The sequence below is a fragment of the Cinclus cinclus genome, chromosome 8 (genome assembly GCF_963662255.1).
Source record: "Cinclus cinclus chromosome 8, bCinCin1.1, whole genome shotgun sequence".
Lineage (NCBI taxonomy): Eukaryota > Metazoa > Chordata > Aves > Passeriformes > Cinclidae > Cinclus > Cinclus cinclus.
Window position 1 is genome coordinate 26,759,991 of NC_085053.1, and position 288,358 is coordinate 27,048,348.

General features: G+C 42.9%; 5 protein-coding genes across 9 annotated transcripts; 2 read left to right on the plus strand and 3 right to left on the minus strand.

The window, feature by feature from the left end:
- The first annotated feature begins 15,049 nt into the window (after positions 1 to 15,049).
- PRKAA2 (protein kinase AMP-activated catalytic subunit alpha 2) lies at positions 15,050 to 32,689 on the plus strand. Its single transcript, XM_062497337.1, has 9 exons — positions 15,050 to 15,143; positions 21,127 to 21,268; positions 23,204 to 23,297; positions 24,620 to 24,764; positions 25,611 to 25,698; positions 28,090 to 28,314; positions 29,877 to 30,381; positions 32,088 to 32,214; positions 32,433 to 32,689. Exons 1-9 carry the CDS (start codon positions 15,050 to 15,052, stop codon positions 32,669 to 32,671), a joined length of 1,659 nt encoding a protein of 552 aa, XP_062353321.1. The 3' UTR covers positions 32,672 to 32,689.
- Positions 32,690 to 38,229: 5,540 nt separating this feature from the next.
- Positions 38,230 to 64,291, minus strand: FYB2 (FYN binding protein 2). Its single transcript, XM_062497947.1, is given in 20 exon segments — positions 38,230 to 38,329; positions 41,254 to 41,287; positions 41,416 to 41,572; positions 43,367 to 43,451; positions 45,138 to 45,230; positions 45,758 to 45,818; positions 46,559 to 46,587; positions 47,817 to 47,900; positions 49,729 to 49,798; positions 50,096 to 50,136; positions 50,238 to 50,358; positions 52,126 to 52,279; positions 52,566 to 52,650; positions 53,456 to 53,487; positions 54,652 to 54,680; positions 55,418 to 55,506; positions 58,111 to 58,144; positions 59,207 to 59,401; positions 60,302 to 60,974; positions 64,211 to 64,291. Coding segments are annotated over 20 exon segments (2,247 nt in total).
- A 7,504-nt stretch (positions 64,292 to 71,795) lies between these two features.
- Positions 71,796 to 91,812, plus strand: C8A (complement C8 alpha chain). Of its 2 annotated transcripts, none has more exons than XM_062497417.1 (11): positions 71,796 to 71,908; positions 73,973 to 74,069; positions 74,997 to 75,141; positions 76,204 to 76,348; positions 77,895 to 78,084; positions 79,270 to 79,470; positions 80,780 to 81,020; positions 85,265 to 85,393; positions 86,011 to 86,180; positions 88,176 to 88,398; positions 90,696 to 91,812. In XM_062497417.1, exons 1-11 carry the CDS (start codon positions 71,796 to 71,798, stop codon positions 90,845 to 90,847), a joined length of 1,806 nt encoding a protein of 601 aa, XP_062353401.1. In that variant the 3' UTR covers positions 90,848 to 91,812. The 2 variants fall into 2 exon arrangements, with proteins under 2 accessions (XP_062353401.1, XP_062353402.1); XM_062497418.1 differs by having other exon boundaries at positions 86,023 to 86,180.
- A 5,577-nt stretch (positions 91,813 to 97,389) lies between these two features.
- On the minus strand, positions 97,390 to 114,437 carry C8B (complement C8 beta chain). The gene is made up of 12 exons (XM_062497557.1): positions 114,361 to 114,437; positions 112,847 to 112,997; positions 111,667 to 111,808; positions 110,248 to 110,389; positions 108,077 to 108,209; positions 107,255 to 107,452; positions 105,688 to 105,928; positions 103,803 to 103,931; positions 102,901 to 103,064; positions 100,602 to 100,755; positions 98,932 to 99,000; positions 97,390 to 97,541 (listed from the first exon to the last, which is right to left on the minus strand). The coding sequence occupies exons 1-12, from the start codon at positions 114,435 to 114,437 to the stop codon at positions 97,390 to 97,392; spliced, it is 1,752 nt and encodes a 583-aa protein (XP_062353541.1).
- Positions 114,438 to 123,520: 9,083 nt separating this feature from the next.
- Positions 123,521 to 221,996, minus strand: DAB1 (DAB adaptor protein 1). Of its 4 annotated transcripts, XM_062497563.1 has the most exons (15): positions 221,930 to 221,996; positions 177,385 to 177,524; positions 175,076 to 175,174; positions 156,706 to 156,837; positions 156,004 to 156,123; positions 155,331 to 155,369; positions 153,927 to 153,992; positions 149,704 to 149,763; positions 139,945 to 140,001; positions 137,087 to 137,149; positions 135,872 to 135,980; positions 133,620 to 134,168; positions 132,698 to 132,825; positions 131,720 to 131,791; positions 123,521 to 123,565 (listed from the first exon to the last, which is right to left on the minus strand). In XM_062497563.1, exons 1-15 carry the CDS (start codon positions 221,994 to 221,996, stop codon positions 123,521 to 123,523), a joined length of 1,746 nt encoding a protein of 581 aa, XP_062353547.1. The 4 variants fall into 4 exon arrangements, with proteins under 4 accessions (XP_062353547.1, XP_062353549.1, XP_062353548.1 ...); XM_062497565.1 differs by lacking the exons at positions 123,521 to 123,565; positions 139,945 to 140,001 and having other exon boundaries at positions 131,708 to 131,791; positions 149,710 to 149,763; XM_062497564.1 differs by lacking the exons at positions 123,521 to 123,565; positions 139,945 to 140,001 and having other exon boundaries at positions 131,708 to 131,791.
- Positions 221,997 to 288,358: the final 66,362 nt, after the last annotated feature.

Consider the following 288,358-nt stretch of genomic DNA (forward strand, 5'->3'; position numbering starts at 1 on the left):
CCAGGGGTCAAGCACAGCTGCCTCTCCTGAGGGACTTGTTCATGGCCATGGCACAGTTGAGGAGTGATAAAAGCGAATAATTTGCTACCCAAGCTGGAGGGCTGGAGGCGGCTAATCCCACCTTCCACCCAGGAGAACACAGATGGATGGCAGGGAGAGATGCTGGCACTCCCCCCTTCTCATCCCACATCAGCAGGAAGGCACCTGCAAGGTAAAGAGCAGGAAAAAAATCTCCCAGGCAAAGGTTGTCTCTCATGGTGCTTCTGCTTTCTCCCAACTCCCATCAATGGCCTAGGGACAACTTGGCTTATTTAGTAAACAAGGGGAATGATGCAAAGGTAGCTCCCTCATTGGGAAATGTTTCCCAGCTCAGAGCAGCTGCATTTCCAGCCACCCCAGGCTGCACACCTTGGGTGACACCGAGGGACACCACACCAACAGACAGAAACGTGTGCAGCGTGCTGTGTGTCCAAGCACCCACGGGGCTGGCAGCACTCAGAGGAAAAAGAGAGCATAGGTGAATGCATCCCTGCAGGCTTGAATGCACCCTGGTTTGTGGATGGTGCCTTTGCATATGTGACCCTCTGTCACATTAGTTTCCTGTCCTGGTGGGCAGCTCTCCATTGAGGTGGTGGAACAGACCTTGGAGGGAGCTGCAGCACAATGAGGTGGCAGCAGAGATGGGAAAACTCCAACTCCTCATTCCTTCGAATTTCCCCCTCCTCTAGATGGGATCCTAATTTTTTAATTCAGCTACCATTATAATTTCAGAGCCCAGGACTGCATCTGGGAGCCCAAATTCTCACCTTGGATGCCATCTAGTGCTGAGTGCTGAGAGCAAATGAAATTCCCAAGGTACGTGGAGCTGCCAGGAGGAAAATCATCTCCAGTCCTTTTCCAGGGGCTGCTGGCTCATGACAGACTTAGTTCCCAAGACCCCACTGAAAATCACCTGTGATTTAGGTTGATAAAATTTCTTCTGAGCATTTCTTTATCTACCTTTTTTTCCCCCTTTAATACAGAAGAATTTCAGGAATAAGCAACCACATTTGCAGCGCAGACTCAGGAGATGAGACCCCTTTAAAAGCAAATATTTTCTGGAGTCATCAAAAATCTGTTTGGATGGCTTTGGTTTCCTGGAGATGAACCACCCAGCTGAAGGGCTGGGGTTTGTCCCATTGCCAGGTTGCAGGGGCTGAGGATCCTCAGTCAAACCCTAAGATCCAGGCACTCTAAGGAAGAGGACAGCGTATTTTTCCCAATTTCAGCACTACCAGTTTATCTGTTTCTCAGTGCTGCTGGTTGGGAGGTTTATACTAGATATTAGAAAAAATTTCTTCACCAAAAGGTTTATCAGGTGTTGGAACAGGCTGTCCAAGGAAGTGATGGAGTCACCATCCCTGGAGGGAGTTATAAAATGTGTCGATGTGGAACTTGGGGACATGATTTGGTGGTGAGCTTGGCAGTCCTGAGAAGCAGGACTCAAAGACCTCAAAGGGCTTTTCCAACCTAAATTATTCTATAATTTTATGATTTTTTTTTTCCTGCGTGATCTCTACAGAATGGCCACCCCACTGAGGAGCACAACACATGCCAGTCCATGAAGTCCTTCCACCACCCAGACTCGGTTCTCAGAAGCATCATGAGGCCCGTTGAGGTGAAAAACCTCCCTCCACCTCCACACCCCAGAGCCCAGGAGCACACACCTCCCATGTTCTGGGTGCTCCACAGCCCCACGGCTCCCAGGGACCAGCCCAGGTCTGTCTCAGCCAGCCCAGGTCTCACCTCTGCACTGCAATGCAGACATATCCTCAGGGCATGTCTATCCTGCTCGCTCAGGCTGCGCTGGAGCTGGCAGGGAGCAAGTCAGGTCTGGCTTGGGAGCTGCTGAATGGCTCTGGGGTGCAGAGCCAGCCAAATTTTGGGCACCGTGCCGGCTGCAGTGGCTCCACAACTCAGGGCCAGGACAGGAGGCTGCACTGAGCTGCTCCTCCACAGCCTCCTGCTCCTCCACAGCTCCCCATGGCTCCCCAAGAGCTGTGGCACACTCCCACCCACCCCTTGCCCTGCTCTCCTCTGCTTCTGCTGACCTCTTGCCCTCCCAAAGCTGGCACATCCCAGCACCAAGGCCATCAGGAGCATCCTGGTACCTCTGGGGTTGTGCAGGGCACCTGCCCCCTAATTCAGAGGCACAGGGACTGATCATTTTGGAGAAGCTGAAATGATTCACTAGAAGCCTTGCCTGCTGCTTTATTAACTCAATTTTTTTCATCTGCAATTTCAAGGGGTGCAATTTTGAGATCAAAGCCCTGCCCTGGTCTAATGGCTCTGCATAAGCCTGGCCTTCACACGCAGGGGAGGGCTCTGCCTCCAGGAGAGATGTGAGACTCAGCCTCAGCCAGCATGAACCCATCCACAGAGAAGGCAAAACTGAACTAAATGTTGCTCTCACTCATCCCCATCCAAAGTTAATTTGCTTTAATGTGGGAAGAACATACCTGCTTGACTGATCTTGGTCAGGCCAGGCCCTGCAGTGTATTTAAGAAAACCCACTGGTTTTCTGTGAAATAGCTGCAGTTTGCCCTGACCTGAGGAGAGCAGGAATAGCTGGAGAGTATCCTGAATGGACAAACAGAGGGCAGGACACAAGGCAGGGCTGCTCCATCTCCCACCAGCAAGAGGGATGTTAGTGTTGGGCTCCTGGAGCAATACTCAGCTCCAATTTGTTTAAAGGTGTTGTGCACACTCCATCTCATTTCTTCAACATATTACCAACAGTCCCATGTGTGTCCAGGGGAGGCCCTGCTTCTGCAGGGCGGGAAGACTTTAAATGGGGCCATGACTACCACAGAACCATAAAATAATTTAGGTTGAACCTAAAGACCATCTACTTCCAACCCCCCTGCAATGACCAGGGACACCTTCCACTAGCCCAGGTTGCTCCAAGCCCTGTCCAGCCTGGCCTTGGGGCATCCACCACCTCTGTGGGCAGCCTGTGCCAATGTTCTACCATCCACATCATTTCTTCCTAGTATCAAGTCTGAATCGTTCCTATTTTAAGTTGAAACCACTACCTGTCCTGTCACAACAGGCCCTGCTAAAATTTTCTTTTCAAATTTTGAAGTCCCCATCTAAGGTAGAACAGACCTCCCAGGCAGCTGGAGATGCTGGTAGCTGTTGCCCAACATCATTCAACACATCAGGAACAGCAGAACCTGCTCCTGGGCAAACTCTGAAGATCAACCTCAGGTGAACCTGCACAGAAGGGTAATGAGACTTCATTTTGGCTTAGATCTGCCAGAGTAAAGCTTGGCTTAAATTGTTTAGGAAGTGTTCTATGGGAAAATGAAGCCAAATCTGTCAGAAACAGGTGCATTTCTGCACAGCAATTCTGAGCAGGGTATGGGCACAGCCAGTCTCAGCAGTATATTGGAATGTAAGTGTGGTCTCTACAGGGCATGGTTGAAATCCCCAGCCTGAGGGCACAGGAGAAGATCCTAAGGGTGTCCTAGCTGGATCAGGGTCAGCTCCCCCTTAGAAAGTGTGCCCTGAGCACTGCCCTCTCCCTTGGGTGCTGGCTGAGGCATCTGATGTGTGACAGCTCAGGAATCACCCTGAATCAGGAGCAAACCAGCCACCTCTAGATCTGAAATGAGCCTAATCTTGTTCTCATAGACTTGTTCCATCATTCCTCATTTACCAAAAAGCACTGACTCTTTGTTCTCTCACATGAGCCAGCAAGCAGAAGCACCATGCTGAAAGGGGTCTCCTGTTAGAAGCTGTATTTATTTGTTGTGCATTTGATGTGTGTGCTGCTGATAAAACACAGGCTGTGGTATAACAAATCTGTGCAGCAACCCCTGATCACAGCCCCTCTGAGCAAAGGGCTGCTGGATGCTGGATGTTTCCTTATCTAATCTTTCACACTTCAGCATTTCTTCATGTAAAGCATTGATAATTAAAAAAGCAGAAGGGGATGATCATGAAGAGAGATTAAAGAACTTGAACAAAACAGTTGAAACAATAATAGCATTACATCACAGGGAACAATGTCTTCTATTAGCTGACTGCTGTGCAACAGTGCTGAGGGATCCCAAGCCATGGCTCAAAATCCCTCTGTGTTAGGTGACAAGAGCTGCTATAAAAGGCAGACAAACTCCCTACAGGATGCAAAAGGCAGCCCAGCAGCTGTTTATATCTCCAGTTTTTCTGACACAGATCCTTAATTTCTTCTTAGTTTTTTTGCTGAATTCCAAAGGTTGATAAAAAGCTGCCTGAATCAAGATTTGAGATGCTCTATTCTTCAAGCTATTCTGCATTTTATATAAAAAAGATTTGCATCAGATGATGCATCAGTTAAAAATAACTGGGGAATATCAAGTAATCATAAGTACATGTCCCACAGGTTTGCATATCTTGAATACTGAAATGACTCTCACTAAGCAATGAGTCTCATTTTTGCCCTTGGAAATACCATACACAATTCCTTCTGCTTTAATGGGAGTTTTGTTTTGGAAAGCCATCCTAATAGATACTGCTCAGAGTTCATGTCAAAGAAGGCAGACCAAAAAAGCAGACTCCTCTGCTTTGCAGCTGGAGTAGGAAGGGATATGAGGTTAGTTCTTGTGGAATTTTTTTTCTCAGGATTCTGTGCTGGCTTTGGCTGAGGTAGAGTTAATTTTCTTTGTAGAAGTTAGTATGGAGCTGTGTTTTGGATTGTGCTGAAAACTGTATTGATAATATAGAGCCTCATCATTCATAAAAACAGGAAAGCCTTGGACTCCAAATGAAGGGTAAGCAGCAAGGAATCCAGACTTTCAGCTATGAGTTCCACAAAAAGAAAGCAACCCCACAGGCTTCCTTCATTGTGGCTCAGGAAGCCCCAGGGCTGCCTTAAGAGTAAAAATTGCTCCTACTGCACATGGAGACCCAAGAGCATCCCTGTACAAAAACCCAAATCTGTCTTAAACTGCATAAGCAGCCATTAGCCAAAACTCCCATCTACCATTCCCCACCTGTGTAGCTGCAATCACTTTAGAAAGGAGAAAAAGCAGCAGACAAAATTTATTTATCGTTTATTTTTGTGAACACAATTCCTCAACACAATTACACTCCTGGTGGAGAAATACTTCTTCCTAAACCTCGGCTGGTGTAGCTTTGAACCACTCCCATGTGTCCTATCACTGGATACAGAGAAAAGAGCTCAGTATCTCCCTTTCCATGCCCCAGGAAGTTGATTCCAAATGAAACAAGCCCAACATCCTTAGCCATTCCTCCTAGGATGTGCCTTCCAGCTTTGTTACCCTCCTCTGGATGCATTCAAGGACCTTCAGAAGGAGCAGGACAGCTAAAAAAGTAATTACGAAAGAAACAAGTTAGACTGGTCACTCAATAAACTGAAAATAAACACTCACAGCAAATATGGTCAAGTGAGTGTAGAGCATGAGACAATTGAGATGTAACACACAACGAGGAATTCAACAAATAAAAAAGCCCTCAATGCTAGGATGCATTAATTTGTTCAGCTAATCCCTCTACTTCTACTCACCCTCACTAATTTAATGCCTAAACCAGAATTTGGGATGCAGGCAGGGCAAGGAAAAGGCACACCAGAAGAGGTGAAAATAATGAGAAGCAGCATTTGTTCCACTATAACCTCTCGTATTTTACAGCTCTACCTCATCAGAGCCCACAGTCACACATGGGATAACCTTCAGCAGCTGAGTTTGCAGGTTGTCCTACAAGACATGTTGTCAATAACTGCATCAATCATTGCCCCCTTTGTTTTTCTCATGCTTGTATTCCAAATCAGACTTTCTCAGCAGAGCTGCTGTGCAGTCTCAAGGAGGGTTAAATGGTTTTCCAGCTGATCCTTGGCCTCAGTTTCTTTCCACTCTGCTCAAAGCAAGGGCCAAATCCGAGCCTGGCTCTGCTCCCTCTGCTTTCAGCATTACTCGATAAGTTCCTTTGTCTGGAAAACCCTTCATATTTATCTCCCACTCCTCCCATGCAGAGATAAGAGCCAAATCCCCAGCACCTTCTCTGAACATGTGCAACTCAGATGATGGGGGAGCACGGCAGGGCTCTGTTTCCACACGCAGGCTTGCAGGACCCAAACCCCTCTGTTGTTTCCCACTGGTTACACACCCCAGCCCGGTGCAGATATGTCACTGAGTGACTCGACAAGACCTCATTTTGTACTAATTAAGCTTTGTCACTGTAATTCCTTCACAGCAATACGTGCTGGCGTGGGGCTCTCTGTGCGGAAGACCACAAGATTCCACCTACATCTTCCAGATTTTCCCTCCTGGCCCAGCACACTTGTCAAAAACATTTTGATTTCTACTCAAGTGGGCTGTGAAAAATGAAGATTCTCATCTGAGAGCAGGTCTCCAAAGACTTCTGCAGAGGATGTGAGCACGGCTCCCACGGCCACGCCAGCCCCAAGGCTCCCATCCCAGAGGGCATCCTCAGGCTGGAAGCATTCCATGGCCTCAGCAGAGCAGGAGGGATTAAACCAGGATGGCTGACTGACAGAAATGATAAAACCAGATTAGGAGATCTAATCTCGAGGCAGCAGGAGCAACTGATGGGAAGGCCAGCTGTGAAAAACGCTTTCATTTACACAAGGCACGGGAATGGGCCAAAAGTGCTACTGTAGGATGATGTCTGGTATCACATGAGTTGGTCAGAAAAATATTTGCAGGATTATTACAATATAGCATTTCTCCAATCAATCAGTAAATTCCTGACACAACATACATTGAAGTGCATGGGAAAAGCCAACTGCATTCAGCAGGCATTGGAAAAAAAAGTGGAAAATTATCCTAATGCACAGGCTTGTAATAGGACACAAGTAAAATGATATCCCTGCTTCTAAAAGCAGCCGTAGCAAGACTGTAAAATTAAATTGATGCACAAACACACAATACAGCCTAAGCAAAACATGATATCCCTGACTATCCAGCACTACTGCTGCACACATCTAGTTAGGGTGTCATGAGGCTGCTGCTTCGGAACACAAAATAGAGAGAAAAGATTGTTATTTCTCATCAAGGGGGTTTTGGGTTGTTTGTTTTTAACATGGATGGTTAAATTTATGTTTATTTTCCCAATACACTGCTGGGTTAGTAAAGAAAGCATCGGATAGAGGTTAACTCAGAAGCCTGGGAAACAGGGAAGACACCATTTAATACATGTGGTTTGTGGTTAATCTTCTGGTTGGTAAAGTAAGAGTAACATCCTTTAGGTGATGATACTTTGGTCCTTTGTCCCTAGCTGAATGTGATTTTTCCGTGGCAGTAAGACACACGGGTTGGAAGGGAATTTCCCTTTGGAATGCTGCAAGTTGGTGTTTGTACACACATTTTAGAGGGTTTTGTGAGGTGTTCCCCCACTTCAGCTGGTGGATCATCACTGCCCATGGAAGAGGTCTCACCTCCCTACAGAAGCACAGGAATTCCAGGCTCCATCAACACCAGGGAAAGCCTGGGTGCACAAAATTCCTGTGGAGCAGCTGAGGGACAACAAAGTCTTGGACAATGGCAACTTGTGCTAAAGCCTTTAGCAATTATCTCTCATCGGAGCTGCTGCATAATTAAGGCTCCTCTCCAAATGAGTGTGACAGCTCTCACACATTCCCCACTGCAGCTATGCCGAGCTCAGTGACCCACATGGACAGTGCTGCTGCAGCCTTGGATGAGCCTCCAGCCCACAGCCACACTGAAATCCCTCTTGTGGAACCAAAATCTGCTTTGTGGCAGCCTCTGAAGACCATTACAGACGTGGCCCTTCTCATCCTTACTGATGATCCTGCCAGGATTGATGTGCAATGAGGGGAACACACACTTTTCTACCAGTCAACAAAAATCTGAATTTCTGACTGTACATCCCAATGCAAAGACAGTTTTGGCTGATTTTCCATCTCTAGGAGGCTCTGCAATTTATCTCTGATCTGCTTGGGCTTCAGGTTGATGCAACAGAGGGGGAAAATCTCTACTTCTCTTGTACATAAACTTGCAAACAAATCGAGCCATCTTGTTGCCATGCCATCCTAATTCATAAGGCAAGAGTTGCTCTCAGTTCCACCTCTCCTTGCTGTGCACAGGTCTAGGAATATATGAGAGACCATTCAATGAATGTCTGCAACTTACACCCACTCCATCTTCATGCCACTGCAACCTACACACAGCTAGATTCCACTCCCCAGACACATTTTCTTGATTCATGTTCAAAATCTGAGTGAGCGAGATTTTGTATTTGCCCAGACTTTTTTCCCTGCTTTGGTGGCTGCCACACGGCTGGAATACAGATGCACAAAATGTTTGGGAAGGTCCTGATGAGCCCGTGGACACAGTGTGAGCCCCTTCCCTCCTGGAAGGTGATCCCTCTGTCAGTGGCTGTGGATATCCAAAGTTATTCAGGCTGCTCTCTCAAAAGTATATTCAAGGAGTGAGGGGGAGGGGGGAAAAGTTCTGCTGTCAGAAATTGATTTTTAATTTGATTTTTAATCAACCATCTTGCTAATGCTACTGTGGTTTCCCACGTCTCCTACCAGAACTCATTCCCATGACAGAACCTAAAATGCTTCTCTTAAAACCTATAAGATATTCTTATGCATGGAATCTCTCAATCTTTTTTCCTCAGTAGTTGATTTATTAAAAATACTTAATCTCAACTGGACCAGTTCCTAAAGAACTCACCCCAATGGTTTCTGAAGGAAGGGGAAGCCTCCATAAAATATCAGAGACAGAATTTCACAGCCATAACAGCGAGGGAAGCATCAAATCTAGGGACATAATCACATGGAGTTCCTGATGATCCTTAAATGTGGGAGATTATTTAAAGTCATACATCTTCCAGATTTTTTTTTTCAATTTAATAATATTTGAAAGAAGCCACTCAAGCCTCTCCAACCAAGATTTCTGATGCAAGAACTCCCCACCGCAGACCAAAAATAGCAGAATTATGAGCGCTAAAAGTGTCTAGCAAGGCTTTTTATTTTAATTCATATTTGAGAAAGGTTTCTAGCAGCTGGGGAAAGTAAGAGCTGTATTCATAAAACCCTTGGCTATTTGCCACACAAATGGTGCTTTTATTGAGCGGGGGGCAGTGGTGGGGGAGGAAGGGGGAATGTGCCTATTCCCCATCAGGAATGTGTTTCTCCAATTCATAAATCCTCCTTCTCTCCCCCAACTGACTAAAGGAAACCTTTCTCAGTTTGCCACTGTGATGAGAGAGGGCGAGAGCGATTCCCTGAGAGTGCCAGGGCCAGAGAGAGAGAGGCATTTCAGTTAAAACAACATGGTTATTAAAAACACACACACAAACAGGACTATGTGCTACAGCCCAGCCCAGGGACAACAGCGGGGACAAATCTGTCAAAGGTACAGCCAACCCATCATACTCACAGCCTGCCACCGAGGGTAATGCCCTGCCATAAATACAGGCATTTTTCAGAACAGGTCTGAGAGTTTCCAGCCTAAAATGCTCTCTCAGACACAGGCGGGGAGGAGGAATGAGTTATGAGGATGGGGAACTGAAACATAGACGGATTGAGGGCTAAATAAAAATAATATAATATCTAGGTTTACTTTAAAAATGGTGATTGAGTGTGATATGTTGACACAACTGGAAATGGGAACTAGAACTCCTGATTTCCCCCAGGTAAAGCTTTGTCCTGAACTGCAGGAACTGCAAGGAACTAAAGATGATCTTAAGATGCAGAGGAATATCAGCCCCATGGGTTGTTCTGGGCTTAGTGATTTCACAGCTCAGTCCTGTTAAAAGTGGAGCAATTTGGGTTAATAAGAGAGATCTAACTTTTGGCAGATTCCCAGGTGGGGAGCTTGAAAGCAAAAATAAAATAAAAGCCACTTAAGCATTAGGGCTTGGCAGCAGCCAAGCAGAAGGTTTGGATGGGGATTTTTTGACTTTAGTTCAGCTCCATTTCTCCTACTTTGGGCACTCCAATCTTTAACTGCACATAACCCTTGAGAACTTGCCCAGTATCCCACAGGGGCTGAACCCAAATCCTGAGGTCCTGGCTGAGGCACAAACCAGGCACTGGACGTGCAGGGACTGAGCTCACAGCATCCTCCACCCCAGGCAGGAACATCTGCACTCCATGGCCCCATCCAAATAACAGATTCTGACCCTTCAGAAAGCCTCACTTCAAGTATTTCTTCATTTCATGCCCTCTGTGTGTGGTTTAATTTTATCCCTATTCTTGTCCTGGCCATTGTGGATGTGGAGAACATGCTGTTCCTCCTTGTTTGATACGGAAAATGCTTCAGACGGGGCAAGGAAATAGTGGACTGAGGCTGCAAGGTCACAGATCTTTAAACAGCATTTCAAATCAAGGTCAAAAAAGGTTGGATCTATTTGCACAGGCCTAAACTGTTCCTCAGTCTGTCCCTGGAATAGTTGCTCATGGGTGCAAAGTGAAGGGTGAGGATAAACTTCAAATTCCTCCTCAGGGGCAAGTGCTTTCCCAGAGGAGCTGGGATTATCTCACAGATTATGCCCTAAATGAAAACATGGCAAGCCACTGGAAGAAATGCTACTATAAGCAGCTCACAGAGTTGCTGATTTTGCCTTCACTGTCCTACAAGTTATCTTCAGGATTTGTTGCTGAGGCCACAAAGTTCCTGTAGGAACTGTACTGCACAACTTGTAAAAAATGGAGGGCAAGACTGCATGAAAATAAAAAAAAAAATACACCCTATTCTTTTCATATTGCTCACTTCACACCCATATTGGGCTTTATATTTGTGGACAAAGCCTCAAAGATTGATTGCATGATTGCACAAAAGGGAGCAGTGCATAGAGAATCATAGAATTGTTAAGATTGGAAAAGACCTCAAGGATCATAGAGCCCAACCACAGCTATCTGCTTTAAAAATAGCCCCCCAACCAAAGCATCTCACTAATCACAGGGCATATAAAAAGATAGCAGGAATTCATTACTGCTACATTCTAATGGGTTGAGGAATCCAATTACTCATTTGTGCCCTTAATAAAATCTTATCCAGAAGTCTCATTCTCATGTAGGAGTAATCCTCTCAGAAATAATGTCCTTCTCTTGCTGCTGGTTAGAGTGTTGTGCTTGTACAGGCAGGGCAGTCTCTCCTCAGCAGCCTTCTCATGAAATGGGTGCTTATCATGTGCATGCTTAAAATGTTTTATATTCGGTGCAAGAAATACCACCCTCCCTCCCCACTCTCATACAGCTTACAGCAGCTCACATCCCCACCAGAACATCACATATTGCCACACAGATTTTTACCCAATGCCAGCAAGAGGCCATAATAAGTTCTGGACCCACACCCATTACATTTTTTAAAATAATCCTGCTGGATCTTCCATTATATTACACTCACAAGATTGTATTTGAATAACCAATAATTGTAATAACCCTCAGAAAAGTTAATTTCCAACACTGTAGTGCAAATGGTTCAACATCTGCTCTTGGCTGCTACACAGGGTTTGATAAATGACATCACTTACATAATATAAATGGGAACTGCTTGGTTACAAATGTTATGTGCTAAGCTTCCCCTGATGCATGCAGTTTCTCCAGCATTCAGAAAAACCCATTTCACGTGTCACAGTTTACCCACTGCTGCATTATCTCATTAACTATCTCCTCCCAAAACAGACTGGGAATGCAAATCCTACTGAAAATCCACAGATTTAGGGCACTTACAAGGGTTGGATGGCATGCTGCAGAAGCTGAGCTATTGTGTTAACAGACGCACAGCATCCCTGGCATTTTTTGTTTTTGGTCACATTGAACTGGAAAAATATGGTGACAGATGTGGTGACAGGGGCAGGGTGCTGAGGTGGGAGGCTGGACACAACTGGAGATGTTCAGCTACAAACCCTTCTGTAGGTTCACGATAGTGACTGAAGCCAAGTGTTGCAACAGGCAGCACCCAGCTTTTCCTTGGTGCCTCCCCAGCCCCTCAGCATCCTGCTGCTTTGCCCTGCATTTCCAAAAAAAATTTTCCTCTGAATATCCAGTGAAAGCAGTTTGGTGCCTGAGAGGAGCACCAGCAAAACGTGAGCTCGAGCTAAAGCCTCTGTGGGAGCTGCAAGGGACCCATATTTCTGCCCAGGACTCCTGAATTCCACAGAAGGGTGCAAAAAAAGAGTCAAGTTTTAGCACTCAGACCTATTCCTAATTCCTCCTGTAACTCCAGCCCTGGCAGCAAACCAGGGAGAGTTCAGGGCCAGGTATTCCATGGCAGCTTTCCCTGTGCCATCACACAGTCCCTGTCTGTGAGAGGGTGGACATGCAGCCAGCTGGGATGGGGGGGCTCCTGGCTGGCACTGGGGTGTAACAAGAGGCAGCAAAGCAAGAGAGAACAAGCCCTGGCAGGATGTATTTAATAAGCCCAAACCCAGAAAACCTGACTGCTAACTCACAGTGTCTGAAAAAACAAGAGAGAACCAGCCACAAAGGAACCAGAGGCATGTGAGGATGCTCTCCCCTAAAGAGAGACATATCCTGCTGCTCAGACAAGGGATTTCTCAATGAGCAGGGAAAAAGAAAATAGAAAAAGAAAAAATTCTTGGAGATTGCAAACACGCAGTCTCCAGCTGGACCGAACACCATACAGACTGACTACATTTAATTTGTGTTTTAAATGAGCAGCAACGCTACTACACAAAACAGATCCTTCAGAGATGAATGTAAACAGGGAGAAGAGATTTCTACCCTGCTTCACAGTCAAATACCATTCTGTGTTGATCTGCACCAAAAATAAAAATGCCACTTTGCCAGACACTGGAGTCTCCATCTCCTAGCAACATGCCCCACCCAGCCTTTTCCTGGAGACCCTGGATCTCCTGCCTGCCAGCACAGCTCCCTTCCCCCGTGTCTGCAAATGAGACACCCATGATACAGATACACACATATATCTATATTCTTAAAAGGCAGAGGGAAATTAAGTAAACTTTCTTAAGCCTGAGCCCTGGCACTGCTTTCCAGGAGCATCCCAGGCTCTGCTCTCAGCTCTCACCAGTAGTGGAGAGGGTGGAAGGCACTGACACACCTGGGGACATCCTTGATGCCAAGCAAAGGCCTTTCTGTGAACCTCCTGCAATCTTTAAGCCCCCAGAATATATCCGGTCAGTTAAAAACCTGATTAATATTAATTAGTAGACAGCTTCTGTGTGTCAACAGGCAGTGGAAACACTCATGATCTGCCAGCTCTGAGATTTACTGACCAGCTTTCAGGAAACAGGCAGGACAGCAGAGCACTGCATCTCCATGCAGCAGCTCTTGTTAAACATATTAGTTTAACCATTAAACAAACACGACTCGAGTTCACACCTCTTTGTGTGGTGTTTCATTCAGGCAGAGGCAGGGCTTGCCAGGACTGGAAGGGGAGATCAAACAAACCCCAAAGACAGAGCAGAGCTGCCCAGAGCTTGCAGGGTAAAGGCTTGCATGGGCTGACAACTTTGCAGCTGCCTGAAGAAGGCAGGGCTTTCTCAGGCGTTCCAGGAGATTGTAGGTTTGCTATCTTATCCAAAGTTTACTGTTTGTAAAAGCTGCTTCTCTTGTGCCTTCACGTACATCAATTGTTCTGGTTGAACAGAGATGGTTTCATTATACTACAAAAGGTTTTGTGTTACAGCAACCTTCCTGTTCTACCCCCAGCTTGTTATTTTAGTTATTTATGTTATTGGATTTCTTGAATTAAGTTGCCGTTTTATTATTTATGATAGCCCAGTAGCATAGGCTTGTAATTATTTTATCAGGGACCTTGTGTTTACACACTCTGTTCCAGCTTCCCCAACAGCTCTTTATTACCTAGGAGCACAGATTGCATTTGTGACTGCCTTCTGCTACTTGGTGCAGCTGAATGAGAAACAAAGAGCTACAAATTAACGCTATTAAAACGTGGCAGGACCGCTTTCCAGATCTGCTAGGTGCAGATTTTGGTGTTCAATCATGCTACTTTTACGAACAAATAATGTGGTCCAGAACAAAGTTTATGTTCTGTATGGGAGATAAGGGAGAACATCCTGCTTTCACTATTGGGTCTTTTGGAATTCTGGCTGAAACTGTCCTTTGAGTGCACCTTGTCTCCCAGCCCAAGGCACAGCTGGTGCCAGAGGGTACATTTGGAGCCCTGCCCCTCACACCCAGCATTCCTCCTGTAGGGATGCACTCTTTGGGCCAAAAGCAGCTCCCCCGGCCGGTGAACAGTGTCACCAAAAGGAGGGATCAACCCAAGGAAGCAGCTCCAAAGCAGGGCATACCCCAAGGACAGTGCCACCCTCTGACGGACACATCCCTGGGTAGGTGTGACATCCCTCGCAGGCAGAGAAGGGTGCACCTCAAGGACACTGTGACCCTCGGGTGGGTGTCACTCCAAGGAGGGTGCCACCAGCCCTTCTCTGACCTGTGCCACACCAAGCCAGGCGCACCACGAGGAGGGTGCCCCAAGAGAAGGGTGTGCTCTAATGGCCATGTCCCCACACGCTCCCTCCCCAAGGAGGGAGCAGCTTAAGGGTGGCACCACCCCGAGGAGGGTGTCACTGCACGCAGGGAGGGTGTACCCCGAGGACAGTGCCACCAAAGGAGGCTGTTGCCCCCGGGCAGGTGCGTGGCAATTGAAGGTGTACACGGAGGACAGTGCCACTGGAGGATGACGTTCCTTGTGGCAGATGCTGCTCCGAAGGTGTTTCACCCCCGGCAGGTGCGTGGCAATAACGTACCCCGAGTACAGTGTCACCGGAGCAGGGCATCGCTCCCGGCAGGTGGGTGACAACAGAGGATGTACCCCGAGTACGGTGTCACTCGGGGAGGGCGTCTCCCCCGGCAGGTGCCGCCCCCAGGGGTGTGCCCGGCAGGTGCCCCGGTTCGGGCGCTGTCCCCTTGGCTCCTCTCCCCTCCCCTCCTCTCCTCTCTCCTCTCCTCTCTCCGCTCCGCTCGCACCTGGCGCTGCGGGCGCTCCCCGCCCCCGGCCGGGCCCGCTCCGCTCCGCTCCCCGCCCCGGCCCTGTGCATTGTGGTCCGGCGGCGGGGGGCGAACATGGCCGAGAAGCAGAAGCACGATGGGCGGGTGAAGATCGGCCACTACGTGCTGGGGGACACGCTGGGGGTCGGCACCTTCGGCAAAGTCAAGAGCTGAGTACCGCGGGCGGGGCCGGGCCGGGCCGGGCCGGGCGCGCCCCTCGCCGCCGCCTCCCTCCTCCGCTCCCGCGGCCTCCGCGCCCGCATCCCCTCCCTTCCCTCTGCCCCGCCGCCTCCCGGCTCCTCTCCCGCTGGCCCAGCCCTGCCCGGGGCGCACGGGCGAGGAAGCGGCCGGCGGCTGGAGGGAGGTGCGGCGCTCGCCCCTGGGTGCTCGGGGCCGTCACAGCCCCGGAGCCCGAGCTGCGAGCCGGACCCACCAAAACTTCGCTCCCGCGCTCGGAGGGAGGTGATGGGGAGGCTGGAGCGCGCACCGGCATCCTGCCCCTCCGTCCGGGGGATGCGCTCATCGCTTTCTGCCCTGCCCGAGGGCCGGCAGGTGCTCCGGGGGCGCTCCTGGAGCCGGGAGCGAACGGGGTTGGTGCTGCCGCCGCTCCGAGCATCGCTCCGCTGAGCCCAGCGCGCCCCGCAGCCCCGAGCGGCTCCGCGGGGATGCAGAGGATGGAGGGGATGCAGAGGATGGAAGGGATGCAGAGGATGGAAGGGATGGAGGGGATGAAGGGGATGCAGAGGATGGAAGAGATGAAGGGGATGGAGGGGATGCAGAGTATGGAGGGGATGGAGGGGACACAGAGGATGAAGGGGATGGAGGGGATGCAGAGTATGGAGGGGATGAAGGGGATGGAGGGGATGCAGAGTATGGAGGGGATGGAGGGGATGCAGAGGATGCAGAGGATGGAGGAGATACAGAGGATGGAGGGGATGAAGGGGATGGAGGGGATGCAGAGTATGGAGGGGATGGAGGGGATGCAGAGGATGCAGAGGATGGAGGAGATACAGAGGATGGAGGGGATGAAGGGGATGGAGGGGATGCAGAGTATGGAGGGGACGCAGAGGATGCAGAGGATGGAGGGGATGCAGAGGATGGAGGGGATGGAGGGGACGCAGGGGATGCAGAGAATGGAGGGGATAAAGGGGCCGGGGCAGGCAGGATGAGCCAGCTGCGCCTTCAGCTGGGGAAAGGAAGGCTCCAGAGCCACCTCAGAGCACCTTGCAGTGCCTAAAGGAGCTGCAAGAACGCTGGACAGGGACTTTTGGTGATGCGAGGGGGAATGGCTTCATGCTGGCAGAGGGCAGGGTTAGGTGAAATACTGGGGAGAAATTGTTCCCTGAAGGGTGGGGAGACCCTGGCACAGGGTGCCCAGAGAAGCTGTGGCTGCCCCATCCCTGGAAGTGTTCAAAGCCGGGTTGGACAGGGCTTGGAGCAACCTGGGATAGTGGAAGGTGTCCCTGCCCATGGCAGGGGGTGGGATGAGATGAGCTTTAATGTCCCTTCCATCCCAAACCGTTCCAGGGTTGCGGGATGGGGGGATTGTGGCAGGTTGGGGCTCCACACAGGGATTCCTTGGCCAGTCGTGCCAGAGCAGCCAACTCACATGAAGGCTTTGCTTTAGCTGGCTGTGAGGTTTGCAAGTATTTGTATTTCTTTTTCCTGTGAATTCTGCCATTATGTGCAAATTTAATTTTTTAAAAACAAGATGCTGAAAAAAAAGCAAACAAAAAAAACCCCAAACCAGAAAACTGACAAAAGTCAGTTTCTGAGCTGTGTTTCCCAGTAGGAAATGGGTTTAGCTCAAGCTGGGGGAGCAGCTGTCCCATTCAGTGTCCCCCCACCCCATTGGGATGTGGTTGGGCCAAGGGGTGCTGTGCCTGCCCTCAGTGCCTGGAGTTTTAAAATAAACCCAAACTGACAGCAGATGAAAGAAACTACCACAACCACTGCAGCTAAGTCCACCTGTGGCCATTAATCATGGTCCTAAAAATATATTGCTGTGTTTAATCCCAAACCACAAATTTACTGTCTAAAGAATTATCAGAATAAATACTTCTAACAGTAAGGACCATTTAAATCACTCCTGTGTACTAGCAGACCTCAAAACTGCTCCAAAGGCAGGTTTTTTTCTTGCAGGCCAATTTAAACCTACCAACAATAGCTTTTCCTTAACTAGCACAAATACCCCCTACCCCACATATAACCCAAGTTTGGTAAAAATGGGCATTTTCCAAATAAGTAATTCAAATAACATAAAAGAGATTTCCTAACTCAGAATCCTTTATAGGTGAGTAGTGCCCCTTATATGTTTTTGGGTTTTTTTCCTTAATAGTGTGCCTGTGACTGACAGGTGAAGTTTGTGCTTGAGAGTAGGAACTGAAAGGAAGAAATGGAATCTCCCATTTGTACAGAATTACAGCATTTTAATCGAATGAGCTTTAGAAAAACTTGCATTCACATGAGAAAAGCAGAGGTTTTTGTTGGTTGATTCAAGGATTGTATGTTTTGTACAATAATTGCTTTCTCAGAAGTCAGGTGTCATCAGTGACATTTATTGCTGCTGATGTGTTTTCTTCAAATAGTGCCTTGCACGAGGTTTTGGTTTTGGCACTTTTTCGTCCCTTACTCGTCCAGGTTAAGAAATCATAATTTACAGTTGTTCAGGATTATTTTTATTAAGGAAATAAGAAATGGCAATGAAGGGGAGGATTTAGTGACATGGTGTACAAACCAGAGCTTGAACTCATGGCTGGAGCTGAGTAGTCATTCTGAGCCATCAGAAGCATGACAGAAGAAGTCCCTGACTGCCTGAGTCTTCAGGGAGCTGATCCTCCTAAAAATTGGCTGAACACTGCAAGAAACTGTTCTGTTCTAAGCCCATTCAGGTTTCTTGATCTCATTTACAGGAAGTCCACACAAGGCAGGGAGGGGAGTAAATAGGTTGGCAGATGAGGGCAGGATTTTGGTGATAATCCTGAAATTCCATCTGGAGATGGTGATGAGCCCACAGCATCTGTTAGAAGAGAGGAAGGTGGCAGGAGCTGATGTGGTGGATGGATAGGAGGTGTCATGTTGAGACTTGAAGTTACCACACAGCATTTTTTACTAAATATATTTGTTTTCCATGTCCTCCAGGCCAAAGATTAGAATAATTTGCAGAAATAGAACTGTGGAGATCTTGGAATTGGAGTTTAGCAAAGCCTTGGAGGAAGGAGGTGGCATCTCCTTCCCTGGGGGTTGGTAAGAACAGATGAGACAAATTGTGTTTGCTGTGGGCATGTCCCACCCTGTGGGTCCCCAAAAGCTCTCCTGTGACCACAGCTCTCACACAGCGAGGTTGGTGCAGCCTGGAGAGTTTCAGTCAAAATCCAGCAGGGTAACCCAGATTTTTTTTTGTTTGTTTGTTTTCTGTGTGATGCCACCCAAGGCATACCTGGGGGGCCTTGGTGGCTTCTTTCTCTCACTTGTTTGCCACAAAAGTGGCCAATTTGTGGTCCCTGAAGGACTGGCAGTGCTTGGGTTGTGTTTATGTCACCTCCATGGGCTCCAGTCAGGATCAGATCCCACTTTTCCCAGGCACTGTAGCATTGCTGCTGAAAGACAAAACTTTGTGTCAGAGGGAAGATAAACTAAAGGAGTCTGAGCAGATGAAGGACAGGGAAAGGCTGATACAACACACAAGTGGCACAGGGGCAGAATTAATATACATTGCTAAATATATGCTTTGGATGGATTTCATTTTTAACTTTGGCCTGAGATAAGGGCCAGCAGAACTGATAGGGAAGGAGTTTCCTTACCCCTTCACCAGCTTCTACATTGCCCTGAAGCATTTGCAAAAATGTTAACTGCTTGTGCTGCCTGAGCTGGTAGGATAAAGAAAGTGATGTAAAAACCCATGCTGTCAAGGGGTTTTAGTTATTATCTGTGCTCATGATGCTATAATCACTATTCCTCCTAATTTTTTTTTTCTTTTTATAAAAATAAGTAAATGTCAAGAGTCTCCTTTCCACTTTTTTAATCTGTGGCAGTGAGAGAGAAGGAGGTGTCCTCACCACCAGCCAAGGCCACCACTGCCCACCCTTGGGGTGAGGATCCTCTTCCATGCCTGTGGGAGACCTGGGACCTGCCCCGACTTCTGGGATGATCCTGGGGTTCAGAGGCTCTGTGAGCAGAGGGAGGGTTGTCCTTACTGCCCATGTCTAAATTCCTGCAGCTACAGACAGCCCTCAAAGTCTTGAAAGTCTCCCACCACGTAGGAAATTGTGTTCCCTCTTTGCCTCTCTCTCACCGAGTTCAAGGAGGCTTAACAAGTCACTGGGGACAGAAACAATATCTCTGTATCTAATGCTTACTGTAAGCAAAAGATGGATTACCAAATAGGCTGTTTATTTTTAATTATTAATGTGTTTGTGCTAGCAAACCTTTGCAGAGTTACACATTGTTTGTCACGGATGGGAAAGGGGATGAACTGTTTGGCAATAGCATTAAAAACAATAATTATTCATTCTGGGCATGGCCGTTTTTTCCCCCCCTAGTGTATAATAAAAACTTTTCAAGGCATACGCTGAGGCAAGGCCAGAAAAAGCTGTCCTGAAACAAAGGTGGCAAAAATCAGGGTTTTCCTCCTAGTTCAGTGAAAAAACTTTGCTTTACCTCCCTGCAACGCTGCCTTACTCTCGCCAAGGATTCACCAGGGAAAATGCCTCCCTGGACTATTTACAGCACTCTCCTTGCACTGCACCAGAGGAATTATCTGCCTCCTCCAGCCCTCAGCTAATCCCTAAATTGCATCTCTGCTGCAAAGCTGAGTTTATTTTCATTCCATCATCTAGTAGTTTTAAGTATTACGAGGAATAAAATGGACATGCAAAGTGGTGCTTTAATTTTCAAGGGCAGTAAAGTGTTTTATTTTTAGGATGCTCTTATTGAGGAAGGAATCTCTGGCAGGTCTTATCTGGTGGCTAATAATAGTGACCTGGTGTGCCCTGAGTGCTGCTGCCCTGCCCTTCTCATGCCTCCTGCTTACCCTGGGTGCTTCTGATCAGCTCATTAGGGCTGTCAAAATTACAGGCTCTAATAATGTAATAACAAGGTTTGCTGGCAATAATTAACTCCTTGCACCGTGTGTTATTACTGGAAGGGTGATGCTGGTAATTAGAGAGCACAAATATTTACTGTAAGCAGGTTTTTCTGTGCAGGCTTTAGGAAACCATCCATGTGTCACCCTGTTGAATATCACATTAGAAAATCCTGAGAAGGGGCAGCTCGTTCTGACAACCCATTTTTGGGTATAAACACCCCGTTTTCAAGCTCTTTCTTCTCTCAACTTGAATATAAATGTTGCTTCCTGGGAGCTTTTTATTTTTTTTGTGTGTGGTTTGTTTATTGATAACAAATGGATCCCACGCTGAATTCATTTCACATCATTAGGTACAATTCTCTCAGTGACAGTGGGGCTGCTCCTCCCAGTTAATGGTTATGGTTTTTCCTGAACACAGGAGATAAACATCAGCATCTCAGTGCACCAAGTGCATTAAAAAAAACCCCAAAAAACATATTGAAGTTTTCATCTTTCCTATAAGCAGAGTTTGCTCCTGCAGTCCAGCAGTGTTCCTGCAGCTTGTCATCAAAGCAAGAAGCACACTGGAGGAAGTATAAATAGAAATTCATTTTAGTAATGCAAATCCTACAGTCCTATTTTGGGCAGGGAAAATCCCCACACCATTTTTTTTTTTTTTAAAAAAGACGTGTGATGGTCTAGTTTTAAGACTGGGTTTATGAAGGATTTTGTCTACCAGTGTGTTATGGTGGAGATTCTCCTCTGCCATTTAAATATATCTGTTTCTGATTAATCTAGCTTTTACATGCTATAAATCCTTGCAAATTAGCTTGGGATATGACCTCCTCCAGCAACTCACTCTGTTTTATTTAGTGGAGTGGTTTTGGCAGATAAGTCCCCTCTCTTCTGCCTTCTATGGTTCCACTGGGAAAACAGTGAAGAGACAAAAACTTTAAAATATTTCACATGCTCATCTTCTGCTTTTTCCCCCTTCAGAAGTGGCTTTTTGCTCACAGTGCTCAAGCTGCTTGTGTGAACCCTGCTGTACTGTTTAGTGACTTTGCAATGCTCTCCCTCTCTCTAATAGTTGGTGAACACCAGCTGACAGGGCACAAAGTAGCAGTGAAGATTCTGAACAGGCAGAAAATCCGCAGCCTGGATGTGGTGGGGAAGATCAAACGAGAAATTCAGAACCTGAAACTCTTCCGGCACCCTCACATTATCAAACTGTGAGTACCCTCCCTGCCACGTGTTCAGCTGCTCCTTTGTGCACAAGCACCTCTCATGCACACTTAGCTGGGTTTCAGGAGATGGATTAGAGAAGTAAAATATGTGTTTGGTCAAGTTTTTGTGTGATCCATTGGCACAGGTTTTCCAGAGAAGCTGTGCTTCCCCATCCTTGGAAGTGTTCAAGGCAAGGTTGGATGGGTCTTTGAACAACCTGGGATAGTGGAAGGTGTCTCTGCCCTTGGCAGAGGTTGGAATTGGATGGTCTTTAATGTCCCTTCCAAACCAAACTATTCTATGATTCCATGAATTGCAGCATGGTCAAGCTCTGAGAGTGAAACCTTGGCCTCCAGTCAATAGGATTTATGTTTTAATGGACTGATTATCCAGAGCTTAAAAGAACATATTTTTTTTTCAAAATTTATTATTCAGACATAAGTTTTGAAAGTTACCACTTTGATGAACCTGAGTTGGGGTCGTAAATCAGCACCTGCACTGCAGCCTCTGGGATTCCTGCTCAATCCCCAGTTTGTGCAGCCAGCCCACATTAATGAGGCACTTGATAATATCTTTGGCATTCCTATAAAAGAAAGCTGTTGAATGGTAACTGCAAGGGTAAGTTGACATTTAGGTCAGCCTTAAAACTGGCATGAGATATAGCAAATACCTGGGACTTAGAGGCAAGGGAAAACAAATTCTCTCTGCAGTTAAATAACTAACCATGCAGCAACTGTTGACTTTAGAGTAACTTCACAGTTCCATGGATTTATTGGAGAACAGATTGGTATTATTTCATGAAAAAACTGCCAGCAAGGCTCCTCAGCTGTGTGCCCAGCATCCTGCAAGTCAAATCCTGTTCACACATTTGTCAAAGCAATAAAAATTAAATCCAGTTTGACAATATCTGTGTCCTATAATACATGTTGCATTCATGAAATACAGTGATAAAGATTTGAGGAGACTGGGGCACACAAACCTCTTTCAGTAGGTTTTTTAATGTATATAAAAGAAATACTGGGGCAATTAACAGTAACTTAGATGTCTGGGTCCAAAGCTCCTCAGAAAAATGAAGTTGATACTGTTGATCTTTATGGGAGTATCCCACATTGCCTTGCCAGCCTCTGGAAACTGCTGAAATCTCTTTGTTTCAAATTACAGCCCTGTAAAAATTCATTAAATTAATCTTAAAACTAAACAAACAACAACAAAACAATGAATCTGAAATAAAAGACAGGGAGGTCCCAGCTGGTGCTGCTGTGAATTCCTGGGGCTGCATTGACCTCAGCTGGCAGTTTGTTCCAGCTGGGACACTGAAATGCCTTTGCAGCACTCAGAGATCATTTTGAAGGAAAATGGAGAATAAATCTGCAAGTTGAAGGTGATACTCTGGGTTTTTTCCCCCCATTCTTGAAGGATTTTCATCCCATTCTAGAGACATTTACTATCTGAAAAATAACTTTAGGAGGGTCTCCTTTTCATTTTTGTGCCTGTCCATAGAAAGCTCCCTCTAGTGCCTAGAGCTCTTTATCTTCTTTTTTTTTTTTTTTGGCTTTTTTTTTTGATAGGAGGGAAATCAGATGGATCCTCTCATTGCCCCCAGCTAACCAGGACTTCATTCTAAAGCTGCTGTTGTAGATCTTACCTAAAATGGAAATTTAAAAGTCAGGGCAGTCCTAAGTGTGATAAGATTGCCTGGCAGATATTCCAGAGGATTATTTAAAGGGCTGAAGGAAGATCATAGCTCTGGAAAAGAGGTCCTTTCACAGACAAGTGAAAGATTATACTGAAAACAAGAGATGACTTTTCAGAAGTGGAAAGCAGTTGCAAGATCCAAACAAATTCTTATTTGAGTGTTGATTTGGAATTAATAATCTGTTTAAAAGCCTTTCCTTGTTCTTAATTAGGCATTCCTTCTAAATCTGCTTGTGTTTTTGAAGGTACCAGGTCATCAGCACACCAACAGACTTCTTCATGGTCATGGAATACGTGTCCGGCGGGGAATTGTTTGATTACATCTGTAAGCACGGACGTGTAAGTGCCAGTCCTGGCTCAGCCCAGGCACTTGTGTGAGAAGAGGATGGTGTTCAGGAACAAAATGACTGCTCAAGGGAGCACAGTTAAGGTTAAGGCCCAAAATAGAAGTTGCTTCACAGCAGCCCCATCCGGGGTGTCTCGTACCGCTCGCACAGAACTTGTGTGTGTTTTTTCACAGCAGTCTCCGGTGTATTTTCGATCCTCTAACCAAAATATCCAAGGTAACGTGTTGCTTAGGGCAAATATTTGGAAGACTGGCATATTTTTGTGATTTTTAGCTGTGGGTTGCCTGTCAAAACCCCCATGGATCAGCAGCAAATTTATGGCGTGGCAGGGCACGACCACTTGGTGTGGTCTCTGCCCCAGTCATTCACCTCTCCCAACCCCCCCAGGCTCCATGTCAGGTTCTTTGAAGGCTTTTCAAGGATGTGGCTTATCTGAACAGCATTTTCAAATGCCAGCAGTCCCAGTGGGTATCAATCACCCGAGGCATGGGTTGAGCCCATGAAATGTGAGATTTTGGTTGCAAGGAAAATCACTGGTGTCTGCCCTGTGGAGGTAAGGAGATAAAAATGGGCCAAAGTGGACATCTAGGGTAAGGGTTCAGGTAAAGGATCAGCCCATCACACATTCCCTGTCTGTGCTACCAAATCAATACATTTACAGCAAATTGGTTTAGATTAGTGCTGTGTTCAATGGAGCTGACTCAGTATTCTTTTCTATCTAGTTCTGATTTCTTATACATTCTACCCATCTAGATCTTTTCAGTGACTGATTTGGATCTTTTCTGAACTTCTGCATTCCTAAACTCAGTTTTTCATGAAGGGAGTCTTTTGGAATTCATCAGTAAAAATAATAATTGAAAATATAGTTTCTCTGATATAGCTCATACAACTTCATAACTATACAGGTAATTAAAGTCACTGTGATATTGCAGCTTCACAATTTCTTCCAGAGGAAGTCCATGAGGAATTGCTCCCAGCAACATCCTCTGTGGTGTTTTGTCCAGCCTGGATCTGTACCAGTCCCATTGGGACAGCAGGCCATTGTCTGATAGGTGCTACCTTAAACTCTTGTTGACATCTCAGCTAAGCTGAGGTCTCACCTTTCATCTCTGGGCTGTATCATTTTCAAATGCTGGCACATTATAAAATGCAAGGGTGAGAAATCTGCTTTATTTGCTGCTTCTGGTCGCAGGCACTCTGGGATTTTCTCTCTGCACCCTGGAAGCTTTTTGGCTCCTTGCTAAGCCAAGCCTTCCCCTGCCAGCTGTGCGTGCACACCGACCTCCAGGGCTGTTCTCTCTGCTGTTCCCACAGGTCGAGGAGGCAGAAGCTCGACGCCTTTTCCAGCAGATCCTCTCTGCAGTGGATTACTGCCACAGGCACATGGTTGTGCACAGGGACCTGAAGCCAGAGAATGTACTGCTGGATGCCCACATGAATGCAAAGATAGCTGATTTTGGTAGGTGACCCCAGCAGCATTCCAGAGGCGCAGCCAGCGCCGCCGGAGCGTGGCCGTGGAGCAGCCACACAAAACCCAGCTGCCCCAACCACCTCCAGCTGCTCCACCTGGAAATCCCACCCTTATAAACACTGCCCTTCCTGCAGCACCAGGGATTACTTGGTGCAGGCTGCTCCTGTACTGGCACTGCAAATGGAGCAGCGAAGTAATTTGTAAATCTCTGCTGTGTTTTAGTGCAATCACCCGACGTAAAATTTACCTAATTTGTGTTTGAGGCAGGCTTGGTGCAGCTAAATAAGGGTGAGCTGGCTAGTGTGTTTATTTTTGTGCATGCTCTCCCTCTGTTTGGCCATGTGCTCCATTTTACAGCGAGCAGTAACAGGAGTCTCTAAGTGGCATTAGGGATTGAAATCCATTAAAATACCTGGGCTACCAACTCTGTCCTGGTGAGTCCTTTCTAGCAATGTAAATCCTCCTGAAGATTTACTCATTTCACAGCCCCACCCAATTGCCATATGAAGTAAGTGCTCTGGGATTATGTCTCTTCTCCTCTGTGCTCTGGGGTTTGCAACTTAAAGGAGCAAAATTAGCCTGGAGTGAATATTTCTTGGTTGGATGTGAAACATTCCCCCCCCCCCAAAAAAAAACCAACCAAATAAACAATAACAATAATAACAAAAGTAATAATCTTCAGATCAGTTCAGAGAAGTCTATCTAAATTATATCAACAGTTCCCTTCCAAATATTCCACTCCACTTCCCTGCCTTTCCTCTGTATGACACGGGGTCTAGTGTGTCTGGACCTTCAGATCAAGCATCAGTGTATTAATAAGCATTTTATTTTTAGGACTGTCCAACATGATGTCAGATGGTGAATTTCTGCGCACCAGCTGTGGTTCCCCAAATTATGCAGCCCCTGAAGTCATCTCTGGAAGGTAAGGCATTCCATTTCTCATCAGAGTCTGTGTGAGCACGTGGACTTTAAATTTGTTCTTGGTATTAGAAACAGCTTTGCACATCTAGTAAAAGTAGCTGACTCTTCCAGCCTGGGTTTTGTGTTTGGGTGAATCTGTTGGCAAAGATCTGAAGGTTTTCTTGGTTATTTTACTTCTCAGTTTGCTGTAATAGCAAACTGTGTTTTACTACAGGTGTTTACTGTGGAGGAATTATTAATACCAGATGTTGACTGTTTATATTGCTAATTAAAGAGGGTGAAAATGACTCTTTAGATGTAAATACTGAGGTTCCAGGAGGAAAGGCTTTTCCAGGCCACCCCCTCATCTCCTGCCCACCTGTAATAAAAAACAGTGTTAATGAGGAAAACCATTCACTAACAAAAGAACCTGGAAGATCTTTAATCACTTCCCAACACTTGTAATGAAAATACTTGTCTTCTGGTTCCTGAAGCTTGGGGTTTTGGCTATGGCAGTAGGTTCAACCTTCAGAGCTTTGTTTTGAAATGGTTCATTGAATTGACAAACCTCCTCTGTGGTTGCATCTCTCAGCATGAAACCTGTGTACAGCACATGGAGTGTTGAACACACCCCACAAAGTTGAATTGGACTTCCATGTGTTGAAACAGAAGTGTTGCCTCCCACATTTTGGTATCAGAAACAGAAATTATATAGAATGTACATTTTTCCCTAGTTCTCGCTGTAATACCTTAGCAAAGATTGCAAATACTAGATTTTCAAATTTTCAGTCCTCTGAATGGTCCTTCAAATTGCCCATCTCATTATATGCTCCCTTTTTATTTAATCTCCCTTTGCCATGAGCTTTACTTTTCTAATCCAATGTTTTTTACCTATATCTGTAGCTTTTAAATATAACATTTTGTTCAGAATGTGTTGCTTTGATTATGATTATTTTATCCCTGTTAAACCAGAGCAAGTGTTGGCAGAGCACCTTAGGAATTAGACTAGCATCCAAAAACCCTGTTGTGACTACAACTCTGTGTGTGAAATGAAACCAAGTAAATCCTCATTGTCAAGAAGGGGACAAAGCCAGAAACTACTGGGATTCCAAAGAAATATTAATGGTATTTCCATCTCAGTGAAGGCCAGACACATGTTTTTCAATTGGTATAGGAGGAAAGGCACATGGCAGACCAGAAAGAAGGATTTAGCTCTAGAGTGTTCCAAGGGTACAGGCAATGCACCTTAGTAACAACAAAAGTGAGAAGGAAAACCAAAACCAAGCCCACATGTTGCACTTTTTAGCTGGCTGCAGCTGCATCCCTCCCTCATCACTCCCACCTACAGCCTCAGGGCTGCCTGAGTTTCATGCCCCAGCTCAGTGTGCCAAGCTGGGCTCTTCTCAGAGCTGCAGCAGCTTGTGAGAGCTGCATTTTCGGGGAGGGACAGGTACAATCTACCCTCCCTGCCTTGCTGGGGGGTGTGTGGGGCAGGGGGGAGCTGGCTCCCGGCTCCTGCTGCCTTCCCTGCTGGATCACAGAAACAGTAGAGTGTGACAGCTCAGCTTTCAGAGCTATACAAGTGCATCTCACTTGGGTTAAAGGTCCAAAAGACTGTCCAGGCTGTCCCACTTTGCTGCTGTCCCTGGCCTCAGCAGGGAGAGTTTCACCCTTGGACAAGCAGACCAGGTGTTTTGGGTGTTCAGAGAATGGCCACATGCATGACCAGCATGACTGATATGTCTGCAGTGATGCTTTTCAGGAAGAGCAGGTGCTGAGGGCTCATGACAAGACTTCTGTAGTTGCATCTCAACTTCTGTGTTTTGACTGGGCCTCAGAGCCCAAGGGCAACTGTTGCCTCCCAAAATCTCTGGAGAGGCATCAGTTGTGGCAAAAAGAGATGAGCAGGAGCAGCACAACTGTTTATTTGGGATGTCCTGAGTTGGTGATGGCAGAGAGCACATCTGGCAGCTTGTTGGAAGCAGGAGTACTTAGATACCAGCACACCAAAAATAAACACTCAGAATTCTCTGTTGCCGTTTGATCTGCCTTGTTCAATGAACAGAAATTTCTGGCTGAGCCCTTGGAGCAAACAGCCTGGCAGGGCTCTTGGAGATGTGGGGTTTGGCTTTTTGGAGAGTTTGGTGGAGGCAGGGTTGTACACAGGAGTGTGGGCAGCCAGTGCCAGTCCTGGCATTTCTTTCCCTGAGCTGCTTTGGCTGAGGCAGATTTGGTTTGGGAGGAGGTACATGAGCAGCCCTGCTGTGGGCTGGAGCTCTGTCCCTGGTGGAGCTGGCAGGGGTCCCCACACCTGCACCCTGGATGAGGAGAGGGTGGGGGTGACACAGAACCTGCACCCTGGATGAGGAGAGGGTGGGGGTGACAACTTTCTCCTGCCTTTGTCCTCATGCAGGCTCTATGCTGGCCCAGAGGTGGACATCTGGAGCTGTGGTGTCATCCTCTACGCCCTCCTGTGTGGCACTCTGCCTTTTGACGACGAGCACGTGCCCACCCTGTTCAAGAAGATCCGTGGGGGTGTGTTTTACATCCCTGAGTACCTCAACCGCTCCGTGGCCACACTCCTCATGCACATGCTGCAGGTGGACCCCCTCAAGAGAGCCACCATCAAGGACATCAGGTCAGCTCAGCTGGGCTGGGGTGGGCCGGCTGCCTCTGGGGATCTCTGGTGACTGTCCTGGGGGTCACCTGCTGGCAGGTGGGCATGGTGGTTTTCAGGATTAGGCAGCTAATCCAGGTGGTTTTTGTCCCAAGTGACTCAAGGAGCAGCCCTGCATCCCTTCTGTGCTGGCTGGAAGTGGGTGGTGAAGAACAGGATGAGGATTTTATATGTATATTTTATATACAAGTATTTAGAATTCTGTTTTATTGCATTATAAAATAGCCTTAAAAATCTCTTAACAGCACTTAGCAAAGCCAGCTATAGCATTCAATAATCCCAAGAATTTAATATCCAACAGCCATTTTTCATTCCTTTATTTCAACACCGTGTCCCTATGGGTACCAGATCAGAGGATAATCATTATACACTGTACAATTATTGTATATCCAAAAGAAAAGGTGGAGAAACCCAAGAATTACTAACTGAATATGTAAATAGTGGATGTATTATATCTAGCTATGTGCTAAGCATAAACATAAATGTTACTAGGGCTAGGAATTCTCAGGTTTTTAATGCATTTTCAGTGGATGGCCTTAATTTCATCCTTCAATTAAACCCATGCAAACTTCCTTTTTAAATTCTTAATTCCTTAGGATTAGAGGATTTAATTACATGTTAGAGAGGCAGCACATGTGGTGAGATTACTGTCAATACACAGGACCTATAGACAAGGCACTGTATGAGTTTTAGACACTTAATTATCATTCACCTCATTGGAAATTGGTGGGAATTGGGTAGGTTTGATGCTCTGTATCTCCATCAGGCCAGTGGGGATCCCAGAGTGGTAAAATCTTGGAGGTGCTGAGGTCTTACTTCTGTGTGCAGAGTGCCATTGCTGTCCCTGTACTGGGCTGGGTTTTGCTCCCAGCTCATCAGCTGAGGTTTATTCTTGACTAGTCATAGTTTCCCCATCTTGCCTCTCACAGAGAGGCTCCCTATTGCTTTTTATCTTCTTTTTTCTCTTCTGCCAGAGCCAGGATTAAATGCACCACAGATGGTATTTCATCATATATATGGTGTTTGGACTTGGATGTTTATTAATTCTTACCTATGTTACAGTGAGTGCTACAGCACTTCTAGCTAACAAGCTAAAAATGGTGATGTATCTTTCTCATTACAAGGTCTTTTGAGGCCTAACAGTCCAATTAAAAGCTAGCACCTAAATTATTTTTACTTTTGACCCAATAACCAACCACCTGTGACCCGCAGTGCAGCATTTTCCATCCAATCACAAAAGTACCACCTAGACCCGTGAAGAAGGTGAAGAAGAAAGAAACCTCCATCTTGCTGTCTGCATATTGCTATATTCTAAAACCCCAAATTCCAAATTTTTCACCGTGTGATATTACACACTTCTAATCAAACTACACTCCAGTGATTTTAGTTCTATCATTCAATTTTGGAAGTCTTTTCTCAGGTCAAAAGCAGTGCTTTCCTGAGGGTCAGTGCCTGTCAGCAGAGAAAGCCTAAAATTCTCAGTTTTCCCGGCGTTCCACCAGCTCCCCTGTGCCTTCCCCCAGGGAGCACGAGTGGTTCAAGGAGGAGCTGCCCAGTTACCTGTTCCCAGAGGACCCTTCCTACGACGCCACGGTCGTCGACGACGAGGCGGTGCGGGAGGTGTGCGAGAAGTTCGAGTGCACGGAGTCGGAGGTGATGAACAGCCTGTACAGCGGTGACCCCCAGGACCAGCTGGCCGTGGCCTATCACCTGGTCATCGACAACCGCCGCATCATGAACCAGGCCAGCGAGTTCTACCTGGCCTCCAGCCCTCCCACGGGCTCCTTCATGGATGACAGTGCCCTGCACATCCCTCCGGGCGTGAAGCCGCACCCCGAGCGCATGCCGCCGCTCGTCGCCGACAGCCCCAAAGCCCGCTGCCCCCTGGATGCCCTCAACACCACCAAGCCAAAGCCCCTGACTGTCAAAAAGGCCAAGTGGCACCTGGGCATCCGCAGCCAGAGCAAACCCTATGATATTATGGCCGAGGTGTACCGGGCTATGAAGCAGCTGGACTTCGAGTGGAAGGTAAGGAGTGCCGGTGCACTTTGCAGCATCCTTTATGCCATCAACTCGGGGAGGTTTGTAAGTGTGGTGACAGCCTCGCCTGTTTCCAGATAAATGACAGCACCTTGCAGTCATCCCTGCTATTCCTTGTTAAGGCAAACTCACTGAATTAAGGCCCCAGCTGTGCTTCGGTGTCTGTGGTGTTTGTTTATGGCGTGAAATAAGGGGTTTCTTTCTGAGTGCTCCAAGACTTCAGCTGGAAAGATGATTCTGCCTCATTTAGCTGCAGGGATAAGAGGAGCTGTTCACATTTCCACTTTTAGTGGCTAATTCCTTGAGAGGTCATCTCGAGTGCTCCTGAGCTGAGGAACTCTTCCATTATTTCTGCCTGGTCCTGTCAGGACTGAAATGGCACAGTATGAATTGTCCTAAAGAATGCAGAGATGAGGGGCAGGGGGTCCTGGGTGTAGGATTTGTATCTTTGATGTGGTGGCCTTTTCCTTGATGGAAATGCAGCAGTGCTCACAGACCAGATGTGCTCTCAGGCACTTATTGCTTCCTCAGTTTAAGGCTCAGCTTCTTTATGTAAACCCAGATGTTTTAGTTGACAGTATTCACTGCAGGTATTTATGGTCACTGCAACATTTAGTCATAGTCCTTTTCAAAGGTGGAGTAACAAACCCCTAAGTTAGCCCTGGATCTCTGCTGCTGACTCCCCAAATCCTGGTGCAGCCCCCAAGGTGAGTTCCCCTGGCTCGTGGCCTTTGGCAGCAGCATCATGTGAGGATCAGGAGCCAGGTAAGGAGAATTTCAGCCCAGATCTTCGTCACCAGAGGAGCTTTCCTCCTCCCACCAGGTCCAAAGTGTTGTACTGTGTGAATCTCACTGTGCTGCTTCTTTAAAATCTCCTGACTCCTCCTTATTTTTGATATTATTATGTCTCTAAAGCCAAGTAGTTTCCAGAAACCACATTTCCCTGCACCAGGCAGGAGATGGACCGTGGCCAGGTGCATTTGCCCACACCAGCCAGACATTTGTTAGCTGCATGGTTTTACAGGGAGTGAACAAACCTGCTGTATTTCTGGTACAGCCTCAAAAACCAACTCAGCCAAATGCCTCTGTGTAGGCAGTGGAGCTTATTTCATATGAGGAGGTTTCACAATAGCCTTTCCCACCCTAAGAATAACTTCAGATGTGACTCTTCATCAGAATTAACTCTCCCATCCACGCAGTTGCTTCATAAATATAGCTCAGAGAACAGATCTCATTGTAAATGAGATGCAGCAGATTGTGAGGTGGGAAGGAGCGAGGGGAAACGCTGAGCTTGAGGCTGATCCACAAGCACTGGGTTTGGCAATGCTGATGGGAGAGGCTGCTCTGCCCAGCTTGCCCTGATTTCGTGAACACCATGCATGTATGTGGGTCCACGAGTGGACTTTTGGGTTCGTGTGGCCATGGCTGCTGGTGAGGGAGGAGCAAACATCAGGTTTGTGCCTGGCAGATGGATCACTGCAGCTTCCTCAGCCGGCAGCTGATGAATCACGGCCTTGAGAAGAATATTTAAAGACAGGAGGAAATTAAGCCATTCGCTTCACTTTATAGGCGTTGTCCTTTTGAGAAACTGTTGTTCCCAGAAGATGTCTTGCGGGTTTATAATAAAAATAAGGAAGGAGGAGTTGCTGTTGCTGCCTGGAGCCTCCCTGCTGAGGGCAGGTTTCCTGTTGCAGGTGGTGAACGCCTACCACCTGCGGGTGCGCCGCAAGAACCCCGTCACCGGCAACTACGTGAAGATGAGCCTGCAGCTCTACCAGGTGGACAACCGCAGCTATCTGCTGGACTTCAAAAGCATCGATGGTGAGTTGGACATGGAGAACACCTAGAAGGGCAAGGCTGGAAGTTTTAAGAACCGTCCTGCGCGTTTTGAAGCGCTTACGCATGTGTGGTTTCAGCGAAAGCGCTTTGGAGCTATTCATCCCTGCTGCTGTTCCCGTTTCGTTGCTGCCAAACTGATCCCGCTTTTTTTCCCCCTTTTCTTCTTTTTTTTTTTTTTTTTAAATTTTGGCTTCTCAAAGACGAGGTGACGGAGCAGAGGTCTGGCTCCTCCACGCCCCAACGCTCCTGCTCAGCCGCGGGCTTGCACCGGCCGCGCCTGAGCATCGACGCGGCCGCGGCCACCGAGTGCCAGTCCCTGATGGGCTCCCTGAGCGGCTCCTTCGTGGGCAGCATCCCCTCGGTGCCCCCCCGCCTGGGCAGCCACACCATGGACTTCTTCGAGATGTGTGCCAGCCTCATCATGGCCCTGGCCCGCTGATGGCACCGGCCCCTCTGCGCACTGCGAGATCTGCGCTGACTCGTCCGCTCCTCCTTTCTTTTGCTTCCCTTGTTCTTCCTCCTCCTCCTTCCCTCACCTGCCCTACAGCCCGTGGCACAGAGCTAAGTCCAGACCCAAAATGTGCTCCCTTCCAGCAAGGCGCCAAGGAAATTAATGTCATTTCTCTCCTTGTGCCTGGCGAAATGTATCGAGTACCCTTTTGTTTTTATTATTTCCTGGTGAACCCCATGAGTAATGTCAAGGCTGTAAAGTAACAAACATATCACTGAGTTTTTGGAAAACACCTTCCCCCTGGTTCATCCTGAGGTAATGGAGGCATAGCCAAGCTTCCTGCAGGGAGTTTGGTGTTTCCCTGATGCTGTGCAGAGCAGGGGCAGGCTGGGCTGTGCCAGGGCAGAGGGCTTGATCAGGAGCTCTGTGAAATGGAGTGGAGGGTGATGAAGCAGCTCTGCAGTGCTCACACCCAGGTAAAAGCCTCTCTTAACACTTTTCTCCCCAAAGCAGCAGCTGCTCAGATGCTTCTTCACTAGTGCAATATGACCTCCCTCCCCTCTCTTTTTCCCTCTGCTGAAGATGAGGAGGGAAGATGGGATGTGCAAAGGTCCTGGTGCAAACCTGCCGTGGGGAGGCTTCCCCGTGTCCAGTCTTTGCAGAGGAATGTCCCTAAGGTGCTTTATTTGCTCCCAAGAGCTCTGGACAGCACTGACCTGCTCGCCATGCTCGGAGCTGAAGGCAGCTTGCCTTTTTCCCAGCCCTTCATCACCACCTCCCTCCAGTCTGCTCCCCCTGCCCTGCCTCACCACGGGCTCCTGGGGATGGATCCCAAGCAGGGCTCAGGTGAGCAGAGGACAGGATCTGGCTCACCCACCTGAAATGCCAGCGCTTCCCCCCAGGGCTGGGATCATCCCTGATGGGCAGGAGCCGTCAGCAGCGCACAGCTCTGGAGCACTCACCTCTCACCTTTCCCCTAGGAAGCTCTACCTGTTGTCACCTCCCCAAAATCACTGCCAAGTCTGCCTTTTCTGCTGCTGGACACTCCCTGCCCCTGCCCAAGGGCTCTCGTGTCCTGCTGCTGCCCACTGGACCGTGACCTTCGCCACGCCGCTGACCAGGCAGGGACATCCCAACCCAAAATTTTACTCTTCCTTTGCTACTGGCTACCTGAAGGATGGGATTTTATTTTTTAAGATGAACTGCGGGGATTTTTAAGGTTAAATTCTTGTTACCCGAGGGTAAAACCCTAATACACGTGTACTTCTTTGTTTAAAAGAGTTATTATTTTTTATTACACAGGATTAATCTAATGGGCAGCGTTGGCATCTGCTTGGCTTTGACATGGTATTTAAGTCCACTTACTTGATTATGAAGTAATAGTCTAATCAAGGGACAAATGCTTTTTGAAAGCTTTGCCAAAAAAAAAAAAATCCTGGGTGGGGGTTTGATTTTGTTCTGGTTTTTTGGGTTTTTTTCCTTTTGTGTTCTGTTTTAAGAAACAAAGAACTTTAGCTGGTCCCAGGTATGCAGTCATTCAATTTGAAAAAAAAATAATGTGTCTTTTTGATAGTTTCTTATGACCACTTGAGGTTTTTCCCTAGGTTTCTTTTTCTGTACAGCTGCACTTTAGTTTATACTTTCTGCAAGTTTGTATGAGAAGCAAGGAAAAGAACAACACAGTAAGCCTTTTTTACTAATCATTTAAGGTAATCAAGACAAACACGGGATATTTTTGCCATCTACTGGCAGTTAAATGGACTTTTTCAGCTTGAAGTCCCTTTTTTTTTAAAAAAAGAACCACAAAATTGCCTTACCTTTGTTATAGATTGTGCTTGGGTCCTCACAAACGTGACTTTACAGCTCCATTTTTTCCAGAAGCTGCACAAAGTAGAAAGCTTCCAAAAAAAAAAGAAAAAAAAAAAGATCAGTTTTGCTGTTAAGCTCTTGAACACTAAATCCAACACAGCAGTGGTTGGACTGTAAGCCCACAGCAGAACAGTTCTGTTTTTAAAAGAAATATTGGAAATATTTGTAGTGCTCCTAGGTTTTGTAATGAGCCTTTTATTATATAACCATTATTAAATAAATACTCTGGGGTGAAGGATGACTTTGGTGCTGTGCCTGGTGGCTGCCAGGTGATTTGTGCCCCCAGTGCTGGGAGTTTGGATGGAGAATCAAAACTCCTACATGCAAAAAAAAAAAAAAAAGCACCCAGCCCTTCAGCATCTTTTGGATCAAAGCTGAGATGAGCAAAGAGCTCTGAATTGTTTTGGGGTGATAGAGATAAACCCCTCTGAAAAGGAGCAGGAGCAGCTGTAGGGCCTGGGATTAATTTCCATCCAGGAAACAGCAGTGAGTGAAATGTATTTGAAATGTTAAAGGCTCTTCAAATCTTCACTCCCAGCTGAGCATCTTGCCAAATCCTGGCAGCACCTGTAACCACCTTGATAAGGGGCTGGTGTGTTACAGTCTGGGGCTCAGGAGCAGGTAGATGTACTGATTGTCTTTCTTTAAATTGACTCTTGTCCTCTGGGATTTCCTGCCCAGCAGAACTAATACTATTAAGCAGCAGCAAATGCCCTTGGGGAGGAAATATTTGCTTCCTGGAGGTGGGTGGGATTGTTAGGTTGTAGAATAAGCCCCTTGTGGCACTTGGCATCTTCTCAGACCCGTGCAAACATTAACTGCTGTGTGGATCTGCAAAACCAGTCCTGCCTGGAGGGCAGTCAGAGTTACTCAGCTTTCCATATGGAGAGACTCAAAGAGATGAAGCACTTCCCTGCTCAGGATCAGCAGAGGCAGTGGAGGGAGAAGCACTGGTGGAAGCAGCTCCTCAGTGACCACGTTGGGTTGAACAGTCCACCACAGCCTTACCCAAATCCGTGCTGCACTTTGAAACGCTCCGGGGACTTTCACTTCTTTTTATTATTTATTTTACCTTCAGATGGGCTGTGTTCTGTTTCCCAGCTGCAGAGGAGCTGCTGACCTCCAGTTGCATTTTCCAGAGGAAGAGTTTAACTTTCACACTATTACACTGTGGTCAGCTCTTTTTGAGTTATGCTGGTACATGCACAAGCGTCGGGAAAAGCAGGGTAGACAATATTTGAACTACAGAAACTTGAATTACTCCAAGTGCAATTCTTCAGAAGCCACTGGACAGCTGTGCTTTGCAAGCCACAAACTCACCCAAATTATTTTGCTTCAGCCCGAGGGGGAGAGAGACAAATTGCAAAGGATAAAGAGTTCAGATAGGCTCCAACAGAAACCTCCAGCTCCTGGATGAGTTAATTCAGAAATACCTTGTGCTGTTCTTGTTGGGAGCTATATATATGTAAGTATTATATATGTATACATGCATATATATAAAATGTAGGTGGCATCCCTGTCATTGGCCTCTCAGCTTTATTCTTCCAGCAGGGCAGGTGTGTGCCCTGAACACTGCCACCACTCACTAATCCCAGCCTCTGAGAGGACCTGGACAAAGGGCATGCTGTTTTTATACCCTCTTTTAGGTAAAGCCCATGAGTAGCTTTGCTGAGCCCATCAGGCTTGGCATGGCCTTGGCCAGGGATGGGAGGGGAAGTGGGAACAGGAGCTGTGAGAATCCTGCCCTTCCACCCGCCCTGGCCAAAGCCCTGGTGCCGATGGAGTTCGGGGCAGGTTTATTTTCAGGAGCTGGAGCTCAGCAGGTAAAGGCAGCAGGGTATTTTTTTTTTTTTTCCTTTTAACAGGTCAGAAACACATCTTCAGCTGTGTGTCCAGTGTAGCATTTCATGAAGTGTGTACGAGCACAGGGGAATATACGGGCAGTGTTGTAAAAACGTGAACCAGCTGGTTAGTGTGTGTTGTGTATTCATTCTTGTGTGTGATTATAGTGGCATTCATGTTGGAATAGATGAAGTTTGAACAGAGTAACCCTTCTGTCTACTCCTTCTCATTTCACTGCTCTTTACTGTCAGCATGCAGCCCTGCAGGAGGAAGAGGGAGCTGTGTGCAGGACATGAACTCGTGCCTTCGCTGCGCGTTGGGACTGCTGGAAGTGGCAGCTTTGTTTCATGAGGTGCACAATTTCCCCAGCTCATGCAGGATCCCCCCGCTGAGACATGCAGGCCGTGTTTCTAAATACTTGAAGTACCATTCGTTGTGCAATTATTTGGCTTCACCCTTTTATTAGCTGAGAGGAGAGAGGGAAGAAGAATCGCACATCTGGATGAGCCAAACCAACCCCTGCTGTTTCTTTCCTGGAAAGTTTTAGGATCTGGTTTTGTTCCAGGTATATGATGTACCTTACTAGAGTCACCTTTCTTGAGGTCTTACTTTGGTATGGCCTTTTCATTTCGTGCTTTCCTTTGGCTTCCTTAGCCCTCCCCTTATATATCCCTTTTTCATCATTCACTTATTAAAAAAAAAAAAAAAAAAAAAAAAAAGCAACAGCTTCTCGTAATTCTGAATTCCCAGTCTGCCTCTTGGCCATGGAGTTAATGATTCAGCCAGAGGTACCTCACTCCCATGCCCGAGAGATGAACTGGGTTTCAGAGTTCCCACATGACACCTACTGATGGAACACTGACTTTTGCAGAGAGCACACCTGGTATTCGATGCACAGATCTTTGCTCATTTTATTCGTCCAAATTTGGAGAACCAGACTGTGAATCAGAGCTCTACCTGCAAGCACGAGTACACTTTTGGTGTTAGAAAAAGTCTGTTTTCAACAAAAGCCTTGAAGTTCCTGCTGAAGCTGCCTTAATTTAAAAATCAAAGTTTATTTGTAAGACTCATCTCTGATTATATTTTTTTTTCAAGTTTGGAAATAGTTTATTTATCCTCATCTCACAAAGCTGTGAAGTAGATCCTGTAGCCATGGTAATATTTATTCTTGTTGCTGAAAGCATGTTCATGTGTTCTGAATCATGTTATATTCACGTGGATTGTACCTCAATGAATTTGTTTGTTTTTTTTTTTTTTTTTCTTTTAGAGGACAAAGCAAAACTGAATCCCAGGATTTCTGTGGTGTCCATGGCCCAGCATCTTTGGGCAGACAAACCTCAGCTCTATGAGAGAGGTGAACTGAACTAGTCCACTGCAATTCTTAAATTCATGCTCTAAGGAGTACTTATGATTTATAATATAATGTATTTACCATTTTAAGAAAAAGATACTGAACTTTAAAAAGTTCTGAGTAGAAGCATCCCTTCAAACATATCATTAACATGAAGCTCAGAAAAAAAAAAAAACCTGAGCTCTTTAAACACTCCCATCCTTCTCAGCATTTTCTATTTTGTCAACTGAGGGCCTGGAGAGAGTTTTGTTTTCCAGTTCACGGCTTTAGTACTTTCTGTTATGGAAGGACACAGAGCCCTGGTTCAGTTTTGTCCTTTGTGCATTAGATAATCACAACCAAGCCTTTTTCCTTCCATTTATGGTGTGGAAAGTGTTTCTCTGTGTACTGCACTGCATGTGATAGCTGTCTCCATGGTTGACATTTGCACTTTAATAAACTCAGAGATGAAAAGAGATAAAAGCAGCAAATCCTTGGGATTTCCTTACTGCACAGTCCCTTTCTGCAGGCTGGGGTTGGTTGGTGGAGTTTCCCTCTGGAGATCCTTGCACATCCCAGCTGCAGGACCACAGATGTCCTCAGGGCTTGGTGGGGAGCAAAGGGGTAGGGGGTAGAGTTAAAATTTCTACATGGGTAATTTAAACAAAAATCCATGCCAGGAGCCAGGTCCATGTGTTTACCCTTGCTCCTTGCAGAAGGAAGTCAAGAGAGAGAGGCATTTTGAAGACATCATGCAAAAATAACCTTTCACTGCAGAAAAAGTGCCGGGGACAAAACTGGGCACCTGTTTCCTCTGTGCCTGTGATGCAGCAGGATGTAACTCCAGTTCAAGCACACAGCTGCAGGGAGTGCTCCAGCTTTGTCCTTACCCTATCCCAGCCCCTTTTTACACAATTTCAGTTCTCCATCAGACTCATCAACTCACAGCTGTTGTCATGATTATTTCCCCTTTGAGGAGAAACGTGGAGGAACACCACTTAACACATCAGAATTATTTGAAGTTTTGATGTGGTTAGGATGTACTGATATGACTATAAAAGAAGAAAAAACAAAACAAAAAAGGATGAGTTTAATTTCCTGACCAATCTCTTGACCTAAATATAGTCAACCTGTGGTTTAATTGAGGAAATCTAAGTTGCTGTATCTAAAGCATTTTTTGTATTAACTGGAGTCAGCCCATAGCAAGCTGTTTTCTTCTTTGCGTGCACTGGAATGTGTCCACGAGGAAAAAAAAAAAAAAAAAACATTTCTAAGGGTATTGCAAGGCATCCTTGCATTAAATCAGCTGCCTCTGGCAGTGCAGAAGTTTGTGTTTCACAGGGATTTGGGGCACAACCCCACAAGGACTGCACATCACCACCTCTGCCACAGGATACAGGGGGAGAGTCCTAAAAACACCTCCCTTTAAAATAAGAAAAACTTGTTAAATGACTTCCTTGGGAGGCAAAAAAGAGCTTGCACATGTGGCTAATGCAGGATTTGCCCATAGTGCTTACAGAGGGGGTGATGAACAGACCTCATGAGTTGTGAGTGAGCGCTGGCGAGGAGGAGGATGAGGAAGGAGTGGAGGAAGGGGGCGTTTTTGTCAAGGTTCCAATCCTAAGCATCACCGTGGGAAAAAAAAAAAAAAAAAATTAAAAATGTGGAGAAACTGTTTCCAGCACTTCCCTAGGGCCGACTCCCTGCAAAAGGATGGAGGTGAAGGGCACAGAGCACATCCCAGCCTGTGCCAAAGCCAAACACACACTCCAGCTCCCCAAACTCTCCCTCTCCACCAGAAAAATCCAAATATTTGGGCTGGCAGGGCTGCAAAGCTGCTCATGCTTACAGGGGAGTGTTTTTGGGTTTTTTTTTGTTTGGTGGTTTTTTTGTTTTTTTGGGTTTTTTTGTTTTTTTTGCTGCAAGGATGGATGCAGGCCAATGCACTTAATAGTAACCACATGGTAAAATAAATAAGAATGCCTGTATAGACTTAAAAGTAAATGTTAAATATTTGCTCTGGTTTTTTTACTGATGCCAGCTTTGAAATGGCCTTGTGGCAAACAACGCTTTTATTTTTCTTAAGCCTGGAACATTTAATAATTTCTAATTAAAACATCTTACATTTTTAGGATATTTATGAGCAAACTGAGATGGGCTGCTAAAATGTGCCAGGAAGGGGTAAAAGCTGTACAGTACAGTCAGATTTAAGGGTTTATTTTCTTGCAAAGCCATGTAAAAACTTTATCCAATTTTTTTTCACTTTTGAAAACGTATCTACTGATTATATGGAGGAGAAGCCATTAGCAATTTACATTTCTCTTCCTGCATTTAGGAGCATTTTTCTGGAAATAGGTAACCATCCTCCAGGCCCACAGTGGAGACAGAACAGCCTGAATACAGGGGAATTGTTGGGTAATTCCCTGTTGCTGTGAGTCCTTGGGAGCCAGGAGTCAGCCTTTACATATCTGGGATGCCTAAGTTAGCTTAAAAAAATAAAGTAAATTTTGACTGAATGCTTTATTTACTCTTTTTTTTTTCATATTTTCTTTTGCAAAGAAATGAGTCAACTTTTCCACGATTTTATATATTTAACACAGCAAGAGTGGTGATACATACTACTTCTCCCAATACCTTTAAGACCAAAACCAGTTCCAATTTATATGGTCTGCTTTTTATATGGTTTGCTTTTTAGAGATCAAATCTTTTAGGGAAACTTGCAATTCTGACAGCAATGAGATTGAACAACTAAAGTGCACCATCCTTTTTTTTTTTAATGTAGAAATGTAATGGCTATTTCTGAGCTGACCAACAGGGTACTCCAAGAAGTGAGAAATACTGAAAATAACTAACAATCAGAGAAGACATACTCTAAATGGCAGGAAAAAATTAAAAAAAGAAAAAAGAGGAAAAAAAAAAGCAGGAAACATCTCTTGCACATTGAACAGTGTAAAAAAACCAAGCTTTATTTACATTATCCTCACCCCACAGCTGACCAACATGGGCTGTCATGGATGCAGGAAGCACAGAAGAGACCTTCAGGGATGCTCCAAGGGAGAGCAGCTCTCAGGGCAGTTAATATTGTCTGTCTCAAAGGAAAAAAAAAAAAAAAAAAGAAATTTTTCCCAGCAAGGGCCACCTGGGTAAGAGGAGGCTCATTTGTATGAATTATGCATGAGCATGCAAGGAAATGCTGCAGCAGGGAATTTAAGGGTGTGTTTTGGCAAGGCAAGGCACACGGAGTGGCCCATGTTTGCAGCAGATGTGGATTAACATGGCATATCTGAAGGCAAGTCAGGAATCTCTAATTTATACAAGTCATGACTGGATGGGGGCTTTTTTTAGCTGCAGTTGGACTGGAAACTTGTCCAGCAGCAGAGCAAAACTGGAAACGCTTATTTAATATTTAATACTGGCTGTTTACATTAACTCCCCCTGCCTTCAGAAGTTTTAAGAACATTTCTCCAGCTATCTCCACGCAGGAAAGAGAGGAAAACATGCGTCATAATAAATAAAAATCTGAGTTTACCTGAAGCTCAAGTGCTCCACCAGAACGTACCCATCTGAGGGAAGAGGGGGGGAAAAAAAAAAAAAAAAAAAGGAAGGGAATGAAAATCAGAGCCAAGGCGGTGATGAGGACGTGCTGTGGTTTGGGAAGGTGACTTGGCACCCGGAGCTGTCGCAGACTCACATCTGCCCTGGGCGTTGCGGCAGATGACGGCGTGGCTGTGCGGGGCGGCGATGACATCCAGCTGTTCCCCAGCTGTGAGCGGCAGGTCGGCGCTCCGCCGGCTGGGCACCGAGCGCTCAGCCCTGGCCCTGCTGAGCACACGGATCTCCTCGTGGTACTGCGGGACAGGGAGCAACCAGCACGGTTGGGAGGGTCCTGGCGGGGGTTGGTTTTTTTTTGGTTTTGTTTGTTTTGTTTGTTTTACTCTCTCGTTTTGTATTTACACGCGTGTCTGTGCGTGGTGGTTGAACCAGGTGGGGTTGGGGACATAAACCTGAGACCCTGGCAACAGCGGGCGCTGTGAAGATGCTAATTAGCACGTTCCAATGTACATCTTATTCCTAGTGCTGATTCTGGGTTGGGCTGAGACCTTTGCCATTAAAAAGTCATTTAGGGTTGGAACCTTGCCCTCAAGTATTCCCTACGTACTGTGAACCCATTGCCCTGATCGTTGTCTTTGGTTCCTTGGGTAGCATCGCGTGGATAACATCGCTTCTGGATAAAATGGCTTCTGGAAACTGCTTCACGTGGATTAAAGGATATCCTGGCAGACCATTACGCCTGTCTCTTTATTATTTACAGCCACACTGTCACCTGGCTGAGCTGGTAATGCTGTCACAAAGGGGAGAATCCCCCAGGGTCACAACATCTACATGCACACACCGCAGGATGGGAATGCTGGAGCAGCTGTCTCGAAGCTTTATTCCATCAGTCTTATTTTACAGAACCAAGCAAGGGAGATGGAACAGCTTCAGCTGCTATGAACAGCAGACAAAGTTTTCTTTGTTACAAAGTCTTTTAACAACTTTTTTAGCCAATAGCACAATATTAAAAGCTGACAAGCGTATGTTCAGGTCAATTAATAAAGCCACATGTACATCTTGCTTTGAACAATGCTTGCTTGTAATAGCTTAAAACAATGGATAAAGCTTAATTATTCATTATTAAGCTTACACATTTCTACTGTCTTGCTAAACATATTTTCCTGAGGTCTATCTCTACATAGCTCACAGTCCTATTGTTTCTGGTCCTTGCATCTTCAGCATTCTTGCATTTCTCCATCCTGGGATTTGCTCTCACACAGCTTTCTGAGAGTTTTATACCTTTTCTATTTCCCACAGAGCAGTTATTCTACACCTGTGTGCAACCTCGGTAAGGGCAGCAGGTAGGGAGGGAGGGAGAGGGAGAAGAGATTTCAGGGTGGGTTGTGAGGCTTTGGGGAGAAGGAGGGAGAAAAATCCTCAGCAACACCCCTGATGAAGATCCAGACTGGGGAGAGGGCAACAGGTGAGTGGGACTGAACCTAAAACAGAGAGTGGGCTACCTAAAAGAGAAGCTAGACAAATTTAAGAGAATAAAAGTGGGTCTTCAACAGGCACACCCACACACAAGTTTTTCAGACAATTATAACTTTGGTCCATTTACATATCAGAAGTTAATCCTCCAATTCCAGCTTCAGGTAATGAAGTAATTTACCCCCAGTTTGCTCCCCCTCAATTCACTTTTGTTTGTACTTTTCAAGACCTTAGGCAGTAAGGTGCCCTTGAATATCAGGCCTAGAGGAATTGTTTTGTCTGATCAAAATGTGAAGAGAGTTAACTAACACTTTTTATGCAGTTCAGAGTTATGCACTAATGCAGTACAGGATTTGAGATACATGAAAGCTAAATCCTAAGGCATCAGGACAACTTTCCCAGCACAGCTGAGGACCAAGAAGGCTTCACCAGGTGTCTTTTAAGCAAACCACAGAGCTGCTTTTCTCCTCTGGAAACCCCAGATTAGGAGAGAAGGCAACAGGTCAGGGGACAACTTTCCCAGCATAGCTAAGGACCAACAACACCTGGTTGTTTTAAACATTTTAAACAAGCCACAGAGCTGCTTTACTCCCTGACACAGCTAGAAAGACACTCACCATAAATGTCTCTCTAAAGAGCTTCTCTTCTTCATTCATCTTCTTGTTCTTTTCTTCACTGCTCTTCTTGAATTTGAAGACATTTCTGCAACAAGACAGACACACACACATGCACTTCTGAGCTCCTTTTAAATAACTCCTGGCACATCTGAAATTGCAACCAGAGCCTAATTCCAGCCTTGTCTGCAAGGAACCCTTGGAATAGTAAAGCCCACTGTTCACATCTCTATTTCTTAGAAAAGGGTGAAGATACAACTCAGATTTGTTAGTGAGGCACAACTTGAGCCATTTCTATCTCCATTTGAGATTTTTTTTTTTTTTTTTTTGGTGTGTAAGCAGCGTGGGAACAAATAAACTCTCTATTGAGTGTTTCAAATCAGCCCTGTTTTTATGGAAGTCAACAATTCACTTTTCCCCCAGCAGTGTCTCCTTCTGCTTTTATTTATACTCAGAAATAGAGGGTCCCCAGATAACTCTCATCCTGAGTCATTTATGGAAGTTGGGTTTGACACAGTTCTCCAGATTTTCTTTGGGTTTTTTAACACATGGAGGAGAAAGTCTCCCAAGCAGACACTTATATGGCACTGTAAAGTGGAAAGCAAGTTCTTATAACCCACTTAAAGGGAGTGGGGCATTCCCTGCATACAGGGATGCTATTTTTTCTGGTACACAAAATTACAGCTGTAGCATTCATTTTAAAACTAAGACAGAAGCAAACACCGAACAAAAAAAATCTCCCAGCCATTTGTAACAAATTATTCATCCTTGGCTCATTTTGATGCACTTAAAATTAAAAGAGGAAAGGAAACAAGAGCTGAAATTAGAGACTTTTAAGCTGTGAAGAGATTCCTCCCTGGACAGGACCTGTGATCTCTAAGGGAAAGATGAAATTGTATGGACTCCCTGATAGTCTGTAAAGTTATACCTGTGACTTTGCACAGCACAACCAGTGGTGTTTGAGCAGCCCCATGCAGGAATTCTGTGCAGCCCCATGCAGGAATTCTGTGGTGAGAACCTGAGAAATAGGTCTCTGATTTACATTGGAAGTCCCAGGTATTAGGTCATGAAAAAGGTTGCTGTGATGCACATTTTTGTGATCTAAAAGGGAAAGGAAATCTCCCACTTCCATGTGAATTTTTGCAGCACCAGTAACAAAAAAAAAAAAAAAAAAAAATTTGCTTTTATGCACAAATGGCACAGCAAGAGCCAGTGCAATCAGCATAAATAATCAATACTTTGAAACACAAGGCTCTTGCCAAAATAATAGAATTTTAGAATCATAGAATGGTTTCACCCCTGCCATGGGCAGGGACACCTTTCAGTGTCCCAGGCTGCTCCAAGCCCCGTCCAGCTTTCCTTTGGACACTTCCAGGGATCCAGGGACAGCCACAGCTTCTCTGGGCAACCTGAGTCAGGGCCCCATCACCCTCAAAGGGAGGAATTCCTTCAAAAATCCCATCCAAATCTACTAAAATAGCAAAAAGGAGCCAAATATATAGCAAGTAACAACTTTTGGCTCAGCTCAGTGGAAAGTCGTGACAAGACTTCAGGATAAGACCTTTGGGTATCCCCCTCTTACACTCAGTTCAGATCCAAGAGTTTCTTTCACCCTTGAGATATTTTCTGCAAAGATTCCTGAACTCTGTCTCTAAAGGGAAAGGGCCATCAACCAACACAAAATGTCTGTGCATTTAGGGAGATCCTGCTCCTGAAACCACTCAAGAGATGGGTGCGAAGTCAGACAAAATGGGAACACAATGGAAATCCAGACCTTTCCATGTCATCGATGCTTTTCCTTTTGTCCTTGTGCTCTTTCGCCATCCAAAGTTTTGGCATCCAGACTTTGCCCTTCTCATCCTTCCCTCTGAGAGGAACAGACAGGCAGGAATTCAGGATTTTCCCAGCAGATCGTGTCCCCTCCCCAGACCTGTGTACCTACAGAGATATGATTTTTCTCTGCCTCCCCCCACAGCCTGCACTGAAATGCAAACACTTGCTGTGATTTACACCAGCACGCGCAGCCACCGCAATCATCTGGCAGCAAGACACCAGGACATGCTGTTCCTATTAAAAGTAATTTTTCTGACAAGGAGCCTGCCAGGACGGGGCTGATAATTGGGTCTGGGAGACAGAGTTTTCCTTCCTTAGGAAAAAGATCTGATTTTTGATGTGTTTCAGGGAGCTGCTCTCTCCTTTTCACGTCTCTGGCACTAACTTGGGTGAGGAAATAATCCTGCCAAATTAAACACACACAGGGAGGACACCTGGACTTCCTCCAGAGGACTGAATCCCAACCAGTTCATGACCCTCAGTGGGTTTTGTGCCAGGTTTGTGGCAGGAGGAAAATCTCCTTGGGTTGAGGACAACTCCAGGATGGGGCACCCTCCTCACCTGGTCTCTCTCTGTCCCACCTCGACATCATCATACACGTTGTCCTCCTGGGAGACAGCTGCTGTCAATCAAAATGCAGGATGGAAAATTGTTAGGAGATGTCACTCTGAGCCTGGTACTCCAAATAATCTGTTGCAGAGGAAGATTTGGGCTGCTGTTCATCACTCAACCCAAAGGGGCCAAGGAAATGCAAAAGGAGCCTCGGGGCTCCCAAACACCCAGCAAAGGTCCAGCACAAGGAATGATGCTTGGGTTGGTTAGTTGTGTTTATGGGCAGTTTTCTGCATGGGTTTGGCCATCCTGCTCCATGGATGGAGCAGCAGCAGCAACAAAGCCCCAGCTTTGCAATGCAGCCAGCCCAGGCAGGGTTCCCAACACAAGGACTTGGTTGTGTTCACTCCAGCACCTCCTCAAGGTTGAGGTTGTATCCACCCCATCTACGTAAAGGGTGACCTTGACCCTCCAGCAGTCAGGAATAAAGAGTTTTACCAAGAGCTGCTAGGGTGCCAGGGGCTCACATACAGCTGCCAGCCTGGGAGCAGTGGCTCTGCATGGACTTTCCCATGTTACCTTCCTGGATATATCCAGATCTGCAGGAGGAAGGATGCTCTTCTTTAAAGCAAAACCACCCAACAATGAACAATACCCCCACCCTCCAAAGAAATACAAATCTCTATCAAGTCTTCAAAGCCACAATACGTGATTTTCAGAAAGGCACAATGCACCCAGCTGATTGTACAAAACATTTGTCTCTTCAAACACACACAAATCCCCAGGAGTCAGGTACAGGTATGTGCTTACCTAAATTTGGTACTGAAATGGAAACCAGTCTGTGGATAGAAAAAAGGCTATTAGAAACAAATCTGCACACCAGCAATGCCCAAAAAGCCATGATGAGCCCCAAAAAGCAGTCAGTGATGCTGCTAAAGGGACAGAGACAGGTCGAAGTTTGTGGGCTCCATGGTACCAACAGCACTTCCCAAAAAGATATCCCTTGCTAGATAAGCATTTCCATCCTGACAGCAATAAGAGCCATGTGTTCATCAAGCAGGAAAGATCTACTCTGCATCCAAAGAACAGCCCAAACTCCTGCTGCCCTTCTCAACAGCAAGGGGGTTGCTGGACAGCTGGAATTATTAGTCAGTAGTAATTCCTTCCTGTAAGTCTGCCAACATCAGGGGCTGTCCAGGAATTCAAAGGTGACCATGTCTGTAGACATCTAAGATGATTTCAGGAGCTTTAAGGTTCTTTGAGACAGGAGAATGGCACAAAACCTGGTGGGTCCTTCCCAGTAATGATATTCATATTTGAAGGAGCCACTGCAGGGCATCTCATGTGAAAAGATTTGTAAGGAAAACAAACCTTCCTGACATAAAAGAGGAAAGAGGAAAGGTTTAACCTGAAATCTCCAAAGAAATAAGAAAAGGCAGGGTTTTCCTGGAGTTCAGGCACGTGCTCAGGGTGAGGCACTCGCTGGCAGCAGTGCAGGACAGGTTCTGCAGGTTCTGAGGGAAAGGCAATTTCCCTGGAAACTTATTGACAGTTCTGAATGTTAGAGTACCCAAAAAGGGCACTGCAGGAAGTTACACTATGTCCTCTACCCTGTTAGAATGAAAACTCACTGTTAAACTTCTTCAGCAGATGCTCTTGCTGGCTTGGCTCTGAATGGATCTTGGAATAAAACCCCACAGCAGCAAGGCTGTCCCTAATGCTGGCTCACAGGTATCACCTTTCTACATTCCCTTGTGCACCTTGGGTCATGCTGAGGTATCAGAAAGGTACCAAAGGCAGCAGAAAATCTGTGGAAACCTAGGAACTGCTATAGGACCAGCTCTTGGAGATCCCTGATGCCAGAGATCCTGGAGAGTCTGCAAAGATGAACCATTGGCCACATCTGCCATAGTAGCTCCCAGTGAGTTGATAGAAGCACTTTTGGCCTAAGTTTCCCCCTCAAAAGAAGCAGTTTTCCTTACTCCTAGACCTCCTGCTCTCAAGTAATTGCCAGGAGGAATGCTCAGGTTTTGAAGGGGAAAGGGTGGGACCACCAACATTTTCTTACCTTAGGTTGTCCTTGAGCCTGAAATTGTTCAGCTTCAACTTTTCTATCTTAAAGAGGTTTCCAAACCTCTTTTGTTTTTCTGTTCTGTCCAAAAGAGAAACAGGTTTTAAATTAAAATATACATGAGGTGTAGAAGCATCCCCTGAGATCCTGAGGCAGGGAAAGGAAGGTCAGCAGAGCCTGGACTTGAGCTCAGAAGAATTAAAGTGTTAACAGCATCATATGGATGACACACTCACTGGGACAAGCACCAGCACAGCAAAAGGTGCTTAATTATTAAATCCAAGCTCATATCTTTGCTTAGCTTTAAACTTTTCTGTGTTAATTGAAGTTGTTCTCCTCCGACCCAACAACTAGAGGGTGATCCAGGTTTCTTTGGAGTGAAAACTCCGAAGGAAAGGGCAGCACTACCCAGAAGCATTGCAGTGGCCATTAAAGGAGACATCGGGGCACCTTCTGAGCCACCCTCCATCATGCATTTCCACTGTGTGTTTCCTTGGGTCCATGGCACACACTTCTCTCTGAAGTTTACAAAGGGCTGCAAATCTGCACAGCAATTTTCTTGTAAAGTATCTGCAAGCAACCAAGATCCTCCCCTGGGGGTCATTACCCTTGCACAAGGACCATTAAAGCCCCTTTATGTATCTCAGCACACTTAATCCTGCACCTGGGATCAATAGAGAGATCACAGAAAGGCTGGTTTGGGGATTAAGACCCTGACCTCTGAATTTGGTCCCAAATGGTCTTGAAATTTCTTTGCAGCCCTAGCAAGATGCACTGCTCCCTCTGTGAATCAGCAAGAGAGTTTAATTTCTGCACCCATGTGCAGAGGGGCAAAGAAGAGGCACGGATGTGCTTCCCAGGGGGTGGGGGTATGCATGATCCTGGGAACACGTTTCCCTCTGGATGGAGAAGCTGGTGCACCCCCACCACGCAGGTCCCACGGACAATTTGCAGAGAAATGACACTTCCTCCTTTTAATAACCATCCTGTCACCTCCAGGGGTTCAGCTTTCCCCTTCCCCCCACCCTCTCTGTCACACACAGGCTCTACATCCACATGGAAGCTGGACTGGGATGCAGACGCAGGCAGGGCAAGCCTCCCATCCGTAAGGGAAAAGCAGATGTACAACAGCAACACCTTATTATTCCTCCCACTCTGCTCCTCAGGAGACAGCCACCAGATGCACTCCAAGCAATTGTGTGCCACACATGCCTTTCCCAAAGGCTGTCTCTATTCCTTACAAAGGCAACGTTTTACTGCACGAGGGTAGGGAACCACACAAAACACAACTAAACTTCACATTACGCCTCTTAATCCGTTTGGGAAGCTCAGGCAACGCATAAACCCGAGGCTGCAAAACTCATTGGTTTTATAACACACCCCACGGAAGCAAATATCTTGAGAGGCTACATAAAAAAGAGCAGGTTGCAAGTTAGTCACACATCAGGTTCTTCTCCAGCTTTCTGTGATCTCAAATGTGAGCATTTTGTCCTGTTTTATGGGGACAATTTGTCCCTTGAGCACAGGCAGGAAAGGTGCCAATTCTCAGCTGCAGCTGAGCAACACTTTTGATCAAGAGAAGCAAGTGAGACTGTCCTGTGTGCTTGAAGCTGGAAGAGGTCTGGGAGGGCAGTACTTCCAAAGGATGGAGGGTGTTACAGGAAGAAAATTACCCCTCACTGCTTTGGGATTTCATTTTGGTAATGGCTTTTTGCCCTCTTTTTTAAGTGTTAGCCAAAAGGGAAAGATGGATGAAGAAGGGAAGAAACCCACCCACACAACTTTTCTGCAGTTGATTCAGGGGAAAAAAAAATAAAAATAAAAAAGGGCTTCCATCCAGAGCCTGGCATGTGAGATCAAGGTTGAATGGTCAGAATTTCAAAATACAAGCTAAGAAATTGCAACTTACTCTGGTTTTGCTGGGTTATCACCCCCAATCTCAATATCTTCATATGTTTCCTCGTGGCTGTTTCCTGAAACTTAAAACCAAGGCATGCCACTAAGACAAGCCCTGCTCAGTAGCAATAAGGTGAGGTTTGCTGGACAAATTGCGCCCAGACCTTTTACATTTTACTCTTACAGAGGCTTCAGGGCTGCTCAAATGAATTCCATGCTAAACATGTCTACTACTCCCCACTGGTTTTAATGGGAATTCAGAGCAACCCCACCACAAGGAGACACTGTAGATGCTGAAAGTGAAGCTAAACCATTCCCAGCATCTCCCAGGGACCCCAGCCCAAATTAAAAGCAGCTTCTGCTTGAGCTTCCTCACTTACTGCTGTCTGAAGTGAAGGAACTTGAGGCATCAGAGCTGTGGCTGCAGGAAGACACAAGTGTGACATGGGGGTTTGCTGCAGGAGAGGTTTTAAATGGCATTTCATAGACACAGGCACTGCAAGAGCCCAGGTCCACACTCACAGTCTGCCCTGCAATCCCTCCACATCGTCGTAGATGTCCTCTGGTGCCTGCACAGACTGCCAAGGGGTTTGGTCCAAGGCTGCTCCTTCTGGCTTTGCAGCACCAACACCCAAGCTGGGCCCTGGAAATGAGAAAGGATCTTTGCTTTAGGAGCTTTTCTGTGGAACTTCTCTCAGAGAAAGGACAGCTGCTGAGGGTAACACAATAAATAAGAGCCTACAGATATGTTTTCCATTCCAGGAGTCCAGGAAATTCTCTGCTCTGAGACACTTCAAGAAACAGAAGTGAACAATTTTCAAAGTTTTGTAGCTTTAAAACTTCTAAAAGTCATAAAAATATTTTATGTTTAAAAAACTTTAAATGTCTGTCTTTTTTTTTTTTCAATTGTGGCAGCTCTGACCCAAATCTTCCTCACCTAAAACCATCCAAGAGATTATTCTTGGATCTCCAGAGAAGTGATTGGAGGGAAAACTTGGCATGGTTGGTGGAAATGTTAAGATCCAAATAACGAACCAGTCCATTGGAATACACCTGTAAATCAACATCTTGGAAAGGATCCAAGGAGGATGAGCATCCCTGAGATGGATTTCACTGAGGGCTGGAATCAAGCCTGGGAATTGCACCTCATGAGGTTAGAAACAGATTTTTGCTGGAGAACTCTAAAGTGGCAATGTTAAAACCTTAAAATTTATTAAAGAGAGTTGAAGCAATGCAGAAATACAGCCACACCAATAAAAGCAGATAGTGTTTGTAAATTAACATAGGGAATGTGCATGGCCAGGCTGGGCAGGGCTTGGAGCAACTTGAGCTAGAGGAAGGTGTCCATGTTTTCCATGATGGAATGAGAGGATCTTTTAGGTTCCTCCAACTCAAACCATTCTGATTCATGCAGTAGATCTTTCTGGACACAGGCACCACCTCAATATGGCCCAGCTAAAGACCAAAACTTCTGCAAAACATCCAAATTCAGTAAAGTAGGCAGGGCTGGACCAAACAATTCTCCAAATCAGCCTCTCTGTTGAAGCAGGAGGCTCACCAGGAGTACTTTGGGAAAAAAAATCCCAACAGAAATTACCTCCAGCTGTTCAAAGGCCAAGCAAACCAGCAAGATCTTTTACAGAAACAGACACCAACCAAACCAGAAAATTATTATGAGGTGATTTAAAATAATAATAATGAAAAAGAAATACCTGAGAACCACACCAATAAAAATAACCATTGTCACAGTCAATTTACACTTTCTCCTTCACTCTCCTGGTCTGTCCGCAGAGCCCAACAGAGCTACTTTTCTCTCATCTTTGAAATGCTGCCATATCACGCCAGTGGCTTGCAGAACCTTTGCAGAATAGGACCCATGAACATTTACAGCTGAAGTGGCAAAACTGTGCTTACAGAGGGGCTGTGGTTTGGGTTAATTGTGCAGCTGAGGTGGCTCTCAGGATCCTGAGAGAAGGAGCCCAAAGTCAGCCTGGCACCACAAGGAGATGGAGCAAGGAGCCATCAGACAGAGGGAGACTTCAGGCTCTCATCCTGCTCACGTGGATTTCTATCCCAAGCCTTGGCCAGCCCCTTTCCTGAGACTCCATAAATTATAAGGAGCAGAGGAGATGGATTTCAGCTCTCACGGATAAGGGCAATCTGCTAGAAAAACAAACACCTTGGCCAGAGTTATGCAGATGGTTAACCAACTTAGGAAGCTATTTGCACAGCCAAAATAAATGATTCAGACCAGAATACAAATGCTCATGCAACCTTTTGCCCTGGTTTAACTAAATTGGTTCAAGAGTTGCATCCAAATGTAATGTTATTTCCCATATGGAAGAGACATTTGGGCAGCAGATGGGGCTGGGGATTGAGGAAACACTCAATGGTGCAATGAGATACTCACAGTACTCTGCTCTGTCTTTTGCCAGCCCTGGTGGGGTTGGATATGTTGCAGTTTGGGGACTGGTCACATCCTGCTTCCCTTGCAGAACCTTCAGCCCACCTCTGCCATCTGCCTTGGCAAGGCTGGTGGGAGACATGCGCTCGTTTCCACCTGTCTGGGACCAGACATTTGGTTTGGTCAATGCAGTCCTTAGAAACACCTTTCTAATATGTGTTTCTATTATGTATTTCCATGAGAATATCAATTATCTGTGGACTTGAAACAGTTTCACATCCTTCTCCATCAGCCTTCCAGGCTGAAGCAGTTGAGTGATGAACAAACAAAAGAAAAAGTGGAAACCCCCTGGGATTAAGGGCTCAAGTTTCAACTTTCCCAAAGAGGGAGAAGACAGAAGAGACATCCTACAATAATTATTAAAATTGACCTCAAGGATACAGTACCTTGAAAATTCTGTTCTCCTCCAGTTTTTTTCTTTCATGACTTGGTTTTCCCTCTTTTCCATCCTCTCTTAGAGCTCTTTCTGGACTGAAATGTTCAGAAATGAGAGAGATCTCAGCACACAGACACTTCAGCAGAGTCACAAACACACTGCCTTGTGACAGTGCCCAAATGAGAACCTTATTTTCCCTCTGAATGAGGGAGACGCCCAAAGGACCACCAGTAAAGAAAGGGCAAATCCAAATCTAAAGGCCAGTGGTCACTCAGGGATACAACAAATAACTCTTGGAAGAGAGACAAACTAATGTGATTGTTTCCTCATGGCAGGAAAGGGCAAAATAGATCCTTTTGTGGTGGTACCTGGATCACACAACGTGCCTCTCACCACGCTGTACTGAGATTTAGGGAAGAAGAAACAGCAACAGGATGCAGGACTTGATACCTTTTTTTCCCAGTATCATATAATTTCCCACAAATGTGACCCCTTTTTATAACTCTTCACCACCAAAAAATCCAGCCTTCAGACAGGGACCATAAATACACACCACAGGGAGCTCAAAGTGTGACATTTGTAGGGTGAAATTCAGAATGGACCTTGCCTTGTCTTGGACCCAGAACCAGTTTGAGAGCCTCATAACTCTCCCTGTTTACACTGTTCAGGTTTCAGTAGGAATAGACAGTGTTATTTTTTACAATCTCCCCTCCAGATATGCTTTAGAATGAAAATAATCTTGGAAACCATGAGTTCTGGCATAGAAAAGCATCATCTATGCTGTCTTGGTCATGAAATAGATGAAATTTCTTTCTATTTACTGAGTGTTACAATATTCAATTCCTAACCCAAATCAGTTGTGGGGATAGAAGAAGTTTGAGAGAGAGGAAAGGAAATTACCTGGATTTGGCAAATGGAAAAATCTTCTGTTTCTAGAATAAAGAAGAGGAAAGGCTTCAGCCACTGTGCTTTTCTAAGCAGTCAAGCTTTCATACAAGGCCTCAACTGTCAACTAGCATTTGAAGAAATATTTCTTTAGAAAGCCCAAAAGTATTTTGTGTTTGGAATAGTCATCAGACAAGGATATTTCATCTACTTTGCAGGACAGAGAATACACATATTGACAAACTATACAGGGATAATAAAAGAGTGCTAGGGTTGGACCAATGAAGCTACTGGCCAGCATGGAAGCTATTACAGAATGGAGAGCTTGCAGAGGAGGAGGAGGAAGTGTTTTAAACGTAACTAAAGATTTCCCAGCCTGCCATAAAATGATACTCCAGCCAAGCCAGAGAACCTCTCTGCAAATCACACAGAGATAAACATATTTGGAAAGCTGTGCTATTTCCCAGGCAGTTCGATGGCTTTGCAAGCCAGAACTTGAAAGTGGAGTTCGACATTTTACAAAGAGTAGCTTCCCTGTTTCAGCAGGGCCAGAGCTGGTAGCCAGGACATGGACATCATCTCCTGGCACGAGGTGATGTGTGCTCTCAGCTGAGCTCAGCCAGGCAGGGCTTCTCCAGAACAGCTTCAGCAATTCCTGCTCTGTGCCATGCAGGATCCTGCCTTCCCTGCAGGATATCCCCCCTGGCACCCTCTGCAGCCAGGGGGAAGTGAAAAGAGTGCTCTGAAGCAGAGATATCCCTGCAGCAGGGGGTGAGAGCCCCTACAGCTCTGCCCACCACACTTGTCCTTACTTATGAGCCAGAACTCCAAGTGTGCTGCCCAGCCAAGCAGCCTGGCTCAGTTTTGCTTTTACATCTTCACAGAGGGATTACCAGCACCAGATAACCCTTGGCAGGAAATTCCAGAACATTTCAGTGGGGGTTTTTCTCCAAAAATTCACATTCTTGATATAGGTGCTCAACACTTTGTCTACCACCAACATCCATCCAGTTGGTGTTATCACTTCCTTACATTTCTGCAGTGGAAGTCAAGGGAACTGACTCTTCCCACTGGTATCTTTGAGAATCTCATTAGTCTTTGTGTCCCCCCTGCAATTTCTTATTTATTTTTTGAGAGTCTTCACAAACAACACACAGATAAATTTTTGGCATGTAAGAAATACAGATATTATAAGATTTCAAGACACTTACCTTGTGTTTTTGAGGCTCTGCCTTAGGCACTAGGAAAGATATTTATGAACATGTATTAGTTTTAACCCACGTTAAAGTCACTGCACATTTAGGTGCAAAACTCAGCTTCAGCTGGGAGGCTCAGCATCCAGGCACACATTCACCATGGACATTCACCATGTCCTACAGCTTCTTCCCTCTGCTATTCCAGCATTCTTCAGCACCAAGCCTGACTGGTCACATTCTTCAGTGATCTATGAAATTCCAGGGGGCTGTGGAGTCCCCTCCAAGGAAGTTGCTTGGCTCCTTTCCCACTGGGAGACAAAAAAATCTGTGCATGTGGCAGAAATCACCTCCCCAAAAGAGGCAACACTGGACAATGTAAAAGCAGAGCAGTGGCACTTTTGATAGACAAAATTATACTGGGAAAAAATATTGATGGCCCTGGAAAAGTCTTGTAGTCTGTGCCCTTCTGCTCCCAAGAGGAAGCTGAGCTTTGCCTCTTTATCTTTTTATTCTCCTCTGCATGGGTGATATCTTATGACATTCACCACTGAGTTTTACTAAAATTTTACCCCCAAAATTTTAACTTTTTTTTTGTCATTGCCCCAGAGTCCTCACACTGCACAGGGGGACAGGACAGTCATACTTGTTCTCCCAGACCACTGTGCAGCTCCTTTTCTCAACCACTTTTCTCAACAAGAAACTGTATTATTTCCTATTTTAAAGGCTTTCCCACCCCCCATCTAGCACGTAATTCACCTCACAGTCCTGCCTTTCAAAGTACCTTCAATGACACACAAGGTTGTGGTGTCCCCAGACTGATTCAGGTACATCGGGGTTTCTCCATAATTATTCTGCTCTTCAAGTTGAGCACTGAGAAGATGAAAAAGAGATAAAAGATTTATTTTTTTCCTGTCCCTTTTAGTAGTATGAAAAAAAAATCCTTCTTAAGGACAAGGAAATCAATAGGCTTTGATAGTGAGACTACAAAAAAAGCAAAGTGAAATCAGGAATTCCTCAGAGGGAGAGGAGACTTGTGGCAGATGCAGCCAACCTTCCCCCTGACTCCATGCTCCCACTGCTTGTCCTTTGGGAGGCCAGGCTGCATTTAGAGGGCTCAAAGCATACCAGGAGACTTCCTACCAGGGTTAGAGTCTCCTGCCTACACCAATCCCTCAAGCAGAAACAGAACCAACAAAAAAAAAAAAAAGGAAAAAAAAAGACAACAACAAAAAAAAAAAAAACAAAACAACCAAACAAAAAAAAATTCCCAAGGAAATCAAAGTACAGCATTTTTCAAGCCTAGTCAGGTACTTTGAAACTGATAACAATTCCCAGCTGCACTGTTTGGCACGTGGCTTCCCATGGAAGGGAACAAAAGGGAAAGCAGAGATAGCAGAGGGGATGTTTAAAGGTCCTGCTCCTGAGCTTATCAAGCCACCCACTCCATGCCAACACCATGAGTGGCACGTGCCAGCCCCAGGAGGAGGCAAAGCACCACAACTCCAGCACCACACAGCACCAGTGATGGGCTCCCCAGCCCAGTTCCCATCTCCCCATTCTCCCTTTTCCTTCCCTCCTCCAGAAATTCACCTTTGTGTCACTTGGGAGTAGATGCAGGGGGAAAACCCATCATTCCTGAAATACCAGGGTGAATCCACCAGGTTTCCCCTCCACCCAGAGTGGTGGAGTGTTTTGGCATTTTAGGAATGTGCCAGGAAGCAGCGAACAAGACAGAGCTTGCAACACAGGTTGGGGACAGGCTAAGGTGGAGAAAGAGCACCAGGAAGAATTCTAGCAGGAACTTCTTCTGACTCAAAGTCTGAAAAAAAAAAAAACCACAGGGAGGGTCTGTTTCTCCTGGAATCACCCAGCTGCCACAACTCAGCTTCAACAGAGGAAGGACTGAGCACAAACCAGAAGACGAGGAGCCAGAAACTCCAGGTACACTTTGACAGCAGTGAAATCAGGGAAAGAAACGATCCCTAAAGTCAAGCAGAAGGCTGTGCTGCTAGCAGGGGCTGCCCCAGCCCCCTGGTGTCCCCTGCAGCCCCCCAGCACTGGGGACACTGCCTTGCTGGTCCCACAGCTTGTTTATCCCCACACAAGCCATCAGGGCTCAAGAAAAGTCAGCACAAGAAACTTTAGCAAGGTCTCTAAGAGACCAGACCTCATTCCTGGTGAGGCTTCGAGGAGGGGAATTCCTGTCCCCAAACTGCTGCTATTTTACTTTTATGCCAGAGTTTTTCAATTAATTTCCCCTGTTATCACACAGTTAATATTTAACGAGTGACCTACTGTAAAGACCATATCACAAGTGTTGGAGCAAGACAGCTAATCCTGCTGCATTACATTGCTGGAATAGCTCCTTGCAGTGTACAACAGCTTTGGACGAGGTTATTCTTTGACCAGTTCTCTTCTGACAAGTACAGGTTAAAAGTTACCAGGCTGGCAGGAGCACCTCATGATGTCAAGAACAACTTGCTGTTGATAGCTGGAGGAGTTGTTTGGGCACTGAAAGTATTTTAAGAATTCCCCTCTCTTTGCTTTGGTTCAGCTGTTCCATTTCCCCTTTTCACAACTATAACAAAACATATCTATGAATATTTCCCTCTACTTTTGCTGTTCTTGTTGTACAAACAACAGGCTGCTGCTCAACCACTTATGACAAGTCAGAGGCCAGAAAAAGCCAGGATCTCCCTGCATACAGAAGAATTGTGTCTGCAAGATTTTTGAGCTGTTCTGGACCACCACTTGATAAAAACCTCACTTCAGCACGTGGAGGCAGCTGAAGGGCTGGGATGGTGAGGGAGGGCAGGGGCTCCTGTGGCCCCAGCTCCTGTGCTGGCTGCACAAGCACAGGATCACAGAATCCTGCAGGAATACAAATTCCTTTGCTGCTGGCAAAGAAACCCTCAACACCCGCTGGTTATGCCAGGGCTTTGTTTCAGCAGCAGTTTTCAAAAGCACTTCTTTTCTGCAAACACAAAACTTGAGTACACAGCAAACAGGAAGGAAAAAATACACGGGAGGTGGTGACTGTGCAACTAAAGCAGTGTCAGTGTTCTACTTCCCACCAACTAAACCAGACCTAAAGACACATGGATATGGCTCTCCACAAGGCTTTAAGAGCCCACAGGAGAAAAGAGGGGTGAAGTTTCCTCCATTAGGAGAGGCTCATCCCAGCCAGCTTCAAGCTTGCCATGTAGGTTCACACAGTCACAGAATCTCAGAATGGGTTGGGTTGGAAGGAACCTTAACGATGATCCAGTTCCAAATCCTCCCTCTCCCACCAGCAGAGACACCTTCCCCTAGACCAGGCTGCTCAGGATCCCATCCAACCTGGCCTTGCACACTTCCACTTCCTTGAACAACCCCTGGAGCAAGCTGCTGCCCCCAGGAGTGGGATATTCCCTCCAAGCTGAACAGGAAATGGAATGGGGATGTTCCCATCACCTTGCCTTTCCCCAGGCTCACCTTTCAGGGGTCAGGTAATCCTCTTCTCCAGCAGCTGCACACAAAGACACAGAGGATTAGTGTTGGAAGGTGAGCCCAGGTCCCCACAGAGCACATGGGAGGTGTGACAGGGACAGCCCCTCCTGGCTGCACACAAAGGCAGGAGCGACACAGGACTGCCAGCAGAAACTGGGGATTTGGCTCTGTTAATATGTCATTATTATTTCACATTTCCAGGCAACAACCTCAGGCCTTCCAGAGATAGCTAATATTGGGGGGGCATGGAGATGATGGCATATAAATGCAACTAGTTCCCCCCATCAGATTAATATGTTTAGAAAAGGCTAGAAAATCGTTTCAGAAAAAAACTCTCCCTCTCATTCTTATCAAAGCCAGGGCACACCAATAAGCACTGGCACTGCAAAGCCTAAGAGAGTTCAGCAGAGCCCTTCTTACAAAAGCAGCTCCCTTTGAATTAATCAAAAGTTGTGCCTAAAGATCTGGCTATAATTAAGGCTGTATCTATAAAGAAACACCACTTAGCAGCTTAATAAGTGGTCCAGAATATTCTATTATGCAACATCAATAGGGTTTTATTATGGGAAACTGAACTTTTGCATTTCTTGATGTAGAAACACTTAACGACATTGCCCTCTGTTGTATTTAAAACAGAAATGGGGGGGGGGGGGGGGGAAGGATTAACAGACTATTTTCTAACAATTTTATTGTGCCTTCCCACAGTTACGTGCTCCAGAGTCAAGGCATTTCCCATTGAAGAGGGGAGATACAGATCAGCCCAGCTCACAGGCAGCTGCTGCTGCTTTACAGCCAGCTGTAAACTGCTCTCAGCACGCTGCCCTTGGGAGGGAAGCAGCTTTCTGAGCATGGGATGGAGTCCAGCCTGGAAAACCAGATCCCTTTTCCAGATTAAGAGCAAAAATCGGCCCCACTGAAACTGCTGGGCTCTTATTAATGTTTGAGGAAGAAGTTATAAACAAGTAACAATGTCGGATTTCTGCGTGCTGGAAATCGCGGCTGTACAGATGTCAATAAACTGCACGTTTTAATTCATTTTCTATAGAACAGATCTGGGGAAAAAAGACTAAATATCTCTTACTTGTTTCATTTCCTCTGTGGACCAAAGGCATGGTGCTTTGGAAAGCACTGAGATCAACCTTTGGGGGTCTTGGAGGTTTCCCAGGGGCAGGACCCAGAGATTCAACTGAAGGGAGAGATTTAATCCTTGGCCACTTGCTCCCACGGCTGTAAAACCATTTTCCTGCTCCAGGCTGGCAGAAGGGAGGTTCTGATTCTGCTCCAGAGAAGCACAAGGACAGGCAGCAATTAGCTCTGATTTAAGCAAAAATCCATGTAGGATCATTAGTTGTTGTACTGACATTTCTAAATGACTGTGTCTCCTCCCAGTTTCAATGTCCCCATCACACAGTGGGGCTCTCACCATGCTACCAGAACAGCAGAACAAATGGAAATGCCCATTTTTAGACATTTTTACCACAAGAACCGTGTTGGGGTCTCAGCTCTCAACAGCTCCCTTCCTCTGGATTATAAAATACCAGCCCAATTTTCTGTGCTGGTAAGAGTTTAATCCACCAGGATTTAGGGCTGTGGCTGTTTGCAGTGCTCAGTCCAGGTGAGGTGCACGTCAGCAAGGGGAGCTTCACAGCCTCTGAATTTCCCAGCACCACTTTCTCTTAGAAATATCTTCTCAGATCTTAAATATGACCTTTTGCAAAGCTGGGAGGGTGCAGGGAGGGGGATTCAGGTTTAAGCTCTTTTAATTAGAATGAAATTGTCATTGCAGACCAGCCAAGCTTTTCACATCTATTTGAAGTCACGTTTACCTTGGAATTGCAAACAGCCAAAGCACACCAAAACTAAGATGGTCTCCTGTCCTCAGTTTCCACCCTGCTCTCAACATGTGGACAATTTCTTAGAGAGAGTTTTTTAAAAAAAAATTGTTGGATGTGGGGAATCCTCCCCTTACCCAAGTGGAGAAGCAGTTTCAGACCCATTTCTTATCTCCAGGACCTCCAGAGCAAGAACAGAGCATTCCAATGGGCCACTTTGGCCTCTTGTTTGAGGGTCCCAACCCTTAGGAACCTTTCTCTCCTGCTGCTCTATCCTGCATTTCCAGATCACCTATATGCTCCTATATTTCTATATTCAGCGTTAAGAATACACCTCACCATACCTTTCTGGAGCTGAGGTGGCTCTCTTGGTGCATGATACACTGATGCCACCACAACCTCAGCACCCCCTCCATCAGAGCTCCTGTGTCCTCTGGAAGCCTGAGGAAGAGCTATCCCATTCCCATCCTTCCTCTGGGCACGCCAGTCCAGCACAGGGGAGCTTCCAGAGGTTGGCATCCTGTCACTGCCTGATGCAGCAGGAGCTGAGTTTGCCACCCGTTGCGTTGGGATTCTTGGACTTGCTTTCTCCTTGCGGGATAAAGTCTCTTCCCAGATCTGTAGGACATGCTGGAAAGAATCCAGGAGCTGAGGGTGCTCTGGAGATGTTTGGCTTGATCCTTGCTGGTCAGCGCCACAGGACAGCAGAGGTTTTTCTGAGCTGCTCTTGAGGGAGCTCAGCCCTCTCTCCGAGGTGCTCCCCTTGTGCTCTTCGCTGTGCCCCTGCGGCCGTGCCAAGGGTGTGTGCTGGGTGAGCACAGGGGGCTGGGACGTGGGATGGGCAGGTTTTGACGCTTTCACCTCTCTCTTAGTCAGGGGCAGAGGGCTGGACGCGGTGTTCCCTGAAGAGCCAGGTTTAGGAGCGATCTCCGTGTGAGGTTTCAGCCCCAGCTTGTTGGCCGAGTCAGTCTCATTCTGAAATTTTGCTCGGAGGGCTCTGAAGTCAGTCACACCTTCCTGGGTGAGAGGAGAGCACAGAACAGCTGCTGACAGAGGTGGCAATGAGCAATTTGAACAATCATACTGTTTTCAGAGAGAAACAGGCTGCACACTCAACCTTGGTCACTGAGGATACGCTGATCCTGGTGACAATTTAAAAGCAGTGGAGGAGAATTTGCTCCTTCAAAGGATCCTCCAAAGGCTCACAAATCACTGCTGGTGAAGACAAAAGAGATGAAAATAGGGGGGGAATGCAGGAGCACAGCACAGAAACCAAGCAGGAACAGTGTGGCCAGCCCTTCTCCCCAGTGTCACCCAGCAATGGGAGAATTTCCCTTGGGAGGATCTGGCAAACACTGAATTGAATGTTAGAGCTTTCCTGGCAGAGAAGGTGCATGCTGTTTATGCACCTGCTGGGTATGAAAGCTGCACTTTATTTTCAGTACACAATCACCAAACAGGGGAGAGGCCAGTACTTGTCCAGAGAAGCCCAGTCCATCCCCATCCTCCTTGGTGCTGCACTCCTAATGACCCCTGGGACAAAATGCTCTTCCTCCATGGTGCTGGTTCAGCTCAGGGTCCCCAAAGCTCTTTGGATGCTTCTGCCCTTGCCTTTAATGCCACTCCAGGAAGCAGAGCACACACAACCCAAACATGTGGCACACAGAGACATTAAGAATATTTCTCAGTGCAGGTGATGGATACTGGCCATGACACTCAATTCCTCTCCCACAGAGTTACCAGAGCCCAGGTTCTTGAAGAAAAGGACCAAATCAGTGAGTGCAGTTTAAAAGGGCACTTAAAGAACATTTTGTTTCAGTCCATCACTCCCCTGCATCCCACCATCCCATGCTGGAGAAAAAGGGACCACGATTTTTGCCTGCAGTGCCATGGCTGAAATTCAGCCCTGAACTGAACTAGGGAGAAAATACGAAGAAAAATTTACGAGCTACTTAAGTCCTTGAACTGCTCTATAACTTTTTATATGCCATGATTACATTAGGTGCTCTGCTCTGGCAGCTTAGTTCAGCACAAGGCTTCACAAAAACCTGTCTAATGAGGAAATTGGAAAAAATTATCTAGGACAGAACTTCGTTATTCTGAAAAAAGCCCCAGCCTTAAGTGTTAAGACAGAACAGATGAATAGCATACTGAGGTTTTATTGCATTTAATTGCACAATTTATTAAACACTGACAATTTCTCTTGAATAACCCCTTTCACTGACTTTATTACTTTCACAGGGTAGTACATGATGTAAAGAACCAGCCCTTGGGGGAGAGGTTTGAATTGCTCCAATTATATTTCATATTAGTGGTCAGCAGCCTGATGCTGTGTGAGCTGCCCAGACAGGCTAATCTAGGGGTGAGCCATGGGAATGGGAGCTTCCAGAGGCACAAGGAGGATGAATCAGATTCTGGGGGGAGGAGGGGGGGAAATACCCCCAATAAATAAATAAATAAATAAATAAATAAATAAATAAATAAATAAATAAATAAAACCCCCACATGCACCCGATCCCTGCAGTGATGCCAGACAGGAAATAAAGCAGTGAGGTGCCCTAATGCAATTGCAGGGAGCTGCTGCATGTGTCTGCAGCAACAGTTGAAGAGTTCAGCACTGTTTACCTCCCCTGGCTGATTTTCTTTATTGGAGCAAACAGTTCCTCATCAGCGCCCTCAGAGACAAAGAAAAGAGAAAGGAAACAGTACCTGCTTGTCTCAGTGTGCCCCAGGCAGGCAGACAGGGGTTTTTTGGCCAGGTCTCTCCCTGGCACTGGCTATGACAGAAATGGGCTGTGACAGTCACGAGCTTGGCGCTACATTTAATTAAAGTGGGATGGATATGAGCTTTCCTTTCCCTCCCCCCCCCCCCCCAAACTATTATTCTTCTTTCCTTGAAACAACTGATTTGCCTAATTAAGAGGGAGATTATCTGTGCTCAAGACACTCTCAGTGCCCCTGCTAGGATATACTTCTCCCCAGAGTGCAGCCTGGTGGGATGCTCATGGAAAGGAGGGACAAGTACAGCCCCAGCCAAATACAGAGAACTGCTGGGGTGGATGGGGTTAAATTGCACCCCATGGACACCTCCTGAACACCCACACCCAGCTGGGCAATCCATCCCTCCCCAAAAAACTCCTGCAAATGCTGTCTCCTTAGCCAGACCCTCCAAGGTGCAGCGAGTTCTCCTGGTCTCTGCAGGGATGATTCTCCATCAGAGCTGGGACTGTTTCAAACCACAAACCCATCCGAGCAGCTCTCCTGTTCGATCCACACGCTTTCAGCTGGCTCAGGGAGATGCTCAGCCTAAACACAGTGCTGAGCAGGTCACAGGCAGGACACATGTGGGGTCCCAGTATCCCAGTGTCCCAGGGAGGGCTCAGGTCCCGTGAAAATCACACCAGCTGACAAGCAGGGAGAATACACTCATAAATTTAAAGGCCTGCCAAAAGCTCACAAAGCTTACAGCTACATCTGGCCAAATAATTGACTGCGAATAATACTACATTTGGCAAAAGCCCACGCAAGATGAGAGGGGAAGAGAGAAAAAAGGAAACAAACTTCCACAGGCCGGAAAGCTGTGAGCATTAAGGAGTCAGGGGACAGAAGCATTAGAGCCAGGGGGCAGCAAAACTTTCCATATTTTCTCCCTATAAATAAAACGTTCTTCTAGACATTTTATGACTGATCCTGATAGGCATCAAGATCAGTCTAGGAAGCAGAATAAAGCTCATCTTAAGCCTATGATAAGGGTGCCTTTTAGAAGGAGCAGCAGCAGGAGGTTTGTGCTGATACCTTGGACTTACCAAAAGGAATCCGAATTACTGAATACCAGAATGGTTTGGATTGCAACAGACTTTAAAGATCAGTTAGCTCCAACCCCCTGTCATGAGCAGGGATGCTGACCAGGTTGCTCATAGCCCCGTCCAACCTGGACTTGGACACTTCCACGGATGGGGAAGCCACAGCTTCCCTGGGGAACCTGTGCCAGGGCCTCACCACCCTCTAAGTGAAGAAGTTCTTCCTCATATCTGATCTAACCCTTCAGTTTGAAGCCATTCCCCCTTATCCTGTCATACCAAGGCTTTGTCAAAAGTCTCTTTCCATCTCCCCTGTAACCCTTTCAGGTACTAAAATGCTGTAAGAAGGTCAGCCCAAAGCCTTCTCTTCTCAATTCATGAAGTAAATCAACCTAATTCTCATTCATTTCCTGAAGCTGCTTTTCTAAAGTGCATCAACACAGGGAGATAAGCCCCATTCAGGACGTGGCACACCAGACAGCTGAGAGGAAGCACTGCCTGTTCCCCTCCTGGAATTTTCATGGTTTACTCCATTCTTTATCTTGATTCCCAAGGGCGCTGTGGTGGGTGAATGTTTAATCTGTGCTGCCCTCTGCCCTGGTGTGGGACTCTGGAGCAGAGCCCAGGCACCCCAGGCAGGCTGAGGAGAGCCACAGATATCGACTCATTAACCCGCTGGCTTCTCCCAAAATAAATAAATAAACCCCAACTCGACTTTTTGTCACATTTAGAGGCACAACAACAGCTCGTGTCAGAGTGAGAGGGGAATAAAGCAAGCGCTGGGAGCCCATGTTTTGGGGCAGCAAAGCAGAATTTGTGTGGTCTGCACACAGAGCAGGAGCAGGGATGGGAGGCACCTCATTCCCGGGATAAGCTGCTCCTGTTCCATGGAGAGAACAGCCCCAAGCTATGAACCAGCAGCAGAAAACCCAGCAGAAATGCTTTCCCCGGGCCAGGTGCAGAAGAGACAGAGCCCCAGCAGTTACCAGCTCCATCCCTCGCTGCTCCATCCCATGCCAGCTCCAGCAGCTCAGCTCAGCCCAGCTCAGCCCAGCTCAGCCCAGCATGTCCCGTGTGTTCAGCCGAGTGTGTGCAGCTCCGTCCCGCAGGCACGCCAGGTGAGGCGGAGCCAGCCCTGAACACACCTGGGCTGAGGCTGGGTCTGCCCCCGGGGCGGGGAGAGCTCACCTGGGCAGGGCTGAGCCTGAAGCCACCCGTGTCAGCAGCACGCCAGGCTGGGCACGGGAAAGGGATGGGAAAGGCAGAGATCGGGTTTGCTTTGCTTTTTGAGGGATACGATGTCCGTGTCTCTGGAAGTTTATAGAATCTTGAGAGTGGTTTGGGTAAGAAGGGACTGAAAAGATCATCCAGTTCCAACCCCCCCAGCGTGTTCTCAGGTCCCTTCTCACAGCTGGGGCAAGCAAAACTGAGGAGACACGAGGAGCCCCACCATGTCCAGCAGTAATTCTTACCCCAAATTTCACATCTCCCCATAGGTGATACCCACCCTTCTGTACCATGCTCTTCCCCACAGCAATGCCAGAGATCTCAGGGTGATTAAACCAGACTTTTCCCCAGAAGAACCAGGTGTTTCCTTCCTCTCTGGACAGCAGAACCCAGCAGAACCAATCATCCTTGCTGCAGCTCACACACACTCCCTGGTGAAGCAGCTCCTCTCCATGGAGAGCTGTTCCTCAGGGTCCTAAGGACAGGGCACTTAAATTTGGGCAAACATGACTTCTCCTATCACTGGGGATTTCTGCCCTTGAGAACAGACTGAAAATACCTGTGCAAACACTGAGCCCAGGTTTTTACAGAGCATGTCTCCCAGGAAAAGCAAGACTGGTTAGCTTGGCAAGGAGAGCTGGGAGCCCCAGGATTTCCTTCTTCTCTCTGTAACTGGTCAAATATTGTTTCATGTCTCTCTTCAGGTGTTTTCCTTGGAGCAGGGACAGCTGCTGCACGGAGCCTGGGTGCTGGTGGCATTCAGAGGTGGCTGCTGATGACTTGGGAGGGCAGGAAGGCACAGACAGCCTGAACAATGCTCATGAGCTGACCCTAATTCCACACACCAAGACTCAGCCCCTCTCCTTTAGATCATTCCCAATAAGGTGCCTGGAAAAGAAACCCTGAAGAGACCTTAAAAATCATCCAATTCCAACCCCCTGCCATGGCAGGGACACCTCCCACCATCCCAGGCTGCTCCAAGCCCTGCCCAACCTGGCTTTGAACACTTCCAGGGTTTGGGGCAAGCACGGATTCTCTGGGCATCCTGTACCAGGGCCTCACCACTTTACAGGGAAGATTTTTTTTTTCCCTAATATCTGCCCTAATAAACCCGCCCTCTTTCAGTTTGAAGCCATTCCCCACTGTCCTAGCCCCCTCTACACATTGGCATTGAGCAAATCCCTGCCCTGAGCATCTCTAATGCCTTCAGGAAATGACCTTGCTTTCCAGAGCCAAATGTGAGGGGAGCTGAAAAAATAACAGGAAGAGAAACTGAGGAAAATAAAAAGGCTTATTTGTCAGAGACATGACTCGAAGCATGAGTCTGGTTCCTCACCACATGAAAAGCCCTGCTGCTGCGTGGAGGTCTTGGAGAAGAAAGGGGGATCCTGCTGAGCTGGAAGCTGGCAGGGAAGTCTCCCAAGCCAGTGCTGGAGTCACAGTGTGATGGGAATCAATGCCAGCTTTGTCTACAGGTAGCTGGGGAGGATTTATGACCCGCCCAGTGGTGTGAACACAGACCATGAATTAAAGCACTGTTGGAGAATCAGGAGGTTCTGACTTCAGAGCTGCAGCCCTGAGGAAAAGGCCAGGGTAGGTTCCTCTATATGCACTCTGAAACGAAAGTAAACTGCCAAAAATTTCTTTAAAACATGAATTTTGTGAGTACTAGCCCCGTGGGATCTCACTAGCCCCATCAGGGCTGCCATAAATCACACTGGGCTACAAGAACTGCACAGGGAGCACGGGGCAGCCGTGGGGTTGGGAACATCAAACACTGCGCAAGCGAAGCCAAATCTTTTCTTGATGTCCCAGCAAAACAGAGTGACCCCCTCCTTCAGGCAGGAGCTTGGGGTTTGCTCTGGGATTGCATCTCAGAGGCACCAACCCAGGATGGGAATTCCCAGGAACAGCCCCAATGGGAATAAACCCAAACACCACTACTGAGAGCAGCAGCCCCAAACACTCCCTGCACATGCACAGCCTCCCCAGAACAAACCATTTCAGCCCCTTTAAAAGTTTTAAATTTCATTTATTGAGTGTTGTTTTTTTCCCCGCAGTGAAGCATTTAGTACATTATGTAGTTGCATCAGTCTGAGGACTGCAAGCACAGCATCCAGCTGACTTATTTTCCCTGAATTAGTCTTATTAGCTACTTAGTGGACTGGTGGAGTTTGTATATAAGTCTGTTATAGAGATTTGGGATTTTTTTCCAACTGTTTTATCCTTTTTGAGTTTTACAGAGGTGCTACTACAAGCAAAGAACAACAGCAGATCTTGGGAATGTGTTTTATTCTTAATATTTCATCTTTTTAGGAAGCTAGGACAGTGTGACTGCTGAAGATGAGACAAATTTTGGGGCAACCCAGTCTTTTTTGGAACAACATTTAGGTATTGCCCATGACAAAACTGGTGATAACATTAACCCAGTGTCAAGATACTTTGGATTGGGGATGGTCTGACAAATTGTTTTCCTTTGTCACAGCTACTGGCCCCACATGTGGGAAAAGGCAGCAGGGTCCATATCTCTGAAAAAAAACCCCACCTCAAAACCCCCCAAAATGGGGGGAAATGGAAAGCAGGGCACAGCCTTGTGCTAGGGAAGGATTTACCTGGGTTTTAATGCCTTACTCTGCTCCCAGGAGGGCCAGGACACTGCCCCCAGCTCGACTCCCTGCACATCTGGTAGAATTCCAGAATAGTTTGGGTTGGAAAGGACGCTAAAGGGATGGGGATGGCTGGAATCTCATCCTTTTCCTGCCACAGGGTCATATCGTGGTTTTCCAGCAGAGGGGGAAATAGGATCACTTGTTCCACCATCGAGCTGCTCGCTCTGTCTCTCATTACCGGCAGGAACGAGGGATTTAGGAAAATGCAGTATTTTTGATCCTTGCATCCCAAAAGCCAGCACTTGCTATGGCTGGACAGGACAAGAGTTGTTTAGGAGCCCATGGAGGTACCCACACAGTTCCATCAAAAATTTTAAGATCAGCCCCATCAAAGCTCTGCAGGACTCAAGAAAATGAATTTAAAAGCTTTGTAAAGTGTCAGGTATTTCATCTGTCCAAGCCACACAGTTGTCTCTGCCGTATGGCCCTGATCCCACACTCAAGTGCACAGCTTTTTTTTAGCAATATAGCAATAATCCCTTGTGTGTTTAAAGCTAGGTGGAAGGTAACTGGGCTCAGTGGCACCAAATGAGGACAGGCAGGTCCAGCACTAGGGCTGTGGTCATCTGCTGCTCCTTGGGGCACCTTTTCCACATTTCTCCACAGCCAGTCTCAGTAACTGAGAGAGAAGCTCAGTGCTGCATGGAGACTCTAAGCGGGGATGAAAACCAGAGGAAAGGAGGTGCAGAAGTGGTGCACAGAGGAAGAGTGTGGTGGTGAGAGGCTGGGCAGCAGAGTTTGCTGTCCCCCCTCTGACTGCAGTGATGAGCAGGGTCAGGCACAGCCTGCAGCAGCCTTTTCCTGCTGTAATGAAACCTTCAAACTGCAGCAGCATCATCACAGCATCTGCTCTGCAGGGTGAGCTGTCCCAAACCTCTTGTCCTGCTTCTACCCAGGTCTCTTACTTGCTCTGCAGTAGAAAGCCATCTCTGAATCTAAATCCTTCTCTTGATGACATCTGCGCTGGGATTCTGATTTTTGAAGTTCCGAGATGAAGACCTCGGCAGCCAGCTTGGCTTCCTTGGCAAAACAGAATTTCTTCCACCAAGCTGCTGTGCAGAGAAAGGGAGGAAGAGCTGAGAAAAGCCCATGTGTGCTGCAAAAGCACGTGTGAAAAAGCAAACTTTCCAAGGGCAGAGCTCCAACTGCAAGGCACAGCTTCTCGATCTTGCCATAGCTCTGCAGAACCTCTGCACATTGCAACAATCTCTATACTGTCCAAAAAAATGCCCACCACCCCTGAATAATCTGTCTGCTCTGTCCCTTTCCCTGGTGAACCATGAGGGAGTAAACAGCACGTGGCAGGTGCCAGCCACACAAAACTTTGTGGGCAGGATGGCTTGAATAGAATAAAAAGGAACAGGCCTCTCTGCCTTTAGATTTTCATGAGCTTCAAGTAGAAACAAAATTCAGATTTAAAGTATTGTGTGAATAATATACTACAAAAAATACAAATAAAATATTGGCATGATAAAGGATGATTTTTTTTTTTAACATAACTGTATCCCCTGCAACAAAAGCTACAAGAATATACTAAAAACAAAAATCCAGATCCATTATAACTTCACCCTGGGTCTAGGCTTGTGCAGCCAGCCATGTTTCCCACGGGCTGCTCAGGTGATACCTAAAAGATCAATGCATTCTTCAAGCAGAAACTAATTCCCTTTGTTGGGCCAAACACATTTGTTTTGAAGTGGAACAAAATCCTGTGTTGCTACCACAGGATCTTTTACACTATGTTAATGTGCCCTGGTTTTAGGTAAGTAAAAGTTGTGAGTGAGGAACTGTGTGTCTTTTTAATTAAGGGTTCTTCAGTGTCAGGGAAAGAGGTCAGTGGTGGGAATAGCCACAAAGTGAGGATGTGAGCTCACAGCCCCTTTTCCATCCTCCTGAAGGTGATTCCATCACCATGGACAGCACAGCCAGCACTGCAAGCCAGAGGTCCAGAGACTTAATTCAGGTTTGGAGTGAAGGATCCAACATGAACAATTTAAACACATTCAATCCAGAACATTCTAAATGGAACCACAGCTCTATATCTATATCTCTGTATCTCACTTTTGGAACCTAACACCTCTGAGAAAGGTTCTTTAATTTCACCTCTAACGTGGAGTGCCTTGCTGGCTGCTTAAATCTCTCCTGCACGCCTCTCCAGATGACCTCCCCTCTCAGTGAAAAATTGGTGTTGTGCCTGATTGCACAAACCAGCCCAGCCTTTTACCTGGGAGATGTGCCACAAATAACTCCCATTATATATAGGGAGTGTTTCTGATGCTGCTATCAGAAAAAAAGAAAAGAAAAAAAAAAAAAAGAAGCTATAATGCTTTGACAGCCTTGCTTAGATGCTGAGGAGGCACTTGGCTGTGCAAAACAGCCATTTGTACCTCAGGACAGGCCAGGTTTGGATGGAAACCAGTGGGGTGCATCCCCACCAGACCTCTATAAGCATGGCCAGAACCTTTTTATGTCCTTCTGCCTTACCAGCCACCTGCAGAGAGGCTGTGATGTGTAACAGGGAGGTGATGAGGGGATCGCCTCGGGCCAGTTACATTTCCCTACTTTTTCCTCCCAGGCGAAAGCAATTCAGGTTTAATAGTATATTAAAAAAGTATTAAACCCCTTATTGGAGTTCTTCTTGCACAGGCAAAGAGAGGAGAAGGACTTCCTGAGCCCATCTGCAGTGCATTAGTAGGTAAAGGATTGCATTAATGTACTCCCGAAGGTCACTGCTCATTCCATTCCAATTCAGAGTTTACCCCTGTGCCACATTTCTTAGTGTTTAGCAAAGACAAGCCCCAGGGTCACTCTGAACTTTAATTACATGAAAATAACTTGCTAAGAGGTCATTTCATTTTGATAATTTACAATACCAGCTATTGAAATGAACTTTGCAATTGATTTGGGATATACATGAAATGACACTTCCAGCCCAGCCTTTTGTGGACACAGGACAATTCACTGTCTGTTTAAAAGCTATAATAGCCCAAGACCAGGCCTTCCTACAATAATTACACTTTCTCTTGAATTTATTGAGATTCAAACTTCCAGTTGCCTGCTGGGAACACTTCATTCATGCACCAAGCATCTCAGCCTGCTTATGCAGAAGAAAAAGCAGGGAGAAAAGGGCACTTGTTTGAACACACAAGTCTCCATAGATCTCTTACTCCTTTTTTAACTGATACCTAATGAAGATACAGATTCCTTGTGTTTTCTTGTGCCTGCCCAGAGCCCTTAGGAGCATTTTGGAGGCTGTGAAAGCTTGAAGGAACAGCTATGAGGCAACTTGGGCTGTGACCAAGTGTCTTTCCCATGGCCATTTTTATTTTGCTCTAACACGACAGAACTAAATATTGTAATCCTTTGACTATTATCTCAAAAATAAATAACCTGTGGCATTCTTGCTTTCTGTGGTATTTCTTTCCTACATTTGTGCACATCCACTAAGATGCCACCCAGCTAAAAGCATTAGAGCCACCACGAGCAGATGGGTTTGCACAAGGTAAGGCCACAACAATTTCAGATGTAGGGGACTTCTTCCTCCCCCCCAAATCACTTTAGAAAAGAAGGAATTCGATTTTCACGTTGCAGTGGCTGTGCAGGGCCACCCAAATGCCAGGTGATAACTTACATCAGCTTCAGAGGTGGGAAACTGCCTGGTGGGGCTGGCAAGGGGAGGAAGCTGAACTGACGTTTCCTTCACGTGCACGTTCCTCATAACTCAATTTTGTGCTAATCTTCAATTTGCTGTACTGGGAAGCTTTTCCCTGGTCAGCAACCAGACACATCAAAATTACAGTGAAGTCACTGTGGGAAATAACACAAGTTTCCTCCTCCTTCAATTAAAAGGAGGGCGCAGGCTGGGTAAGAAACACCCTGCAACAATAGGACTTGATTGACTTTAATGTGGAAAAAGTTGCACAGTTTAATGTATTTCCTTGCCAGAAAACCAGGAATTTGTTTCCAAAAGGGCAAAGGCCTCTGGGATGTGTCCTGATTCTTTGTGATTTGATCTGTGCTGCTGTCAATGATTTACTGCAGAATTTCAGAGCCTGGTGAGCTCCATGCTCTTTCCAGCAGTCCTGAAAACTTAAAAGCTTTGTTTTGCAGCTGATCTATAGCAAACATTTACATATGGCAAAGCAATGTGGTGGAGGCTGGCTCAGCTCTGTGCCTTGATCCTGTCTGTGTGCCCACTGACTTTAACACCAACCCAGGCCACGGCGTGCAGGGAGCTCCAGGCATTGCCTTCCCACAGGTAAGTCTGTTCCCTTCCCCACATTTCCATACAGGAATTACCAGCATGTCAATCAGCCCATCAGTTTTGTCCTGACTCAACAGGCATGTGCACAAAGCTACCAGGAAAAAATAAAAATAAAAAAAATTGGCAGTTGTCCAAAGCCCAAGTCAGGAATCGTAATTCCTTCTTAAAGGAACTGTTTGCACAATGGTTTTCCTTTTACAGATGACAATTAAGCCTTCTTAAACTTCCTTACCAAAATTGCCAGGCTGAGTTTGGGCACTTGAAATGAATTCTCTACTTATGAGTTAATATTTTTCATATTCTTTTGCATCATAATTTTTTTGCACTCAACAACACACAGCTAACAAGTGCATGTGAATAACCCAGTTTTCAGTCCAAGCCAGATCCTCATACCTCAGTTTTTTTTCCCCCCATGAACAATATTATTAACTTATACGAGTGTCACTTGGGCTTTGAAGGAAAGGAATAAACAAGTTACATTTTTTTTCTATAAAAAAGCTATAGTTTCATGATAGGGAAATGGGTGGATTTTTTTTTTTTCTACAGCTATTAATTTCAAGCTTGTTGTAAAGGCAAATATGATTTAGGAGGATCAAAAAAGGCATCAGTGATAATTGGAACATGGAGACAAGGAGAAGACAGAAAGGAAAAAAACCTGTGGTAGTGATACACTTAATTATGAAGGCTTATTCCGATAATCCCTTTTGAAAATGAACAAAGACGAGATTTTTGATGTTTGATGAACTTATCAAACAAGGCAGAATAATGAAGAGGTAAATGTAAAATCCAATCAAAGGTGAGCCAATTAAGCACTTTGGGAAGTGCTGAAGGATGCAGCCCACAAATCCTCCAGTCAGAGCAAAAAGGCATCAATACCTGCATGTCCTCCAGCTCTGGGTTCATCTGCAGGCTCCTGGGTTTTCATCTCACACATGGATGTGCACCCACAGGCTCCTTTCCTGAGCCTTTCATTTCATTCCATCATCTCTCTCCCCCGGCCTCTGATGAATCCCCCATGAGCTACGTACCTCTGCTAATTATCAATATTTCTCTTTGGGCTGCAGTCTTGTAAGTAAAAGAGACTGCTCATTAGTTAATCACCAAAATAATAATAGAAATAATAATGTTCTGACTCAGAATAAATACCCAAAATGCTTCAAAGGCTGTGGCAAACACAGGGTTGTATTTGCATGCCACAGATTGCTCCTCAAGACAAAGAAATGGCTCATACAAATGAAGGTTTTAGGAGTAGAGAAAGAACTAGAGAACATAATGACTGGGCTGGGAGGCAGAAGTATTTTCTGGCTGTTGTGTAGTGATATTCAGGGTAGGTGAAGAGAGTCTGATCCAAGAGCCACTACAACACCATACCTTTGCCCTTTTCTCCTTTCATAACATTCCTTTAGTTGTTTTCTTCTTCTCAGAATTTGTGTGTTTTGATTTAGAAATACTCAACCAACAAATCCTTAGTCAAGGTCCTTTGTCCCTTGTTCTCTCAGCGCTGTTGGTGCAGCCATTGCCACCTTTCCACAAAGCCCAAGGAAACCAGGATCTGATCTCACATTCGCTGGGAAAAATCCTGACCATGAGTTCACACTGGTGTAAAGAAAGTGATATCAAAACAGGCTCAGTAGTGATAAACATCCCTGCTCCTGGAGACTGTGATGTGCTTCTGAAAAGAAAGGCAAAAAATTAGCTTTCCTTTAAAACTTGTCTCTTCATGACATTCCTTCTGGTTACTCAGGATGGTTTAGTCATATACAGATATATATATATATACACACACATATATATATTTAATTGCAATCTACCTTTCAAAAAGGGCAAAGATGTCTTGGGAGAGCAGGAATCCCAAGAAAATAATCCCCAGGTGCTGCACCTGCTCAATTCCAATAGTGAACACTTGGATGGTACCTCTTGGGATGCTTCCCATTTCCTACAAACCAGCTTCCTGGTGGAAAAATGCACACACAGAGATCATTTCCCCCCTTCCAGCCTTCAGCCCCTCTCAAAACACAGTTTCAAAGACCTTAGACCACTCTTTCTTCCCCTCCCTAGAAGAAGCAGCAGAGATGTTAATTCTCCATCTCCTGTTGACTGTCAGCTGAGCCAGTGGTCAGGATGGACTGATTGCTTCCCTTGCCAAGAGAAAAAAGTAAGGATCCACTGTAATGTATTCATTTATCTTCAGATGTGCCTGTGATGAGGACGTACACACATTAATTATATATATTATACATATTCATCATTCTAAAGCATCCAGTAAACTCATCCAAATATGATGGAAATGCTCTTCTGCTGGAGAGGCTCTTATTTACCCTGGTGTAAACTGGGGAATAAATTCATTTGAGGCAGCAGAACAGGAAAAGCAAAATCAAGGCAAATGGTGGAAGAATCAGGCCAGAATATTTGCCCAAGACTTTCTTCTTTTTCTGTCTCAGATTTAATTAAGTATCCCCTGATTCTTAATGCAAGTGAAAAGGAATTAGAAGCAGCCTTCATGCATCACCTCCTGTTCTCATATTTTTATATCATTTCACATATGTCTTCATAGTTTGAGAATTTATTTTCAAATACCTGACATAATTCTGCTTTCTACTGAGTTTATCTTATCCCTGCCTTTTTTTTTGCTTATAGACAATATGTTAGCAGTAGATAATATGGCTCTTCTCCCTTTCTTTTTTTCTTCCCTTCCTAGTTTAAAGAGCAGTGATTCTCATTAATAATCCATCAGAAATGTTGCAGGATCAGTGTTGTAATTAGTGCCTGTGTCCATCTGAGCCTGGTGCATTGCAGGACAAAGCATAAGCAGCTGGAAAATGCCATATTTTTCCAAGGTATAAAAACAGAGATATTTTTAAAACAGCCATTCCAGCCCCCTCTAAGTTCACACATATGAACTCCAGGCAAATCTGAGCTCCCAGCTTTCTGCTGACTCACCTGCCTTTATCACGTACGAAGTCTTCAAGCCACACACACACACATAAAAACAGGAATACGTGTTGAAATGGTAGTTTTGATTGCTTTATGGCCTGTGGAGGGGATGCCTGTGGGGGTTACACGTGGCTGTGTCTCTGTGCAGCACCGGTACCGGCGGCTGCTGCAGCCAGCAGAGTTTGGAGGGCGACGATGTGCCGGGCACCTCTGGGATGAGCAAGCCTGTCAAGCTGAGATGATGTGCACAGGGCCACCAGGGTGTGGGCAGGACTTCCAGTGTGTGGGAACAGGTGAGTGAACCAGGCACAAAGCCCTGTCAGAAAGGTTTTGGTCCTGGGGCTATCAGTCCCCTGACCTGGGTAGCAGGAAGGTGAACCGGTACGAGAGAAAAAAAGGAAATTTCCCCTCTTCAGCTTTCCCCACACTTTTACAGAAATCCATCCATGTTACACTCGGATTTGGGCAGAAAAGAAGGCTGTGTGACATGGAGAATGTGAATTTTTCAGTGGAATAAAGAAAGTAGGAATATTCTGCTCCAAATGCTCACACTCCCCTCTGCAGGCTCAATGCTCCCACAACGTGCTGCTTTGTCCCCTGCCAGAGACAGAGTTCAATCATCAATCCAACCAGCAATCTGTTGGGGTGATTTAGTTATTTTTAGCCACCTCCAGCTCTGAGGATTAGGATATAAAATGGCTGTTCTCTGAAACTCTGACGAGCCTTGAGAGATTTTTTTTTTTACTACACAAATGGCTTAAACTTCCTGAGCATTTAACAAAAATTCTATCGAAATCTGGAGCCACAGGTCAGCTCTGTGACCAGCTCATAAGCTGGAGCAGGTTATCATCACTCCACTGGGGTAAATTAAGCAGTGCCAGTTCCCTCCTTAAGGCTTTCTCCGTGCTCCCAGAAGCAAAAGCCCTTCTACATTGCCCTCCCTGCAAATATCCATTCTCACACTTAATTGTTGCAACAAATTCCCCAAATGCCTCCTGCAATGGGAAGAGGAAAACTTGCATTTTAATAAGATGGAGTTGACTTCCTTAAGCCAAGAGGTGAATCTATTCCTGTAGCAACTTTCCAAGAGTGTGATTTTAGAAAACAAAGTCAGGACAGAGAGGTGACCTCTCCTTGATTCTCAATTGCCAGAAGCCCATGGGAGTGGCCAGCTTGGAGTGCTGTGCTCCAGAAGCTTGGAAAAGCAAATTCCCCATAGAATAATGTCATGTTTAACACCCAGCGTGGCTTCTTGTGGCCCTAAGATGTGGGTGAAAAACAGCACAATGAGTGCAAGCTGCCAGCCAGGATTTCTGGAGGGTGGATAAGCCACCGCCTGCATCTGTGCACTTTAGGGCGCTGCATTAAACGGCATCTTGTGTGCAATGGAGACAGAGACTGCAGAGATGGGTCTGATGAGGATAACTGCGAGGATGAAGATATTGAAAGCCCTTGTGAACATCTGTTCCCAATCCCAGGGGTGGAAAAAATAGTCCAAGGGTGAGTAATTAATCAATAGCTGCTCCTCTCACAATCAAAACAGGATTATGTTTCTTATATTGCTCTTCCTTAGTAATAGTGGTCATCCATGAACTGATAGGGGGCTGTATAAAACCCAGAGGGAGGTGCTGTCCCATAGGACCATGGCTAGCAATGAGGGCTCTTTCCAGATTTTATTTCAAATTCTGTCTTGGATCTATTACCTGTGATCTGTTACTTGTGATGCCCTTTTTATACTCCTGAGAAAATAGATCCCAATTATCTCACAGCTTTCTCCAGTTGTTAAAAGTAATAGATTAAAGCAAACAGCAGACTCTGGAGATGCAGCACCCTGCTGGCATTCATCCTTCAGGAGATTTAACTCCAGGATTTAGTACTTCAGAACACAGATTCAAGGCAGAGAGCCTGAGCTCCACAGGAGTATATGTAAATACTCCCATCCACAAAAAGTGTTTCCCAGTTCAGTCTCAAACTTTAATTAGGTAACATAGGCAAAAGAGAAATCTAGGATAAAATGAAACTGAAAAGGAAATTGTGACTGTGACTCTCATGTTGAAAACTTTGTATTTTAACCAAGCTACTGCTCTACCCTTGGAGAACATGGCCCTGCCTGTGGCAGAGGGACTGGAATGAGATGATCTTTAAGGTCCCTCCCAGCCCAAACCATTCTAGGATTTTATGAACATGGACTACAGGATGAGAATGGAGCCAGCCACTGTGTAACTTTCCCATCAGCTCAATCCAACACTCCCTGGAGTCCATGAGATAAATGACCCTCTGGGCCAGGGCCTGGGAGGGGCTATCAAAAGTTTTACAAGGCATGCATTAACTTTCACTGAGAACCCTGTTTAATTCTGCTCTCTGAAGTGTTTCTCCTGCAGAACACACAAAAGCAATGGCATTTGCTACCTTAGTCCTAAAGATGCTTCCCTGATGAGAAGAGCAGTGCTGCTGTCTAGTTTGAATAACGTTTTCACTTTGGGCCACGGAATTACATGGAATACTAAGTAATAGGAGGGATTTCAGAGGGCAGCAGCTGTGAGGGCTGGAGAGCAGGAAGAAGGAGGAATAAGGAAATAAGTGACAGACTTGGCAAAGCACAGGCTTCATGTCTAAGGAGGGTGTTAACTACCCTGAGAAACGGGACCATTATTAAAAAGAAAGAGATGAAATTAAGATAGAAAATAATTGAAGACAGTGCCAGGAAGCACTCTGTGACAATGAGATGCATTAGGCTCAAGAGGAACCTGGAGGAATTCCAGGACTTTGGGACTCTCATAGCTGTACTTGCTGGGAGGGGCTGGGCAACTTCACTGATTTCTTCCATTTCTCGCACGTGAGTCCAAACTAATAAATAAAATGGGTGTTTGTCTCCTGGTAACTTCGGGAAGGAGACGGCAACGAGACAAACCAAACCCAGCTTTAAGTTCTGTTCCAGTTCCCCAAGAGGCCTGAGCATAGCTAACCTGTAATGTCAGCAGAACCTGTGACAGAGACCATAAAACCAGGGCTGTGGATAACTTCCCGAACGCTGCTTCTTTCCAAGATACAACATCCTGACAGAGGAAGGGAGACAGAACATTTACGACCCTGGGTTTTTTGGGGGGCTCTGTGAGTACGTGTACAATGGGGAGTGGAGGGAGCTGCAATACGACGCCGCGTGCGAGCGCCTGCACTACGGAGACGAGGAGAAATACTTCCGCAAGCCTTACAACTTCCACCTGTACCAGTTCCTGGTGAGTGCTCCAGGAGGCCAAATCTAGCAGCAATTTCCCAGCAAAAAGCCAAATTTCCCACAGGCACGTGTAGATAAAAGATATCAGGCACATTCTACCTGTAGGTTTTCTTCAAGGTACCCCGACAGGCACGTCCAGGAACTCGCGTGCTGTATCACCCAGACACCCCACTGCTTCCTCAGTCAGAGCCAAGAGAAAGGTGTTTTCTCTAAAATCTGCTATTAATGAGCTGTAGAGCTTGCACAAGCCTTCTGCCTCTCTAGGGATGGAGCTGGCCACATGTACCATGGTAACAATGCTGCTGGTTCAATGTTTGGAAGTATTTTGGAAGGGGCATAAATCCAAATTCTGAGTGAGACGGGGATCCTGAACCCATCACTTTGGATCACAACACCTACCGTCCATGAAGTCACATCTGATGTTGGACACTGATCCAAGCAGAGCAAGGATTCAGTTTGGGGTTCCCACATCGTAAGCGAGTGCCTTGACCCCACTGTTCAACATTTATCATGTTTTTTGGCATGGGTGAATGAAAACACGTTATTCCTGGGAAATATTACTCATTGCAAGTAGCTTTCTCCCTGCAGGCAGAGTCTGTTAGTTCCCAGTTTGAACACTGGGGATGTTTTCTTACAGAGGTGGCAAATGGCACAGCCCTGACTCAGCAGAGCTGCTCAATTCCACATGCCAGCAAAGTAAAGCTGTCAAGGAAAAGGTCACTTCTCTAAAACACAGGCAAAACAATGTTTGTTTTCTACCCTTCCCTTTGTAAATAGATGTTGATTTTTTTTCTTCTTTTGCTAAATAAATTCATCCAGAAGCGGGCTGGAGAGAAAAAAATTCAGTCCAAATCGTTGGGATTTGGCAGAGCTGTAAAGAATGGGAAGGAGAGTTTTATAATAGGAAGTGTCAGGCTGTCTTAATAGGTACCATTACCAGCTCTGGCTTTGAGTGGCTAAACACAAACCTCTCCCCTGCTTGGAGATGGATGAAGCAAAATGCACATTTCTCACATAATTCCAGATGAAATGGCACGGGACTTAATACCTTATTCCACATTCACTGAAGTCAGTGCTGGTGCTGTCAGGAGCATCATGAGCTTTAACAGAGGTGTTCCTTCAAGAAACAGAGATTAAAAAGCAAGGGAAGCACCTGAAAAATTAATGTCTGGTCCTTTCATTTTAGGCTCATGCTGATTCTGGATTTTCTTTTGAGTTTTATGATAATTCAAAGGACCTGCTTGACGCCCTTAAAAGTGATAAATCCAAAACAACGGGCTTCACCATTGGAATAGGGCCTGGAGGTGGAGATCTCATGCTAAACCTGGGCCTCACTTTATCAGGTGGCAAAGGATCCCTGAAGAATTTCACACAATACGATGCAAAGGTAAAAGAAAAAAACCCAAGCAAATCACTGATGCATCTGCTGCAGTCACATCATCTGTGCATCGCATGGGCTGGCTGTAACTTATGTCAGTTTATTCTCTCAATTGCATTTTTTAACACTGGGTAATTGTACCTTAATTTGTTCATGTAATTGCAAGCGTATGATCGTTAGTAATCCTGTTTGCTGTTCTTGGTATGTTTTAGCAAACAGGGAGTGGGAATAAAATTGAATTACAGAGTGCCACGGCACATGTCATCTCACCCCATCCTGTTTCATGGCTACATTAAGCACATAAATAAAAAAATGCTTAAAAGTGACAATGAGGGAGGAGGGAATACCAAGATGCTGATCAAAACAATTATCCTCAAAGAATGATCTCTGCTAGCAAATATATCTTTCTCAAATTAATACGAGCTGCCTCGTGACAGGAAATTGGCTACTTTTTACAGGAGGTTAAAATACCACACTGAAAAAACAGTACCTGATAATAGGGTGTACTTCTCACTGAGGGTTTACATCGTGGACTGGCTGTGATGACCTCTTCCAATCTAATAACATGAGTGCTGGTATTTCCCACATTTACTGTGCCCCATCTCCACTTCTCTCCTGGCTGCTGACAGAAAACAATAAAGAAGAATTACTTTGATGGTGTTTCGAGTTAAAATGCTCTTAAAAGCTGTTTGAAATGAGCACCATTATAGTATTTACTGTGCCCTTGTCCAGACTCACATGATGTTTGCTGCTAAACGATGATCAGTTATTGGAGTAATCATTTAAAGGGCTGCTCATGTTGCAGTGGAGACTTGCCCAAGCAATGGCAAATATAGAGGTGGAGCCTTGGAGCTGGGGGTGTATCCAGGAAATTCTCCCTCCATCAGCATCTTCCTGGCCAGGGAATCTCCCCTCTGCTGGGCTGGGCTTGACTCTTGTGCTTTGTCACTCACTGAGTTTGTGAAAAAAAGCAGAAAGGGAATAAACAGTATGGAAAGGAAACCAGAAAAAGAAATTGCAGAAATGGAGAATGGAGTGGAATCATGTGGAGCCCCTCTGATCATATTTACACATCAACAAAACCCCTGTAGTATCCAACCCCCCAAGGCTCTCCACCTCTACAGCACATCAGAAAGAGTCTTTAAAGAAAAAAAATACCATTATTTCATTTAATATCATTAATACAATTAATTCATTTAATTGCTTTCATACATACACTGACAGTCAGAGACTCAGGCCCTTCCCTGCAAGCCTGAAGACTATAAATTCATTTGTATAAATTAATGTAGACTGCAGCTCCTCTTTTCTTTACCTGCAGGATGTTGGATTCATTAGGGCTGTGACCAAAGTGCAGACAGCCCGCTTCAAGATGAGAAGGGACAACATTGTTTTGGATGAAGATGTGCTGCTCTCCCTGCAGGACCTCCCAGACACCTACAACTATGGCATGTATGCCAAATTCATCAACGACTATGGCACCCACTTCATGACATCTGGCACCATGGGGGGTGTCTTTGAGTACATCCTTGTCGTCAATAAGGAGGAAATGCGAAGAAAAGGTCAGAAAAATCAAAACATATTCTCTGCTCTCAGCTATCTGTTTTAAACCTGGCATTTGCAACATGGTGGCACTACTGGCCACATGACTTGGGATTAGCTTAAGTGTCACCAGATGTGCTTCCTGCTCTGATTTCTGAAATACCTGGGTGAGGGTTTGGTCATTAAGGAAGGAACCCGAGCATTATTTTCTCCAGTTTTTCAGTGTCACCTGCTAATCTATTTCTTGTCATCCTTGTTCACCATGAATGCTTGAAGGTTGCAAATCCACCCAGAGCTCAGCCCTCTCACATTTCAGCCTGTTCGTAGCAAGGGCTGCAGTTTTTTGTAAATGGAAATATTGCACTGCACTTGGCAATACCTCTGCAACTTTACTCTGCTTAGTGTCACAACTGGAGAGTAGCAGAGCCCTGTTAGCTCCAGTTCTCAACAAATTGGAGTGTATGAGGCTGGAGAGCCCTACCTTTAAATCTCAGTTAGAGAAATCACCCACTGCAGCGGCAAGTCAAAAGTGTAACATTTTTCCTAATCAAAAACATGGGGTGCAGAACAATAATATGGGATTTTAGCTCAATAACCAGGTTGTCAACTTTTTAAAAGGTGTCAGCAATGTAGTATATCCCATTTCCCCTAAGGGCCACCACTCTGCTGTGCTGAGGGTACCACTGCCTTGGTACTCCAGGCCAGACACTGATGCAGAAGGAAATGGTGGTCTTGGACAACTGGTGCAAATTGCTGTAATTTCAGTAATTTTAATAATTTTCATAGTTCTGCCTCTGGTCTGGAATGGTTTGGTCCCACCAGCATTAGGATTACTATGCACTCCATATTGAACATTAACCATGCCAATTTTTCCACAAGAAATTACTGATTGAGAGAATTTTCATCAGGTTCCTGAACCTCTAATGTTTGGAAACATGATGCCTCTTCAAATTACTTCTTCACTTTGAAGGGTGAGTGATATAGAAGCGAACAAGGTCTTAGCAAGAAAGTCTTCAGGAAGCAGACTGCCAATTCCAGAGGAAGAATTAATCAAGAGCATGTGGAGGGAGGCTATTATTTTGCTTTATCTTTCTGCTTGCTGTGTATGTAAGGAGATTTACTGCTACGAGATGCTTATCTTAGGAAAGAAGGATGCTGAAGTCCAGCAAAAGACAAAAATGTGCCACAGTAGAGATGCAATTTTCATTGTAATGCAGCACCATTCTGTACTTTTCATCTAATCCAGGCTCTGCCAGAAAGTCCACCCTTACCAAGCCAGCAGTGCTCTGTGCCACACAGTGCTGACCCAGAAGGACCCACCTGCAGTGTCTGATATGCCACTGTCCCTGATTTCTCTCATGTTGATCACAGCCATGCTTGGAGGCTGTGTTTGCAAGAGGATTATCCTCTTTCCCTGAGGAATGGTTAGGATCAGGATATAAGTGCTCAAGTCTTACAATTAGAGCTTCCTAAGATGAGTCTGAAGCTCTGCAGATGCATCACTGAGTCCCCACAGGGCTGAGCGTGGCTCTGCTTCAGATCAACCACTGCCTCCTGAGAGCCCACCCAGCCCACGAGGCTGTTTGCTAAATGCTCTGAAACAGAGAATATTCATTTTTTTTATAGACCAGTGACTAAAGCACAAACTCAGGAAAAAGGTCCCTTGGCTAAGTCCTCCCTAAATGAGACACAGCTTATGTGGTCACTGAGCATCTGGCTCAGCACAGAGCTGGACTCGGAGCATTTAGGAAACTTGAATTTTGAAAATTAAATCATCTTCTCTGTTTAGGTATCCACAACTCACTGCAGAGCTTAGGGCTGCAGTTTGGCTGCCAGACCCATTCCCAGCTTTCAGGCTGCAAGGGCTTATATGGATGTGGTCATGAGTGAAATAAATACATGTGTCAGAACGAGGTCCCTCGTTGCTCTGCCATCAATATTTTTCATTACTTGTTTTTAAAATAGATTGTTATGGTTCTATTATTTAGCAGAAAACAGTATAATGTGTTCACACATTACAAGAACATTTATGGGAGGAACATTAGGCGCAGAGTAAATTACAAAGAGTCTTCATATATTCTGATTAATTCAAAATGCAGCAGTAAATCTTATCACTCGAGCACATTTAACTATCGCAAATTATATCATATAAGAAAAAAAAAAAAGCCCCAACCCTATCAGGGCTCCCCCCTCAAGTGCCAATATTTACTGAGGCCACCCTTTTGCAGTGATAACCACTTTTCATTTATCAAGACCCGATCTTGCTGCGACCAATAGCGAATGGTATCGACAGCCCCTCACTGAACATAATTACTCAACAGGAACCGTGGCAAATCAATTAATCAGGGTGTTCCTCAAGTTTAATTTTATGGCACCCCAGCACCAAGATAAGCAATCACTCATGTTGCTTTGGGTGAATGAACTTTACCCACTGTGTTTACAACTGTTGAACAGTTTAGTAGGAGTAATTGAGTGCTACATGTTTAATCTTTCTCAAGGGCCCAGTTTTGCAGTGGGATGCAGTTCCCAATCCAGTGTGGAGCATGTTTCAGCTCTCCCCAGTTTGAAGCCAGGACTTGCACCCCCTTTCTCAGGATGCTGGGTACCTAAGCAGGGTTTGGATCCCCCAGGCCAAGGAGCACATCTGTGCCCCAGGAGTGAGCCTCTCCTGTAGGGTGTGCAGAAGGGAACAAGTTTGCAGGTGACACCCCAGAGGGACCTGGACAAGCTCTGGGCCCATGGGGACCTCACAAGGTCCAAAAGCCCACGGGCAGGTGAAAGAAGGGGATTCTGCCCCTCTGCATCCAGCTCTGGGGTCCCCAGCACAGGGAAAGCATGGAACTGTTGGAGCAAGTATAGAGGAGGCCACAAAGCTGATTAGAGGAGTGGAGAACCTCTCCTGTGAGAAAAAGCTGAGGGAATTGAGGTTGTTCAGCTTGGACAAGAAAAGGCTCCAGAGAGACCTCATTGCAACCTTCAAGTACTTAAAAGGGGTCAATTCTAAAGACAGGTTTTAATCAGGGGCTATGATAGGACAAAGGGTGATAGTTTTCCACTAAAAGAGGGTAAATGTAGATTAAAGAAATAGTTTTTTGCAATGGGGTTAGTGAAACACTGGCACAAGTTGCCTGGAGAGGTGGTGGATGCCCCATCCCTGGACACATTCAAGGCCAGGTTGGATGGGGCCCTGAACAAACTTGTGTAATTGAAGATGTCCCTGCCCATGAGGGAGAGGGGCTGGATCAGATGGCCCTTAAAGGTCCCTTTTAACCCAAACCATTCCATAATTCCACAAAACCAGAACTGTGAGTGTTTGAGCAATATTTTAAACACAAGCAAGGCACAGCCCTGCTCCCCAGTGCTGAGATGAGGCTGTTCAGCAGACGATGATCCAGGGTGGGACTTGGACAGAGATTCAAACTTCAGACCATTAAACCACAACACACAAACCCCACTGACCTCTGTGCCTCCTTTCAATACCATGGTTTTGATCACCAGGCTCCTTCGGAAAACACTTTAAGGTCCTCTGACAAAAAAAAAAAAAAAAAAATATAAAAGTTACCCATTAGTTACAATACCTGCATTTACTGAAATCAATGGACTTTTTAACTACTAAAGAGGACAGCCTTATATTTGCAGTACACTGAAGTGCTTACATAAAACCAGGCTATATGAAATATGCACATTGCTTACCTTGGTGAAACCACCTCATTAGTTCCCTTCTCCCCTCTGCAGTCTCTTCATGGCTCTCCAGTTACATATTTTCATGATATATGTGGTGGTGCTGGCAGCAGCAGGCAGGAAAGCTCTGGCAGCTCTCAGCACACAGACCTTTTCCAAGTTACTCCTTAAGGTGCTGCTTAAGCCATTAACAGCTGGGTCAAGATCCTGAAATTAGTAAAATTAGTGAGGATCTATGGATTTCAGCTGCTGTTCCTAGCTTTACTCTAGTTATGAGTTAGTCTGTAAAAAAAACAAAGGTATGTTGTTAAATATATAGATCAGACAGGGACATCTGTGCTTGAAGCCTTAAGATTTTTACTTTCTTCTAATATTTTCTAAGGAAACAATTTTTACACCTATTAATGATAGGCCCAGTATACCCCAATAAAATTTTGGGGTTTTCCACTGTCCTCTGCTCAGAATAGCTTTTTGACTTTTAAATACAAGCCATGAAAATAACTGAATCTTTTCTTCAATGATAGAAAAAAGAAGTAGGAAAACGAACATCACTGAATTTACCTGTCTGCTTTCTGGTTTGCAGCCATCAGCAGCGAGGACATAAGTGCCTGTGTTGGCCTGTCCCTTGGCATTACAGTCAGCAAGGAGAAACTGGATCTGGGTGCAACTCTGACACACTCTGACTGCAAAAATAAAGCATTCCTGAAAACTGGTACAGCAGCAGGGCAGGGGTCTGTTGAGGCTCCTTGTTTTGGTCACTTGGGCACAGAGATGTGTAGGGTCCCACAAGGTGGGAGGAAGGGAGCTCTGGTGCCATCCCCCAGACAAGTGAGGCCACAGAAACTTTGGGTCCACGTCCCCAGGAGTACTGATCCCCCTTAAAAGAGCAGGAATTAATGTAGCAATACCTGGATTAGAAACAGAAGCTGTGGGGTGGTTGGGAGGCTGCAGTCCTCAGCAATGACAGATTGGGCATGCATGGCAGCTAAAAGAAGTCAAAATTAAAAAGTACTCAAAGCGGGTAGAACCCCCAGATCTGTACATTCTATAATGAGCTATGGGCAGTTTGATCTATTTCCCATGTCCCACCCAGAAACCAAGGCTGGAGGAGTGCAGGCTCTTCAGGTTTTATCAGCTTAGAGGATTTGGGATGCTCAACTTGTCACCTGGTGATAAGGTGGCATGGCTCACCCCACAGGCAGGGAGCACTGAGCTCACATCCATCCCAGGAGGCAGCTCCCTGATAGACCCCTGCATGATTGATCTCACCTCCTTTTAGCAGTTTCTGGAGCCTGGGTGGAAACAGCATCTGAATAATACGTGTGCAATTCAACTTTGCAGATCTTGAGAGCCACAGTGCAGTTGTGGAAGATATTATTCCTCGGATTAGAGGGGGAGATACCACTTCCAGTGGAGGGCTCCTGAACAGTTGGGATGGCAAAATGTATCGTCACTGGGGCAGGTCATTAAAATATAATCCTGCTGTTATTGATTTCCAGGTAAGGCTTTTCTGCAGTTGAAGAAACTCTGCTGCTCTAAGGAATGAGAGTGTAGTCGAGCAGATCATTTCGTATTTTTATTGTGATCCCATCACAGAACAAGATTAAATGTAATGGGCCACTGATCTGGTAACCTCTTATTCATTTCACAATGGGGAGTACATCTCCCACCGACTGCATCCACAGGGAGATGGACAAGGAGCTTAATGCTGGATTAGTGCCAGGTTAAGTTTCTGATATGTTCCCCAACAGCTTCACAATGAATTGCAGCTGTATTTATCCCTAGTATTCTCCCTGTTGCTGTCTGCCCTCCTGTATAAGCAGGGGGCTCACAGGGGGCTGGGGAAGGTGTTTTGTTGCCCAGCAAAAGCTCTGCATAGACAGCCCCCCTCCAGGAGTTCTCTGAGCAAGGAATTCCTGGCTACTTTGTCAGGTGGGTCCTGTCTTTCTCCACGTTCCAAAAAGGTCTGTGGCCATAAAAACCAGCAAGGCTCCAGTCTCCCTTTTGTTTCACTGAATGCCCCATAAAATGGGAAGATCACTGAAGCACCTTATAGGGCTTCTGGGGGCGGGGGGGTGAGGAGATGGGTGCAAGCAGAGGGGATGGAAAGGGACAGAGAAGAGCAACCCTACAAACCAATAACCCAGGGTAGAGCTGGCAGAGGCACGAGGGGGTGGCCACAACTCCTCAGCTGTGGTCAGCAGGACCACAAGTACCCCAAGATCACCAGTCTGCTCCAGGAGAAGCTGTGACATGTGGAGGAAGGATCTCTGTCATGGCAGGGACATGCTGCCATTTCTATCCCTCTTGTCTTCATTTAAAGCAGGTCTGAAAGCTCTGACAGAGAGTGGGAGAAGGGAAACTGGATGTGGGAGTTATCTATGTTATTGGCAGGGCATGAAAGGACAGTGCAAGCCTTCCTGGGCAGCCCCTGGTGGCAGAAAGATCTGATAACACAGAAGTGCTTTCAGTTCCAGCTGCAGGTTATTCACCTTTTTGCACAAGTTCCCATCAGTTCTGGACAAAATTCCTTGCACTTTTCCAGTAAACCATGTGCTGACCAGAGCTGAGCAGTCACCCTACAACCAGAGCTGCCACTTCAGCATCTCTTATCTGCAGCCCCCTCAGTTTGTCAAACAGGCTTGTGCAAATTTGCCCAAGAGCTCTTCCCAAAAGCCCAGCTGATCCTGATCCTCCCCATGAATCACTGTCACAGTGCCTGGCACAGTGAGATGACACCCAGGTCTTTGGAACAAATTCCTGGCCTAGACAGGGAGTGTTTGCACAGGTGCACCAATGGACAAATGCAAATAAGTATCCTCAGACAGTCCCAAGTTTTTAACTTTAGTACTCATTGAATATTAATATTCAGTTGGGCGATTTATAATTGCTGCCCAAACTGGACTGGTTTTGCTGACTGGTATACAGGAACTCTATTTTGCTGCTGGAAAATACAATGAGTGAGTTACATTCCCAAAGCTGGAGATGACAGTATTATTTCACTACATCAAAGGGCCGAAAATATATAGTCAAAATTCCTCATTCTCAGCATTTACTGGATATTTCACAATGTGGCCACTGCAAGTGATAGGATGGCCATAAATTTTGATGATACCCCCTGTCCAAAGCTCTTACCAAAACATTTTCTTCAAAAAGGCAAAAAGCATGCAAGGATCTCAGGGATTGTGACAGCGCTAAGAAATCAGTCAAAAAAAACCAGGCTTACTGGGGTGTTCTAATTTATCATTTGAATCCATACTAAAACTCCAAAGCATGTCCAGAAAAGCCAATCCCACACAAACCTCCAGATGAGAAAGGTTTTGGAACAGTGGTTCCTCACTGGGGCAGCAACACATTTGCATGATGTACATGCAGCTGTCAAGGAAGACAAATGAGTTTTTCCTGAGTCCTGAATTAATCCAGCAATGTCACAGCATCCCAGTTGATGCCCAGCTGAAATTGTTTCCATGCCATCCATCTCCATCCCCCTGCAGCTGCAGCCCATCCACGAAATCCTCCGCAGGAGCAACCTGGGCCCCATGGAGAGCAAGAGGCAGCACCTGAAGAGGGCTCTGGATGAGTTCCTGCTGGAATTCAGCCCCTGCCGCTGTGGGCAGTGCCAGAACAACGGGAAGCCTGTCCTGCTGGGTGACACCTGCTCCTGCCACTGCCACCCTGGATACAGGGGCCCTGCCTGCGAGCACGGAAAGCCCTCAGGTGAGAGCCCAGGCTGGGGGAAAGGCAGCAAAAGGGATGGATTTCCCTCTGCATGGGGCTAAACCAACAGCTCCTGGCATCCACACATGGATCCCACCTTCCCCTCTGTGATTTGGTGTGCTGAACAGCCCTGAGAGAGACTGAGATTAGCAGCTCAGGAGAGGGGGGATGGCTTTAAATTGAAAAGGAGCAGGGTTATGATGCCTTGGGTTTTAGCTTTTATATTTTTCAGAATCTCTGCTGCTTAGTGTGTAACTCTGAAGCTTCATATTAGGTGTTAGTAAGGTCCCTTCACAGGGTAGTTAGACAAAACAATTCTTTTCTAGCTAGAGAATCAAAGACACCCAAAAAGCAGAAACAACAGTGAGGGAAAGGGAAAAGCTTCATAGCCTGGGGCTGTGATTGGACAATTGACCCCAAGATGTAGATGAACCAAAACTTATAAAAGTGTAAAAAATCATGAGCAGAATCCATCTTGGATTTAATTTGGGTGTAGCCCCAGCTGGGCTCTTGCACTGCCCAAGGTTTATCCTTTCAATAAAGGATATTTATTCCTTTTGATCTGTCTAGTCTCTATTCCAGGTCAGCCTTTCCAAACTACAGTTAGATTAGGTATGATGACAAAAATCTTCCCTGTGAGGGTGGTGAGACCCTGGCACAGGTTGCCCCATCCCAGGCAGTGTCCAAGGCCAGGCTGGGAGAGCTTGGAACAGCCTGGGATAGTGGAAGGTGCCCCTGGCTTGGAATGAGATATTCCCTTCCAACTCAAACCATTCTATAATTTATTATTACTATAAATAGAGTAGTGGAAATGAGGCTGTGTTGAATAGCTGGATTAAATCCAGGAAATCCTCTGGAGGGCTCATGGCATGCCACTAAGGATGGTTGCTCCAAAGGGGAGAGCACAAAGCTCAGCAGGCAGGAGGGGAGGGAAGGGGACAGGCTCAGGTGAAGCAACTGCTCATATAACCTGCCACCAAAAAAGCTGTTTTAGTAAAAAAATTGCTACACTGCCAGATTTCCCACCCCCTCCCAGGATGCATTTTGAGTACAGTGTCTATTTTGGGGTGAAAAAATATGTTTTTCCAAAGTGACAGGCTTATATTTATGTTTTCTTTGTCACTTTCTATACTATCCTAAAAAGTTAAGGGGGTAGCAAAAAAGCTGAGGTCAGAATGGGCTCTTTCATTTCCAAAAAAGTTGCAGCTCTCTCTGGATATTTTTGTCCTGATTCATGATGACAAAAAGAAAAAAAAAAAAAAAAAGAAATCTAAATCTCAGCACATGAAGCTGGCAGAAAAATCTATCTTCAGAGCAGTTCCACCAGGCAGAGCTCCAAGTCTTCAACCATGGGCTTATCACTGGGGTCTCACCAGTGGAAAATCAAAGCTGTGATGAGATAAGGAGTTGGAGCAGAGCTGGGGACATGGTCTGTGAGGCTGAATGCCAAAGCTTTGCTTCAGTGACTGCAAAATGTGTTTCTTTAAAAAGCTCAGGTTCTTTAAGTTGTCTCCAAATCTCAGGAATTTGCTTGGGAAGTCCAGGAATTTGCCACCAAAGCAGAGCACTGGACCAGCCAGCCCTGTGCTACTTGATCTTAGCAACAGTGGGTACAGGCACACTTCTAACTCATGGGCAATTTTTAGTTTCAGATTTTCAGTTCCATTTAAGACCAAACTAATTTTAATTTTTTTTAAAAGCACAATGTTCCAGCAGGTGGAAAACCCATCTTCCCATCCAGCACTAAGAGCACATGCATCCATTTGTGCTGTCTGGTTTAATAAAGTGCCCAAGCCAGGCATGAAGGCCAGATGAGTAAATAAAAAACGACAGTAAATGACAGCCATCAAGCATTCCCATCATTCAGGAGCACAGCCATAATCCATAGTATCGACCACTCCTGACAACTCAGTCTGTACTGTAATGAAAAAGCTTTGGAATGACCCATCTCCAAAAGGGCTTTCCACAACATCCCCACTGTGTCAGGGGACTGCTGTCCCTCTGCTTTGGTCAGAGGTGAGGAAGCTGCTGCAGAGAGAGCTGTGAGCTGTGCTTTGGGAAAAGAAAACCAAGGTAGAGGGTTTCAGATGAGATGGACAAGAAACAGCTGTTGTTTTTTGGGGTGACGCTCATTCATCCACTCTGGCTTCAAAGTGCCTTGATCTCAACAGCCTGAGCAATAGAGCAGGGAGTCCATATCCAGAGAGGTTCCAGCCAGACCTGAAATCCTTTTTTTTTATTTTTATTTTATTTTTTTTTTTTCTGCTTGTTCTTCCCTTTCTTCTCTGTGTCCCCAGGTGGTGAGGTGGATGGGAGCTGGAGCTGCTGGTCGGGCTGGTCCCCGTGCCAGGCTGGGACGTCGCGGCGCAGCCGGCACTGCTCCAACCCTGCCCCACGGCACGGTGGGCAGCCCTGTGCTGGGAGAAACCTCCAGAGCAGAGCCTGCTGAAAGCCCAAGGTGCCTGCGATGGGTGCTTGGAACCTGGCCCGAGCTCTGAATACTCCAGGCGTGCCATGGAATTACCCCTGGGAGAAAGAATCGACCGGCAACGCGTGTTCACGTGTGCCGCACTCGCTGTGCAAAACCTGAACAGCTGCTCCCAAAACTCAGCGAGATTCCTGGCGTGGGGGGAACAGGAAAGAAGTTGGCAAACGCTTGGGGAAAAAAAAATTAAATAAATCTGGGAGAAATTCAAATCTAAATGGTCAAAAAAAAAACCCCAAAAAACCCCCAAAAAAATCATGCTACAAATGGCTTTGGGAGCCCTAAAATCTGCACTAAACCACTCAAATATGGCCCCAAACCTGGCGAGATTCCTGGGGGAGGAAGACCTGGAAAAAGGCTGGGGAAAAGAATTTCGGGGGAGATCCGACTTAAAATGGCCCCAAATCTGCCCTAAAAATCGCAATAAAAATGGCCAAAAAAAGTCCTAAAATCTGCACTAAAAAAAAAAAACACAACAAAAAACGGTCTCAAAACCCAGCAGAATTCCAGGGATTTCTAAGTTAAAAAACAAACAAACAAACAAAAAAAAAAAAAACAGGAAAAAAGCTGGGGAAAAAATCTGAAGAAAATCACATTTAATGGCCACCCCACCCCCACCCCCCCGAATAATAGTAAAAATGGCCATAAAAATCTGCACTAAAACACCCAAAATCGACCACAATTCCAAGGATTTCGGGGAAAAATCTTGGGAAACAACTCCTTAAAATTCCACACTAAAATATCAGAAAAAAAAAAAAATCCCCCCAAAAAAGTCCTAAAATCTGTCGCTGGACACGTGGTGGTTTTGCCCCACCAGATGTGATGGGAGCCCCAGCACCACTGCTGCAGCACAGGAGATGGCAGAGAATCCACCCAAAGGTGGTGGAGCTGCTGGGTGACCACTGGGCTGCAGAGTGCCATGAAATAAATTCACCGTGAGCATTTCCATAACTGAGCTTGAGTCTCAGGGAATTTGTATCTTTTCCTTTGGGAAAAGCAGGGAAAGCTCACGATCCGTGCAGTTGGTATTGACATATGTACCAGGAAACTTTTTTAAGTTGGCACTGTCGCTTTTGTAAGTCCAGCATATTGGCCAGGGCTGCATTTGCAGCAAAGCCATATGCTGCTCTGCATGAAAAAGGCCTCAGCCTAAAGATGCTGTAGCATCCTTGCAAAATGTAAGCCCAAGCTGATGAGGAATTTAAAATAAATAAATAAAGCAATAAATAGGCTCCAACACGACCATTGGGCAGAGGATGTTCCCACACAAGCAAAGGCTTTTCCTCTGTAAGTTCAGTGATGAATTGACTATTAGCACGCAGGCATTTTATCTCCCAGGCACACAGAGCCTGAGAAGATGCTAACAGGCTGCTTGATTTAAGGGGCTTTTTTGAATGGGAGACGTAAATCTCAGCACAAGAATGCACACGGTATTGAACTGTGTCCAGAGACCACGGTGAGAGCCTGCAGCTCCCTCTTCTTAATGAACTGCCACAAAAACCTGGGATGGACAGAAGGAGAATGGCACTTCATTTTACTGAGCTTTTCTTTGCAGGGGGAGAAGGGGTGGGGGAAATAAGCCCTGAGAAGGAATTAGGCATTATGAACAACAACAGCACCAAAACCTCAAAGCACAAAGCAGCCCTTCTGTAGACATTTGAATGGAGAGAGGGAAGTAGAAAGGAATCGTGGTTTAGTGAAAGAAATTGCTCAGGTGCTTGGAAATGCTTGTTTTTCAACTGTGTGTCAGTGGGGATTTACAGGCTGACACTCAGCTGATGTAAATCAGTGTTGGTCCTTCACTGCAGCTGATTTATGGTACCTGAAGATCTGGCCCCATATTTTCTTTAGTGGGCATGTTTGCCAAAGGCCAATTCTTTCATCACTTTTTTTTTCTGTTTGTAAATGAAACTACAGGATGTCTCAAACCCTGAGATGGGTTGTTCTGTGAAAAATCCCTTTGCTGGGGGGCAAAGCTGTGGCCTTTTGGGCCAACCTTGCTATTCCAGGTGAAGGAGCTGTTCACCCAGAGAGGAATTTGCTCCCAAGGGCTTGAATTTGATGTCTCCTGTGTTAGGAAATGCAGCAGCATGAAGCACCTATGGATCACAGTGACTTAGACATCCAAACGAATGTGAAATGTGGGATCACAACAGGTGATTTAATGAATGCTGTTTGGCACTGGGCTGCCAGGTTATGTGGAAACATGAGACAGGGCTATTACACCAAGGACCAGTTTGGCTTACTAGCAATTCTTACCTTTACATCAACTTCTTAGGACTCAGAAAAATGCCTGCAAGTAAATGAGAACAAAGTCACCTCAGTCAGAAAACCAAGTACACTTCTTTTTGACCAGAGGGGAGAAATTAATGAACAGAAAGATCTGATGCCTTGGAGGCTGAGAAAATATGAGGCCTGCAGGAAAACAACCTGCATCTTCAGCTTTTAGAGATGTTTCTAGAAGGGTAAATCACAGAAGAACCGCCACAAAAAAAAAAAAAAAAAAAAAAAAAGAAATCCAAGTGATTAAAGAAACTGCATGCAAAATCCCACCATGAAACATATGAATAAGAGGAGAAAAGCAAAGTTTTACCTGCGGTTGTTCATTCTCATCACTCACCTCTCAGCCCAAGGCACTGAGACACAAACCCAAGGGCTTCCTTCAAGCACCAAAGGCAGGTGGGTAGTGCCCCTCTCCTCCCCTTCCACCCCAGGGCTCAAACATCCACCTGCTGAAACCCAGGAGCAGCAAAGCTGAAGTCAGAAGAAAGGAAGAAGCCGCCTGTAAGGTCTAGGGAAAAAAAAAGAAAAAAGAAGATATTATGAGCAATTACACATTTGCAATGGCAGTGGAAGAAGCTAATATATCTCATGCTGAAGTGGGCAGCAGGAGAGTTGTGCCAGATGAGATAAGCAGCAAAAATGTATGTTTCTTAGTTAAACTAAAAGCTTCGAGGGTACAATAAAACACTGCAGTTCCACCCAAGTTTTAATGAATGGATTTTCCCCTCTTGCACACTGACATACATTTGATATAGTTATTTATCCTATATATTTCTGGCAGCATATTTCCCAGGAGACCTTGTTTATCTCGCTCATAAGCACATGATGGATGCACGGCGCTTTGGATAAATGGTATCACAATCAGATATTTTTAAGGATATAGGCAAACGGGGTTATTAACAAAGGAAGGGCAGAGAGGAACCAGCACGCAGAAGAAAATAGGAAATGATTGATGACAATACACCTGAGGTTGCAAGGTGTAGGCTCCAGATAACCAGCTAACAGAAGAGGAGATAAGGGCAGTGCTTGAGACAGAGCTGTTTTCTACCTCAGGGTCAATGTCACATCAGCTGCCCCAGTGCCTGTGTCCCTCTGGGAGTTCAGAGCAGGCAGAAATTCCCTGGCAGGAGCAGCCCAAAAGCTGTTGCTTTCCCTTTTCATATATGCACAGGCGGATATAAAATACTAAATTCCACCAGAAAAACCTGAAAGAAAAGAAACTTCAGGTTCTGGTGAGTTTGGGAAGGACTGGTGATGGTGGTGCTGCCCTGTCATGTCCACCAAAGTTGCTGCTGCACTACAAAGAAGTAAAAATATTTGTTTATAATAGTAATAATTACTGTATTCAACTCTAGCTTTTTGACTTACAGAAACAGGAGGTATTAAAATGGGATATAAAAATCTGCAGGCATGATTTGACCTGCAATCTGGCAGTTGTGTTGGGTGCTCACTGGGCTTTTCAGCCACCAGGGTAAAAGCAGGAGTTTGAAATCTGGGGATTGCTAATACCTCTGCATGACCTTGCTGGTTTGCTTTCAACAAAACATCTCAGTGTGGGAGAGAACCTGGGCAGGAACATCTACATCCATCTGAAAGTGGGAGAAACAGCAGCAAGATGAAGTAATTTAACAATACTGAATTTGCCCAGCTGCAGTCTGGACAACGTTCCAGCCTCACAGGTGAAGTGTCTGTGTGGAATGACAACAGGGAGCACATGAATCCAGGCTGGAAAGCAGTCCACTTTGCCACTGCTGAAAGATTCCAGCTGTTTTCTTCCTGGGAAATCTGGATGAGGCAATGACAACTCAGCTGGAATCTCCTCCTGGGAGCTCCCGGAGCCGTGATACCCCAGCAGCAATGTCTTCAAGCAGGAAGGTGCAAATAAATACAGCCTCTCCAAGTTTATCCTCTTCTTTTCCTCAAGAAAGCTTGTGAAAATACAACATGGGATGTAGGAGAGCCCACTGAGATGGGTCTCTTAAACAGAGGAATGGGCTAGAGCTGCAGCAGCAGTGCTGAACCCGTGCACAGCCTCCTGCAGCCTTCCTGAGCCCTCACTCGTGGGTTATTAATCTGAACTTACACAGGGAGTCAGAGTTAGGAACACCAGTAAAAGATGGTACCAAAATTTAATGCCAACCAAAATGAAACGATAAAAGCTTCACTATAGTATTTTTTATTACCCTCCAGGTTATAATAAATCATTAGTTAGGCGAATCAAAGCACAAAATCACAAGGACAAGATAAAGTTATGTCCTTTACAGGAGGCTTCTAAGCCTACAGGCTGAATATTCAGCCACTGCTGAACTCATACTTCAGTCAGACTATTCTGATGATCTTGATGACTCTTGATGTCAAATCTCTCCTCTCTTCCTCCAAAAAAAAAAAAAAAAAGAAGAAAAACCAACCAATCCAAACATACAAATTCAGGTACTGTCACCACTTAAATAATCTGTGTTTTTCTGGTTTGGGAACAACAGTCCCAAGCCAGGTCTCTACACTTTGCTGTCCTTGCCACAGCAGTGAAGAGAGGCACCACTGCTGTGTGTTCAACCAGCTTGATGATCAGGAAAGGTTAAAATTACAAAAGCCACTTGACTCGTCTGAGAAATGTCCTTAATCAGATTACACCAGTGATTCTCAAGGAGAGCAGGCAATGACACTGCAGTTTATGTCCTTAGAGGTGAACCATGCTCAGGGTCCTTCCCTCCAGAGCTTCTACAGACCCCCTGGAAAAATCTTGGAGGAATATCCTACTTCACACAAGCAGCGACCTCTTTGACCATGACTCAGAAAAGAATCTGGAATTGGCAAATTTCCATCACACAAAAGATATTGCAGCTACACAGTGGAAAAGGGAAATGTTTTGGGTTGGCAGCTAAATGATGAAGCCCATAATGAGCACAGAGCCCTCTTGTTTTACATATGCAATGTGCTGAGCCTTTCTTAAAGCTGTCACAGAAGCCCTGTCGATAAGTGTGGAGGCGGCATGAGGGCTACAACTAAATGCATGTTCCATTGTTCAGATGTCAGGGAGCCTGAGCTGCTCTCGCAGGAATTACATTCAGACAACATCAGTCTGAAAGGAAAGGAGCAGGCAATACCAGCCCACCATCACCAGCTCTGCTAAAATACCCTCAGAAGAAGAGTTTGACCTTGCAAAACTCACAACACTCATGAACAACTTTGCACTGGTGGAATTGCCTTTTGGAGCAAAGCTATCACTGGTTATTTTGCAGCAGGCCCAACCAAATGTCTTTGCAAAAATCATTTACCAGCACCAAAGCTGTAGGAAGCAAGTCACTGGAAGGATGCAGGCTCATGAAATTTGAAGTTCCTCTCTTAGACCTGGACTGTGATGCACAGCTCCAAGGATGGTAATGACAGGCAAACCAATTCGTTTCTTTTCATAGTGAACTCTCTCCAAGTCAGGTGTCCCACCCTGGGTGGACCCAGCAGCAGCTGGAATACTGGATTCCTTGGGATCAGACTTATTAACCAGAGCTTGTCTGGGGCAAACACAACCACTAAGGGCAGAAGACCTCAGAGGATGTGCAGACATCCTTTTCCAAATGTTCCATTTGTCCCAGAGCAGCTGTGGCTGCCCCACCCCTGGCAGTGTCCAAGGCCAGGTTGGACAGGGCATGAAGCAACCTGGGATGGTGGAAGGTGTTCCTGCCCATGGCAGGGGTAGAAACAATACAATGAACTGGGAAAGCAGGGTAGTGAGGCACAGTGGCTCTAAATGTCACCTTAGATACTGTTGTGCTCATTGAGATTTAGGCTTTAATGTGCTGGATTTTGCTCCACATGACACAGCTGCCTTCACAGAAGCTGTGCATCAGTGCACATCCTGCTGCACGTAAGATCAAAGTGTCTCTTCTTATCTCAAAGGAACCTTCAACAACAAGACAGTACAATTTGAAATCACGCAGCTACCAAATACACACAGAGATAAAGCTTGTCTCATTTAGCCCATTGCAGCAAAGACAGGGAAAAGGCAAAATATTGAGGTCAGTAAGCACATTCAATCCCACAGGACAACTGCACGTCCAAAGGTGCGGTTCCTAACACCCTCCCAGCTCCCAGGGTCTTCTGAAATGTTCCTGATTTGGATGAGACCCATGGGCAGAGTGAGGCCAACTCAAAGCCAGTGAGGTGATGTCTTCCCAAGCAGTCTGCCAAGTGCCCATCAGTTTTGTGGGAGTTCCTACAGATTCCCTCTAGCAGGGAACTGTCTCAGAGTCTGGCCCTGAGCACGAGGAGCCACCATTCTGCGGGGAAGGATTGTTGCACTGTCTCCTTCTTGTTCTCTGACCTCCTGAGCATGGGGACCAGCTGGCCCAGCACCCCCAGTTTCCATTAATAGCAGCATCTGGAAAAAGAAAACAAACAACAACAACAAAGCTGGAAAGGATGGTCAGAAACAAGCAGCTCTTTCATGGGAAGAGCTGTCAGCTCCCATTAATTGTATTTGAATACAAAGAGCTCTGCCCCTATCCACATCACTAACAATATACTGGAGTCATTAACAATGAGTGATTGTTTCAGAGATGTTAATTCTCTGTTCAGCATTTCTGGTGTTTGTTCAAACTACACTCCAGGAAGACACAAAAAGGGGGGAAAAAAGACAATTAGCTTTATATTTGCTTGAAGGATGTTTCTCTCTTTGTCTTAGTCCAAGCCTAGATAGGAAACAGACCAACTAAACTCAGCCACATTTCAAGGTGGTAGGGGCAGTGTTAGCACTTCAGTGAACAACAGCTTGACTATTCAGCTTTCCCTCCATTGCTTTTCCTATCACATGGATTCTTCTGGACCCTGAGCATGTGAGTGACATAAATTCAAAATGCTGAGAATCACGGAGGCAACACATAAAAGGAGGAAATGGGAGCAAGAAATGAAGTTACAGTGTTGACAAATGGATGGATGTGAGCTTTGGGAGGGTTGGACGTGACTATGAGTGTGAAAAACAGACTGAAGTAAGGTGTCGGTGACTCCACCATTCAAGGCTCCATGGACTGCCTTAGAAATACCCAAAAATTGACCCCCTGTTCAGTGAAATCTTGGCTTAAAAGTGCATTTCAACCTGGCTCAGTTTGGATACAGCCATGCAGAATGAGTACTGGGTAAGGCTGTAAACAAAGCAAGTGATAAATGCAGTGCATCAAATTGTGGGTTGGTGCCAGAGCTCTGGGTGCCTGGGATCTGGAATTATTTAGCATCTAAATTAATGAGCTGGAAGAAGTAAACAAAATGATTAAATTCATAGATGATCCTAAACTAGAAGGAGTTAAGAACATCAGTCAGGAGGCAGCAGATACATAAAGTGACCAAGAAGCATTAATAAATGCTTCAAAACAACATAATAAGATTTTAAGATTAAAATGCATGGTAGCATGTCTGGGGGAGAACAGTGTGGAACATGCTGACTTTATCAAAGGGAAAAACTTAGGAAACAGAGGTGTTTCCTAAGGAGGAGACCTGAGGCTTTCCAGGGATTGTGAACTAGGCAGGAATTCCTATTCTGGTACAATTGCAAGGCATGTGCACGCAAAAATAAACCCACTTCCTCAGGAGGGGACAGGAATTCAGAAGAGGGCAGGGAAAACACCTCTGTCCCCTTGGCTGGGGCCCAGCTGGGTGCACTGGGCTGGGCAGGCTGGGGACAGCCAGGGCTGGCATCACTGCCCATCCATCAGCTGCCATCCCTGGGCACTGCTCACACAGCTGGGATTTTCTCCTGGCAGCTGGGTCCCTCTCACCTTTCCTGCTGCTGATCTCACAGGCGGGGCCCCTGTAGCCAAGGGGACACAGGCACTCACACTCTGTTCCTGGAAGCAAGCACAGATGGAGGGAATTACAGACCTGGAGCCACATTTCCCACAGGCACACACTTCCCTCCAGCACTTCATCTTCTGGGAGGAAGGACAGTGGGTGAAATGTCATCATTTTTCTCCCGTGCTGAAGGGATCAACACCAATAATGAGGGGAACTGTGACTGCTCTGCACCCCCTCTCAACTCCCCAGACATTTGCTATTGCCCTGCAGCTCATCCTCAGTCTCACTGGTGCAATTCTACAAGCCAGGGCACCACAGAGCCCTCCTGCTCTTCTCCAAAAGAGATCACAGAATCCTGGAATGGTTTGAGTTGAGAGGGACCTTAAAGCTCAGCTCATCTCATCCCATCCCCTGCCACGGGCAGGGACACCTCCCCCTGTCCCAGACTCCTCCAAGCCCCATCCAGCCTGGGCTTGGACACTTCCAGGGATCCAGGGGCAGCCACAGCTTCTCTGGGCACCCTGTGCCAGGGCCTGCCCATCCTGAGAGCCAGGAATTCCTTCCCAATATCTCATCTAACCCTGCCTTCCCAGTGGCCTCCTCTGGACTCACTCCAGCATCTCCATGTGTGAGTATTTGGGATTTCAGACCCAGCACTGCAGGTGGGGGTCTCTGGAGAGAGCTCTTGGTAAAGCTGATAAAGAACAAACTGCAGCATCAAGAAAAAACAGCCAGGACAGGAATATCCTAACTTGGCTTTGTGGCAGAGGAAAAGCCCAATATCCCTGTTCTGAGTGCCCAGGGATGTGCCTCCCATGTCAGGAACCTGGAGAAGAGCTCCCACTTAGGAAAATACATGGTCATTTAAAACCTTTGCTGGGAAGAGCCTAAATGAAACACTAACATGGACTCAGCTCCTACAAAGTTATTTAAACAAAGGTCACCATGAGACAAATTCTTGAAGTGCTACAATCAGCTGGCTGGTACCTGAAGTGATAGTTTCTGCATTAGATACAATTTGATGATAACAATTCTCATCAGGACTTTTGCAGATGCAGATTGGAATTAGGCACTTGACAAAATGGTCCCTTTGTTAGAAGCTCTCATCACATCATACATCTCCTGTTTAGGCAGAGCAGTTTTCATTTAATTTGATTGTTTTTCCCCTTCATTTTTTAAATCACAGCCTGCTTAGAGAGGAGGACAGCTTCTATCAGAAACAGGGGGAGGTGGTGGTGGTGATCACTGTGCTTGGCACTTATTTTCTGCTTTTCATCTTCAAAACCCTTTCACAAACACTAATTAATGCTGAGACAGTAGTCACTTCTACAGGAAGATGGAAGCAATCTTAAAAGCAAAAGGAGGAGACTTAAAGATGTCAAGGAATTTTTTTAAAAACGCATAATTGAGAAGCAACAAATTCTTCTGTAAAACTGATACAGATAATGGATACAGGTACAGATAATGGGCACTCCTTTGACTTTACTGTACTTACCAGGACTCTACAAAGAGAGCAACTTTAAAAACACTGAGCAATTCCCTGATAAAGAAATTACAGGAAAAACTAAAGTGCAGTTTGCTTTCCCCGTGCTCCCCACAAATTCCCAAGTGATTTCAACCAAGAGGGTAGAAAAGAGGAGCAGGAGCCCTGTACCTCTGAGGAAGGGGATGCCATTCCCTTGGCACGGAGCACAGCGACAGGAACTGGTCTCCAGCTGGAACTCATCCAGAGCCCGGCGCAGATTCTCCTTTATTTTCATGGAATCAGCCAAGTCAGAGGGAGTCACCAGCTCATACAGTGGCTCTGCCTAAGGGGAAGGGAGAAACTGCATTAATTCCCAAGCTCAGAACACTGTGAACGTCCCAAGGCTCGGTGGTGGCACAGCTGGAAGGGGAAATGGGGGCTCTGTGGCACAATCTCCAGGTTTCCCATTGCTATTTGCTAAAACCTTATGAACAACAAGGCCATGATGTCAGGAATACTGTCAGGGATGCCTCCCTTGGTTTCCAACACCAGAGCAGTTGGAAATGTGTAACAAAATCCAGCAGCCAATCTGTTGGATAAGAAACAGGCTGAGTTGCACAGGAGTTTCATTAAATCCTTTCTCATCCACTTTTCTGGTGCAGACATTTATAGATCAGATTTGTTCAAACTTACACTTTCTGAGTGATCTCTTACTCTGATTTTAAAAACATCCCCTAAAAACCATCCACAAAAATCTCCTCCTACAGTCCCCACAGCACAGCCAGAGGCACCAATCACAGGGATTCACATCAGCACTTCCACCTTCACCACTCCTGCATTTCAAGGCTGGTTTTTGTCCTTATTGAGCCCAGATAAGGGTTTCATTGCCTCCCAGAAGGGAGAGGATTTGATCTCCATCTGCAGATGGGGTCAGGGAGAGAAGACAAGGATGTGCACAGCAGGGACCAAGGAGACTTTGGCTCACTCATTTCTTTTCCACCTGAGAACAAGGGAAAGTTAAAGTGGGTGTCAATAGTGCCAGTCACCCACTATTGCCAGTGGGGTGATACTTCCATGTGCCATCAGAGAATCCATCCCAAATTCCCACCCTTACTGCAGAGATGCAGGCCACACACAGGAAGCATGAAAGATCATTCTTCTGCTATCACAGGCTCAAACTCCAAGAACCAACAAAAAAAAAAAAGCAGCTCATTTCCTGCTGCTGTACATCCACTCTTCATCAATTATCTGTGATCCATATTTTGCTTTTTGAATTCAGACCATACAAATGAGGAAATACACTAAGAGTGACCTGCCAAGTCTCTCCAGAAGATGATTTATGAACTGATTTGCTTTAGTTTTCCCTAACTAAGCATTCTTGGGCTGACATTTAGTCACACTCCACTGGTACTTTTGATCTTCAAGCCCCACAGGGATATTGGTATGGAAATGAAGATACCACATCCAAATTACATCCGCCTGAGGTTTTCCACTGGGCAGCCTGGTCAGTGATGCCAGGCAAGACAAAGAACACCTCAATTCCTTATGGGAGTTTTTTCTGTGTGGAGGATTTGGTGCAGAGGGCTTCATTTCTCTTGTCTCCTGCTCTGAGACCTCCCAGTGCATTTCTGGAAGGTCAATCCACAGCACACCAGGGGCTGCAGCAAGTGCCAGATGGGTTCTGGCTGTATTTCCAAATTACTGATTTTTGCTTGCTTCACCTTTTTAGAATTCACCACTTTTTTTTTGAGAAACAACCCTCTTTAACAAATGTAAATATTTTTGGCCAAAATTAAATTTTACGATGAAAAACAACTATAAATCAACTCCCACCTCTACCACTCCAAACTCCTGTTTAAAAGGATGTTCTCTTGCACCTTTGTACTATTCACATGTTTTGACATTAAAGATGATGAGGCAGAATTGCTACACACTTCTGCTTGCTTTTTTGCATTTCTAAAACTCTCCAGGATCAAAAATCCTTGACTCTTCAAAGCCTAACTCCCGTTTTTAAGGTTCAGCTAAGCTGCACAAACATCCAGGCATGCACAATGAACCACCTGAACTTCTGAACCAGAAAGAATGGTCACTGGTGCTCACAGAAGCTGATAAACATAAAGGAAAATAGAAGTGCTTATAAGATATATGCTGCCAGATACAATTTTTGGTAAGCTATACATTGGTAGAACAGAAGGTGGATCATCTGATCTGCCTGGCAGGCAGCAAGAAAAGACATCTGCACAGCCAAGTTAAAGGGTTAAAGCTGTTAACTTTGTGTATTTCCAGCCACAGTCCCTTTAAAGCATCACACCTTTGCTTTTCTGAACACTCACTTAGAGAAGCTAAAGTAAGGTAAAGCTTACTGCACAGTAAGGTCTGTTATTCCTGCTTGCTTGGTTTCTTGTTTCTCTTTTTTCTCTAAGACCTGTTTTATTTAAACACAGAGCTCTCCAAGGCGCTCATCTGGAGGAAGTGGAGGGTGCAGTACCTGCAGCCTTATGATCTCAGGGTTGTACTGCACAGCATCTCCCCACTGCTGCATGAGCTGGGCTGTGGGCAGGTCCCTGTGGGCCAGCCTGGTGATGTCCTCGCTCGCTCCACCGCGCACCAGCGCCACGAAATCCTCCACAAGCTGTTTCCTGGCCGTGCTGTCTGCAAAAATGCACTCAGGAAAGTGCCCAGCTCTGCCCGGGTTGTGTCTTTGTGGGCTGCAGTTATCAGCTAACAGCAAAAACGCTCCCATGCAGGACCCATCCCGCTCAGAGGGCAAAGGTAAAAGGCCATGAGTTGCTCACCTGGTTTCCTGCAAAGTGTGTCCTGTGTCCCTCCTGCTCCCCTGCAGGAATTCCCCATCCTGCACCCTGCATCCCTCCCCTAAATTCCTTCCCCATGGTTTTAAGCTCACAGGTCCTTCCACAGCCCATGTTCCTTACCACCAGGGATATTCCCTGTTCTCCTCCAGGTGCACACCTGGAAATGTACTGTATTTCCTCCCGTGCACACCCCCAGCTCCCCACGTCCCCAGAAGCTCCCACAACACCATCACCTCTCTGTTTTCCCCATCAGGATGCAAAAAGAGGCATGCTGGGCTGCCCTGCTCAGAGGTGGGGGTTGATATTTAACACAGCACTGGCCAGGTGGGTAATGCTTGATCTGTCCCTGCTTCTCCTTGGAATGCTGAGCAGGTATTCACTCTCTTCACAGAAAATCTGGGGAAAACCCCAGCTCTGAGCTCTGAGACATTTCCCCCTCTGTTAAGCCTGGCTGGGGCTAGCCATCAGACTCAAAAGTGGCTGTGAGGGATGGGGAAATATTCCAGGCAGGCAAGATCACAGAATCTTCCTTTCACTATGACAAAGAAGTGAAATGGCAGAAGTGTTTCATGCTTACCTCCAATCTCTTTCAAAAGGGCTTTACAGCCAGCTGAATCTACTCCAAGCCCCACAGAGACTTTATGAAGATTCACAGCAATGTTAAAACCCTTCTGTGCACATTTCTGGACATCACTCAGAGAAAAACCTTAAACACACAAAAATTGTAAGGTTTTAATACAACTGTTTCATGTTTTATGTCCACGTACACAGAACAGGAGAACTGGTAAGTATTTTTGCTTTAGGAAAAGAAAAAAAATAGAGATATTTTGAATAAGATTATTTTTTGTTGTTTTTTTTTATATACTTAACAGAACTATATGAAATGAAATATCTACGTTTTACAGAACTCTGAAGCCAAGTGGAAATGCAAGGTAAATACTGGAAGAGGAGGATTTTAGTCACCCACCCAGCTGTACTGGTAAAGCAGAGCTGCAGTGGGTAGGAAAACAGTGGATGTCTAATCACAGACTACCCACCACCCCTCCCCATCCCCAGGATCCAGGGTTTTAAAGAGGAACAGATGAAACAGCTTTTCCTCCTTTTACCAGCTCACATCTCACATCTCTGCTGTCAAAAGAGCCTTAAGTGCTTCATGGAAATTTAGACTGAATATCAGGAAACATTTCTCCACCAAAAGAGTTATCAAGCTCTGGAATAAGTTCCTCAGGGCAAGGATGGAGTCAGCAACCCCAGAGGGATTCATAGGACATGTGGATGTGGCACTTGGGGACATGGTTTAGTGGTGGCCTTGGCAGTGCTGGGTTAACATTTGGACTCCATGATCTCGGAGAGAGCTTTTCCAGCCTAAAGGATTCCATGATTCTAAGATGTGGCAGATTGGATTCTGTGTGAGAGCAAAGCAAGTACCAGCCATGTCACACATTGTGTGATACCAGATCTGCAAAAGAAGATTTCAGTTCCAGCACAGACAGTACAAATATAATGAGACATCTGAAGGGAAAAAAATTCTCAGACTGGACCCACAAAACCCTGCTGAGAACTTACAGCCCAGCTCAGCACCTGTGTGAGAATGTTGTTATTGCTGCAGGATCCTGATCTGAGGACATTGAGCATTTTGGTGCAAACAGTAACACACTTCAGTTCAAACAAACGTGGCTTGTGATGGGCCCACAGCAACAGCTGAGAAATGGGGAAACTGTTAGAATTTGAATACCTGAAATGCGAATCTAAATTCTGTCCCTCTGTCTGACTCCAGGATAAGGAACTTCCCACACAGAAGAACAAACAGTATTACACAAAGCAGAGCCCAGTAAATGCCTCTGCAAGCAGACAGCAGAGGCAGTTCCTCACCCCTGCCAATGAATAAATAATTGAGAGTGCAGCTATTGATTAATGTCGCACTGCTTGCTCTGTCCTACACAACAATCATCATTTCTCACAACAAAGGGAGCCAGAGCCAAAGAGCAGGAGCAGTGTCAGGCACAAGAGTCACCCAGTAAATTATTTACTGTTTCCTACATGCTGGAAAAGCTCTCCAGGCTAAAGGTGTTTCAAAACCACCATTTAGAAGGCAGTGGAAAAAGAACTTGGATGAAGGTTTTCAAAGCTAACAGAATTGTTAAGATCCACGATTCTCATTCATCTCAACATCTTGTCAGCCTCTAAAATGTGTTGTCTAAAATACCTGCCACAGGGCCTTTCTTTGTGAACTAAATCCAGCCCATGATGCTGAGCATGCTTTGAAAACCTCTTTACTCAATGCCAACGAGCACCTCTACTCCCACATTTCCTGCAGGATTTCTTTGAGCTGCTGTTGACTCCTTCTCCCACCATCTCCCTCTCCTGCCCTCAGACCTGAGACATCCCTGTGTGCTTGCAGAGAAGTTTTCCCACCCAAAATCCGGCCCCAAAGCTCCATCCCAACCATCAGATGCACGCACCCGCCTTGCGGAGCTCGTCGCTGTTCATCACCAAAGTATATTCATAGATGCCTCCGACAGTGGCCTCCTTGATGAAGTGTGTCCCAAAATCCCTGTAGATCTCCCGGTATTCCCCATAGCTGTATTCCGTGGGGAGCTGCCGCAGCCGCTGCAGGAACTCGTGATGCAGCATCAGGGCTCGGGGCTTCAGCTTGTAAACACCAACAGCCAGCTCAGAACGGGCATGGATGAACTTGCTGGACTGCAGGGAAGGCACAGGAGAATCCAGGAGGAGTGAGGGATGGCATTCTCATGAACCATGAATTTGTTATTTGCAGTTAAATAATCAGTGCTGGTCGGGTTTATTAATTGTACAGTTTGCAACTGGAAATCTTCTAACTGGAAATCTTGTGCCTGGAGATCTCCTAACTAACTTTTGCAAAAGCAAAACTGTTAGCAGTGGAAGTTCCTGAGAGTCAGGCCGTGACTGGGACACAGGAAAAGGCAGGGTCCACGTTCTGATGTGGCACGTCCAAAACGCAAGGACACCACAGCTTCCTGCAGGACTGCTTTATCTCTCACAAGCTCTCTCCTGAAAAGTTCTGACATCTGAAATCATGATTTGTATGGGAAATGGTCATTCTCTGGCTCAACCAGACTCATATTTGTATTTCACAGAATATGCTTTTATCAAAACTGAAAGGCAAGAAGCAAACACAAACACTCTCTCTCACACACATATATTTATAGGCTCTGTGTGGACATGCAAACACGGGTAATTTTTTTCTCTCCCCTTTCTGGCATAAAAATCTGGAACAGAAAATGTCTTCCATTATGTTCAAAGGACTTAGTGTTCAGCTGTCTGGGCCAGCAGGGCAAGCACATCAAGGAGGGATCAGTATAGAGTTCTGCAGCTTAAATAATAAAATCAGGATTTAATATCTGGTTTCTTTCTAGATATCTGTTGCAAATGCTTCTCATCAACCTCTGATCTTGTTGTGAGAAATTCAACTTTGCAGGAAGCAAATGCTCAAGGAGTACTTTGCCGTTCCTGAGTGCATTTTATACTGAAAGGAGACAAAGATTGGTGATACTATTACACCACTGATATGAGCTACCTTTGTTTATGGCAGTAACAGATGAAAAAAAAGAAAACAAATTATGGCAGTCATAGGAGTTACAGATTCAAGTAGAACAGGCTTCTTAGTTTCAATTTTTCACTACAAACATTCAAAGGTGGATGCCCAGCAGGGCAGTGGACAGACCACACTGAGAATCAGAGATATCCACAGCTGGAAGGGACCCACAAGGATCACTGAATCCTCTCAACAAGTTGTGGTGATTTCAAAGCTCAGGCAGCCAAGATCCTGGCTGAGAGCTGAATTGAAAAGCTCCTGGATGCTGCAAGCACAAAGGAAGGCACTGTGGTGGTAGTCAAGACTTGAACAAATGGCAGAATCCAGCTGGGGAAAGGATTTGATTTATCCCAGTCCTGGCTGCTGACCTGAAGAGGAGCCTCAAACCAACACACACACACACACACTTACAGGGAACATGTTAGCAGGGAATTAAGTGGAGCAGTGCTTACACTGGAAGAAAATCTTTTCATCCTCTGCATGAACTTCTTGAACCTCATGTCATTTGAATTGTAACCAAGTTCAAACACTTTTGGTATTTTTATACCGATGCTGAAGCTTGACTGCGAAGCTTTTGCCTTCAGGACACTGCTTTCATAATTTGAGTAGGAGTCATATTCAGTCATTGTAAATTCATATTTGCCTTTGGTCTAAACAGAAAGGAAAAACAACACATCTCATTTCCTGCACAGTGATTGTACACCTGAAGCATGGGGAAGGAATGTAGACATAAATATACTTGTGAATTAATGCTTGCACTTTGAAGATGAAAAGCCTTGTATAATTGCAAAGCACTATTATTATTAACACAGGTACTTCAAGAATGCTTGATTTACAGCAGCAGGAAAGCTCCTATCTCCTCCATACTGCAAGGTCCTCAGGCTTTCACTTAGTATGTCAATCTTATGCAAAGAAGGTGAAATCTTAAACACAGGCATCAATTAAAGTACAAATTCTAGAAGGAAAAGGTTTCCTAGTGGGCAGCACTCAAAAACATCATGTCATCAGAAGCACTAAGGTCCAATATATATAACATTTGAAATGCAGCTTTGATGCATGACAGGAACGAGTTCTCACATGAAGTGGTGTGTTCAACATGGTGGAGTGTGTGGGGCATAAGGATGTTCTAGAATAGAGTAAAAGTCAGCCTGATCCTCTTGGGTGTCAAGAATTCTGTGATATTTTAGCAAAAGGATGCAGCAATGAAGCTTTGGGCACTAAATCCACTGGGATATGTGTGTGTAAGTTTATTTGCAGGCACATCTGGCACGTACCTCTGGTGTGTAGCTTTCTATGTTGTATGGCTTCCTGAACCTCGTGTCCGTGATGTAATGGGGAGAACATCCCCCAGCATAGTACCTGTGATCAAGGACCAACCCTTCCAAGCTGTTTGTGAAGATATTCAGCCTGTAGGTGAAGCAGAACAGTATTTTACGGTACCATCAATTCAGAGCTAAACACTAAATGCCTTGGTTAAGAAATGGAAAAAAGCAAAAGGTTGTTTTATTTAACCACAGCCTCTTTGTTTCACACTTCTTCATTTTGAAATCCCAAAAGAAAGCTCAGCCTCTTTCACTGTCCAAACAACCCAGGTGCTGCAGAAGAACCTGACTAACGAGAAAGCAAAGAGGGAGTTGAATTTTGACACTTGATGAATATAAATAGCAATTTTCATCGCCCAGCTGTGAATGGCACCAGTGTTACTGCCACCAGCACTGGCAGCTTTGTGGCCTTTACTGGAACTCTCCAGGAAGAGCAGAACAAACTGCACCAGCCAAACCCCCACCCCCCCAGGCTGCTCACCCTGAGCATCCCCAAATATCCACAGCATCCATCGGAACCCTCAAAGACACGTTTGCCAGTCCATGCCATCAGTCCAGACTGATTTTTAATTCGCACTTCTTCATTCTGGTTTATCAGCCAAAATCTTTGCCAGGTCGGTCAAGGGTCAACCAGAGGTCAGCAGATAACAGTAAAAATTGTTGGGGAACAAGAAAAGAGCAACAGCTCAACTAATCCTCGAAACCACAGGGAGTTTTCCTTTGATTTCAGTGGATGATGGACAGAAACTTTAACCTGTCTGCTCTAAGAAAGGATGCAGCACTGCAGTTTGTGGAGATGAGGAGATTAAACCCAACGCTTGCTTTTCCCGTTGCTGTTGGTGGGATGAAACGTCATATAAAAAAACCCCACAAAACACTATCAGGACTCTATTGGATCTGCCTCTCCTGATTTCTGGGGAGAAAGGCTTGCATGATAATGATTCTGAAGTTGTAAAAAAAATTAACTCTAATTTTAGAACAATCTGGGAAAAAAGGGAAGTCCACTAAAAGCAAATTACTGAGCAATTGTAGCTTCAAAGAGATGAGAAGCATGTTCTTATAATTGTCCAACATTATTTTTAATTTTGATTAAACTCAGAAGTACAAAGCATTAGCAATGGCATGTGCAGCAGCCATACCTCCAGAGAATAACGAGAAAATTATATTTTTTCCTTGCAATATGATTTTCCTTTTCTTTTTTTTAATGTAAAAAGCAATTTTTTCCCTGCAGAATAAGAAAAAAAAAAAAAACCACAAAACTCTTTTCACACAGTCTGATCTTACAGAAACTTGTCACAATCTTACCCTGAAAAAAATGGAATCAATTCAGACTTAGATTTTAATCCTCACAGAGCTGCTAATGTGCAAGTTTACCCTACCCCACATACACAAAGCACAAAAATTCCACCACCTCACATGTCATGGAAGAAATCAAAGGAATTTGAACACCTTTCCCCATCTCCACCAAACCAATACAGGGTGTAAAGATAAAAACCCAAGGAATCATGGAATGATTTGGGTCAGGAGGGACCTTTAAAGGTCGTTTAGTCCCACCCCCTGCCATGGACAGGGACATGTTCCACCATCCCAGGTTGTTCCAAGCCCTGTCCAGCCTGGCTTTGGACACTGCCAGGGATCCAGGGGCAGCCACAGCTTCTCTGGGTAACCTGAGCCAGGGTCTCCCTACCCTCACAGGAGACAATTTATTCCCAATACCCCATCTAACCCTGTCCTCTGGCAATGGGAAGCCATTCCCCCTTGTCCTGTCATTCCAGGCCCTTGTAAATCATCCCTCTCCATGTTTCTTGTTGACTCCTTCAGGAACTGAAAGGCTGCAATTAGGTCACCCCAGAGCCTTCTCTTCTCCAGGCTGAACAAGCCCAGTTCTCTCAGCCTTTCCTCTTTGCAGAGCTGCTCCATCCCTCTGATCAACTTGGTGACCCTCCTCTGGCCTTGCTCCAACAGGTCAATGTCCCCCAGGCTTTGGACCAGGTTTCTGGATCCCAACTCACTCCTGGATCCAGCAGCTGCTCCAGCTTCTCTCTGTTCAGTGTTTGTCTGAAGTCACATTAATCATTCTCAGCCTTAGGTAAGAGAGCATCTCACCAAAGTCACAGACCTACCCTTTTGCCAGATTCTCTATTCCCCAGTACTCTTCCATCTTCTGGTCACATTTCCTGAACACTTTTTTGCAGTTCTTCTCATCTGACTGGTCCCCACAGTCGTCATCCCCATTGCAGAGCAACCTCCGTGCAATGCATCTCCCTAGGGTGGAAGGGGGGAAGGGGAAGTCACTCATAAAACAATCTCTGATCACACTCCCTGACATGGAGTCTAGGAGCAAAATAGAAAAATTCCTGGAATGAATGGTTCAAATCTGGCTGGAAAAAAATAAATTCTTCTCTATCTGCATGTATCCCCAAAATCCAACTGCTCAGTTTCACTCAAAAGCATCATAATTTTAAAATTCCTTGCTCATCTTAGGAAAAAACCCCACAATAATTAAAAGTATAAAAAAGTATAGAATGTTTTTGGTAATTTTTTTTTTTCATTTTGAGAGAAAAAACATGCTGCTTCAGCAGGCCTTGTACATGGCAGTATTTTTTTTCTCTCTTCCCATGTCCACAATTACTGAGCGTTTTCAGTCTCACCAAAACACAGGAAGATGGAGAGCAGAGGCTTTTCCTTTGCCCCATCTCAGGTGCTGAGCTCCTGTTGCTGCCACTCCTGCTTCAGATTTTGCTGATACAACCAGGCTATAATTTCCTATTTGGAGATTCTAAAGTTGGCTACTAGACTCACTCGAAGTCACTGACACAAACACAAGCATGGAAGGAGCCAGGTCAGCTCCTGGCATCCCTCTGGCCCTGCAGATTCCTGTAGGAGCACAAAGCTCAGCACGGTGGCACCAGAAGTGACAACTCATTATCTGAGCAGCACCACCCCCCAGTCCCCAAATCCTTACTTTTGGAACCCTGGTTACTGAGAATTTTAGGCTTTCTCTGCTGACAGGCACTGACCCTCAGGAAAACACTGCTTTTGACCTGAGGCCGTGGAGAAGGCTTCCAAAATTGAATGATAGAATTAAAACTGCTGGTGTGTAGATTGAATAGAAGTGTGCAATATCACATGGTGGAAAACTTAGAATTTGAGGTTTTAGAATATAGTAATATATGGAGGGCAAGATGGAGATTTCGGGGCAGAGGTTTCTGTCTTCTTCACCTTCTTCTTCATGGGTCTAGGTGGTAACCTTTGTAATTGGATAGAAAAATCCGCATTGCGGGTAACAGGTGATTGGTTATTGGGTTAAAAGTGAAAATAATTTGGGTGTTCATTCTTAATTGGACTATTTGGCCTTGAAAGACTTGTAGAGAGAGAGAGATACATCCCCATTTTTAGCTTGTTAGCTAGAAGTGCTGTAGCACTCACTGTAACATAGGTAAGAACTAATAAACATCTGAGTCCAAACACGAAATACCATCCCTTGAGCAATTAATCCCAACTCTGGCAAAGAAAAAAGAAGACAAAGAGCAATACTTCACCTGTAACTGCACACACAAACCCATCACACCGAACCCTGTTCCTGTAAGGACTGCCTGTGACACAGTCCTCAGTTTCTCTGTCAGAGTCATCACAGGCATCTCCACTGAACTGAGAGGGTTGTTCCAGGCGGGCAAATCTGTACTGTGATGAAATAAAAAACATTGACTCAAGTGCACAGAAATGGTGAATTTTACGCTTCTCTGGTTGAAAAACAAACTTTGTGTCGCTGAGATCTGATCTAAGCACACTCTGTCATATTAAAAGAGAAAAGTGTCAGCACAGAAGTGTGATGCTGGTAATTTGCCTCGTTTCAAAGGTTTCTGATCTGCCACAGTTTTAATTTTACTGTGGAAAGGTTGGGGATTGGGAGGGATGAAGGAAAGTTTGCTTTTCTTTGACAGTTTGTTTAAATGAGCCTGACACTGCAGTGCAGGACTTTGCAGAGGTAAGGAAAGATTCAGTTCCATCTCCTCTCTTTCAATTAAAGCTGGTAACGACACCCCTTGTTATTTTCTGTCAGTGTATTTACTTGCCCCTCTGTATCATTAGGGATTTTTTTCCGCCCACAACACTGCTGTGAAGCAGTCAATTACTCTGTCCAATATGTTAGCCCTCCTTTTTTCCCCCAGCTTCTGAGATTAACTCTTTGATATGAAGCTTCACCCTCCCCCAGCTCCCATCACTGTTTATTTCTGCTTAAGCCTGGGAACAGCTTCCCCAACTTGTTAGCAGAGGTCTCTCTAGCAATGGGGATTTTGCTCTTCACACTGTTGGGATCATTACTTTCATTTGATGAGGCTTCTCGGGTGGAAAATGCTGTCTGGCAGACAAGAAAAAGCATCTTAATCCTCAGAGGCACCGAGTGCCTCCAGGTCCCACCGGGGACCATTAGTGGGGAAGGTGCCTCTCAATGATGCTGGAAGGACAGGACTGTGTTGGAAAGTCCCTACAAAGCCTGGCCTTACACCTTCTCAGGACAGTAGGGCACCTGGAAAGCACTGCAATTACTGAGGGTGGTGAACTGAGGAGCTAAAAGCCATCAGAAAGCAAACCCCCCCAGTCTGACCCGTACAGGGCTTTCCTTGGCAACCCCCCTCAGTTTGCCCAACCCACGGACAAAAGGACAGGGCTCAAAGGAGGCCCCACTTTCTCGGTGGTCCCCAGAGCACAGACACTCACCCTTTTCTTCTGGCAGGGGTCACACTTGCTCCAGGAGGACCAGGAGGAGAGGGCACAGTCTCGGGGCTGCGGTGGGACACTGATGGAGCGGGCGTGCCTGTCCCTGGCCACGCTGTCACTGCTGCCACTGGGACTCAGGGACTCCTGGCCACTGTGTCCAAGAACAACACCAGAGCTTCAGGCTGTGAAACTGGGAGCTGTGAGGACCTGGCACCTCAGCCTACGCCTGTGTGAAACCACACACCAAGGAGAACTAACACTCACTATGCTCGCACATAACCTCTGGATTTCAGTCCTCATCCTGGTGGATTGATGCCACTGGCACAGATTCTGTACCAAACCTGATCCACACTCCCCAGTGCCAGCATGGAGACTAAACCCATGGTGCACCAATCTGGGCTTCCCCTCATGCTGGGCAAAGCAGTAAAACCTTCACCAACAGTTGCTTGCCCTCACTGTGAGGTCAGATACCTCCATGACAAACATCAGTTCCAAGAAAAGTCTGGCATGCATCTGGCATTTCTGAAAACCAGGCTTAAGTGTCTCTCTTTGCCCAGCAGCCCATTTTCTCCCAAGCTGGCCAAAGCCACTAGTCTTAGATTCTACTCTCAGTTCATGAATCATTATCCCATTATTCCCTTCCAACCCAGTAACAAACCTGAACCCCAAGCATGAGCCTATACTCTTCACCCCAGCCACTATCTCACTCCCTCCTGTGACAGCCGTCTCCAAGGTTTCCACAATGCCACAGTTAAAATGCTGCCTCCTCTTTTGGTGGATTCAGGATTTCTGATTAAATCCTTGTCCCAGACAAATGCTCCCTTGTTGCACCTCCTTCAAGTGGGGAGCTTTAGTAAAATGTTGACAGTTAGTTTCTTTTCACACCCAGTTTGACAAGGAAACTACCACAGTGATGTTCCCAGTTCTTCCACCGCGACCAGGAACAGCATCAGCTGAAGCTTTAAGTATGATTTAGTGCCTGGCATGGGGCTCCTATTATAGCATATTAAAATTCACATGGAATAAAGGAATTACAAAACCTCATCAGCTTGCTGAGGCATGAAATCAAAGCTCAAAGTTCAGAGAACAGTGCAAAAATATAGTTAGATTGGAAAGATTACAAGATGTAGCTGTCCGAAACAGCAAAATCTATTACACCAGCAGAGAAAGAACAGCTCTCAGCCACATTCTCACAATTTCTGCACTTGAAGGAAACAACCCTGAGTTCCCAGCACGCTGTGGGACAGCCAGCACAGAAGGAGGCTGCATGTTCAAACAACCCCACATTACAACACGAGCGTGCCAACTTGTCAGCTCCAATTTATCACCAGGATTGCTCCTCTGAAGGAGGAAACGCTGCCCTACGCCGACTTCGAAACCACATCTTTCACCATCCATCAGACACAGAGGTCACTCAGGACAGCAACCACAGCCCATACAGCACCCAAGCCTGAGCTGGTCCCGATGGTTTCTCGTGTCCCCCCGTGCGTGTGGCTTCAGGAGCTCTCACTCACCCAAAGCCATGAGCAGTTTGGGAGCCCAGCAGAGCACAGAGCAGCAGCAGCACTCGGATGGGGAGCGGAGCGCCCATCGCTCCGGTGAGCCCACACCACCAACACCCCACCCTGCCTGCCCGTGGGGGTCTGAACAGGGCTCAAGCACAAGAAGAGAACCTGCAGAGCTGCTCTGCCACCCTGTAAACAGCAGTGACCCAGCACACCTGGCAGGCTCACAAGGTAAACGCTGCTGCTGTTAGCACACGGCTTCCCCCAGGCCAGCGGGGAGGGAGCAAAGCTCTGCCTAGGAGCAATTTGCACTTTCATTTGTAATGCTCCTTTCAAGGGACGGGAAAAATGAATATTTCAACAAACGAAACATATTTGAGTCTTGGCAAGAAGGAAATGGTAAGTAAACTCAAGTCGGCTTTCTAGGAATAGAGTGCAGAATCATTTATTTATTGGTGCTTTTCATGTCTGTCTTCCAGAGGAAGGTCAGACACGAGGCATAAGCACTTATTCTCATGCCTCAGGGAAAGCCTTACCCCTGAGAGTGCCTTTCTCTGTCTCTCCTGTTGCTGGGGAGGACAAGAGCCCCCAGCCCTGGCTGGGCCATTCCACAGAGATTCTCTGCTCCACATACCCAAAGTCTTGAGCCCATAAAAGCAGGACCTGTCATGGAATCAAATATAATCTCTCAATGTTTTCTTGCTACTACACTGAATCATTTTCTCTCTTAAATGGCCCTGACTGGGCTGAGAACTTACCATGGGCTGGCTGCCATCAGTTCAGCTGGGCTTTCAAAGGCACATCAGACAGAACGTGGAACAGTTTTTCTTTGGTTTCCTGTTGAGCCTTCACATCCTGCTGCTTCTCCCTCCAGGTACAGCTTTTGGATTCCTGAGACACAAGAGTCTTTCCCTTCATTTTCCTATTAGTCTTAGCGTACAGCAAGCATCTTAGAGAGAGCAAAGTTCTCTGAATCTGTGTTTCCCTGCACAAAATGAGGAATATCATTGTGTTTCCCACCCTTCCCCTTGCTGGACAACATCTTTGAGAAGACAGAGCCTGACTGTGCAACTCTGGCTTTTAGCAGCACAATCTCTCACCCTGGGAAACATCTCTGAGGCCTCTGGTGATACAATTTTAATTTGCTCATTATGGCAATGATGGGTGCTCTATGTAAAGTTATTAATATTCACTAATACCTAACAAACCCAACAACCTCAGTGCCATTACCTGGCCAAGTGTTACACCTTAAGGTCTCACAGTTACCTTACAAATGACATTATTCTGTCTGTGGAGCCATGTCACTGCCAAAGAAGCAACTGGCTGAGAGATCTTTCTGTTTTGGCAGCCTGATAACAATTTAACACAGAAAGGCACATTAACCAAGTCCTTGCAGTAATCTGCTCCAAATAAAAGGCTGTATTTCAGGCAGCCCTTTTTTATCTCAGAGTTACTGAGCACAGTGATAAACTGCCCTCTAGACATGGACGATGAACTGTTAGGGGAGACGATTCAGGCTGTGCAAAGCTTTCTGTTTGCCTTTTTTTGCTTGATTTTTCTTCTTCCAAATGACTTTGCCCCAGCCTGAACCCAAGATGAGCCTGTGTGATAGAGCTTGCTCAACCTCTGGCACAATTGATTCAGCTGTTAATCATTTATCCATGACAAAAAGAAAAAACAACCAAAACCCCACTTACAAAAAGACCTCTCCATCCACAGGACCTTTGCTGTCTGGGAAATACAGCACACTTCCAGTATTTCAACAGCAGTGAAAGATAAACCAAGATTATAAACACAGAGCACCCTCTAGATAGAACTTCAAACCATGACAGTGATCCCAGCATGTGGAATTTTCAAGCTTCTCTCTGATGCCCGTCTTTGTTTTGGTGCCTCTCACTGTGCACATCTCAGTGGTGAACATGCAGGAGTGGTGAATTACCACAAGTGAGGACAAAACCAGAGCAGGGACCCAAGAGGCAGGACTTCCTACAGCTCAACACACTTCAGAGAGAACTAAAAAGCACCATCAGGTTTTACACGTAATTTACAACCTGATTTAATTAGAGGTATGTCTAACATATGAAATTTATGCCAGCAACCACAGGTCATTTTCTGCTTCCTCGGTCTATGGATCAGGGGAATGTTGCCTTGCTGTGTCCTCTTTCCTACTGCAGCTCCTTCTCCACTGGTAGCTGTAGCAGCTGTGGCTTTCTGATGAGCTACAGTCCCAAACCAACTCTCTAAGTTGCTGAATTAGGATTCATCACACTTGAAAATCAAATGCCCATCATCAAAACGAAGCCTGCAAATGCAACACATCCTTTGCAGAGTTCATATCCCAAGTTTGTGAGCCTTTGCTCCCTGTAAATAAATCCTCTACAGTTTCACCAAACAGGATGGTTCTTTAAAGGGCAGTTTCCTGTTAAAAGAAAAACTGAAACACATCAGAGCTGAAAGGCCTTCCCTGGGAAAGATCAGACTGAAGCCAGCAAGAAGCTGTTTATAGATTATTAGTGCACTTTTTGAAAAGTTTCTTTTTCTCCTCTGAGAAAACTTTTATTCCCTGCTTTGGAAATCAGAACACATTTCTTTCTGTGGAAAAACTCATTCAAAGGTAAAAAGAAGCTTCCCACCCATTTTAATTGTGAAGAACGTAAGGTGGCAAATATATGGTAAAGTTTACAGCCAAAGAATAACCCCAGATTTTTACAATGAACCCCACTGCATCACCACTTCTATTACTGTTATTTTTTGGTGTGAGGCTGCTCTCTGGAAGGTCCTGGACATAAAAAACTCACGTTTCTGAACTTCTGGTTTTGATCCACTAAAAATCATGTCTCATTGTGACTGAGGCCAAATCTGGCACAGGCTCACTAATAGGCTCTGAAAGCTCTCAAGAAGAAGGTAAGACAAAGAAAATCCCTCCATGTCCCATCCTTTGTCTCCATCTCCTCTCCAATAGACCTCAAGACAACACAAACTTGTTTTCAAACTAGAAACAGCATTTTTAAAAGGAAAAAAAAAATACACTCATAATCTATGTGTCAAACAGTAAAAAAATTTACAAAAAAATCAACATGTCACAGCATTGTAACTTCTGCTCACTTCAAATACAGCTCACTTCTGACACTGACAGCTGTTCTTACACCTCTAATAACTGTCAGAGAAGACAAAGATGCTACAAAAGGGTTTCGGGTTTTTTTAGCTAGTACATGGCAGTAATTCTTCCTAATCCTTTATTTTCACAAATGTCTGTGGCTGAATGGGCAGAGATTGCTGCCTGTTAACCTGATTTTCCTTTAATCTATTGTGATTTCCTTTCTTTGCTGGTGAGGTGTATTTATAGAAGTGGTACCACAGGATCTATGAAACAGGGTTGAAAAGCCAGCAAATAATATCAGATCTTAAAAGATCTTTTATTAAAAAAAAAAAAAAAAACCAAACAAACCAAAAAAAAAACCACCAACATTCTGTATCTAGAAGCCCCTTGAATGGGCAACATCTGAGGCTATTCTTCTCATTGAGATTTTTTCAGGTGCTGATAAAACATTTTAGGGTGATAGATGAGCCACAGGGCAAACATTTCCATTGAGATAAGACTATTTAAAGCTCTAAAAACTAATAGCTGGAGAGCTGTTTCACTAATAGACCTGATATTTCCTGCCTCCAGTAGGATAATTTCAGAAAGAGACAGGCCATGTTACAGGTACTCAGGAAATCCTATCAGGCTATCTCCCCATATTTCTCACTGTCATGAGCTGAAATGTGTAATTCAGTTTCACCCCACTTTCTGACAGCAAGTAAAACCAGAAAAAAAACCCACCAAACCCACACCTTTTTTATTCTCCATACCAGTCTTACCTTGGGTATTTAAAAACAACATAATGAAGGTCTTTAATGGGGCTGATGAAAAGCATATCAGTGTGAGAAGACCAATTCATGGAAACCCTCAGCACAAGAGAGAAATACTCTTACAAATCATGACTTTTGCAGCAGTAACATCAAACCAGAGCCAGGAGCAGGAGGCTGAGTCCCAGGATGGCACTAACAGGAGCAGAAGAAGCCAGGAGCTGTGCCTCCACTTCTCACTGCTCAGATGGACTTCCACTGTGTTCCCCCACCACTGTGTGCATCCCACGTTGGCTCAGGGAGGGAATTGCAGAGAACAGACTCAAACCTCTGTGGAAAACTGCCAACAAATATCCCCTTCCATTTCTTTGACATGATATTCTTCTGACCGAGAACAGCATTTGCCAGGAAAGCAATAAATTGAAACCTGACAGGACAGGAGTTCTTCAGAAAGCAAAGAAAGGAAAAAGGAAACAGTGCATGACAAGATATTTCACAACCTAAAAAACAGCCAGAAGACATTACCTGCTCTGTTGGAGCAACTGTCACTGAGAAGTGATTAAAGCACAGAAAACATTGCCTTTAATCCAACGTGAGGGAGTGAAAATTGCATATTCCCAGTCTATACAAGCAGTTGCTTTCCCAGAAGCCACTGACATGGAGAGATCTGTCAGCGTTCTCACTGCTGTAAAACCACAGGCTTATTTTGCAAACTGTTTGCTAATGAAATTCTCATTACTGCAAGAGATCATGGCCTTAATTAGCATTGGTTAAACTGGGACCATTTCTTGAAGTGGTCGTGTCTGAGCTGGGCACTCTCACATACAATAAAGAGACTCTGAGTTACAGAAGTATTAATGTGATACAGCATATAAACACAGCACAGTCAAAATACATTCTTAGCCCTTCTGCACACTCTGAACAGGTCCTTCCCTCCCTCCTTGGGATACCTCCTCCTCACCACTGCCAGATTACACCCCAAACCTGCTCATTCTGAATTTTTAAACTGAGTTTACACAACAGCTGTATGACATGAGCCAGTTTTTCTGATTTTTTCAACCAACTTCACCATGAGGGTACCAGAAGAGGATCAACAAGACCAGATTTAGCCTTCACAGTAAAAACACATTTTAGTTTAAATCCTTACTTAGCTGTGGCTTCTTTAAGTGGATGTTTTGTAGCTGGTTGAAAACCAGAGATCACATTCTTCCTTCCAAGGACACCTGGGTACAGTTAGCTACACACAAATCAAAATGCCATTAACACTGGTGTGCTTTCACCACAGCAGAATAACCTTTATTCTCAGGTGGGATCCAAGTATTTCAACAACTTCCACTGACAAAGGCAAGGAATGTTTCACCATGACCTACTGGGCATTTTGAGGAAGGCATAAGACATCAAAAAGTAGAAATACAGTAAAATATATGTGCACACATCCACATCCCTCTCTCTCCCTGTACATAAAACATGTATTTCTTACACTTAAAATTTTACTGCATTACTCTCTTGGCAGAGAATGGGAAAATTCCTTCTCAGCTGAGCTTTATTATCAGTTCTGAGCATATTACTGGAAATTTTGGAGGGGTTCTGCTTTCAAACTGTCATGTTTAAATGCACATTGTTAATTTCAAATCCCACTTGAATGAAAAAAGCCAGCAAAATTAATTTCAGCTTCTCATGCCACAAAGATAAACCAGCTTTGGGAGCATCACACAGCACAGGCTGTCCCAGGAATGTGGGATTTTGCAGATGATACAAACACTCCTGGTTTGGGATGCTCATCCTAGAACACCCAAAAAGAGGCCAAAAAAAGAAGTGGAGGCAGCAATTAAAACCAGCAAGTTATGCATTTGCAAGATAAGCAACACTTAGTGTTAAAGATTAGTTATTCCCCAAATTGAGGATTTTCTTCTTTCCCAGGTATTTCCACTGTCAAAAATAAAGGCCATGCCAGACACCAACACTGCATTTTAAGTCTGGCACAATTACCCCAGAGGAGCACAAGCTATGAAACAAACTTACTGAAATGACACCTTTTTTAATGTTTTTATTCATAACAGTATTACATGGTGTGTTACAGAAATTAATGGAAAATTTCTTAAAAATTTGTCGGTTTCTGTTGTTGTTGCTGAATGCGTTACACATAAAGTTAAAAATAATGTGTCCGTATATGTTAACAAATGGTCATTATCTGAGGTAAAGTTAAAGTAGGTTTAGAAATGTACTGCAAGTCATTTTATCTTTCTCATCTTTATTAAAAAAATAAGTGTCAGAATGCAGAAATAAAAATGAATGAAAACCACAGAGTAAACATTTTTGCAAAGAAGGTGCCCAGTACGTTATTGAGATGAAAGGTTTCATCAGACACTTGGATGACTACACTCTATCAAAATATCTTTTCATGACAGGTGAAGATCAAGAACCTACGGGGGGGGGGGGGAATGGTAACAGGATGGCTGGTGGGGTTCCCTGGTTTGTAAATTTAAAGTGACGAATTTAGTGCTAGTGAAGGACGAGGGATTGAACAATTGCACAAGCTGGATATTTGAGTTATCTACAATACGGGTACAGTGCAGAGGTCCTGCAGCCCTCTCAGCCCAGCATCCCAGCCACGACAAGGACGATCATGAGACGAGGCAATCCAGAATCTGTTTTTATTCATGAGCGTTGGCAAAGGTAAGACAGGGGTCCGTGGTGATGGCCCAGCTGTCTCCCAGGAGAGACACCACAATTCCAGCCTCATTCCCTCGGCACCTATCCGTGAGTGATCTGCTTCCTACAAATGTCATCCTCTGAGACATCAATCTCTTCTCTGTGTTTCACCCCATAACTGGGAATGCACTGATGGCACTAAACCCCCAATGTCTGTGATGAACCAAAACTGGGTTTGTGGTTCCATGTGCAGGACAAAACCCCCAAAAATTAAAAATGCTGAGGAAGAAAGTAGCACCACTGTGCAAATATCAGGAAAATATTCTGACAGACATGTCCTCCAGAAACGCTTTTACCTCTGCTTTTAATCCTGAAACACTCAATCCACCAAGTTTTAAATTATCCCCTCCAGTTGGAAAACCTGATCTTCCAATGGGAGAGTAAGATTTGCTACGCAGCTGTTTGCACATGACTAAGAACAAGAATCAAATGACCGAGGATGGGGATCAAATTCTCCTCTCTGCAGGTTCATTAGGTCTATTCACAGCTAATTTCTCCTTCACATACATTCTGCAACGCACATTTCTCTAATTTCTCTAATTCAAAATAAAAGAATGGGATCGCGTTGTGAGATTTGTTTGCACGTACCAACAATCACCACCCCAGTTATTCTGCCTTCTAAACAATTTTTAACCTATAACAGAGATGAAATAAAGTAAAACATATATAACTCCAGGCCTATTTTAATCATGACAAAAATGTAAATCCTAATGTGTCAATTTAAAAACAAAATCTGCACAATAACCCTAAAAACTGATTAATCCTTTGATTTCTTTAACACTTTTCCTTTTTCTATTTTTGTTTTTTTCTTTTTTTTTCTTCATTTTTTTTCTTTTTAGTGTTAAACCACTAAATTCAATATACTGTAACTGCATAGGAACATCAGGAAAACACATTTGACCTGTATAACAATTCTCTGTAGGGCAAAAATATATAGATTCTTTATGAAAATCATGTGCTAAACATACGAACCCAAACACTGCACTTTTTGCTTCATAAATGTAAAAAAAGGAAGTTTTAAATTCTTTTTGTTCTGTGTGTAAACAGTTGGATGATTCTATGCAGAGGTTCAAAGGAATGTCAATGGAAAATAATCTCTTTTAAGTGGAATTATGTCTGTGTGATAACGCTAGACCATAAAATCAAGTGTTCCCATTAATTTCACTAGTTGCTGACAAGCTGACTGCTTTTGGCAAACGCACTTGAGCTTCAGCCCATTATTGTTAAGCATGTGAAAAAACATATGTGATGTGAGAACCACAAACTGGGTTTGCCACACCTCCCAAGCACTGCAACTTGCTACCTTCTCTACTGTGTAATGGCATTAGTAAAAGAATTTTCATAACAGTTATATTTACAAAAAAAATGGCAATTTTCATTCAAACTCCTTAAAGCCATTTCCCCTTAAACATTTAAAGAGTTTAACAGTAAGATTTTTTTTCAAGTTATAAAATAAAAATCCCATTTGATTTTTTCTGATGTACAAAAAGTGATAAAGATGAACAATTCTGATCACAGAGTCAGTTTGTTATTCCAAAATCCATGCCGTCCTTGTCCCATTTGTCAAGTCCGCTTCATCCAAACTCCTAAACCAGAAGCATACCAGCATTATTTGGCAAATGATTCTTTTTTTTCATCAAAAATGGCACACAGAGAAGAAAACACTTGTCTGCATAGCGTTACAGCAGCAAGATATCGAAGAAATAAAAATATTCCTTTTCTGCACTTTGTTTAGAGTTTCCTAGGAAATACTGACTCTTCTGTCTTTCCTCAGTGGGACTCAGTGTCCCTTCTCTACCCACAACATGAGTATTCCAACAGAAAGCAGCATTTCTTCCTCATGATGTGCTAGAACTTAAAAGGTCCATTTGGCAACATTTTCAGTCAAGGATGGATAAACAACCGAGTTCTGTTCTGTGGTTTCAAGTTGGGAATCATTTCTGCAGGAGGTGTTTTGCTGATAGATCTGTCACTCATACAAAACTAGAGTAAGAAATAAAAAAAAAAAAGAAAAAAAGAAAAAAAGGGAAAAAAAATGACACCACCAGTATTTTGTTGTTGTTGTTTAAATACGTCTACATAGGGGAAAAAAAGGGTCAGGATCAGCCTGATGTAAATAATGATGAAAAACATGTCACCGTGACATAAAAAGTGACGACTCGTGCCCAAAGGCTGCTGAATGATAATGCCACTGCTACATCCAGACTGTGTTTTTTGCTGAAAAGAAAAAAAAAAAAAAAAAAAAAAGGAATTTCTAACGCCCAATAAATTCCAGATGCTTCTTATTTATAGGTGGCACACAGAAGGTGACAAGTGTTTAAAAGACCGAGGAGTAAGATTTCCTAGTCTGGATACCCACCACTCGTGGGGACGGGGCTGCACTCGTGGTATAACAAGCAGGGGGAGTTTTTTTGTTTTGTGCTGCCATAGGAATCTGCCATTGGTTGCCAAAAAAAAACCACATCAGGAACACTCGTAGAGCCAGTCCAGGAGGGCAATCTCTCTCCTTTGCCAGACAAAATCAATCGGATAAAAGCATGAAAGCCAAAGGCCCGCCAGGTTGTTGGGTTTCGTTTGAGTCTTGGAGCACCACAAGCCTGTAACAATGCTATTTCTTAGGTCTGTTAATCTGCGCGTAGAGAGGTTCTGCTTCCTGGGGATAACAAAAACAAAATGAGCAGAGATGTCTCCAGACAGCATTTTCACCACATTTTTACAACATCTGCTTGAGAGCAGCGATACCTTGTGAGTCAAAACCCACAGAAGTGTTTGCTTTCTGTGCTGCCTTGAGTGATCGTGGCACCCCAGTTGAGTGGTGAAGAAAATGGGAATTACTTCAGAAAAATGAGTGTTCTCTATCCATTTCTTCCTCCAGCACTGGCCATGCACTGACCCTCACTGCTGGGCATGGACATAAAAAGGAATTCAATGATAATTTACAAGGCTGGATGTTTGGAAGTTCCAAGGCTGGAACTGCAGCAAGGCTGAGACTCCCCCCCCAGCAGCACAACAGCAGAACATCACTGTGGGTTTCGTAAAACTCAAGAGAAAACCACTTGCAAACAGAAACCCCCATGGAAAGCTGAGCTAAATGAAGCTGTGATGGGATTTAAAACAACAATATGAGTGGCCCATGAAGAACGAGGACTGCCAGCCCTGCGCAGTTTGATCAGGAGTCCCTGGAACCATTAGTGCAATAGTTACAGCTGGGAGGAAAGCATGTCAACTTGTTAACAAATACTTTCTTGGCCATTTCCTGGATGTGCGAGAGGGGGAAAGCTGCTGTGTTCTTCAGCTGTTGCTCCACAGCTGACACACCCTGTGCTTTCTTAACACTGTGTTCATCTCAGCTGCCGTGGGAAGCAAACCACCCGTGAACCCTGGAATCCACTCTACTTCATTTCCAGAAACTTAATTTATTAAACTAAAAATGACACCCAGAAAAGGAACAAGACAGGCAGACAGGCTAATTAATGCCACAACGCATTAACTCTCCACAGCTTGATAAATATTCAAATACCACGTCACGACGTTGAATTTAACCAAGTTAGAATCGAGTTACAGCAACATTGGGAGGAGCTGACTTTTGAGAAAAAAAAAAAAAAAAACCCTCAGAAGGTTTGAAATTCACTGGGCACTGTGGCACACAGACAGACCTGCCAGGGGCTGTCACAGGATTTTCATCACTGTTTGTCAAAATTATTCTGGGGATGAGAACAGCCCAAAGGTGGATCCATAGGGTGCTCAGAGTGCCCCAGGCTCTGCCCCATCCCAGTGCCCTGTCCTGCCTTAGAGTGCAGGAACACAAAACAAATCCAGAATGTGACCTGTTTCCTCCATGCCAAGCAAAGCAGTCTCTTATTCCCCAAATCTGCTGTGTTTCTGGAGCTTGCAGACACCCTGTTTGCCCAGCCCCTGCCCACATGGAGCCCTGAGTACTCCACGAGCACTGTGAGTGAGAGAAACTCTCCGGAATGATTAAATAAATGCTGCTGAAAATATCCTCAGCAAGAAGCAAATACATTTTGTGACCTTGAAAAACTGAAGGTAATCAAAGGAGATGACTGAGAGTAAATAACTGCTTTTCACACACTGTGAGTTAAGTCTACCTATGCCAATTTTCGCGTGCAGGCTTGAAGCTGGCAGAATGATCTATCACAGCTAGTTCAGAGAAAATCTGTACTAATTAATGTGTGAACCTGACACACACCAGGCCATTCTTCAGGCAGTTGCTGAACCTAAGGTCATTGCAAAGGGAAGTGAAAAGGAAGGAGGAGAACAAAAGGAGAGGGAGGGAGAACGTCCCTATGGAACAAAAGATGTCAGTTTTTAAAATGCCTTCAGGGAAAAAAAGAGCTTTTCAAAATGTCAAGTCTGCTTGTTAGAGCTGTCCTCAAACATCCTTCAGGTATGTAGATGTGCTGAAGTAACAGGTGTACCCAAGGTGCCACTGGACTCCACACCCTTGGAAGAGGAGGAGCTCCTCATCAGCAGCAGCACTTCCAACAAGCCTTTACAATGAAAAACTTCTTTGTTTCATACCCAACATTTATCTGTACAAACACCTGAAGTGGCAAAGGCCTGCATTTCTCACTGATTTAAATAATTTCTCTTCCAGCAGACCAGAGCATTTTGCATGAAAAGTGTGCTCTTACTTCTTCCTTCCAGTTGATTTCTCCCTTCAGATGCCTAAACGAGAAATTAATTGCAGTAATTGTGTGCAGTCTTCACAGTCAAAGGGCTTTGGTCAATACCTGAGATTCATTTTCTAGTATTATTTTGAGCCAATTCAAGCATGCTTTTAGCTCAACAATGCAAATGGTGTCTGTAAAGTAGTAATACTCAAGAGAGCAAAAGAGAATAGAAAGGGACAGGAAAAAGGCAAAAGCTGAATTGAGCATTGTTGACTTCATGGACAGTTCCTCTCACAGTGCCAGGCACTATTTTGGAAGGTCTTGAAAGCAGAAATAAATCCCCTGCCCACCCCTTTCTTCTTTCTTTTTTTTTTTTTTTTTTTTTAATATAATCCACATGAAAGTCACAGGGCATGTTATGAAAAGGCAGTTAAGCATTAACTCTTCTCACAGCATCTCACCAGCATTTTCTACCTTCTACCACTGCATTAGGAACAGATGCAGAGGGAAGGGAAGTTCCGGGAAGGGAAGTTCCGGGAAGGGAAGGGAAGGGAAGTTCCGGGAAGGGAAGGGAAGGGAAGGGAAGGGAAGGGAAGGGAAGGGAAGGGAAGGGAAGGGAAGGGAAGGGAAGGGAAGGGAAGGGAAGGGAAGGGAAGGGAAGGGAAGGGAAGGGAAGGGAAGGGAAGGGAAGGGAAGGGAAGGGAAGGGAAGGGAAGGGAAGGGAAGGGAAGGGAAGGGAAGGGAAGGGAAGGGAAGGGAAGGGAAGGGAAGGGAAGGGAAGGGAAGGGAAGGGAAGGGAAGGGAAGAAGTGGTCTTTGTCAGAACAAAAAGAGAGGGACAAATAAAACAGCAGACAAAGCTTCTAATTCACATAAACCCCTCGAATCTCACAGTGTTTTCCTTGCTGAACTGGTCCAGAATCACTTCTGATGTGCTTTCATCAATGCATAGGGAGAAACCAAGACAAGAACTGGAAGCACTTTTTTTTTTCTGCTGTATTCCAGAAATACTTAATCCTGCAAATCACTTTATCCTTCCCATTTTAAGGGGTCCAGACAGCAGCAAACACCATTTCTAGTATAGTCCACTACTGTGTGAGGCAACAAGGGTGCTAATGCTTTAGAATAACATTATACACATGCTAGAAGTAAATTTGCATCCCATTTGAAGATATTAACACCTGCCCCCCAGCAGAACTAATCACTGGAGAGCATCTCCTGGACGACTTGGGCTTGCAGGGGTGAACTTACTCACAAAACATAACTGTGGCTTAGGAAGGAACTCTTTTTACCCTGGCAGCCCTTTGATCACTGCGAGGCACCTGCTCCGTGCAGAGCTGCAGGCAAGATGTTCTCAGCTGTGGAGGTGAGACCTGCACAGATTTCCATGCCCTTTACAGCCACTTTCACTCCTGGCTGACTGATCAGAAAGGGCAGGCTCAAGAGTTTCATGAAATAAGTGTGCTGGAGAGCCACACAAAATGAGCATCTTGTGCTGGGGATGCAAGTGAAGGGGGTGGGAGTGTGAAGCGCCTTCTCTGGTTTTTAGCATGCTGACCCATAGGCAAAATAGGACAGAGTAAAGTTGGCAAGCGGGGTTGAAATTAAATATCTTTGGTGATAAGACAGGTCATTCCTACTGCCTCAATAACAGACAGTTTTTATTTATAACTTATTATTACTTACTAATATTTGTTATTTTTCTTACAGCCTCCATTAGCAGCATAAATACAGCAACCCTCTAGTTCAGGATTATGCCTGGAGAGTGCCTCTGATCTTACCATAAAACTACCTAGGAATATTTCCTAGTCCCAAATATCCAGTTTAATTATTAGCACTCTAAAAATCTCTGTTATTTTAGTAGCAAGGTGGACGCTGTTCATCCATGAAATGAAAAAGCAATGACAACTACTCAGAAAAATGATCCCGCTCCATATCTTGGTCCTGATAAAGAAATGAACTGCAGCCAAGAAACACTGATTATTTCTGGGCCCCTCTCCCAAAACAGTAGCCACACAATTATATCTGTCTACAGATCTGTCATTCACATATCTTTCCATCTACAGATCTGTCAATTCTCCTTCGTAACAATTGAACCTAATGGCCAATTTGAAGAAAACTGTTCAGAAGTCTCAAGGATGCTAAATTTTCACAAGCAGATTTTGAAAATCCGCTGTCGTGCAGAAGACAGGGAACTTTTAAATGACCTCACAGAGGAATGATTACAGAGGAAGAGAGGAGAGCTTGTCCCTAAATTGAATTATTGGGTTGCAAAGCAGCAAGAACACAGCTCTAGACAAGCTACAAAGAATGCTGTCTCTTGTTTAGAAGAAGAACTTGGAGAAAGGGAAAGGTACAAGGTGTTCTCAGGTGGGCTTGGTGACAATGGAGAGGTGAGAAGCCCTTGTATGAGCTGTCCACATGGAAATGGACAGCTTGAAGGAGACTGCAGAAGCAGAGATGAAGGCAAACCTGCAGGATGCCCCTGTTCACAGAGCAGCCTGGATTTCTCTGCTCATGCCCCTCTGTATTTCCTGGGAAATAGGAACAACCAACTGAGCAGAAGACCTGAAATGTTAATTTTAGGATTTCTCTGGAGTGAAGCAGGACTTCCCAACCTGTGATCCCCTTCCAAAGACACAACACTACTTCTCCCAGGTTCCCAGCCCTGCTCAGTGCTGTGTCCTTAGCTTGACAACGACAGCTTTAGAGCCTACAGCAAGAACAGGTCACCTGTTATTAGGAATTTCTCTTTGGACTTTATCCAGTTCCTACTGAGCCAGGTGAAAGCCTGGAACAGGTCCTGCAAATACAGCCTTTAGTTTTTTGAGCCTATTTGGAGCCCTGGTGCAACAGAAAAGGGGCAGAAGTGAGAGGAGGATGCAGAATCAGCTTGATATTCCCTCCTGAGGCTCACTAAGCTTCCAGGTAACCCAAGGCTTTGTCCATAAATTGCCGTTTTCTCTCCACTTCTTAAAACCAGCCCAAATACAAGAGTTATAGCAGCCCACCATGGAGCTGACTAAGATTTTTAGGAGCATTTATCACCAAGCACAGCACTTGCTCCAAGATGGATGATGGCAGTGGGCCACCAAAGCACCACCAAAAGCTGATAGACAAATATTCTAACAAACTGTTGCTCTCCTGACAGTGCTGATGGCATCGTGAAGGGTGTGACACATTTTGAGGGCTCCTAATTGTCTGCACACATTTCTCAGAACAACTGAACAATTTTTTTCAAGGAGATGGGCTCTAGGCACAAATGTTTTGAGGGTTTCTTGAGAATCTTTCATGAATGATTGCCAGTGCAAGTTTTGAGCTGGGCAGCAGCTCAATAGAGCTGTATTTGTTCCTCTGTTCAAACTTCCTGCTTTAATGTAAAATGTCAACAATATGAAATACTTAAGACATTTGGCAGGATCACAGCTAAGAAACAGTTCTTCCCCTCTCTCTCCTTTCACCACAATTACTTTCCACATAATCTAAAGAGAGCAATAGGGATTAAACATAATCTGAATAATCTGAAGATGGCAGTCATCTTAATTCTGTATTCACTTCACCTCTCCTGCAAAATCACTATCCGTCCTCAACACGATGCATGAACAAAAGGGAAACAACCAAATACAATAAACAGCTCTGCAAAGAGTAATCTTATTTCACCTGTGGAAGATGGGCCTTTCTGCTTATCTTCAGCCATAAAGGGACAAAAATGTAATGTATCTATAAAACGTCACATTTACCTACTAAGAGCTCATAGCTGTTTCTGAAAGGGTGACTTCTAGAACAGCTGCTGGAAGGATGAGGATTCTGAGAGCTGAAGTACAAGTTTGCAAAAGGAAGAGAGGAAAGAAGATAATAACTAGATGATAATATAGAATATCAGAAGGAATGAAGAAACCAAACTGCTGTGGTACCTTGAAAGATCAGGGTACAACCAACCAGGCAGGTGGATATCCTGAATACATCAAGATAAATAAAGATATTTTATGGGCAGTGCTGATTTCAGAGATGCTGGGAACAGACAGAATTGACATTTCTGCACACAATGCTCTGCTCCTGAGAGGTCCATTCAGCTGAGTTGTTACTGTGCTGTTCTTGGGTAAGAACCACGTTCTAAAGAGCAGAGTAATCTCCCATCTAAGCCACAAAAGTAGCTTTTATGCAGACTGTGATTCTTTTGCACGACACGTTTCTCCCCATTAAGTTTGTCTCCAAATGCAGAGCTCAATACACAACTCCACAGTAAGTCCTGAATTGATAATTTTCCATGGAGATTAGACTTCCCGTTGCTCTGACGACACCAGGCTTCAGAATTAGATGGGCTGGCTTTGGGAAGTGGATTTCCTATGGACTGCTGCTGAATGGCTCTGCACACAGGCACAATGATATTAGTGGAACTTCACTGGAGAGAGGCTTTCTTTTTTGGTTCAGCTTCCTGTTCCTGCCTACAGCTTTTAGGAATGACTGTAATATGATAATCGGGAACATTAGTTAACATTTCCTAGAATATATTTCTGAGAATTATACGTATTTGATGCAAGGCTCTACAGGGATTAACAAAAAATGCAGCAAAACCATATGCAATCATTGGTAATACATTGTCCTGGGAGCTCTGAATTTCAGAGCCTCCCTGACTCTGATAAACCATAATAAACAGATGTATGTGGGTTTCCAGAGTGTGGGACTCAGATAAAGGGCAATCCTCTTTCATGATGTAGGGAAGAACTCTTGGAGTGTTCTGAAGCTGGGATAGCTGAGAATGTCAGTGCTGGCCAAGGTCAGGCAAAGGCACAGCCAAATTATCATGTGGCACCATCCATCTGCAGCAGCAGCTCTCACTGGAGTAAATAATGAGTGCACTTGCTGGAGCAGCTCACCCCAGCTTGACTTTCTCCTCACACTGTCACTTCTACACTCAAGGAGACACAAAGCTTAATGCTTAATGCTACTTTTGCTGCAGCCCCCAGGAGCTGAGCATGGGTGAAGCTACAGAAGGGGGAGCACCACATATGATTAAGAGAGAACCTCATTATTCCCAAGTGGATCAAAGCTAAGTTACTGTAAGATTTTTTAAAATCATATTTAATGCACAAAGTAAACTGACTCCTAATGAAACTATTGAGTTTAAACTAAACTGAGGATGGGTAAGTCACTGGCAAACCCAGTGGAATTTCTGTACAAAAATGGAAAGAGTTCTCCCACTGCTCTGGATTTGCTCCAGGAGCTCTGTGCTGGAGCACAGAAGCCACATCAGATCGTGTATTTGGGCAACACCAAAGAGGAATGGCAGACGAGGAGAAGATAATGAAACATATTCTTCAAACAACAACACTAGAGAGTATTTGCATGGAATAACAATGCTTAGCATTCATAAAACTTCGTAGCTTCACTGTTTTTTTTGGCAAAATATATTTACTGTATTGAAACAAATCACAGAACATTCACAGGCAGCCACATTTTCTATGTGTTCTGTAACACAAAAGATGAAAAGATCATCTTTCCCGTCTGTCTGGGTTTAAATGACTTACATTGATGAATAATTTTTAAAACATCAGTATGCCAATGGTAATATGAATGATGATAATTTTCAGATGTTTTTAATTTGCAGTTAGAGATAAAAATACACAAACCCATTTCAATATTTTTTACATGCAGATAATAAACGTGCTTCTTCTACTGATTATCCCATTGATTTAGGGTAGAGACATTCACATATCATTACATAATTTTATTTAATGATTATTATGTCTATGGGTAAGATGTCTTATTCCATTTAATATGTTACATCTGACTGAAGGCCAGGGTGGCTTTGATAAAAAAATGCTCTGCCTAATACATTGTTAGTAATGTCTCAGTTTCCCTATTTGCCATCAGAATTTGAACAAAAAGTAAAATAAGTCTACATTTCTTTAAAGCATGCAGGCAGCTGAAACACACATATTTGCAGAAGCTGCAACACTCAGTGAATGGCAAAAGCCATGCAGACCACCAAGCATGAGAAATATACTGTGGAGGATGGAGAGGCAAAACAGAAGAGATGAAAAAGGAAAAAAATAAACCATGCATCCATGAAAGCAATGGCAGGCACTGGTGGAAGAGCAAAAGTGAACACCTCAAGGTGTAGAGAAAAAAAGGACAGATACCTACCCCAACCTGTGCTATCTAGCTACCGACCTGTGGACTTATAGTATCACCAGTTGGCTCACCAAAGGGATCACTGTTGGAGGAGGCCTGAGACCCATCAGGCTAGAATACAAGAACATAACACCTTTTTTTCTCAACAATAGAAAGTGAAAAGTCAACACGAGGTTATTTTCATGCTGTGGGCATAACAAGAACATCCTATCTCATGAAAACCAGGGAGTGAGGCCTCGCCACTGACCCGCTCTCCAAAGCTGTAGAGGTTTCCTACAGCTGCTGCAGGCACCAAAGGACCTCACCAGCTCCTGCTGGAGCCCAGGCAGGAGCTGCCACAGACTTCAGAAGGTACTGGATCAGGCCAACCAGAACTGCAAAAGGCCCTGAAAGCCATGTGGAACAGAAAGAGTCCAAGCTTGGGTTATTTTGTACTTTTTGTTGTACTGACCCCTGTTGCCTTTGGCTCACTCGGGCTCCTACCTCCCTAAGACACCTGGTGATTTACTGTCATTGCTTGGATAACATTTCTTGCTTTGGTCCATAAAGGCACAGAAATCACATACTGAGGGCCAGAACATTGAGGAATGCAACTAGGCAAGCAACTGGGATGCAAGAATGTTCAAGGCAACATCAGCCATCATCTTTTAACACACAAACTCTCACATCTTTCTCTGCAGCCTCAGCACGTTTGTTGTTTTACCCCAAACTTCCCTACCATGAGTAAAGTGACTGCTGGTGTGCTAAAGAGGACGTTGGATAAATCCTTACATATGAACTCTGAGTTTGGCTCCTTGTATGCAGTGATAGTGCACATCAGCAGAAATGTTGTGCTAGCAGCTGTCAAACCCAAAGCAGGATGGGAATTCTGGCTGCAGCTCCCCCATAAGCACCACCCAGCCCTACTGGAAAAGTTATTTCCGACACTACAGACCAACATTTAATCAGCTTTTATCTTTTCTAGCTAAAAGGAGACAGTGAGGATTTAGAAGATTTAGAAACCTTGTTGCTACTCACAGCCTCTGGCTCCTCACTTTTGCTTGGGCTTTCAAACCCCTCTTCAAAGAGGTCATCTGCAGCAGGGTCACTCGTATGGGATGCTGATGATTTTGATGGAGAACTCTGTCTGGGTGCAGGGGTTGGAGCTAAACAAGGATTAAGGCAACAGCAACAATTATTCTGTTGATTTCTTCAAAAAGACACTTCAGCACAAAATTTGCTCATGCTTTTACATCCTTCAACTTTCACCACCCCCGAGAATCATTCTCTAACGAGGAGCTGCAGGAGGTAAATTCAGGCACAGTTGTCATAATCAGTCCTATGTGTTTGATTTCATTTGGCAACTTCCAAATTAAGTTTGGCTGCATCTGGCCTATGTCTTTATGAACCTGGGAGACACCACTACATTGCATTAGGAAGGTGTGAGTCACCTGCCAGGTAAGTGAAAAACGTCTCTGACTGGCCCCTGGTGAATCTCATGAATTTCTCTTTTCAGCAATCTGCAAATCCCCCACGCCACGCTATGAACACCATAAGCTTATTTTACAGCTCTTCAATGAATTTCCCTGTGTGTCCAATATGTCAAGCTAATAAAATAAATACCCATCCCCTAATTTCAGCGAACTATGGATGGGACATAAGTGAAACCAATTGTAAGGTGGAATGTCATGGGCTTCCGCCAACCAGTTTGCATGTTCCCATCACAAAACAAGTATTACTGTTTTAGAAATTAAATATCAGACTGTAGCTATCTGGACCATTCATTTCTGTGACCTCTGAAATTCCTCTCTGGTATTTTCCTTTATGGCTGGAACACATTTAAGCCAGAGCATGCATGAAGGTTCTCAGTGTCTGGGCTGGAATTTTAAAAGAGACAGAAGTGCTTTAAGGAGCAGTCATGTCCAAGGAAAGGGATGGCTGAAAGCACATAAATACTCACGTGAATTTGTAGATGGTGTCGTGGAAGTCACAGGAGTCAAATTTAACTGAGAGATGTCGAAGTCATCACAATCATCTGCTTCCTGTGCCATCCCAACTTTGTTAAAGTAACTTGAGAAGGCCTCTGAGGTACAACTGAGGGAAGGCTGATCTGGTTTTCTTGATGGCACTGGTGGAGGCTGAGCCATCTGGAAATCTTTAAACATTTCTTTTCCCATTTTCTGTCTGGGCCTGTCTGTCTGCGGACTCGACCTGTTGGAATCGCTCGTGGGCGGGACGGCGGCTATAGGAGCAATGGTACCTTGAAACATGGCTGCTTGTAAAGGCAAAACAGTTTGTGTTGGCATGAAGGCAGTGGGCTGGAACTGGCCAGCCACGGATGGCCACGGCTGCTGGGTGGGAGGAAAGATGCCGGGCTGGCCCCACGCGATGGGCTGTCCTCCCTGCATCACCTGAGCGACTGGAGGCTGGGCACCCATGGCCAACTGCTGTTGAACAAGTGGTTGCTGTCCCCAGAAGGAGGGCAGGACAGCTCCCATGGCAACATAACCTTCAGGGAATAAAGAGAGCAGGAGGGGGGGAAACAAACGGGATGAAAGATTTTAACGGCGCAGAAAAGTGGCACAATAAATCAGAAACGTGCAAAGCTGCACCAGTGATCCCAGAGCTGCAGAACGCTTGGAAAGAAAACTGAAAACACTGAATTCCCATCACTACACAAATACTCACAGACAGAACCACAGGCTGGTGGACTCTGCAAAGCAATCATCTCAAACTGCATCATCATGCTGCTGCTACTACTACTACTACTACTAACAATAATAAAAAAATCCAACCCAGATGATTTCAGATTAAAACCCTCACACTTGGTTATTACCCAATTATTTGAGAACATCAAAAAGATCTTGAGTTTCTGCTGCAGTAAATACCTATTAACAAAAAGTGCTTCAGGTATTAGATGAACATAACCTCCTCCAGTTGAGGAGGAAATTAAAGATTAAAACTAAAATGATAATTGCTTCCTGTCAGACCTGAAGCCTCCTCTACAGCTACCAAGAGTTTGACTGTGTAGGAATTACAGGATCAGGTGTTTTTTTATTTACAACAACAACAAAAATGCTCTAAAATGAAAACTGCTGTAAAACATTTTACAAATTAAACTACCTAACAGAATTATGTTCCACTGATAGAAGTACTGAGCTTTACGGATATGCTGTTTCACATTTAAATTCAATACTTATCCCTAATACTTTGCATAATCTAACTTCTCTCTCAATTTTAATACTGCTATAGCTTTAAAATTCATGTTTCCAACCTGAGTGTTTCCATAGTCCTCCTGTACCTTTTCCTCTTTGCTTTATTTCTAGGTTGCTTTGAAATCACAAACGTAAGGGTGGCTACTGCATTGTAAAGGGAAAAGCCCAGAACTCAATACAATCAAAAATAAGGAACTGAACTTTGAGAGACCTAATTCCTGAGTGATGAAGGAGCTCAGATACATTCCTGTTCCAAGAGATGTCCAGGATGGATCCTCCAGACATTCTCTGATCGTGCCCCTGCTGCGACCTCATCCCAGCAGAGAAGGTTTCCATCGACTTTATCCCCAAACACTTCACTGCCACTGTAACCTGTCTGAGGTGCAGTGGCTAATCTGGTGCCATCAGAGGAGGTAACCAATTACAAAGTCACTGCTGAATGATTCAAGGCACTCCTCCTCCTCCTCTTCCTCCTCCTTCTCCTTTCTCTTCCTAAGTGGGGCTGAGAGCACTGGGAGAGATCAGCAATCAAACCACAGTGTCTGTGCAAAAATCACCCAGCTTTTGAATTCTAAGCACTCTGAGGAACACAGGGAAGTCTAGAGGACATTTCAAGATTTGACAAAGTGGAATACCTTTGAAGTGCAATCAAATTCTCAGTCTCTGTTCACAGGAGACCAGAGAACCCCCAAATCTAAACTAAATGCTGTTTCCTCTCTTGCTCCTGTACCTCGAAGTTCTGTTATCCAGATGGCTGAACTATGCTTGAACTCCCGGTGACTTTTTTGGCTTCTGCTTTAAAAAATGTAGGCAAATTCAAACTAATGTACTCCCTGCTTGTTAAAGACTTGCTTTGTCTTGCCCTGAAGCACTGACCTCAAAAGCCTTCCCCACTTCCACCCTGCTAAAATCAATGCCCTGAGTACTGAAATGTAAACCAGAGCTGGGCACTGATCCCCAGTCTGATTCCAGACTGTAATTCCAGTGCTCTTCTTACCTGAGGGTACGGCAGCAGTGCTGAAAGGTACAGAACCAAACATGTCTGTACTAGCAGGGAGTGACTGGGATGAAGATGGGATAAAGGCATCACCTGGAGTAGCAGGAGTCTGCAGGGAGACAGGGAGAAAACACAAGGGTTACAAATCAGCTGCAGCTTCTGCTGCAAATTGCTGTCACATCACCTGGAACTCTGAAAATCCAGGTCTGAAGTGAAGAATGAGAAAGAAGAAAGAATGGGAAGATTTAGAAGAGAAGAAGCAATAGAAATAAAAGTATTAGAATTTGCTGGGGATGGGAAAAAAAAAAGGAATTGAGAAACTTTCTATTAGAGGAAAAAAATCAAGGTGAAATTTGCCTAGAATACATCACATGCAAAATACTGACATAATTTCTTTCTCCAGGACATACAGACTTGTGATTTTAGGGTAAGGCAGTGACCAAAGTTAAGCTATTATTGACAGTTAAGGTAAATGAAGTATCTACAGGAAAATTGAATAAATATTGCTTCTAATTAACCAACAGGACCAGAATCATAGGTCTACGTTAAAGGAGACACCAAATCCAATTGAATAAGCTGAGAAGAAAGGCTTTGAACATCTAGTCCCAGAATGATCCAGAATATATTAGAGATTGAGGTCCCTGACCTCACAGCACCTGAATTTTCCCAGTATATTCACACTTCCCTATAGCTTAATGTACGGCACAAAATCTTTATACAATTTTTTTTTTGTCATCCTATAATGCTGAGAAACTTATTGAGACATTTTTTTTTGCCCTTAAAATACATCCAGCCCTTTCTCTTTCTCTTTCTCTCTTTATTTCCCTCCTTTAACACCAGTTCTGGGATCTGTGCTTGGTGGATCCAGAGACACAAAATACGAGGCTGTAACTGGATCTTCTGCAGTGCAGTGAGAGTGCAGTGAAGCATTTCCCTCTGACAAACACCAGGGAAGCAGATCTGCAGCTCAGGTTGCACCCTACGTGACACTTAACACTAGAGCAGAAAAATTAAAATCAAAGCTATTTTTGCACATTGTCGTGAAGCAGGGACTGCACGTTCAATTTACTTCACTTTTATTTTCCTGCAACCTAAAAACTACTTTGAAAACCTCCCCCCTTCAATGGCTGAGGACACAAATTGTAAATGTGCTCAATAAATGTGCTGAAAATAGCATGCAGGGAAAAACACAGTGCAATTTCCCTGAGTACTCACTGGGGGAGAGGTTACATCAGGAGGAGTGGACATGTCCCCAAAAAGCTCTAGTTGGGTAACAGCCTGTAAAGAGAAAAAAAATAAATCCATTTATCTCTTGAGGAGAAGAAACTGTGAGTTAAGTAGTTACAACTTGTAAAGTTATATGCTAACAGCAAACAAGATAAACCTTCCCAAAGTCCTGCAGGCTTCAGCTGTGAAGTCCCACATGCAGGAAGCACACAGGCTCAAGCTGTGGGATTTCAATATTGCTAATGGACCCAAACAGCCAACAACTCACTATAAAAACAGTTCTGTAGGGAATTCTCCAAAATGAAAAAAAAAATGAACAAAACATGAAACAACTATCCAGAACAGGACTGGATGCATTACTGCTCTGCCTTTAACATCAGCGAGTTCCAAGCATGATTTACAGCCAGTCCTTTTCCCTGGCTCCTTTTCTAAACCCTCACTTCAAGGTCTTAGAGCATGGCAGCAGCACATGGAGTGCCAGGAGGATACAGAAGGGAAGGGTTTTTAAAGCACTGCCTGATTTCCCCTTGCCCATGGGACAGGTGTGACCTGGATAAGTGGACTTGAAAGAGGATGCACAACTGGGTTATTGCAAGTTTGTGGCTCTACATTTAATTCTTGTTAGAAATATTTCCTTGGGATGTCCTTCACAGGGGGCTCAAAACAGGTCACCCATGCAGGCCTGGCTAACTGGACCAGAAGAAAAAACACACTTTGTTACAAGAAGCAACTTGAGTGGCTGCATAATCAAAGCTCCTTCACAGATTCTAGAGCAAAATTCACTCCCCTCTACCCACCTGCAAATGAGTTCAGCTGGACTTCAGGGATGTTAAAGCACAGATCCCTCAGAGCTCTGCAGAAAACCTAAACCCCATCCACCACCACTACCAGGGTGGTTATACTGGAAAGCTTTGGGGAGAAGGACTTCTCCTCACTACCTTTCTTACTGGTTTAACCAGTATCACACCCAACCACACCCACAAAATATGGGAAGGCACAATTCTCATTATGAACAAGATTTAAGGCAAATCTTAGGTTAGTTCATTGAATCTTCTCCCCATCTTAGGCACATAAACCTTGGATCCTTCTATCACATGGCTAGGTTTGACATTCAGTTGAGCCTTGTCCTGGAGAAGTAGCCCCTGAATGCTTTGGACAGTAACCAAACTGGCAGGTCAGGCTTTACAGCCTTCCAAGAGACAAAGATCACCCCAAGATTTTTTCCTGCCTTTAACCTTCCATTATAAATTATCCCATAAGGAGTAAGACTACACATATCAAAAGTTTATACATTTTGTTCAATCTAGTCTCTATTCCCACACATAAAAGCAAGACCACCATCACTTAGAACTGGAATTTGTCCAAGCAGCTCTTGTTTATTCTCAGCCTCACATCACAATGTACCCAGGGATGAATTATCTCACATTATGTTTTATATTAAAGAGATCACATTGCTTTAGTGCTGTAACAGTGCATTTTCTTCTTATGGGCTTATATATCCCTCTAAGTATCTGCATGGAAATGCAGAAGGGAAATAGAAGGAAGGCCACATTTTCTTCTGGGTACACCAATTCTAATGCTCTGTACTAAAATACTGCCAGGAGTAGCTTTTGAAAAAAAACACCCCAAACAAGCAACTAACCCAGCCTAAGTCCCTTCTGCAGTGTGCACAAACACATCAGGCAAGGGTTGTTAAAATGCCCAGGAAAGTGGGAATAATGACAACAGCAGCACTCATTTGGAAATCACTTCAAGCCTCCTGTAGGCACTGCTGACTCAAGAGGTGTCAGGTGACATTGAAATACTCCAAGAGCCACTTTCTTCTCATCTCTCCAAACTGCTTGTTTAGCAGCACCCCAAACCTGCCCTCCTCCTGCCTCCCTTGTGAACTATTCACTGTTTGCTGCTGAGGAACACTTGTGTCCTTTCCATGAACAAAAGCTCCCCTGTGCCTCCACCCCAGGTGAGGGAGCAGATGAGCAAGCCAGGGAGGATGGGAAAGGGCAAGGTACACACAGCTGTGTGCAAAGCTATACATTTTTTGGTGGAAAAAATAGCATAGGTTTCACAGGAATGCTGGAAATTGATAGTCAGGATACTTTTGAACTCTGGATTATATGACATGCATCTGAAAGGTGGTAACTCAGACCCCTGTGCTTCCATACTCCTGGATAATGGGAATAGTAATACTTCTCAGAGTGCTTCAAGGTGATAGATCTTTGGATACTCTTCACAGATGTAATTCTGTTAAAGCTCTGCAGACACATTTCTAAACAGGCAGCTGGAGAGAGTGATAGGAAAGTCAACAGCATTTTGTTATAATAAACCCTCACTCACAATATTCCCCAGGAAAAAGAAACACATTTACAGGGGAATTATTTTTTTACAGAATAGCAACCTTGTATGTAACAGGAGCTACAGAACCACATCAGAGAATGTGAACATAAATTTAATGAGAACACAACACCTTCATTTACTGACTGGAGGCAGCTTTAAACAGCAAGCCTTGGAGGTAGATTTTAAAGTCCCAAATGGTTCAGGAGTCTTTTTTCTATAACCCAGCTCTCAGCCTGAATAAATGAATGCATCTTCTCTGACACAGAGCTGCCTTTATCTACTTGGAGCACACGAGATCCTGGACACCAAGCACTTATCTTTTATTTCTGTGATTTCACTGTCACTACAGAACTGATTTCACCCCTTATGCTTCATTAAGATTATTCACATCTGATATTAGCTACGTTCCAGTGAAGTTAATCCCAAGATGAACATTTTCCAATTGCACTGTTCCTATAGATTATTTCAGCTATATTTCCTTAAAGTATTTTTTAGTTTCACAACCTTACCTGAGTGACTGAAACAAGATTTTCATCAATGTCCAGCAATAAGTTTCCATTCTCCAGCTGTAAAGCATGATTTATGAAATGAGATGAATGATTTATGAAAATGACATGAATTTCTGAGCATGAAAATGATAACCTCCATAATTATTGACTTCAGCACTGAAATGAAAACCTTTTCCATCTTGCTGTGAGCAGAGGTAGGAAATCAGGCAGTCAAAACAGTGAGTCTGAATGCTGCTGGTATGTGGGGCAAACATACACTTCATTTCTGCTAAATCTCATCTTCTGGTGCATAAAGCAATTTTACCACTTGTGACACACCTATTTATTTCCCTAAATATTTATTAATTCAGCAATAAGCATATTCAGTGAGCTCTGATCCTGCTTACATTGATGGAACTTTTCCCTGGCTTGGCAAAACAAGGGATTTAAAATCCTCAGGGGAAAAAGAATGATTGAGTTTTGGATGATAAAGGCCCTAAAACCAAGTATCTTCAGAAAAAACATGCATTTCTCTAACTAGGGAAACTGTAACATCAATGTAAACATAATTAGGATAATTATTTTCTTTCCATAGCAATTTTGAAAATAACATGAGTCAATTCAAGTTATATTTAAATCTATAGTTTGTGTGTATGTAAATATACGTGGAAATATACTGCCCTCAATCTGTACTTATCTGTGTCCATCTACACTTAGCACTTATTATCACTTCAGAATGCTAAATTTCAGGTAACATTTATTATAGTGGTGGAGACTTCAGTTCTGCAGACACAAACAACAGCAGGCTGTCAAAAATCAAGTCTAAGATGACTGAGAAGCTTCATACAAGTTACCAGTAATTCTATGTCACTTAAATATCTCACAGCCTTGAATGATTTTCCCCCCTCATCTCATCACAGAGCTGGAGAGAAAGAAGAAAAAAAAAAAGAGTGGGAAAAGCAAAGCCAAAGTAACATCATGTCACTGTGCACAAACAGGAACAGATACAGCCCTGCACCTTCTTGGAGCTGACCCTGCATTCCCCTAGCCCCAGGTAAGGAAAGTGTGAGGGAAGCTCTGTCCATTTACTGAAAGAACTCCAGGGACTTTGAAAATGCTCTTTAAATAAAGCAGAAGGCTTTCAGAGGGCTTGTTTTGGCCAGCAGCTCATTACTTTGTGCTCTGACAAGCCCCCTTGTTTGCCCCCTTCCTCCAGCACCAGAAACCTGGAGAGATGCTCCAGTTCTTGGTTTTAATCCATGGGAGGATTCCTCCACAGAGTGATGCAAAAACTTGGTTTAATTAATCAGAAAGGCACAGGGCTGAATGTGAAACCCCCCTCCAGCTCAGCCAGGCCCTCCCCAGCAGCCAGGGTGGAGGAAGGAGAATTAATCCTTGTGACATGAAACCTGCCATGAAAGCTCCATCTTCCTCTACATGTGAGACATTCTGTAAATCTTTCAAACATGAAATATGTAAATCTGCCTCCTCAAAGCAGCAGCACCACTCCAAGCCAGGAGCAATTTTAAACCACTCCAAGCCAGCAGCAGAATTCCTTCCTCATGACACTTTTCATTATTCACTAAAAAAGAACTTATTGTCCAGGAGCTGGAGAAAACTCCAGAGTGCACAAGCAATGGCAATTACAGAATTACAGAACAGCCTGAGCTGGAAGGCACCCATAAGGACAAGAGACAAGTGAACTGCAGCTTTCATAAACCACATAAAACTGATCTACTTCCACTCCAGTACTCCCTCTGATCACCAAGTCCTCTAAAAAACATCTTTTCTAAGCCATGCAGAAGTTCAGAATCTAAAAGGGAAATCTAAAACAGGGCTCTTGTGCTCACATGGGTGTGAAGCACCTTCTTCTTTCACTCCCATATACATATCAAGCCACAATATCCAACTTCTGCTACTCAGTCTGTTTTTCACCAGCAGCAAGGGATCTATATTGACATATGGCACGAGAAAACCTGCTTAATACTGCTGTACTTTTGCAAATGAGATGATAAAAGTAGCATCTCACTAAACGTGGTTTTGTAATCTCAGAGAATGGAGCAAAGATGGTGCTTAAAAGCATGAAAAAAATACGTGGTAATTAACTTGTAACAGCTCAGCAAGAAAAAAAAAGAGTACGAAGGATACTAAATATAGCAAACAACCAGCAATTAGTAATTAACCTTTGAGCTGGGTATTAGCTATTCAACTCTTTTATGGCAGCAGAGGGATTTAAACTTGGTTTCCTGCACTCAGGGTGTTAAACCACATAGCCCAGCAGACAAAAGAGGAGTCACCCAACCACAGCCTCTCTGCATCTCCAATTCCCTTTTTCTGACATGGATTTTACATGGAAGTCAAACGGTTGGTCAAACTAAAGATTTTCTATCTTATTTCAGTTGAACATGTAAATATTTTGGCTATGACAAACAACTTTTCTGATGGTTCAAATGGTTCAACAAAGCCCCAGTTGTTTGCACCTTCCACCACATCTTGATATTGCTACAAGCTCCATGAGCTGCAAGCAGCTTGCTAATTAACCACAACTCATTCTAAGAAAAACAATTAGAACCACAATGAAGGAGATGTAGGCACTGTGACTAAACCCATCATCAGTCAAACCACGTCTGGTAGGTTGAGACACACGGAAAACATCCCACAGACATTGTTTTCCTGTAAAAGTACTGCTGAATTAATGAAGTGGCATGGGAACTCAACAAAGAATTGCTCAATTACTTCCCAATTAAAGAGAATACACAGAAGAACGTGTGTCAAGAAAAAATTGTCAATGTCTTTGCAATCTCCAGCTTCCTACAGATCCTAGAGACCCTCAAATGCCACGAACTCTCCCAGTTACAGACTGCTGTTTCCATCCCAGATTTACAGAGCTACAGCTGAGCACAACCCTTTCATTTTAAGGCTGCTGTTAACATTTCACTGCGGAATCAAGAATGCTTTGGGGTGGAAGGGACCTTAAAGCTCATCCAGTTCCAACCCCTGCCATGGGCAGGGACACCTTCCACCAGACCATGCTGCTCAGAGCCCCATCCAGCCTGGCCTTCCAACACTTCCAATGATGGAGGCAATTCCCAACCAGTACAGGTCATGTCAGCAACATGAGCTGCCATAAAACCACTGATGGATTCTTTATCCAAAATACAGGCATTTTGGGTATCTGACACTGCACAGGGCAAAAATCCAGCGCTCAGAATCCCATGGGATGTGGGAATTCTCCTGTTTAAAGATCTTCTTTTCAGTTCCACAGGGTAACTCTGAATGAGTGATCATGACCATTCTCCTTCAGGGAATTCTCCTGAAGCCATAAATCCAAGTCCTGGGTGTGATGTACCCAACTACAGGGCAGCCTTGAGCTTCACTGCATTGCCCAACTGTCCAGTTTCCTTTGGTGACTGGGAAGCCCTGGATGTGCTGGTTAAACATCCTGTTAGTCAATCCTGCACAGCTGAAGAACTGGGACTGCTGGATATAATTGACATCCCAGATTACCGAAGCATGTTGAGGGAATTGAATTGCTCCACTGTTGCTCGATAGCTTCCTTTAAATTAAGGAACTCTTCATATGATCAAAACAGATGCTTACTCATTTGTTTATTTTCTCTTCATTTGCAGGGAACTTAATTCTGAATTCCCTGTGTACTTGGGGTATTTACTCTTATAGGAAATGGTATTTGCAATGCTTCAATTACCACTTTTCCTTGACAGACTCTAATAAATCAAGAGTGCACCAGAGTGACTCCAGCTTGCAGCCCTGGCCCACACTGCTCCCAGGCTACACATTCCTAAGACAATGAAACTTCCCAGGCACAAAGGGTGCTGGTGCAAAGGTCCCAGACACATGGTCAGGACAGGGAAAGAGAAGCTCTTCCATGTCAGGATCACAGCCTGGGGACAAGGGGTGGCTTCCTTTAACTGCAGGTGGGAGACACAAGAGACGATGAGAACCCAGACTTCCACATGGGAGCCAAATTCCACTTCTGGACTTCAGGATGCTTGCAGGGAATAAACTTAACAGTGGAAGGGAATAAGGCACAACCTCATATTTATTATTTAAAATACTTGCAAGGCACCATTTGACAGGTGTACCTACTGCTTTTCAAAACAACAGCTGACTGGAACTCTAACCAAACTTCAGACACAAGTTAGTTCTACCTTCATTACTAAATACCATGTCATCATGGTATTCTCCAAACTTGGAAATCCCATGAGTTTCAGCAGGCAAAAAAGCCAGATACCTCTGTACCTAATAATGTAGGGTAGCACTGAATGCATTTGCAAAAATTAAACCCCTAACTGTGCAAATGATGAAATTTAAAGCACGAAGTGATGCAGACCAGGTAAAGCTGCAAACTTCATCACTTAGCAAGCAGGTTGTAAATAAATGTTTTAGCAAATTACTCTGAGTTGTAAGGCCCTGAACAAATCCAAAAGTAGTGAATCAACACAAGGTGTAGCTGTTAATTTAATGTATCAGCTTCTATCAGAAAAAAAATCTGCATGGGTCATATTAAATAAAAGACAAAAATATGTGACAGAACTTTGTGACACAATCAGTGGGATCCATCTATGGTTCAACTGCACTCTCTTCTCCACTTTGGAGAATATCAAAAGGTGCAGAATAACACCCATAAAAATGCCCAGGCACCCAGGGAAGTTTAGGAATGCAAATACACATTAAGCCTTTAGACATGTGACCCAACAGATTGCTTAACTCAGAGGGGCACTGAAATGTTCACCACTGATTTATATCACCCAAGTTCTGGATTAAAAACAGAAATCTAAACTGCCACACACATGGCAGCCCCCACGTGCCCCACAGCCACCAAGAAAACTGTGTCACCACTGCATCTCTGGGCTTGATTTTATTTTGTTTTTTTCTTCTTGCTGCTTGAACAGCACAGAGAGAGAACAGTTACAAACTGATCAAGGGCAGCATTGCTGGATTACAGCTTCCCCACGCTGTGTGATTACATCCCAAAATCCAAAAGGATTGCACTAGGAAGTGAATTCAAAGCTTTGATGGCATGTAATCATTCTGCTGGTGGAGCAGGGTTTAGGATCACACTGGGGGAATGGTATTACCCATGCAGGATGGAAAACTGCTAGCAGGACAACTCCACCAGATTAAAATCAGCTCAAGATGTGGCCCACAATATCCATATGGTGTAAAAGAACAATTGAATTAGGACATTTTATTCCTATCTGTGAAACAGCATTCCTTCACTGTTAAAGCCTGCTATTTGACATGCCAGATATACAATCAGGGATGGTCTGAAACATGACATTTGCATGGGCAGATTTTGAATGCTCAGAAACTCACCAGATTATCTCTACTTGTCTATACATTAACAAAGGATGAATTCTAACATCCAACCCCTCCCGATTGCTGGAAATCTGATTCTGAATTCAGGTTAGCAGCTTTCCGAATTGTCTTGTTCTACCTGGCAGTGCAAAACCGATTTTTCAAGATTTGGTTAAAATGCCTTTAACTTTGAGCTCGAGTGTTAAATTCCACATAAACCATGTACTTAACACACATGCAGGAACTTCATCACTTTATGTTGATGATGATGTTATAAACTGGGAGGATTAAGGAGGAGGACCTAGCTTCTGCTTCCTGTGCCAATGAAGTTTTTATTAAGGAATAAACCAGAAAATATCCCACAAAAGACAGCTCAAAAATCCCCCTGAACAGTTGGATGGGGCTTGAAGCAATCTGGTCTTGTGAGAGTTGTCCCTGCCCATGGCAGGGGGCTGAAACAGAAGATCTTTAATGTCCCTTCCAATCCAAATGGTTTTATGATTTCCATTCTACGACTCTGTCTAAAAAAACAAAGGCCCACCAAATCATCAACCCAAGCCACAAAGACATTGTGCCAACAAATTAATATATTTTCCAATTTTGCAACAAGTAGCTGTTCCTGTTAGAAATGCATGTCTCCCACTGCACTATTAAACCTCATACATGGGATTTAATTGAGTGTGACTAAGTCAGGACATTTGAACACAGGTGTCTCTTGCAGCAAATGTAAATAAAACTGGACAGTTTTCCCAGCACAGATGGCCAGAGACCAGGACTGTACACTCCTTTTCTCCTCATGTCTGAGGACTTGATCCTGAAGCCTGACTGTGGAGGCTGAAGTCAACATCAGCAGCCTGCAAGTTGTTTCTGCAAAGCCACTGATGCAAACTTTGGGAGCAGCCAGATGTGGGAATGGCACTGCAATCCCAGCCAGAGTCAAAGCTGAGCTTTCCCAAACACACCAGAACCACCAAGCAGATCTTGTGGTGCTAAACCTGAGTGTGCTCAGGTCCAGCTTCACCTGCTCCTCCCACAGCATGTCCTAAGAGAGTGGAATTTCTCCCTGTCTGCTCCAGCCTGGTTTGATATTCCCCATGTAGCTGGCCCCAGCCAAATGCCTGCCTGCATTTCAGGCAGCTCTGATGCCTTGGATCTTTACCCTGCAGTGAGATGAGTTGTTTGAAAGCCTTCATGAAATTGTTAAGCAGATAGTTTAGACATTTTGATGAGGAGAGAAGGTTTTATTGTGATGTGACTGACAATCTCTGTGAAGGGTATTTACAGTCTGACTCTTATTACTAAAAACACCGTGACAGGTAGAACTTGATGTGGATGTTTAATGGGGAGATGAAGGCAAATTATGACAAAAAGAACTCATTAAACATTTCCCTTTTTTTAGAACAGTTAATTTCACACACAGAACTAGAATTTCTAAGTGGTGCATGCACCACCTAACAGAAGATTTTAGGGTAACGCTGCTTTCTTTGTCTTGATGCCTACTCTCAGTGAATGGGGAATAGGAGAACTAGTCTAAGGACAGAGCAAAGACAAAATAACAAATTCAAGAAGTGTGAGTTAATACAGAGGAAGGGAGAGGTACTGGGAGGGAACTGAATTCCAGGGAAAGTGTAGGTCTGGAGCTCAGCTGCACACCCAGCAGAGGAAAACCACAGGAGAGCAGGATTTTCTGGGAAGGGATGCAGCAGAGAGATGGGGAAATACAAGAATTACATTGAGTAAGCAATCTTTTCATCCCAATGTCAGAGAAGTGACTTGGCAAGCAGCCACTGCTGATAATTGAGTTCAGTGGGTCCGTTCCAGCCCCGGGATGTGAGGCTCATTCCTTTCTGCCTCATTTGCTCTGTATTTACATTATTTGATATCGGAGATCATGAGGAGCCAGGCTATAAAGCACTTTGACACCCTCTGACAAACGGCCTCACACAATGGCACAGCATTGTTAAGTATGTGAATACACAATTTTGAACTCTCCTGCTCCTCCCTGGCACCACCAGGGAGATGCTTCACACCTTCAGCCTCAGCGGGATCCCATATCCAAGGAGAAACATTTGCCCAAATGGTTCAGGTGCCTTCGGAAGCTGTATCTTACCGAAAATCAGTGTGAATTACACTGCTCAGTTTCAAAGCAGCCTCTGAAATGGGGATTCTGCCCTCAAGCCTTTACACTGTGGTGGATCTCACCCCACCTAAGCCTAACTTTCAGAAGCCATCATACCTGCAGGTCATTTAAAATTCATCTGCAGCCACAAAAGAACCATGTGCAGATGTACATTTGTTTCTATCTGAGAGGGACATGCAGATGGGAGGAATTTCACAGACTCAAAGAATCACTGAATGGTTTGGGATGGAAGGGGTCTTAAAGATCATTTCATTCTAAATGGAATTCTCCCACTGGAGCAGGTTGTTCCAAGGCCAATCCAACCTGAGAAGTGGCCAATTCTCTCCACTGGCTACAGAGAGACAAGGCTGGAGGGCACCTGGATGACCACTTCACTATCCCTCACTTTTCTCCATTTTTTTTTCCCATAGACTAAACCTGCCTAGGAACACACCAGAGGAAAATAATCCCATGATGGAAACTCCGTATCTGTCCAGGGGCCATGGGCAAGTCTGCCTGAATTCAACCAAAACTTGCTGCATTGTTAATAAGAGCTGAATGTATCATCAGCAGAGAATTCATAGTGCCTGAAACCTATCATGAGCCACAAAAAAGTTTCTCACTTCATTCATCCATTATGAAATTACTGAAAGCAAGACCTCCTAATAAAGGAAGTGTCCTTACATGTTTAAACCAGGTACATGAGCTTGATTATTTGCCCTCAGATTGAATTTTAGAGGTTTATATAATAATGACAGCAATAAATTGAAAACAAAATTATGGCAAGCGTCTCAATGACAGTCTCACATGTGGAAGGGTGAGCAATAAATCAGATGGGCAGTGGAATATTAAATTGCTAATTTTAAGCACTCTTTTTCCCCCCCTTTTAATACATACTAATATAAGAAGGTGAAACAGGATCTCAGCTACCTCTTTCTTCCTCTTCTCCTTTTCTTCATTTATTAATGTACAGACATTGATTAGAGAAAAAGCTTTAATCCCTTTAAATTTAACCATGAACTAGCAAAAAAAATTAAAAAAAAGTGCAACCAGCTTCATGGAGATGGCAGATTAAATACATTTGATGATGACAGAGTAGATTCCACGAGTCCTGTATCTTGCATCCTCTATTTACAGGACAGGGTAGTACCAGAGTGTCTCTGCAGACATGATTGCAAGCACTGCACACCCAGTCACACTGCAACAACCTAAATTACACACTGTACCCTGAGTGAAATTGAACCATCACTGAAGGGATAATAAAAGAGTCACAGGAAAAGCACAGCAGAAAAATTGTAACACTGAACTACATGAAAAACTACATGAAAAGTAAGTGGAAAATTCAACAGCTACTCCATGCCCACAAATACCTCCATCAGTGATGCAATGTGAGTTATTTCACCAGATTTTTGCTGGTAACATGAAGATGCCTCCCTGCTCCTACCGGCTCATCATGAAGTATTTCTGGCAGAGTTTGTTTGTTTGTTTGTGCAAAGCCCAGAGGTGTCACAGTCCAGGTCCCCATCCAGCCTCTCCACATTTTCTTTTTCTTTTTTTTTTTATTCCATACCTTGTTTGGCCCAAGCTGTGCAAGTCACCTGGTGTAAAAAACTCTCCTTCTGTTGAACACAGGCATCCTCCCTATGCTAACACTACACTGAAATCCCTGACCTTTTCCTTGGTTTTTCTCCACTCCCACACAGATCCTTATATTAAAAAAATACTGGGTTTTTGTGTAACCAAAGCAATCCAACAATTTCTTGAGGCATTTATAGCACAAATATATACTGAACAGCAGAACAACCCTCCAGCAAATGCATACCTTGTTCAAAGGCATCTGTCACTCCTCTCAATTACCTGTTACCATTCCTTATATATTTTGGGAATAAATGTTTCACCTTTTCAAAATGCCAATACACAGAACAGAAAAGGTGTTTTTTGGCTAACATTACCCCTATTTTTTAATCTATTCCTGCCCACAGAAGGCACAGGACAGAAAAAATTCCGCTGAATTAAACTTGGCTTCTTGCATACTTAGAGCACTAGAGAAGCAATGCACATTTGGGTACCAGAGGGGCCCTTCTAAACCAGGCAGCACCTCAAGCATTAACAGGCAGAAGGCTTACTGCCAACTCCTAACCACAAATAACACATTTAAAAATGGTGACTTGCCCAAAAATGATTTAGAAAAGACAGAAAGGAGATTCAAGCAATGAATGAGATGGATATAAGTGACATCACAATCCCAAACAACCCATAACCCATATTACAAACAATAACAGAAGTCACAGAAGCTAAAAACCCCACTTCCCTTACTGTATATAAATAGGGAAGATACTTACACTTACAGGTTGACTTTTTGGCACATCATAAACACCTTCCTTCTTTTGGCTGGTAGGAACCTGCAACAGCAAAGGAAAACTGAGGTCACCACAAAAGCAGCTTGGATGAAAAACTGTAAAGAGCAATTGCTATTTAAGCACAGGGTGTACATACATGAGTAGTTCATTTAATACCAATTTTTTATTACTAATGAAATTGAGGATGGTTCCCCTCTTATCCAAGTAGAAAATAACGGAGAAAATACTGAAGAAATTAAACACCTATCTAAATTTTTTACAGCCCAGCAGTGTTCAGATTTCCATTCTCAGATAATTTTGGTTCCATGAAGTCCAGATATACTTGGAGCTCCTATCTACCTAAATGGCTGTTTTTTTTCCTTTAACTTGGGGGTTAGAGATGTGCAATGGAAGTTATGGCCAGGTGAGTGCATCATCTCCTCAGATGAAGAGACACAGAGTAGTTACCAAGGTGAGGGTAAGAGATGTTTTTACCTTGTGTCAGATTTCTTCCTCACAATTCATTTCATTGGCTAAAAAGAGTCCTAATACTGCAGTGGTGGGGTCTTGTGGCTGCTCTATGAAATACTTGGTTATAATGCTGCAATTTTCCTAGGGAATTAAGGCCTCCTGAAGCCTGGCACAGGAGAGATGGGCAGGGGACAATGCACTTAAACTTTGTGAGACTTTATTTGAGCCACCAGTCATGATTTATAGCCAGGGGATTTACAACCTGCTCATGCAGACCCAGCTGTTTTGTGGTACTGGGCTGTGCTTGCCCAAGAACCACTTGTTTGCATATTTATAATTTGTGATTGTATTTCCTTTCCTCCCTAGAAGCACTGAGTGTCCAATTTAAATGACAAAAGCAAAACCAACGTGTTCTAACCAGTGGGGCTTTCCCACCAAATAAGGCATTCAGAGTACAAAAGTTACATTTCAGACAACAATGAAACCTCACAGGTCAATGAGATGATATTGCAAATATGATAAAATTATGACCTTTTTGTTTTCTAAGAAAGTAAATATCTTAAGGTTCTGATATTAAACTCAGACTGGTCTAGGGGAAGCTGAAGAAACATTACTTATTCACTGTGATGTGATATCATTTCTTATTCTGTATAAGATTCTATATAGAAACCTCTCTGTACTGTTGTCCCTACTGTTCTCTCACCCCATCACAGACTCTACAAGAAACTGTGTCTTTAACTTGCTGCACATTGAAGAAGTTTGTTAAGAACTCTCAAAGAAATGGAATAAACTTAGTGGAAGATGTCTTCTATTCCTATTCTTGGTTGTCTCTGGCCATTTCCACTAAAGCCAGTATTACATTAAGTATGTGATAAATATGTAAATAAAGTGTAAAAATTCAGCGCCATGGCAATAACAGTCTGGAAAGAGAGAGAGTTATAGGTGACAGTGTGAGAGCAGGAACCAGGAATGGTCAATTTAGGAGCCACTGGAAAGCTGAGTCTTCACAAAAGGAGGGGAAATGTAGAAAGAAAAACTTTTTTCTGAATTTTCATTAGGGTGCATTTTTTTCTGTCTTCTTTGAAATGTTTTCCTTTCAGCTATTCTCCTCTTCCTCCTTCCAACCTTTCTGTGAAGTCATCCCAATTTGCACCTATATCCAGAGCTGACTGTGAACTGAGCATTCCCCTGCACTATCAATCCCCCTTTTTCTACACCAATTTATACTCAGAGAAGAGCTCCTTACATCTCATATGAAGACAGAGAAACTTTCCTGACAGCCATTTCTCCCCCCCAACTCAGCGCTGACCTGCTGCCTTTTCTTGCTGTGCACCACCACATTCGTCTGCATCTCTGCTTACACTGGGGGGGGGGGGCTGCAAGGAATTGGTGGTTTTCCTTCGATTAACAGTACCAGAAAGAGGTCCCAGCACTATTTCTGCTGTCAGCTTTGTCTCTGTGACAGGCTGTGAACAATCTGGATGTCTTTGCATCTTGAAGCAATAAAAGCACCACAATTCAGAACCCTGCATCTTGGATTGTCAACTCCTCACAGAGCAGAACTTGCCTCTCCACAGAGACCAGTGCTGCCACACAAACACTAAACCACCCCCCAAAATCCCATCTCCACCTCACCAGAACAGCAGGCAGCACAGGAGATGCTATTAAGCAATCTGAAGGTTGGTATGTGCTCAGTGATTGAGTCCTTGCCTAACAAATTACAGCAACTTACATAGATAATATTGAAAGAGCAGACCCAGACAGCCTTTGGGGTAATGTATCAAAGAAAGGTGACAGACGGAGAAAGAATGCTTAAAAGGAAAGCTGTGACCTCTATTATGCTAAAAAGAAATAGAAATTGTCGCTTTCTGCAGGTATCTTTCATCTGCAATTCCCCACGGGGTGGGAATCTCTCCCACCAAAGGAGAAGTGAATTTGTTGCATGCCAGCAAATGAAAAGCCAGAGCAGCACCAGCAGAAAGGTTTGGTGAGGCTGAAGCAGGGCTGTGAGAGGTTATTCAGCAGATACATGTTTAGCAATGTCTGTGATGGGGAATGCTTCACAGTAAATAATAGAAGCTGCCACATATACACAGGTATATGCATCAAATTAAAAATAAACCAAACAAACCAATCAACCAAAAGCACCAAAAAAATATAAAACAGGCTCTTTTCCGATTTTGCTTTTAACAGTAGCCTGATGGTCCTGAGATTACCAAGATCTTGTAAGAGAAACAATTTTGGGAGTGATCTGAGTGTAAAATCTGAGCTGTGGAGACCCAGATTTGTGGAAGCCAAGAGCTCAGGAAGCCCCTGGGAGCTGGGAAACTCATGGCTACAGAGACACCTCAGCATCCACCAATTACAGAGAACCCACAAAATGACTCCTAACTCCCCAGTTCAGCATTTGCTGAATTCAGGTAGTGCCTGTAGTAAACACAGAGGACAATGCCAGACTGTGAATATCCAGAGTATGGATATTCAGTTGCACTGGGAGCAACACCCCCATTTTGCTTCCTTCCACCAGTAATTCTTTGAAGTGCCACTAAAATCTCGACACTTTGATGAAACAGCAATCACAATTTTTTTTCCTCGAATCTACTTCTCGTGGGATTTTTGTTTCTGACAAGTAGACCAGCAGTTTTTTAACATTTGCTGAGAATAGTCAAACTTTCAACACTGAAAATGTTCAGCCTTAGGCAGACTCTCACCTTGAGAGCTTTGCATGTCTTGGTCTGGAGATGCAAAAAACTGCATTTTTGAGTGTGAGTGGTGGGGGTGCCAGGGGAGCAGCAGGGAGAAATTAAATGAATCTCATATTAATGACCTTCTGATGGCATCTATAAGATGTCATTTTCTAATGTTTAACTTGCATTTCCCTTTCCCACTCAGCTCCTTTTTATTTTCACTTACAGCTACATTAGCAACTCATTCTTTTTATCATCTACCTACATTTTCTCATTACAAAAATGCCTACCTTACCATCTTTTCCTGTAAGTGGATCAACCTCTAGTCCAGCTGGATGAAATGCTTAATCACTGCTTGAAACTTCTTTCCCTCCACACTGAGCCATTTCCTCGAGTCCCAATTTTCTCACAGTGCACAAAGATCTCTGTCTATCCTCCGATTTGCCTCAAGTATGTGATACAAAATGAATTACATTATATTTTAATAAACCTCATACTGATCCCTTGAGGATAAATTGAACGACAAAAGATTATTTTATATTGCTTTCAGTGCAGTTTTTTGTCACCGTGAAGAATGTGAGCTTGGGCTTTGACATAACATATGCACTCTGAAAATGGTTTCCCTGGTCTGGGGGGATACCCCTTGAGAGCTCCGAGATTTTGGTCAGTTATCTCCTTGGTTAGATAGAAACAAGAGCAGCACCACTGAAATTTCTAGGAACTGCTTGGATGGCCTGCCAACAAAACATCTTCAGTATGTTTCTCAGAATAGGTGCAAAAAAATTTCAAAAAATTAACAGGGAAAAAAAAAAAAGAGAATCTCCCTTTATCACCTCATATGGTGTACTCAAAAGTTTATGAGTTGACAAAGTTAATATAAATTTGCAGAACCTGATATGACAAACAACAGAAAAATCACATTGGACCGGGCAGATAATGTCACCAGAATGAAATGCCAAGAGGTTTTTGGTGATGGATGAAAACTAAAAGCGAGCTATGTATGAAATGCAGTTTCATCAAACGCTTGCGGTCGTTGCGATGGGAACAGCGAGGGGAGAGGTTTTATACCTGATAAATGTTTTCCTCCGTTTCAGGCTCACGGATGGGCTCGTGTCCAGCCTCAAACACAATGTACTATGGCACCAGCGCCACAGAGGGACAGTCAGAGATGAAACAGAAGGGAAAAAGGCCATTTGGAATTCCACATCAAAACAAAGGCAGGCATTAAAGAAACAACTTCAAAGCACAGGCTGGCAGCAGGACAAGGTTTGCTGGGAAGCACCAGGAAAGGTTGTTTCATATTTCATAAACCAGCAATGAACAAGGCTAAATCTCCTCTTAATGATCATTAGAGCAACTCCCTAATTCTTCCTCGCCAGGGAGACTGCCTGTGGCCCAATATTAATTTTCTGAAGGCAACATGAATTTTGCCTCTTTTACATAATGGCAATTATTTCCACATATATTTTTTATCTATGAATAGAAGTGCTACATCCAAGCTGGGAGAACAGGCTGGTGTGCGTGGAACAGGCCACATGGCAAAAGGCTGTCACAACACTTTTTCATTTTCAGGTTCTTCCTTTATTGTGAAGAGTACAGAACAAAACTCCTGACATTATAATAGCTGAACAGTAATTTAGGGCATCCTGATTCTTATCATCTTTCTTGCTGCACCTTAGGCACTGTTCAATATTCACTAATGGTTGAATTGGTTCCTTTCAGCGTGGCTCCCACTGATATGCCTAAGTGGAAGAACACAAAATCCCCAGGAAAAAAAAAGTAAACTATCACATATTTTGTTTCAGCACAAAAACACGAGAATGAAATTACATCTTTTTCTTCTTCACACTCAGCAGGGTATTGGACATGAATATATTGACACATTTCTGATAATCATCTTTGCTCCCAGACATTTTTCTTGGATGAAGCGAGACTTAAAATTCAGATCTATTATTAAATCATAGCTCAAACACCAACAAGGGAGTGTGTTACAACATCAATGCTACTGTTGGGGTTTTTTTTTCCCAAATATTCACTCTCTGAATTAAATTCTGGCTTCACAGAAAGCAAAAACAAAATGTCAACTTATCACTATGAGAACAGGATGTCACTTTCTCTAATTTTCAGAGTAGCTCCCTTTTCAGTTAAGAGTTTGTATTAAAAAATGATGACAAATCTCATTTGAAACTTAAAATCGAGATACACAAGCCTTACTATAAGTAGTATTTATGACATAGTTCATCTAATATTTCTATACTCCAACTGAAATATTCCATTCTACACAGACATATTCTGCTATTACTTAGAGATTTATCTCTAAATATGCTACTTTCTGTGGAGGTTTTAAAGGTTTCTCACATGACCTCTGTCAGAAAATTTCAAAACATCTTGTTCAAGGTTTTGGCTGTGTTTGAGGATAACATGTATCTAGTCATTTCTGAAACTCCAAGGCCATACAGCTTCAGAAATTACCTGGTATACAGGATCTTCTACATCTTCTTCCAAAATTGTCTACAGCAAAGTAAGAGGACAGGCAGTAAAAGCAAAGAACATAAACAGCAGAGATAAAAGAACTGTATTCAGAAATTAAAGGACAGCAAAGGAATAAGCAAAATGGGCAGGTAAGTTTATAGTTTTCTTTCTTTAGGACACAGGTAAAGTCACATTATGGTACAAAGTAACTTTATTCAAGTTCCATCCGAGTTTAACAATCTGCACCTTGTTCGACTTGATTCAAATACACAAAGTCAGAAGTATATTGAATCTCCCCTACAGCATGAGACAATTAAATCCTGACTTACAACACTCAAAACCTGACTACAACACTTAAAACCTGACTTACAACACTGTCCTCTTCATTAACGTTTTCCTTCTGAATTAGAAGAAACACTAAGCAGGAAATGAGGGGATCATTTCCAGCTGCTAACCAGGTTCACCACACCCCAGTGACAGTTTCCAGCTCAGTTTAATCCTAGTCTGGCCTCAGGATGGCTGCTGGGCTCACACTGGTCCTTTGGAAGCCAGCACTGCTCAAACCCACTGCTGTCAGAAGTGCTGAGGATGCTCAGAGCCTCTCTGGAGCAACTTGGGGGGAAAACTCCAAACCCAAACTTTTCGTGGCAGTAGTCTAAGCTTATTGGTGTACCTGGTATACCGCCTGCTCACACTGTTTGTCCTTTTGTGCCTTTTTTTCCATTTCTTCCCTTTGTTTCAGTTCGTAGATGAGCTGGAACAGGTCTCGCAAGTCCAGGATTACAGGTTCAGCCTACGGAAGCAAAAACAGGGTGGAGAATTTCTGTAGGGGAAAATATGCACCTCTTATCCCTTCCTGCTGACAGAGCAGTTAGAGCACCTCCACTACAGAATTAATTTCTATCTCGGCACCCAGGGCTGGGTTAACTCCTACTGAACTAACTATGCTTGAAAATTAATGATAATTGTAGTTATGAATATAAAAAGCATTATGAATATAAAAGGCACATGGATGAATGTAAAGGCATATTTATTAGTGGTTTCTCATCCACCGAAATTACAGTAGAATACACACAATGTGGGTTTCCATGAGTAGAGGAACATAAGCAAATTTATCTTCGTCCAGTCTAGTTTAGGTAGAAAGGTAAACAATAACTAATTATAACAAAACACATCATAGAAAACTGGGAACAATGAAACACATTCCCTTCTGCCCAAGCTGCTTCCATTAATTTGCTATTTAAGATCTGCACAGACACTTGTGACCAGTTCAGCACAATCATAAACAACCCCAGACCGGCCTCTTGAACAGCTTTTTACAAATGGCTTTTCAGCTGAATTACATGGCTGAAAATGACAGTGATTTGATACTTACTGCCTGGGCTGTTTTTATTGCCACAAATCTGTGATTTCCCTCCTTTCCACACACATATCCAAACGCTCGGTGGTCTGTGATATCCTTTGCAATGTAGGAAATTTCATGAACTGCATGGTGATGCTGGAGTAGCTAAAAAAAACCCAAACAACAGTAGAGAATATCCATCAGAATGTTTGATTGAAAAGCAGTGTAATTCCTCCTTCACCACTTTATCTGGATCCCAACATATTCTGACATGAAAACCAATTAATATACGAACCCTTTAAGCCTCTTTTTTTTCTCAAAATCTAACCAAATTTGACTTGCTTTAGTACGGTGACTAAAAGCTTCCACTGAAGATTTTTCTTGGTATCTTTAAGTGAAATATAATTATATAGAAAATGTATTACCTAGCTACTACCTACACAACATCCCAGGCACAGAATCAGTATTTCTAGGTACATAAATAAGCAGGGGCTGCAGAAACCTGTAGCTTCACACAGGGTGACTCCCAGGCCAGGCTGATCTGCAGAGCTACATGTGAGAGCTCCAATACCTCTAGGAATTAGTACCAGACCTGCCTTATCTCCCCAAAAATCAGCATCAGCCAGTGTGAGAGACTTCACTTCAAGCACTAACACAGCTCCAAATATTTGTTTTCCTCAGAAAAATCAATGTAAATGTAATTATTCAACTGGAAATCAATGCTGAATGCAGAAGGCCACATTTTACTTAAAATCCCACTTTGGTGAACTGTAATAATAAAAATACTTAATTTTAACTGTGTGAGCAAAACTCTGCTCAGAGTCAAGACAAGAATCTGAGGCTCTCAGAAGCATTTCTTGCAGTGCCAGAATCTTTCTCACTTTGGACTAAACAGCATTTTATTATCAAAGTAAGAGAGAAGCATTTCCACTTAAAATAATGTCCTTGGGAAGCTTAGCTAAAAGAATCTATTAGTTTCAATTTCTATTTTCTCATATATTGACCTGCTCTTGTATCATCTAGGGATAACGCTATTTCTGAGAGCAGGCGAAGCTTCACACAGAATTCTTTGGAGGTCCAGATTCCTGCTGGCTTTGAGAAAAGCACATTTTGAAAACCAGCATGGTATCCAGGCAATCTCTAAACAACCAGTTATTTTTAGAGTTAAAATAAAAAGTGAAAGTTTTAAAATGCAGAAGCAGGGAGGACGTTTGTGCGTGGCAGGGAAAAGGCTGAGGGTGTGCAGGGTGAGTGTTGGGGATTCTGTAGGGCAGGGGGTGGGATCTGAAAGGAGAGGCAGCCTGTGAGAGATGGATGGCTCCATATCAAACAAAAGACTGGACATGTTTCATTTTCATTTCACAGTAAATGGCTCTTAATGTCCCTGTATCAAGACTGCTTGCTCGTGGCACAGTGAAGTGTTGCCAGTGACTGCAGGCAGAGTGTGGCTCAGCTGAAGGTGCACTTCACACTCTCCCGACGTGCTGAGCGTTTAAAATTAATGATGGGATCTTACTTAGGTAATACAGGGATATTGATTTATTAGGTTTTTCTGAAAACCGAGTTACATGCTATCTGTTACGATGAAATGAAATGTTCCCATCTCTCTATTCTGCATATGACAGGGAACGTTATCTCTGGCTCCTATTAAATCAAAGTTCTCTGACACTGCTTTATTGATTGCCAGGCAGCGTTTTGCACTGAAATTAAACTGTGATCAGATGCCTTCCTTGTGGAATTAAATTTGAAGATTGTTCTACCATGAAAGAGTATCATCCACAAGGTAAGAGAGCAGATGGAGACGCTCCAATTTATTTGGGAATCCACATTCATTGCTCAAAAATCATTACATGTCCAACAGTTATGATATTTTACACACTCTATCAATTGAAATAGAAATTAAATAAAGCTGACTGCAATTATCCTTTCATGTATTTTACTGGATGGAGTGTTTAGGGAGACCTTTTTGCTTGTTTGAGGGACACTGGGTCGGAACACACGTGTGAAATGCAATGTTGCACACACATAGCTGTATTCAAATGTAGATATAAACACACCTGCGTTTTCACAGCCCTCAGCTCACCTCATGTGTCCTTTCTACATATTCCAATGCTCCATTCTAAGCATTATTTACTGATTCTTTAACTTTGTGCTCCTGCACAGTAGAAATGGGGTTCCTGTGTCAGTCAGAAGAGATTCACTACTGTAAAATGCAAGATTAGAATCCTGTCTCTAGTGGCCACAAGCACACAGAAGAATTATTTCTTCACTCAGGGATGCTTCTGACACCCCTGCATGCCAGTGCTGATGGATTCCATCACACACTATTTGAAGACTTTACTCTGTGTCTGCTGAGAGCTGCTACAAACCATTGACCAATCCTTAAGTGAGGTACCAAATTGTTTTGGAGCACTGCAGCACAACAGAAGAAATTATAGAGAAGATTTATTTTGTATTATGGTTCAACACAGTCAATTACATATTGCAGAGATTAGAAAGTAATTTAACATTTAAGTTTCAGTTGTTAACAAAATCCACAGCTTCCAAATTATTTTAGCTCTCCTGTGACTTTAGTCACTGTTGCAAATGTTGGAGATTTTTAATGGGAGCACAGATAAAGTCTCAAACTGGGTAACAAGACATTCTTGTGATGCATGAGTTCTTTTTTTTTTTAGGCCAAACAAAATGGCATTATTATATTTTATTCATACACTAAGAAGGTTTTGCCTGGTGTTAAACTCAAATATCCATCTGTACCAAGCCAGCTGCCTTTCCTATTCCCCTGTAGTTTACTCTGGTCTCTCCCACCAGCCATTGTTTCCTCTCCTTTCCTCCATTCCATCCCCTGCTTCTCCTCTTCCCCCAGGTCACTCCCTGTACATCACACTGAATTGATTTAGCTGCCTCTGAGATCTGTAGCATTTCTAATTTCCCTCAGGCTGCTTGGCACCTATCATAAATTTTTTCACCCCTTATCCTCATCTTGCCCCTTTATTTCCATGCTGTAGCCTCCAGTGCCACTAAATCAATTAAGTCAATCAATTAAGTACTTGGAGGGTCCAGCAATCATGTCAAAAATGTGAGTTAGATGGCATGAGAAAGTCACTGCTTTACTATCGCTATTTCTCTTTTAATGAGGTTGTCTATTTAGTGGAGCCTGGGGCACAGTGTTAAGAGCCACAACAACAACAAAAAAATATCCTGCAAGCTGCAAATCCTCCTGGAAAAGCTGCCCCACCAAAAGCAGGAGGCTTGTTCCACACAGTATTACATCCACCAGGACAAGCCTCACAGGGATTTGGGTTGCACAGCCTCTCACCTGGAGTAGCTGCACACTGAGCCTGGTTGCACTGAGGTGGGATCAACTGGGAGTTCCACTATGGATGCTGGGATGTGGGATACAGATGGACCAAGCCTATTTCTTCCTATTCACACTGGAATAAGCAATAAAACATTTTGCTTGTATAAAGTCACTATACACCTCAGTTACCCACCAAACTGCAAAATAAAATAACTTCATGGACCACAGTTTCAGCCATACTGCAAGTCCCCTGTATTTCAACTGGGGCTGCTCAGCAGCACGTAAGGAAACCAGGCCCTGTCTGTTCAGGAAAATCATGGGAAAAAGAATTACAGAAATTGAACTTAACATGGAAAATGAATGGTAAAACCTTACCAAGAAGCTCAGCAAGCCCAAAGTGTGACAGGACATCGACCATTACTTACTGTAACACATCCAGTGACAACAGTGAATTGCAAAACACGTGAGTGGCTCTGAGATTAATTTTATTTCCCTGCTGCAAGGAAACACTGGGTGGTACAGATGGTTCTCCTTCACTGCACCCAGGAGGCTGCTGTGCTCCTTAACAGGGCTCAACATGCAGCACCTGGTCCAATGCTCTTCACAGCCATTTCCTTACAATTCCTGTTTGTTTTAACTGATATTTGCAGGGATCATGGGGACAACAACACGCCACAAGCACTTCCTCAATTGCTGTTTGCGTTGCAATGCTTCTCTGCCCTTCCCTTAAAATGCACTTAGCAGAGGTGGAGTGGAGCTGCTCATCCCCATCATAAACATCCCCCAGTCCTGTAGGTGGCCATGGTAGCAGGGCTGGAATTAGATGATCTTTAAGGCCCCTTCCAACACAAACCATTCCAGGACATGGAACACCTGAATTCTCTACTGCAGATTCAAATCCCAGACCGATCTAGCTGAGTAACTTCTGAACGTTTTAAGAGATAGACAGCAGTCGCTGTATGTAGACAGCTAAAAAAACACCATCCAAACCCCCAAAATCTCTTCCCGACATAGACTTTCCCCTGGTGCCCATTAAGATGCATAGGTACCTCTCAAGTGAACCCTTCCACTTCCTCTCCCTCCAGAGAAAAGTGCATTTCAGTGGGACTGTGTACACACAATTCGGAGGAAAAGTCAACAGTCTCAGATGTCAGAGTGAAATGAAAAACACATCAATAAATTGCATTTGCATCACAAACTTTCTCATGTTGTTTTCAGGAGCTTGGTATTTGGATGGCAGATGGGGTGGCAAGACATCAGCCTCATGAGATAAGCAGGGGATGAGCAGATGGGAAAATGAAACAACCACTGCAAAAATTCTCAGTTTCACGTGAAATAGCAGAGAGGAGACAGCTCAGTGTTATTTCAGAGCTACAGCTGCCAACAACTTCAAACTCCCTGTAAATTACTACTGGACACAGCACAAGGTGACTGAGAAACATCTTATTTCCAATCTGACAGTCCTTCCCTATGGTCATGAGCACTTGTGACGCATGCCCATGGAGAGGGGACAGAACAAACAATATGTGACAGATCACAATAGTCTGCCTTAAATGTGATAGTGCTTAGTGTGAAGAAACACTTGATAGCCAAAAAAAAAAATCTGTTATATAAACATTTACAGAAACATGTGGAAAATTTTATCAGGTTTGATCTAGGAAAGGAAGAGAGCTGTAGAGTTTAAGCTTAGCAAATTATCAGAATACTTAATTTCTACAAAAAGAGCAAGGGGTTTTAGAACAAAGCATCATTCCAATTCAGCTTTCAAAAAGAGAAGTCACATAAGAAAACACAGAAAGCAAAACCCACTGGAAACCTCTTGCAGTTATGGAGATTTCAGTATTGGGAGGCATTTCCCAGCACTGGCCAAGACTATCAGATTTGGTCATAAACTGAACATAAAACCATGGAGTGGGGGCTGAACCCTTCCCCCTGAAGGAGACTGAAAATGGAAAGTACAGTCCTGAATCTGTTTGAGCCAGAGCCGCTCATGGAATGTAGGACTGAACAACAGATTATGGACTTTCCTTCTGCAAAAACACCCCACCCCAAGGATAGCAGCAGAAAAGGAAAATGTAACCTCTGGAGTGTTCTTCAAGCCTGAAGGGCTGTCTCAGATGGCAGCCTGAAAGCGTGGCTTCACAATGAGAAGAAAATAAATCTGTCTAATCCCCGTTCCTCCACACACACTGATTTTGCAGACAATAACCTGAAGAAAGACTTTTCCAAGTGCCAGCTACTAAAAGGCGTCTCAGTGCACAAGCTCTGCAATAAAAACACTTGGCACAAAAAGCTCACTTTGAGATTATATGCAGATCAAAGCTTGGTCTGTGTAGCACAAAGGGGCACATGAAATATGGTGCTGATAAAGAGAAGAATCAAAACAGATTTAGCCCCAGCTCTTGCAGACTCAGTCCCTCCGGGGGGCAGTTGTCTGGCTGTGACACAGCACAGCACCCAGAGAAGTGTAAATTTAATTTCCTTTTAATAACAATGACAATGACTAACTCGCAAGAGCCATTCTCTTCCTGCAGCCAAGGAGACTGAAGCAAAAAAGCCCAGATTATGTGACTTCCTGATCTTACATGGCAACGTGCAGCTGAGTCAGGAGGGAGCAGAGTCAGTGAGCAAGATCCTGAGTGAGGATAAGAACCTGCTCAAGTCCAGGGCTACACTAAGCTCTACCTGTACACACTCTATCCTAAATAAAGGCAAGTACTTCCCAGGAGTACCCCAGGTAAGAGCCTGTTTGGTTGGACTCAGGAAAAGAGCTTAAAATGGTAGTTGGGCCACAGCTAAAATCCAAATTAATCCTCACCATTCCCTCTGCTTGATGAAAATAGCATCCTGCTGCTGTCTTTATCTAGTGTGGGGAGTAAGAGAGGGAAACTCTTAAGAGAGCCAAGGCAAGTGCCCTTCTGGATGCCTCTGTGAGACACACCCAGTGATGCTCTCAGCTGGTGGGACCCTGTCCTCAACCCCAGAGTCAATTAAGGCTGCAGGACGTGGCTCTGCCAGCACAGCAGCCTAATTGTGATGAATGGATCTCTGATATTGAGCTGGCTGGATGCTCCAAGAACCTAATTTCTGAAAGAGAACAGCACTAAGGTAATAAACTTCTGTCCAGCTCTCATAATTTGTAATAATGTCTGACAAAGCCCAGATATTAATTTAGTTATTGGTCATTGTCTTCAGAAGCAAATGCTAAGCTGCTCATGCAGAAGATCCATTTATTAGATATATGAATTTGGAAAGGGGCAAAACAAAACTGGAATGCACATATGGCAAATTTCCCATCTTCAGCTCTGAAGGCTTTTCGATTTTTTATTGCACCTGGAGTCAAAGTAGCTAGTTAAACCCAAAACCCTTGTCCAATTACTATGAAGCCCAAGTTATATTTTAAATATACAATTGCAAATTTTGTTCCAGGACAAAGAAAAACCGAAAGGGCAAGGAAACGTTTCTAGAGAGCTTTGGAAAGACAGATGTGCTACACTGAAGCTGAGATGCTGGGCCTCCCATGAGTCTTGTACTATTTTCTTATTGCTCTGCATCTGACACAGCCATTGTTCTATCAGGATGGTTAAAGCAAAGGATTTGCACAGCAAAACCAAGAAGCAGCAGACCTGATCCTTGATACTGAAGTCAATGGCCCCAACCAGCTCAGCAATGCAACATGCCCCAAATTCCATCTGCAAGGAGCATCTATAGGATGCAGTATATTGTTTTATGCTGCCACTTCACTGTTTCAGCGTGCTGTACAAGGAACAGCACCAGCCTGTAGTTATTACAGTTGTTGGGATGGCAGCTGCTCAGTGGTCACTGTGGGAATGATTCCCAGGGCAGTAACACGTCTGAGTGTATTCCACCTGAGCTCCCAGCTCACCACCCTCTGCAGAATGGTCAGGGGATCAAAAGAGCCATAAATATGCCAGTATTGCACTCTACTCTCATACCAAAGCTTCCATATAGCTCAAGTGCAGCACCTTTGACCAGGCCTTGTATTTTTTTCCTGGTAAGACTCTGTAAGACTCACTGATTATATCTTGAATTTGAGGGGGGCACAATATTCAGTAATGAGACAGTTTGCTGCAGCATCATTGAACCTCTCCATATTTTTGCTATGTTCATCTTTACAGCTTGTGAATGTCCTCTGAGCAGCCCTTACTTTTTACAAGGTTCTTTTGTTCCTTTACGCCAATATTCCTCACCCTCCTAAAATGCTTTTGATTTACATGAACAGCACAAGCAATTCCTTCATACAACTCCTAGGAGATTTGGAAGTAATTTTTTTGGCTTTAGCTGTCTCAGATCTTAACTGCTTCAGATTCAGCAAGCATTACCAGCCACCCTCTTCCTGTAGCCTGTGATTTGAAAAACTCCTCAGTGAGAAGCAACTGCTGATTCTCTTGATTTCCCATGCAACCCCTATAAAGCAGAGCTTGAAAAGATCACAAAAGCCATACTCAAATTTAAGCTGCACTGGATAATCATCAAACAGAAACTTCCTTAGACCATACATCTACTTGCACAATGTAAGAAACTCACTGGAAAAGGGGAAAAAGGAAAAGAGGGATTTATTATCTATCTATCTATCTATCTATCTATCTATCTATCTATCTATCTATCTATCTATCTATCTATCTATCTCCCAGATACTCTCCTTAGTTTAGTAAGACTTTAAATGGGACTGAGAGAAAGCACAGGCACAGGGAAGAAAAGGATTCTATGAATTCACAAGGTGTGTATAACAAGTATGTTGTGTTCATGAGCCAGTTGAAAATGATGTGAAACACTTGAGAATTTCACATGACACCATCTTGGTATTGTTCAAATATAGAAGTGATTCCATAACCAGAAATTACCCAAGGTATAGAAGCAAGAAGCCCTGTATTCCACCATGATAGACTGGCTTCAGTGGCTGGTCATGGACTTGGGGTACCTGCATGTCAGCAAAAGACGACCCTGTAGTGATGAGCTTTACAATTCAGAAACAGCATCAAGAATGACCAATCCTGGTCATAAAGACCAAACCATTTTGTTTTCAGTTTTCCTACAGAAAAAACGAAAGGAAACCTTTTCCTCTGAGTTACAATTGCACATATAAACAAGCTTCAGACAATCCCATAAATGGGATCATTCATCAATAAATCCTTCATTTGTTCAGGTCCCACAACAGACACTTCACCTTGGATATAAAGCATCCGTAGCAACATGACAAGTGTGTGTGCAGTACTTGAGCCCTAAGATAAGAATAAAATAAAATGTAAAAGGCAAACCTCAAAGAGACTCTAAAACAGAATAAAGGACTTGCAGGTAATTCTTTTCTCTCTTTTCTTTTTCTTTTCCCCTTGCATTATCCCAAGGCAGGAATTCCTGAAGCTGCCCTTGGTAGGTCCTTGGCACATGGTGTTCCAAGAATTCTACATTTCAACTCAGGCAGTGGAGACTGTTTTTAAGCTCTGTCCTGGCACCTTCCAAAAGAGATCCCTACAGCTCCCATTTGCACGTTTTAATGCCCAGAGTTGTTTCTTCTCAGCTCATTTTCATGTAAAGCAAGATGAATGTTTGGTTTTAGTCTTCTGCTACTAATTGAAATCTCCAAAAGCAAACTTTGATTAAAGCTTCACAGGCAGACCTAGCCCAGCTGAGAGCACAGATCAACTCTGTTGGCTTTTCTCTCTCCCTGCCTTGCTTTTCTGTCCTGGCCACAGGTGTCACACAAGGATCTGCCTTTCAAAAAAGCTCCTTGGCAGTGCTGCCCTCACCTTTTACTGAAATGCAGGCAGCAAAGCCTTCCACAGCTGTGGATGCTGGCTCATTTCCTACTTACTCCTTTCACTGTCCCCCTCTCTGCAGCTCCTGCACACAGCATGTCTTCTCTCCTCCTCATCAAACCTGAACTTACCATCACTGCACTCCCAGCCCTGCTCAGCACTGAGCCTTGTGCATGCACAGGTTACACTCACACATGCCTTACACTTTAAAATACTTCCAAATTCCTGCATCACTCACAGGAAAGCATTTGGCTAATTAGAGATCACAGAAGGCTGCACATAAAACCTTTTACAAACCAACTCAGCCTTTCTAAAAGCAAGGACATAATCAAAAAACTGGATTAAAATCCATATTTTGACTATCTAAAAAGGGGGAAAAAAAAAGTACTTTGAGCTATGCAGAGCCAGGGCTGGGAGCCATATGCAATATTTTTAGATACCCAGACTTATTCCTCGCTTTAAATGTCGAGGCACTCAAACTAATTAAGTGTTCTGCCTCACCTATTCACAGTGCTGCCTTTAAAGCCAGCAGGAATGCTGCTGCCTGTTTCACTGGGAGTACAATGACGTGGAATGAGGATGGGAACCACGAAGGATTAGGAAGTATTAACAGCAGAGAGAGGCAGGATGCTGCAATTAAAGGACACAAGAGACACTGCTGTAATTCCATGATTGCCACCGGGTGCTGGAAGCACCATGGGAGATGCTGTTCCAGCCCCTGGGCTCCCCTGACACATGGGCTGCCACATGCTGAGCACACAGAGCATCCACCAGAAAGGTCAGGAGTACAGGGATCTCATTTGGGAAGACAACTTTTACAAGCAGTTGTTTTTGTACTAAGCAAAGACCTACTGGCATGTGAAATTTATGACTTATTCAAATGAAAGAGGGATGAAAGCAGGTATTTGTGTTTGGCATCCAGTGGCAGTGGCCTTCCCTCTTCTCCTTCCACAGGGAGCTTATTACATAAACTGAGAGGGATGAAAAAGGTGTTTATTCATCCCTATGGACTATGAGAGTGAACAATGCTCTTGCTGACTTCCCTGCATTCCTGGAGGCAGAATATCACCCAATGACTTTACTTCCAATAAATATCTATTATTATCATCCTGCAAACTCCATGTACATTTAAAAGCAATCCTTTCCTGTAGTTTCCCTCTCTTATTACCCTTGACAGTGAAGGACATCTGCTCCCCTATCATCTGACCCCACAACAGGAGAGCCCAGGAGGCAGCACAGGAATTCAGGAGCAGTGACAGTGCTACTGCTGCTACCAGGGCAAACACAAAATTGCAGAACAGCCCACCAGATAAAAATGCTCTGAATAGGAAGGAAAATCACCAGCACTCCTGGGGTGTAATGCTTCCCAGCTATCTCCAAGAAAAAAAGAGTGGATTTCAAAGGGGGATGTAACTTTCTGTTCTGGCACCTGCTGAATGTCCCCCACTGCTCTCCAGGGAGGTTTCAGAGCATCTCAGCTGCCTGTGCTATTATTATGTCAGCACTTCTCTTGCTTAAATCCTTTCCAAAGCAGTCTGAAATTCAGCCATTGTAATTCCAGGTGTGCTGAAAATGGGCCTGAAATTTTCTTCTACTGTGTGATGCATTAACCTGGCTTAAAAACACCAGGGCTTGCATGCAACTCTGTACTTTGGGTGCTCTTCTTATAAGACAAAATTGCAGCTGGAGAAAAATTAATGTGGCTCTGCTGGAGATTTATTTATCTGGATCACAAAAGGGTAGCGAATACAGGCCAAAAAAAAAAAATCCCAATGTAACTGTATACTTTGAGTTTTCTGCCATGGGACAATAGGGGAGAGACGTGCAGCTCCACTAAATAACAGGATCCATAACAACAAATATACTGGCTTTGAAAGTCTTGGCAGAATTCATCCCAAATTCTGGTTAAGCATACCAAACACTGAAATCAGTAAAAACAAGAAGTGTTGGTATAGTAATTTTTACTACAACAGCTCTGTAGAGAGAGTACCCAGCCCCATATTCAATGGAAGCCAAATGGTAACTGGAATACATTATTATGCCTAATATTTACTGTTTGGAAATGTTATTTATCTCTGTTATAACTATATAACAGTGAGATTCTCCAAACCATAATGCAGAATGCATGTAAGCAGCACTCTCCTTTCTTAACTCAACCCTGGGTGCTTGGATTAAACAACAGGAGACCAAATAAGACTATCACTAAACTCATAAAATCTCATTTTCTGCCTTTTTGAAAGCAATCAAGTTTTTACCCTTTTCACACTGAAAAAAAAAAAAATACAGCTACCACAAAATTGCACAAATCATTTCAGCTGGGATAATGTGTCTGGAATAGCTTTATTTTATCATCATGCCCATTAGCATCAGAGTTCTCACAAGGCAGTTTCTGCATATCCTGACTACAAGCAGGCTGGACCCAGCTCTAGATCAGAGATTTTCCCTTTTCCAGGTGAAAGGAAGAGAAATTTCAGCCCTCAAATCAAGCCCCTAGATTCCCCAAGACTTCACAATATGTACAATCACACCCACATCTTGCCTCTTGGGTTCTTTATTTCCCCCAGTTACAGAACTGCCATCATACCTAAGGCTTTTAAAACCCTCATGCAGCAAACTGGGCATCTAAACAATGGAACTCCATGAGCTTGTGGCTATTAAAACTCCCTGTGGAACACTGTGAACCATCCAAACTGCCCAGGGCCCAGTTTGGAAGGCCAATCATGAATGAATTACAATAGTCAATAAGGGATGTAATTAAGGAAGTAGGTTCTTCTGACATTTACATTTTGCTAGCTGCCACATGCCCATGAAATGTGTTATTGTTTCCCTTCTCAAGCACCAGGGTCTATAAATACCTTATAAGCATCATACACAGATTTTTAAGTCCTCTTCTCTGCCATATTCTAATTAGACACATTTATTGCATGAAAAACAGTAAATGTCATGTTTTACTGGTCATATTTACAAGCAAAAAGATGGAAAGTGTCAAGGAGCAGGGCATGACTCCCAGTCAGCACAGAGGGATCTTTTGGAGGCAGAAGCTGTGGACAATGCACAAAGAAAGGCCCCAAATGGCACCATTTTCAACTCTACATGCAAAAACTGACTTTGTTGTTTTACAGTTATTGCTCTTTATTGTTATTATGTAATATTTTTTATACTTGCAGCCCTTAGAAGTCTTCAGCACGGTCCAAGACCAAACATTTCTTACAAAAGAAGTTCCTATAAGTGGATAATACTGATTTTAAAAACAAAGAATGAATGAATGAATGAATTAAAAGGTAATCCCAGAGAGTTTATATTTAAATTCCAGCCTTTGAGAGCTAAAGGCCAGATGGCCCTTGGGACAGCTCTGGGATGCATGAATGCTCCTCAGCATCATGAGGTTTAAAAAAAATTTGTAGCATGGGAGCATTTTAAAGAAAAAAATAAGGGGGCACTGCATGAATATGTGTAAAGAATTCCTTCAAAAGATGATGGACAGGGTAGGGAGGGATTTGGGAGTCATTTATTAAGAAAACTGAATAAATGAATGGAGAAAGTTGGTACTATGGATTGATTCCTCGAAAGCTGAGGAAGAGTAAAGGCAGCCATGAAGAGCCTGGAAACAAACAATTCAGCAATGGGCTGATAAAAGAGAAAAGGCAGATTCAGACCAGGAATGCAAAGGGAAGTGTGACATGATCAAAAGAATAAGCTGAGGCAGCAATGCTGGCAGTCACAATGGATTTCAAAAATAAAAGTCAAATTTATCAAGGACAAAGGAAGGGGTAACAATTGAGACATGAGATGAAGAGAGGCAGGACTGGGTTTTAACTCTCAGTGTGAGGGCAAATGCTGTATTTCAGAGCAGGTGAGAAGAATTCTGCAAGATCTGCAGTTACCCTGGGTGTGGCAATCAAAACACATCACTAGGTCAAACAGGCTGCTGAATTTACAGAGCTGAATAATAAATAGATGATGCTGATATTTTGCTCAGCTCTCTGAAAAGGAGGTCAGACAGAGACCTCTGGGAGTCAGGATTAAAAGGCCTGGTTTAGCCTCACTGAGCTTGAGCTGTTGGCTATACATGCAAGGAGAGGGCTGGAGGGACACATCCAAGATTGGAGCAGAAGACAGAGCTGGCATCACGTGGTCCAACACAATAACCAAATTTATGTTTGCAAATTAGGTAACTCTGGCAAAAATCACAGCAGGGTTAAAAAAAAAAAGAAAGAAAAAAAGAGATCAAGGACAGAGAGCATACAGGAAATCCCAGATGAAAACTGCAGGAGAGGCTCTAGGAAAACAGGTAAAATCCAGAGACAAGAGTCATGGAGACCATGGAGAGGACCTGGAATGGATTCAGCTGATCAGGTAAGATGCTCACAGATGGCTGCACCCGAGATCAGCCAGGAAGAGGCCAGCAGGAACTTTGGGAAGTTTCAAAGACATGAAGGAGACAAAACCCATGTGTGGGAGCCCCAGGCACGGAGCACCAGCATCCTCCTGGCCAATCCCACCCTCTGGCAAACACAAAACTCAGTGAACTCCTCACCCCATCTCTCCTGCTCACTGCAGAGAGAGCAGAGAGCAAAAGAAATTAATTCCTTCTTTTATTTCTATTTTTAAAGTCTCAGAGACGCTCAGTGATAGAGACTCTGACAGTTTGACATTTCATCTGCTCCAGCACATGTGCTTCAAGGAATAACTGCAGATCCATGATCGTACCTCGATTTCTGGTCAGGGATGCCAGAACCAACAGATTTCCAGCAAAGTCAAGAGGTAATCTGGTTCATTTTAAACGAGGCCTCTTTTGCCAATAGTGAGAATTTTAATCTTGCTAAAATTTTCTTTCAGCCAAGTTTAGCTGTCCTGTTAGCAATCTATCAGCATAATTAACACCATCACTCACATGAATAGGGAAGAGCAGCAAATCCAGGATTACCAGCACAAACCTGATAAAGCCTCAGAACATGCTGGAAAATGCTTTTAAAGAAACAACTTGAGAAATCTGCACTGTAAGGTCAAGAGAGCTTACAAGTTCAAGAAGATGGGCAAGATGTTGGCATCCAAAACATTGGCTGGAACATTTCAGAGTCATAATGTGATCTCAGTTAAAGAGAACAACCTGAGGACAACAGGATTATAACCACCCATCACGTGTGTTAGTTATCTGGATGTCATTAAGATTTAAAGAAGAAGCACAATCATCAGTTCTGTGGCCAGCATGAGGAGGAAAAATTAAATTTTTCGTATATAGAATTCTACAGGTAATGTCTGGTCTCCCTTACATGGAGTAACACCAATTTCAGGCAGGTAAACTCTGAAAGATAATAAAATAAAATCCTCGGCAAAGATAATGAAGGTTGGAGGAACTGATAGATAACAAGAACAGACAGTCAACATTAAATATGTGTATTTATAGGGTAGGTTTTTCCTTTCTGGGTTTCACACTGCCGGCCTGAAGAAAAGGGTTACAGATCAAATTCATGAAATATGAGCAACACACTGCAATACTCATCTGCGAGACATACGAAACCCCACCAGAGTATTCCTGGAAATGTTACAATCCCACACACTGGGCCCAAGAGCTTTATTTCAATAAAGACAGGGGTCAAAATTTCTGAAGAAGAACAGACAATGCAAATTAAACTCACCTTCAGGGTGCTATAAATTAGGAAAAAATTGGTGAGATGACTGTCATCTTGATCAACTGGGTTACAATCCATCTGTTTAGGGTGTTTCCCATGAATAAGCAAGATACTGACACTGATTTACCCTGCTTTTGGGCCAGTGGAGGAATCCAGATAAATAATTTAGCTATAGAACACCTCATAGAGAGCTATATTGTGAAAGCATAATCTGGAAATTTGCACATACACAAGCTGATACAAAATTTTACTTTAACAGAAATAATTTGTTGCTTAGGGCCATATAGTAATTTCTTGCTTTTATCTCATTTCTCTTTCACAGTTTAAGGGCTTGCCATTGAAGTCGACAGCATTTTGCAATTAGAGACAAGAAGAGTTTAAAAGCACACCTCACTGCATGGAGGTGGAAGGAAATCTTTTCCCAAGCATTTCAGATGATTTAATTATTAGTTTCAAATACATTTTTGGAAAGGAACCTGCAAGTAAACAGAGATTTATGGCCACATAAATAAACAATGAGACAATTACAGGCTCTTTACAGAGCCCAGATTAGTCACTGGTGTCTAATGAAGCATCACTGAGCTATCACGGGGAGATGGCCTGATGTGTGTGATTAACAAAACACCACTCAGGAACAGCTAGCCAACAACTATGGGCCTCCACAAAATCTGCATTTCCTTCCATATGTATATTTATAGCTTTTGTCGCTTTCTTAGCAAATCACCAATCACTACATTCCACCCTGAAAGGGAGAATATTAAATAACACAATGCAATTATTTGTGGTTTTGACGTCTGAAGATCATGCTTTTGAAAATATAAAAGAACTCCCGCAAAATAAATTAAGACTATATTGCAGCATTGAGGTCTAACGAAGATGGATTTGACAGAATAAATGGTAAACAGTTATTTTCATGTAATATGCAGCAAGGAAATCTCTTAAGTGGCATTGGGTAGTGAAAGTCTGATTTCAGCAATAATTATGGTAGGGATTTTTTACAGTAAAAGCCAAAAGAAAATGTATATCCTTCAGGTAAGGTATATATTTAGCAAACATAATCTGGAGAAAACAAATGGGATGGAAGGAAAACATCTGACAGCAGGAAAAAAAAAGTGCATTTATAAGATTAATAGGGTCAAACCCCATGTGTAATGACAATTTTTGGCATACACATAACAGGAGAACATCCTGTTAGTCATATTAAATACAATTTTTTGCTATCATGTTCTAAATACACTGACAAGTACTTGGAAAAGTGGTATGAAGGGACCTCTTTCGTTTAATCCCTGGCATGGAATGATGGAATATAAAAAGGATTGTTATTATTTCTATTGCAGTGCTGTAGACGAACCATACTGTATTGCATTTACAGTGCAAACGTGCAGCAAAATCCTTCTTGTATTTTTTCTTGGTGAGATATATTCTTTCCAAATGATATTCCATCTCCAACTCAATCTCCTTCATGGATAAATTTACTCAAAGGGCAGAATTCCTGATGGCTGGAATAATACCATTATTAAAATCAATACTTTTCGATGAATATTATGTCTGGAACATATTAAGGAGAGCTATAGAGGAAGAAAAAAAACCTGCTTATCATTTTCAGTAGTAACCCAACCAGAGCCCTTCATCTGTAACGAATTATGGAGCAATTCCCCTAAATCATCTGTATGAAGTCAGCTATGACACTGCCAATTTAAAAAAAAAATTTGCTGGTTTTGAGCTACAAATTGATTTTTTATTGTGATAAATTAAAATCCAATGGCAGCCTACAAGACATTCAACATGAAGAAGCCCACTTTCTTTTTCTGAGTATTTTTATTCTTTTCTGTCACATTGGACTGGCACTGGGGCAGACGTGACAGCAATAGACAATGGTGGAAGTTAAGAAAGGACACTCTAGAGAGGTAAAAAATCTTTCCAAAATACCCATTTGGGAATCCCAAAATCACAGAAACACAGCTAAGGGAAAAAGCATTGTGGGGGACTGGGAGGGCTGTTAAAAGGAGGAGAAAGCAAATGCAGGATTTTCCAGGCTTTTCCCTATTAAGGGCTGCTTTTTTCCCCTGCTGCATAAAAGTAAACACCTGGCTCTAAATTTTAAAAAACTCTGAAATTTGACATGGAAATCAGAAGATCAGTGTGAGTGAAATATGATCTTTTCCCATCCATTTACAGTTTCTTCCCATCTAAAAACCTGGCCTGAGCAACTATACAACCCCTAGTTTTGCCAGTTTTTGGGATTTTCCAGCAGAGATGGGAACAAGATGACAACTGCAGGCTGGCAAAGCAGAGACAGGCTGGATGAGAAAGACTAAGAATGAATGGGATAAGGGTGTGAAACTGGCACAAAGTGAGACCCAAGCTGGGAAAAAAGCCCAAGGGATGGTGGCTGTGAAGACCTAGCAGAGGATTTCATCTCTGCTCCTCTTCTCCAAACCCTTGGCGTGGGAAGCACGACTCCCCTGTTTTGACAACAACGTGTAAAAACTGAGGTTTTACCTCAGTTCCCCACATCCCTCTGTCACAAGAAGGACAACACAATAGTCCTGTCCATCACTCGGGCAGCTCAGGGGCAGACATCTGCAAGCTGGATTTAAGGGTTTCATTCTGAGCCTCAGTGTGTGAGTGACAGGTTTACTGTAAGGATGATATAGTTCTGTCAGATTTAGAGTATGGGATGTCAGAGCTATGAAATGAAGGAGACTTGTTCCCGTGTCCCCACCTCACTTTCTGCAGACAGGAGACTGTGCAGGATGCTTCAGGAGAGGCAGCTGGAATAAAGCACACCTTTGTTCCCTCCTTATTCTAGGCAAAAAATTCCAGTGTTTGAGAAACAGAGACAAGTGCAAAAGGAACAGACCTTCTCTTTCCTCTTTTTTATTTCCCCAGTAACAGGCTTTAATTTCAGGAATGCAGTTGTGGCTGGGGTGCAATTTGCACTGACAGCCCTAATTCTGACATTTCCTATTTTCTGTAACCCCAGCAATGTCCTCTTGAAACACAGCTTTTGCATGGATACTTTACACAACACATCCCAAATGAGCTTTTCATTACTAACTACTCGTATTATGTATCAGTGAGCTCAATGACATTGATTTTCTAATAATATAAATTAACTGGCAAAGATAATTTCATCTATCATCAGTAGGGTTTTATTTCTGGTGCCGTGTTAAACAGTTAATCTTCCAAAAGATTAAATCAAGAGCTTTTTAAAATTCAAGGCAGAGCTTAAACTGCTGTAAAAATCTTCTTAATTATGATTAAAATAGTTTGTGTGTTGTTGCTTTATATCTAAGTAGTGTAATGTTTTGCTTAGGTTTCTTCTTTTAGAGCAATTTAAAAAAATCAAACATGGCATTTTCTGCTGTGGCAGAAACTGTGTGAAGCATGAAAGTCTCTGCACCTTCCTCCACCAGATGCTGCTGGGGAAGTTGCTGCTTCACACAGACAACCTCAAATTTTCCAGTATCTTTTACCTCTCATTTTATAAAAAGTATAATTTTTCTACCACTGACAATACACATGATACACTCTACAAGTGATGTAAGGGATGATAACCCTTTATCAAATTTCTGAAGTGCTTCGTGTGTGTTTGCACCAGTGAGATTCCACTGCCCAGCCAGGAAATGCTTCTACAGGAACCAGGGAAAGACTCAATTCTGTCCCACCACACGATCAACTTTACTTACCCCTGTCTTTTCATCAAAGATTTTGATTCCCCCAAAGGAAACTGTTAAGAAGACTTTCTGTTTATGTTCCCCTTTTGATCGAGCCGCAGCAACAATTCCCTGTGGAAACAAAAAGCAGTTTTGGTATGTTTTGTAACTCTCCCAGGTGCCACAGATTTGCTTGTGGACAATTCACCACATTTCTAGGAAAAGGTTTTCCAGGAACAGACCCCTCCTTACTTCTCAATTCTTCCCTTTCTTCAAGGTACCACATCTCTTTATGCTACCCAGAGAGCATTTCAAATGTGCTCCCACTTCCAACCTCTGCACTAGCTAATCCTCCATGAAATATGTTTTCATGGAACCTGAAGGTCATTTCTAGCACACTTTTTGCCAGTTATAAGCTGTTCTATTTATTCCCTTTTTTAAATAGGGGAAAAAACCCAACAAGCAGCAGAGGAGAGAAAATGCCAATGAATTTAGCTCACTTCACACTTACCTAGTATAAGCAAATTGAGCTTTCTATAAAAGAAAATTATTCTTCTGAAAATCAAACTACACCAGTGCTGTGAAAAACTGGTACTGAGGGTTATTTTTCTTTTCAGGATCTCAGACCTTTACTCTGTAAGAGAACTTGCTGATACCATCTCATGCATTATTCTCCCACAGCAGAATTAAAACAGTAATTTCTGTTTCTACCTTCTCAGGAGCCTGCCCTGACCTGTAACACTGAACTGAGATCAAACACAATCAGTTGTACTCCTAAATGAAATGAATATATTTGCACTTTATCTGGTTCGAGTGTTTCAAGAACAACTAACTTAGGTTTTAAGACCTTCATTGCTGCCTTACAAGGATCTGATGTCAAAAGCCACCCCAAAACTTTATGGGTGGCCTCAGAATTCCTGTTATGGAACACACTGGGTTTCCAGAGCCATAAATAAATGCTCTGCTCACAAATATTAATTTCTAACACTCCCTTCCTTTAACAGTTTTAGCCATTTCCCAGTACTGTTTAGATTAATCTTGCCACCTGCAAACAGGTATTAGGCACCTGGGAGATGTGGAAATATTAATCCATGGAGGAGAGAGACAAAAAGGTTTGTGCAGCAGAACGGTGACAACTCTCCCCACAGTGCCAGGAACTATGAAATGATGAGAAACACCCAGCACACATTTAAATCAGGCAGGAATGTTGTGGCAGATGTGTCACACCAACAGAGCAACTTTTGGAGCAGATTAATTTCTGCCTGCCATAAAACTGTAAATTGTCTCCTAGATCTTGCTTTTAGGTTGTTGAACCACAAGCTGAGTGCCACCCCATGCTGTTTCCCTCATGAGTAACTCATTCCTCCTGGATGGACTGGAACCCTGCGGGCTGGTAGTGCACCAGACACCATTTAGTGATTTCTCCTCCTGAAAAAAACAGCAATGGAAAATCCATCAGCTCCCTAGGCTGGGGAGAGGGCTGGGAGGTAAATAAAAAGGAAAAAGCATCGGAGGGTTTGCTGCTAGACCTGGTTTGTAACCCTGCAATGCAGAGGGGAGATGGGAAGTGAACAGCCAAGTGCACTCCAGGAAAACACAACCTCTCCTTCCTTCCCAGCGACTCAAGCTCTTCCACATGCCCCAGGGTGAAGGACAGAATGATTCCTACGAGAACTCTCATGTTCCGAGATGAGAGATATAGAGAGATGTCTGTCAGCTCCAGAGTCCACCCTCAACAGCACTGGTATTTCAGACTCTGTCTACACTCCAACTTTACACCCAAATCTGTCTTTGTCACAGCTTCATTTCATCCCCAAAATTCCGGGGATTCCTCTTTATGCTCTCACACCCCATCCTCTCAGTGCACTGCCTGGTTTTGTAACAATCAGCCATGCCACTACTGGTGCAAGACATTCTCCTCCCAGTGAGGACACCAGCTCCCCCTAAATCTGGCTCCCTACACCCGTCACTCACAGGAGGTTAACAGCCAGAGGCAGCGCTGTAGTTGATTAGAAATGTCACAGAAAATGCTCTGATATCCCATTTTCCTCCACAGTCGTTTACTTCCCTTTTGCATAATAAAATTATTCAATTTGCAGCGCGTTGTTTGTAATTTGTGGACAAATTGCAGTGGTGTCAATCACAGAGTAACTACAGAACTCGGAGATAATGTATTAAAATTAAACCAGGATAAGCAGTACCAGGCAGGAGTTCATGCAAAATTGACTGATTTCAATACATAATTAACCAGACTAAGGCTCAGTGTCATGAAAGGAGAATGAGTGCAAGTTCAAGCTGAAATCTCCACCATTTGACTGTAATATTGAAAAGTTTCACTGCACCTTGAGCTTCATCATGGAGTCCTGGCATAACTTGTCCCCTCGGGCAGCAGAAACCTCATCTATCCCAATCAGCTTGGCCTTGTACCGCACACCGTCGCCTTTGAACCTCCTTATCAAAGTGGCTTCGCTGCGATCCTGACCTGCAAAGACAACATGGACATGAGGATGGTTACAGGAGTGCACAGGGAAACAAGGCAAGGAACACCACCGAGTGGCAAATCAGATCCAGCTCCAAACACTTCAGTGGAATTAGAAGGAAATGCTTGTTCCGTAAAACCTTTTGGGCCTCACTACCCCAAAGGAATTCCCAGTGGAACTGGTGCTGTACAAAATCTCCAGCACACAAATGAGGTTCACAGAAGTAAGAGATAAACCTCAATCACATCTCGTGAAGCTGAAAACTTGTGTTCTGTACGAGTTGTTTTAATCCCAATACACAGGAGAATTCTACGTTTTGCAGACAAAACTCGCAACACAAGCACGCTACTATTTCCTTACAAAATCACTCATCTAAGCAATATTTACACTATTAACATTTGAAAGATGGAAAACCAAACACCAAATTGTATTGGTTGTCTATATAATACTGATGCTTTAAAACTCTGGGTTCTATTCTTTTTGCACATGAACATATACAGAAACAACATAACTGGCAAAGGAGGCTCACCCTCAGAAGTTTAAAAAAGGCAAAAAGAACCTTTCTTAATAAAAGTGCTTGGGGTTTAGTCCTCTCTTTTTTCTGCTATTTTATTTTCATTACAATAGTAGTAGTAGTAGTAGTAGTAGTAGCAGTAGTAGTAGTAGTAATAGTAATAGTAGTAGTTAAACTATTAAATCATTTTTTCTCACAAGTTCTCTCACTTTTACCCTTCCAATTCTCTTCCCCTCATCTGCTAGGAGGTGAGTGAGTGCCTGCATGGTGCTTTGTTGTCAGCTGAGGTTAAACCATGACACCAGTGTACCTAAATAACCTGAACCACATGATTATGACACCACAACAACCCACAAAAAAGACATCTTTGCCAGGAAAACTTTCCCCCCCTTCCCTGAATATCTGCAGAACTGTTTTTACTGTGTCTCAGCTGGAAGAAATATGTTAGTTAGGGAATCAGTCTTCCTAAAATTGATTAAACATATATTTTGCAGCTGCCTGTGGAATTTCTTGCTAGGATCTCAAAAAACCTAGCAGTGAGCTGTAAATAACTGCAACCAAACAAACAACAGCCAAAGCACAAAGAAGCAGGCAAAATGGTGAGATATTACACAATTTTCAGTTTCTTGGACCCAACAGATTTCTCAAAAAAAACCTTCCCTAAACATGGATAGACACTGCTAAAATTTACACTATTGTAACCTAAGGGCTCTGGTCACAGATTCTTCCAGCTGATGTAAGCCAATGAACCAAAAACCACAGATAGAAATCATAATCTAGTCTTACTCTACATTTGAGAATTTTGGGCCAAATCTTCTCCAGAGCTCATTCCTACTGAAAAGGTCAGACTTAAATACTAAAAAAAACCAGTATCATTAATATAATAAATTTTACTAGTATATTAAGATTGATATAATCTGATACTGCTGTTTACTAATAAAAAGAAGTACAGAAGCTTTGGGGAAAAAATGCTATTTTGTTTTGCATTTCTATTAAAAGCACCTTCATTACCAGTGAGCTTTGCTGATTTACACATCAATCAAGCTGATCAACAAGTTAGGTTCTAAACTATGGAATTAAGTCTTTACAATACCATTATGAGAATATATGACCACTTCCAAATGAAGATATTCACTTGGTTCCCTTCCTCTCAGAGTAAAGCACTGTGAACTAATGATGGATTAAATGTATAATAAGAAAACAGAGCTATTTTAAGCACTTTGAGACCTTCAGGTATGTTTGAGCTCACAAATACTATTTCCTTCAATGAAAAACATCAGTTCAGAGCAATGTTTTAATGCCTCATTTGTAGCCCTTTAAAAATAAGGCATCTCCTAAGCTAGCTGTGATAGTTCAGCAGCCAGTTAAGTGTTTCCCTTGATTTCCCCCGAACACCTCAAAAGAACTGAGAAGGGCTGAAACTTCATGCTCTTACACTGTCTTGAATTTTAAAAAAAGAAAAAAAAAAGGCAAATGAGACACAAGCAATGAATTAGAAACTCTCAGCAGTGCTAATATCATTCCCCAGGGAAACGTCAAGGCAGATGTTGGCACCATCAGCTAGAAACAATGAAAAACCATTTCCCACTTTCAGCATCCAGAGGGGGGCAGGAGGGAAAACATCTGGAGACACAACAAAGTACAACAATAACAGTGGACTTTTCCATATGCCTTTTATACTTGCGAAGACATCCTGTTGATTTGCAATAAATACGATCCAATTCCAGCAGCTTCCTCACCCGAAATTTCCAACTTTACACTTTGGTTAGAGCCAAAGGCAGCTGTGAGCTGCCAGCAGGAACATGTTAAGTGTTCAAGAGCCTTTTCTGGGTCCAAGTCGTGACTGTGACCCTGCATTCATCTGTTATTTTAACATTTATACCTCTTTCAACCTCTGCTGTGTTTTACTGCACGTAACGAAATCGCTGCCATTAACAGCCCACTCAAACACAACTTATGGCCCTGTCTGCTTCGGCACAAGTCCCATGTCAATTATGACCCAGATTAAGCAGGATGAAGTGCTTTTGGGATAAATGACTGGGAAAAATCATCAGCCTGAAAATGATGTGGATATATGAAACCATGGTGTAAGCGGCAAATTGCTGGAGACTACAAATTCATCCGTGAAAGCCCAGAGCATATGTCCCGTGCAGAGCGCACCGAGGGCACACGCACACTGCCCTACATTGTGGATCAGTCATCTGCAAGCCACCAGTCCTCAGCACACACCCACATCTCCTCTGATCTGTACTCACCCATATTCCCAAATTTTGATGCTGAGAACTCTCTACCTGCTTGGGAAATTACCACGTGCCAGTGCAGCTGATTTTACAACACCCATCAGGTGTGTGGGATATATGGGAGGGTGATATTTCATTTGAACCCTGAACACTGTGGAAAGTAGATAGTCCAGACTGTCCTAAACATCTCATCAGTGAAACAAAAAGGGGTGGGGTTTTTAATAACAGCTCTTGAACAAGGTTCTTTCTGAATTTGAAACTGCATAAATAAGAGATGCCTGAATTATGAGGCTGTAATTCTTCCTAGGCTTCAGAGGAGAGTGAGTGATAACATGAAACCACTACACCAGAGAGCTGTGCCTGTGCCAGGAACACGCCCAGGGAAGTGAATCTTGCCTTCCACCTAACAAGCAGAGTCAAGCTTTGCTCCTTTGCAGCTTCTGGTTTACCAGTGGAGCTCTGCCATCAAGCCTGGCCCTCCAGCCATCCCTGCCATCACACTGGATGGGTCCGAGCCTCTGGGAAGGAAAATTATTCTGGATACAGAGATGCACTTACTGCCAGAGCTGAGTTTTATTTCAATACTGTGAGGTCACATCTTGAGGTTAGGTAACATCTCAGTGGTTCAAAGAGGGACACTCACCTGTGAAGGTTTTATGGAACACTGAGGCTTGAGATCGGAAATCATTATCAGGCAATAATCTGCAGCAAAATTAGAAGCCCATCTTTAACGACAACCACTCCTCTCTCCACAACACGTTTCCTGATATCTTGTTTTAGCAATTCTGGACTAGAGAACAGCACAGATGCCAAACCACTCTGGGTAAGCAGCTGGTGTCCATTTCAGCTGTTCATCTGCCCCCTGCACAGGGAGGAATGTGCCTAGAGTTCTTCAGAGGACCAGTACCTTTACACCATTCTAAAATGATCCTAAATTAAATGTCTGTATCAAAACTATTCGAGATCAATGGGTACTTTCCAATGGTTTGCTCTAAAATGCTTTCAGAGTCTTTTTTTCATAAGCAGAAGTAATTTCATAGGAAATAACCCAGGCATTTGCTCCCAACTCAACACAAGCAGTTTACAGTCCAAAACAAGATTATCAAAATTAAAATCAATTTGATTCTCATGCCATAAACTGAGAAAAAATGCAGAAGCTAAAAAACCCACTAAGAAATCATACGAATTCAGCTTAAAAAAGGTGATCACTTTTAATCAGAAAATGTGCTGATCTTGATCCAGAGAAAGTTTTGTTTGCAGCGTATAGATTTATAATCCTCAGGGGCCCTTAAAATGTAAATGCAAGAGTTACTATTTTACTTTTATCTACTTTTGTCGATGTCACCACACACCCTAGAGCCACTTGTGTTCCAGCTGGACCCCCTGCTTCTTCGTGAGAAGGAAAACACGACCTTTGCCGCAGAGCTGTGATATTGCACTTGGACTTTCACAGTCTTTTAAGAGCACAATAAATCCCCAGAGCTGGGTGATGCAATGTGCTCCCCAGCTCCCATCGGACGTGGAGAGAAGCTGAGCAGCATGATCAGCATTAAGGTACTTTATCCACCTCACTAAGGCTACTGTAGAAGTCGTAAACAAGGTTTGTAATGTAGTCAATCATTTTTATTCTAGGCACTATACCTTGATTAAATCAAGATTCCCCCAAGCAAGCTGAAGACAGCCCCAAACCCCAAGTGTTCAACCCAGGTGCCTCAAGTCCAGTCAGTCCCAAGGGGTGCCTGGCAAGCAGCCCAAGAGGCAGAGGAGCTATTGTGGAACATCCAGGATGGAGCAGCCCCAGCAGAATTCCAGAGGTGTTCCCAGGGCTGTACCCAGCTGCAGGCACTGGGGCTCCATGGGAAGCTGCACCCAAGGCAGCACCACCCCTGCCTTTGCCACCAAGAGGGAGAGATGTGTTTGTGCCAGGTTATCTGGCTCTGACACTGCTCTGAATTCTGCAGCTCACCCCCCAGGTTTGCTTCCCAGGCACTGTGTATTTTAGCGAGTGTTCCCTTGTTTATCCTCACTCCTGGTACAAGCCAAGGATAACACTTGATTTCAGCTCTCAGCCCCACAGAACACCAAGCTAACACTGTATTAATATGCTAAAGTTTAGAGCAAACGTTGCTCATCCTCCCCGGGGATCTGTAAGTGAGTGCATTTCATAAATAGGGAAATAAAATAAAGCAAAGCCCCGCTGCAGTGAGAGCACTGCTGCTCTTTCTGTCCTGCTCACAACACACTCAGCTAATCTTGTAGCACCCGCTAATCTAAACCAGTAACTCTGGAAATGGCTATATCCTTTATTTAAATGTGTGAAGCCCTCAGGGCATAATCTGAATTTCTTGATTTTACGACTGTAAAATATATAATGATATTATCACCAAAGTCAATAACATGCTCCTGGCAATCAATTCGCTGAAGAACGACGCAGCACTGTCTTTTTTTTTTCTTTTTCTTTTCTAACTAATAAACTGTCAAAGTTGTATCCATTCAAATTATGCACACATTCAAATTATAAACCTGAAATAACACCTCCTTCTGTATCACAGGGCTGAAAAACAATCCCATACACACTTATAAACAGCCTACATCTTCCTGGGGCAATTAGCATTTTTATGGGTTTTTATGGCATCAACACAGTGGAAAATACAGAACACTGTGGTGCAGAATGACCTCTAAGATGCCACACAGACTGAAGACTCCTAAATTAATTGCTAAGTGAAAGGTATTTCCCATTAGCTGTGCATATATATGCACATAAACAACCAAGTATATATATGCATAATCTTATCTATTTGCACATATATACACACATGATGCACAGGTTCATTTGGTGTCAATTATCCCAAGGAAACTCACAGCAATTTTAATCAACTACAGATTTTCCCAAGCAAAAAACCCCCAAGTACATAAGCAGGTGTGAAAGAGAAAACACTCACATGCAATTAAATGTACATTTCAGTACAGCAGGAACTAAAAGGAATCATGAAGATAATTCTGATTACTCCCCTTGACAGCACATTTTCCTCAGTGCCTTCACAGAACCTCAAGACCAACACAGAGGACTCAAAATGGTCCATCACACAAAGTGATGGATTGTGATACCACAAACCCAGCAATTTTTTCTTCATAACCGTAAAAAGTTCAGCACAGAATGCTTATTTGGGGTTATAAAACTGAGAACCCCTCACAAGTTCTCAGATTCTCCTGGCATCTGTTAATCTGATTTATTTTTTTTTAAATCTTCTCCTAGAACTAGGAAACTTAAGAGTTGCTGGGTCATTTGTCACTGTCTTTAGGAGCACAACTGCCCAACCCTCTTGTGGGCATCCACAGATCTGCCACAGAAAAGAAAGTATTTTTCCTCTTTCAACATAACATTTTAGAAAATAAACCACATTATACTTAGCAGTCTGTGTGCTCAAAATTTAACTTCTGGTGTCAGTACTGGCATTCTCTTCCTCTTCCAATATTTTTCAAATTAGTTTCTTGCAATTAGTCATTTTAAACTTTTTTTTTTTTAAAGGACAGATACTTGAGGGTTTAATTTCAAGATCAATACTTCATCTCAAGTGACCAGAGCACAGTCATAGCACAGTTTGCTCACAACATCAAGCACTGTTGACTTTTAAATGAAGACATAGTATGGATTTCATACTTTATTTCAGTGATAAAGACTAATCCCTAGCAGCTGAAAAAACCTACTGATGAGGTGAAATACAACCTGTTTATGGGGACACCACCCTAAAAAGCATGCTAAAATTTTATGAGGAATAAGCACCTCTTTCTATGTAAGTGCCTGTACAAAAGCTTGGTTACAGCATATGAACACAACTTGAGTGCAAACTTCTCCTTTCATCAACTGATAGGAAATCTCCTGAAAAAGTCTGCAAGGTGTTGTTCTGGGGTGCTTTTAATGCCCCATTTTGACAACAACATAATTTGCCCTGAACAAAAAGATTGAGAATACTTCCACAGAAAATGATAAGCCAAGTAAAGAGGGGACACAGAAACTACTCCAAAGGCTCAATGAACTTCTATTATGGTTTAATTTAAAAACATTACCTCCAATTTTAAAGCACAGATAAAGGCTCTCCAGGAAAACTCAATCATCATTCAGACTATCATCTCAGCAGTACTCCTCGGTTGTTCAGTGCTGCTGTTCACAAAACCTCAAACTGAGAGATTTTATGGCTTCTGGCATTATTAGCCTGAGAATTACTGTACTTGAAGGCACCTACACAGCCCCATTCCTAGAACCAAGTCTCCTCCTTAAGGAAGTAAGTTGTTCCCATATTGTTTGCTGTCCTCGATCAGCTTTATAAGCAGAGATGTTGTTCATCAGCTGACAGCAACTGCACTTGCCAAGTTTTTATCTTAACACTTAATACAGGATGAACACAATGCACATTTGGCCATCTCCGAAGCAAAATGGTTGCATGGTCTGGATTAAATTATTTCTTTATACTACAGTGAAGTCCATGTGAGCATGTCAAGGGGAGGGTTCTGCTATTTACAGAGGAGCCTCAGTATAAAATAATGTTTGATTAAAACTTGGGACAAATCTCAGTGATGGAGAGCCTGGGCTGAGCACCAGGGAGAAGGCAGTGATTGAGCACCCAGGCTCCACGGGCAGATGACAAAGCACTCATTTTCCTTTTAGCCAGAAGGCTCACTGATCAATTTTATTTTCTTAGATGGTTTTTGAGATGACAGAATATGGGCACATCTTCAGACACAGAAATGACCAAAAGCTGAATGTAATTAAACTTCCTTTCAGCTCCTGTACCATGCAAGTCTTCATAAATCTTTGAAAGTCATTTTGTAAAGGAGCCTTTTGCAGGCTGTGTGCAGAAGCTGCTGAAATTCCAAATTCTACATTGATTTAAAGTGAAATGAGACCCTGCAATAAAACTTCATTTTGGGCTACTAACCTTGTTCAGCAAGCCCCAGGGGATGACCAGAAGTGAAACCAGGGAAGCTTGGCAGTCCATTTTCTGCTGTTACAGAATTAAAATTATGTTTTCTGGACAACCAGAGGAGAAGGGCAAAGACAGGTATTTGTTGTCTCTCCTCTTAGGAGACAGAAGATAGTTTAGTAATCTTTGTCCACCTAATGTTTCAAAGCTTGGGTAAATGTTTAAATCAAACAGACATCAAAATGTCAAGTACATAAAGCCCTTGGGAAAACAGGGTCATCAGCTGTATCATTCCTTGTCTGTTTGCCTGGGTGTCAGTATGAAATCAGCTGTTTCTGAGCTAAAACCTGCTAAGAAAAGGTATTACAGTGAACCTTAATTTGCATTAATATGTGCACTGCATTTGGATGGGGCATCGTAAAAGCTCAAGCACTCTGAACCCCAAAGGACTTGTTACAGCTGTACTCACATGCCCGAGCAAAACAGTCCCAATGGGGCACTCAGCTGATACCATCTGCTGCCAAAAATCTCTGTAAATGACTTCCAAAGCAGCAAGGACAGCCCAGTCCAAAGGGGCTGCTAAATAATGTCATTTCCCAACCAAATCAGAACTTACTGGGGCAGAGGAAAATCAGAGAGAATTTCCTTTCCTTCTAAGCTCCACGATAGCACTGAGAAGCACCTTAAAGCAGATGAAAAATCAGCCAACACAAGGAATACCGGTCAAATACAGGTAAGCATCTAATTAATTATTTTGGTACGTGAACATGTAACAAGATCCACAGAGTTTCTGGATCCTCCTGATTCCTCTTTAATCCTACAAGAAATGTAAGAGCTCAGAACTCTTGGAAAAAGAAAAATCAAGCTGCTTTTATGTATCTCACTATATCTGACTTAACAGTTTTAATTAGACTTTCACTAATCCAGGACACAGACATGCATGGGTTTACATGTGGCACCCCAAAGTCATGTCAAAGACACACAAATTCACAATTTACACTTCAAAGCCGACAAAATATTTTCTGTTGATGAGCCTACCAAAGAGTTTAAGTTTCGTTATGTATAAATAAAGAGAAAGGGTGGAGAATCAGTTAACTTCATACAAGTACCAGATTCCTGTGCGGCCCTAAGATAAATGTTAATTCCCCAGGACTATAAAAGCAGCAAGTTAAGAAAAGGTTATGCTCTGCTGATTAACATTCCCAAATTTCTCACACATTCAATAAGAGAAAGAAATCTTTCCACTCAAGATAACTAATTACAGCCACTAAAGTCCCCAAAGACAAGAGCAATCGCCTGTAACAGCTGAAGCAGGAGGACAAAGCCATTCACTGATTTACACTTCACCCTCTCATGTCACCACTGTGGTCGCCCCTGCACCAGTGCTGTGTGCAGGCACAGAAATGGGGCTTTGCACCACACTGGATGGTGCCAGAGCCACCTCTCCCCTCCCAGCCATCCCCCCTGTCAATGCAGAACTTCATTCTACTGAAGGCTATGTCAGCGCTCTGCAGAACGTGCATCGCACCAGGCTGGGAACAGCTGCAAACTGCACAGTCTGGGGGCTGCTCCTGTGCTCCTTCACTGATTTCCTTCCCCAGTCTCACCTAAATCACACAACTTGGTCTTCTGGCAGAGGTGGTGAAGGTCATTCTTGAAGCATTAAAGCTCCCCAGCCCCACCTCCCACATCACTTAAACCCAAAGCCACTTCAGACCCCAGCGAGCAAAAACTCCAGCAGAAAATGTCAGTGCAACTGCAGAACAATCCTCATCTTTCTTCCTATGGAATTAGTGGCCCTGACAATTACACCTGGGCTATTAGTAGTTCTGATAATATTGGTATAAAACACACCTCTGGAATGTGCAGAGCTCTAAGTTTCTGCCTTAAGAAGCTGGCTCCAAGGGCACGGCATTAAAGGCAGCACCTGGCCTCAGAGGCGAACTATACACCCACCTTACAACACCTGTTCTCATGCAGAAGAAGAATGTAAGTGTCATGCTAGGAAAAAAAAACCCACAGTAAATAGGTGTTTAGAAATTATCCTAAGATGACATTAACTCAATAAGAAAAGCAGCTGCTATTTATTTTCTACAGTCAAATGGAAATACCAGTATTTACCACATGGAAGTAAAAAAAAAAAAAAAAAAGAAAAAACAAACAAAAAACCCCCACTCTTTCCCTGCTGAAATTGTTCACATTTTGTTATCCAATGTTTCAGGAAGAAAATTATTTTCATTTTGGCTTCCCACTGCCTCTGCCACATCAGAGAATGCCTCTCCCTGCTGGAAAAACAATAGGAGGCAAAGAGGAAAGCAGCTTTTTTCCTGAGACTTTGGGCTAAAAAACGCCATCAATTTCAAAATTACAACAGTGGCAAAGTGCTTCTTTCAATCTGGTCCTTTCATTTTTGCCTCCTGCTGCCGTTCCTATTGTCAAAGTGGCAGCAGGAGGCAGGAATGAAAAGACTACTGCTGGCAGTCACCCTTGGGCAAACTGCTGACAAGAAGGAAAACACCCCTGTGCCAGAGAGAATTCCAGAGGTAAGAATGGGGTTTGCCCATCTCTGGTGTGTGCAAAGCCACGGAGGATCAGCACATCAGGAGAACTCCTCTGCTCCTGGGACTGATCGGGTGTTTGGGCAGGAGCTCAGGAAACTGAGAATGAATTGTCGGGAAAGTAATGAAATACAACAAAAACAAACCAGCAAACCTCCACCAGCTAACTCTGCATCAAGAAAGAGGAAAGGAAACTTTCCCCAGCCAGGAAGGCCTGGATACTTTTTCAGCTACTGAGCAGATGGTTTGAGTGGTAAGGGCACAAGGACCCTAGCTGGAATCCAAAAAGACTACTGGTATGTGAGAAGAAACAGGACAAAATACTGATGTCAAGGGCCTAAATTTCCACGAATTTTAACACATTTGCTGAGTTACCTGCAGAGCAGCCCAGTGTTTCAGAGCTGCTCACCTGAACAGCAACCAGAAAGAAATCACTAACAACCTTCTGCAAACACTGCAAGCCAGAGAGAAGCTCCTAAAGCAGTGACTGTGACTAACCCAAGCAATCGCCTCTGTCTCCTACCCTTTGGTGAAGCTTCCAAAGAATCCAAATTTAGCTGCAAATCAGTGTCCTGCAGACACGAGTCTCTTTTAAAAGGATGCCTTCATTCCCTGAAAGGAGGAGCTCCATCCCCAGCTGAGCAGCACCTGAAGGTGTCTGTGCTTGCAGCCCACAGTGCTGTGTCTGGCAGCTGGGCACTGCAAGGATGACTGAACTTCATCCTTTTTGGAAGAAATATGGGTGCTAAAGGGACAGTTTAACCTAATTTTAGGAAGTTTTAAGCAGCTGGAGCAAATCCAGACAGAGGGTAGGAGGTGTGTTTCAGCCTGGCCCTGCTTCAGGCTTGGAAGAGAACAGATCTGCCAATATTATACACATGGCTTTACTACCTTTGTGCTAACAAGGGCTCATTACAAGAGAGCAAAACATGCCCCTAAAGACCTTGTGAAAAAAGTCTGAACAAACCCGACAAATCTGCAGAGATTCTCTGAAAACACAGAAAACAACTGGGAAGAGAATAAAGGGGCTACTAAAATGGAATATGTTCTTATTTTTCATTGCATGGATTAAATAAAAGGAGGGTTATCTTTCCTGAAACTAAGCCATGAAAAAGGTACTTTTCCCCCACTAAAAATAAAAAGCATGACACTTTACAAATAAAATCACTATTATTACTTGTGCTAGAACTGCAAAACAAAAAGTTATGAAGCTTGAAAACTCTATTCTGTGCAATAAGCACTTAACATGTTTCATCACCTGTGTTTGTTAAATAATAAAAGAAGATTGTTTTTTTAAGAATCCTTATAAACCTAAACTGAGAAGACTCTTTTCCCAAGGTCAGAGTTCTCTGTTGACTTAACCTGCAGAAAATCCTTGTCATATTAACTGAAAGGACACGCAGATAAAATCAGTCTGCTGAAACCAACACTGGCATAAGTAGCAGCTGCAGGGGGAAAAGTAGATTCTATTTACACCATCAAAATATTCCCAGATTTTAAAAACATTATTATTTCTCTTGCAGTTGTGCTTATCTTCTGAAAAGACCTGTCTACTTGGTGTAATACTCTCATTATTTGGCTGCTGATACCATCAAGCTTTGCTGGCTATTTCCACCTCTAACAGATTTTTTGAGACCACGTTGAAAACACTGATTAAATGATGCGGGAATCCTTCTCTGAACTGCACCCCAATGCCTCCTCAATAACTTCCCTATAACTTATTCATTTACAAATAAAATTGACTGTGTCTAATCTCCATGCAAAAAACCCAACAATCTAATAATTTAATGTCTGTATGCAGCTTAGAATATTATAAGATCGGGCATTGCTATGCCAGGTTAGTCTGCTATTAGCTGGGGGATTCTCAAGCATCTGTCATGCAAAGTAGGTCAATTTCTAGCCATATAATTCTGATTATGTCAAAATATTTATTCATGAGTTTTCTAATTCAACGTACTTCTAATAAGTCATATTTATGTGAAGAAAAAAAACTCCACATCTAAATTATGGTTGTTAACAACTGGGTTATCGCAGCTTCAAACATTCTGCTAATCCACAGACGTGGAGAATGCTTTTTCCTTGCAATGTACTATGTAGTAACAGAACTGTTTTCATTTCCTAGTTGCTGTTATTTTTAGTCTGGTTTCTAAAGGGAAGGAGAGGAACACAGCCGGACACTCCCTGGCTGTAAATGTGGGAATGTGCAGAGCAATGGAAACCCCCATCCTCCCTTCTTGTGCCTGCTCTTCCCTGGATTAACAAGTGAACCTTCAGGCCAATTTCAGTCAAGTCTCATCTGTGTTACAAATTTTTCACTCTACCAGGCAGAGGAAAACAGCTGGTTCAATAGAAGAGAACAATCCCATGGATGGATGTGCTGAGGAGAGGCCACACTTAAGCTTAGAGCTTCCCTTAGACCTTGGATCAACATGAAAACCAAAGAAGCCAGGCTTCCCTGATCCCTCAGTGCACAAGAGTCTTCCCGTCACAACTAAGAGATCACCAGGAGGAAAGGGGGATGGATTTACAATGGATGTCATTATCCACATGCTTCACACAATCTAACCCCTCTCAGGGAGAGATCAGGAACCACACTGAGCTGCAGGCAACACTCCTGCAGTACCAGGGAGAAGGAAAAATTCACTGATTCATGGAATCAACCCATCTGCCATCTTCCACTGTCCCAGGGTGCTCCAAGCCCTGTCCAACCTGGCCTTGAATATTTCTAGGGATAGGGCAGCCACAGCTTCTCTGGGAATTATCTCATTACCCAGCCAAGGCCACCTCTGACCAGTTGGTCACCTAAATTCAAGAGCAAATAACAACTCCAAGGTTTTCAGTGCTGTTGCAAGTGAAGAAATGTTCTCCAAGATCTCAAATTTCCTTCACTGCACTGACCTTGATGCAACATTCAGATTACCTGTAGATTTCTCTTGCTTTTACCAGTCCTTGCTTTTATCACCACCCACGTGCCAGATTCTGTATTTTAACCACCATATCCCTATTAAATATCCTAAAAACATAAGGCTTGGAAGAAGTAAAATCTTTTCTCTTTCCTCCCCAACTAAATGCTGCCTAAGCCTACACTTCATCTTTTAATATACTGCCAGGAGGTACAACCAAAATTGTATAGTACCATCACTCCTGAGGCAAAAACCAATGAGCCTAATTCTTGTCTTTACTATTTTCTTTCATGCCATCCCAGCACTACACTGGAAAGTGAAAATGAAGAGACAGCACAAAGCAATTCCTACAGTGAGATGCAAAAGACACAGAGGCCATGTGCCAGGATCTCCTCCTCAGTCACCTGCAACAGCTTATGTGTGTCTTATCTTCCAGGACAGAATGGAAGGAATGGCTTTGCATTTCATCAGTTTAGAAGTTTTCCCTGAACAAGAGAGAGAGTTTAAAAACCTTTAGGTGGTCACCTCTGGGCATGACCAAACCATCAAGTCACCTTGATACACCTGAGCTAGAAAGGCTGCACCTGAAAAAGTCATGAGGATTAAATACATCAACCATGCAGCTCCTTTCATCAACCTTCAAATGAAAATCTGTGTTTCTGGGGACCATTTTAAGAGGCTATGCACCACTCATGAGCCTTCAGTCCTCTGGCACCTGCAGGAGCTGCACAAAATCACTGCAGCCATCACTCCCGTGATTGCTGGAGTATGCACAGAGCTGTGTTCTGTCAGTGACCTTTTTAATCAAAGGGAAGAAAAGGGGGAGCATTAACATTTTTAAATGCTTTCAGTTGACAGTGTCCTAGTATTAATTTTCTAAACATTCTTCCACCCGGGTTATTAAACCATGGCCTATGTTTCTCTTTTGTGTCTGTTTCTCATGCAGGGATTTAAATGCTATGTTTTGTTTCATCTGTAATTGTTTTCCCTTAGATCTTTCTGGTGGAGTCCATGGGCCTTCAGTGTAATCTGATTGTTGATTACATCCATGGCATTTATTTCAAGGCCTCTTGGGCTGGTTTGAAAGAATCACAATGGTGGCTAACAAGTCTCATCTCAGAACTACCATTTAAGAAAGATTATTTCAACACGAGTTCTTTCTTCAGTCACGCTCCTACGTGATGCCCCCCATAAAAGCCCTATTTGATATTTTTTTAAAGGCATCAACACTGAGCCTGAAGTGGACGATCGAAATATAAATTTAGGTGTAAAAACATATTTCTACTGTGTAGATTTTATAGTAAGGAGACTACTGTTATGTCAAAAACCCTTCACATTTTAGAAAAATTAACCATGTAGGACAAGGCAGAAGATGTTGTAAGATGCAGAAGACTTCATCCCTGGGATCATATTCTGGCAAGCAGAAGTTCAAAAATCATGCAGAACTTGGGTAAACTCTGACCCTGTCTTTTGGTGGAGTGTGCTGCCCATCCTTCACTTGCACAAATTTCAAGTCCCTTGCCTCCAACCTCGACACTTTCCTTAGGAAAACATGTGGGTTTGATTTTGTTTCAGATTATTTGATTCCCAACTCTGGGGCCCTCAACATAAGAAGGACTTGGAGCCAGTCCAGAGGAGGTCACAGAGATGATCCTAGGGATGGAGGATGAACAAAGGGAGCTGTTTCAGCTCGGCTCACAGCAGAACCCACATGTGCAGGATTGGCCTTGGTCAGGACTGAGTTGGCTAAACATCCATCTGAATAACGCCACTGCTCAGCAAAGGAGTTAATAATAGCAGACCAAACAGGGTTCATTTAATCAGCCATGTATTTCTCTGACTGCCACAAACAAAGAAACAGGACTGTATGACAATTTGGAGAGCTTGGTAAACTTCAGCAGTGCCTTGTAATGAAGCCTTGGCAAGGAAGTAAGTGATGTACAAAGATTTTTCACACTGAAGCGGTGTAAACACTGTTTCCACTTTTAGAAATGTATCCTAGCAACTCATAGGAATGGTTTTAAAAGACAGCTGGACAAAACCATAATTTGGAAGAAAACCAGATGTAATTGCTAAACCAGCAAGTCTGGTGGTCCCAAGCTGGTGTTGCAGCACCAGCTCAACTGTGCTTCAAGATGTTGAGGGAAGAAACACCAGGAGAAACAGATGCTTTAAAGCTAACATCTGCAGGATCCATGAAAAAAAGATGCATCAGAATTGGTGGAAAGGATTCTGAATTCTGTATTCCTTTGTTACTGATGTAGAAAATCTCTTTGGCTTCCAGTAGCAAGGCCTGTTGGACATGTATCTGCTGTTTCACATCTGCATGACACTAGAAAGAGGTGCAGGATGCACAACTGGATTTTATCTATCAGAGGTTCACTCAATTCCATTGCAAATAAAAAAAAAAATTAGTCAGTTTTTCAGGACAAAGCTGGATGAAGGGACAGACCTTGATTAAATAACTGTAATTCAGCAGAGACATTCTGCTGACATCACCAGCAAGGAAAAATCTACCATGAATACAAAAAGAGCCTGAACTGTATTGCAGGTTAGTATTGAGACTACATCGCACAAGCATTACTGGCAATGGAGATAAACTACGTTTAGATGGTTTATCAGAAGGTCATGCTTTAAAACCCTCCAAGAAGCTGAAGCACGAGAGTGGAGCATTCCACTCCTGAGCTGGAAACAGAACAGAGCCCTCAGGATATGCCCAGTTCTGCCGTGGAGGATTGCTTTGCTTCCCAACCACTGTTTACATGTGAACTACAGCACATGGCACACAGAGAATAATTAACTATCAGGCTGTAAATTCAGATACTGTGGAGTTATTACCTTGGTCATAAATCTTTGCAACTGCAGCCCAAAGTGGCTGTGAAGGGCAGCAGATTCCACAGGTGGGCCCAGATTGGATCCTGATCTGGCGTTCAAGGACTGAGCAAGGGATTCTTGGGGGAGGAAGAAAATTCGGGGTTTAAGGTTGTTTTTTAACCAATACTCACCATACATCCCCCTGGACAGCTTAGTTATCAGGAAGAAGGTATTAGACTGGTATTTTTAACAAGCATAGACACATATAACTTCCTCAAAATTTACATTTAAGGGTTTACTAGAGGTTACTTTTCCACAAGCAACATTAGGTAATTTTCAGTCTCACATGGAATCCTAAATATTCAAAGAGAGGCTCAATTCTTTGATCTTCCATTTCTCCAAAGGTCGAGTTTTAACAATTATGTTATGAAGTTTGTCAATGGATAAATTACCAATCCAGGGACACACAGACTGCAGCATAATGCACATTTCAATTTGTTTCACTTGATAACATTGATAAACATGATATATTCCTCCAGACTGCATACAAGGGGTCAAATCCAGAAATCTGGTTGCTGTTGGTTCACTGAAAGGAAGTCATGTATTACTCTTTTTCCTCTATATGGATTGGTTTATGTTATCAACATTGAATTAGATCTGCTTTTGTTGTCCAGTTATTCAATATCATCCTACCCTTCACGGCTTCACTCTTACCTTTCAGTTCTACTGCTCTGAATCTTAATTGATCTGACTTCATCATTTTATTATCCCTTCCCCTCTTTCCCAATTCATATATTTCTTCTGAACTTTAACACTCTTGCAATTCTCAAGAAAATGGGAATAAAATAAGATGAAGATTAAACTGAAATTCAAATGGAGAACAGCCTAGCCAACACTACATTTGGATGTATTTTGTAAAAAAACCCTTAAGATCTTTTGTTCTAAATAGAGTTACTGACCTAGAAACATACATTCATTTCTGGAAATAAATCAAAATTCCTCCTATGGTAATCTAATTGCACCACTGGAAGCTAAGTAGTCCCTTAAGTAATTTAAGTTTCCTTAGTTGAGGGGGGAAAATTAAATAAAAAAAAATCAGACCTTTCCCATGGCTAAGAGTGTTTTGTAGAACAAGGCTGTTACGATTAATTTCTCTGTTTGCACTAGCAAAGGCATTTTCTTTAAAACTGGAATAGGTGTGAGCAGATAGTCTGGCTTTTAGGGAGCACTATATGAGCAAGTAAATAACATCAAAGTTATTTAAAACAGTCAAGGTTTGATTGCTTGCTTTTGTTTTACTGTCACTGTCATAAAAGTTCCCCACAAAATCTGCTGATTTCTGAAATACAGAAAGCTCAGAAATTGCAGCCTTTTTCTGTAGGCAGAAAAAAAAGTGGAAACCTTAAGGAATTAATGATCCTGCTGAGTTTCCAACCTCGTGCAATCATGAAGCTGTTCTATAAAAGAGCAGCAGTGCCAATCATCCAAATCATCCAGCACCGCTGGTGCTGGAAAACAAGGAGGAACGCTTGCTCTGTGCCCAGGAAAGGGGCACAGCCCAGGAGGGTTCAGGGGATTGTGCCTGGAGCCAGGGACTGGAAATGGGACTAGAGCAGGAACTCCTGTCACAGAGCACCACAGAATTTTTTCAGGCTTGAGATGGCTTGTGAGCTCCTTGCCCTCACTCAAAATGCTCTCTGTAAGTATCTCTTGGTCTACAGTAATTACCTGGGGATTAGGAACAGCTAATAAAACCCCCTCTTGAAAGGTTGGATGAATTTGAGATGATAACAAGGTTGTGATGTGCCTAAGGGAGCAGGGGCATCTTTCTGATTGTAATTTAATCAACCTTGATTAAAAGAAAGAAACATTTACCTATACCTTGTTCAATAAATTTTGATAAAAGTCTCTTCTCCAGCAGGCAGCCAATCAATCTCTCCCACCTCACGTAAACTCAGATCTCATCTACTTCTGCCCCAAGAACGCCCAAGGAAAGCACAGCGAGGCAGCACATGGCTAAAACCCCTGAGAATACTCCTAAAAACCAAAACCCACACCAGCAGTGCTCTTGAGAGACACAGCCCTGACTTCCTATTTTAATACATTCCAAATCCCCGTGCTGGTATTTGGGTAACTGCTTCCTTAGAGGGGGGATTTTTAGGCAGCAGAGCAGTACTGGTGCATTTGCAGCACATTCAGCCCTCAGCACCACTGCAGGATGTAAAATTAGATCCATGACTTAAAGGATTCTCCTTCTCTGACCCTGCAGCAGCAGGATCACCAAAAGGCTTCTGGCTTCCCACAGCACTTGGATAAAGTCTTCTTCAGCAGCAAACTACCTTGATGAAGTGTTCCCCCAGTAACCATCTCCAAAGAAAGACTAATTGAAATTAGCTACTTTTTCTTGGTATGCTGCAGTTGAAGAGACATCAGTAAATAGTAATTATCTGTACTCTTCCCAAAATACCAAGCCTCTGAAGTTCCAATTATTTGTTCTCATATACACCGGAGCTCACCACCAGTGTAAAAATTAGTTACCCACCATTTCTTTCAGTCTTCAAAAGAAAAACCTAGGCAGATTTTGAAAAATCTAAAGATGCAATGGATTGAATATGATGATTATTCCTTATTACTGAACACGATTAGCTTATTACTTCCGCAGAGTATCTTAATTATTGTAGGTGTTACTAATTCAGACAACTAGGGCTTGATTAGGTTAAAGTTATTTTTCCTACTTTAGTCTATTAGTTCCTTTTATTTACATTAAGAGCCCTTAGCTGCAAACACTTTGAGAGAACCCAAAATAGCAAAAAAAAACCACCTACCTTCCAAGTGGCTGAGTAGGGAAATAATGAGTCAGTGCTGTTTAATCAGAATAAATCCTAGCAATGGACTGAATTTTCCATATTCTTCACACAACCTCAAACAAGCCAATTCCTCTAAGGTCTTAGGCCCCAAGTTCAAATAGGTCAAAAAATAAGAGCACCAAAATTAAACAGGCTGTGCACACAATAAAAAATTAACATATTGCAAAATCACCTTCACTAAATGCAAATGGGAGATGAGATTCTGAGATGCTTACTTCAGTATTAATCTGAGTGTGAGTGCTGATGAACTGAGGTGCTAATTAACTTGTAAAGCTATCAGTATTTGGCTTTAACTGATTGGCTGTATTACAGAAATCTTAAGATGCTCAGAACATGTAAAAAAAGAAAAATTAAGCTAAAAATATTTAAGTTCTCACTGTTTTGAGACATTGCTAGTTTTAAAAGCAACAGAAGGGAAATCCAACAGATAAAAGCTGCTTTGCGAAATAACGAAGTGAATTAAATTAAACTATAACTTGATGAAAATTGGTGAAGAAAACAGCACTACTGATGCTAAGAATGGAATATAATATCTCTCTGCCTGCACCACACATTCCATAAGCACACTGTGCACATAAAGCAATGCAGCGAGTGCAATAAACATAAACCACAGTAAAGAGGAGAATGTGCACTTTATATTAGGCAGTATACAGAAACTCAGACCAATTATGTACGTAAAATATTGGTATATGCTTCACACAGAGGCAAGTGAGAAAAAAAAAAAAAAACCACGAGGAAAGAGCAGGGCAGCAGATGACATTTTCAAGATGAAGGAAGACCAAACCAGAACAACAGGAACTAATTAAAGAGCACATGGCATAGCAGGCTATTTAGTCTCTCTTACCTTGTTCCAAAATCCCTTCAAAATGTATCATGCAGCATCAAATGAGGCAGGAGATCACCCATTTTTAATCTCCCTTAAATACCACCACAAACTGATTGCCCTGAAGCTCTTGTCTTAAAACACTTTTCCTCTTTCCTCTCTTATCTCCTCGGCTGCATACAGAAGATTCCCAAAGAGGCACTTCCACATCTGGCACATAATAAAGTTCAACATCTGAGAGGCAGCTGCTGAAAGTCTGGGGTGATGATTCTGGGTAGGAACAGTGGCCCCACAAGCTGGGATCTGTCTTAGAGCTTGGTAGCTTCCCTGATAAAGCAGCACTCTGCAATTAGATCACAGCTAAAGGAAGGAGCCCACCTGTTTCTTGATCATTTATGCACCATTTTGCGTTAATTAAGGATCATCTATACCAAATTTTAAGCCTGAATGTCACACAGTTAATAATGAACAGAAAACAGTCACTAGCTCAGGAAAGAAATATATAGGGAAGTCAATTAGCAGGGGAAAAAAAACCCCTCAAAATTGTTAAATACAGATCCTTAAGTGTCTTATTACATAAATAGTTAATTAAGAATAATTTACAGAAACAATTATCATTACCACATTAACACTAATTGTTCTACCCAGGAAGACAGCATTGTATAAAGCGAGATTGCCTGCCTGTTACTTCAGCACATAAAAATGTCAAGGGACTTTCTTTGGTCTCCTTAATTCCCTTCCAGTCTTTTACCATCTCAAGACAGAAGGGCTGTAAAACAAATCCACAAAACGAGGGTTAACATATTAAACACACCACCTGCCTACTTTTACTGAAATAAGTCAAGTTATTCTATTCAAAATACTCCTCTTTTATTCCCTGTTTTCATATGAAAATATGTCACAACCCTACCCAGGAAAAAGTGTCATTGCTAATATTATGTGGATAACAAGTAGCAAGATTGAGTATATAGGAAGAGACATAATTATGTCTACATACGGTTGAAATCTTGAGATTTTAAATTCAATGAAAAAGTCTTCAAAGAGGGGAAAAAACAAACAACAGTGGATATAAAAGAGAGGGGGGAAAAAACTGTCAAAAATTACACGCAGGAGGGATGAAAAGGCGGCTTTCTCTCACATCTCTGATGCCAACACTGTTTTCTCCAAAACTACAGACAGAAATAGGAGCTCAGGGCATGTGCCAGGCACAGGATCTGGCCCTTCAGCTCAGGGCTGCTGTGCTTGATTAAGTTTAATTTAAGCTTCCTTCAAATTGCCTCCCCTGTTGCCTCAGCAGCTTTCCCCGCACAGCACATCCTGCCTGCAGGGCAGGCAAGGAGGGCAGCTCCTGCTGCAGCACAGGGATTTCAGCTCCACGGCCTCCCCCTCCCAAAAAGCAGCCACCTTCTCACCTACGAGTACCCCAAAATCACCTGCCTGCCACTGCAGGTCTGCTCCAGTAGAACAGCTGGAGATGTGAACACCTCCTCCTGGATCTCAGGTACCAGTAGTTCCAACTCCAAAACGTTTTCCAAGGATAAGTGGGGCCTCTGAGATTGGAACATTTAACCATGTGTCCCACCAAACCAATCCAAAATCCCCGTTAACAACAACATCACTACAACAATACAGCACCTTCTATTTGCTCATTTGAAAGGCAACCAGACCAATGTCCCTGGACATTTGAAATAACACACTACAAACCAGCTGGGCTTTCCTCAATCCACGTCACAGGTGCCAGCCTCCTCTGGCCTGCCTCTTCCAGGAAGAGACAAAAATTAGAAACAGAATATTTATTTTCATTTAGACTCACTTTTCCTGAACTGCCATTCACATTAGAGGTGGGTGTGGAAGGGAAACAGATCTTTTAAGATGTTAACATCTCACCTTCCACTGCAGTTACACACAGGTAGCTCTGAGAGCTCTGTACACCTGCAGCAACCTGGAGAAACAGACTGTTGATAAACACTACATATATGTTGCATAATTATCAGTGTGAGGGGCTGAACTCAAAGTTCTTCCCAATCCAATGATCTGGAGAAACAGAAAGTTTTAAGTTGCTGATGCAGGCAGACAAATCAGCTTCTTTTCCTAAGTGCAGCAGATCCTGATCCCTCTGTACATTCAAGTGTCAATCACTAAAGTGATGATTTCCAAGTCTAACTATGACAACCCCAAACTCAACCCTAGATGCATTGTTCAAGCTCTGTCTACAAAACAGCATTAACCCAGTTTTTCCTAATTATGGCTCAGAGAAATTCCACGGTGGCAGCAACCTCTGCAGGCTGGCCTGTCACAAGAGAATTACTCCATTTGGGGCTTTTGCTAAAACAGCTTGTAGGGATAAAGTTTTTTTACCTTGGAGCCAAGTTAAATAAATGCACCACCTCATCAGAAGAACAAAGCAGAGTTTAACACTGTTTACATTAGTGCTGTCATTCCAAAATTCCTCAACTTTAAGAAAGGCTGCAGAAACATGAGCTCATTTATACCAGGGCACTTGCTCTCAAGCAAGGCCAGACAGGACTTTATTATCCCCTACAAGTTCATCTTTTGAATAATACAGAAAAATTGGAGACTGAACACTACAGAAGGACAATTTTATTTTTCCTGATGTCTCAAAGCTTTCTTGCGAATGCTAAAGCCAGACTTGTTCAGCAGCCCCATAAGGGTACCTGCAGGAACCTCACAGTTTACCTGTGTTGACAAACAGGATTTTCAGGCCAGCTTGTTAGTGATGATTCTGTGTGGGGCAGAATAACTGAATTACTGAGTAACAAGGACAACTCCTGGAAGCCATTCCATGGCTCTGGTCCTGGTGCCAGACTCCACACGAGGCTCCCACCTGCATGTCCTGATGGGTGTGCTGAAATCAGAGCTCAGCCTCTGAGAGCTCCCTCCAACAATGCTGCCTAATGAAAATGATGGCACAGGAGAAGAGACTGGTAATGACACATCTCAAAAAAAGTCACACGTGCTCGCTGGAAGGTGCAGGAGCGCTGAGGTGAACTCCTCTGGATTTTCAAATAGGTGGAATAACGACTTCCCTAACAACTGCAGAAGCTCCTACCCTGGAACTGGCATCTTTTGGTTTAAATCAAGTTGTAACAGGGAAGTAGCACTTGGAAAACACAATCCCTGTGCTGCTGCTGGCTGCTCCTCCAGTCACCCTGAGGCTCAGGAGTGGACAGGACAAGGATGAGCTTCCCACCCACAGCCCAAGGATCCCACTTAACCACAGGCTGCTGCTTCCCTGCCTCAACTTTTACCCTGTGCTCCTCCAGCTCCAGCACAGTCAGCTTATGCACAAATGTGGGAATATTTAACGTCCAAATATTTTTAATATTTAACATTCAAATGAGGCCCAGCCTGTAAACACTGACAGCTGCCCCATCTCTGACTCCCTGCCTCACTGGCTGACACGCCTTTTGCCTTTCAATCCTGTCAGTAGATGAGCAAAATTCCCACTCGGGAAGGCTCCTCTGGATGGGACCGCACAGGATTTTGTACCTTGAAGAAAATCAAACCATAATAATAAAGCTATCCAGGTATTCAGAGTAAGTGCCCGTTATTAATGAGGACTTTTTCAGCACTTCTAGTTTGCAGCAGTTGAGTTCCATGAGGCAGGTATCTCTTTTTGCTGTAACATAAACGTTTTGCTCTTTCAGGTTTCACTTCTTGTTTCATCTCTTGGAGGGAAGCATCTATCATCTACACCATGATATGGGCGTTGTTTTATTTTTCTTAACCAAAGGCGCTTTAATTTAATTAGCCATTCTATTTTTTTTCTCTATTCTTTTATTAAAATTACAGCATTCCCCTTGCAGAGCAGCAGAGGGAAGGGAGGCTGTGCTTCCACCTCTCCCCATCTCCCACAGGCTGTCAGTGACATCCTGATCTCCTGCAGCCTGAGCCTCTTCCCTCTGCACTGGTACTCACTGCTCAGTGCCACTGGCACCTCTTTCTCCATCAAGAAGAAAGATGAACAGCCCAGGTAGTCAGGTTCAATTTCACTCCATAGATCAGCTAACTAAGAGAGCTGCAGCAGAGCATAATTTACATCCTCCGTCAGAAGTCTGAGCGTAGCTGACAGCCAACTTCACACAGCTTTGTCTGATCTTAATCCATCCCTGCACTCCGGGTTCCAGCAGCAACCAGCTCAGCCCAACTGAAACCTTTTAATGCCTACCCTACAACACATACTGCTCCATTGCTACAGAAAAGCCTGTTCTTTATGGGGAAAAAAAACAAAACCAACAAAACAAAACAAAACAAAACAAAACAAAACAAAAAAAAAAAAAAAAAAAAAAAAAAACAAAACCAACATAGCACAGAAAAATACAGATTAAGCATTCAGCTGTAACAAGTACAGTGAAATCGAGGTGAATGTCCCCCAGGTGAGGGTTTGCTAAAAAAAATTTTCTTAATTCTGAGTTGTTCAGTATAATTTTTGAGAAGCAAAGGTTAGTCTTTTTAATTAGCTACAAGTGACTTGACCTTGGAGCAAAGCACTCTCAACTTTGCAGGCAGCGCTGCTACAACACTTAAGTAGGTGGAGCCTTTCCACCAGCATTATTTAATGGCTCATCTAAAACCAGCTTTCAATAAAATTGTTTTAATTACAGCTAGTACTATCATACTTGATAAAGAAAACTGCAGTTTCCCCCTGTGCCTGTTCAATGACAGAACCCGACCTGGCACCGCCCAGAGCAGCAGCATCCTGCTGGAACTGTCACCCCACGTCCAGCTCAGGATCCTTCACAGAAGTGAAGCTGAGTGACAGTGTGGTAAAATTCAGCTTTTAACTCACGCTGGAGATTGGAAAGTCAATGAAAACCTTGTTTCTTTCAGAGCCATTAGGGCTGAGTGCTTCCATAAGAACAGGTAGAGCTGCTTGAGATGCTTGAAGCTGGCAGCTCACAAACACCTGAGAGGAGCCTCTGCTGAGGAGAAAAGGCTTTACAGGCAGGAGTTTGGCTGGTATCTGTTAATACAGAAAAAGAGCATTTTCTTTTGTAAAATCAGCGTCGTTTATGTGCCCTTCACTGATTTACAGGACAAACCAGAGAACTCTACATCAGATCATCAGAGACACCACCAAACGATAGTCACATGTGGGAAGACTCAGGTTCAGACAGAACAATGCTTTTTCCTTTAAGTGATGGTATTTAGTAGCTAAGAAGCACAAAAGCCTGGCTCTGGGTGTCAAGTCCATATTTCTACATCCCTGGATTTCCAAGATTTACATCTGTCATAAATATCAGAAACATGAATCTTGGAAATCAAATATTAAAATGAGGGATGATACTGTGATGTGCTGCAGCACAGGCAAATTGCTGTGATTTCCTGAGAGGTGGCAGCATTTCAGTGGTGGCTGATTGCTTTATTATTTTTGCATTCATTGCCCATCACTGCTGTATGCAGGTTCATTTTCATTTTTAAAAAGCAGCTCTAAAATAAAATTCCAAAATGCGCTGTTCACAATAGGCAGAGAGCGCATGTGATTTTTGTGAATTCCTCATCTTTCTTTAGTTTCAAACTTTGTACAGTACTTTGAGATGTGAGATAAAAAAGACACACGTTCACCTCCACAGGCAGTATTTAGAGATGTGTGCAGCATCACTACTAACTTTGTGTTTCAGTATGTCCAAAATATGTCCAGCAATGGAAACCTCAAAAAGTACCATTAGCATTACCAGCTTCCTTTCCATTCCAGAGAAAGGGAAGAAGGACAGCAATATTTTCATTTTCTGGTGAAAGAAACTAATGGAAAAATACCTGCCTGTATCCTGCAAAGGAAGCAGCTGTTGACACACACTTTTTTACCATCAACTGGAATGTTCTTTGCTTGTCAATATATTATCAGAGTGTGTTGCTTTTCATGGGGGTATCTGAATATTAACCTCCCCTGTGTTTCTTTGTTTATTGTTCGTTATGTTTTCCTCCTTGTACATGAACGATTTGCTGGAAGCTTCCTGAAGCTCTTTGCTTGGATCAAGCTTTCTGTACAAAAAGGCTATTTCTGTGCCCATCCCCACATTTTCCTCTGAATTTTATTTACTGCAAGAAGGGGAACTAAATCAAAAAAACAGTTCCATAAATATTACCCACACTGAGTGGGAAAACACCAAGAGCACAAGTCATGGCTTTTAAATTGTGGCTTTGAGAGAGCTCAAAGTCCTCTGACCTTGTTTTAAAAAGCAGGTGAGATTCCCCATATATGCAATTTGCTTTGATATCCTTATTATTTGCTCCAAATCTCCCTTTCTTCTGCAACTGTGATCTCATTGCTCTTGCATTTGATTTCTCTAAGTGCAAAGGGAAGCAGCAAAAGTGGTTTTCTATTCAGGGTCAACAGACCTGATGGCAAAAGTAACTCAGCACTGTATAGGTAAGAGGAGCACTGGCAGACAGTTCTCAACCCTCACAAGACCTTTACAGTCACTAATTCTCCTTTCTATATTGGATACAAACCATCAATTTTTGTGGATGCACTGGAACTCTATAACCACACAAATACAGAGTCACTGACAGAGCCCAGCATTATTAAACACCTCCAAACCTTCCTTTGGTTTCCTAGACAATGTGCAAAGGTGAGGGAAGACTAAAGCCACCTTTCAAGCTGCATAAAACCTCTCTGTTAAGCAAGCAGTGCCTTAAAATTATACTCAATCCAAATTCAATGAAGAGAAACCATTGTGAGAATCTTCCTCTCAGGTTATTTCCACTTCCGTGGTAGCAAAAGGATGGCTATTTTCCTAACAGGTTAATTCTAGAAACCTTCATGGAAAGTCTGTTATGGAAGAATATGCACAGATAAACTTTGGCAAATCTCAGACTGTTAGCAAGGATGGAAGTGTGAGTGAGATTGACAGGGATATAATAAAGGAAGAAATAACTGAGGCCATGGAGGGAAATTCAGGTTTGTAGAAGGCCTCGGATGTAGTCAGAGAAAACAATCCTTGCACTTTTCTAGCAAAACATCCCTAAACCAATTAGGGAGAAAATCCCAGCAACGGGAGGCCCAAAAAAAGATAAGGACAAGGCAAATCAAAATAGATGCTGCAGTTCAGTGAGGCTCCTGACACTGCAGGAAAACAGTATATTTCCATCCTTATAAAAAATATACTGACTCATGACTGCCCAGTGTTTAAGTTGTGACTTCAGTAACCACCTGAAGCTTTGTTTCAAAATCACAAAATGCTTCTTCCTGTAATTCATAAAAGTTAAGCTTTGGTTCTTTTCCATTAACCGCTCTGATCTGTCTCTCATCCTTGTGGCACTGCCTATGTACCACCACCTTTCTACTCTGCATTGCTGGTGTTGCTCTTCACCTGCAGCCTCTGGAAAAGCATTGCAGGAACATTGTAGCTGAACAAAAATGGAGAAAAAAACCACTGCAATGATGCCAAAGAGCAGTAATTAAACTGAGACAAATTAAATTGGGAAAACACTGAAAGACAATTTACTTGAAGTAACGTATTTCAGCCCACCTAAGGAAAAGAAAAATCTAACCAGTTTTTCATTTAGGGTTATGGTTAATTATTTATGAAGGTAAATCCATAAAGCCTGCCAGGCGTATTAGAGAAATCTTCTGCCTGTGTATTTGCAAACTCTGCAATTCCCACACTCCCAAAGTTACTTCTGGGCTGTAAGTTTTGATGGGGAAGTGAAGAAGAACAGAGATTTTTCAGGAATATCCCAGTAAATCAAATTTGAAAAGGAAAAAAACTGATTTAGATTGAGATTATAAAAGGTGTTGAAGAAAACCAAAGTGTGGTGTGATTAGAGCTCCAATACTGGTGAAAAAAATCCCATTTGGGTGTATTTAGACTATAAAGGATTCTCAATATGCAGGGGATGTTCAGTATAAAGTGACAAATTTAAGCAGATGTTTTCAAGGCAATCACTGTTTAGGAAAAACACACCACTGAAGTGCTTCATCTGCTGCAAGAATATTTGTAAATAGTTCAAGGAAATACCTGAAATTACTGACCAGTTATTATGGCTAATTTGATTCAGCATCACAGTGTTCCTCAATGGGAGACAAGTCAGAAATATAAAACTGTCAGAACTTCCTTAAAACTCAAGCATGATATAGCCTAAATCTGCCACACAGCTGGAAAAAAAAAAAAAAAGTGGAAGAAAAATTTAAAAGAAACCTCAGCAAACAAGGCTGACGTGATTTCTGTACGTGCCTTTTGGGACTCAAAGGGAAAAAAAAAAAGAAAAAAAAAGGCATTTTCTGCCAAAGTTATTTGACGGAAGTTGTTCAATCCCAAATTTCCTTTTTATCTGCCTTGGGCAGAATTCTCAATTTCCTACAAGCAGAGTCCAAAGTGGGTTTGGAGGCTCACTGGCACCTCCAGAGCTGTGCAGATCCAACACCTGCCCCTGAAGCCGCCTGTCATTCTCCCCGATGCCACTGACACACTTTCCCTACTCTTCTCTCTTTGTTAACTCATAAAGGGAAAACTGGAAAGAGAGCAGCTTCTGCTGCAGGCTGGATTCATTAGGAACGTCCTGACAATGTGCTGCCAAATGAAGGGAGGCAAAACTGCTTAAGAAATACGGTGAATATTTTTGTATTTTAATTGTGTCGCGCTGCATATTTTACCTGCGGGAGATGGAAATGCTCACAGCCTTCCACGTGTTTACACCAAGATGTACATCTTTATCAGATACTGAAGGGGAAAAATGGGTCCAAAAGGAGAGAAACAAAGGTTTCTTTTTGTGAATATGGTCGTGTAACAGGACAGTGAAGAACCTGCACCAGCTCAGAGCAAGAAGTATTTACACAGCTCCAACTCCAAGAGCAGCTGGATTTCTGAAACAGCTTTTCCTTCCTCCTCAGCAGCAATTTCCTTCTATTTCTATGAAATGTCTGAGAAATTCCTCACATTCCACAGCCACTCTGCCTTTTTCACTAACAAAGAAAATTAAGTGCCTGTGTGCTTAGCAGCTTCTTGGGTGTTAAATCCTTACCTGCTCCTCTTCCAACATGGGGTTTGCCACATCTGTCTTACCGCCAGATTTTCACAGCATTAAACTGCCACGTCCACAAACCTCATTGTGTTGACCATTCTGAAAACTAGAGACACCTCGCATTGAAAGGTGCATTTATTCACATTTAAAATATAACCAGAGGAATCACTGACATTAATTTATTTCCCTCCAAGAATTCTTCCCGACCCTGTAAGCAGCAGACCTGGAATCACATATGTTTATTCTTACAGATGGGGGACCAAAATCCCTTCACAATGATAAGATATTTAAAATCTCTCCTTCTTAGGGAGCCAGCTTTATTTTAGGCATCTTAAAGAGAAAATCACATTCCCTCCACAGAGTGCTCTGTTAAGAGCCTGGATGTGGCTGATGCACTGCTTAGACCCTAGCAGTAACTGGAATTTAAAGCTTTTAGCCAGTCTGCAGTCTACACTGCAGTATTTTCTGAGTTGCTTGTCTGAGTGGGGGAAAACCCTCAAAATTTCATCTTGAGGATAATGCTATTTTTTTCCTGATTTTCTTTATCTAAATGTTGTGCCATGGACAGGCAGCTGGGCCACCAATTTCCTGAAATTACTGCTATGTCCCCTGCCCTCAGCTATGTCACCAAACCACTCACACACCAGTGAAAGTGTGTGAATACATAATTTCCAAGTGTAAATTCTAGGAAAAGACATGTCCATACTGGTTTCAGCTACCAAAACTGTAATTTAAAATACTGTCTTGGTTTGATAACTACCAGGAAATCTGTCTGTACTGATTTCAGCAGATTTATTTTGACACAGCTGAGTGCTGAGCCCACCCCACTGAACATGCAGATCCTCTGCACTAGTTCCAAAGTAGAGTCCCCAGTAAATTTCCTTTAAGTGGGGCAGCTCTAGAAAACTAAAGGGTAATCCTCTCTCCTTCTGATTTCCCATAAGAGTGTGGACATTTTGTGGTAGGCTTCTTGATTACATGAAACCTCCCTGAAGAATCTCCACCCTGGAGCTTAATGAGTGACACCACACATCAAATAGGAGTCAGACAGAATACATCCTGTAAATTGTCCTATGATGAATCCACCACCTCCAAAGTCAAATTACAGATGTGATTTTACGGGAAGATGTTTATTCCCCACATCTTTATGGGAAACAGCTTCTTCATTTAAGTCAAAATCCTTAATCATTAAGTGAGCCCATGTTTGTGTGCCTAATTCCATAAAATCTCTAAGCTCAGAGAAAGCCCAAACGCAGGTTGGTTTGACTTGTCCTGCCAGCATCTGGGATGCAGCAGTTCAGCATCTGGAAAGGTAGGAAGCATCCACTGGAGCCAGTGGTGACCCTGGCCAGTAAAAAGAACAATCTGGATAGCCAGAAACCAAGGCCCACAGCCAAGATAACTTCAAGTTATTCGATATTTATTCAATATTAAAATCCTCTTTGTTCCACTAAAGTCAAAATGAAATATTTTTATGTGTTTTGAGCCTTATTAAAATCTATTTTTCCTTTTTAAAACAAAACTTAATTGAAAACAGCTAGAAGAAGAAAGCTTCATTTATCACAAAGTGACATTTTGTAATTAAAATACAGTTCAGAACAAAATGTTTAGCTGCAAAGGCGTGAATTTTCCCTCCTTCACCGTTGCTGCCAACTTGCTATTATTATGAGTGCAGTTAGAACCAGAGAACTGGCTGTTGCTTCTTTCCACTGAAAATTAACTGGAAGGAAAGCAGGGACTGTTTGTCTAGAAATGAGATGACAACTTTTTCTTTTTTCAAGGTATAGTGGAGATGCAGTGAGTTCTGTGGGGCTGGTCCAGGCATGACAGCTTGTAAAAAGTAATTAAAAATAGAAACAATTTCTTCTCCTTTCTTACTCTTGCTTCCTAGAAGACTCCATTTTCAGGTCAACTTATCTTTTATTGGCACAGTTGTTCTCTTTAAGACTTCCTCTAAACATACTCACAAGTTCACAAGGTTTTTCAGAGACAGAAGCACCTCCAAAATCATTCCAGGAAATCTGGAAGTTTCAGTTGCAGGAGGTTAAGAGTCGGAAAGAAACATCAGGTTATGGACAGCTGCCTACTGACCATTCTTAAATTTCTGTACGTGGGTCTCTAACAAAAGAATCAAGATGGTTTTAGAATGGATTCTTCAGAATTTTCATTTCACAATGGAAAAGATTCCATTCTAAAATGAAAATTGTACACAGTGCACGTGAGCACTGTCTTTTATACTCAATTCTTGTGCCTAAAATGCTCTGAAAGGGCTCTGCTTGTAATAACTATAAGCTGTGGTAAGCTGGAAACCCAAAGCTGACTGGCAAATTACTTTGGGATATATCAACTTGTTCACTCCTTCTCCTAGAACACCATTCCATGTGCTAGGAAAATCTGTGCGTCTATGCACAGCAGAAATAAATACAAACCTTCTCACGGAGCCACAGAAAATGCACAAGAAACTCTTATTCCTCTAAGCAGAATAGAAGACGTAACAACAATCATTTCCACTGCAACTTCCACTTTGAGACACAAATAAAAAAAAGGAGCAGAATTTGGTTTCAAAACCTGCCAGGAAACTCAGAGTGAGGAAAACAATCTTGCTCTCCTCACGAAGTGAGTGTGCTCCTAGGGCTCTGAAGTAGGTTAATACCATGATTACAGCATTTGCAGAGGTTGGCAATGCTGCTCCAATCTCCTGCTGTACTTAAGACACCAAATGAATAAAAATGCCTCTGGTACAAAGGTTAAGTACATTAAAGAAGAGTCATATGAAGCTTTAGCCACACCTCTGTCTGACTCAAGAAATAAAAACCTGCAGGATCCAATGGCTCGAGATACTCAGAGAGATTCAATGCTTTTCCCACAATCTTCCCACCTCTAACACCGCTTAGGAGGTTTTTTAAAAAGGGAGCACAAAGATCCACCTCCAATCACACAATAAATCCACTGCTTCAGTTAAATACAGTGAGTGTTGGGATTCATGGCCCAGGAGTGATCCAGCTCCCTTTCTAAGCTGGTGTGTGAAACACCATCATCTGGAGGAATTGCAGCACTGCCAATGCAAGCACCCAGCTGTGCGTTCACTGGCACCAGGCTGCTCCAGCTGCACCCCACACTCTCGCACCTAACAACTGAATTCCAGACTCAAACCCGAAATTTCCATGAAAGAAAAGTGTTCCCCTCAACAATTCTGACTTAGCATTCACTTAATACTACTCACTATTAGGCTTGAGATGAGTAAATGTGCAAATTATTGTAGCTAAGTAGATGAAATTCTGATAAATAGGAACATACTGGTTATGAAATCTGAGACCTCAAAGCCCATCACACACAGCAGATCAAATGAAGACCCTGCTCCAAATGCTGGCAAAGGAATTTCCAGAGGTGAAGCACATGGAATATTTTGCTTTGGTCATAGGAGTATAAGCATATTAATGTTTTCTAGACATGAGAGTCTGACTGACTAAATATCCATATTCCAGGGATGCTTAGCTTATATAAACAGCACTAGCAAGAGGGAACTGCTTGTGCTATACACTTACTAATTACAATAATTCACTTTTGAGTGTGAAAATACTAAAATTCCCTTTTTAGGAGAAAACACCCAGTTCCTTCTTTCAAGTCAGTTGGGTTTTTTCTCCTCACAGTCCCCCATTTTCAAACCTTTCCGCTTGTCAGTTCTGAATAACTTGATTAAAAAAAAAGGTATCTAAAGGGTTTTGAGTTTAATGCAGGCCAATAACCTTGAATACTTTAAAGCAGCTAGAAAGAAGCTTAACCACACATTTTAGCAAGTCTAAAGAGACATAATTTGAAAGGTATTTATAGCTAGTGTCGCTTTATTTTCACATCTCAGGCTTTTAGAACCTTTGCTCTAAACCTAAAGGGGCAATCTTCCCCCTTTGAACTGGGTTACTTCAAATAGAAACTTCATTACTAACCTTAGAGAATTCAGTCTCCTCCAAACATCATCTACTTTGAGAGAAAGAAGTAAATCAGCTTGTGTTTGGATATAATTAGTGTGAAATGACAGAAATGACAAAATCTAGCCTGCAGAGGTTACGAGGCATTAACAAAAGATGATGTTGTAATAGTTCAGACTTATCTGCTGGAGATAGCCCGTGTGGAACAGAGCAAGAAGAAAGCACAGAGTATGTGAGGCTGCCTTCACAGAGCTCATCTGGTGGTCAGTGAACTCCCACGAGCTTCAGGTTACACTTCCGAAGGGAACTTTACATTCCTGAAAAAACACACTGAGAGATGCACCTTTGGTGGTTTTTTCCCCCATCTCTCTCCCTAACCACAGCATTCCCCTGTGATCCAGCAGTGGAAAATAATGTTTCATTTCACTGTACAAATTTAATAAGGCATAAAATCCTCTTTGATAACTTCACTCAAAGGTATAGCTCTGACTTCCTTACTTTTTTGTTGGTCAACAGTTCCAAATGAGCTTCCTCATTATGAAATATTCAAAACCGGATTAAATGCCCATAGAACCTCCCTGGAAGCTGAGCTGTGAGTAAATGGTGAAAAACAACTTACTTTTCACAACTTCAAGGCTTCCTATTTCCTCTCTTGTGAACATTTTACTACAAAACTGAACTCCAGTAGCAAATGCCAGGTTCCTTGTCACAAGAGGCATCTTTATTTGTGAATCTTAACAGACAACAGGAAATAGATTTTCCATAGTCTGCTTATAAAAGTACTTATTGCACCTTTAAATTTGCATAGATTGCTTCATTACCAAAAGGACATAAATCTCCCCTCAAAATTATTTTTTTTGTAGTTGTAGTTTGTCTTAAAATGTATTGTCTTATAAACAGAGGAATTTCATACAAAGAATTCTGCATCAACACACAATAATTTCACATACTAAAAATTCAATATCTGACTGCTCTATGGACATTTAACCCCAAAAAACTGGCTCCACCACAAGATTAAAAAAACCCAAACCCAAACCTCCTCTTTATCTTTATAATCTTTTCAGTACACCAGCAGTTTATGCATTGAATAGAACATGAGGAATTACTGAATTAAGAAAATACTGGAGAGAGTTTACTAGGTTTTTAAATATATGAAATATGTATTTACTTTGTCTTTATTTGCTTAAATAACCATGTCCGTGAAAACGGTTGTGAGATAATTTAAAATGAATGTACAGTGAAATTAAGATCAAATCCTAAAGGTTTTTAAACACACTAAAGATTCATTGCTTCCATGAGATCTGACCCCAGGATCCTTGTTGCTCTCCTTAAATATGTATGCATAAAAAAACCCCAGACACGAACTGACAAATTAGCATTAAAGTGAGTTTTCAGGTTGGTAGGACTCTTTTCAAACTATTTTTGAACACCCAAGCTGTGTTTGTTGCATCTAGCACTGAGTGGGACCACCTATGCTTGTCTTGTAGGCAAAAAAAAGAATTAAAAAAAGTATTATTAATTAGCATTATCCTGAGCCTCATTAACATATGCATATGAGCTTCAAAGTATGGGCCTTCCCATCATTTCAGAGTTAAATAATCTCTAATAAACCTCAGTGCCATTAAAGACTGTTCAACCCCCTCTGCTCTAACCCTGGGATCACGTTAAGCATCCGTATCTTAACGAACTCTCAGTATCTTCTCATTTGCTCCTCTGCCAAAATAATCCCTCCCAAATCCTGCTCTGACTGCACTCCTCTGAGGGCCTGCACTGATGTCCACCCATTCACACTATTCAGTTTAAACTTATTTCAGAGGTATATATGAAAAGAATTTTTCTAAGATGTTAAGGAATTTAGATTTGGATTCCATCAATACCCACACATTCACAGTCAGTGGGGGTGTCATGCAAACAAAGCAGGCAGCCCCATCCTGAGCGCCAAGCACAGAAAGCAGCCCCGAATGGAGCACGTTCCCTGACCACTGTCCTTCCATTCACTGAGCAGGACAAAGGTCTCCAGGAAACAGCAAGATGAGCTCAGCTCATTAAAAACTCTATGAAAATGTGTATCCTGAAGGGATGTTAAATGAGGCTTACGCAGGCAACTTTTGAGGCTCTGCTTCCTTAGAATTTTAGTGCTTAACCTTAGAGCCCCGGCATTTCTTTAATGCAATTAAACAGAGGCATGGACATAATGTATTGCTTTAGTTATAGTCTAGCATGGGGAAAGAAAATAGGCACGAGAGATAAAGAATTCTGTAGGTAGCTTTCATTTTGATCTTGAGCACTGCCATCCTTCTGACACACCACAGCAGAGGCTGTGCTCTTCCACATGCAATTTTACTGGGAAGGGCTGGTTACATGATTTTTAAAGAGACATTTCAGACAGGTGCATTTTTAAAAAAAGAACTATAAATCATAAATATTAGTAAATACAACAAACTGAACACACTAGGTAACCAGGTCAATATTAAACTTAAGCCATGCATGAGTTCAGAGTACACCCAATTTCCCTGGTGCATTTAATTTACTTTATGTGACTTTGGACATTTGAATTCAATTTAAAACTTACACGGACAACATAAGGTTGTTAAAAAAAAAAAAAAGGTTCATCCAACTACTACTGGTGTTTTTGCCTTCTACCTAGTTATCAGCACATTATTGTGATGTGTGAATATTACCCTCTTATTACTTTCAAGGCGATTTTCTATTTAAAATGAAATTAATAGCTAACCTCAAAAGACTGTGCTTAATTTCATTTCACTCCCTGAATCATCTTTCTCACTACACAATTCTCCCTCTAACTAAACTAAGAGCATAAGAGGTGTAATTATAGATCACAGATTAGCTGTTCAGCATTTGCTGGTGGTTAAAGCAGGGTAGACATTAAAGCTGACTCCAGAGGAAGCTGCTGCAAAATGTTAATATTTAGAAGTCAAGGGTGAAGCTTTCTGTGCTTCTGAACAACTTTGCAGGATATCCTGTGGCCACTGAAACCACTGCAGGAGGATCTGGGAGAGGAAAAATCCTTCCCAACCCTGTAGCCCACCAGATTCAGTTACCTCCAATGGAAGATGCTGCAAACATCATCATGCCAATTTCTTTGGTTCCACTCCCAAGGACTTTTGTGTTGATGGAGCAACAGCTTGTCTGATTTCCATCTTTCCACCACAGAGAGAGAGCACACATCACTCCCACCTCTACTTCAAACCTGATCTACTTGGAGGAAGGATAGGCAGTGTTGGGACTCAACAGCCAAGTGACAATTCACCCTCCTTCTCCTGTTTTTTAATGCTGTTTTGCAGCAATGAGTAATGCTGTCTCTGGGAAATGGAAGTGAAAGCTACTCTGTTCTTGTCAGAATAATAATGGATATTGTGTTGGCAACTATTCTCCTGCACTGCACAACTGCATAAATAAAAGGAATTGGGAAAAGCCAATACTGGAGTAAATAAAGGGGGTAAACTCTCCTTCTTGCAAAGAAGTGATAACTGAGTTTGGTGTTTCAGCCTGAGCAGTGAGAGCAGGATAAACACAGTGTCTAAACCACAAGTGATTTCAACCCCACTGATCCTCATCTGTGGGGAGAAGCTCTGGCTCTTTAGGAGGCTCAAAGCAGATACTTTTTAAGAGGTTGAGCGTCTCCACAAAAGTATATCCTTTTCTTATTCCTAAAAAAAGACCCCCACAAACACATTACTTAGTTAAGCAAACCAAATATTGTCACATATGCAAAACCAAGCAAATGTAAAAGCAGAGAAATGCTCTTTTCCCTGTCCTTTTGCCACCAACCAGCTATAACACATAACAATATTTAGATAAAAATAATACAAATAGGATGTCATTGTTTCTGAGGACACGTTCATCTCTAACTCACTTTCAAGAGAAATGTTATCCTTCAGCACACTCAGAATCACAGAATAAGCTGAGTTGGAAGGGACTCAAAAGGAACAGCCACTCTACCACTGGACAACCCAAATACATTTTATGTATGTTTATTACCCTTATTCTGGAGGACCAATAGCATCCATATTGATCCTATACATAGAATCATGCATGAGGATCACAGCCACATCTTTTCTTTACTCCTGAGAAGCACACTGAATGCCTGCCCTGACATATTTATCACTGGAAGTCTGAGCCTATTACTTGGCCAAATTCCCTACATATTTCTTCAAGCTTTAAAGAGGAATATACCACAAGGCATGAATGAAAGGCATAAAAATTCTGTTACAGTATTTCAAAATGGCACCAATTCTGTGGGTGAGTTTTTCTTAACCAAAAGTGGTCAGTGTTCTGTGATATTAAAGATTAAGGAGACAATTATTTTTCAACTAAAGTTTTTTGTGACTAACATATACATATATATATATATATATATATATATATATATATATATATATATATATAAAAGCATTTCTAATTCAGGCTACTTATAACACATAGACCAAACCCTGCAAGTGTCTTGTTAATTTGTACATTCCTCCAGAGTTTTTTCTTCACAAGCTGATTAATGAAATTACTCTGATGTCAACACTGAGAGAGTAAAACGTGCTGGTTAAAGCACAAATAAGAAACAGGATCCTCAGATTAGACACCAAGCTCTGCCCCAATTCGTGCTGTAATCTTTGGAAATAATTGAGAGATCAGCACTGGCTTTTGATGCAAGGATCTAACTACCTCTGAAATCAATTTACATTTCCCCCACATGTACATAGGTCAAGAAAGCTCATGATTTTCCATAAATTACATAAAATTATATAAGATTGGAGGAATTTTCCCTAGTAATACGAAGAAGTATACACTGCAATAATGCAGACACCAATGCTAAGAGTTATCTGTTCATTTCAGGGAAAATTAGTGAGCAATTTAATACTGGGATCAAGCTAATATTCCAAATTTACTAGTCTTTGATATCCCTTCAGCAAAATGGGAGCAGTTATCAACACAGCTGATACCTCTAATCTGTAATATAAAGAGAGCAACACTTTATTGCATTTTATGGGAAATTCTGCAAGTAATAATAATGTTGAAGGGAAAAGCAAAATGTTTCAGAAAATTACAAATGCTCAAACGCAGGTAGTGCAACATGCTGACAGAAATGTTATTCATTAATATTTATTAGGGAAGAAAATATCTTTGGATGAAGAATGCTACAAAAACATTATCATCACCAACATACTTGTCCCTGTAGAATACTTCTCTGTGAGCCATATTAGGAAACTTTTACTAATCCAAACTTCTGGAGGTATTTTAGCTATTAATCTGGATGAATTAGGTCACTCCTGCTCAGTTTTTCATTACATGATAGAATTTTCTTCCCTGAACACTCTAAACAAAAATTTCCATTTACAAAAGTTCTAATATGATTTTTGCAATTTTGCTGAGAGTCTTTCCAATGACTGCAAATAGAGAAAAAGTTTCCCTGAAAATTAATGTTTAGAAGTTCCAATTTCTTACCAACCCCAGCCCCACTTTCTCCCTATTTCAGTCAAATCTCAGAGGCAGTTTTAGAGCCTAAGAGGATGAAGCCAGGAACAAGGTACAGCACATCCAGGCTGAACTGGATGCACAGGTGATGTTCACAGCAGGTCTCCCAGTGCAGAGCCAGCAGTACCCACCTGCATTTCTGGACTGCAACATGACTCAAATCCTCTCTGGAATATGAATTGCACTGAGCTCCAGATTACTACTTTAAACTGAAATGCTTTGATGACTGTTAAAACACTGAGAAATTGTAGAAGAAGCTCTCAAGAAATGTTGTAACATTCAACAGATTATTGATTCCTCTGCTGAGGAGCAGCAAAGTAATACCAGCCCCAACCTTAGTTTAGGTACATTTCCCTCAGCTAAAAACAACAGTAAACATAATATCTGCAACGAGAGACAACATCCATCACCCCTGAAGAATCCTTCAATTAACAACCACAGACCCCCTTTGGTACATGGTATTTAAAACAGAATTCATGAGCCCTCTAATTGATGATAGGTTATTGGATAACCCTTGTTAATTACAGCTGCACAATGTCAAAATTAATGATTTTCCCACCCCCTCTCAACTTGAGAATGAATTCGTAACTTGTATCAACTCACAAAAGACGTGCAATTAATATTGTCAGTAATCATTTTACGGAAGAGATTTGTTAAAGGCAGGCATGTGGACACAATTAGTGTATCAATTAATTCTGCTGTTACTTGATCTATAAATGATTGAAAAACTCATAGCTACTGCAAGCAAACAAAGCAAATCCACTCCCAGTCAATGAAAGAAGCTCCTCTGTTCATAACTCTTTAGATCAAGTTTAAATTTTGCTAGATTCCATGAATCTTAACTACATAATCAGAAAAACAAATGAACCTATACCAATGTGATATCTTGAAATGCCTCATCACAGTGAAGATGCTTTAATTGTTGGTAGTTGATCACAAAGGTTTTTTTTTTACAAAAAGTTAATTTATTCAAAAAGTAATCCACCAACACTGTTCATAGGACTTGTTAATTTAAACTGAAGTTCCAACCTGGAAACACAGCTGCAAAAACTGCACCAACATTTCTGCGTGTCAGCAAAATTGTAACTTTTATATCCATCAGAAGCTTGCATTCCACTCTCAAGTTTGGCAATGATTAGTGCACAGACTGGATTCAAATGAGGTCTAAGGAACCCAAAACAGGACTGGGGTAGATTAGGCACCTGTGATGAAAACTGACAATGACAAAACATAACCTCGTTAAAAGCCTTCCTATCCCCAAAGGCTTTTAAACTAACTAGGTAGCTCCTGTTTGATCTCAGCCTGACTAGAATTTTGCTCCTGGGGATGCAAAGGTTTTCTTTTAGATAGTTAGACAGACCTCAGCCTCTCATTAGTGCTTAAAAGACCCAGGAAATAGATGTGACTCTGCCACAGGCCCAATCCACACAAATGGTCCCACAGCCACTGCTTTCCTTTTAATCAGCAGTCAGCAGAGAGAAAATGGGACAATTAAGCTTTTTGCCATCATGATCCCAAGAGGATCCGACTCAGATCTCCCACCTCCAAGCCAGCACTGCCACGCAAAGTGCCCTGGTGTGAACTCCTCACCTGGCATGACCCAACTCCCCCTCCTGGAGCACAGCTTGGGCAGCTGGACATCCATCCAGCCTGGACACAGTGCCCAGCTCCAGCCCAGGAGAGCACCTCCAGCTGCAGCAGAGCATGTCCTACCCTCTGGAAATGTCCCGTTTGACTGGCTGGGTGCAGCAATCCCCGTTCGGTGCCCTGCCTGCTCTCAGAGCTGCTCCCAGATGCCACGTGCTTCCCACACGCTCTGCAAACCCATGGAACAAAGGAATCTCACCCAAGGTCCCCAGAGCATCAACCATCATCATGCTGAGTGTCAACGTGCCCAAGCTCCTCTCTGAATTTGCTTCCATTTTTTACAAGGACCTGTCATTCTGAAAATTGACTCAGGAGTCTTATGATGGGGGAATATGATGAGAGATGGAACTGCAGAACAAGCCCTAAGCTTCAAAGAGAAAGATTATAGAATGTAAGTGCAAGAGGAAGAGATGAAATCTCTAGAAAAGTTCCCTTAGGCCTACCCTAAGCAGACACAGACCTGCATTGCAATTTGGTAACCTGGTTCACTTCTTTACTGACCTTCCATTTCAATTTTTCTGTTCAGCTAATTTTGCAAGAAGGGATTTTCCCAGGCAGTTATCAGTGTGAATTCAACATCAATGAAACACATTTCCCCCAGAGAGGTTTCTAAATCAATTTTAATTCTGATAGGCTCAAGTAAATGTTCTCAATTTGATTCAATAATCTATACACACTCATAACAAGGCTTTTCCCCCATGTACTACAAGACAAACATGGTTTATGTTTCTAACAACTCTGGCTAATAAAAAATTCTCATTTCCTATCCTGAACAATACAAACATATAATTTTTATTCACTTCTTAATGAACCGGATGACATAAACAAAATAAAATCAGCATTTAAGAGCATTAGTTATATCATTAATTCTCACATGACTTTTGGCAAACTCACCAAAAAAAAAAAATTTTATCACCAAAAATGTCCTCAGATTGAGCTTCCTAAATCTCCTGAGAATTTTTCACTTAGAGAGCAACATGAAACCTCTCCAGGACATCCTTTAAAATGTGAGCAAGTTCTTGAAAAAGATAATTACAATGAAGTTACCAGGATGTATCAGCAAGAGTGGCATGAAGATTAGGGCTGGAGGTTCAGGCAGAAATATAATCTCCTCTAATAACATCTAGTGCACTGTAAGCCTGTAAAATGGAAATAAACTGTGGGAAGGAGGGCTCTGGAGGTCAGGGTGAAACACTGGTCCTCAAGGGACAAGCAGCTTCACAGCACAGGGAGGAAAAAGTGACAGTCTGGAGAGGAAGGGAGGTGCCTGCCTCACCCCTGTTCCCATAACAGTATTTCCAGGTCAGTTAAAATTCCAGTCCCTCTGCCAGGAGTAGGACCAGAAAGCATTTCTAGAGCCCACCCAACCCTGGAACCATCAGATCAATATGGACTGAATAGAAGGGAAATTTGTACCTGATTTTTCAATAGCCTGCTTTTAAGGTTATCCAGGGTGATAATGTTAACATACAAAATTACAGGCTGATATGATCGTGTACATATTGAATTTACCCACAGAGCATCAGAGCTCCTCAGCTGTGATTCTGTGCAAACAGCAGTTTCTCAGAGCGTTTTGTATTTAAGTTCTTGTCCTAACTGCAGTGCCAACCCTTCAGTGCTGGAACAGGACACTGCCTCACAAACTAGCTCAGGTGACACTGGAGACACTGCAGAGCTGGCTATGACCAGAAAGCTCATGGCTGTATGAACACCATGCCTGAAGAGAAGTGTTTCAAAGGGAACTGCTTTGCATGTGGCTACAGAAAGAGTTTTCTGTGTGTTCCTGGCACATCAAAGAATATTTGGTAAAATCTTTGCACGAGCACTGTCACTTGCCCCATCTGCAGCACAAATCAAATTATTTCCCCATCACCCAAAAGTCAGCAGTCTATGCAACAGAGGCTAAAAGGAGCTCTATGAAATACTAAAGGAACTCAACCACACATTCCACCCTTCTGGCAGGGAGTTAGTGGATCCCAGCAGCAAGACCATGCATTCACACTCACTAAATATCATTAGACTCCTCCTGGACTTTTTTTCTAACCTATGCAGATTATCAAATTGTTAACTAATGACATCACAGTGGCTTTAACTCAAGGAAGGCACTATTACCACAAAAATACAAGTCATTGCTTTCCTTTTGGCCATTGTATATCAATAAGAAGAGCTACTCACATTTATCTGATACTTTATACTGTTTTACACCCATACACATCCTAGGAATGTGGCTTTGTTTTATTTCAACACTCCAAACAAGAAACACTACCTTACTGGGTGTTCATGCAGATAAAGAGAACTGAAGATTCAGCTGACTCTACACAGAAGATTTAAGCTGAGATCAGCAAAGAACCCAGTCCTGTGCTCCAACTAATCCTCATCCCCTCTCAGTCACCCCAGACCTCCAGAGTGGGATACTACTGTGGGACAGACATTCCATGCAGTGCTGTGAGCTGCAGAAGGCAGGAGAACTACCAAACTAGTGGATAATACAGCAAAAGAGGCCTGTCCCTGCTCGGATGGAGAAGGATGCACAGCTCTCCCAGAAGAGCAACAGAACACTGGAAAAACACTAGAGCTGAAATTTCTGTTTGTACAGCAAAGACTTACTTCTTGGGAACACTCAGTTCCATTGCATAACCAAACTCATTGATTAGCAACATCAGAAACTTCATGTTAGCACTTGCTACCTGCCACTGCTCGTAGTTAATGAACTTGGGGAAAAAAAAAATCCCTGTTTTTCACGTGTCCATCACCCCCGCTATACAGAGGGCTCCTTTGTTGGAACACAGGCAAGTGCATACAGCTCAATGAGAAGTAAATGAGCACACCAAGTTTCTTTTGACTCTGGTTCTGTGGGATTTGAATAGCAAACAGTGTGTGCATTGTGTACCTTGTCTGCGTGAAGCATTCACTGCTCCAGCCCTGGGAAGGCTGATGGGATGGGATGCACTCAGACTGCACAGACAACACAGAGCCAGAATAATCCTGGGGAATAATCCTGCCATTCCCTGTCCCTTCCAGCTCTCCAGACACTCACATCACTGCCACACAACACATTTTATACTCCCCCTCAGCACTGAAGGTAATTCTCAGAATTTCCATTTGGGGGATAGAATCAGATTTTGGGCAGAGAAGTGTTCAGTTATTGTGATGTATGGAAATGTTTTTACAAGTTGGATGCTGAATATTTTATTAACATAAACACCAAGTTCCTAAAAGAGTTGTTTGCTTTTTTCAAAAGTTTCAGCCTCCAGCAGAAGAAGTAACATAGGAGACACACATCAAAAAGATGTTATCCATCTAGCAAAGAAATGACATTTTTTAATTTCCTGCCTGCCTCCAAAAACTGAATGATCATACAACCTAACCACTTTAACTTTATTTGCCTTAAACATCTTAGATCACATTCTAATTTACATTAAAGTTCCCCTTTCCTTGCCATTCCAAACTGCAGCTTTTTAATCTTAAATGAGTCGTTTCTGATTTGTGAGTGTAGGCCTAGAGCAGTCATAAGGTTTTAAACCATTTTCCTGAACAAACACTGGAAATTTTTAAATTGGTGTGTCTTTTACAAACTCCAGGATAAAGATTTCTGATACAAAAGCCAAAGGGAACACAAGGCCTTAGTAAATGGTTCGGTAGAATTGCTGCAGTAAATGGTATTGCTGCCCAGCAGTTCAAGTTAACTATGAGCAAAATTTGCATTCTACATATATAAGCAAAGAGTATCTTTGTCTTTAAAAAATGAAGAAAACCCCCTCAGAAGTAAATGGCTAAATTACACATCCACAGAAAGAAACAGATTTATAAACTCTAGAGCTCACATGAAAGTTCAAATCTTGCTGTGTCAAGCATTAAAACTATTAAGTATGATTATTTTTTTTTTACTTTTTTATTTGAGTAATTCATACTAAATCTGTTTTCAGTCACAATTTAATGTGTAGGTTTAGAAAAATAACCAAATATGGCTACACAGAACAACAAGAACTACCACTAGACATTTATGGTCTTGGGCTCCAAGTTCATCAGTATTTAAAACCATAAGCAATACAAATACTAATAAAAATGTAAGGACAAAGGTCCCTACTAAAAATCTTTAAGCAAGCATAAGCACCAAATAGACATGGTCCCACTTCTCACACTTAACATTCCAAAGAACTGCTCTGCAGTCTGAGGCAAAATTATAAATACAAATATGAACTAATCAAATCATACATTTCACAACAGCTTCTCCTTAATTTTGAGTTTTCTTCCTCCTCTTTTTTATTTCCATATACCAGATTACAATTAATCTCTCCACAGATTGCTACTGAGTTCTCTAACTTCACAGTGTCAGTAAAATTCAAACTCCGGGAACAGAAAGTGCATTTGAGCTCTAGTTAGTTCAGAACAAAGCAGAAAAAAAGACAATAGAAGAAAATGTGTTTATCAGCAGAGAAAAAGAGAAGTCATCTTTTGCTGAGTAATTTTAAAAATTGTACTTCTCTGCATAAATAATACACATTTTTTCCTATTTCAGACATATTTCAAAAGGATATATTTTATTATGTCAGAGAATCAAACCCCATATTTCTGTACCAGATTTCCATGGAGCTTAACAAATCCCACTTTGACTGAGCACACAGATAACAGAAGAGCCACAGATGTGCCAAAGGTGGCTGATGTAGGAGCTGATTAAAGTACAAAACAAACACAAATAAAGAGAAACGAGTCACTACCTTTCTTTTTGGAGTCTTTCTTTGTGCTGGTTTTAACAGCCACTTGAAGTTCTGTCTCAGTTGACATCCTATATCCTTAGTCCTCTTCACACAGATCCAGGATCTCGGTCAGGCTCATTTAGAACGTCTCTCCAAGAGAATAATTTAGCCTTTCAGATACTGTAACCCAAACAGTTCATCTCATTCACTCCTTTCGAGTGCTGTTAAGGAAGGAAACAAAAAGGAACAGTCATTTTCTGGGTTTGAAACATGAAAGGAAAATAAAAAAGCCAAACCATTGCAAGGCAGAAACATATCAAGTTCTCCATCTACTGAGCCAGTTGTCCACGATTTTAGATGCTTAAACACAGTTATCTGTGACTAACTACCTCAAACATCTGTATTTGAGGTGTTTTGGCATATCTGAGATGCCTTCACAGCCTAGAGACACTGCTCAGGGTGTACAGGAAACCAGCACTTCTAGACCAGCAGCTGGAGGACAAAGACCACAGTGCAAGAAGTAGCTGGAAATGTCACCAGAAGCAAAAAAATCTTCAAGGACTCAATCAAATACACCAACTCCACATTGCCAGACAGTAAGTACAGACTTTTACTCCTCTGATTCTCTTTCAGTGCTTTCATTCTCTTACTTGAACAAAGACAAATGAAAAATGTATTCATTGCTCATGCTGAGAACATCGTACTTTGCCACTCCTCTTGCTTATGAAAATGTTTCCAGTAAAAAAGACTCCGTCTCCACACAAGCAAAGCTGTAATTTTAACACCCATCTAGTAATCTTTTCTTGCAAAGACCTCTGAAAATAGTTAATTAAACCAATGAAATATAAACGGGATAGGTGCAAAAAGATAACATTTAGAGAGGAAAGCTACAGCTTTACATAATGTGAATTTGTTGGGGACAAAAATACAGCAGTAATGTGCTGGAGCAGGATAAGGTAGGCAGAACCAGGGATATGAGCACTCTGGAGGCAAAGAATGCACAAAGAATAAACATCTAAGCAAAAACGAGCCCACTGCTCCAATTCTCACTGCTGGTCCTTCCTGCTTTGAGGGATGAACCACTTACTTGAGCCAGTCTGTTGAGGGCAGAGGACCAGACTGCCCTGAAGCCATTTGTCAGGATGTTCCCTCACCAAATGCATCTTCTTACTGCCCTTTCTTTTTGTGAGAAAGTTCTCATTATTAGCACAATTACAGAGAAGTCCATCTGGCCTGTCAGAACAGCTGCCCACTTATTAAATAAGCATTTAATAAAGATATTAACCCAGCATATCAGCTGGTTAGATGGCTGGAGATTAACTGCAGTTAGAATTGTTTACTAATGTCCCTTCTTTGTCATTTAAGAAAGTAACAGACTGCAAACACTGGAATAATTCTGACACTTTAAATCACTTTTCACAGTAAAGGCTGTGAAGCCACCAGTACTTTCAAATCCAGGCTCTTTCAACATTTTAAAATGCTTCAGTAACATTACACTGCCATGCACCGTCTGAAGTGATTTAATATTGCTGAAGTGTGTCAGGGGCTTTCTTTAATAAGCTCTTCAAATCTGTCTGTGTATTATAGAATATTCAAAGATAGCTTTTCAAAATCTGCTGAACTGATTTTGAAATACAAAATTCCCTCTTTCCCCTCTGTGGAATCTGAATAAGTGCCGCACGGCAAAAAAAAAAAAAAAAAAAAAAAGCAGGAAAAAAGTTAAGCAAGGCACAAATTGAAGTTGCAGTGCTTGCTGAATACACCTGCTTGGTATAACAGACCTGAATAAAGCAACAGCATCTCGATGAATCTTCTCAGCTGAGAGAAGAGTGGGAAAGGACAAAGCAAATGAAGGCTGGTAAGAGAGGGAAAAGGAGTAACAGCTCCCAAAGTGGGGCTTCCAGGACCCAACTGCTCTCTGGCCAGGGCCATGGACAGGGAGATGCCTCTCCCCAAGCACGGCTGCTCGGAGCAGTGCTGGGGGGAACGTCCTCACCCTCCTCACTCACGCTTCAAATCCCCCCACGAGCAGGGAGAGGAGCTCTGTGCACAACAGATGTCCCTCACAACCCCCATCTTCTTCCCCTCCCCCTGCATGCAACCCAATTTAATAATATTTAGTTTTACAGCACGGTAGGGATGCATCAGCCTTTACAGCTCAATGGCACTTACTTAAAGCATCTCTGGAGTCACAGCTGGATTGACAGCTTATTTTTCGAGAATTTGGATTTATATTTACCTAAAGGTTAACTACATAACTCTACAAGGAGCACTAACATGAGCCACTTCATGAAAGGGAAATATTTATAATAGGTCCACTTATTAAAAAAATAAATTAAAAATAAATACCAAATACCCCCAGGGTCCATAGTTAAGCAAGTTTTAATGTTTTAGAAGACCATTGTGGCCACAAAGCATCAGGAATGTCATCTCCTGTTGTCAGCTATTTCCAACAGGACAGCTGAAATAGTAGCATCGGAATGGCACTGAATATTTTAAAGTAACAACATATGACTGCTATCTCATTTGAAACTCTCCAGAAAAGCTATATCCCCTCGAGGCTATCCCACTGAGTAATATTTTTTAAAATAAATGCATGTCTGTTTTTGGACAGGTTCACATATTGATTTACTTTCAAACCTAATCAGGTCATACTCTCGCAGGCTCATAGATCCTTGAATAAAGTAATAGGTATCTTTGTAAAGGAGCACATAAACATCTGTCAGACACCAGCTATAGTTCAAACTGAATTTGCTACAGAGACAATTCCTCCAAAAGTATAGGTCTTTATGTAAGGCACATTAGTAAACTTCCATGCACTGTCCATATTTCAGCCGTTTATTACCCAGATGAGAATGGCAGCCAATCTGCTCCTCACCACAACAGCTTTCATTGTCTCCTCCAATCTAGGTCACCGTTGTTAAATACCATAGCCTCCCAACTGTGGGAAGTACTGCAGCATGTGTTTTATCAATGAGATGCTATTTGCTTTGATCAGTTCTGCCACATTTCTCTCCCTGCTCTAAAGACAAAATTTTGTTAGCTGCATTCCCCAAAAATAAACAAAACAAAAACCAACAAAATCCGTCATCTTACACTTATCCATCCACTCCAACAATCTCTGTGTGCGCCTTGTTACTGCTCCAGCTATTGCAATGTTATGTGCATGCCTCAGCTTTTCCTAAAGAGGATTCTGAGCTCCTCATTTTAACAAAATATGACATTTTCTGTGGCCTTATTAAGTGGCTACAGCAGGAACACAATCAGCGCATTCTGGAATTAACTGGCTCTTAATTCCAGGAGAAGTTCTTAAGCCTGTGTTCTGTTACTCCTACGCCAGCACAAAACCTAAAGCCTTAGCAAAGAAATATTTCTGTGAATTCACTTTGCAGTAAGGATTAACACAGGTTGGACCCTTTATGCATGGGGAAATTAGTCCCAAGCTCCACTTGCCTCCCCCACATGCCTGTGAAACAAGTATTTCTGTCAAATCATTTGTCTTTTCAACCACACTTCAGTGAGCTCATAAAGGGGTTATTAGGAGACTTCCCCTGGCCCAAGTTATGAAGGAGGTCAGATAAGATGATCATAATACTTCCCCCCTCTGGCTTTCAAATACATGAATTAATTAATTTTCTTCAGGACTTCAAAACTTAAGAAGTTCCCTCCCCTGAAACCAGTTTCCATCTGCTTATGAAAAAGAAAAGAAGTCTTAGAGAGGATTTGTAACTAAGCCCTGGCATTCCCTAGGTATTTAAGTTTTCCACAGCCCCAAAGTGGGATTTGTCAAGAGGATGGTACCTCCCAAACATTGGCTTCACAAAACAAAAGCCCTGCTCCCATCCTTAGCTCTTGCTTTTATTCCTCTGGAGTCTTGCAATTAATTTTTTCTCCTCCAAATTGCCCAACATAATCACTTTCATGCCTGGTTTTACAAATGTTAAACAAAGCCCAAACATACTAAAAGGGTAAAAGATAAGTGAAAATAGAAGTGAAAAGTGCTGTTACCCTGGAAAACTAAAACCAGTTCAAGTGCAAGGGTCTGCAGTCCAGGGAGAAAATGTAACTCATCCACTTGCCACCTGCCCTCGAAACCTAACACAGAGAACAGCAGTGGGACCACACACAAACAGCCCATGGAAAACCCATCCTTGCCACCTCTGCACTGCTCTTTGTACCCTCCAGGGAGAGGGGCCAGGAACTCCTCTGGTGCTGCTCACACTGTTTTGTACTCATCAGCTCATTTTCCCAATGGTCAGGGTTGGTGAACATCAGAGGATTCATCTGTCACAGCAGGCACTGCACTAATTCTGAGCAGGAACCCAAGGGACTGATCCAAAACCCACTGATACACTGCAGTTAACAAGGCTTGCAATTAAGAACAAGAAAAGGAGGAAGCAGAGGTAAAAGAAAGCTTAAGACACTGACAGAAAGGAGATGAGGAGGAGGAAACAAAAGCAAACAGGAAAGCTGTGAGTGACACTTCATTACAGCAAATTCTGTAAAGTGTTTAACAGGAAAATCTAAGCTAGACCATGCACTGAAATTCTGGCTGTCCTGCCACAGAAAGAACCTCTGTTGCATTGTTCACAGGTCTGCCCCTCTCCTCCAGTTTTGCCATTTCCCCCAGAACAGCAGAATGCACTGTTTCCAGTGACAAAGCCAAAGGAATCTCTTTAATGGCACTCCATGCCAAGCACTGCCTTTTCCTGCCATTTCTTTACTGCCATTTCTGCAGCCTGTAAAGGTGAAAGAAATTTTACTGTTCACATGCACAAACTGAGACACTACACAAACATTTATTCCCCTACAAACCCTCCCCTGGAACCCAGCACCCTGCATCTCCCACTCACTTCCTAAATTACACAGCTTGTTAAGAGTCACAATTGCCTCCAGATCACATACTTTGTTTTGTTTGCTCTAAAATGAGCACGTACCTCCCTCCACTCCTGATTTTCTATATATTATCATAAAGGAAGGAGTTTTATGTCCTTTATTCAGCTTTCTATATTATGTCTGAAGTGTCCTCCAGAACAACACTTCCCAAATAACCCTTTTTAATTCTTCCAATATCAGAAAACAGCTCAGTACTCAAACCACAGCATTTAATTTCCCTTTGTATTTAGTTGCTGTAGTTGACTATATTCATAAAATATTACTCTTATCTCCTGAAAACAAGAAGCGCTTTTTTTTAACAAAATCCTACATATAACTTAGGCTAATAAAGCGTTTTATTAAGTTTCTTATGGGTTAAATTAATGCTTCATTTTTTCTGTCTCTGGGGCGTCTTTCAGGCATGTTCTTCAGATGGAGTAAATAGCACCACTGAAGCTCATTCACCACTGGAAGAGCATCTTGGCAAAAAAACTGACCTATAAAATATTTCTAAAGTAAGATTTTTATTAGTATTCCAATGGTGGCAGGAATAATTACTGAAATTCCTCCTGGAAATCACTCCATGTTGTGGTGAATACTGCACTCCACTCCACCAATTATTCACCAGAAGTGCTGTGAATTTTCTACTCACAGAAAATGCTGACCAGATTAAAAAGAAGCTTTTCAAAGGAATGAATTGATTTCATCAACATTTTTAATGGCAAATTACTAACATTTCATTTTAATATTCCAGTTTCTATTTTGTATTATACAGGGCAGCATTCATGCAACAAAGGCAGAATAGAAGACATGGACTTGCTTTAAAGGATTTTTGAAATATTAAAGGAATGGCATTTGAATTCAGGGAAAACTACATCTCCTCTGCCCATGGAGTAGGGAATGCAACTCCAGCCCAGAGAGCTGAAAACCAGGAACAATTCCAGGTGCTGGGAGTATAGATACAGCACTCATCGTTCCTTTAAGTGCACTTTCTGACTCAAAACTCCACTCAGAGTGCTTCTGTAAGCTTTAGCAGGGTATCACAACAAAAAGGAGCAGGCTTAAAAACTCCACATCATTCCTCTGATACCACATTAGCAGATAACAGAGGAAATCATTCAGATGGGACTAGAGATTGCTCAGTGAAATTACCTAATGCTTTTCCCTTATGAATTGCATTACTCCAAGACTTCACTACTCCCAGATTTCCCTGGAGCAGAAAAGGAATCTCTGATAACACTGTGCAAGAACAAACAAGAAACCAAAGTCACAAGCACTCCAAGCACAGGCACAGCCTGGCTGTGACCAGAGCCCCACCAGCAGAAACTGCCTCACCTCCACTCCAGTCAATGAAGTCACACCAGCACAAAATCACTAACGTTGTGTTTGACTCCTATTGGAGAAACTCCTTTGATTTTAATGGAGTTGCAGTTACACCCATTTTATGCTGGGGTATCTGCATTAGTGTCAGGGAAGTCACGCCGAGGTGACTGATGTAAACAACAGCAGAAGTACCAACCCCTCTATGGCTAAAATTCAGCGTTGTTAACTCCAAAGCCACGAGAAAATGCAGATCTGTACATTACCAAAGCAGGGCCTTTGGAATTTATTTTTGCAAAGCAGAAGAACAGCTCTTTTCTGATCCTCTCGACACCAAAGAAACACAGACTAAGAAGGCAAAGAGGACAAAGTACACAGTTGGGATCACAGTATTCTGTAATTAGAGCTGTTAAATGATTACTAAAGTGCAGTGGTGCAATCATCACACTGAAGGAAAGGGAGAAATGTGCAGTCAGGAGCATCACCAGGGAGAAGGTAAAAGCAATGTCATCAGACACCACGTTTCAGATTGAAATGCAAATTCCTCACAATCAGAATCTGTATCTACTAATTGGAAGAAAAGGTTATGGAATTAAACATTTTGCATCCTGGACAGTTCAGCATGTTGTGAAGTGGCACAGTAAGTTGAAGGAATCTTGTTCATCTCCTTCATAGAAGTATCTTGATTCAGCTCTGATTTTTGTTTTAATTTCAGGATAATTTTCTTAGTATTTCAAGTGAGGCTGAACTGAAACACCTTCTCATTCCTTTTAAATAAAGTAACAGCACTATACCTAACTTAAGCTATACTTTAAAATCTGAAGTAAAGTTTGGAGCGATGGCTTACATTGACCTTCTTAAAGGATGTGAATTTTGCACCAACTTTTCCAAGTCCCTTTGAGATTTGTTCAGCCACAAGTGTAGACCTGTACATTGTGCCCTTCCATTCTCTGAAGCTTTCTGACACTACAGCAAAGCAAAGCAAAGCCTCCTAAATGCTAACAATAACAAAAGCCCCTTTGCCAGGATTTTTATTCACTGCTATTTTTCAACACTAAGCCCTTGTTCTCTTGACTGTTACGTATTAGGAAAACTATCAAAGGAATTCGCCTTGCTGGAAATGGACTTTTGCTTTATTATGCCAAGCTCAACCACCTGACTCCTACCAAAGTTCATTGTCTAGCACAGCAAAGGGAAAAAGTAAGAAGCTTCTGGGACTGTAAGTACGAATTCACACAAACAGGCAATAATAACTTCTACATTCGTGTTCACAACTGACAAATATCAGTATTTTGAATTGTCAAGTGACCTAAGTGTGGCCTTCCAGTACCTGAAGGGAACCTACAAGAAAGATGGAGAAAGACTTTTCACAAAGACATGTAGTGACAGGACGAGGGGGAACAGCTTCAAACTGTCAGAGAGCAGGTTTGGAGCAGAGATTAGGAAGAAACTCTCTGTGTGAGGGTGCTGAGGCCCTGGCACAAGGTGCCCAGAGAAGCTGTGGCTGCCCCATCCCTTGAAGTGTCCCAGCCCAGGTTGGACAGGGTTTGGAGCAGCCCGGGACAGTGGGACGGGTCCCTGCCCATGGCAGAGAGGTTCAAACTCCATGAGCTTTAAGGTTCCTTCCAAACCAGGCCATTCTGTGATTCTCTGATGAGTTTTAGCTGCAGCATTACTTTTGACCATTCCATTTTAATAGCTCAATCTTCAAACCACTCCTGAAGGTAATCCCCCAGGACTGCTGGGATGAACAGCAGGTAGGCTCCTGCATGACACCAAACAGAAGTATTTGAGTACAGCTGCTAGATTTTACTGGAGAAATTTCAAATAAATAATTTTCTTGGAATCACTTACCTGTTCTCATCTCATTTGTATCTGATTTGGTTATACACTATTCCACAAATGCCTCTGCTTTCTACCAGTAGGAGTATTAACCAGTTTCAAAGGGAGGAAGCATCTTCCCTAAGAAGTTTCAATGTATTTTCTGCTTTGAGGTAAGATTCAGCAGCATTTCTGAATACTAACAGACAGTAATCTTTCCATGATTGGAAAATACACTAAAAGAAAAAACAAAGCCTCACAACTACCTAACCCTCAGAACTGTGTGGGGCAGGTGTTGTTTGCTGCACCATAATTCCATACAGAGAGACATCCATACAGGCTCTCCACTGTGACATAACCAGGTGTGCATGACCACCTCACACCCTAACAGGATCAAAGCCCAGCTGATCAGGTTAGGGACCCTGCAAAAACAACCACTCCCAGGAAAAGTAAAACCAAACCACTGCCAGGCTAACATGTTGGGGGGGGTAGGGTGGGGTAAGTGTTTGATTATTCAGATGGGGAACACTTAAGCAGTTACATGAGTACAAGGATCTGCATGAGTGGTATCACATCAGAAAATAATGCTTATTTTCAAAGTATTTTTAAAAATCACCAAACAGCATGCAGTGAGGAACAATTCACCTTCTACTGTCATGCTACAGTTTATTCTCTCTTGGAAGCAATTACAGGACAAATGCCAAGCTACAGAAGGTATTTTTCCAGCAGCAGCATCTGGCTTCTTGGCAGACTCCTCAGGCAATTTTATTGGAAGCTTTAGAGATGCTGTTGGGTCAGTCCTGGCTATATTGCTTCAGAACTGTCTGGCAGATTCTTGTTCCTAGATGTCATAATCTTTCTGATTTACCTTGAAGGAATTAGCACACTTTTATCCATTTCAAAAACAGCTGACCTGCAGGGCATTTTGGGGCTGCCTACAGAGACACATTAAAAGTCACTGGTGTAAATCTGTGTGCCTTTAAACCAGCAGAATTTCAGCACCCAGTGCCTGATACATCATCAAGCAAACAAGGAAGCCATGCAAACATTCTCTGTGTGTGTGTGTGTTACTAGTAAATCGAATGCATTCTTCATGATTAAAGGCAAAAAACACAACATGCATGAAAGATTACCTAGGTAGGGATAAAAAAAGGTAGGAATCAGCTCCTTCCAACTCCTCTATAAAGGGCAGGAGGGGCTGGTGGAAGGGAAGACAGAGATGTCCTTTGCTCTCCCCGTCTCCATCCCTTCCCCCTTGCCATCCCCAGCTAAGATCTGCATTATTCTGCAGCTGTGATCATGATTAATCCTCATCCAGAAGGATGAAAGACAGGATGCTGGTTTTGCCCGCCCTCTCTGCCTACCAACAAATTCAAGCCCACAACAGAAAGGCCTTCTGTCAGTTTGGGGCTGTCCTCTGGAACTGATATAAAGGGACAGAATGAAATACAAAGTGAATTGATAGTCCATAACACAGGTAGGACCTTCCTACTTTTAAAGACTTTTGTGCAATCATTTACATGAAATATACTTCTTAATTTAAAAAGGGGGAAAAAACAAAAGCAGATATGTTCATCACTACTACTTGTTTTTTCAAGGCATTCCCAGATATGCTTGGATTTTTTTTTCTTTCAGAAGGGGTTTCAGAAACTCCCACAAAACCCAGTACCAGGTTATTTCCCGGGAAAAGGAGTCCTAATGCCCAAAGGTAAATACTAAAGGAGCAAGTAATGTGTTCTATAATTTAATAAAGGGCTACAGATCTTGGATTTTCAGTAACAGGAGTATTCACTGAGCAGCCTAAGAGCAGACTGACAGCACTAAGATACACATATCCAGGTCAAACAAAAAGCCAAACAGAGCTCTGTCATCAGCCCAGTGCAAATAAATCCAACCAGACACAGACTTCAGACTTGGCTAATGTGAATTGACTAATATAATTCCATTTTATGCAGGGAAAAAACATATTCTGATTGTAAGCCAGCGGTGCTCACAAGTTCTAAATTTAGTTATCACAAGTTCTAAATTTAGTTATCACTGAGGCTGGGTGAACCACTAAGTGAACTCATCTGAATGTTATCCCCTGTCCAGAAATTACCTTTCCAGATTTTAACCAAGTATTCATTCTCATTACCGCCGGCACCTTTTCATCCCTATTCATGAATTAAAATTTCTGCAGAATCACAGTACTCATCAACAAGGCAGCTTGAGCTTGAAAATGCTGTGTTGGGGCACACACTGAAAAAAAAATCAATTATTTAGGCTCCAGTACATGAAGAGAAGTTACTGGCACAGTAGAAACCAAGCAATATTTTAGGCGAAATGTAGCACAGATTCCTTTGTTTACCAGCTGGTTCTTGTGAAGTGCTGAGCAGTCTCCACAATCAGGTGAACATTTGGATAAACCTGAAAACTGAATTTCCAGTGATGCCCTACATTTCACTGACTACACAAAAGAGATGAAAGCTGCACACAGAGGCAAACAGAAGGCTTCCTGAATGCAGCAAAGATCTAAAATATTTTCATGAATTGCCTTTGATTCTACAGTCTCCACAAGGCCTGTAAACTGAGAGAGAGAACAGGAAAAACCATCAAATGGGTGCACTTCGGTACAGCAAAGAAAATCAATTAAAAACAGAAGTAAAATGTTGCTCTGCCTTGTACACTGCTCTCCTGAAACACCTGGCACACTTAAAGCAATGTACATTACATTCAAGGGTAATACAGCATGATCTGAAATAAAGTCCTTGCTGTAATGAGAAACAATTGTTTCACCAGGCCAGTTTAAAGCCAAAAGGTGAAGAATTCCAAATCCAATTAAAACAAGAAGGAATTCAGGAATGCAGGGTTTAATTACTACACTTGGAAGATAGCCAGGACCATTGGGATAAGCACCCATGGCCTTGTGAAAGGGCCAGTGGAACTCAAAGGAATTCCAAAGGTCAGCTCCCTGGCTCCTTTCTCCTTGCAAAGGAGCAGGCACCCTTGGCAGTCACAGCCCTGTAGCTGAGTCCCAGGGAAGAACCAGCTCCTGAATTCCAGCCTTTCCAGCAGCTCCTGCCTCCCAAAGGCCAGCATCAGGCTCTCAGTGGTGAGGCTGCACATGATGCCCAATTGAAGCCATTCAGATAAAAACACATTCAATGAAGTTACTGCCTATGCACCACTTTAACATTTGGGTTTGGTTTGGGCTTTTTTTCAGATCAACAGATTAAATGGCAGGCAGTAATAATATTAGTTTTGGAAGGAGTGTGATGTTTGTGTTACCCACTCAAGTTAATTAATGGAAATAATGACAGAGTTGCAAAATCAGGGATAATTAAGAATTTGAAGATCATCTGACCCATTTCTCTGCCAGGGAGGATTTGTTCTTAGCAGCACATTAATTCTGATCTTCAGCAAACCTTTCCAAACCACAGGAGCAGTAAGAGTCCCATCAGAGGTGTTCACACTTCCAGGCTGATTCAGAGGAAGAAGCAAAACCTGGGAATAGAAGTCCCACCAATTCCCTATCATTATTCTGAGTTAACTGCTCGGAGATTATCTTGAGCAATTACTCCCATCCCTTACTGCACACACATTCCAAATACCTGTAATCCTCCCTCTGTCAGTGCTAAACCAATCCATCCCCTTCAGGTAAGATCTAATGGTAAAATCACATTCCACTGAGTTTATATCCCCCACTATTACAGTCTCCATTATTAAATATTGCTTATTAGTTTGTACTTACAAAGTCAGGGAGAAGTGATTTTACTGCTTGCATATCATCCTTAACGTGGGTCTTAGACTGTACTCACACTTCACTCTGCTCTTCCACATAAGCTTTTTGCTTTCTGCATATTTAAATAGTAACTCTAATTATCCCTACTTGATTGCCCTCCTCTTGCAAAGCCTTTCCACAGAATCATCTGCAGTGAATTCTTCATCCTACTTAGATTTTAAGAAGCCTAAGATACATAATATTTTTTAATTTTAACACGAGCATAGAGGTGTTTTTTTTAAAAAAAGATGTATAGTGGGCTTCTTCAGATATATTTTTATCAAAAATACAGCAAGAAGGGCAGAATAATGACGATTATTATTACACTGTGAATAGTAACATGACAGAACAGTGCCTAGCAATAAAGTAAATTAAAAATTTAAAAAAAACCATAAAAACAACCAATTTAAAAAAAAAAAAACAACAACAGCAACAACAACAAACTACTGACATGGTATCACAGTAGCAAAGAAAAGTTCACTTAATTTTCTGAAAATATTGCTTCTTTTGCAAAAGAAGCTTAGAGGAGTTTTCTAGATTTATTTCTTATCACAGTCACAGAGAACACTTAATGCTTGCAAGTCATAGGTACACAGAAGCTACAGGCACCTACACAGGAGCTGAAATTAATGGTACTTAATGCATTATCTCAGGTAATCCAACCAAATAAATGCACATTAGAGTAGCCCAAAACATGCCAATAAAATCTGAGTCAAAACTAATGCTTCTTCCAAGAAATTTATTAGTCGTTCTGACCATTTTTGAAGAGATCTGGTTACAGATGATGTTTGGTTTAATTACAGTGGTGTCTGGTAACACCATGTGTTAAAGTTGTATGATATTTCCCTTCATTAGTTCTGCTTTTAGCTCCTTGTAACTTTACCAAAGTGAAGTGCCAGGGCTGACATCTTGCATGACACATGAAGGAGCAAGGGCACACGAAGTTCAACCTCCAAGAGCTTGTCCTGCTGCCCCAAGGAATGAGATCATGCCTTCCTCCTCCTCCCCTGCTCACCAAGCAGTGATCACACACAGTGACTGCTTTTAGCACACAACCCTGGCTTTGATCCTCCAGCACGGACTGTCTGTACCTAAAGATGTCACAGGAAAAGAGAAGTCACTCTGTGACTGCACACACAACTTTTCATTCCACCTGGACAATGATTAATTCAGCACCTCTTTACTGATGTGCTTGGCTCTGGAACAGTATTTTTTTTTTTTTTGTGTGTGTGTGTGTGTGTGTGAGTGATTCCATGCAGGATAAAGCAGCAGCACAGGTGTACAACAACCATACTGCAGCACCTTCCAGAATTCAGCTCACAAGCTGCATTCCTTCAACACCTACTCCTGCAAGAGTTACATCAACAATATGGGATTTGGGTCTGGCAGCAGTGACTCTCTTCCAAACATGACTTGGAAAAAACAGGATGTTCAGTTTCAGATTTCTGAGTCAAAAGGGTGTCAGAAAGTGCTTGGAAAGACAAAACAGTCCTGAGTTGTGAATGCTCAGAGCATTCACTACTTTATTAAATACTAAATTATTGATCAGTATTTTAGTAAATAAAACTAACCAATCACACAGAGACTTCGTGATGCATCTTTAAACCAAAAACTTCCTTTGCGAAATCTGACATTCGACAAGAAAAAAAGTCTTTGTCTCATCTCCTCTGGTTGTCCCCATGAATTACATCCCTCTGGAGATGTGACACCACCTCTGGAACAAAACAAAGTACCAGAGGCAGCCCTGAGCCAGCTGATTCCAGGTGCAACATGGAGGAAAGCTGCATTCCCCATAAGGAGGCCCAGCTCAAGGTCTTGTGCTGTCCAAAATGATGACAGAGAGGTTGAAGATAAAGTTACACTGGTAACAAATGTTGAACACCTCAAAGCAAACACTTCATAGTATAATAGCCATTAAAACACTGGGGTTTTTTCACCAAACAGGCATTCCTATTAGGACTGAAGTCAGGAAGGACAACCAGATTATCAGCAATCACAGGTGAGGAAGCCCAACCTTCAACAGCACAGTAACCTTCTAGCACTCAATTCAAGAATATTCAGAATAGTACTGGAAGAATAATTGTGCCTGAAGCTCAGTAAATCCATCCCAGATTTTTTTATATGAAGCAATTTGATTCCATTTTTATCCATTAAAGAATATTTGGATTAACAAATTGAAAAAAGTTCATTCACAGCTTTAAATATACATATATATGACTGTTACAAACTCTCTCCCCTGCTGCCCATAAGACTAACAAAATCAAGGCAGAAATTACATTTATATAGTCCTGAAAATATTTTAAAATCATCATTAACATGTGTGATTTCATCTTATTTTACTTATGAGCCCAAAGTTGTACCCTGAATGCCATTTCTATAGAAATTGAGTGCCAAGTATTACCAAGATGCAATTTTACTGTCTATGTAAAAATAACCTGGCAGCACTCAGGCAAATTAAATTTAAAATTAAACTTCAAGCCTTTGCATGCCACCATAATATTTCAGGCAACAATTTCAAGAAAGGGAAAGCAGAAACAGACTGTGCATATACAATAGCTCAAAATAGATTTCTCATGTCAAATGGCACAGTTTTTCCTTTTTTTTCCATTAAAGAGTTATTTCAAATCTTCTGCTGAATACATTTCCATGCCTAATGAAACCTCCTCAGTGATTCTTCTTGAATTACTCTATATGCTTTAACACTGCATACACTAATAGTGTACACATACATACAAATGGACACATAAATGCATGCATTCATGCACACAATATTCATACAAGAAGAATTAATGGAATTTTTTGACTGGATGCTACCCCCTGTAAATATGTTAAATGTGAACAGTGCTCATGGCTGGGTTCATTAACTAAAAATGCTGCTGTTGTCTGCACAATTCATGTTGCTCATGTGAGAAGGGATGACATGTAAAATGCTAATTTATAGACTCAGTTCTTTTCAATTTACCATCGGGGCTCTCTCTCCATGAGGAAAATCAAGGGTCGCTCACTACAATTCTCAGGGAGTAACTTGGGCTGAGACCTCACTCACCACCTGGAGATAAAACTCTGCAGGGAGTCTTCTCCAAGAAAACGTGGGGAGAAAAGAAAAAAATTTATGTTCTGGATGAACTCCAAACACACTTTCTGACACGTTCTCATGGAAAAATAATATCCCAAAAGCCACAGTCCACTGACTGGCAAACATCCCATCTTCCAAGGGAAGAGCCATTACATTTTAGATGAGCAGCTGATGGTGTAGATAACTCTTCTCACAACTTCAGCTGTTCACCACCTATTTCTCCTCCAGTCTTTTTCCTAATCTCCCTGTCTCTTGAGTACCTGCACTCTGGGAGACCTGCTCACATCCCACATGAAACTTACTCTGAACACATGGAAGCAAGAATGGAATTTTGCTTTAGCAATTAAGTTTGGACCCCATGTCCCCATTATAGGTCGATGTAGCATTTGATGAACAGATACAACTAAGAGAAGAACTTAAAAACCCCATTATTTCCCCAGCCTAGAACAGCAGTATTGCCATCATTCCCTGAAACATTCCAAGATCTCACTCCACCACAGCTCTACCAGCTGCCTCTTCTACAAATGCCTTTGACACCCAACTACTTCAGAGACCCCAAATGGTAACTTGCTGTTTAACAATTAACAAATACTTAAGTAGTTGATGTATTTACAATTTCTGAGCAGGTTCATCAGTGGTTTTGTTTCGCTTTCCTGGATGCACCTCTGTGCTGTATTTAACTTTCCACGGGGTCTCACCACTTCTCTGTCCCTTGGTGTACAAACTGTTTTGGTTTCAAAGACCTCTTCTACACAGGGCAAGTTTCCAGCAGGACTTTAACGCCTTTAAATTCTTTCCTGTAACCTCTGTGTTAGTTTATCAGATCAGTCATTAAGGCTGAGCACTCTGAGGCTGATGGGTTTATCTAGGCTAGCCCAACTCCAGCTAATTGCATTCAATTTGACATTCTCCAAGCACTGACAGTCCTCATTCAAGCCGAGTGTGAAAGTTTTTAAATTAGCTTTCACAGTTTGATTCACAGACAGCAAATGCAAAATGGCACAGGATTAATTTTTTTTTCCCCAACAACACAGTGTAACAAAATAGCCCAAAGGCTATTTTACTTCATTTGCTTTAACTATTAGGGAAGATTCACAGCACAATGCTCCAACAGAGACAAAAGCTCCAGAGGACTTTCAAAGCTCAGTATTGCCCCCATTAATTAAAGTACCATACGTTTGTACAGCCTTTCCATGTTGTCACTGGATGTTAAAATGGAGTCTAGGCCATTTCCGACAAGCCACAGACATTACTGCTTAAAACATGAACATACCAATACATTCCTTTCAATTTTATTACAGATCACATCTTTAATACCTAATAAAGTATGGCACTGGACTTAAGATCTGGTAGGGAAACCTGTATTTTCTTGGGGAAGTACAAATCCTGACTGCCCACGTAATCTGACAATGTGCCTTTTGATCAGTCTGCCTTCATTTGCCAGACACAAGTGAAAAAACAAACAAACAAACAGAATATTGAATCACCTATTGCAAAAGTGATTTGGTCACTCCCAGCAGAGTGGCAGAACAGGATGGAAATTCAGCTACCTTGGCACTCTTTATTACTGGGTGTTTTTGAGCAGCTCCATCAGCAAACTAAAGGATTCATTATAGGCAAACCATCATAAAATACTCTACAGTCAGTACTTAGGAGAAAAATACTTCTCCATTTTCAGAAGAAAACTAAAATCTTCACTAACAGTTTAGTTCATCTCACCACAGTACATATCAGAATATTCTACAGAAGGTCCAAAACCCATAAACAATCTTTAATTCAAATTAGTTGTAATACTCTAATAATTCTAACATAATCCAGTAACTGTATGAATAGTGACAACTCACATTAGAGATGGGAAATTATCTTAAGGTATGAAAATTATTTGTAGTGAAATTTAAAAGCAAAAATTTGTATGCACAGATAGATTCCAACTTCATCCACCACATTTCAGGTATTTACAGCCAAGGATACATAGGTCACATCTGACAAAGTGTAAAGTCAAAGGCCCATTTGTAAATGTCAAAATGTTAGTCACTGTGGTGGATGTAATTTTACATCCTGCAACTCAGGATTGAGAGTAGTAATCTCAAATATCAACCCGGTTTTATGAGTATTTTCTATTAAAAAGTTACATACTTGCATTATAGTGCTTGTAAATGTTTTCTAAGAAGCCTTTTTTTCACAAGCAGAGAAATGTAAAAATTTTACAAACAATTCTGTTTATGTAAATTTACACCTAAACCTAGGAAACAGGAATTCTATTGTGTGAACAGAAATAAGTCAAGAGCCCAAACTAGGCAGGACCAGGCTGTGAAAAGTGAGCCCTGACAGTGCTGGGCAGGCTTGGACAGTGGCCTTGGAAGCAGAGCTGGCACAGCTGGCACAGGAGCACCACTCCTGCTGCCTGCATTAAAGTGCATTTGGGTACAGCTACAAAGGCCAGCAATGCATCTCTCCATGAAAATAGAGAGCAATTTGGATATGCCTTTACAGTAATTTCATGAAATCTTTTCTGATGTAACAAAATGAAAGATGAAATTCACTGGATTAAACAGACCAGAAAATCTAAGTTAACACTGACAAAATACAGAAAGGAAAAATACATTATTTTTAAAAATGAAACTACTTTCTCATGCCTTTAGACCATTAGATCTTGTGAGTAACTAAAGACAATATAAATCCTTACACAATAATGAAGCTTTACACCCTTTTAAATAAAACACAGCCTACCATAAATGGAACTAGCAAGTATAACTCAAATGTTCCTTGAATTAACCTCCAAAACTTATGAAGCTTCATCAACTCAGATGGCAACCACAGGTTGAGAGCTAAACTTGTCAGAAACTGCAAAAAAGAGACAATGCAATTGCCACTGGAAGCAATGAACACACTCCTCAGGTCACTTCATGGCAGGTGCTAACAGACCTCAGAATCACTGAACACCACGTTCATGTGACACACCAATGCTTGTGAATGTTTGTGCCTAAGAAACTTGGAATTCTATCCAACTGCAAATGCCACACTACAACCGATCAGTGCTGATCATGAAAGTCTCCCAGAGTATTCTCGTTTCTAAAACAAAGTAAGACTGGGAAAAATTCGGGTTTTGGTAGAAGTGAATTTTTAATGGACTACTGGTGATTTCAGAGCGGAGACAGAACATTTGCAAGAAAGAATCACCAGGTAGAAACCCTTCAGCTCTGCTATGAGTTACTCCTACCTCCAAGACAACCAACAAGAAACAGGAACATAAATCCAAGAAGTGGAATTTCCATGAGATGTTACACTTGCATGAGTAGCTGTTAACACCAGCTGAAGCAGCCAGCATAAGAATTTTCTCATTGCTGAAATTTTAGAAAGCGAAACACAGAAGTGAAAGCAGCTTTATCATTACCTGCCTATTCTCATTTCAGAAAGCTGGTTCCCCTTACCTTCTTTAAGTATCTACTAACAATTTTTTTCATTGCAGTTCATCTTGAAAATTAATCATCATAAATTTAAAACCGTTTTCTTGCACATCTGTCAGGTTGGTAGTGCTATTTCATTTATTACAAGACCACATGACACATCAGAGCTCAGTATTTGAACATGACATATTTTCACTTTGTTGTGATACCACATTCGAAAATTGTTCCTATCAATCTTTCACTGGAGCCAAAACTTAACTGTCTTGTTCACTGAAACATTAAATGCCAAGTCACACAGATGAATAACAGCATTTGCAAGATGCAAACAATTGCAAAAGTTGAAAATATCTGCGGAAGAGAATCCACCAAAGTTAACAAAGCCCACAGTCAGTACCAAAAGCGATTATTTGTAATAATCTTGGTCATCAGATCTCACTGAAATTTAAATGATTTCACTGACAGGCTGAACTTTAAGTAGAATTTTGGAAGTGTTTACAGCCCTGATTTCCAAAAAGTATTACAAGTGCTGTGCACTTGCCAGACTCAGCACATGCACTGCTCCACATCCGTGATTTTCTGCATCATTCCCTGCGAGGAGCCAAACCCCAAACAAACAGGCCAGGTACTTACAGTCCCCATAATGCATCATTTTCCCTCTAAACAGTGGCAGCAAACAGGCACCTCCAATCCTGTATTACTTTCTTCTCTCATTCATGACGATGTCACACACAGGTTCTTTGATTCTGAAAGAGAAGCATTTCCCAGGTTCTGAGGACAGAGGTACCCTGGCCAATCCATCATGCTTTGTGTGCTAATGATAGACTCATGCAGACGAGGCACCAGGAGCAGTCAGAAGCAGCAGGCATGAAAAGGAGTGAATCAACTGTCAGGGGTTGTGATCTGAAGGACTGCAAGGCTGTGATTAGAATTTTCAATCAGGACTTCCACAATCCATCACACTACAAGGGAAAGGGGGGGGACACACATATTTCTTCATCAGCCCTTCCTGCTATGGGCAAAGCGAGTTCTGAGGCATTAAAAAAAGGCAATCTGAACATCTTATGCTCATAAGCAGGTGCTCTTCAGGGAGTGGAGAGTAAAGGATTTTCTGGGACTGCACAGCTACTGGTTTTTGTCTGCACACTCAAGATTACACGCAGCACAGCCTTTGAGATTATGAGAAGGAAACACAGCTCTTCCTCTCTCTCCTCTTACAGCTGCACTCACAGCCACCTGAGCAAAAAGTAACCCTGGAAACCTTTGTGTGTTGTCTTTAGGGATGCAAAAAAGGAATAAAACCTCCAGGAATCCTTCATCAGAATTTTCTAACACGCTCAGTGAAACTTTAGAAAGCAAAAAGGTAGAGCTCTTTACAAGGAAAGGATTCTCATAACCTGTACGAAATCACCTGCAGCACTTGCCAGGAGGCATTCAGTCACATCCTCCAAATGTAAAAAGGACCAGCAAGTTTATTGAGTGTACAAGATCACAGTTAGCAAACACTTGGGCTAACTTTGTTTTCTTTGTGTTATTTGTTTGCCTTGGTACTGCTGCCTCTGACTCAGAGAAAAATTCAATTCCACAACTCAACAGGACTTGGAGCTGGGATGGTTCTGCAGCCTCCCTTCTGAAACCATGGGAAAGTCACAAAAGCTCTGTAAGCATTTTGCTGCTTCTTTCCTCTCCTTCCTCACTCATGAAATGCAACAACTCTGTCTCTCCAGGCAAGAATTTTGCAAGAACTCATTCCCAAAGGGGATTTGCTGCCTCAGAGAGCCCATCCCCAAAAATGCCAGCCCAGCAATCAGGAACTGGGTGTTAATGGCTCAGACGAGTGTGCCAAGGTCTGTACTGATGTCACTACAGTTTTTTGACTCAAAATCTAGATCCTAGTGAAAAGCTAGGCAGACTAGACATTTATTGAAATATATGAATGAAGCATCATTTTAAAAGGCAATTTTCATGTTAAACGATGAATAATGAACGGTAAAGGCAGATCTTATTTACATAATTAATGTTTCAGTTATTGATATTCCTTCAGAGGGTCACTAGACATTTTTCTCCAAGTTAATTAATTAATAAAGCAATTCCTTTTATGTAGGTAATTGTAATCACTTCAATACTCAAAGGCATGTAAAATATTTGCCTTTTTTTCTTTAATGTTGCAACCCAAGTGACACAATGATCATTTGCATAAATATAAACACTGAATGGGTCTATTTAACTCCTGACTAGAAATAAATCCTTTGAAACTAAGAGGAAAGAAATACATTAATTACGGACAAACATGGGAATCTGGGCAAGAGCACCTTTTATCCTTGCATCACATCATATTTTCCCTAATCTCAGCTTCAAGACACTGAACTGCTCATGGAGCAAATCTGTCCTCACTTTTAGCTGAAGATTGCTCTGAGGAGACAGAATAATTTGGGGAAAAAACAGACTTTATGAAGAAACCAAGGGAAACTAGAAAGCTGTTAGAGAGGAGAAAGCTTAAAATGCTCAACATTTCACAAGTAACAGAACTTTTTCATTTTCCATTTTCCATTAAGAAATGCATTACCAAATCCTGCAATCAGAAGCCTGATCCTGCAAAAAATCTGTTACAGGAAGTGCCCAGGTAAGTCCCACTCAAGCCAGGTGAGAGGGCTACTCTGCTCAGTAGCTGAAGTTTATTTGCTCGTGCATCAGATCAGGCCTCAGGAAAAACAGACTGGAAAGGATTACTGGATGCACTGCTTGAGGAAGGTGGGAGAGCAGAGAGGTTGTAATTTTATCACACATAATATTCTTAAATCACTAATAGCTTGTACTCATCCCATTTCTATCTGCATCACCACACACTGCTGCCAAAAAAGCACCTTCAGGGGCAGGTCCAAGTGCCCTCCCAAACTTGGGCCACACAGACTTCTCCAAAGCCAATTATTTGTTGTTAAAATTGCACCTCGAGTATGTTATTTGTTGTGTGATTCAATGAATGAGAGAGAAAGGGGTATAAGATGTTGATACTTCACCAGTGACACCATTGACTAGGTGATAACCAGAGTCACATCATTATCCTATTTCCTCTTCAGAAAACTCAAGTGTCTCCACTATCAAGCATTCTGAAACATAATTTGGGATTTTTTTTTCCTGTGTGATAGAGTGCCTAGGACCATGGGGGAAAATGAAGGCAAGGAGGGCTCCAGTCCACCTCCACAGTTCTGGGAAATGGGATAGCAATAGAGATAATAAATGTTATTATTTGTATTATCCACTCATCTCCACCATATCAGCTGCTAAAACCTTGCAAATATTCCTGACACCATCAAGAACATTTCAAGCTGTTTTCAGACTATAAATCTCATATCTGATCTCCATCCAAAAGATTATAACAAAATGTGAAATAACCTAAATATTGAAAGCCATTTCACAGAAAATGGAAATAGATACTGTAGGGAAAAACACATTCCAGGCTTGCAAATTCTCTCTCTCATGTAATCCTTCCCCATATCCTTCCAGGGCACTATTTGATACCTCTCTCTCAGTGTTTTTAACCACTGCAGAGCTTTTCAGCCAGTGGCTGGTTGTGTTTTCAGCTTGTGGTTCCCATTCCAACCATGCAGGAGCCAGGAATGCAGCCACTAAGCAGGTTATGAATAAACCACTCAGGTTTTCTTTTCTGTGCTTCTCAGTAATTACTCACAGCCACCGAGCACAACAGAGATCTGTTCCTTCAGGGCTCCACTTCCAAAGGATCGATGTGCTGCAAACAGAGGCACTACAGAACTTAAAAACAAGTTTTAAGTGCTTCTCACAAGACAAGAGTCTCCTTGCAGGTATCCAGGAGCTAAAGAGCTGCTCTTAGTGTGAATTTGTGCCTTTTGGCCAAAATCATAGTCCTAAACCCAAAGAAGTGACAATGGATATATCCAAGACAAGATATAAACGAAATTCCAGATTAACAAAGCTCCATTAAATCAACTTAGCAATTCCATCTCCATGGATAACAATTTGGCTTGCAGTGGTGGGCTAAATAATGCAGCTGAACACATTAAGAACAGATCTCTATTCAGGCTGAATGGACTGTTAGCTCAGGAAAAAAAAAAGACTGGAGGGAAAAGAAATACTGAAGTAGCTGTTTCCAGCCCACAGCACATTTTGTCTTCTCCTTCATCTTCCAAAACTATCATGATCATACAACCATCAACATATCATACACTTTCCCTGTGAAAGAGACAAAATAGACCTCAAAATCTGTGTCTGCACCATCAAAAGAAGTAACAATTCATCTGGATGCATAAACTGTCCAGAAATCAGTGCAATCAAAAAGTGGGGCTTCTCCTTTGCCATCCAGTCTCTGCAATACCAAGGGCTGCTTTTATATTTTATTATTTTACACTGCAGATACCTTCACTTCCCCTGAGTGCATTCAGCAGCAAACCAAGAGATTTCTCCTCTGACCAAGAGGCAAGTCCCCCTTTCTCTCCCCGCAGCCAGTTTCAGTTTTTCATGAGACAGTAAAAAGTTTCTCTATTGTCAGCACTAAAAGCTTCTCCTGAAGTAGCTCTTTCTCTATGTAGCCACATTTTCATCAAATTTTAGTGCATACTTTTTATCAAAGTGTTTGATAACCTCAGGATTTGGGTCAGAACAAGAAGATGAAATGTAGGCTAGGCTACAGGGGGCTTTCTAGGGAATACCCCACTAAAGCTGTCTCCTGATAGCTAAGGTATCTTCCTCGCTATAAAAGCAGTGATTGTTGAGCACAGATTTTCAGTGGGCTCTGGAGGTTTAACATCTTAGAAAGACCTAATTTCATTTAAAACTATCTGCTGCCTTCCTCTGGATTTTATATCTGTATGAGTTCAGATGGAATACAGAAGGAATTATACACCATTAGCAAAAAACTTCAGTTGAATTTTCTATCTCCTATAAACATCATCTAATGCTGTCAGGTTTGCTATAGAACACTTATTGTTTTGACTATCTAAAAAGAATTATTTTTTTCAGATTAAAACCAGCACTTCAAGGAGCACATAAAATTACATTATTTCTATTGCCTCCAAGTAGGCAATGAAAACTTTAATGTATCTGTTCCTATCTCAGGCATACCTATGAATATTTTTAAAGCACAGATACAATATTCTACCAATGTTTTTACTCCTAGTTTTGCTCAAGTTAAATTATATTTTTAAATCCAAAAAGGATCCATTTGCACAGATATTTACGCCACCTGCCCTATTCCAAAACTCTGGGTCCAGTTTAAACATTCTGCAATGCCAGAATCCTGAATACAGTTCAAATCTTCACAGGTGTATATAGTAACTAGACAACAAAGAATTCCTAACTTCCTGCCTTTTAATGCTTCATATCCCTTCTTTTGTGAGGAAAACCCTGTAAGAGAAAGGATTCCAGACCCATCCTGTGTGCTGCCTTTTCAGGACATGCTGAGCATCACACACTTCCCAAAGCCTGTGTGCAGTGAGGGTGACAAGACACACTCCTGCAGCGTTTGTTTTTGTTTTTTGCTTTTCCTTTCTCAAGATTTCAGTGCTTATATGTGACCTCCAGTGTTTAAATGATGACTGTTCAGAGCATCACTTACAAAAAACAGCCATTCTCATTTCCTTTACACTCCTCCTCACAGAAATAAATCAGCATCCTGACTGATTGAAACACTTAGCTGCCAGTCACTCTGCCTGGTCCCTTCACTGCCAGCCTGTGAGAACCCCAGAGATGCAGGGAAGTGATTAAATTGTAACACGGAGCCCTGAGAGCAATAACTAAGTGAGCAGTTATAAACAAATAACACAGTTCTTCATAATTCAGTAAAATGCATTATCTGATTTTGTGTGTGGTTCTGAAAGCCAGTCAAAGCAGCAGTGCTTTTTTACTAATGCAATAACGCTACTGCTTAATGGTGGAAAGCACAGGAGAGCAATACATGGCCTACAAATAAGAGTAAAATGTGCAAGCTTAACAATACAAGGTTATCTTCCATATGAATTACCTAGGCAGTGCTTTTATTGTATGAGATCCATTGTTTCCTGCTCTGCAAATTACTTCCTGAATCCATTAACCATAATGGGAGAAATGTATTTTTCAGGCTTGCCCTCTGAAAAAAAACAAACCAAACCAAAACAAAAAACTACAATAAATCAGTGTAAGCAGGTGAGACTGAACTGACAACAAGGCCAAGGTATTTCAAGTGTGCAATCCCTGGCTCCCCATAATAACACTAAAGGATTTTTTTGAAGGTGGGAGCACAGAGATGAAAGGATTTACATGTAAATTATCCAATGATAGTACAATTCTGGAGTATTACCATGCGTGTGAAGGATTATTAAAGATCAGGTAGGATTTTTCCAGCCTTACTTCAGTCACCTCCAGGGAAACTAATTCTGCAACACTCCATAGGAAATAAAGAACAACCTGAGTATATTAAAAGACTCATGGAAATAATTCCATGAACTACAAGCTTTCTTTGTAACTCAGATACCTCAAAGTGCACAACACTTTTATCACAGTCCTTGCATTTCATGTGTCTTTGAAGGATGACATTTCCACTCCCTGACTTAGCATTTGTATGTCTTGAATTCTCTAAGGGTCCAAGAACAGTAATATTGGTTGTATTTATACATCTTCCTCCCCCTGAATTCCAGGGGGAATTCAGTTTGTGATTCCAAACCACATCCCAAACTCATTCACCTGAACAAAATGCTTCAGACATGTACAGCCATTAAACACACCACGATTATCCTGAGAAAGGTAAGAAGCCAAACACGAGTGTAGTTCAAATTCTTCTCTCCCCCATCAACAAGAGTCAAGAGAACTCTTGGTATCAATGACCCTCGTGCTCTGTCTCACAGGAGTCATCAGAGACAGCACATTTTGTATTGACTAAACCAACTAGTCTCAGAGTACCCCAGTAAGTACAAAATCTGCACAGAATCTACTCTTCCAGTTATCTCTTATACCTTCAGTCTCAAGGTCTAAGATTTCACCAAAATTCTGGGCAGTTAATTTATGATGGAGCTATCAACAGTAACATTGCTAAATAATTGCCTCTACATAAATTACCCATTTAAATTTTCTCTACTCAAAGCCAGGGTAGGAAGCACCACCTGTGGATAAGGCTGGCTGACACTTCTCACTACCTTCAATCACTTTGCAGCTTTTTAACTGCTCAATTCTGCATGTCAAGTCTGTCTGCTTTAGAGTGATTTTCAGGATTCGAGGGATGAATGGGTTGAATAACTTCCAAAATTTAGACTGCAGGGAAATACTATGTTTTGACCACGATAAATAATCATCACAAACTTTAATTTGAAAAGTTTTCTGAGTTTAGAAACTGGGAGTAGGATTTGGTCTTCATATCACAGATCTGGTTTTCTTGCTAATACTAAAAAAAAAAAAAAACCCAGCAACACCACTCCTGCCCAAAAAGAAAAAAAAAAATCCACAAACCAAAAATCCCAAGCCCAAAAGTACTTGAAACAAAAAATGAGATTTTACATTTGTCCAGGATGATTGCTTTAAATTAAAATCCCTCTATACTATCACCCCTCCTTCCAGAAGGAACTAATATGTACATTCACATTCCTACAAACACTGTCCTGGAAAATGGACTATTTCTTTAATTGATGCTTTGAACTGAAATTACACAGAACAGTGAAAGTGACAGTAAGAGGTTCATCTTTCCATCAAGGCACCCAGCAAGCTGCCGAGTTTGAATGCATAAAACAGAAGAGTCAGAGCAGAGAAAAAGGGGATTGACCCTGACATGAAATCTTGTATCACAAGAAGCAGAAGAGAAGAATTTGCAAGAGCTTTTTTAATAATGGAGGACTTGGGAGGTTCAGTCTGGGAGTCAAGATGTAAAAACAGCTCCATGGGAGGGGGAGCATACCAGTGGATGGAGACAATCATTTATGAGAGAGGAGCTGCATCCAGATAAGGAGCCATGAGGACAGGAGAGGGACCAGGAAACTGGAATTAAGAACACACACAAAGAGCTGGCATCTCATTTGCCTCTATTTAATGTCACAAAGAACACAGCAGAACTGCTGGTCCAGCTACTCAATAAAATAGAATAGTGTAAGTCCACAGGAAAAGAAAACCTGGACTTGATAATGCACATGGATCTCAACAGAATAGGATTTGATGTTCCTCCCCAGAAAAGGAGTTGTATCTTCCTTGCTGTAATAAAAGCAAGATCATCCTACCATTACTGCTGTAATTCTTGTTCAATATCATACGCTGAGTTATTCCAAATACTTAAATTCATTAGATGAATTTTCTAAGAAGATATAAATTAGGGCACATGGTTCATAATATTTTCACTTCCTTTCCCTGTAACCCATTTCACTAGTTTTACACTTCATCAATTTAAGCATTATGGTTAATAGGTAACATTTAATTCTGTCAAAGGAGGAAAAAAATTCAAGTGTCTCATTAGAAAGCTCTGATGGCCATTTCAGAAAGTAGTGCTACATTTTCTACCTACATCCAGTAGAGAAGAAGACACTAAAGTTGGAGACACATGTAGAACTTACAGGTTTCTGTGCAGGGCAAAAGCTTTTTTACTGCTCATTTGGGCATGAGGAAAAGTGGATCCCTGGGGGAGAGAATTCCTGTGAGATTTAGCTACACAACAGCAGTGAAAAGCACTAAACCAGAGCTCAAAAAACATCTGGTCTACCACAGCTAAAAACCAAAGGCAAGAAACATTTTATTTACATTAAGCACAACATATTCTTACACACGTATCAACAGTAATATATGAAGATTATCTAATGGCAGGAACAGCATCTCTGATTAAATCCATGAAAAACATCAGTAAAGCCATTTTCTACCCAATACTGTGCACTGAAACATGGAAATAATCTTTCAAACATCAACTGGTGCCAGAATATCACACAAGTACAAGAAACAAATGGAAAAGTTTTCACAAAATATAAAGAAGGCTAAATTCTCTACTACACAGTCTGACTTACAGTCATTGCAAGAATTTACAAGGAGCTGTCATATGAATCTTTGTGAGCATATGAACTCTACTTCTCCAAAATAAACAAGACATTTCTGTCACATGCTAAGAATTCTTCTACAGGTGGTATCAGTGCCTTAGAAGCCTCAGTGATCAATCAGAATTATCACAGGAGGGGATTCAGACTCGTGTTAGGTTTTTGAATGACAGAAGCACGCGAAGCTTTGTACTACAAAAAGAGTGTTCAAAAATAGAATACATAAACTAATCATCTACTCACACTCCTAAAGAAGTAGGCCAGCAGATAAAAAAAAAAAAACCTTGAAAAAAACCAACAATTAAAACTTATCCCACTCAAGTTCATTAACACATCATTAGACTGTTCCACGAGCTGCTGTTAAATATGTTCAGTGGATAAAAGGGAGGCCGTGGGTAGTAACACACTGTATCTGTAACAGCAGCTCTTTCTTTTCTGCACCCTGACTCTTCCCTAAGCTGCTCTTCCCATTGTATTTTTGAAATTTTTGGTATACTGAAGCACCACAGCTCCTAAGGCTATATCCAGGAAATGTAATAGGCCATTTTAAAAAGACAACCTTTGGCATGTAAGATTTGATGTGGGAGGGTTGTAACACTCTTTTACAGGTGCTGGAACTCAGGATTTCCCCTCCCGAGTGTAATACACAGCACAGGAATGACATGGTGCTGTAGGAGTGAGTCCAGAGGAGGCACCAGGGATGAGAGGAATGGAGCAGCTCTGCTGGGAGGAAAGGCTGAGAGAGCTGGGATTGTTCAGCCTGCAGAAGAGAACCCTGGTTCAGAAGTTTCCCTCTCACATTGCTGCACAGAGATCCATTAAGAAACTTTACCACTACCTCACCAAAAGGTTACGCCAGCATTTTTCATTTAAAGGAAATTTCCTTTAAAAAAGCACTTTGTGAACTCTACTAGAAGTTATAAGGCATTTCAGTTCTCCCCTTGTCTACTCCTCAACCTTTTATTACAACAATAAATAATATATGCAGTAGATTAATATTTAGAAGAACTTTACTCTCCTACTTGCATCATCCTTATAAATTATTCTCCTATTAATGACTTATTTGATCTCAACATATTAGCACGAAAATTACATTGTTCTCTGTACTACTCTGTAACCTATGTGCTCGCCTTCTGCTAAAAGCTTCTCCTCAAAGTGCTATTATTAATTGTCAAGCATTGGAACTGTTCCTCCAGACATTATCCCCTTCACTTTGACAACAGGCAGACAAGATTATCTCCACTTTCTGAAGTACGACTAAAGTACATCTGAATACACAATTCATTCTATTTAGCACTGTGCTCTCCCTAATGTACCCAGTGTGGCCAAGTTCTTACAGGAAGCAACTGCTGGAACAGTTAGGGCTCAGTAAGATTAATACACGAGATGTTGTCATTTTTTCTCATTTTGCACTTTATTTCATGCAGTGATACTGGAATGATAAAGATGCCGCCCAACAGAAGTGTGCCAGCAGCAACCAAACCTCTTCAGCCATCTCCTGGAACTCCAGGCTGAACTTTTTCATGCTGCATTCATGTTAAAACTACAGAGCTATCATGAACTACTTCTATTCCTGCTAATAACTTTGTCTTAAGTTGAAAATTTTCACCTAAAGCTGCAATGTTCGTGCCACGAGTGGGAAGGAATCCTCCAGACATCCTTGTTTCAGTTCTTTGGTTTTTTTCCAGTATTGTTTGAATACACAGCAGTGAACCTACACTGATCTCCAGAACAGCTTTTTCAAGAAACCAGACATACACTAAATCAGCACAATTCCTGGTGGTTTCTGGATGTCTGTTTCTTGGAACAAATCAAACCTTAGACTGTCTTGGAAAAATCCAGTGTTAGCCTTTCTCATGAAAATAGACATCCACTTATAAAAATAAGATATATTCACTATCATTCAACCTCAAAATACATCTCCTTAATAAATTAATTAATAAATAATCACTGTGAAGCAGCCAAAGATAATCCTAGCCCACCAGAATACATTTTAGACGTAATCCAATACAGACATTAAAATTGGTGTTATACCTGCTTTACTCATTGGCTACATTGCAAAGAAGAAAAAAGAAGAAAAGAAGAAAATCAATGCTCTGTTCATCAGGAAGATTTATTCTTGTGTTTCAGGTCCACAAGACAAATTACTCTACCTGTACAATTTCCCATCTCGGCACTGCCCTTCTTCCCATCTCCACCAAAAAGCTCCATCTAAAAACACTGATTAGCAGAATCAGCCACCCACAATGTGTACAGGTCACTTGCAGTCTGTTCTTTGAACTAGAGATGATCTCTGCAATAAAGAACAGAGCTGGTTCTCTGCACAGCCTGAGCAATATTTTGAAGCTTGATGCGTATGATCCATTCCCCTGGATTTCTGCTCCCTGGAAAAAAGGCAGCTCAAGCCCAGTGACTGAGAACAGGATTCTTCTCACTAAATTTCAGCTGCCAGGACTGGGCATCTTTTCTAAGTTAAACTCAGCTGCTTCTACAAAGACTGGTGAGGCACAGAAGCATCCCTTGAAGAGTCCTCCCTCTGCAATCTCTCCACCTCATCTGAGAATCCAACAGAACAAATTATGCAAGAATGAAACATGAGAAACTCTATATTCAAAAGGAACAACCACATACAGGTAGTTTGTTGGACCCACAGTCCTGCCATGAAGACAATAAAGAGTTGTAACCAGAGCTCCCTTATGAAAATCACTTGCTGTTCCTTTTCAAGCCCAAACTCAGCAGTGCTGAAGTCTTAGACCTGTTTTGAGGCTGCAGCAGAGATATGCTGGTGTTGCTTGACAACATAAAGAAGATTTCATGTTTTCTCCGGGAGAATCCCGCACTGAAATCCAGAAACCGAAGCCTGGCACAGTGGGATTCACTCAGTAACAATTCTCACTTTTCTCTGAGGATCTGTAGGCACCAAATTCAATTAGCATTTGCTACAAATGTAACATAGCAACAGGGGACAAGTCCTCATGTGATGTAAATCACTGTAGTGGCTCTGATTTGAAAGAACTTTACCAAATTTCATCAAGTGCAACTCTCACGCAGTGCTGGTGAATGGCTCACTCCATCACTAGGGAGGCAAGGACCATAAAATTTGAGTGCCAGGAACAGTAAGTGGTCAATTCAATCTGTTATCCTCTTTAGGACTTCTCAAACATTTTATTTCTCTTGTTTCAGAAAGAAGAAAAATGGGTCAGAATATATAAAAACTATCACACAGGGATGGTGGGTGGAAAACTGTCCTGAAGCCATAATGTGAGATTTGATTACTTCAGCAGCCACAAAGAAAAACCTCATTCATAAAAAAAATATTTATTAAACTCACTGGTTTTTTTTTTTACTGTTTTTAAACTTGAGCTAACTGCCAACACGCTGTGTGAAGTAGCACTTCCTGTTGATTTGTTTTGTATTAATTACAGTGCAATTAAAAAGGGGAGTCTTTATTGCAAACAACTACCAGGTGTTTTAAAACCACAAACAGGGGCCACAACATTTTCAAGTGACACTGTCAGTGTTACTGTGACACAGCAAACACTCTTCTAATTGTATGCACATTCACAGAAACTAAAATCCTAGAATGGGAAAACCTTCATTTTGTTTAAAAAGCAGAGGGGAAATCCACCTGCTGGGAAGACCCTTGGTACTTGTGGAATAGCTGCTAAAAGTTAAGACATGAACACCTAACAGGTCATCTAATCTTGCTATTAAAAGATCTGAATTTGCTAATCAGCCTCAGAACTCGAAGAAAACTGACATAAGAAGCAGTAACAATAAAACTAAATTAAGTGTGTATTTTTTTACATAAAGGAATGAAAGGGAAAATTGGAATATTAATAAAATATTTGCTGCACTGTCTGTTGATGAACTGAAGAGCAGTACAAGTTCTTGAGTATTAAGAAAAAAGTTTAGAAGTATTTTACCTTTTTTCCTAATTACTTTTATGCTTGTCTTAACTGTGTAGCTACTTGGAAATTCCTAAACCTGGAATCCTGTACAGCACCACGTTGTCAGGGTGCCCACCACCACTAACCTCCAGATCAAGGAAGCAGAGTCACCTGCCCCACCACAGCCACAAGCAAAACACCAGAGGTTAAAGAAGTATTTGGTTTGTAAAGGTTACAAGGTTTGTAAGGGTTATTGGTTTGCAAAGGCAAATCAAAAAAGCTAAAACAAACTCTTCATGGTAACTATTTGTTAAAAATATCCCCAATACAGAAAAAGCTTTTCTTTCCCCCCATCAATCCTGATAGATACTATGAGAGAAGACTAAAGGAAAAGTATGAACTCAATGAGGGGAGAATTCAAGTGACCTAATCCATGTTAATCTGGCAAAAAGCACATGCCAATAGAAATGTACTGGCCAGTCTCAGACAGAGACTGACACATCCTGGAAAGATTAAACAAGGGAAGTGCTCTTTTTATTTCTGTTTTAGTATAGCTTATTGAGCTGCATCTCAAGTAACTAGGAACAGAAATTCAGCTTTATTTTTATGGTGCAAAAAAAAAGACCACTCACAATTTTCCCCTCAGTTATTTCAATTATTGGAAGAAAAATTACAATCCTTTAGGTTAAGAAACAACCAATATGATGCCTGCTGTTCTCCAAGTAACTGTTCTGTCAGTAGGCTAAAAGACATTTCTGTAAAAGGGAAACTATGAAATGGGTATTGCATCAACTGGATTCCCAGCAATCCAAGTTCTTCAAAAAATTCAAGAGCAAAGACCAGTTTTCATGTAACTTTTGAAAGAAAAGAAGATTCAAAACTCAAAGTACAGTTTTCAGGTAACTGTTGGTATGATCTTGAAATTCTGCAGACTGAAAAACTTTCCTAAGCTTCCCAAGAATGAACCTGTGCAGGTTTAGACAGTTCTTTCCCAAAACATGAACAGAGATGGATTGATAAGCTTTGGAGTTTATCTTGGGACAGACAGACTGAAAGGTTTTGCACACTTGGAGCTGCTTTAACAGGCCACAACTGCTATGTGTGGATCATCAGCTCCCAATGAGCTTCAACACCTGCTGGCCCCAACAAACCTCATCTGCAACCCTACCATCACCCACATCAAACCCCACCAGGATCCCTATCACAGGGATATGCGATGACAGAGATATTTATACTGCACTTTGCTACAAAAGGCATTTTGGGGAGATTCCAGCTCCACCATCAATAATAATAAGGAAACTTTGTATTAGAGAAACTTTGTATTCTTGATTATCCTCAGTATTAAACAACAATACATTCACATTCAGGAATGAATAATTCTAGCAGCCTTAGTATTCTGTCTTGATTGTTCTCCTCTTCACAAGTGTCCTCTAAATGTAATTTTCCAGTAAGTACTCACTGAGGAAAAGCACCTCCCAAAACCACAGGGACATTGCCTAACATCTAAACATGAAGTTTCTGCAAGACAGCAATAGGCCTGCTGAAAGAAAACAAAACAGCGAGCACACATGCATGATAGGATTATTTGATCCAATACAATATAAATTAGGTCAGACTCCTCTTTGGAGAATTTTGAGTCAAGAACTAGGTAGTCCACTAAATTTCTGTTCATTTGCCTTCAGGCTCAGGGAATTGCAAAGACTCTCAAGAAACTGATGCCCCTCTACCCACAACAGCCATCACTGTTGGGGGTGGGAGGGGTAGGGAATCTCTCAGTGTAACTGCTTGGCAGTACCTGGAGACCTGAGAAATCTTTATGTAGTAAAAAGGGGGCAGCTAATGAATCTTAATGAACCTTTGCATATATATGTCTGCGTGTATATATGTGTGTGTGTGTGTGTGTGTGTGTGTGTGTGTGTATATACACAGACATACAAGATTCAATACAGAAAAAAACCAGTAACTGTCCTATTTTCTTACGTGGTACATATAATAAAATTACAGAATGGTTTGAGTTGAGAGGGACCTTAAAACTCACCCAGTTTTACCCCCTGCCATGGGCAGGGACACCTTCCACTACCCCAGGCTGCTCCAAGCCTTGTCCAACCTGGCCTTGGACACTCACAGGGATCCAGGGGCAGCCACAGCTTCTCCTTTTCCCTGTGCCAGGGCCTCAACATCCTCACAGGGTGGAATTTTTTCTGTATATCTAAAACCTAAGAAAATATTCTTATCTTTAGGATAATATAAAATGTAAGAGAGAAAATAAATATAAAAGATAAGATAAAAATCCCTGAAGAAAGGTAACCTCTGCATCCTCATTAAACCAAGAGTAATGGGATGACTGTAGAAAGCACAAAGGATCACAGGCTGGAAAGTGCCTGGAGCCTGCTCCCCCAGCAGGCTTCTGCTCAGGAACACTGCATTTTCAAAAGCTCACCCACAGCCATCCTCTCCCTGATTCCATAAGGAACTGAAAGAAATCTTCACGCCTCCAAGGGCCGTAAGTTCATGTCAACAGCTTCACAAATCTCAGGGGAGGACAGAGCCAAAGCAAGATGTGACAAGCAGCCCTTCAGCGATGCTGCTGCTCCGCTGTGGATGGAGCTGGACAGGACATGAAGGGCTGGGGCTTGGGCAGCTGCTTCCCCCACAGCTGGGGCCACAGCAGCCTCTGCACCTGCAGCAACACATGGGTCATCCCAGGCAATCAGCTTCACTCTCACTCCACAAAAAGCAATATATTGATTAGGAGATAAAAGCTGACAGGTCTTGCCCTGCTCTGGTTCTTCAATATGGCACCACCTTGAGAGAGATGCACCACAGACCTCACTGTCACCAGCAAGGCTCACACTGGGTGGGTTCTGACAAAGGATTTGTGCACACGGCTGAACCACTTAAATAAACAAAGTTAAGAATTTAAAACACTGCTTACACCTGGAGCACTTAAAAATGTGTTTGACAACAATGTTAGATGAAACACACAGATGCAGGTATCCTTCCTGGAGCTCACAGTATTGGGTTTACTCACCTTCTCTCAGTTGTGACAATTCTGCTGCCTTGAAACAGAAATGGAAGATTGATTCATGGATGAAATTCTTAAACCACCACCATGAAATGTCATTTGGCTGCAGTTAGACTGGGCAAAAACTAGTGTTAAGGGAAAAATATAGAGCTGTAGGCTCTCTTTGTGACAAATCAAAGTATGGAAATGAAAATATTTCAATCTGATTAATTACTTGGTTTGGAATATATACTTCTCATTCTGCTGTAACAAAATATTCATAATAAAATAGGGCCACTGATAAGTCAAGCACTGCCTTACAAAGGCTGGCAAATTTGCAGAACAGCACTTGAGGTTCAGATTAGTAAAATCCTAATGAATATCTACTCTAATACCCATGTAATTGCAGGGAATGCATTTGCAAGTGATACAATTAAAAAAAAAAAAAAAAAGAAAGGGAAAAAAACACTGGCACAATGGAAGTCGTCCAGACTGATTTTAGTGTCAGTTTGAGACTAAAGTGCCATCCTGGAAGAATGAAGATTCCATTTAAAGGGATGCCAAGAAATGAAGAATCACAATAAAGGCTTCCAGTTCTTTCCCAGATCACAACGTGCATCTTCCACTGTAAGTACCAATGCCAAAAATTCTCAATTTCATCACTTTTGTCCCAGACACCAAAATTGTTTTCATACATTGTTAATGACTGCTTTATCCCAAGTGCTCATCCCTTCCTGAGCACTGCACAAGGAACTGCTCAGCACAGGCTCCTGAAGACTTCCTTGGACATAAATTAATGTTGGTTTAGCACTACATGTTGCACTTCCTTCTGGGAGCCAGCACCCAGCATCTCCACATCTTCCCACCCACAAAAACAGGTTCGTGCAGGACTTCCTTTACCTCCCAAAACCACCAGGCAAATAAACGCCTTAAAGACAGAGCTGGTACTGTAAGAATGAAGCCACAGAAGGGCTGAAAGCAAGCACTGCTGAAATAACACCAAATAGAACAGGACATATGAGAGGCCAAGTAATAACGTAGCTTTATTCCTAAGTAATTGGCTGAGCAAGCAACTCTGATTAATTCTGCAAGAATGCTTGGGTAGTGTTTATAAAAACCAAGTCATTACCTTGACTAAACATTGACTTGGACAGTTAACTTTAACCATCAAGACCTTGACTAAATATTGACTGGGAAAGTTAATTTGAACTATAACATCTAGAAAATCGTGTTCCTCTTTGCTAGTATTTGCTATCGGTTTAAAATGCAAACAGGATTGTAAAAATAGAAGTTCTCCCACCTCACTGATATTTAGTTGCTGAGCTTGGCTGTTGCTAAATTCAACACAAATACCTTGCAAAAATTTGAAATATAAACCACTTTAGAGACAAAGGCCTGCTTTGGATGGGAGGGAATGGTCAATCTTCCTTTGCTTGAGCAAGGACCTAACAAAAGTACCCAAAAAAATTCATAATGCTCTTGCTTTAAATTTATTTTGATCCATATATGCGGCAGTTTTACAAATTTTGCAAATTTTAAAAAATGTGCTTTGCCCAAAGAACCACACAGGCCGATCACCAGGACAAGGGGTTCATTCTGATACCTCTACTTTTTAGTAGCAGCTACTTCAAGTCTACATCCTTCACTACTGGTTTTACTTCATCATGTGAGGCCACAGGGTCAAAGGACATACACAGGGTCATTCACTGGCTGAGATAAAAAAAAAAGAATGAAAGAAAGAAAGAAAAAGAAGAAAATCAATTTCAATCCTCCTAAGATGAAACCACTGATGTGTGCAGTCACTAAGGTCCCAAAGGTAATCCTACAAGAAAACATGATGGTGTCCTCCATCACTGTGCTGAGATACAGCTAAAGTGCAGCAAAATCACCTATGAAGCACAGTCCAAGATCAAAACTGCAAACAATAAATCTGCATTTCTAGACTAGAGTGAATAGTGCATTTTAGCTGTGTAATGACATAAAACGGTAATAACAAAGGGGCAAGGAATCTTACGCTTCAGGAAGATGTTATGTAGGTGGATAAACAAATAAATAATGCTGTAGATCCAGCACTAATTCCATGCACAATTTCAGCTCAGGAGTTTGAAAGTCCCTTTTAGCTTTATGCCTTGATTCTTTTTTTTAATACATCATTTGCCTTTAGCACACTGAATGAAAAACAGCTTAAGAGCAAATATAAAAGACATCAATCTCAGCTACGAATGAATATACCAAACTGGTGAAAACTTGCTCCTCCATTATTTTTGAGTATAGCAGTAAGGAACAGATTGATACTGGTGTTACGGGGGTTGAGGGTGGGGAATGAAAGAACAATAAACAATACAGTCATCAGTAGTTTAACACAGCGCTGTGTCTTGCAATGGAAACATACTGTGAAACAGCTTGCAAGATAAGCTTCGTCAACGATAAGTAATTTTTATTCCGTCTGAGTGGCTGAAAACAATAAACATGATTAAATGCTTCAGACGTGCATTCAGAATTTAGACAAATGGCAAAGAGTTCCAAGGACTTTGCTTTTAAAACTACTTCGGAGAAAGACCTGGAAATTGACTTAAGCGGTTTCAAATGTACAATGCAAGAGAAGTTCGTCGGGAAATTAAAAACTTCCCATTCGTCTGCGAGCTCTAGGACTCTCCAGAAACCAGCTTTGTTATCTACTGCTCTTTACTATGATTACTGGTCCCAGCACCCCACTTCACCATTCAGAGATGCATTTCAAATGAGCCGGTCAGGAACCTGAGCTCCCAGCCTGTGAAACACCCTGGAAAACATCAAAGGAAAAGGTGGCTCTGGGGAGTTCACAGTCTCCTGCTTGTCCTGCCGGCCCTTGTGGGCTCTGTCACCGCTGTCCTGATCCAGCCTGGCAGCAGTTTCTGCGCCCACCTTCCTCCCACCGCATCACTCTGAACTTTCATTGCCGGCTGCCTGCTCCTGGTGACTCGGTGGCCGCACAGCCCCGAGAAGGAAGCACTCCGGAACACTCAGACCGCGGCTGGGGGTGTCGGGTTCTCCGCTAAAGGAGAGGCGAACGCGCAGCACCTCTACCGCAAGCGGCCACTCCGCACCCGCTGCCCTGCACCGCGGGGGCTGCTGGCCGGGGGCTGCTGGCCGGGGACCAGCGGGCGGTCCCCAGAGGGTCCCCGGCTGGGGAGGGCGAGTTCGCCCCGCGTCCAGCGGCCCCTCCGCCCCGCTCCGGGCGCCATTTCCCCGCCGCTCCTCAGCGCGGCGTCCCCGGCCCTGCCGCACCTTCCCGGGCAGGGCAGCGCCGGCGCAGCCGAGCCGCATCGCAGCCCTCGGCCGGCTCCCAGCCCGGCAGCGGGGGGCGCTTCCCGGGGATGCGGGCGCTACCGCGACCGAGGCTCCCGGGAGCGGCGCATCCCAGGGACCTCCGGCACGGCGGGAGGTAATCCGCAGCCGCATCGCGTCTCTGGCTTCCTCCTCGATTTTTAAATTTTTCTTTTTTGGTTTGTTTACTTGCCCCGCTGCGGGGAATAGCGAAAGCGCCCTCAGCCCTTTGCCCCAGAGCTCGGCTGGGCGTGGGGCAGCCTCGCACGGCGCTCCCCCCGCAGCCGCCAACTTCCCGCGACTCGCAGGGGATTTCAGCCCTTTTCCCGCGACCGGGAGCGAGCGGGAGGGGGGAAGCACGGGCAAAAATAAAACTTCCTTCAGAGGAAAGCTGCCCTTCCATGCTGCTGCGGGAACGGGGTCCCCGCTAGCAGGAGAAGCGGCGCACCCCGCAGCCCCCACACCCCGCACCTGTCGCCGCGCCGCCCTCAGGACCGGCCGCGCAAGGGAGCAGGGACCGGCTCTCTCACCTGCCCCATCGAGCCCTCTCCTCCGTACACTCCTCTGCTCCCCATCGTGGGCGCAGCAGCTGCTGTTATTCCTTAGGATACACATGGCCCGTCCATGCTGGGAGAGCCGTCTTCCCGCGCCGCTTGCCCTCTCCGGCCCCGCCGGCGCGGCGCTGAGGCCAGAGGGAGGGGAAAAGGGAGGTATGTGCTGGAGGAACGCTGCTGATGAGGGGTCGGTCTCCTCCTCCTTCTCCTCCTCTCCCAAGGCTGAGGGTCTCAGCGCCGCTGTGCAGCTGGGCAGGGAGAGGGGGACGGGCGAGGAGGGGGCTGGCGGGGCTGTCCGCGCTCGGGGAGGGGAGTGGGGGGCTCGGCTCGTCCCGAGCCTGGCATCGCCTGCGGGGCAGCCCCCGTGTGCGAGAGGAGCGGAGCGGAGCGGAGCGGCTGGAGGCACGCCCGCAGCACCGCGCTCAAGCACGACCGGGGGGGAATCGGTACCGGGGGCTCCAGGGGCTGCCCCGGAGCGCACGGAGTGTGGGGTGGTCAGAGCGGTCAGTGGGGCGGTCAGAGCGGTCAGTGGGGCGGTCAGAGCGGTCAGTGGGGCGGTCAGGGCGGTCAGAGCGGTCAGTGGGGTGGTCAGGGCGGTCAGTGGGGTGGTCAGTGGGGCAGTCAATGGGGCAGGGGTGGCCGCTGCCCACGCGTGGAGCCCGGACACGGCCCCGCCATCGCGGCTCCCCCTCACGGCCGCGGGGCTCCGGCCGGGCCGGGCAGGGGCCCCACTGCTACCAGTGTGCTGCTTTTCTCATGGCTTCTCGCAGTCACCCATGAAAATTTAATGAGGCATTTAGGGCTGTTACCTTCAGAGTCAATGGAGGAAGCATATTTAGCCTAATGCACTCGCTGCCGAGCCAATAGGTCTGTTGCGGGCGGATCAGAAGTCATGGAGAGACTCTCCTTTCAACACAAAATTCACGATCCATTAAACTTATTCTGTGATAACAGCTTCTTTATAAACGGAGACCCATAGAAAACAGAGGCTGTCATGCACTTCCCGAAAGGATTTACATACAGAGAGAAGTACATTTGCCAGGTTACTGCCATTTCGCCAGTATTATCTCCAATCAATGCATAAAAGCAGCGCTGCTCTCGTTAACCGAGGTAAATTACTAAAAGAAAAGCTTTTTGCAGCCTCTAGATAGATCCGATTGACCCCCGGGACTGAGCGGCCGCGTGTGTCTGTGCTGACAGGGACGAGGGCTCAGACCCTGGCAGAGGGTTGGATCTGACCAGGAATGAGGAGCGAGGTGTTGTGCAGGACGCGCAGGTACCCAGCTGCTGATGTGCGCTCCCCGGGATGACAGCCAGGCAGGGATCACCAGGATGCTCACAAGGTAGAAAGATGTCTACAGGTTATTTTACCTCCACCTGACAGGCAGGAGAGCTGAAGGAATGTGGTAACACGCTTAACAGGGCAGGGAGCAGAGGGAAAGGCTGAGCGAACAGATTGATTGAAAGTACACGCACAGATCTCGTAACATTTTCAAATACTATCAGTTTCATCTCCCTCAATTATTCTTTCTGCAGCACATTAGGTATTAAGCATAAAAGATAATGCCATGTAATAACCTTTACAACATAAAAAATTCAAAATTCAAGCCCCATTTATAAAAGTAGTTGATGCAATGGAGCTTTTCGCTATAGACCTGTTTTCTTCATTTCAATTTATTACAGAAATGAAAGGTCAGATTCTCAATTGAACCCACTTATTCTAATGTGAATTAAAAGAAGTAAGTAGTCAACTTCATTGCAGCAAAAATTCCTGTTGGTGAGAATTTCACCATCTAGGAAGACAAAGAACTAAAGGAAAAATAAAGTCATTTTTTTTCATTGGAGAATAATAGACATCATCCTTGAGGAGACATGCTTGTCCATACGTATTAGACCCACAAAATATTGGTGATCCTTAGCTCCCAAAAAGCTTCTTTTGTTCTTGTTGGGAAAACAGTAATTGAGCTGCTCTTACCCTTTTACCAGTGCACAATAAAATGAAGTTGCATTTATTGTATTGCTGACCTCACTGAGGTTCTGGAGTTTGCAGGAGGGGTACTGGCAGCTGACTAAGTAGAGAGGGAACTTTAAGTAGTATACAACTTCATTCCCATTCATTTCTGAAATGTATGGATGCAAGTCACACTTGCTAATAATACTTTTTAAATATAAAAGACTACTAGCTCACAGCTTGTAATATGAATGCAAATGAACTTGTAATTATACTATGCAATTTTCTACTTAAAAAAAAAAAAAAAACAACTATGGAAATAGAACAGACCTGAAGAGTAATATGCACTGCAGTTCTTCATTGTGTTCCTTCATTATGCAGGAGTTGCCATAAGCAATCTGCTCTGGTTTAATGTAAAATATTTTTTAGGCCATAACTTTGCAACACAAACTCTCACATGGGAACATATATTTGGTCACAGTTCCTTCTCTCTACTGAAAACCATGATCAAGAAGCAAAGGAACAAGAAATTTGGTATGAAGACCGACAGCTTTCATTTGTAAAGCTTAAACTCATCATTCCCATATTCTCCTTTCTGATGATGCACTACACCATCACCAATCATGTGATAAACCATTAAGAGTTATATATTAAGATCTGTAGGCCAAAAAATGTCATTTCCACTCAACAGCTGGAGGAGCTGAAGATCAAAACCTAGAAGTATGGTTCTCAACTATTTTTGCAGTAGTCACTTGTGCAGCTCTCAGTTGCTTACTTGCTAAAACAACTAAAGGGAAAGTAAGGTCAGCTGAGCTTCTGAATAGATTTGTACTAACAGGACAATGATCAGAATCTATTTAAATGTTCCTGTACACATCAGTTGAAAGAAGGATGAATTCAATCTTACAGCCAAGAGTGCTCTACAATTTTTTAAAAGAACTGCCTCGAAACAACATTAAAATATCCACCACTGGTACCTGTAGACCTGGATTCTAAGTAATTTGTTATACTACCCAGTTTCGATAAACACTTCAGTTGCCAGTGCACCCCGCAGAGCAAAATTGTTTACCTGCAAATAAGAGATAGTTTGCAGGATAACTGTTGACAGTGAATTCACTGATAATTCACATTCAAGGTTTCTGATTCCCAAGGAAAAGAGTAATCAGAAAACTTCACAGTTTCACCTCAGAGGCAAGTTAATCAGCATTAGTGCTGTCCAGCTGCAAGCCTGTGTGTTTCTCATATGAAATGCTAAGGCAGAATGCACACTGTCAAACCAGCGTCATCCTGCAAAAACAGCAAACCACTGGCCAAAAGCCTTGTAGGGTTGTTGTCAGTGCACACATGTGACAGCCACTGTCATTAATGAGAATTGCACATTCCCTGAGATGGAATATGGGCCTTGCCTTCGTTACACTAATTAACGAATCTCAAGCTGTGCTGATTGTAAAAGACTACCAAATAATGGTACAGAGAAATTTTTGTAGTTTTTGTTGGTGCTTTGAAGGAATCTGGAAGTCAAAGATACACAGTGTTACATCTCACTGGATTCAAGTGGGATTTTTGGAGGGGACATTCAATATCTGAAAAGAGAGTCAACCATTATTTCTGCTATTTAACATCTTATTAAAATACAGCACAACATGCAGACCCATCCCTTGCCAAGTGAGCTCTCAAGATGTCAGCCTTCTCACAAAACCCCTCTTCACATTTACTGATCTATATTGTAGCCCACAGCAGGATCATCTTGATCACTCTGGAGATCCTCTATGCTAATAGTTGCTCACACAATAGTGATTTCAGTTTAATAAGTTCCTCTAAGGCAATTAGGCACTGACTGAAAATAGTACCTACTGCATTATCAGTAACTATGGTAGCCCATCTCTTACTGCTGTAGCCACACAGTGAGTTCCTTCAGCCATTCAGCAGGAGAATTAATCATGATTTGGTTTCATCCTCAGTTTTCTCAAATGCAAAGAAACCCAGCTCTCTTACTCCACTAAGGATTTCTTGGGATACTTTCCTCAGAGATACCTCAGGTGACTGAGCAGAATATATTGCTGAACATTGCTCTTGCCCACTAAAAAAGATCTGTCTAGAAAAAATTTGGTAGCTCTTCATGAAAAATGGGAAGCTGCTCTATTTTCTAGTAGTGACATATCAGGAAGAGGTTATGATAATTCTTGCCCCCACAATGCAATCTGGTGGAAAACACATGATCCCAAAAAAATTCACTGACATCTCTCTATTAAAGGCCAGCATGTGGAAATACTAAAAATGGAATTAAGTTCTTGAATGTTCCAGAGATTCATCACTGGTTGCTGAAGGTAGATCCTCTACTGTATTGTGGCTTGGTCACAGGGGGAACCTTCCTTCCACACATCTCAACAAAGATCACAAAATCTCGTAGTTACACATGCAAAAAGGGATTCAGGAGCTCAGATCTCAGCTTTTTCACTGATTGGTTTATGATCTTAGATAAGTCACATATAGTTATTTTATGTCCATCTCTGCCATATGTATGTCAGAAGCCTTCTATCAGAATTTCTCCAGGAATGCTTGGGAAGACCCAAGAGATAGGCAAGGACACACACAAACACTGATTATTGTTATAAAGTTGACCATTCATTCAATTTTGAGTTGTGGGAGAAAAAATAGAAACAAGACGGTATCTGGTAGCCCCTATTATTCTCCTTCACATATTCAAAATCTCACCGAACAAACCCTGCTGCAAACACTTTCCTTAGCTGCAAATGAGCAGCTCCAACAAACAGTCCAAGACTGCCCCTCCAAAATCAATTTATCTTCTAGTGGATGGCAGCAAGTAGATGCCAGTCCTGCCAAATAAAGGAATTTGTGAAAGCACTGGAGATTATGAACCACATTATTTCCCAGATGCCCATGAAAGAGTCTGTGATTCTCCAATAACAGCGATCAACTCCTTCACAAATCCAAACTGCTTCATATTTCAAATCCTTTTTGGCAAGGTGCGTTTCCTTTCACAGCCAATTAACTGCAAACTAATTTAGAGAGGGTTTGCTTTTGCAAACTTAAGTGTCAGGTTCCAACAGAGAACATGTTGCTAAGAGCATGATATATGCACACATTCTGAGTTCTGTTGTTCTCTCATTCCTCCCAGACACCACTGATGATCCGCACAGAGAGATTCTGAGACACCTCAGAATTTAATGAACTCCTTTCCAGGAGAACTTCACGGGTGAAGAAAATTTCCAGCATCCCTTACATTCCTGAAAGCCCACATGGTTCTGCATTGCCTTGCAGAGTGCTCACACGAGTTTAAATACACATAAACTGACAGCAAAGGGTACCTGCTATGAAAAATGTATTTCCATTATGAAAATACAGATTATCTGCTTCACAGAGAATTCCAAAATTTGGCTTTACTCTGGATTAGGGAATAAAAGGGGGATTGAAAACGTTAAACTCTCCACTTCTCCAGTAAAAAAAAAAAAAAACAACTTATTATAGGTTGTTCTTAAGATTTTGTCTACTTTAACAAGCAGCCGACACATTTAAGCTCTCTGATTTGGATAATACTGCAGCTTCTTTTTACTAAGTACATCTTTATCTTCATTATTTATTCATTTTTAGATGTAGCTTTACAATTGAAAACTTCAGTCTCAGAGGTTCCTAAAGATCTTGCCTGTTGTCATATTCTCTGATTTTGACAGCAAAAGATCCACTTGCCATTGTAAAAATCATTTTTTGTTGAAAAGAGACAGATGAACACGATATTTAGAGCTGCATTCCCCTCAATTTCTGCCAAAATAACAGGTATTCAGGAGACAGCAATTGTGTGTAGTGAATGTCCTCAAGTAAGATTGTTTTTCATTTCCTCTTATGTCACATTACATTTTCCTCTTTATATTTCCTTTTAAATATTTAGACAGAGCAGAGAGTTTTAAACACGTCATTGACACAAATAAATGTTTAGGCAGTCAGTCTACCTTGGGTTCAGCTCTTGTCAGATCTGATAAGTTAAATATCACTGGATCTGGCCAGTAATTGGATGGAAGACCTCTGAGGAAAATTCAAATGCTGAAGCAAGTGCCACTGGTTACTCAGTAGGTGTTATTTTAACCTCAGACTCATCCTAAAATATGCCCTCAGCATGGTATTATAAGCACTAGCTGAAAAAGGCATTTTCAGGTAAGATTTAATGTGTTATTTCTGTTAGGCACTAGAAAGGATTCCTGACACCTTCCTTTGAACGTTGTTTAGCCCACTTTTGAGTTAGTTGAGCCCACTGCTGCATAAAGCTACATCTGAAAGTATGAAATCAATTTTTCATCATTTTCCTTTTAATAATAATACATTTTTAAAACCTCTTGTTTAAATAGTGACTTGTACATTTCTTTGCCTTTAATGCTTCATTGCTGACCTTTTCCTTTACCCTCTCATTATGTCTCTGAGTCCAGCTCTGGGTCTTTGAGGTCCCTTCCAACCCAAACCATTCTCTGGATACCACAGCATATATGCTTCCTGTTGCCATTTCAGATCCAACATCAGCATCCGAGCATGGATACGATGCCTCTTTAACAGCTGCTGATTACTGATTCTTTTGCCACTGCTTCTTGATGATTTTATGAGAGCACGTGGTGACGGGATAAGCAAGGATGGATTCAAACTGCCAGAGGGCAGGGTTAGATGGAATATTAGGAAAAAATCCTTTATTGTGGGGGTGGTGAGGCCCTGGCACAGGTTGCCCACAGAAGCTGTGGCTGCCCAGTCCCTGGTAGTGTCCAAGGCCAGGTTGGACACGGCTTGGAGGAGCCTGGGATAGTGAAAGGTGTCCCTGCCCAAGGCAGGGGGTTTGGATCTGGAAATAATCTTTAAAATCCTTCCCAACCCAAACCGTTCCATGGTTCTATGACAAAGTGAACCTGACACTGACAGGACCACTCCACCCTTCAGGCTGTGGGAGATATTTGGGCCAAGTTCTGAAGAATTCTGTGGGGCTGCTTCACTTGCTGATGAACTCAGGACCTCCACAAATGTGGCTGAACAGTCACAAGTACCAGTTCTAATGCAAGATCTCAGTGCTTCTGGAACCTCTGAAAAGCACTATGAAATTAAATCCAGGTAAAACCACTCCTGGGGTGTCGATTTTCCCCTTGTCCAGCGCGGAGGCTGGACCCTGGAGCTCCCAGTCCCCAGGCACTCCACACAGTGAGGCTCTGCACAAGTCTGGAAGCCTCAGCTCCAGGCAGCATGCCAGAGTTCAGCCAAACATATTTGCCTAAGTTGATATTTCTGTAATACATTTCAAAACATGACAAATCATTGCTTTCTGACGTTTGCTATTCATATTTTTTTTCTCTTTACGCTTTTCAGGCAGGAATGGAAATTGCAAGTGCCACCATAGCAACTCAATGCAATGATATAAATCTTCAAATTACAATTTAAATGAAGGATGTTTGAAGTATTTTTATTTTGTAATAAATTTATAGGTGTCAACTAGATCAAGGCTTCCTTTCTAAAGGGGTTTTGCCGTTTTTCTAAAAAGACAATCCTTCACTTGGAAGAGTTTATAACATTAGCCTGAGACAAAACACTGAGGTTTAAAAGAATACCTCAAATACATTCTATTTATTTATATTAGAAAACTACTTACTGGCACTCACTAGAGTTTCAGTTCCTAAATGTCTATGTCTTTTTTCATTCCTGGCATTCTTATTCATATTTAATAAGAAATTATGACAGAACCAAGAGAGAATCTATACAACCCAGTTATGGAGTCCTCATGCACTGCCACAAAACCCGGATAATTTCAAAGAATGTTAACAAATGGGATTTTTAAAAGACTCGCAGTTGTCATATGCTTAAGGTCCAGCTTGAGACTACACAGCATATACACAGAAGAGATTATAGTTTTTCAGATATGTGGTTCCTGTGGCTAAGGTGGTATTCCTCCAAATCAGGACAACACTCAACAAATTGGGGAATACAGTGGCACCCCTTCAACCCAACATGAGGGCCAAATTCCAGTTTTGGATACTAAACACACATCATGGCAACTTTTGGAAGGCTTTCACACGTATTGTGCAGTAAGGACTGAATCTCTGTGCCAACCTCTAACAAAACTGCCTTAACCAGCAGCATCAGGATCCAGAGAAGTTACATGGAATCAAGGTTACACACAGAATAGAAAGAAATCTGAGGTATTGTTCAGCCAAATACCTCCTTCCTTTCTGATTCCTTCATTTCTCATCAACATCTACCTCTGCATGTCTCCTTTACAATGAGCTTGTTTCCTCAACAGAAAAATAAATTTTAAGAAGAGCACCAAGATGTTTGTTAGCTTTCAGAGCAGGGAAAATTAGTATTATTTAAAAAACAAAGCTTTTGATATTAATTATTTTCATTCAGGACTTAAATATATCATAGACATGGTCTTTAGCAAGGAAAAAAAAAGTCAAAATTTTATTAACTATCTAATGAATTACAAAAGACCTATAGCAGCCAACTCAATACTTGCCTTCTGCTGAAATACAAGTCCTTGGGAGCGACAAATGTCAATAAACAACGCAGCTCAGGAGTGGGTGGCAGGCAGATCCATCTGGCCTGTTGATGAGGAAGGTGGAGAGCTGAGCTGTAAAACGCACGGCTCCGGAATGTGACCAGGAGCACGTATGCCAGGATGAGAAAATGGGAGTGTGCAGCAGCTCCCCCAGCCCCGTGCCCCCGTGGCAACCCCAAATCTGTGGGAACGTATGCTCCAGCCCTCCCTGGTGCTGTCCATATTTGTGCTTGGGACACAATCCCCCTGCATCCAACTGGGATGGGACAATGTGCAGCTCCTAGGAAAATCTGCTGAAATTGAACAGAACTTGGTGACATTTGTAGCCAGGTAGACATAAATCCACTCTCCCACTTTTGCTGCTCTGGGAATACCCTCCTTTCCTGGTCCACAGTCTGCCTGACACACCTACTCCCTGCTTTGCCTCTTCCACAGGCTGGGAACTGAATCCTCCTGTTGTAGAGCACTGATTTGCTACACCTCCCGAAGCTGAGCTTGGGAAGCATGGCTTTTATGTGTGTTTTGATGAGCCATCAAGTATTTCAGATACTATTCATGCTCACCAACAGATTCTGAAATGAAACAAAATCTGCCTCTCATCACATGCACAACAGGATATAACAGATGTCACAGAGAAACCGAGTAATAGCAGTTTTCATGGTTGGATCCAACAATCACTTCTGTGCTCCACTCTGTGGCCTCTGCCATAAAGCCCAATAAAAATTAGACACATGCCCACAGGAGTCCAGTGTAAACTTATATAAACAAAGTCTGGCAAAGCCCAAGCTGAAAAGCATCCAGATACACATTTTCCACACTAAAATCCACCCAAGAGTTAGGTTATACCTGTTCTTGAATACACTGTGTCCCGTTGGAGCTAAGAAGGATGTACACTGCTGGAGAAAGGACAAAACTATGCCTCTTCTGGGGAGAACTAAGAATATTGTGCTCATGTTTCCACTATAATACCACTCTCCTCGGTAAGATTTGCTGGCAGGAGTAGTATCTATCCTCTTGGGAATTCCACCACTGACCACTTGCACCCCCACCTTTTACAAAACAACAGCATTTGGCAGCTCCTTGCCAAACCCCCTGTAGATGAAAAGCCCAATGAAGATCCTTTTCTTCGGCTCATTGCACAGGAGTTGTACATGGCTTTTCTGTCCCTGTGTAATTTTCTCCTGCAATGTGTACTCAAGGTTAAAATGCTGTCCTTTCTCCTTGGTGAGATGTGTCACTGAACTATCAAAGTGTGCATGTTAGAGAGCCTGCCAAGTGGAGGGCTGAGTGGTGCAAAGACAGACCTTTGATGCACGTTGTGACCTTAGTGCATTCCCTTTAAACCAAAAAAAAAAAAAAAAAAAAGACCGTCTTCTCTTTCCCATTTGGGGGCAGAAGGACATTAAGGAGCACTTTGGGTGCAGTAGCCCTCACATTTATTGCAATTATTACAGCACTGAGAGGCTCTAGCTGAGACCACAATCCCTTTATGATGAGCGGTGTAAGACATACAGCAAGGGAAAAGCCTTATCTCAGAAATGCATAAACTAAACACAGCTAAAAAAGGCTAATAAGAAAAAAAAATCCTCACCCCTATTCCCATAATAAGGAATAGGCATAAATGAGCTTTTCTCCAAAAGCCCAGTGAGATCTGTGACAGAGTCAGGGGGAAGGACCCAGGTCTCTGCTAGGCTGACACCTCAATTTCCCAAAGGCACACCTATGACAATTCCTCATCTCCCAGGTTGTGCAGCTCTTTCACATCCTGCACGGCCTTTCAGGAGACTTTTAAAGCAGTAAACCAACATTTACAAAGCTAAGTGCATACACAGGCCTTCTTGGAATAATGGCATTGTGTTGATTTGTATTTGCCACAAAATAAGGGCAGAGAAGAAAACCACAGGTTTTGAACAGCGCCACTATTACCTGCAGGAAATGTTCAGGCCATGCACCTGGCACCATTTCCAACCCCTCTTGTCTCCCCATTTTGCATATCCAGTTGGGAATGTCCATTTTACTATCTGTTCACCTGGCCCAGTGTTTGAATACACATTGTCATTTAACCATTGCCACAAAAAAGAGCATTAAAGCTCAAACATTACTTAGAGCATGGATTAACAACAATCATGTGGGAACAATCTCATTTTAGCTAAAAGAGAGTAGGATTAAATGCAATTAAGAGCTCCCAATGATGTAATAAAGACAACTAAAAAAATCAAGGCAAGTGGGCAAGAAGCAATCACTTTTCTGTCTAGAAACAGTAAAATAACGACAGTCTGATTGTTCATAGGGTCGCCAAGGCCAAAATGTGCAGAATGACCTTCATTAAGTCATACTTTGTACTTCTGCTGGGGGACTGTTGCATCTGCTCCTTTTGATTTGGCTTGTCTGAGTAACAAAGCTCCCAGCGATCATCTAAACCTCATTTGGAGCACCTGTGAACAATTCATTATATTAATATAACAGCAGGGGAGGAGTGCAGATACTAATAAATAGGTTGTTGAGCAGCTTTTGCTGCCAAGGTTGCTTTACCCAGTGAGGAAATGTCCCCTCCACCCAAAATCTGTGGAACTGCACTGAGACACTGGGCTCGGTTGTACCACGACACGTCAGAACACACATCTGGTGCTAGAGAAGCTTGTAAATTAATTTTGCCTTTCAAAACAGTTGATAAATGTGTGTCTAATACTTCTGAGGGACTGCAGCATGATTTGAAACAGTTTGTTCTCAGTTAACGTAGAACAAATGTTCTCTGGCTAAAGGTGGCTACGAAAGGCATTTGGTAACGATTTGTACCAGCTGGGCTTCTCATTACTTTGAATAGATTTGTGTAAATCAGCACATAAAAATAAGCAAGTGGTCAATGCCTTTAATTGCATTTGGATGTGCTGTAGTAATGGCAAATATCACAACTTTTGCATTTGTCCTCGCATTCCACAGTTCTAGAAAATAGATTTTTTTTTTTTTAATATAGAAAGAGCAGCAAAAAGATTTTGCTGTTAACATCTATTTAGTCTGGTTTTGACTTAGTCACATTTTGCAAATGTCAGTGAAAAGCAAAGGTCAAATGGGAAAAAAACAGTGTGCTATGGATCAGTACAATTACAGAGAGCAGAGTAGCAAAGGGTTATGGAATCAGCTTGGTAGGAAAACATATCTGCAGTGCTGGATAGACACACAGGGCAAAATCCTGCCCATGGACCAGCACATCTTAAAGCAGTAAAAAAATACATTGTTTATGTTAGTGTACTTTAAGATATTTTCCCAGAGAATGTCAGGTTTTCAATTCATTGCCTCTTTTCTTTTTTCTTTTCTTTTTTTTTTTTTTTCCTTTATATTTGGGCAGCTTTGGAGCAGCCTTGGTTTGGACCAATTTGGAGGCCTGAGCATCCTCATTGCGACCACCCCTGGAAGTGGAGTTTGTTCTAACTCAGTATGCATTAAGTACCTAAAAACCTTTATATCTCTTTCTTGCATTGTCTTTTGTCACTGTTCTACTGCTGGGTATGGGAGTTTCCCAGAGAAGCTGTGGCTGGATCCCTGGAAGTGTCCAAGGCCAGGTTGAACAGGGCTTGGAGCAACCTGGGATGGTGGAAGGTGTCCCTTCCCATAGCTGGAGCCTGGAACTGGGTGAGCTTTAAAATCCCTCCCAGCTCAGACCAGTCTGGGATTTTGTGATGATTCTAAAGCACACTTGAATCACTATAAAGTATTCTGCCATTTTAGATTTGGTAGAATGTTTGTAACTCTTGTTATGGAAGGCACACAAAATCCACACCGTGGTATTTCCAGACCAGTTGAGCTGAAATAGACACTGCATTTTTTTCATCCCTTTATATAAAGAGTGAAAATTAGAAAAGGAAGGATGTTACACATATCAACAGCCAGGAGAGAGAACATTTTAAACACAGAATTTAATACAATCAATAACCTTTATATCTGTATAACAGAGTCAACTCATAACATCACAACCTCACATTTTCTATGTCACCGTTGACATGCATTAAAGACTACTTCTTTCAGCCAATTTTCTCTTCATAGCACAATCTTTTTATCCTGTAAATACATTCATTGCTTTCTCAACATCCAACTAAACATGTAAAGAAAAGCCATAAAGATATCCAATTTATATTTTTTAATTTCAATGAATTATTTTAAACTTAGCAGCCATAAAGTATCTACTATTACCTCTCTGCTGGCATTGATTTAGCAAAAATTGGTAATTGTCACGCTGCTTGTGGGGTATCAAATAGAAACATTTTCACATTTACTATGAAATCCTCTCCAGCAACATGAAATTGAAGGATAGACAAAACTGCTTTTATAGAAAACCAAGCTAATTTTTATAATTTTTTTCTGTAAGGGATGATCATTTGAAATCTTTGAGCTGAAAGGAATCACAGGGCACAAGCAAGCTGAGGGATTTTCAGTAATTGTATCTTTCACATTTATCTTCTGCATAGATAGCTGTGAAATAAATACTGCATGTGAGCAAGTGTAAAAATGTACTTGAGGTACTTCTGTTAGATGGAATCTCATCCTCCTGAAATTGCCTTTCCCAAGAAAGATGCCCAGTGACAACCAGCAGTTTAACCAGCTGGGGATATATACAGTCAGCCACCCCTCAGCCTTAAACTGTTTTCTGATTTGTCCCATAAAGCAAAATATATGAGGTACATGATCCAGCGTGGGGATAATGTACAATAAACATAACTTACACTGCAGGGAAATGAGTTCCTGTTGGACCATCTCACAACAGAATCAGCTGCGGAAGAATCCACCCAATCTGTCCAAAATGTTTTCCTGTTTCTATTCCTTTTTCCCATAAGCATAATTAAACCCAGTGGTTTCGGTCAGATTGCTCTGTGATAGCTTTTAAATTACTTATTCTAGTGGAGCCTGCCAAAACTTCTGTTTTCTCCCCCTTTGAAAGTACAATGTGCATTATTTGCCGCAGTGGCAAGGCAGTACAATCACGATGTTCTTTTCTCAGCCCTTTCCTCTCAATTTTTACGGAGCAGTCATTCACCACTGTCTTTTTAGGTTTCTTCTCAGAACAAGAGAAGCTGTGACTGATGGAGAGTGGAATGTATTCAAATGACTTTTCAAAAATCATGAAGTTAAAAGCCATCAGAACTTCTGAATAATAGTTCCTAAATATGCTTGCATTTTAACAGGGATTATTAACTTTCATCTTGATTAGAAGATAAAAGGAAAAAAATATTTCTCTATAAGGCTTTTTATAGTTATTTATTTTCTTAATGAACACAGACACTTTCAAGTCTTAGCCATATTCTGGAGTTATGTAATTTTGTACATATTAATCATCACTTGAGATGCTCTGCATCCTTTTAAAGCTACAGGTATTTGGAAAGAACATCTTCATGTTGCTTACATTCTCAAATAATGGCTATAAATTAAAAAAAAACCCCAGGGGTTCCAGGGTGACTTTCTTCACCTAAACTAGTGCTTGCATTGAGGAATTTTGGATATGTAACCCACGCACTGTGAAGAAGTACAGAAATCGTGGCTTTGAGACTCAGAGGCTCACTGAGTTTGTCCCAGTAAACAGTGAATAAATAGGTCAGGAGACCTGTGCCCTGAGGAATTATCATCCAAACACTTGGTAGTCTTTGGCTGGAAGGGAGCCTGGAACACATGTTTTGACAGCAACAAGCGTATTTTTCTAATGTCTAACTTCTGAATGAAGAAAAAGAGCATTATGAGGTGATGAGAGGAGAAGAAAAGGAGATGAGGGAGGGAAGCCTGGCAGGGAACAGCATGGAGAGGAAAGCACTTGAGTGGAAGAGTTGAAATGGGGATAGAGTGCTGGAGGGACAGACAGAGTCAGAGCCAGGACAGGTCCCCACCAGCTGCTGTAGGTGGGCAGACATCACCAACTCCAGCAGAATTTGCACAGGTACAAACAACACACAACAAATGCACAACAAATTCATTATTGTTCTATAAACCAGGCATATAAAACCCAGCTTTTGATTCTGACCATGGTCCTGATTTACACTGTTCATGGGTCTCTAAGCTCCATACTTTATTTGCATTATGCTGGCTTTATTTGAAGAGAACAAAAAAAAAAAAAAACAGCATGGAAATTCAAGAATTTGGCCATAAATGGGTTTTGTAGGAAAAGTAACTCCCCTAAGGTTTCCCAAACTTCCCCTTATTGTCATAAGTTCACTGCAAACACTCTGAAAATTCATCTATTCTCATTGACCATTTCCCTCTGGCTTTCTTGTGTTGTGTTTATTTTTATTATTTCTTAATTAGATTACAAACACTTCCTACAGAAACAGTAAAACACTGCCTCTGGTTCCTGGTAACAGTACATTTTAAATGTATATTAACTCAACGTTTTAATTTTGAGCTGAATGCAAATTAAATTAATCTTGCAATGCAAGCAGTATCTTGTCATTTTCCTCAGTGCTTTGTCTCATGCAAAATTTGTTCAATGTTTAAAATGCCATTTTTAAACAAAATTGGTCACTGACTTCAGAACAAGCCTCGTTGTCTTGTGTTATTCCAGGCCTGTAGTTGGTGGAGGGGCATCATCAAGACAGTTTTATCATTTTCCAGTCACTGCTCTTGCTGCAACCTCACATAGAAGTCTTGCAAGCAGTTAGGAGGAAAGAATATTTCTGGTGTCACGCTGCCTCACTGCTGGCTGGAATCACTGTCTTGTCATCAAAGTACTGACAAACATATTTACTGATTTCCCTTCATTGCAAAGCTTTAACCACAACAATTTGCTTCCTAACAAAATGCTGGGGGGATGACTAGTTTCGGAAATTAATTCTTTCTCACGCTGCAGGAAAAAAAAAAAAAAAAAAAAAAGTGGTGGAGGAGGGAGGGAGCAATGCTGGCAAGCAGAGGGATGCTGATCTCCTGCTATTAGGCCAGTGACCTCTCTGTGCTCAGGGAGGTGTCCCTGATCCCTGTGGGACTCTGTACTTCACAGGCCTGGAAAAAGGCAATCAGTGCCAAGTGCTCATTAACCTTCCCACCGCTGGAAATCCAGGGGCAGTGAAAATATCTCTATGAGAGCAGAGCCAGGGAAATGGACGTGGCAGGGAGTGGTGGGAAGGGTCATGCATCTTCATCACCAAGAAACTAAATGAAAGGAAGGGTGGATGTTACAGGATTTTAGTTTCCAACAGCATCACAAAAATAACGTATTCAGCACAAAAATAAGACATTTTCCACAGGAACTCTTTACCCTGAAAACCAGAGTTCTTTTCTTCTGACAGTTAAATTACAGAGAATTTGTCTTTCTTATCTTTTATTTTAAGCCATTAGTTGTTTGCTTTTCAGGACAGCTCTGAACAATTTCAGCCAGCACTGCCTGGAAAGGTTTGCTGTGACATCTGATTTTCGGTGTCAGCTCTGTGGGGAGAACAACCAGTTTTTCTCAGAGGTTTCCTATGTCCTGAGTCCTTAAAAATGTTAACTGGGAAACTTAAATCAGCACTGTCGGGGGCACCCAGTGTTCATCCTAACAGAGCAGCCCAAGGCTGCCAGAGGTATTACACTGCTCTATTGAAGCCTGCTGTGAGGTGGAAATACTGCCCTGGAGTTCATTACTTTGTAGCTGTAAAAAAAGATATGACTATCAGATCTTATTATACCACCTCATGCACAGCTCAGTGGAAAGGGAAAATCCGATACAGGGCTCTGTGGACCAAGAAATCCTAGGAAAGGTATTTGTGGAGGGGAAAACAAAATCCCAAAAACAAAACCCAAGCAAGGTGGGAAGAGCAGGTTTAACTTTCCATCTGCACAGTACAGACACCGCCAGTGAAAGCTGAAGAGTTTACATCCTTATGATCCTTTGTGACTGACACAATAATTAATTTCCTTCAGGCTTGCCCTCCCTACAAGTTTTTAGCTGTGTATGTTAACCTGCACAGTGTGGATCATTAAAAACACTGCGCTTGTTGGAAGTGTGGAGGAATCAGTTTGCCTAAAACATTTTTTGCAAAGATTTCATAGATCTTGGATGAAAATTTTCTGATCAAAATATATGAAAGAGACTGAGATGAGAGAACCCCAGGTTTAAGCTCATGCCCTCACTAATTCAAGTATTCCACCTCTCATTCCCCTGCCCTTCAGCTCAACGAATATTAATTGTTAAAGGTGGAAGGGTGTTAAACAGGAGAGATCCAAAGTGACAGAACAAACCCCCAGCCTCGTGGCTGAGTACCTTTTCACATTTGCTGCAGGAGGACAGGTCAAAACCCCTCTCCCAGTTCTGTACCCACCCAGCTTCCCCAGAGCTGCTGCTCCCCATTGGCCTTTGGAGAGCTGGGAATGGGAAAGAGCCTCTGATTCATGGTCATTACACCTGCTATTACTCAATTTTTGTGCTGTCATTAACCAATATTTGGATTTTTAGAGCTGCACACCTGCCCTTGATGCTCACCTCCCCATGCTACCAGCATTGGTAGGAACATTTCAAGGATTCCCTCTCCTTACCCTTGATGGTGTTTCCCATCAAAGAGGATGTTTCAAAGGTGCTCACTGTACACAGGACAGCAGTGTAAATATTATCTCAGCTTGTTTTTATGTTTGCTCTGAGTGGTAGTGTTACCAGGAAAGCCATCAAGCAGGATTTCACACATAATAACAGCCTGGGAATGAAGTTTGATGACTTGCAGAAAATATCAGGAGATTGATCTGCTACTGAAGAAATAAGGCCTGGTTCTAACAACTGTTAGAAATGAAACTAAGCATTCACTTCCAGGACACATTTGGTTTAATTTTAACAAGGACCTATGAGTGACACTATAAACACTGCATTTGTTAAAATATTAATACAAATATCTACACACAAGGAAGAAATAATTGGGTGATGGCTTTACCTTATGGCAGAGGAAAAAAGCTCATTTGGAATAATTCTATTACTTCCCCCAGACAGGCCTTGTAGGTTAGTTACAAGGAACTCACAGGTCACACAAAAGTGCAATAATAAAAAATGCAGGTACTGTGAAACATTTATAAAGAGAAAGTATGAGGGAGTATGTAGTTTAGAATCTGAAATGACATTTTGGCATGGAACAGATCTCCCACAGGGCAGTTTTGAAACTTGCAGAAATTCTTAAAATGACATCTTTCAAAGTGAGCAAACATCAAACACGCTCAAGTCGTTACCTCAAAGTGCTTCACTGATAAGTCAGGCTGGGAATATGCTAAAAATAAAGTTGCCCAGTTGCACAGCTGGCAGGAGCAATGTGCCAGGAGCTGTGACCCCAGTGAGTCCTGCCCACATTGTCCCTGCTCCAGCTGGGATTAACTCAGGTTTATTTGGACAGACAGGAGCAGCACAACAGGGAAATGCATCCACAGAGGGAAAAGCAGAGACACACCATGGATACACCACAGAGAGGGACGGGCACTGACACGAGCCACCACAAGCCATCCACAGCTGAGCCCTGACCCAAAACAGCTCTCAGGAGGTGGCAAGAGGAGCATCTCTGCCCTGTGACTGCCAGGACATCACACACTTGTATGTGCTTAGTGATACAAAAAGCTCTCTCAAAATGCCAAATTTATATTACTGAGCCTCTTTTGTTTGAAGAGCAAACAAGAGGGCAGAAAATGAATGCTACAATGCAGACATTTACCCATTTATTTAATAAGTTCTGTGGAATTAGGAAAAAACCTAACTGTTGAAGTGGAATTCCTTTTTTGTGCAATGAATAATTAACCTATGGACCCCTCTTCCCCAACCCTTGTTGTACTTTAAAGCGTAGCAGGACAATATAGATTTGCTACTGTTCTTAGGTTTTCTGTGGCTCTTTTCTTTCCTCAAAATGGCAAACCTGGGGTGCCAACCATAATGTGACAGGAGTCTGCCACTTACAAGTACAGTACCTCACAGTAAGTTCCTCTAGCTGAATGAGAGTTCCTAGCCATTGACCAAAACAGAAGAAAAGAATACATGTTCCTTTGCTTCCACCCACCACTGATCTTTCTTTAAATGCACGGATGCTTTTGCATTAATTTCCTTAACTACTGAAGATACCAGCATAATTCTTGTATCTGCCCCCAGCTGGAAGATTTACTGAAAATAAGACCTCTAAACTCCAGCAGACTGGAGTAATGCTTTGCATGAAATTCACTATTATAAACCTGTAGAAATACTTCTGCCATTTCTGCCCCTGATTCTGAGAAAAGCTGAGTTACATTGCTCCATCCACATCAATCCCTCCTCCATCACCAGGGGTGAGATCCATGCTGATCTGTTGGCACTGTGATCATTTAATTATTCCATTTGGTTCTGCCACATGAATTTGGGTTGATTTAAAAACATGTGTAAGTAGTAGTTGAGGGAATTTTTTCCCTCCTCTGTGTACTTCCATAAATCCATGTTAATAAACAACTTTGCATTCATCCCCTTGGGCTTTGCTCTTCCATGCAGCAAAGGAAAAGGACCCAAGACCTCACAAAAAAACCTGAAATAGTCTCTTGGCCACAGAGGAGCCAGAAGACAAAAGGGAAAAGAGGTCCAGACCTTTGGAAAGGTTTTTCCCCACACAATTTCCATTCAGCCCACCTGGCACGGAGTTTCGTGCCACGGTTGCAGGCTGGTTGCACACAGAGTCCACAAGGGCTGCTCCTGACCAAGCAGCTTTGCAGGAGTATGTCCCCTGCAATCCCTGCTTTCACTGCAGGCCATCCACGACTGTCTCTGAAGGAAGAGATTGCTCATTCCCTCACAGGCTGTTCCAGGCACTCAGCATTATGGAATACAAGCTTTCCACAAGAGTTTATTAACCTCCGCACAAGAGAACATGCTATTCCATTTTGTAGACAAGAAGCCAATAAAAAGGCTGATTTAGGCATTCAGAATCAGTGCCTAGCTCCTAAGTGTGTAATCCAAAGCACAAAGGGCTAGAGTCAACAAAGAAAAGGTCATCAATATTTTAGGGGACGTCTTACTACAAAAACAAACAAACAATTTTCCCTGCTTCACCTCATTTTCAAAAGCCAAACTGTGCTGCAGGAAAATTTTTCCCACTCCCCAAAGTCAGCTGGAGGCAGACACTCACTACAGATAGATCAGTCCAGCAGGTAAAAGACAGGATATAAAAAGATTCTGCTTTCAGTTGCTTGTATCACTGGAGCTAGAGAGGAAAAATCAACCTTTTGCACAACAGCAGGACTGGGGCTCTCATGTCCCAGGGAGTAAATGGTTGCTTTTTGCAATTACTTAATCCATCTTTACACCAGTAAGGAAACTTGACAGAATGAAAGAGAATCAGTGCCCATGCAATACCTTAATTCGGAGGAACAAATGATAACTGCATCAGTTGTTACTTTAGATATTTGTGGACTTTTAGCACACTCCAATGTATAATTTTTCAGCTGGAGAAATAGTGGTGTAGCTTCACAGGAGTCAGAAGCTGTAACAGTCCAGCTAAGGATGATGGAGGGAGCTGTATACGTATTTTCCTCTTTTTCTTGCTTGCTTTCATAATTTCATCATTAATTCAGGTTTCAGAATTTGGGCCCTTGAACAAGGGAGTGCAAAAAAAGATAACAACTAGCAGGCCCTTTTTGCTTATCAACTTGTCCCCCTACTAATTGCCTGATTTTGTCTTAAGCAAACAGTAAAAATGAGGCTTTTCACATTTTCTCCGCGTTGTTAACAACAGATGGAAAACATTTGTAATACACTGCATGTAAGAAATGAGCTCCCAATGCACTGTGGATCTTGGGCAGCTCCACAGGATTTGCTGTGATGTGAGACAGAGCAGAAGTGATTCCACAACTGAAATGCTGCTGTCTCCACACCACAACAAAGTGGAGATGAAAGGCTTTGAGTTATTTCAGCCTAGACAGTGCTACACACAAATCACACATAACTAGGTTGACTTAACTTTGCTCTAAATTCAATGATGGTAATGAATTCTTACATCTTCTCAGCTATTAGTGACTTGCATGTAATAATCCCAATAATATTATCACAAGCTCCTATGATACTACAATATTAATGGAAATGTAAAACTAAACTGCTAAAACTTAAAACCGATTAATAAAATATCCCATCAAATAGATTCATTTCACTTCCTAAAGCAAAGAATTTCACTTGATCTCAGAGCATTAGCTATTTGAAATGCTAAAACCTTTTTCTTTCAGTTGTAAAAGATTTTTCCACAGGCAAGAACTTGTTTGTCACTACTCACAGCCTTCCCACAAAAAACAAGAATCCTGCTCTGTTTCCTTGCTTAGGCTCTGGAGTGTATAACAAGAAGAGTTAGAGATTATTCCAGTGAGTTAATTTGGTTTCAGAAATGGTTTGGAAAGAGCTGCTCTCTCTGGTTTTCTCCTCTGTTTGGGGAAATCTGATTTGCCAGTCAAAATTAGGATCTCTGTTAGCAAGGGCAGCACAAAACAGACCTTCACTCTCTTCTGCTTAAGTCTGGAGACAAGAGAAGAAAAAAGCTGAAATGAGTTCTACAGTGAATCCCCAGATGTGAAATTTCTCGGATTTGAATATCTGAGTTCAATCTAAATTTGTACTCATTTACAAATTAGCCTCATTGCAGGTGACTCGCTATAGAGACTCAAATCTGAGTTTAACAGAAAAGCCTCTTTGAAGCAGGGAAGAACCCAGCACATCCTTGTGAATGTCAGAGAAAAATACAAACATACTTTTCCTGCTTCTTCTCATGTTTCAAATAAATTGAGCACTTGGTACCTTCCCTGGGGACACCGACAGGAATAGAATTCCTAAAAGACTGAGAACTGTGATCCTGGTTAAGGCACATCCATGCTGGGTGCAGTGGGGACCAGCACAGCACTCTGTGTGCACCCAGCTGCAGGGACAGACATCTCTCATCTCTCAGCCAGGAGAAGTGTAATTCCCAAGCAGGAGAACAGCAGAGAGGGGCTTGCTGTGAGCACACCCAAAATTTCCTTAATTCTTTTCATCCCACTGCAATCACGGCTCTGTGCTCATGGGAGCATTCAGAAAATACCAGCCTTTGTCTGTGGAGGTGGAGAGAACTGAAAACCTCCAACTCTGACACAGCACTGCCACCCCCAGAACAGGTGAAGATGCACTCAGGCCACCCAGACTCAAATAATCCTTCAGCTTTCAGCACCCTCAGCAGAGACACCCCTGCCCTCACTCATCTGCCCCCTGCAAATGTCAGTGAGCAGTTTGAACTTTGGCGAGATGACTTCAGGCTCACAGCAGTGGCACCCTCCTGGCCATTTTTGGCCACTGAGGTGCATTATGTTCTCCTGGGCTTTACAACAGAGAGGAGAAAGAGTTGCTCACACCTCCATAAAGCACGGTTTGCATTTAAAGATGTCCAATGTAAAATCACCCACAGGGGTTTTTTTCTGCTTTCACCAGAAGCTTCTCTGTTTTATAAGCTCCATTATTACGGTGCTATTAAAAGGTTTTATGATTTAAATAGCACTCTTGAGTTAAGCCAGATGCTTCCACTCTCCAACTATCAGGTCTATAGGTTACCAACACAAACATGAGAAATCTTCTTTGAAATCTTCTAAGGCTTATAGTACTCAATTTAGTATTTTTATTGTAGCCAGAAAATCCTTTGGAAACATTCTGACTTTCACAATATTAAAAAATAACCCACTTAGTGAGTTCTAAATAATATTTATTTTAGCTAACGGCAGTATTTTAAAAATCCTTGGCTCTCTAAGCCTATTAACATCTAATACTACCAAGTTAAGCTATAGGAAAAAAAAAAAAGCTTCCTCTTGCTGCCTATTGATGCTGGGTGTCATCTAAATGGCTAAACTGCAATTCTGTTCCCAGAATTAATATTGCAGGAGAGAAAGATGGTAAAAAGGGACTCTGAGAAGCAGCCACACTCACAGCCCAGGCAGCACAAAGCTAAGCCATGTGGGCAAACACCTCCTCTAATTTCATTGTATTTATAGGTCAGCTGGTATTACTCTGAAGCACAAGAGATTTACTAGGAAAATTCATTACTGCCACTTGCTCTGATTTTCTTTCTCAGTATAATTAAGCTTTGCTAATTGTCTATCATGATTAAAATCATGCCAATAACAACCTTGTTTCCCCATTTGGCTGCGCTCCAGGCTCTTCAGAGCTCTCGTTTAAGGGCAGTTCTTCCTGTAGCAGTTATGGAAAGGTCTTTTACCAAACACGTGAGGTCAGCCCTTGGCCTGTTTGCTAATAAATTCATACAAGTCAGGATCCTACCCATGGATTTTCTGAGGCAAAGAAGGTAGTCAAAAAGGAAAGACACAACAAAGGCACAATAACTGTACTTTAAGCAGGGAGTGGGATTCAGTAAAGATTCAGAATCCATTCTTGCAGGTTGGAAAATGACTTCAAACTAGTGACACAGATAGGAAGGTGCTGAAATGAGTGATTACTTCACAGCTGTATTATCCCCCCAGAAATACAAAAGCTGCTGTAAGACATGGAAATTCAGTCAGGACACAGAAAGGGGAGAAAAAGGGAGAGAAAAGGGGTTGGGTGTGAGTGGGAATGAAAAAAGAAAAAAACAAACCAAAACAAAAAACCAGAAAGAAATAATGTGTGCGGTTGTTCTATCACACATTGCTATTTTTTAGCTTCATGCCCTCGGTGGAAGGCAGATCAGGGGTGCAAAGGGCAGGACCAGGAGCTGAAGGCAGCTCTGCTTTGCTTTGGGACCCCAGGCAGGGCCCTGGCAAGAGGGACAGGATGCAAGGAGGAGGCTAAAGCCACCCTTGCCTTGTTCCCACCTTCCCTTTACTGCCTGCCTGCTGGGAACTTCCCTTGGTAACAGTCAGAGCTTGGTTTGTAGCAATGCCCATCAGCAAATTTCAGGGAAAAATATTGATTCATTGACACCAAGATGTTTTAACCTCTAATGATCTTGTTTCCCAACAGCTCATTGGTTTGGGAACCAGGATTCCCACTGTCCACTGCCGTGGGCAGTGCCAAGTCACACATAATTCTCTCTGTGCCAGGCACAGCAGTGCAGGGGTACCTAACCCAGGACCACAGACCTCGAGGTTCTGGGGCTTTGTGCTTCCCAGTAAGGAGACAGAGATAGAAGTGTAGGTCTGTTTTAGTGCTTTTCAAATGCTGCAGCCACATAGAAACCCAAGCAACTTCCAAATGAGGGTATATACATCCACATCACTCAGGTATCCTAGAGTCCCAATTCCAGAAGTAAAATAACCAGATGCAACAACTGTGTGCACCACCTTGGCAGTATAAGACAGATGTCTGGGCTTGGGCAGCTCATTCTCAGTTAACTCTGCACTTCTGCAGTGTAACACACTCTGTGCCTCATTTCCCCACAGGAAATGAATGAAAGCCACTGCCTTTCTCTCCACTTCTGTCTAATTTACACTGTAACCTCTTTGGGCCAGGACCTATTTCTTGTTACTTGTTCATACAGTACCTAACACAAAAGCAACCTAATCTCAGACCCTGTTTTAATGCAAAGGCAATAGGGAACTGGGCTGTTTTAACAGAAAGGGCAATTTTGGTTCCCCCCTCGGTAATGGACTCTGGGAACAGATAATTGGACTGTTTTGTCATTATTCTTTTTAAGTGAGGTTAAGGTCCTATTGGTGGCAAAGTGAAATATGTATTGCAGACTAATCAGCAGTCCAAATCCAAATGTGCCAGGGCAGAGCTCACCCTGCATTTAGTGCACTCAATAGATGGGTTGTACTAACACAATTAAAGGAAGAATTTGGCTGTGTACACATGTAGATCATTATACTCATGCATCTTCTTTTACTGCAGATCATGCAGAGAAGGGTTTGAAGACTAGAACATAACAATTATGGGTCTAGACAGAGCCTGCCTAAAGGCATGAGCTGCAGCTAGAGCAGCTCAAGTGACTGCCTCCTCCAGAGGAAGCAATCAGAGAGGCAGTGGCACTTACACTCCTCATCTAGCACAAATCCAGACTTCAGCCCCGTGGCAGGGTGAGCTGGGCTGCTGCACTGGGCTTTGCAGAGGACTGGGAGGACACACACAACCAGCCAGTGCTCCTCAGCTGTGGGCAGGAGTTTTGGAAGCCAAAGAAGGGAACTGCTGGCGACAGGTTGTGTCCTCTCACTCCAGGGTCAACAAGGTCTGCAAAGATGTAACTTGGTAAATCCAGCCCAAAGGACAGAAGAATTGATTCTGTGTCCTTTCATGCCACTGGTTATCAAGCAGCTGCTTCTCCTCACACAGGGAAACTTGTTTTTCATGGTGCCAGGGTACAGTAGTTTAAAAAAAAAAATCAGTTCTCCATCAACTTAGTTTTCAAATATATTTCAAATGCAGCAACTTTTATCTTGGTGCTATTTGTTTCAGTCCAAGAGAAAGCAAAGGACTGCCAGCCTTCCATCATTTCTGAGCATGAAGGGCAGCTTATCAGAAAATAACATCAGTGGCAGACACTTAAAATACCTTTATCTCAAGGTTTCTCCCCTGCTTTCTCATGGATAGCACATTTAAACCACTGCTAGATAGCCCAAACCAATAATGGGCTGTTGTGGTCAGTCTTTTAATAAATCCATCTTTTGTTACAGTGAACCCCATTTGCTTTTGAGTGCAAGTCAGGGTGTTGATACAAATCACAAAGCCATGTATGAAATACACTTTAGATCTGTTAGAAACTTTCTTTCCCTGCAATATCCACATAACCATGACTTAAATCAAACAGGTTTCCTCCACTGCCATGGGGAAAGAAGAATCCTTAGCTCCAGGATTTACACCTTTAATCAGATGGATCCTATTTCTGACAATCGCCTACAGACACTGCAAAGAAAACCTGCTCATTCCAGCTGTTACCTGAGTCTCAGCCTTCCTTTTACTCTTAGATTTTAATCCCCTAATTACATGACTTGTAAGTCACTGAATTCTTTGTTCATGAGAAATTGTCTAGGATATCTTGCAGCAAGAAAACAGTGTACATTTCTATTATGCTTAATTCTCACCTAATGAAGGAATACTGGACCAAACCTACAAAAGCCAATCTGAGGGAGAAAATAATCAGCATACTCTCATTTCTTTAAATGGCAGGGGAAAATCATCTAATATATTGGAAATTTCAATGTCTTTTCCCCCCAACACCTTAGGCATTAATGGCTTTTTAACAGGACACAGTCTGTAATTTTCTTGAGGCAATTTTCCATGTTTTTTCACCTTCAGAAATAAACGTACTGGGTTAATCTTTCCCCGCTGACATCATAAGGATGATTCCTGCAGTTAAAAAGGTCATCAAAACAAAAGGAATAAAAACAAAGGAGCTCATTTACAGTTCCTTTGCTGAGCAGACAAACCATACTGGAGGGTTGTTCAATGACAGCCAGTGGGACAATTGTCCATTGCAGTGATTATCATATTGCAATGTGCATCCCAGCAGCCCCTGCATAAATCCCTTCACTAGAGCCCAGACTCTGCTGCGTACAGACTTTAACCACATCTCATTTGTGACTCAGGAGACCTGGCTTATGCTACTGGATTTGCCACTGCCCTCTGGTATGCTCACCTGCAAAAATCTCTGCCTGCCTCTCTCTTGTTTCTCCACCCCTGAGATGGGGATCAGGGTATCCTTATAAAACCCCCTCCTGCAGAGGGATCAATGGGAATTGTCAAGTCTCACCCTTTTGAATGGCTCTCTTGGAAAGCAGAGAATTTCAGTCTTCATTTAAAGCACAAAAGCTGGTGTGCCTGTGGTGTTTTGAAAGGCACTTTCGCATCAAGCTCTGAGAATGCATAAATGACAACACCTCTGAAACAAATTCTGTTTGTTTTTCATCCTTTGTCTGTACACACTGATATGCAGTTCATCTTCTCTTCACTGGGGAAAAAAAAAAGTTAGCACTTTAGCACTTATTTCTGCTGCAAAACCATTCATATAAATAAAAGAGAGACAGAGAGAGACAAAGTGCTCTGTATGGATACTTGAGGCTGACAGAGAAAATGCTCCTTCCACAACAAACTGGAGCATGCACCAGGAGGACAGCACTGCTCCTGATTCTCATCTCTGAGAGAAAATGAAGAAGGATGAATAGCTATGCCTCACTTACTCTTGAAGCAAATCAAAAGGAATATTCTGGTATCTATTTTTTATCCTCCTGTTCTGGTTAATGAAAACAAAAGACCTAAATATTTGATTACTTCCCCTCTGTGTCAAAAATAATAGTTCATGTCCTTTCTAGTTTGACAGAATGGAGACTTTTTAGATCTCAGTCCTTTCATCTGAAACAGCATCACACAGGTTTGCACCAGCCTAACCTATTAAAATAAAGTTGAGCTCTGAAAAGCTGTGGGTTTTTTGGGTTTTTTTTTTCCTTCCCCCCTGCCCTTTTTTGGAACTGCACTGCAAGCAATGATTAGATTGCATTTGTCAATAAATCTATAGGGATAAGTGAACCAAAATAGCTACTCCCTCTCCAATCTATCAGTTAACAGGCTTCCTCTGTAAATGATGTTACCATTTCATGATTTGCCTTAAAACTTACTCAGCTCTGTCCTGTGCTCTTCAGAGTAAATATGACGCATGCTAAAGGCTGTGCAAAATGCATTCAGGAAATCCATATTTGTGAATTAATATTTTAGTGATTTCAGCAGCGTTCACAAGTTGAACTATGTGGAATGTAACATATGCGGGGTCCTTCAGAAATCTGAGGTTCAGGTGGAAACACATCTCAGCAAAAACACCATGTGTTGGTACAGAAAAAAATCAAAGTGATCAGAAACTGCTTTGAACTAATGGAGACATAAAGTGGTAAGGGAGGATAATTTTAAGACCTATCTATGTTGTGGTAAGGAGTTGTATTTCAGAAAATCACATGTAGCATACAAAGAATCATGGAAGTCATAGGAAGAGTGACCTTATTCCACCAGGGTCATTCAAATTCTTCTAATAGCAGCTCCTGCTTGTCAGGATTGGCCAGAAACATGGGTGGTTTGACTTGTTAGTGGTATGGTTTTTCCCTGATGAACTGAATAGTACATTTTGCTACAACACAAATTCCATTTCATTTCCACAGTTTTCCCTCCAACTGCATTTCCAGCTCACTTGTTCAGACCCCAAGGACTCAGTTTCTGTAACAGCTGTACCCCAGTTCTGCCACTGCCCCACTCTGCCCCTCATTTCTCCATTTACAGTGGATTTGCTTCACATACTGAAAATGAATGCTTAGTATGATACATGAGTTTAAATTGAACTTTTATTTCTGTAATCACTGGTAGAGCAGTATTTTTCTGGCTGATGTTTTAAGTAACCTGAAGAGAGGGAGAAAAGGAGATTAAAAGAGCAGTTTAAAGGACTCAACCTTTCAGCAGAGTTGTGCCAGTCTGAAGCTGAATAGATCATTTGGGGTGTTCTTTCCAAATGGCTGTGTAACCAAAAAGGAAGGGGAGTAAATCAGGGCATGATTGGTTTCTGTAGCAAGAACTAGGTAAGAGAACAAATCAAATTTAACACTAGGAAAGCAATAATGGAAAATGCCTCTCTCCCCAAGAGGTTCCCTTGAGACAAACAATCTGACAGGGCCAAGCTGAGCCAGGCTGGGCTTCTCACAGAAACCACAAAAGCTCCTTGTCCATGCTGAGAACTTGGTAGAACAAAATACCAGCTGCAGCCTGTCCCTTGTTAGCATAATGGATCTCCGTGTTTGGCAAAGATAAGCAATTTAACAACATGTAGTAGTCCAGAAACTTACTGGTTACCCTCTGAGATGCTCAATTAACATTTTTCTAACTCCAGGAAAAGGAGACAAAAACTCTCAAATACCTTTGAAACAGTTCACACTTACATAAAGATCACAGTATTTTTTATCCTCACTATTTTACATTTCTAACCTCATTACATAACAGTCTCACTAATACTTCCAGGCCCCCACTCTGATCATCCCTACATTAAACATTTCCTATCACACAGTGCAAAAAGAAGTACTCATAGGGCACATGGAGC

What these genes read in the sequence shown, in the direction of transcription:
- PRKAA2 (XM_062497337.1), top strand. Translation starts at nt 15,050, where the DNA reads ATGGCCGAGAAGCAGAAGCACGATGGGCGGGTGAAGATCGGCCACTAC. An exon ending in ACATCTGTAAGCACGGACGT is followed by an intron (nt 23,298 to 24,619) that starts GTAAGTGCCAGT and finishes CTGTTCCCACAG; the next exon opens with GTCGAGGAGGCAGAAGCTCG. An exon ending in AGCTGGACTTCGAGTGGAAG is followed by an intron (nt 30,382 to 32,087) that starts GTAAGGAGTGCC and finishes TTCCTGTTGCAG; the next exon opens with GTGGTGAACGCCTACCACCT.
- C8A (XM_062497417.1), top strand. Translation starts at nt 71,796, where the DNA reads ATGTGGTGGAGGCTGGCTCAGCTCTGTGCCTTGATCCTGTCTGTGTGC. An exon ending in CTTCCAGTGTGTGGGAACAG is followed by an intron (nt 75,142 to 76,203) that starts GTGAGTGAACCA and finishes TGTGCACTTTAG; the next exon opens with GGCGCTGCATTAAACGGCAT. An exon ending in TCACACAATACGATGCAAAG is followed by an intron (nt 79,471 to 80,779) that starts GTAAAAGAAAAA and finishes CTTTACCTGCAG; the next exon opens with GATGTTGGATTCATTAGGGC.
- C8B (XM_062497557.1), bottom strand. Translation starts at nt 114,437, where the DNA reads ATGGGCGCTCCGCTCCCCATCCGAGTGCTGCTGCTGCTCTGTGCTCTG. An exon ending in CAAACTGCTCATGGCTTTGG is followed by an intron (nt 112,998 to 114,360) that starts GTGAGTGAGAGC and finishes TCTTGGACACAG; the next exon opens with TGGCCAGGAGTCCCTGAGTC. An exon ending in TGAAAAGATTTTCTTCCAGT is followed by an intron (nt 105,929 to 107,254) that starts GTAAGCACTGCT and finishes CCTTCCCTGCAG; the next exon opens with TCCAGCAAGTTCATCCATGC.
- DAB1 (XM_062497563.1), bottom strand. Translation starts at nt 221,996, where the DNA reads ATGTCAACTGAGACAGAACTTCAAGTGGCTGTTAAAACCAGCACAAAG. An exon ending in ACTCCATGATGAAGCTCAAG is followed by an intron (nt 175,175 to 177,384) that starts GTGCAGTGAAAC and finishes TTGTTTCCACAG; the next exon opens with GGAATTGTTGCTGCGGCTCG. An exon ending in TAGAAGATCCTGTATACCAG is followed by an intron (nt 153,993 to 155,330) that starts GTAATTTCTGAA and finishes CTGGTGCCATAG; the next exon opens with TACATTGTGTTTGAGGCTGG.